The 224,846-nt window shown below is 45.7% G+C and overlaps 1 protein-coding gene across 2 annotated transcripts; it reads right to left on the bottom strand.

Moving 5' to 3' along the window:
• Nucleotides 1-23,515: 23,515 nt before the first annotated feature.
• On the bottom strand, nt 23,516-120,346 carry TBATA (thymus, brain and testes associated). Of its 2 annotated transcripts, none has more exons than XM_073681445.1 (11): nt 120,164-120,346; nt 115,602-115,666; nt 102,347-102,402; nt 43,375-43,622; nt 42,574-42,738; nt 33,972-34,057; nt 31,669-31,830; nt 31,301-31,382; nt 29,345-29,437; nt 28,125-28,177; nt 23,516-23,901 (listed from the first exon to the last, which is right to left on the bottom strand). In XM_073681445.1, the coding sequence occupies exons 3-11, from the start codon at nt 102,391-102,393 to the stop codon at nt 23,761-23,763; spliced, it is 1,077 nt and encodes a 358-aa protein (XP_073537546.1). In that variant the 5' UTR covers nt 102,394-102,402; nt 115,602-115,666; nt 120,164-120,346; the 3' UTR covers nt 23,516-23,760. The 2 variants fall into 2 exon arrangements, with proteins under 2 accessions (XP_073537546.1, XP_073537547.1); XM_073681446.1 differs by having other exon boundaries at nt 29,299-29,437; nt 120,164-120,345.
• Between the last annotated feature and the right edge of the window lie 104,500 nt (nt 120,347-224,846).

Below are 224,846 nucleotides of genomic sequence, written 5' to 3'. Positions count from 1 at the left end.
TTCCCTAAAACAGGCCTTCTCTTCCGCCCCGGTGCTGCATCGCCCGGACGGCAACAAGCAGTTCTTCCTGGAAGTTGACGCCTCCTCCTCTGGAGCCGGAGCGGTACTTACTCAAAAATCATCTTCCGGGAGAATGGTAACTTGTGGCTTCTTCTCCAAACTCTTCTCCTCTTCTGAGCGCAACTATTCCATAGGAGACCGAGAGTTATTGGCCATCAAACTGGCATTGGAGGAGTGGCGTTACCTACTCGAGGGGGCTCTTCACCCGGTAATAATTTACACTGACCACAAGAACTTGGCTTACCTCCAGCATGCCCAGAGAATTAACCCGCGCCAAGCCCGGTGGTCCTTGTTTTTTGCTCGCTTTGATTTTGTTCTTCATTTTCGCCCGGCTGACAAAAACGTCAAAGCAGATGCCTTGTCCCGATCCTTTCTGGTGTCCGATCTCGAGGAAGAACCTAAACATATCATCGATCCCGCCAGAGTAATGCAGGTGGCTCCCGTGAGTCTAAATCGTCTCCCTCCCGGTAAGACGTTCGTATCAGTACCTGATCGGGAGAAGATCCTACACTGGGGTCACTCGTCTAAACTAGCTGGCCACGCCGGTCAGAAAAAGACCCTCCAGCTTATTGCCCGGCACTACTGGTGGCCTACCCTGCACAAGGACGTAATAGACTTTGTTTCTGCCTGTGTGTCCTGCGCCCGCAACAAAGTCCCGAGACACCAGCCAGCCGGTCGCCTTCTTCCGCTTCCTGTGCCTGCTGCCCCCTGGCAGCATATTGCTATGGACTTCATAACTGATCTCCCCGTCTCTGCCGGTTGTACGGTCATTTGGGTGGTCGCTGACCGCTTTTCCAAGATGGCTCACTTTATTCCCCTGCTTGGCCTCCCGTCTGCACCCGAGCTGGCTAAAGACTTTATCCGCCACATCTTCCGTCTTCATGGCCTGCCCCTCCACATCGTGTCGGATCGTGGGGTACAGTTCACCTCACGTTTCTGGAGAGCCACTTGTAAACTGCTAGACGTCACCCTGGACTTCTCTTCCGCTTACCACCCACAGTCCAATGGTCAAGTGGAGCGGATCAATCAGAACCTGACCAGTTACCTCCGGCACTTCATTAATGCCCATCATTCTGACTGGGTGGATCTCCTACCTTTGGCCGAGTTCTCCTATAACAATCACGAGAGCGTATCCTCCTCTAAATCCCCGTTTTTTGTAGTCTTCGGTCAGCATCCTCGGATTCCTTTTCCTGTCCCCACCTCTGTGGACAACCCGGCTGCGGAATCTCTCGTTAGCAAATTTTCCTCCATTTGGGAGAGTACCCGATCCGCACTCCTTCAGTCGTCCGAACGGATGAAAAGACACGCTGACAAAAAACGCCTGGATCCTCCACAATTTCGTCCTGGAGATAAAGTCTGGCTCTCATCTAAATATGTCCGACTCAAGATACCTTCTTACAAGTTAGGGCCTCGGTTCATCGGTCCTCTGGAGGTCATCAGTCAGATCAACCCGGTGGCCTATGAATTAAAACTCCCGGCCAACTTACGGATCCCTAACTCCTTCCATGTATCTCTCCTCAAACCTGTGGTACTTAACTCTTTTTCCAAGTCTACAGGTACGCCTCCTGCTCCGGTTTCTGCTGAGGATGAGTTTGAGGTAGAGAACATTCTTGCCACCAAAAGGGTAAGAGGAAAGACCTTTTTTCTAGTAGATTGGAGGGGGTTTGGTCCTGAGGAGAGAACGTGGGAGCCCCGGGAGAACATCCATGCCCCTCTTATCCTAGCTAAATTTCTGTCTGGCCTAAAAAAGGGGGGGCCTAAAGGGGGGGGTACTGTAGCGCTGGCGTCCCTGCCCTCTGCTAGGCAGGGACGCTGTTCCCCTCACCTCTCTGCTCCGTGCCCGGCATCCTCCTCCCGCTCTGCTGGCAGCGCGCGCTCCTTCCCGGCCACTGTGCTTAGGGCGCGCGCGCGCGCTCTCCCTCCCTCTTAAAGGGGCCGCGCGCGCCGTCCTAAGGTGTCCCCGGCCAATTGCTGGATGACCTCCCATTTAAAAGGCACCTCCTCCAAAATGGAGGTGCCCGAGCAATGTTGTTGCACTGTTCACTACTCTGCTTCAGCCCTCAGGTCCCGTTGCCAGTTACCTGCCAGTTACCTGCCAGTTTCCTGCCTGATCATCTGCTACCTGCCTGCTAGTCTGAGGTCCGACGGTCTGCCTTACTACTCCTGTCAGTCTGTCTAAGGACCAGCCTGCCCGCTCACCTGGGAGCGCACATCAGCCACCTGCCTGCTTGCCCGAGGTCCGACGGTCTGCCTTCCAACTCCTGTCAGTCTGTCTATGGACCAGCTTGCCCGCTCACCTGGGAGCACACACCTGCTCCCTGCCTGCTAGTCTACCTGGAGACTCCGCCGTCACGTGCTGTGACCACCTGCCTGTCCAGTGACTCCTGCTCGCTCACCTGGGAGCGCTCATCTGCTGCCTGTCTGCTAGCCTACCTGGAGGCTCTGCCGTCACGTGCTGTGACCACCCGCCTGTCCAGAGACTTCTGCCCGCTCACCTGGGAGCGCTCATCTGCCGCCTGTCTGTTGGTCTTCCTGGAGGCTCCACCGTCACATGCTGTGACCACCCGTTCATCCAGAGACTCTCGCCTGCTCACCTGGGAGCTCACGTCTATCATCAGCCGCCACAGGTCGTACCAACCCTTTATCTAGAGACTGCCCCGGTCACTTGCCGTGACCATCTGCCCGTTCATCCAGAGACTGCCCCGGTCACTTGCCGTGACCATCTGCCCGTTCATTCAGAGACTGCCCCGGTCACTTGCCGTGACCATCAGCCCGTTCATCCAGAGACTGCCCCGGTCACTTGCCGTGACCTCCAGCCCGTTCACTCAGAGACTGTCCCGGTCACCTGCTGTGACCTCCTGTCCGTCTTCCCTGGTCGCCACCCGCTCCCTTACAAGGACTGCCCCCTTGTATAGTAGCTCAGAGGTTCCGCCTCCCAGACCCGTTACAGCTTGCACTCGCACTATCAATGGAAAAAGGGTAATAAAAAGTAGATTAGAACCGTGGAAGAGGAAAACCACAGTTCTATTTCTCTGGCCTACACCCGACTCTTTTAAACAATCAGAACAATCAGGGAGAAACTATTACTTACGGAAAAAATACCAAAACCTGAATAATAGAGATTTTTTACCGTGGAATGGCAAAACCACAGTTATTGTTTACTGGTGTATACCACACTTTTTAAAATATATAGATTTGCGGCTGAACAGTGAGCGACACACTCAAACTGTTTTTTTTTTTATACCAAAGGCCCAAAACTGGATACTACAGAGATTTTACCCATAGAACTGCAAAACCACACTGGGATTTGTCTGGAGTACACCAGACTATTTTCAACAGATATATTTTTGTGTCAGAACAGTCAGGAGACACTACTGGGTTTTTTTAAGGCAAAAAAAGCGAAACACAGGATAATAGAGATTTTTTACCGTGGAGCAGCAAAACCATAGTTTTAATTTACTGGTATATACCACACTTTTTAAAATATATAGATTTGCGGCTGAACAGTGAGCAACACACTCAAACTGTTTTTTTTTTAGATACCAAAGGCCCAAAACTGGATACTACAGAGATTTTACCCATAGAACTGCAAAACCACACTGGGATTTGTCAGGCGTACACCAGACTATTTTCAACAGATATATTTTTGTGTCAGAACAGTCAGGAGACACTACTGGGTTTTTTTAAGGCAAAAAAAGCGAAACACAGGATAATAGAGATTTTTTACCGTGGAACAGCAAAACCACAGTTTTAATTTACTGGTGTATACCACACTTTTTAAAATATATAGATTTGCGGCTGAACAGTGAGCGACACACTCAAACTGTTTTTTTTTAGATACCAAAGGCCCAAAACTGGATACTCCAGAGATTTTACCCGTAGAACTGCAAAACCACACTGGGATTTGTCAGGCGTACACCAGACTATTTTCAACAGATATATTTTTGTGTCAGAACAGTCAGGAGACACTACTGGGTTTTTTTAAGGCAAAAAAAGCGAAACACAGGATAATAGAGATTTTTTACCGTGGAGCAGCAAAACCATAGTTTTAATTTACTGGTGTATACCACACTTTTTAAAATATATAGATTTGCGGCTGAACAGTGAGCAACACACTCAAACTGGTTTTTTTTAGATACCAAAGGCCCAAAACTGGATACTACAGAGATTTTACCCATAGAACTGCAAAACCACAATGGGATTTGTCTGGCGTACACCAGACTATTTTCAACAGATATATTTTTGTGTCAGAACAGTCAGGAGACACTACTGTTTTTTTTAAGGCAAAAAAAGCGAAATACAGGATAATAGAGATTTTTTTACTGTGGAACAGCAAAACCAGTTTTAATTTACTGGTGTATACCACACTTTTTAAAATATATAGATTTGCGGCTGAACAGTGAGCAACACACTCAAACTGTTTTTTTTAGATACCAAAGGCCCAAAACTGGATACTACAGAGATTTTACCCGTAGAACTGCAAAACCACACTGGGATTTGTCAGGCGTACACCAGTCTATTTTCAACAGATATATTTTTGTGTCAGAACAGTCAGGAGACACTACTGTTTTTTTTTAAGGCAAAAAAAGCGAAACACAGGATAATAGAGATTTTTTACCGTGGAACAGCAAAACCACAGTTTTAATTTACTGGTGTATACCACACTTTTTAAAATATATAGATTTGCGGCTGAACAGTGAGCGACACACTCAAACTGTTTTTTTTTAGATACCAAAGGCCCAAAACTGGATACTCCAGAGATTTTACCCGTAGAACTGCAAAACCACACTGGGATTTGTCAGGCGTACACCAGACTATTTTCAACAGATATATTTTTGTGTCAGAACAGTCAGGAGACACTACTGAGTTTTTTTAAGGCAAAAAAAGCGAAACACAGGATAATAGAGATTTTTTACCGTGGAGCAGCAAAACCATAGTTTTAATTTACTGGTGTATACCACACTTTTTAAAATATATAGATTTGCGGCTGAACAGTGAGCAACACACTCAAACTGGTTTTTTTTAGATACCAAAGGCCCAAAACTGGATACTACAGAGATTTTACCCGTAGAACTGCAAAACCACAATGGGATTTGTCTGGCGTACACCAGACTATTTTCAACAGATATATTTTTGTGTCAGAACAGTCAGGAGACACTACTGTTTTTTTTAAGGCAAAAAAAGCGAAATACAGGATAATAGAGATTTTTTACTGTGGAACAGCAAAACCAGTTTTAATTTACTGGTGTATACCACACTTTTTAAAATATATAGATTTGCGGCTGAACAGTGAGCAACACACTCAAACTGTTTTTTTTTAGATACCAAAGGCCCAAAACTGGATACTACAGAGATTTTACCCGTAGAACTGCAAAACCACACTGGGATTTGTCAGGCGTACACCAGTCTATTTTCAACAGATATATTTTTGTGTCAGAACAGTCAGGAGACACTACTGTTTTTTTTTAAGGCAAAAAAAGCGAAACACAGGATAATAGAGATTTTTTACCGTGGAACAGCAAAACCACAGTTTTAATTTACTGGTGTATACCACACTTTTTAAAATATATAGATTTGCGGCTGAACAGTGAGCGACACACTCAAACTAGTTTTTTTTAGATACCAAAAGCCCAAAACTGGGTACTACAGAGATTTTACCCGTGGAACTGCAAAACCACACTTCTGTTCCTGTGGCTTATACCAGACTCTTTTCAACAGATATATTTGTGTCTGAAAAATCAGAGACACACTTTTTTTTTGGGGGGGGGGGGGGGACACCAAGAGGTTAATAAGACGGGTATTTGTACAGTGTGTAGGAGGAAAAATAAGAGGATTTAGATGAAATAAAAGGATTTTTACTGGCCCCCGAGACCTGCAGCTAAGTCCAGCAATTTCAGAAACAGGAGCACACAGGACTGTAATGCAGCGTTTGCTGGTATAACCACTGCGTCTCCTATACAGCCTGCCTGTCTGCCTGCCTGATATCTGGGATGGATATTAGTCCTGAGAAGGACTGTTTGTTTGTTCTGGCAGCCTTTACAGACCCTACACTAACTATTTCGCAGGAAAAATCTCTCCCTAGCTCAGCAGCGCTGTCCCTACACTGTCTGATCCGGAGCGTCTGTATCCAAGATGGCGGTGCCCGGTTTTAAATACTCGAGGTGACGCTGTGCGGCAAGCCAATCACTGTAATGCCCACAAACAACATGGCTGCCGCATTACAGTGACTGGCTGGCAATCCCTGCATGTTCATTGGCTCTGTAAAGAGCGCCAAACATGCAGGGCGGAGACCCGAGCTCCCGCCCGAGTAACCCGGAAATGCTCGGTGCTCGCCAAACTTACCGAGTAGCGTGATGCTTGGGCGAGTACCGAGCAGTGTCGAGCATGCTCGCTCAACACTAGTGATGAGCGAACGTGCTCTTCACTACTCGGTACTCGCCCGAGCATCATGGTGCTCGACAAGCTCGGCGAGTGTTCTCGGGTTGCTCGAGCGGGAGCTTGGGTCCCCGCCCTGCATGTTTGGCGCTCTTTAAAGAGCCAATGAACATGCAGGGATTGCTTGCCGCGCACTGTAATGCCGTAGTTATGTTGGTTGTGGGCATTACAGTGATTGGCTGGCCGCACAGCGTCATCAGGTCTATATAAGACCTGGTGCCGCTTTGCTCGTCACAGTCTACCCTGGAAACAGGCAGAGTAGGGAGAGCTGCTGCTGAGTCAGGGAGAGATTTGCTTGTTTATAGTTAGTATAGGTATTCCACAATATATATACTGTGTATATATGCAAATGTACACTATATATATTCAGATGGATTAGTTCTCAGAAGGACTGTTAGTTCAGATGGATGGATAGAGATATATATCTCTATCCATCCATCTGAACTAACAGTCCTTCTGAGAACTAATCCAGCTGCATACAGTACAGACCAAAAGTTTGGACACACCTTCTCATTTAAAGATTTTTGTGTATTTTCATGGCTATGAAAATTGTACATTCACACTGAAGGCATCAAAACTATGAATTAACACATGTGGAATTATATACTTAACAAAAAAGTGTGAAACAACTGAAAATATGTCTTATATTCTAGGTTCTTCAAAGTAGCCACCTTTTGCTTTGATGACTGCTTTGCACACTCTTGGCATTCTCTTGATGAGCTTCAAGAGGTAGTCACCGGAAATGGTTTTCACTTCACAGTTGTGCCCTGTCAGGTTTAATAAGTGGGATTTCTTGCCTTATAAATGGGGTTGGGACCATCAGTTGTGTTGTGCAGAAGTCAGGTGGATACACCGCTGATAGTCCTACTGAATAGACTGTTAGAATTTGTATTATGGCAAGAAAAAAGCAGCTAAGTAAAGAAAAACGAGTGGTCATCATTACTTTAAGAAATGAAGGTCAGTCAGTGCGAAAAATTGGGCAAACTTTGAAAGTGTCCCCAAGTGCAGTTGCAAAACCATCAAGCGCTACAAAGAAGCTAGCTCACATGAGGACCGCCCCAGGAAAGGAAGACCAAGAGTCACCTCTGCTTCTGAGGATAAGTTTATCCGAGTCACCAGCCTCAGAAATCGCAGTTTAACAGCAGCTCAGATTAGAGACCAGGTCAATGCCACACAGAGTTCTAGCAGCAGACACATCTCTACAACAACTGTTAAGAGGAGACTTTGTGCAGCAGGCCTTCATGGTAAAATAGCTGCTAGGAAACCACTGCTAAGGACAGGCAACAAGCAGAAGAGACTTGTTTGGGCTAAAGAACACAAGGAATGGACATTAGACCAGTGGAAATCTGTGCTTTCGTCTGATGAGTCCAAATTTGAGATCTTTGGTTCCAACCACCGTGTCTTTGTACGACGCAGAAAAGGTGAACGGATGGACTCTACATGCCTGGTTCCCACCGTGAAGCATGGAGGAGGAGGTGTGATGGTGTGGGGGTGCTTTTCTGGTGACACTGTTGGGGATTTATTCAAAATTGAAGGCATACTGAACCAGCATGGCTACCACAGCATCATGCAGCGGCATGCTATTCCATCTGGTTTGCGTTTAGTTGGACCATCATTTATTTTTCATCAGGACAATGACCTCAAACACACCTCCAGGCTGTGTAAGGGCTATTTGACCAAGAAGGGGAGTGATGGGGTGCTACAACAGATGACCTGGCCTCCTCAGTCACCAGACCTGAACCCAATCGAGATGGTTTGGGGTGAGCTGGACCGCAGAGTGAAGGCAAATTGGCCCACAAGTGCTAAGCATCTCTGGGAACTCCTTCAAGATTGTTGGAAGACCATTTCCAGTGACTACCTCTTGAAGCTCATCAAGAGAATGCCAAGAGTGTGCAAAGCAGTCATCAAAGCAAAAGGTGGCTACTTTGAAGAACCTAGAATATAAGACATATTTTCAGTTGTTTCGCACTTTTTTGTTAAGTATATAATTCCACATGTGTTAATTCATAGTTTTTATGCCTTCAGTGTGAATGTACAATTTTCATAGTCATGAAAATACAGAAAAATCTTTAAATGAGAAGGTGTGTCCAAACTTTTGGTCTGTACTGTATATTCAGTGGTGATAGCAGGAGTTAGGCAGGGAGGCGGGATATGTGGCAGACTGCAGTGCATACAGCACAAGAGGGTCCATAGCACGTTCTGACTGATCCTGCTGTGACAGATATTTGTAGACATAGCCCCAGATATCAGGGGCCAGGGTTATTTTTTTTTTTATCTTAATCCTGGTTATTTGCTTAAAAAGAAAGGCAGGCAGTATATGTGACAGATTGCAGTTCTTGATACAGCACAAGAGGGTCTATTGCACATTCTGACTGCTGCTTTTACAGATATTTATAGACATAGCCCCAGGTATCAGGGGCCAGGGCTATATATATATATTTTTTTTTTATCTTAATCCTGATTATTTGCTTAAAAAGCAATCTAGTGTACACAATGTTTCTGCTCCATTTGCTTATTAGCACTGCAGAATACAGCCAGATCTTTTCCATATTATAGCGATAAAAATCCAGAAATTTGTAGTGAACGTGGAAAATATCGGCCTCCATTTACATTTATTCACACAAGGTCGCTGTGACGAATAGGAGTAGTAAACTACAGGCCCGCTTTTTAAAACCGGGGTTCTCAATCAGACGTATCACATATAACTGTGTTCCAAAATCAGCCATTTCTGGCTCCCATTTCCATTTTGTTGCAGTGTGTCAGTGAAGCCATTCACACGAGTTTGCTGTGAAGAATAGTATTCATAAACTACAGGCCTGCTTTTTAAAACCGTGGTTCTCTGTCAGACGTATCACATATTTCTTCTTTCCAAATTCAGCCATTTCTGGTCTCCATTTCCGTTTTCTTGCAGTGTGTCAGCAAAGCTATTCACACGAGGTTGTTGTGAAGAATAGTTTTAGTAAACTACAGGCCTGCAATTTAAAACCGTGGCTCTCCGTCAGACATATCACATATAACTGCGGTTCAAATCCAGCCATTTTGTAGTGAACATGGAAAATATTGTCTTCCATTTATAGATTGTAGCAGTGTGTCAGTGTACACCATTTTACAGCTCCATTTGCTTGTTCGCAGAATACAGCCAGATTGTTTTCACTTTATTCACATTACTGTATTGTGGAAGTAGAGGAACTTTTTTCAATGATCAGACGCATGTGATCCATATGGCTGCCATAATAATGCAGAAATTTTGTGAAGCATGCAAAATATTCCACTCCATTTAAAGTCAGCCACCTGTGTTTTGTTGAACCAATTGACACTTGGTCGCTGACAAATACCATACTATTAGGCGACTGCCTGAAACCGTGGCCATCAAACGTTATCCCATATGACTGACGTTATCCAGCAATTTTTGTGTGCGTGTCAAATATTACACTCCATTTAAAGTATTGCAGTTGTAGGTTCAAACCTATTCACAGTTGGCCGCTGACAAATAGCATAACTGTGAACAATGTGGTCAAAGTATTATGCCACTTTTACGGACTGACAAATAAAAACATACAAAAAACAAGCTAAAATGAAAAAAATGTTAAGAAACATTCTTTCCAGGGTAATGACTTGTATATAATGCCAAAGAAATAAAAAAAATAAAGTTATGGACTGTGGAAGACATTTATGCGACCAGAATGAACACTCATCTGTAGCTCGTGATGATACCACCTAGCAGCACCTGTCCCTATTGTAAATGCATGTAACAGCGTTATCAATAGGGAATAGAATGGATTTTAAATTTTTTGGGGCAGCAGCACGCAGTATAAGGCAATAATACCTGGCTGGATCGATGTAATACGCTATCCATACTGCGATACCTCACTCGTAAAAGAATTTCAGATAAGACAGTTAATATTCTAGAATATAGAATCTATTTGAATTGCCCTTCCCATTATTAAGGAGTGTGTCTCCTATACTGTTATTGCATATGCAGTAATTTCAAGGGCTGCCAAAAATTAGGCTAAACTCCAATACACATTTGAAGAGACGTAAAAAATAAATAAATAAATAAAAACACAGTAGGATCTTTCTTTAATATGAAAACCAGACTCGCCAATGTAATCTCAATGTAATCACATTGTTCAGCTCCTGGATCTCCTCCTCCTCTTGTTCGGCCTCCATCTCCGAAATGACCACATCAGTCACAAGCTGGAAGCACTGCAGCACTGCCTTGGCCAAGCGGCAACAGGCTGTGCTGAAGGTAATATGCTTAATGCTTAGGTGACAAACCGCCCACCGCTGCAGAGTTGTTGAAAGCTGTAACACAGCAGCCTGATCAGTGGCTTTCATCGCTGAACATACAGCTAGGCATGGTCGTGTGTGACAATGGGCGCAACCTGGTGGAGGAGAAATGACAATCGTGGTAGATACAATTTCACTCTATGCCAGTCCTTTCACCGAGCTAAAGAATATGGCTGAGGTGAAATACAACTCTCACCGAGAAGAAGGGTCAGAGTGAAAAACATTGGGCCCACCAGAGGATTTGATTCTGAGGGCCCAACTTTCTCCCCCGCTCAAGAGCCCCATAGTAGCTGTAAAGTTTGTGCTATCATGAACTTTCCTGTATCCTCACCCATCCCTTATAGACATGTAAAACACAATAGAATAATTGGCCCCATAAAAATAAATAATAATTATACTACTTGTACTCTGGGTCAATTGATGGCACTTTCTTTGTGACTGCCCCTAAATTGATGTGTTTTGACAGCTTTTGGTCCCATTTGAAGGTGTTGTGTATGCGTTTGGTTTTGGCACCCATTGAATCCAATGGCGTTCGACAAATACATTGGCGAATATTGCAAAAACGGCAATTGTAATCCGAAACGAATATTGAAATATTCGCTCGTCTCTAATCAGAAACAACCTTAAAAAAATTATGTGGGTGTTGCGTCACAGTCACCCTGGTGATATGATGGTGGAGGATGAGGAGAAGGAGGAGGGCGACATAAAATAGAACAATTCTTGAAAGGTATACCCATGTCTGCGTCTAAAGGGGTGCATGGGAATAGACCCCCAAAAAAGTCTTACTGTCACTCTTGCTCACTACTGCAACTCTCTTCTAATCAGTCTCCCTCTAAACAAACTGTCTCCTCTCCAATCTCTTCTGAATGCAGCAGCCAGGGTCGTATTTCTATCAAGTCGCTTCACCGACGCCTCTACTCTGTGCCAGTCATTGCACTGGTTAGGTTAAAAAATCACTACTGAATACAATAAAAACTTATCTATCTCACCCACCAAGCTGTCTACAGTTCTGCACCGGCCTATATCTCATCCCTCATTTCTGTGTATCATCTCCCCTCCCGTGCCCTCCGTTCTGCAACCGATCTAAGACTGACATCCTCCTTAGTCAGAACCTCACACCTCCGTCTCCAAGAATTCTCTCGTTTTCTGTAATGCCCAAAATGCGTACAACGCGATAGTCACGGTAAAGGTAGCGGAACATAAAGTCGGCCTTGTGTGCCAGACTGCCAACAGCCAAGATTTCCCTGTTCTCACCGAGAGTATGACTGTCTATGTTCTCTTCCTCCTTCGCCTCCTCATTATCACTCAATCCGCGTTGAGATGAGATGAGGCTGGGCTGAGTAGTATCACCCTGTATAGTTCCTTGCTCCGCCTGCAATGCCTCCTCTTTAATTGTGAGCAGCGACCGTTTCAGTAGACAGAGAAGCGAGAAGAGGACCCACCCACTGGGTCCCGGCTTCCACAATATTAATCCAGTGGAATGCGTCAGTGAGATGAACCGTCCCTGGCCACATTCACCTGTCCACGAGTTTGTGGTTAGGCGGTCCTTCCCACTAAAGTGCACTGGGGAGGGCACGGATAATGTTCTGGGACCCGCGCTTGTGGAAGGCGGCGATGATACCGGGTAAAATAGTGGCGGCTGGGGATCGAGTATGGACTCCTGGCCGCCGCCATGAGGTTGTGGAAAGCTTCCGCCTCCACAAGTCTAAAAGGCAACTTTTCAAGTGCAAACAAGCAGTCCAGAAATGTGGCAATTTAGTATTGCGGCCTGTGGGTGGTTGGTTGGTTGCATACTTGCGCTTGCATGCCAAGGACTGTAGTAGGGACAACTGAACGGTGATGGTTGCAAGTCTGCAAAGACAGGTGCAGGGCGGGAGGCATCTTCGCATGCACGATGGACAGGGGATTTGCATGCATGCACAACAGCAGGAGAGGCAGTGGTGTCATCCGCAGACAGAGTTTCTGGGCTCTGGCGTTCGGCCCAACTAATTGGGTGCTTTGCTATCATGTGCCTGAGCATGCTGGTGGTGGTCAGGCTGGTAGTTTTGGTGCTCTTGTTGATGCTGGCCTGGCAGATGTTGCAAATGTCCTTTTTGGGGTTATCTGAACAGTCTCTAAAAAAGAACCAGTCTCGGGAAGACCTAACAGTTGTACTGGCAACTTCCGTCTTGTTGATGTTCCGAGGAGCAGTTGCCCACCTTGTGTCTGTGGCCACCACACTGCTTGTTCCTGCCTGTTGTGGTCCTACACCTCCCTCCCCCTGTGTGCTGCTGTCCTCGCTGTGCAATTCCCCTTGCCAGGTTGGGTCAGTGACTTCATCGTCTACTGCTTCGTCTTCCACTTCCGCACCCTGGTCCTCCACCTGACTGTCTGTCTGTTGTGTTTCACCATTATCCACCTCTTGCAACAGTAATTGCACTTTCCCACCGTCACCTTCGGGTGACCATGGCTGCTCAAATCGCTACATGCAATGTTCTGTTGCCTGCTCAAAGCTGGCCGGTCGAGAGGCCCGAATCTATCGATGGAAAAGTGAACAGCTCTTGGGTTAACCCTGGACTCTAATCTCTCCTTCAAACCACATATCCAAGCTCTTTCCACTTTCAAGTGGACCAAGTGAGAGGCCAAAATCTATAAATGGAAAGATGAACAAAACAGTTCTTCGGAGTGTTCAAGTATGAGATCAGTTGTCTCAGGGCATTCGGAATGGTGGGAGGAAGGAGGATCAGGGTGAGGAAGATGCCGACTCCAAGTAAAAAAATCTCCCGGATCCACATGTTTCTCAACCACGGATCTACAAAAACAGTAGTGCATGCCCTCATCATCTCCCTTCTCGACGACTGCAACCTCCTGCTCTGTGGCCTCCCTTCTAACACTCTCGCATTCCTCCAATCTATCCTAAACTCTGTTTCCCTACTAATCCACCTGTCCCCTCACTTTTCCCTGGCCTCTCCTCTCTGTCAATCACTTCACTGGCTCCCCATTTCCCAGAGACTTCAGTTCAAAACCCTAACCATGGCATACAAAGCCATTCACAGCCTGTCTCCCCCATACATCTGTGACCTAGTCTCTCGGTACTTACCTGCATGCAACCTCCGATCCTCACAAGATCTCCTTCTCTACTCCCCTCTTAACTCCTCTTCCCACAATCGCATACAAGATTTCTCCCGTGCATCCTCCCTTCTTTGGGACTCTCTACCCCATCATTTCTGACTCTGGCCTACTGTTGAACAAAAATGGTGCTTTTTGAAGGTTTCAAGATTATTGTAATTGTTTTTGCGATGTATACCCCTTTTTCATATGTAAAGTGCCATGGAATAAATTGCACTAAAGTAATAATAATAATGTGGTCCAGACTCACGGCTACTGAGACTGGACCATGTTGAAGACAGGGTGGTGGTGGTGGCAGACTGACTAGAAGCATTATCTGCTATCCCACCAACAGCCTTTTCTCAATGCTCTGGCTTCAATAGTGGTGTTCCGCGGCCCCCTAGAAATTGGGACAGGAAGGTAGTTCGACATGATGTGGGTGTTTGTTGTGCTCCTTCAGAAGGCACAGTTTCAGAACGCAGAGGCCGTGGGCAAGATCACCATAACGTCCACTTCCCCGTCCCTTGCCACACACCTTGACCATTTTAAATGGAGTTTAATATTTGTCACGTTGCCAAAAATGTCTGTATTATTACCACAGTAATATAGGATCATGTCTGATGAGATGACCACAGTTTTAGGCAGTGACCTGGGAATCAGAGATGCTTTCAGGGGTCTTCCCCATGCTGTTCCCATGTCTTTTCAGCACTGAATGAATATGTCTGATCATGTCTCACACAGCACATGGGCAGATAAGGTAGTAAAATGTTAAAATTACATTTACTGATGAATGCAGTTTTCACGGTTGAAAGCAATGCAAAAGTGTAAAAAAAAGCATCAAAAACGCTACGTGTGAACACAGCCAAGGTGTGGAGGAGCATTTTTGTTTTTAGATATTTATTTTGCCTTATATACAAGTCATTTTCCTAGAAAGGATGTTCCTCAACATTTATCCCTGGAAAATCCATTTTGGTTTAGTTTTTGTATGTTTTGTTGTGAGTCCGTAAAAGTGGCATAATACCTCTAAAAACATTGTTGACAGCAGTGACCTGGGAGTCAGAGATGCTTGCAGGGGTCTTCCCCATGCTGTTCCCATGTCATTTGAGCACTGTTCCCATCGATTTAGGCAATTTTTATGCCCTCTGCAGACCTCAAGGGGGAGCCGTCTGAAAAATGCTCGAGTTTCCCATAGACTTACATTGGGCACGTTGCTCTGGTCGAGCACCCGAGCATTCCAATTTGCTCGACCAGAGCAACGAGTACCCGAGAAATTTAGTGCTTGCTCATCACTAATAATCGGCCCGATTGTCTCGCATGAGAGAATCAACAGCCGTATCCCCTCGGCCTAAAGAAACACTCCGATCAAAGTTTCTATCCTCTTAATATATTGCAGTCATCATATTATATAGCACTGTTTACTTACAATTGCTAATTTTGCCTTTCTAACCAGTCAATTTTTCTCTATTCCATTAGGCCTGTCACATTATGTGTTTAAAAGCTGACTAGCTGAATCCTTCTGCCCTCTATGTAGAAAAAGGAGGTAAATTTTCCCTGAATGAGTCATAAGTCACTGCAAAAGTCCCTGGTAGGGGGAATAAGGGAGCAGCTGTGTCAGAAATTGAAGAAGGGAATAATAAATGCAGGGACAGGAAACTTCCTGTTTTTACATAGAGCAGAATAAAGAGACAAATTAGCTGGGTAGAAAGGCAAAATGAGCAACTGTAAGTACACAGTGCTAAGTAATATGATGATGACTGCAAAATATTAAGAGGATAACAACTTTCATGGGAGTGCTTCTTTAAACACCTAAGGCTATGCGCCCTTGATCAGGAAATAGCAGCGTTTTGAAAGCAGCGTATTTTCACTGCGTCCAAAACGCTGCGTTCTAGTCACCGCATCTAATGAATGGCTATGGGTGAAACTACGCAGTGGAGACTACCGTCTCCGCTGCAGATAGTTAACATGCTGTGGCTCGTAAACCCACACCGCAAGTGAGGTTACGCAGCGTTAAATAGAAGCACAGTGAGTATGGGATTTCTATAAATCCCATCCAATGTGCTTGTAATGTAGAATGCAGATGAGCTGCGTCCGAAACGCTGCTCTTCCTGATCGTGGGCACATACCCTAAGACTTTGCTGCAATGTATCTATTCAAACTTGCTAGCATTGCTACATTGTCTCAAATCTTCAGGAGAGGAGAGAAGCTGTCTCCTCAGTGCTCCTCTCTGCCATCAGGCTGTCTCCTCAGTGTTCCTCTCTGCCCTCATACAGTCTCCGCGCTCCTCTTTGTCATTAGACTTTCTCCAGAGTGCTTCTTTCTGCCCTCGGGCTGTCTCCTCAGTGCTCCTCTCTGCCCTCAAGTCATCACCTCAGCGCTCCTCTCTGCCCTCAGGCTGTCAACACATCACTCCTCTCTGCCCTCAGGCCATCTCCTCGGCGCTCCTCTCTGCCCTCAGGCCGTCTCCTCAGCGCTCCTCTCTGCCCTCAGGCCGTCACCTCAGCGCTCCTCTCTGCCCTCAGGCCGTCTCCTCGGCGCTCCTCTCTCCACTCAGGCCGTCTCCTCGGCGCTCCTCTCTCTGCTCGGGCAGTCTCCTCGGCGCTCCTCTCTGCCCTCAGGCCGTCTCCTCGGCGCTCCTGTCTGCCCTCAGGCCGTCTCCTCTGCGCTCCTCTTTGTCATCAGACTTTCTTCGCAGCGCTCCTCTCTGCCCTGAGGCCATCTCCTCAGCATTCCCCTCTGCCCTCAGGCCGTCTGCTCAGCATTCCTCTCTGCCCTTAGTTGGTTTCCTCAGAATTCCTCTCTGCCCTCAGTGTTCCTGTCTGCCCTCAGGACATCTCCTCAATGTTCCTCTCTGCCCTAAGTTGTCTTTTCACCAATCCTCTTTGCTCTCACAACAAAGGTGAATCACAACTTTGAACATCACAATGTACCTTGGACCAAGGACAGAGAAGAGCATCTTAAATGGAGTTGTCTTCTTGGTAAAAAAAAAAAAAAAGCAGAGCAGAGCCACAGGTGCGGATGTGAAGCAGGGCAGAGCAGAGCCGCAGTTGCGGACGGGAAGCTGAGTAGAGCAGGGCAAGGCAGAGCAGAGCTGCAGGTGCGGACGTGAAGCAAAGCAAAGCAGGGTCGCAGTGTTAGAACCCTCCTGTTTGTTTTTTCCCTCTTGTGTTTTGCGGTCCCGTGACCATCTGCCTTTATATTCCAGCTCCGCCCTTTTGGCTGTGCTGGACTTCAGTGTTTGACTGTTTCTCTAGCCAGGTGCTTCTGTGCCTTTCTTTGTCAGTTCGTTTTGTCCTTCTGGGACCTCTATTACTTTTTTGTCTGTTTGTCTTTTTGTGTTCTGCAACAACTTCTCTGTTTAGGAGGTGTCCCATTTTTGTCCCAGTCCTTAGTTCTTTTAGGGACCCCTCCCCTTATGCTATAGGTCTTCGTTCAGACTAGCCGAAGACTAAGGCGGGTCTGTTCGCTAGGAACAGGCAGCCCGCTACATCGTAGGGATTCAGCTTAGTCTTACTGTAGGGACAGTTTTCCCTTATCTTTCCTTAGTACATGTTGCAGATCATAACATGCAGGTGCGGACGGGAAGCGGAGCAGAACCGCAGGTGCAGGTGGGAATGCCGCAGGAGCAGCCAAGCGGGAATGCGGCAGGAGAAGCCGGGCGGGACAGGGCTCAGTTCACTTGGAACAGACCGGGTCAGGAAAGTGCAGGAAGGTAGCTAGAACACAGAAGGTAGATGCAGGGGCAGAGAAACGGGACAAGCAGAGCCAGATACACACAAGGTACTTGCTGTTAAGTAGCGAGTGGACATACTCACAAACTGGAGTACAGAGACAACAGGTAGGAAATAGGTTCTGTTACAGACACTGCAGGCAAAGGGAAGGATCGGACATAGAGACAAACAAGTAAGAGGCTAGGATACAGTTCAGACAGGAACTGAGACAGGAGCGAGATACAGGTACGAGCCTGAAAATTCAGCCCTCAGGGTGGCGGAAATAGACTAGAAGTCACAGGTACAGGTAACGAGCCTGGGTACTCAGCCCCCCAGGGTGGCAGAAGAGGATAGATACAGGAACACAGGTACAGGTGTGGGTACTCAGCCCCCAAGGTGGTAGAAATAGGCAAGATAGAGGACATGACCTGGCAACTCACAGTTGCACAGAACACACTGAAAGAAAGTGTTGCTCAGGTAACTCCCACTGGTCGGGGGTGCCTTAAGTATCCAGTGCATCACAGCAATAGGCTGGGGACGCATTAGGAATGTGCGCACTGTCCCTTTAAGACTCAGGAAGTTCCCGGAGTGCCGCGCTAAGCCAGCAGACAAGAGACATGCATACAGCAAGTAGAGTGTGCAGCCTGGACTGGTAGGTAAGTTAGCGGTCTTGCATGGTGGGAGATGGTAAGCCATGCCAGCATGCCGCCAGGGATGTTACACTACCCCAGCCCTGGCGCCTGCTTCTGCTGTTTGAATGGCTGCTTTTTTTAGTGACCTGCCTGCTGTTTGAAATTTCATTCTGGGACCGTAATTGCAACGTGCGGCTGGTCTCCAATAAGGTGGTGCAAGGGGCGGCACATGCACAGATTGAGATCTAAAATGTGAAATATGGCTGGTGGGTCAGCAAGCATTTATTAAAAGTATGTAAAAATGGATTTGGGTATACTTGAGGAAGAAACATGTGAACTAACTAGGGCTTGATTTTATAATAACGAAACATGTGAACTAACTAGGGCTTGATTCTATAATAACTTAAGGCGATTTTCCAGTACTTGGACAACCCCTTCTCATTCCACATTTTTGGCCTCGTTAAAATAAAAACACTTACTCACATCCTGTGCTGACGCCGTTCCAGTGGTGTCGGCACTTGCTTTTCCGGGGCTAATGTGAGGTTATTATGTCACGTGAGCACTACGCCCGATCAGCCATGTCCCCGCCTTTGGATGTATTGAACATCAACATAAGCCAGGGCTGTGGCTGCTCTTTGACTTCCTCTTGATGTTCGATTTGTCCAAAGGTAGGGACAGTGATGCCAGTGCTGATTGGCCGCAGGGCTCACATGACATAACCCTCTCATGTGAGTCCGGGGAACATAAGTGCTGACACCACTGGAGCAGCGCCGGCTCCGGAGGTGAGTATAGATGCCTTTTTTTAATGGGACCAAACATGAAGAATGAGAAGGGATTGTCCAAGTAGTGGATGGACAACCTCTTTAAAGAAAAGAATGAGTCACATCAGAAAGCAGCTTGAAGTCCAGTCGATGGACGTAGAATCCTTAGAGGGCAGAAAAAAGTATTTTTAGAGAGCAAAGCAAGACAGACAGTAGACACAAGTCAGCCAAGTAGGGATAAGTAGCCTGAAGAGGAGGATGAGCGTGAACATATCTCTATTATAGAATAGCTTATAATGTCTTTGGTGGAGCCTACTGTAGAAGTGCTAGAGGAGCCTGATTAAAGTACCCAGAGAACTACAGTGAACATACCCAAATGCCAATCTAGCAAATATGCATGGTCCCAAACTTCCAAGGTTGAACACCATATCAGGCCCACCTCCCATGAATTTATCCCTCCTCAATGTATTCCCATTCCATTAAGAGCTATCTGCCCCATGGAGAGAGCGAGTTTATTGTGTGCGTAAAGGTGGAAAAAAAAAACTAAGACTAAACTACTGATGAACTATCCACAGAATAGGGCATCAATATGAGGTGGGGGATTGAAACTTAACACCCTTACCATTAAGCTGATATCTGTTCATTCAGCCACCGGATGTAAACAAGGTTTGGGTGGAACACCGCAGCCCCATATATTGTTTAGTGGCACTGTCAAGTGTTCCTCCATATCTCCGATGAGTGGAACATAAAACAGTAGTACTCGGAAGCCGCCACTAAACAAAATATGGGGCTCCATACACTGCTTACATTCAGTAGCCGCCTGACCAGATATCAGCTTAAGGCCACGGTCACACGTTCAGTATTTTACATCAGTATTTGTATGTGAAAATCAAAAGTGGAAGGCTATGTGCCCACGTTGCATTTATGAAGCAGAAAATTTCTGCTGCATAAATGCAAGTCCTCTCCCGGAAAAACGCATGCGGAATTCCGCACGCGTTTATCGCGCATTTTTCGCGCGTTTATCACGCGTTTTCCACATGCGGAATTGCCTTGCGTTTTTTATGCATTGGACAAAGGCAATTCCGCTTGCGGAAATGCAAAATTAAATGACATGCTGCGGATTTTTGAACGCGGCATAAACGCTGCGGAAAAATCCGCAGCATGTGCATAGAACTTGCGGAATCCCATTGGGGAACATGGGGTGCGGATATACATGCGTTTTTCAAGCGTTTACGCTGCGGAAAATCCGCAGCATATACGCTTGAAAAATGCTACGTGGGCACACAGCCTAACAATCAGATTAAAAGTATAATAGAAACATGTCACCACTTTTGCATTTTTCATCCACTCCTGGTTTTGGCTTACAAATCCTGATGTAAAATACTGAACGTTTGAACATGGCCTAATGCTGGGAGTGGCGACTGTCAGAGCCCCACCTATCTCATATTGATGACCAATAATAGGTTATCAATAGTTTAGTCATAGACATCTCTTTTATATGATGTCAGGTTGTTTGAGGAGTTTGATACCTTAAAAGTTATTCTAACTACAAGCTGAAATGCTTTTACTATGTTTACTTCTACTACGTCTGAGGGTCACCTCCAGTAGGCGTATACTTCCCAAAGTGATGCATGTCAGATCGCACGTTCGCTCTGTCGGCACCATTATAGTCTATGGCCCTGTCGGCGCATATGTCCAAATCCCGTATTGCGGGGGGTTTGGATGCAAGCCCCACTGGGCCACTGAATGGGTGCCGAAATGCAATGTAAAAGCACCCTAAGGCAAAAAGACAAATTTACAGTTGAAATACCTTGTGAAACCCAACTACCCATTTGAAAATCTCTATCTAGCAACTTAAGTTTAGTGTATATGGGTACAGTATGTCTTGGTATGTGTGGACAAGTTCTCAAAGTATCTCAAAGTGAATTCAAAGACTAAATTGGATAGATAAGTATTTTTTTTCTTTACTAGATCCAAAACACCTAACTGAAACTGTCCACCAGGAGACTGCTTGGTTATAAAAAGATACATGCAAAGGCATTTCATACTCTGATCTAATGACCCATACTGGAGATCACTGACCATGCCTACATCACTGACGGTGGAAGAGAAGTCCAAGTAGATCCATGCTTATCATCGTAAAAAACATTAATTTCCCGGTCGGTGAAGCAGATTTGTGCCAATATGGTGAAAAGAAGACTGACCACTAAGAGACTTTAAAAATGAATTTGCTGTTTTGCCTATTCTTTTGTGCTTTATGCTACAACGGTATATATAGATGAATGGAGTATGGCAGAAGAACTCTGTCTCGCTTCTATATCAACAAGCAGCTGGACCTGCTGCTGTTTTCTGGCAAGTCATAAAGGAATCGTTCTGATTCGTATTCTGATATTAAAGAATGACCTTAATCTCACAAGATTATAACTTTATGTTGAAATAGCAACAGATTATACTACTTACAATGCTATCTCAGACCAAGGAACATACCTTGAATTTGTTGGTCAACTCACAACCCCCACCATGTGTGTAGGACCTATGTATGTTAATCACATAGCCAAGGATAAAGAAACAATGGTAAATGCAGGATAAACGAATTGTAGAAATTCCACACTAACATTTATTATGTATGTTAAAAAGGCATGTAATATGGCAAATGGTAATTTGAATAGTTAATGATGGTTTCCATAATTTAAAGAAGGTATACGGTACTCCTGGTTGTGTGATGAGGTGCCCAAGTATGGTTCCATCCCATAAATCATGTAATAGAAAAACTTGCAGTGAAAAGATCAAATTTTATTTGCCAATCCTTATAGTAGTTTAAACGTTTCAGTCCTACCATAGGACCTTAATCGGTACTGATTGCCTCTTGAGTAGTGGAAGCATCAGTCCATATGTAGCAGCGCGTGGTATTGCAACGCTGGTCACTAGGTAATTGCGCCATACCTTGTGGAAAAGAGGCATAAGAGAGGTATACACATAGGCCATCCATGTCTGGATGTGCCTCCATTTCTGATCTGATTAGGGAGTTGAAGTGGAATATAATCTTAATAAATAGACTGATATGATGGATCAGATATTTACCGTATATACTCGAGTATAAGCCGACTTTTTTAGCCCATTTTTTAGGCTGAAAAAGCCCCCCTCGGCTTATACTCGGTTATATACTCGAGTGTATACATAGTCCGGTGGTGCATAATGTGTGTGGGGAGGTTGCGGCAGCAGAGGAGCGGGGCACACGCAGTAGCCGGCTGCTGCAGCTACCACGTGTGCCTGCTGCTAAAGGGAAATGAATGTTCACCCTTCTCCACGCCCAAGGGAGTGGAGAAGGGTGAATATGCATTCTCTTTAGAAGCAGGCAAACAAGATAGCTGAGCCACAGCGAAGGTGCAGCGCTGCTGACCCTGTGCACACACCATGTAACAGGGCTATTCACTTTTCTCCACGCACATAGTCCCGGCGTGGAGAGGAGTGAATATCCCCGCAGCTCACTTCGGCATCTCAGGGCACATGGCAGTGATGTCATGTGCTGCTTAGATGCGGAGACGAGCTGCTGGCAGAACAGGAGCAGTGCTGGAGCAGAGGGGAAGAAGGTGAGTATGAGTGTTTATTTTTTTTAATGTGTGCAGTGATGGGGGCCATGGAAACCAGGATAGGGGGGCCATACATACAAGAATTGGGTATGAGGGGGCCATGCATATCAGGATTGGGGATGAGGGGGCCATGCATATCAGGATTGTGGATGAGGGGAGCCATGCATACCAGGATTGTGGATGATGGGGCCATGCATACCAGGATTGGGCATGAGGGGTGCCATGCATACCAGGATTGGGTTGAGGGGAGCCATGCATACCAGGATTGGGGATGATGAGGTCATGCATGCCAGGATTGGGTTGAGGGGAGCCATGCATACCAGGATTGGGTTGAGGGGAACCATGCATACCAGGATTAGGTTGAGGGGAGCCATGCATACCAGGATTGGGATGAAGGAGCCGTGCATACCAGGATTGGGATGATGGGGCCATACATACCAGGATTGGGGATGAGGGGACCATGCATACCAGGATTGGTGATGAATGGGCAATACATACCAGGATGGGGAAATTTACCAGTAGCTGCTGCATTTCCCACCCTAGGCTTATACTCGAGTCAATAAGTTTTCCCAGTTCTTTGTGGTAAAATTAGGTGCCTCGGCTTATATTCGGGTCGCCTTGTACTCAAGTATGTATGGTAATTACCAGTTCTATCCATATTCTCAATGAGTGTCCTCCAAAAAAAGAAACATGGACAAGCACATAGCACCATGGACCTGCTAGAGAAAGCATTAACATCTCTAGGGTGGAAATTCTCTTTATTTGAGAAGAAACACAATTAAAGAGAATTGCCTATGTAAATTTGAACAGGGTGCTAAAAGTGAATGAAAATGTTCTTGATTATGTCAACTCAAAGATTGCTGTCATTGGTTTTATATGTCATCTTCAATGTTCACGTTTGTGGATCCTACAATTTTAATTTCTGACGAGATAAAGTACATTATAAAAGCATGTTGTTCCTGTTGCTAGACATTTATTAAACTCAAAGCTACAAATGAAGAATAAAAAAGGAGAATCATAAGAAAAATGCCTAAAGTGAATATTACATTAATCAGATCCGATATTTCATCCCTTGTTGGACATTCTTTGTCAGGATTAAGAAAGCATCTTGCATGTCGATTGACAATAGTTTCCTGCATCTAAGAAGATATATATATATATATATATATATATATATATATATATATATATTACAATATCATAAAATAGCAATTGCTTTGTCAGAGAGTTGTTTAGGAAAAAGTTGTTTCAGCAGGGAATTATTTCTCAGCGCTGGGTTTGCTTTGATTTTCATTGTCTGCTGCATGTATCTGAAGAACTTCTGCAGTACCAATGCGCTCTGAAAAAGATGGTGTAAAATCAATGGAGTTCAGACATCAGTGGTCCATAATTATCACAACACATGTTGGTTTGGTGCTCTTCATTTTACATTTATGTCTAGCACTTGCAGGTTAGCTCCCTTATAGTGAATGATGCTAAACTGTAATACTTGACATTTCAATATACTTAGATATTGGTCAGCTACAACGCTTCACCTAGGTACAGTGGATATAAAAATTCTACACACCCACTGTTAAATGCCATGCTTTTATCATGTAAAAATATCATATCAGAATAATCATTTCAGAACTTTTTCCACCTTTAATATCACATATAATGTGTACAATTCACTTGAAAAAACAAACTGGAAAAGAAAAAAATAAAGATCTAAAATATTGTGGTTGTATAAATATGCACACCCTTAAACTAATACTTTGTTGAAGTACCCTTTGAATGTATGACAGCATTCAGTCCTTTTTAGGAATCTTTCAGATGTCTGGATATTTCCCGTACTGGAAAAACCAGTACCGGAGATGTCCGTGTATCCATGTGCACCTGTGTGGCACCTGAGTGCCGCCCGTGTGCCACATCAGGATCACACGTGTGTCATCAGTGTGTCATCCGTGTGTCATCAGTGTGAATGTGTGCAAGACGTTTTGCAAGAAAAAAACGGACATGTCAGCGTATTTTGCCCACAGACACATGGTCCATGGAAAAACACTGACATATGCACAGACCCATTCATTTGAATGGGTCTACTATGCGTGTTAGTGTCTCCAGTACGTGTGGAAACAGACACCACATGTACTCGAAACACTGACGTCTTAAAGACGCCTTAGTAAGTGTCTATCTAGAATTTGAAATCTTTGTCCACTCTTTAATGCAGTATTGCTTCAAATCTGTCAGACTGTGAGGGCATCTCCTGTGTACAGTGTCCTTTTCATGTCACCCACAGATTTTCAATTGGATTCAGATTGGAGTTCTGGCTGGGACATTCCAAAACTTTGAGCTTCTTGTGGCAAAGACATTCTTTTGTTGAGTTGGAGGTATGCTTGGGGTAGTTGTCGTGCTGAAATGTGATATAGCTCTTCATCCTCAGCTTTTTAGCTGCGGCCTAAAGGTTTTGTAGCAAAATTGCCTAATATTTGGAACTGTTCACAACGTCCTCCACTTTGACTACAGTCCAGTCCTGCTGCCAAAAAAAACAGCCTTAATGCAGAATGCTGCCTCCACCATGTTTCATCGTATGTATGGTGTTCTTTTGGTGATGTGGAGCATTGGATTTGCGCAAAACATAACTTTTTGAATTATGGTGAACAAGGTTAAACCTTTTGTCTCATCAGATTCCAAAATATTTTCTCACATGCTTTGAGCCACATGCTGATGTAGGTTTTGGTAAAACATAGCCAGGCTTTCATGTTTTTCTTTCTGAGAAAAGGTTTCCCTCTTGCCACCCTGTCTCATAGGCAAGACATATGAAGAATACAGGAGATTTTTATCACGTGCAATACACAACCAGTATTTGTCAGAAATATCTGCAGTTCATTAATGCTGCTATAGGCCTGTTGGCAGCCTCCCAGACAAATTTTCTTGTCTTTTTATACATTTTTGAGGGATGTCCAGTTCTTAATAATGTCCCTGTTGTGCCAAATATAAGCCACTTCTTGATGACCATCTTCACTGTGTTCTATAGTAAATTTAATGCCTTGGAAATGTTTTTTTACCCTTCTCCTTACTGATGCCTTTCAACAATAAGATCCCTTTGTTGTCTTGTAAGCCATTTAATAACCATGGCTTTTGCTGTAAAATGCAACTAAGAAAATGTCAGGAAAATCCACCTAAAACAGCTAAACATTATATAGGGTAAATTAGAATCACTGTGCTGGCAACTGTACACTTACTACTATTTAAAGGGAATCTGTCAGTAGGATAAACCCTCCTACGCCATCTTTAATTCAGCTTTATTGTTTGTGATTTTAGGGATTGTGTGTTAGGACAGCTGCCTTCTTACACTTGCATACTTGTACATTTTGGTATGTATGTATACCTTTTTAAGGGGAATCTGTCTATATGGGCATGCAGGTCATAGGAAGCTGAATAAAATGATACCTTGATATCTGCAATCCAATGTCTTATTCCAGAGAAATCCACGTTTTTTCTTTATATGTAAATGAGCTGTTCCAAATTATGGGCCGGACACTGATCTGCATGAGAATCTTCCTTCAGAGATTATTTTAACCCCTTTAAAGCCTGGGGCGTATTAGTACACCCCAGGCCATCACCCCCGGTTCAGTGAGGGCTCCGGCGCTGAGCCCGCACTGAACCGGGCACATGTCAGCTGATTCTTACAGCTGACATGTGCCCGCAACAGCCGCGTGTGGAATCGCGATCCACCCGCGGCTGTTAACCAGTTAAACACCGCTGTCAATCTCTGACAGTGGCATTTAACAGCGCCGAGCTGGAAGCGCGGCCTTAGCCCCGCCCATCAGTGACCATGTCACGTGATCGCGGGCCACCGTTGGGTCAGCATGACAACCCGGGGTTTGCAGCAGACCCCTGTGGTTGCCATGTCTCGCTAGCTATGAGCGCCACATAGTGGTCGGCACTCAGAGCACAGGAGCATTTCTCCTGTATACAGGCGATCTGCTCGTCGCCTGTATGCAGTAGAAACGATCAGGAAACTGTAGATTCTAGTCTCCTATGGAGAATATTGAAGCATGCAGAAAGTGTAAAAAAAATGGTTTTAAAAATATAAAAAAATATAAAAGTTTAAATCACCCCCCTTTCGCCCCATTCAAAATAAAATAATAAAAAAAAATTCCCACATACACATATTTGGTATCGCTGCGTTCAGAGTCGTGCGATCTATCAATATAAAAAAAAGAATTAATCTGATTGGTAAATAGCGTAATGACAAAAAAATTCTAAACGCCAGAATTAAGTTTTTTTTGGTTGTCACAACATTGCAATAAAATGCAATAACGGGCAATCAACAAAACATCAGATTTATCCCAAAATGGTATCAATAAAAACGTCAGCTCAGTGCGCAAAAAATAAGCCCTTACCTGGCCCCAGATCACAAAAAATGGAGACGCTACGGGTCTCGGAAAATGCCGCCATTTTTTTTATTTTATTTTTTTTTAGCAAATTTTGGATTTTTGTTTCACCACTTAAATAAAAAATAACCTATACATGTTTGGTGTCTACGAACTTGTGATGACCTGGAGAATAATAATGGCAAGTCAGTTTTAGCATTCAGTGAACTTGGTAAAAAAAATAAAAAATAAAAAAAAACAACAACTATGGAATTGCATTTTTTTTGCAATTTCACAGCACTTGGAATTTTTTTCCTGTTTTCCAGTATATGATATGGTAAAACCAGTGATGGCATTTAAAAGTACAATTCTTCCCACAAAAAATAAGCCCTCACATGGTCATATTGACCGAAAAGTAAAAAGGCTATGGCTCTGGGAAGAAGGGGAGCAAAAAATGAAAATGCAAAAACGGAAAAACTCAAGGTCCTTAAGGGGTTAAATAAAAGTGGGCATCACTAGTGTGATGTGTAATGGTCGCTCTCTGCTCTTCTGATCTCACTGCAGAGCTGTGTGTGATTATACCTGACACATCTGCAGGCTCCTCTCAGCTTCATCTTCCAGCTCACAGGCAGGCAGGGCTGTAATACAGCAGAGCTGTGAGAGCTGCAGTAAATGTGATGGTAAGGAGACAAAGTTTAGTTCTACTGTTCTGGCTAGTTATATGTCTCACACTGGTAACTCCCTCTTCATATAAAATAATCTCTGGAGTCAGATTCTAATGCAGATCAGTGCTCAGCCCGTAGTCCTAAACAGCTCATTTACATATAAGAAGAACATGGATTTCTCTAGAATAAGACATCTGATCACAGATATAAAAGGTATAAATTTATTCAGCTTTTTATGAGCTACATGCCCATATAGACAGCTTAGTTGGGTTGATCCTACTGGCAGTTTCCCTTTTAATAAGAGTTTAAAAGTCATTGCCTAATTCGAATCACAACCACATGATTTAAATTTTGTTTTTATTTTCCACCTCCAAAATTATTTCAGTTTTTCAATTGAATTGGCACAGATTACAGGACAGAATAAAGGTGGAAAATGTTCTGAAATGATTTCTTACTGTAAATAGTAGACCACCCAAGCCTAACAGCTCATACATTTATATTTTAATTACAGTGAAAATAAATCATGAATCGTGGCTGGTTACCTGGCTTGTCTTCTTCAGGAACCGGCTCTGGTCTCTGCTTGTGACTGGACCTACTACACAAAAGAAATGAGTTCCTTGCTTATCACTCATGATCACACGATTGGTATAAACACTTTCCGCATGCATGACATAGATTGTTGGGAGCAATGACAGGATATGTGAACTAGCTTTTCGGAGTCCAGTATAAGTTATAGAAGAAAGGGCAAGCAATGGCATTGGGTGTGTTTTCCATCATTACCTCTATAGGAAGTTGTTACTTGTTACAGTGGTCACTTATCACTTAGCAAAGATCTATTCCTGTATGACATGCACAGTTCCCAAATAAAAGGACACTTATGTTCATGAATAGTGCCCTCCTAAGTTGCACCATACTCAACCTGTCCCTTTTTGGAGGCCATTGTCTACCTGATGACATTTGATATGTTGTCCTAAATGGACTGGATACTTTATAGAGTATTCCTTGCTGTGCGCCTTCTGTGGCTGACACATTGTCTGTAAACAGGTTTTCACTTGTATCAGCAGTCCCGAGATACATTTGGCCCTACCACTATCTGACCGTAGACTTGACAAGAGAAGTCTCCATCCATACTGATATCAATCTTTCACATTTTATTTCTTTTGAAAGATTTCATCTCAGAACAGATGCTGACTCCTCTATTCATGTCTCTATGCGTAACAAAGTGATGTGCAACGAAACATTATTGGGGGCGCTGCTTCTCTTTTTCATGACTATATGAGATCAGGAGTTTGCAGCCCATGTAAAGTGACTCTTTTGGAGCCGAACTAGATAATACAGTAAATTGATCCAATGAGAAAACTGTTAAACCCTAATTTGTCAAGGTGTTTTTGCCAGAAATCTTGTATAAAACACTTTAGAATAAAAATGCTAAAAGTCCCAAGATTTTGCAATGCTTCAAAGTGCCGGCTCCACCAAAATGGGATGAGCTTGGGGAAGGACGGGGCATGACGCCACAGCTTGTCTAATTCACAATGAGCTGTGGTGTGCCTTGCATCAGAAACATTACTCCGGTCTCTGATGGAGTAAGATTTGTGGGGAAGTTGACTCCTCCTAATGAATCAGATTCCGCTGACTTCAACACGCGCCCTCATCAAGACTGTTGTGAATACACCGGTATTGATGAATCGGGGCATTAGTGAAAGACAAAGCTTGTACCTGTTGAGATTTTTTCTCTGTAGGAACTCATCCTTCGTTAACAAACCTATGTTGTTCTGGGTGTAGAGTGTTTCCCCCATGGATTCATGTTGCATATTGGCAGTAGCTGTCTGGATCATATTCATGACAAGGTCTTTCTCTGCAGGAAATTATAAAAGCATGTAAATTGGCAACTCATCCGTCTACCAGTGAAAGGGTTATTCCCATCTTCTTAGATGACTAATATTTCAAAGCGCTTGTAAAAACAAGAAACTTCACAATTTACTTGTCATTACAATTCCTCCCTGTTCTCAACATAATACAGATTTTTCTAAATTGTTTACAGATTCCTGATAGAACGCAACGCAGTGGTGACCATACATGTACAGTGCTTACAAGCGCTTCCCAAAAGAGCTTGTAAGCACTGCTCTAAAGCAGGCTAGGAGTAGTAGACTGCACTGATAGTTCCAGAGCCACTGTGCATCTGATGCTGCAGAGATGAGGCTGCCTCATATCAGCCTGAACTGTTTATTGAGCAGGAGCCCGGGGACTGAGGAGTGGTATGATCCTGAACTAAGAGGATGAGGATAACCCTGAAAGTAACGTCAATCTTGAATGTTTCAAAACATGAAGTAAATATTTTGATCATATTTCTTATAGTTATATATCTTCTTATATTTATTATAATTCATCACATCACTTTTTTTCCAGTACAGAGAGAACTGCAAGGTAATGAAGAAGGTGCAATATACTGTATAAAGTGTAGAATATTATACAACATTAACCATGTAAACGATAAAAAATTAAGACAAATATTAGCATGAATGTTAATTTTAATTATGATACATTAGCTCATATTTAGTATTGGTGTACTTCAGAATTCTGGCATAACTTGCAGCTTTTTTTTGATGAAAATCAATTTTAGCACCAATTTATCATTCATTTGTGCCAGTTTTAATATTGGGTTGGGACTGTTAGGCATAAATTAATCGTCTCAAGTAAGCCAAGTAACAGAAACTGTATACCTTCTCAAGAGACAAATCTATCAGACAAGGTGCCCCACTATGATAAATTTGGCATGTCTCCTGACTACCTAGACTAAGTCTATCTATATGAGTACATTAGTAAATATAAGTCATTCGTTTGTAATAATCAGTAAGGGCTTAAAGTTTAAAAAAGCTCAGCCGGGAGGGGGGTTGGTGAACAGTACAATCCTGAACTAAGAGGATGAGGATAACCCTTAAAGTAACTTCAACCTTTCAATGTTTCGCAACATTAAGTAAATATTATCAGATAATCTAATATAACAATGTGCAGCCATTAAACCACAATATTAATGAGAATTTTCCATTCTAAGGCAGACAAGGTATTCAAACCAAACAGGAAAAAGAGCAGTAATTCCCGGGCGCTGCCTCAGCGTGAAGACAAGGGTGTATGTTCTCTGGATCCATATTCATTCATACAACGCGTTTCGAAGTCGGATATCTGATGAAGGAGTCAACGCGACTTTGAAACGCGTTGTATAAATGAATAAATAACATACACCTTTGTCTTCACTCTGTGGCAGCGCCCGGAAATTACCGTTCTTTTATCTGTTTGCTTAGAATATGTCTCTTCACATGTGTGTGGGACAGAGGTCGGAGCAGCACCTTCACTCTTACAAGTAAGGAGTTGTGCCAGGTCAAAACCGAGGCAGTTGAGCATGTTCAATCCTCGGCTCACTGTGTCTTATATTGAGGGTAACACACTTTTAGCGCCATTTTTCTTTTTCATGGCATAAAAAGTGACACCTACAGAACTTAGTAGGCAGACCTATCGTATACCTTTTTGGCAGTAGGAATCGCTATAGTCCCTAAGGCAGAATGCCGCACTAACCCTGATACCTAATTTTTACTAATAGAACATTGTTATTCTACTGAGAAATGCATGTAATAATATAGTAACAAGACGTTTTTTGTCACTGAACAAAACAAAAAGCAGTGTAGTGTAGTTTTACTATTAATTTTCTGGTAACTGCTCTTACCCCTCTGGCCAGCTGACAAGAGCCACTGTTGGATGGCAGACAGAGAATCCGTTTGCAGAATCTGGCAAAGCAACTCCAGTATCTATTAACAGAAGAAAGAAACGTGTTACAATCCTCGGTCACTGTGACCTGTTTATCATTGGAAATACTGATGGTTGATCCAATTTGTGGGGACGTGGCTTCGATAGATCATCTCTTTTCGGTGTAAAGTTCAGATGAGTGACCAGAACTTTTGGGTCATGCAGAGACACAAGAACTTTGGGCCAAATATGTTCTACATCTAAAATCAACAGTGCTCCATTAGTAAATGGATTAGTAAAATGCTGACATATCAAATGATGACATTTTCTGTATTTCTTAGAACTTGCCATAAATTCTTGATCTTGGAAATTAGCACTTGCGTTCTTTTCTTTGGCATTACTGGTTCTTTTTGATTTTCGGGATCCCTGCCGTGTCATAGCTCTTGCAGATGCAGGCATGATACGTCCAGTTTCTGCAGAGTACTGCGTGGATCTTCGTGGCTCTTCTACCTAAGCAATGAATTAGAATTGTTACATTAAGACTTTACTTTTACTGCTGCATCCTGTTGTGCATTTGTGTCTGGACATGATATAGCAAGTATGGTTATTTTTTTAATTTTCAGTGATGACTTTTATTGATTTTTTTCTTTTTTTCAGTGAATTATTCTTTAATCTAGTATAGGGGCTCACAAGATACTGAGAACCTTTGATGTGGGTTGCAATCTTGTGTATTTTGGCCAAAATATCTACCAATACCTCATGTATTTTACTGTATACTTTTTTTGCACTTTTTTTATGCAGAACGCAGGCCAGGTCCCTACAGTGGTAGCTGGGTAAAATGGGGTGGTGCACATATGGTATTGGCAGCCCATCAGATATAATAGTAGGGGCGTTGGTAATAGGCTGTTATACGGATAGCGGTGCATCTCACGTAATGGGGTGAATGGCAACCTATGCAGGTCTGTGTGCATTTTGAATACAAGACAGCCACCCCACGGATGTTTATTGGGTCACCAAGTGGTTGTTGTATTAGTGTTTTGCACCTGTGCTGCCCCCGACTTTATTATTGGGGACCTGCTGCATCCTGTTGTTCATTTGAACATGGTATTGCAAGTATGGATATTTTTTTAAAAAAAAAGAAGCATGGACCGCACCTCCAAAAATCATACATTTGATCTAATGCCTCTCGGCAAAAATATATATAACTGAACATGAGGTTCTTAGTTTAACATTCTGATCAGACTGTGTGAAGCCCACTGCCACGTCACGGCAAACCTCGTAGTGGGTCCTAACATTTCCTACCTGAATGGGAGCGGAGCCGTGCGCCAACCAACGAACTAGGCGACAATGCACCAGCAGGGCGGGCGGCCTGGTGCCTCACAGCACCCATGCTGCAAGACCGAGTCCCCATGACTCCAGGCCACGCCGCCCCACAAGCACAAAACCACAGCAACAATAGCCGACACACTGCACCAACACAACATATTCAGTTATATATATTTTTGCCGAGAGGCATTAGATCAAATGTATGATTTTTGGAGGTGCGGTCCATGCTCCCTTTACTTTACTTGATTGGGCAGAATGATACCTAAAAGTTTAGGAGACTGATTGGAGTTTCAAAAACTTTTATCTAATGTGGACCTGCTTAGAACGGGTTCCATAAACGTGTCCATCTAGCTATTTTATGTCAGAGTCAGGCACAGCTGATGACAATATCTAGGTGTGGCACACCCTGTGTCCCTTCCAGCACTCCATAGACTCCAATAGGACACTTGACTTTTCAAGGAGCGAGAATAAAAAAGCATGCAACATTCAGCACAACAACTGATGCACCAGGTGTCATGATTATAGTATGAAGACTGACACTTTATTTCATAGAATGACACTTTTATAACTTGTCTTAAGTTAATCAACAAGATGCATATGAGCAGCAGTGCAGATAGATTAAGTAAATAATATGCAGTACTGGTCAAAAGTTTGGACACACCTGCCGTGATTTTCCTTATTCTGATTGGAATGTGTACATTGTAAATTAAGACTGAAGGCAGCAAAACTACAAATGATCACATATGTAAACATGGAGCAAATAAATTCTTATGAAACAAACTAGAGTATTTGTTAAACTTTAGATTCCGCAAAGTACCCCCCTTTTACTCTGGTGCCAGCTTTACACACCCTTGGCATTTTCTCAAACAGCTTAATCAGGTAGTCACCTGGAAAGGCTTTCCAACAAACTTCAAGGAGTTTGCAAAGGTGCTGAGCATTTGTTGGCTGCTTTGCCTACACTTCGCATCCAACTCATCCCAAACCATCTCAATTGGGTTAAGGTTGGGTGATGGTGGAGGTCAAGTCATCTGAGCAGCACTCTAATCTTCTCTAGTGATATAGCCCTTACATAATCTGGAGGTGCTTTAGGTCATTATACTGAAGCAATACAAATGATGGTCACACTAAGTCAGCGTGTCTGTTGCAAAGGATTCAGGTATGGATCCTAGTTCTCATTAGAAATGGAAACCAGTGATGCAATTGTAACAGAGCTTACACTTTTCATAATGCTGTCACCATATACAAATATGCCTTAACTAAAAGTTAACTGTCACTTTAAGATAGAATAGTTCAACCCAAATGTTGCAATGAAGCATAAGTAATACCTCTTGTTTTTCTATCTTTTTGTCTCTTGTGCAGACTTTTGCTGCAAGTTCTCTCAGCTCATCCCGCCATGCTTCAGACAGGGAACCTGCATTACAGGAGATTAAAGAGTGATGGATTTACTGCTGTGATTCCTACTAGGTGGCTAAATGCTCTGGAAGATCGAGTAGATTGAACACCATTAAAAATTAACTTTAATTACAGACTGATTTACTCAATTACTTACAAGACAATGAAATGCACAAGCAATAGAAAGAATTAATAGCGTTCTACACCAAATTGTCTCTTATTGTCCTGCTGATTCGCTCTTCTAATATGACAATTCTTTCTTTTTTTTCTACCTCTCTAGAGAAATGCTGAAGCTAAAGTGTTAGTTGTGTTTCATCAATATACATTTTCTAGACCGTATTCAGTAATGAGGTTGACTTTACAAGTCCCTATAGAAGCATAGAAGGTCCACTATAGTTTCTTGCTGGCGAACGCTGTTTTTCCATTCGAGATTTCAGAGTTAAATGCATCAAAATTTTAGCTCAGTTTTCATTAAAAATGGCATATGTGCTGTATCTTCCACCACATCAGTTATATGTTCAGAAACTTGTTCAACAAATGTGACCTAGCATAAAACTGGCTTGTTGGGAAAGGGACCGTGGCTCAAAATGTATCAGTGTTTACCAAAATTGTGCCACAATATGGAATTAAACTAGTGGAACTGTTACATGGCTCGGGGTGATAGCCATGGTCAAAGCTCTTGTCTCTTACGCCCTGGCACATTACATAAAAGTGGGGGTCCTGTCTGGGTGTGCAGATTGTGCTGTGAGTCCATTTGTCCCACATTAGTCTTAGACCCGCATAACGTGGTCTTGCAGAAACTTTAAACTGTCCCCTTAAGCAGGTGCAATGAGAACAATGTGGCCTCTCCAGGTTCCGACTAAGTTATCTTCACTGGTCCTCTGCCGACCGCTGTGATTCACTGCTCCTTGGTGGTAGAGCTCTCCCCCTAGGAGGTGAGGACTGATCTCGGGGTTGGTCAGGAACCCACCAGCAAATGGGTCCAAAGGCTTCCAGCTCCTGGGCCCTTCCATGGCCACAGTTAGAGACTTAGGGCCATGAAAAAGGCCCCAGTCAGAGACTTAGGCTCTTGCTCATATCCGGCCTCCGTCTCCTTCATCAGGCCACGTGGTCTCACCTCCTTTTCTGCCATTGCCATCAGCTGGCGCAACCGTCCTCGGCCAATCTTCTCCTCACGTGCCTCACTCCGCGCCAGCAGCATCTCCCATTCTGTCATCCTCATCTCACACTGCTTCCTCTCAGACTCGCGAGCGACAAATGGAGCCGTCTCCCTCACCGCTTGAGGCCCATCCCGGCTCCTCCTTTTGCTTGGTGAAGTTCTCTGATTCACCGTCCTGTTTCTTGATCTTCTCTGCCTGTTTTCCTGAGTCACAGCTTATTAGGTGAGCCTTGTCCTTCCACTTCGTTTTGCGACAGCAGTCACTCCTTGCTGTAGGCTGGCACTTCCAGTCCCGACACTCCCTTCTGTAGAAATAACCTCTGAAGGGCTGGACACCGCTTTGCACCCTTTCATTCCTTGTACACCCACGATGGGTGATACCTTCTCGTTGTTGTGCGCCATTTTAAAGTTCTTATTTGGCGCCATCTAATTTGTAGTCTAAGTTATGGTAAAGATATAGGTCCGTGGGATGCCCCATCCATTTCTCTTTTCATTTTTAGAAAGATCTCAAAATGTTACAATATTTTTTGTGCAAAATGTGGCTTTTACCAAAATGTTTTCTGCATGAGTATATCTATAAATCTCCTCTATTTACAAAGATTACTTGTTAGACAAGATTAGTAAATCAGTACTACATCTGCAATATCAGCACCATCTGCACTAATGTATACGGCTATATGACAACTGTCATATTTTTTATCTAGCAATTTTTTTTAAAGAAATACAATAAAGAAGAGTTTCTTCTAGTGGAGAAAATTTCAATAACCGATGGAATATGGTGCAATAAACATATAGAGGGACAGGGTGGCCCATAAGTCTGAGGACTTGGATGTAGTACAAGGCCACAATAATTTCACAAGCATGATCCATTTCAGCAGCAGAAGGGAAGGAAGGGAGACACAGATCCATTACTAGTGGGTAGGCGGAGCCCCACAGGATAGTTTACCTCAGATTTAAAAAAAAAAGTGACGACCGGCCCCTCTACTTAGGCTCCTACTACTCCCATGTTCTCCAGTCTGAAATTTGAGGTCGCAGAGGATAGTCGCTGCCATGGCAGCTCCTCAGAAGGTTTTTTATTTTAAATTTACCAATGGAGACCTGGATCCCCCGTGGTCTAGAGGTCTCAGGGGGTCTCGGCGCTGCCGGGACCCCTGCCCTCCCCTGGCAGACCTGCGTACCCCTTAAGGAGGTCCCCTCAGTAACCTGCCAGCCCCGGGGGACATGGGGCGCTTCCTGGCGGAGACGCACACCGCCTGTGGGGTCCCTGCGCGCTCCGTGGTGGGGGAAGCAAGGGCCACAAGCGCCACACATCCCTGGGGGTCCCTGTGGCGCACAGTGGGGTAAGTGCTCTATGTATGAGTGCTTCAGCGGCGGCTGCGGCTGCCGCCGTTACTTCATGTGGTGATGTTCTGTTTTTCTGTATTTGCAGACGGTGTATGAGGATCACCGCTGCATTCTATGACCCTGGGGGCTGGGGAGCAGGGACGGAGGAGCGCGGCTCCGTTGGAATGGGGGGCGTGGCTTTATTATCTTGGCTTCCTGCCATCACTTTTGGACAGGAAGCCTTCAGGAAAACGCGCGCTTTCTCTCTGAGCGCGGGCTCTGTGAGTGAGCTCGGGGGGCGGGGCCTCGCGTCATTCGGCTTCCTGTCATGGTAGTTATGACAGGAAGCTCCTGGCTTAGCAGGCGCTGAGCTCTCCGCCCCTCTCCCTCCTTCCGGCTTCCCTCCACGTGCACCTCCTGCTCTCTGCTTCCCGTTCACCGCCCACACAGGCTCCGAAGGAGCAGTCACCGCGGCACTGGTGAGTCGCTTCTGCCTGAAGGCAGAAGTTTCCTTTTTTTTTTTCTCTCCATTGTAAAGCACCTTGGCTGACCTGCTAAGGCAGGCAAGGTGCTATTTGCCGCTACCACTTTTTGTTTGGACACTCTCACTTCCCTGACCTCTTAAGGCAGTGAGTTGTTTAGTGTGTTAGCAGCATTAACCCCTTCTGAGGGGGTCTGCGCAACAGAGCTGTTAACTCTTTCTGGGGGTGCACGCTTCTGGTTCAAAGGGCGCTTCCCCCCAGTTCGTTAGGTTAACTTTTGCTCTGCACGGCTGGGGTAACACTCTCTAGGGGAGAGTTTTAACCCTTCAGTGCCCAAAAAAAATAAAAAAATAAAAAATAAAAAAAATAAAAAGGGAATTTTCACCCTAATTTATTATACTCATTCTAACATGCTGGCATCTGAGGTGGGAGGCATGTCGGATCAGGGTCCAGGGGGCGCGGACCTCTCTCCCAATCCGTTTCAGGATCGGTCTCGCGTTTCTGTTACACCCGGGTCTTCGGCGGCGTCAAGTTCGACCCTTAGTGATGTTAAAGTGGAGGCGCTCACCCGCTCCACTGACAGCCTTTCTAACCTCCTGGGTCATTGGGTGTCAGCTAAATCGCAAACGACACCACGAGGCAAGAAGCGCCGCAGGACTGTGGTGGCACTGTCTCCTCCGCGCAGTGCATCGGAGGCTTCAGATTCACCAACAAGCTCGGTTGGTGAAGTCTCTGATTCTGAGGATGAAGTTCGGCAGAGTCGATCTGCTACGCTTTCGGGCCGCGTGAATGCTCTTATTGGAGCCATGCGAGAAGCGTTACAGCTGTCTGAAAAGCCGACAAAGCCTGGCAAGTCGGCCCGGCTGTATCAGGAGCCGCGTCGGGCTCGTTCAACATTGCCGGCGCATGATGAACTTAACGAGGCAGTGGAGAAAGAACGCTGGTGTCCGGATAAACGCTTCCAGGGGATGCGGTTATTTGATGCCTTGTATCCCTGCGCCACGGAGACGATCGCTAATTGGGTTCCCTCCCCTGAAGTGGATGTTCCTCTGTCTCAGCTTAGCAAATCTTCCTTGCTTCCTGTTAAAGGGAAGGCCAGTCTTCAGGAACCTCTGGACAGAAGAACGGAGTTAGCGGCGAAGTCCATCTACGAGGCCGCGGGTCATGGATTCCGTGCAGCCTTGGGGGCCATGTGGGCCGGTAAGGCTTCTCTGCGGTGGTTGGACCAGCTGTGGACAGCATGGCAGGATGGAACTCCGCTGTCGGAAGTGGAAAGGCTTTTCCAGCTGTTGGAAGAGGCGACACGTTATGGCAGGGACGCAGTACTGGATACTACTTCCGTTCTGTCCAGGGCTCAGTCTTCGTCCGTCACAGTCAGGAGAGCACTGTGGCTTAAACAGTGGACTGGAGACGCAGTTTCCAAACAAGGTTTGCTTAGTCTAGCGTACAAAGGCGGTCATCTTTTTGGTTCGGACCTCACGGAGCTGATTGCTAAGGCCAAGGCTAAGGATGCTGCCTTGCCTCAGCGGAAGGCGGCAGCTTCCACGTCTGGCAGGTCAAGTGCCAGTGGTGGTCGCCGGTCCTTTCGGAACAGGGGGCGGTTCGGTCAGCCTTCTTGGGGATCGAGTCGTCCCTCGTCTTCCGGTAAGAAGTCCACCCAGAAATCCCGTATTCCTTGGAAGCAACATTTCCATCAGGACAAACGGGAGGTTGACAAAAAGCCCGCTAAGGCGGACTGACGCCAGGAATCCGCTCGAGGGCTCTCGGGTCGCAGGTCGTCTGCTACAATTCGGGTCGATTTGGGCGTCCCATATTTCGGACGCCTGGGTGACGCAGGTTATGTTGGCGGGCTATTTCATAGAGTTTCACTCTCGTCCCCAGGACAGGTTTTGTCAGTCATTCACCCCGTCCGAGCCCAAACTGGCTGCAGCACTGCTGCGGGAGGTGGACACTCTTCTGCAGCAGGGTGTGGTGGTTCCAGTTCTGCCAGAGGACCGGGGAAGGGGGTTTTACTCCAACCTTTTTGTGGTTCCCAAAAAGGAGGACAAGTTTCGCCCCATTCTGGATCTCAAAGATTTGAATCTTCATGTCCGGACCCGAAAATTCCGCATGGAGTCTCTCCGCTCGGTCGTAGCGACTCTGTCGCAGTACGTTTTCTTGGTGTCGATCGACATCCGCGACGCTTATTTGCATATCCCTATCGGCAGGGCCCACCAGCGCTTCCTGCGTTTCACCATAGGTCAGGCCCATTACCAGTTTGTGGCCCTACCTTTCGGGTTGGCCTCGGCACCCAGGGTTTTTACAAAAATCCTGGCACCACTCATGGCGCTTCTTCAAAAACAGGGAGTTACGGTTCTGCCCTACCTGGACGACCTGTTGATTGTCGCCCACAGCGGAGGAGGCGATGGCTGCTCGCGATCTCTCCCTCCAGCACCTGGAGGACTTCGGGTGGCTGGTCAATTGGAAGAAGTCGTCATTGGAACCGACACAGTCAATCCTGTTCTTGGGGATGCTTTTCGACACAGTACGGGCAGTGGTGTACCTGCCTCCGGACAAACAAGCGAACCTTCGTCGCCATGTCCAGGCTATGAGGTCGGCGATGGCAATGTTCCTTCGGGAATGCATGCGCCTTCTGAGTCTGATGGTGGCGGCAATGGACACCGTACCGTTTGCACAGTTTCATTCCCGGGATCTCCAAAATCTAATTCTGACCAGTTGGGATCGTTCGCCGACTTCACTGGATCACTCTGTCATTATCTCCCGCAGGGTGCGAGAGTCTCTTGGATGGTGGTTACGTCCAGAAACTCTATCCCTGGGGAAATCCTTTCTTCTCCCAAGGTGGTCGGTGATTTCCACCGATGCCAGTCTGACTGGCTGGGGGGGGGTTTGGAACGACCTCTGGGTTCAGGGGGTCTGGTCGTCAGAGGAGTCGTCTCTACCGATCAACGTTCTGGAGTTGAGAGCAATTTTTCTCTGCCTCCGACATTGGACGGTCCTGTTGAGCGGTCTGCCGGTCCGGATTCAGTCGGACAATGCGACGGCTGTCGCGTATATCAACCATCAGGGCGGGACGAGGAGTTCCAGACTCATGATGGAGGTCTCCCGGATCCTGGTTTGGGCCGAGTCCAGGGTTTCGGCCATCTCTGCGATTCATATCCCAGGTGTGCTGAATATCTCGGCGGACTTCCTCAGTCGCGAGCAGGTGGATCCGGGGGAATGGAGTCTCCATCCGGAGGTCTTTGCACTGCTGTGTTCCCGGTGGGGGACTCCTCAGGTGGACTTGATGGCATCCAGGCTGAACGCCAGGGTTCCGACATTCATGTCCTGGTACAGGGACCCGGAGGCTGTGGCGGTAGATGCTCTAGTGGCCCCGTGGGACCAGTTCGAGCTGATCTATGTGTTTCCGCCAGTATCCTTACTTCCATTGGTGATTCGGCGGATCAAACTCGAACGAGTACCAGCAATTTTGGTAGCCCCGAATTGGCCACGGAGGGCGTGGTATTCGACTCTGGTGTCTCTGCTGGCGGCGTCTCCGTTTCCACTGCCGCTTCGCCCGGACCTGTTAATCCAAGGGCCCATTCGTCATCCGGACCTGAAGGCACTTCGTTTGACGGTGTGGCACTTGAGACCGAGATCTTAAACCGTCGTGGTTTTTCGGCCGTGGTTATTTCTATCTTGCGGGCGGCCAGAGGTCCAGCTATGACTAGGATTTATCACAGAACTTGGGAGTCTTTTTATTCTTGGTGTTCTGAATCGTCAAGGAACCCAAGGGTTTTTTCCATCCCCAACTTCTTGGCGTTTCTGCAATAAGGTTTGGCCAAGGGTCTAGCAGTTGGTACCTTGCGAGGTCAGGTATCTGCTCTATCCGCACTTTTTCGAAGGGCTATTGCTTCACGTAGGGACGTGCGTTCTTTTTTTCGTGGGGTTGCTCGTCAGTTTCCGCCTCGGAGGGCGGTCGTGGCCCCTTGGCGGCTTAATCTAGTCCTGGAAGCTCTTCAGCATGGGCCTTTTGAGCCTATGGATTCGGCTATGCTTTACTTGCTTTCTTGGAAGGTGGCCTTCCTGGTTGCGGTCACCTCTTTGAGAAGGGTTTCGGAGTTGGCGGCACTGTCTTGCTCGCCACCTTTTCTGGAATTTCTTGCGGATCGTGTGGTGCTTCGTACCCGTGGAGATTTTTTACCTAAAGTGGTGTCGCATTTTCACGTCAATCAGGACATCGTGTTACCTTCTCTCTGTCCGAAGCCGAGGAGTCCAAAGGAGCGGGCCTTGCACTCGTTGGATTTGGTACGGGCATTGAAGTTCTATCTTTCAATCACGCAAGGGTTTCGGAAGTCGGACTCTCTTTTTGTGATTCCTACTGGTCATCGACGTGGTCAGCGTGCTTCCAAGGACACTATAGCTCGGTGGATACGTTCGGCTATCCTGGAAGCGTACAGGCTCAAGGGCGAGCCTTGTCCGGTGAGAGTTCGAGCTCATTCCACGAGGGCTGTTGGTTCGTCGTGGGCTTTTCGTCAGGGGGCCTCGGCAGAGCAGCTCTGCCAGGCGGCTACCTGACGCTCCGTTCACACCTTTACTAAATTTTATAAGGTGGACGTGAGTGCTTCCGCCGATGCGGCCTTGGGGCGCAGGGTCCTGCAGGCGGCGGTGGTTTAGGTTACCTCTTTATTTTACTTTATTTTTTGTTCGGCGCTGGTTGCGCTCTTACCTAAGTTGTTGGGGTGTTGGAGATTCTGCCACTATTTCTCACCCTAGAGTTCTGGACTGCTTTGGGACGTCCCACTAGTAATGGATCTGTGTCTCCCTTCCTTCCCTTCTGCTGCTGAAAGATGGATTTTGGTAAGACCTTACCTGTAAAATCCTTTTCAGCGAAGGAAGGAAGGGAGACACAGCACCCTCCCATGGCAGAAGTATATATTTTTTTGTTTCTAGATGCGGCGCGACCCTTTCCTGATGGCGGTCATCTGGTCTGGGGTTGGCGCACTACGGCTCTTTCCCAGCATCGCCAGCTCATCGCAGTTGTCAGGTCCAGTGAGTTGTACCTAGGACTGTGTGTTTTGTCTTGCTGTTATTGCATAACCTGTTTTCTCACATTTCTGAATTTTTCAGAAGGGGTTGTACTGTTCTGCTGGTGTTGTCTGCTCTTCCTTAGCTTGTGTACGGACTGGAGAACATGGGAGTAGGAGGAGCCAAAGTAGAGGGGCCGGTCGTCAGTTTTTTTTTTAAATCTGAGGTGAACTATCCTGTGGGGCTCCGCCTACCCACTAGTAATGGATCTGTGTCTCCCTTCCTTCCTTCGCTGAAAAGGATTTTACAGGTAAGTTCTTACCAAAATCCGTCTTTCTTGGACCTGTTCTGGGTCAGGCTAAGTAGCTAAAAGCTTTGTTTCCACACATTGAGTCTCTAAAAAGTCTGGATTGGGCAATTTGCTCCCAGAAAAATAATGGAGGCTTTTGTCACCTATGTTTATATAAAGATTAAGAGTCACTAGTATTGTTTTTTTTTTTTATCAAATCCAATCTAATATTTACAATGGAATATAATAAAATATTACAATTTCTTAACATATCGTACCTGCCCCAAGATATGGAACTATGTTACCATGTGGATCTCCTATAGGTATGCTGGGTACACCGAGGAGATTGGTTGGAAGCTTGCCCTTTATCATGGGATGAGGGTAGAGCGGAGAAGTCACATTCCACTCATCGTTGACAATGCATATGGGAATTCCATTAAGCCCTGGCATGAAACCACACGGAAATATAGTGAAAACTGTTAATCAAACAATATACATGGATACACTGTCATTCTGCTGTAACATTATTCCTTGTACCACTAGAGGGAAGCAGTGAGTAAATATATGGCTCTGTATAAATGCTTATGGAAAATAATCAGAAAACTTGGCATAACTAAGAATACTGAGAATATGAAACCTGTGCATTTGGCATACAAAGAACATTTCTACTATTTTACCATGGAGGTAGACATGCAAAAACCTCTCTGCCATCAGTTGGTATTGCAGGGGGAGACAATGGTGGTAAATCAGAACGAACATGACTCTAGTTTGTTACCATTGTAACTAGAGGCAGAAACAGACAGAAAAGAGCCCTTGGGCAAAACCAGTATGTGGGCCCTTAGCAGTCCAATAGTTCATCATAATGCACTACTTTATGTGTCTATGACAGAAGCTCCTTGCTGCTGTGGAGGTGATGGAGGGCCCCCTTACCTCTTCTGCCCCCTTGCGGCTGCAGCAATGATACGTCCTCCCCTGATTGTAAACATTTTTGCACCCTGGCGTTTAGAATAAAAACCAAATGTCTATTGACTTATTTCTATTTTACTCTCTATGATAAAACTAAGCCAGCCAGAACATACCTTGAATATGTGTAACACGATGAGGATGAGGGTTATGCCTGGAAAAGAATGAGTGTTGACTGAAGTTACCAAACCGAGAGATGCTTTTTGTTGGGGGCCTCATGGCGTCATCACTGAAACGCAATGGTGTATTCTGTGCAAGGTTTTCCAGTTTTCCAGCCAAATCATTAATGTCTTGGCTTTGGAATGTGCTAGATACCGGATTCTTCACATGTTCCATCTTTTCTTTTGCAGTAATGTGGGTATTGCTATAATGTAAAACAAGAGTACAATTCAGTGATGTGCCAGCACTACGGTATTCTGAACCGCTGCACTAAGCAGAACTGATAATGCAATTGTGTTCTTACAGCTGCTTATTGACGTTCCCCATGAATGTACGTACATCTATATGATGCTTCTCCAGGAATATATATAGACAGTTGAAACCAGAAGTTTACATACATTATATAAACACATACATATAGACATAGTTGCATGTTTTTCTCAATATCTGACATGAAATCAGAATAAACCTTTCCCGTTTTAAGTCAATTAGGATTACCATCATTTTTAATATTTGCCAAATAACAGAATAATGAGAGAGAGAGAATGTTTTAAGGCATTTTTATTATTTATTGCAAAGTCAAAAGTTTACATACATTTCATTAGTATTTGGTACCATTGCCCTTAAACTGAATGACTTGAGTCAAACATTTGGGATATCCTTGCACAAGCTTCTCACAATAGTTGGTCGGAATTTGGGCCCATTCCTCATGACAAAACTGGTCCAGGTTTGTAGGTCACCTTGCTCGCACCTGCCTTTTCAGCTTTGCCCATACATTTTCAATAGGATTGAGATCAGGGCTTTGTGATGGCCACTCCAAAACATTAACTTTGTTATTCTTAAGCCACTTTGTTACCATTTTGGCAGTATGCTACGGGTCATTGTCCATTTGGAAGACCCATTTCCGCCCAAGCTTTAACTTTCTGGCTGATGTCTTGAGATGTTGCTTCAGTATTGCCACATAATCTTCTTTTCTCATGATGCCATCTATTTTGTGAAGTGCACCAGTCCCTCTTGCAGCAAAACAAACCCACAACATGATGCTGCCATTCCCGTGTTTCACAGTTGGGATGGTGTTCTTAGGTTTTCAAGCTTCTCCCTTTTTCCTCCAACCATAACGATGGTCATTAGGGCCAAAAAGTTAAATTTTAGTTTCATCAGACCACAGGACATGTCTAAAAAAATTAAGGTCTGTGTTCTTGTGTGCATTTGTAAACATTAGTCTATCTTTTTTATGTTTCTTTTGGAGTAATGGCTTCTTCCTGGCATAGTGGCCTTTCAGCCCATGTTGATACAGTACTCGTTTCACTATGGATATTGACACAATCTGTCATGGGTGTAGCAGAGGTGACAGTAGCCCTGCAGTTGGTTGCAGGAGATCTCTACGTTTGGCATAACAGACATCTTCTTAGATGAGAGGCTGTCTCTACGACCTAGAGGCTACCTCCCTCTAGTAATTAGCTCCCTGCCCTGGGTGTATATATACCTGATGTGTCTGAGAGGGAGGTGCCGGCTATATTCATTTCTACTTGTGAAGGCTTAGCAAGAGCAGTACTTCATCCTCTCTGAAGCTTGAGGCCGAGTTCGCATTTGTCTGGAGTCGTCTAAAGCTAAGCATTCTCTCCCTGTTTGTCTACCCTTGTTGTTGCCTATAGAGTTTAGTGGAGATCGACTATTGCTCATCTCCTCTCATCCCTAGCCTTAGGCATATGCCAGGGAAAGACAGGGCGAGGCACGAGTGCAGCGACTGCTGAAGAGGCAATATAGGGATGGTAGTTGAGACAGGGTAACACTAGACCAGACTAGTAGGTCTCCACTTCCCCCTTTACCTAGTGTCTCGGCTCCCTTTCCTTCTTCCCTCTGTGTTGTACTAAACCTTTCCCACACCTGACGTGACACAATCTTACCAGATTTGCATTATCTTCACAAGGTCTTTTGCTGTTGTCCTTGGGTTCATATGCACATGTCAGACCAAAGCACGTTCATCTCTGGGGCACATAACCTGTCTCCTTAATGAGCGTTATGATGGCTTGACATTCCCATCTTGTTTGTACTTGTGTATAATTGTTTGTACAGATGAAAGAGGCACCTTCAGGTATCTTGAAATTGTACCCAAGGAGCCAGAGTTGTGCAAGTCAACAATTCTCTTCCTGATATCTTGGTTGACTTCTTTAGACTTTCCCATGATGCTGCACAAAGAAGCAGTGTGTTTCAGGCGTGCATTAAAATACATCCACAGGTGTGTCTCTAATTAACTCAGATATTGCCAAAAAAATATCAGGAGCTTCCAAACGCATGACATCATCATATGGGCAGTCCAGAATTGTTTAAAGGCATAGTAATCTTAGTTATGTAAACTTTTGATTTTGCAGTAAGAAATAAAAATGCCTTAAAACATTCTCTCTCTCATTATTCTGCCATTTGGCAAATATTAAAAATTATGGTAATCTTAATTGACTTAAAACAGGAAAGGTTTATTCTGATTTCATGTCAGATATTGAGAAAAACATGCATATGTGTCTTTTTATATAGTGTATGTAAACTTCAGGTTTCAACTGTGTATATACAGGAGCATCTCACTAAATTAGAATATCATCAAAAAGTTAATTTATTTCAGTTCTTCAATGCAAAAAAGTGAAACTAATATATAGAGTCATTACAAACAGAGTGATCTATTTCAAGTGTTTATTTCTGTTAATGTTGATGATTATGGCTTACAGCCAATGAAAACACAAAAGTCATTATCTCAGTAAATTAGAATACTTTATAACAACAGCTTGAAAAATAATATTAAAATCCTAAATGTTGGCCTACTGAAATGTATGTTCAGTAAATGCTCTCAATACTTGGTCGGGGCTCCTTTTGCATCAATTACTGCATCAATGTGGCATGGCATGGAGGCAATCAGCCTGTGGCACTGCTGACGTGTTATGGAAGGCCAGGTTGCTTTGATAGGGTCTGGTGTCTCTCATCTTCCTCTTGACAATAGCCCATAGATTCTCTATGGGGTTAAGGTCAGGCGAGTTTGCTGGCCAATCAAGCACTGTGATACTGTTGTTTTAAACCAGGTATTGGTACTTTTGGCAGTGTGGACAGGTGCCAAGTCCTGCTGGAGAATGAAATTTCCATCTCCAAAAAGCTTGTTGGCAGAGGGAAGCATGAAGTGCTCTAAAATTTCGTGGTAGATGGCTGCGCTGACTTTGGTCTTGATAAAACACAGTGGACCTACACCAGCAGATGACATGGCTTCCCAAACCATCACTGATTGTGGAAACTTCACACTAGACCTCAAGCAGCTTGGATTGTATGCCTGTAGTCTCCACTCTTCCTCCAGACTGTGGGACCTTGATTTCCAAGTGAATGATTCCCCATGATTGTGGAGCCTACTGAAACAGACTAAGAGACCTTTTAAAATGGTTAGGAAGCCTTTGCAGGTGTTTTTTGCTAATTACTTTAATTTACGTTTGTGTTTTCATTGGCTGTAAGACCTAATCATCAACATTAACAGAAACACTTGAAATAGATCACTCTGTTTGTAATGACTCGATATAATATGATTTTCACTTTTTGTATTGAAGAACTGAAATAAATTAACTTTTTATGATATTCTAATTTAGTGAGATGCCCCTGTGTGTGTATGTATGTATGTATATATATATATATATATATATATATATATATATATATATATACAGTTATATGAAAAAGTTTGGGCACCCCTATTAATCTTAAGCTTAATGTTTTTTAAAAATTGGTGTTTTTGCAAGAGCTATTTCAGTTTGATATATGTAATAACTGTTGGACACAGTAATGTTTCTGCCTTGAAATGAGGTTTATTGTACTAACAGAAAATGTGCAATCTGCATTCAAACAAAATTTGACAGGTGCATAAGTATGGGCACCTCACCAGAAAAGTGACATTAATATTTAGTAGATCCTCCTTTTGCAAAAATAACAGCCTCTAGTCGCTTCCTGTAGCTTTTAATGAGTTCCTGGATCCTGGATGAAGGTATTTTTGACCATTCCTCTTTACAAAACAATTCCAGTTCAGTTAAGTTTGATGGTCGTCGAGCATGGACAGCCTTCTTCAAATGATCCCACAGATGTTCAATGATATTCAGGTCTGGGGACTGGGATGGCCATTCCAGAACATTGTAATTGTTCCTCTGCATGAATGCCTGAGTAGATTTGGAGCGGTGTTTTGGATCATTGTCTTGCTGAAAGATCCATCCCCTGCGTAACTTCAACTTTATCACTGATTCTTGAACATTATTGTCAAGAATCTGCTGATACTGAGTGGAATCCATGCGTCCCTCAACTTTAACAAGATTCCCGGTGCCGGCATTGGCCACACAGCCCCAAAGCATGATGGAACCTCCACCAAATTTTACTGTGGGTAGCAAGTGTTTTTCTTGGAATGCTGTGGTTTTTTGCCGCCATGCATAACACCTTTTTATATGACCAAACAACTCAATCTTGGTTTCATCAGTCCACAGGACCTTCTTCCAAAAAGAAATTGGCTTCTCCAAATGTGCTTTTGCATACCTCAGCCGACTCTGTTTGTGGCGTGCTTGCAGAAACGGCTTCTTTCGCATCACTCTCCCATACAGCTTCTCCTTGTGCAAAGTGTGTTGTATAGTTGACCGATGCACAGTGACACCATCTGCAGCAAGTTGATGCTGCAGCTCTCTGGAGGTGGTCTGAGGATTGTCCTTGACTGATCTCACCATTCTTCTCCTCTGCTTTTCTGATGTTTTTCTTGGCCTGCCACTTCTGGCCTTAACAAGAACTGTCCCTGTGTTCTTCCATTTCCTTACTATGTTCCTCACAGTGGAAACTGACAGGTTAAATCTCTGAGACAGCTTTTTGTATCCTTCCCCTGAATAACTATGTTGAATAATCTTTGTTTTCAGATCATTTGACAGTTGTTTTGAGGAGCCCATGATGCCACTCTTCAGAGGAGATTCAAACAGGAGAACAACTTGCAAGTGGCCACTTTAAGTAGCTTTTCTCATGATTGCATACACCTGGCTATGAAGTTCAAAGCTCAATGAGGTTACAAAACAAAAAAAAGTGCTTTAGTACGTCAGTAAAAAGTAGGTAGGAGTATTTAAAACAAGAAAATGATAAGGGTGCCCATACTTATGCACCTGTCAAATTTTGTTTGAATGCAGATTGCACATTTTCTGTTAGTACAATAAACCTCATTTCAAGGCAGAAACATTACTGTGTCCAACAGTTATTTCATATATCAAACTCAAATAGCTGTTGCAAAAACACCAATTTTTAAAAAACATTAAGCTTAAGATTAATAGGGGTGCCCAAACTTTTTCATATAACTGTATATATATATATATATATATATATATATATATATATATATATATATATATATATATATATATACATATATACAGTACAGACCAAAAGTTTGGACACACCTTCTCATTTAAAGATTTTTCTGTATTTTCATGACTATGAAAATTGTACATTCACACTGAAGGCATCAAAACTATGAATTAACACATGTGGAATTATATACTTAACAAAAAAGTGTGAAACAGCTGAAAATATGTCTTATATTCTAGGTTCTTCAAAGTAGCCACCTTTTGCTTTGATGACTGCTCTTGGCATTCTCTTGATGAGCTTCAAGAGGTAGTCACCGGAAATGGTCTTCCAACAATCTTGAAGGAGTTCATAGATATGCTTAGCACTTGTTGGCCCTTTTGCCTTCACTCTGCGGTCCAGCTCACCCCAAACCATCTCGATTCGGTTCAGGTCTGGTGACTGTAGAGGCCAGGTCATCTGGCGTAGCACCCCATCACTCTCCTTCTTGGTCAAATAGCCCTTACACAGCCTGGAGGTGTGTTTGGGGTCATTGTCCTGTTGAAAAATATATGATGGTCCAACTAAACGCAAACCGGATGGAATACCATGCTGCTGCAAGATGCTGTGGTAGCCATGCTGGTTCAGTATGCCTTCAATTTTGAATAAATCCCCAACAGTGTCACCAGCAAAGCACCCCCACACCATCACACCCCCTCCTCCATGCTTCACGGTGGGAACCAGGCATGTAGAGTCTATCAGTTCACCCTTTCTGCGTCGCACAAAGACACGGTGGTTGGAACCAAAGATCTCAAATTTGGACTCATCAGACCAAAGCACAGATTTCCACTGGTCTAATGTCCATTCCTTGTGTTCTTTAGCCCAAACAAGTCTTTTCTGCTTGTTGCCTGTCCTTAGCAGTGGTTTCCTAGCAGCTATTTTACCATGAAGACCTGCTACACAAAGTCTCCTCTTAACAGTTGTTGAAGAGATGTGTCGGCTGCTAGAACTCTGTGTGGCATTGACCTGGTCTCTAATCTGAGCTGCTGTTAACCTGCGATTTCTGAGGCTGGTGACTCGGATAAACTTATCCTCAGAAGCAGAGGTGACTCTTGGTCTTCCTTTCCTGGGGCGGTCCTCATGTGAGTCAGTTTCTTTGTAGCGCTTGATGGTTTTTGCAACTGCACTTGGGGACACTTTCAAAGTTTTCCCAATTTTTCGCACTGACTGACCTTCATTTCTTAAAGTAATGATGGCCACTCGTTTTTCTTTACTTAGCTGCTTTTTTCTTGCCATAATACAAATTCTAACAGTCTATTCGATAGGACTATCAACTGTGTATCCACCAGACTTCTGCACAACACAACTGATGGTCCCAAGCCCATTTATAAGGCAAGAAATCCCACTTATTAAACCTGACAGGGCACACCTGTGAAGTGAAAACCATTTCCAGTGACTACCTCTTGAAACTCATCAAGAGAATTCCAAGAGTGTGCAAAGCAGTCATCAAAGCAAAAAGTGGCTACTTTGAAGAACCTAGAATATAAGACATATTTTCAGTTGTTTCACACTTTTTTGTTAAGTATTAGTGTTGAGCGAGCATGCTCGACACTGCTCGTTACTCGCCCGAGCATCACACTACTCGGGATGCTCGGCGAGCACCGAGCATTACCGGGTTACTCGGGCGGGAGCTAGGGTCTCCACCCGGCACGTTTGGCGCTCTTTACAGAGCCAATGAACATGCAGGGATTGCCAGCCAGTCACTGTAATGCCGCAGCCATGTTGTTTGTGGGCATTACAGTGATTGGCTGGCCGCACAGGGTCACCTCGAGTATTTAAAACCAGGCGCCGCCATCTTGGACACAGTCGCTCCGGATCAACCAGTGTAGGGTCAGCGCTGCTGAGTTAGGGAGAGATATATAGTGCGAAATAGGTAGTGTAGGGTCTCTAAAGCCTGCCAAATCAAACAAACAGTCCTTCTCAGGACTAATATCCATCCCAGATATCAAGCAGGCAGGCTGTATAGGAGACGCAGTGGTTATACCAGCAAACACTGCATTACAGTCCTGTGTGTTCCTGTTGGTCAAATTGCTAGACTTATCACCCCGGTCTCAGGGGCCAGGAAAAAATTTTTTTTTTTCATATAAATCCTGTATTTTTTTTTCCCTCAGTCAGACTGTACAAATACGCGTCTTATTAACCTTTTGGTATTTCCCCACCCCCCCCCCAAAAAAAATTGAGTGTGTCTGTGACTGTTCAGACACCAATATATCTGTTTAAGAGAGTCTGGTGTAGGCCAGAGAAATAGAACTGTGGTTTTGCAGTTCCACTGGTCAAATCTCTGTATTATCCTGTTTTTGGCATTTTTTGCCGTAAAAAAAAACAGTAATAGTGTCTCCCTGACTGGTCAGACACCAATATATCTGTTTAAAAGAGTCTGGTGTATGCCAGAAAAATAGAACTGTGGTTTTGCAGTTCCATGGGTCAAATCTCTGTATTATCCTGCTTTTGGCATTTTTTGCCGTAAAAAAAAACTGTAATAGTGTCTCCCTGACTGGTCAGACACCAATATATCTGTTTAAAAGAGTCTGGTGTATGCCAGAAAAATAGAACTGTGGTTTTGCAGTTCCACGGGTAAAATCTCTGTATTATCCTGTTTTGGTCATTTTTTGCCGTAAAAAAAAACAGTAATAGTGTCTCCCTGACTGGTCAGACACCAATATATCTGTTAAAAAAGAGTCTGGTGTAGGCCAGAAAAATAGAACTGTGGTTTTGCAGTTCCAAGGGTCAAATCTCTGTATTATCCAGCTTTTGGCCTTTTTTGCGTAAAAAAAAACGAGTAATAGTGTCTCCCTGTCTGTTCAGTCACAAATATATCTGTTTAAAAGATTCTGGTGTAGGCCAGACAAATAGAACTGTGGTTTTCCTCTTCCACGGTTCTAATCTCCTTTTTATTACCCTTTTTCCATTGATAGTGCGAGTGTAAGCTATTTTACTTCATTTACAATGGGCAAGGCGCGTGGCAAGGGACGTGGAACTGAACGTTCTGGTGATGGTGCATGTAGAGGACGGGGCCGTGGCCAAGGTGAAAATGTGCCACAACCAGCAGCCACATCTTCTCGCTCCCACTTCTTGACCGAATTACTAGGGAAGCACACTACAAACCAGTATTGCGAACTGATCAGTGTGAACAGGTTATTAATTGGATAGCAGATAATACTTCCAGTTACCTGGGCACCACCATCTCCGGTCTGTCTTCCACACGGTCAAGTTTTAGTAGCCGCGAGTCTCGACCGCATACTCCTCCTCACCCTGATGCTCCTTCCTCCCACTATGCCGAGTGTCGTCAGACAGCAACTGATCCCACACTTGGACACTCTGAAGAGCTGTTCACTGGTCCATTTCCATATTTGTGCCCCTCGCCTGCTCCGCTTGAAGTGGTGGAAGAGGAGATCCCATGTAGCGATGCCCAAATATTTGAACAGCCATGGCCACAGGAAGTAGACGCTGGAAATTTGTTGGACGATGACGAGACACAATTGCCACGAAGTGAGGAGGAGGATCGTGGTGCGCAAGTGGAAGAGGAGGAGGTGATGGATGATCTAGTAACTGACCCAATGTGGCAGGAAGACACGCAGAGCGAGGCCAGCAGCACACAGGGGGAGGGAGGCAGAGTACCCCAACAGGCAGAAAGAAGCAGTGTGGTGGCCGCACACAGAAGGCGGGCAACAGTTCCCCGTAACACCAACACGAGGGACTTTGCCAGTACAACCGGTAGGTCTTCCAGAGTCTGGAATTTTTTTAAAGACTCTGCTGATAACCCCAAAAAGGACATTTGTACCACCTGCCATGCCAGCATCAGCAGGGGTGACAAAACTACCAGCCTCACCACCACCAGCATGATCAGGCACATGGCAGCAAAGCACCTGACGTTGTGGGGCGAACCCCAGGATCCACGACCAGTGTCAGCGGGTGTCACCACTGCTTCTTCCGCTGTTGTGCGTGTAGTAGAACAGCTGTTGTGCGTGCAAGGCTATCCCCTGTCCATACTGCATGCAAAGATGCCCCCTCCTCTCAGTCTTCACTTGTTATAGCAGTTTCTCAAGAAACAGCATCAACTTCCACGTCCAGGTCCCACCGTAGCGTTCAATTGTCCACATCCCAGAGTTTTGAACGAAAGCGCAAATTCGCAGCCAACGCCCCACTGGCCACAGTCCTAAATTCGTGCATTTTACGACTGCTTGCTTTGGAAATGCTGCCTTTTAGGCTGGTGGAGACGGAATCCTTCCGCAACCTTATGGCGGTGGCCGTCCCTCGGTACTCGGTCACCAGCCAACACTATTTTGCCCGGTGTGCCATCCCCGCACTACACAAGCACGTGTCCCAAAACATCTGCCGTGCCCTCAACAACGCAGTTACTGGGAGAGTCCACCTGACAACGGACACGTGGACAAGTGCTTGTGGCCTGGGACGGTACATCTCCCTGACGGCACACTGGGTAAACATAGTGGAAGCCGGGACCCAGGCGGACCTTGGGATGGAACACATCCTCCCCACAAGGAGGATTGTGGGCCTTATGTCAGTCAGAGTTGCCCCCACAGTGTACAGCTCCTGTGCATCATCATCCTCCTCCTCCTCATGTTCAGCCTCCATCACAGATATCACCACATCAGTTACAAGCTGGAAGCACTGCAGTACTGCCTCAGCCAAGCGGCAACAGGCTGTGCTGAAACTCATAAGCTTAGGTGATAAACCTCACACTGCTTGTGAGTTGTGGACAGCTGTGAAAGAGCAGGCAGATCTGTGGCTGAGACCCCTGAACCTACATGCAGGCATGGTCGTGTGTGACAATGGTGGTAACCTGGTGGCGGCTCTGAGGCAAGGCAAGATCACACACGTACCATGCCTGGCTCATGTGCTTAACCTCGTGGTTCAGCGGTTTCTTAAATCGTACCCCGAGTTGACAGATCTGCTCGTCAAAGTACGCCGCCTGTCAGCTCATTTTCGGAAGTAGGCTACAGCTTCCGCCGCCCTTGCTGTGTTGCAGCAGCGTTTGCAGCTTCCGGCACACCGACTGGTGTGTGATGTCCCCACATGTTGGAACTCTACCCTCCACATGTTGCAAAGGATTTGTGAGCAGAAGAGAGCAGTTGTGGAGTACCAGCTGCAACAAGGCCGTCTATATTCAGGTCAAACTCCACACATAAGACCTCAGGAGTGGACCTGGATGTCTGACATATTTGCCATCCTGACAAACTTTGAGGAGTCCACCAAGATGGTGAGTGGCGATGACGCCATCATTAGCGTCAGCATCCCACTTGTCTGTCTTTTGCAACGCTCTCTGCAGAGAATTAAAGAGGAGGCATTGCAGCCAGAGTATGATTAGATGGATCAAGAAGCCGTAGCGGGCGATTACACACAGCCCAGCCTCATCTCATCCCAACGTGCATTGGGGACAATGAGGGAGAGGAGGAGGAGGAGGAGAAGGAGGAAGAACAGGAGCTGGTATCATGCGCTGTAGACAGTAGTACCTGTACAACTGTCATACTGTCGGTTCAGCGTGGGTGGCCTGTGGACAGGAGGGAGAAAGAGGAGGAGAAAGAGGAGAGCATGGTCATTCATCATATTGGTGAGGACAAGGAAGTCTTGCCCGTTATCAGTCTGGCACGCATGGCTGACTTTATGTTATGCTGCCTTAACCGTGACCCTCGCGTTGTCAAAATGTTGGGTGACAGTCATTACTGGTTGGTGACACTTTTAGACCCCCGCTACAAGGAGAACTTTCACTCTCTTATTCCTGAGGTGGAGAGGTCTACAAAAATGGGGCAGTACCAGAAGGCCCTTGCTGCAGAACTGTTAAAAAAATTCCCATCTGAACACGCTAGCGGCAGAGGTCACAGTTCGTTGCCCAACCAAGGCGTACAGGTGAGAGAGACGCAACTCCAATCCAGCAGAGGCCGGGGAACACTGTCAACGTTCTGGGACAGTTTTCTGAGACTCGCCCTGCTTACAGGCCCTGAGGCGCGGGGTACCCTCACAAGGAGTGGAAAGTTTCAAAAGATGGTGAGGGAGTACCTTGCCGACCGTACCAGCGTCCTCCGTGATTCCTCTGTGCCTTTTAATTTTTGGGTATCCAAGCTGGACACTTGGAATGAACTCTCTCTGTACGCCTTGGAGGTCCTGGCCTGCCCTGCCGCTAGCGTGTTATCGGAGCGTGTTTTTAGTGCCACTGTGGGAATTATAACAGATAAGCGCACTCGCCTGTCAACTGACAATGCTGACAAGCTGACCCTTATCAAAATGAACAAGGGCTGGATTGGGCCAGACTTCTCATCACCACCAAATGACAGCAGAGTAACATAGTCAAATCCACTGTGTTATTTCGGGAGGTGTATTCCCATGCACCATTTCACACCCACACATGGGTATACGCTTCCTCATTTCGGCTGTAATTTGCTCTTCTCCTTATCCTCAGCCTCCACCAACACTATACCACCAGGGTGACCGTGGTCCGTGTTGCCAGCATTGCAAGTTCCTCCGTCCTAATTTTTGGCAGCTTTTGCTTGGAAGGCAGAGGCAAAGACTATGAGAGACCCACTCCCAAATAATGGGAATAATGTTTTTAATATGCTGTACTGCATGGCTCTTGTGAGGGGCATTAAAACGGTCTTGTTAAGCTACTGCGACCTCCACCACTTTTCCCAGGGGCATTAAAACCGTCTTGTTAAGCTACTGCGACCTCCACCACTTTTCCCAGGGGCATTAAAACCGTCTTGTTAAGCTACTGCGACCTCCACCACTTTTTCCAGGGGCATTGATATTGTCTTTTTATTCCACTGCGACCTCCACCATTCTTCCAAGGGGCATTAAAACCGTCTTGTTAAGCTACTGCAACCTCCACGTCTCTTCCAAGGGGCATTAAAACCATCTTGTTAAGCTACTGTGACCTCCACCACTTTTCCCAGGGGCATTGATCTTGTCTTTTTATTCCACTGCGACCTCCACCATTCTTCCAACGGGCATTGCATTTCCTCCTAATTTTAGTCTGCTTTTGCTTTTCTATGCATAGGCGAACACTAAGGGAGACCTACTCCCCAATAATGGGCAGAAGGTTTTTAGTATGCTGTAATCCACATCTGTTTCAAGGGGCATTGCAGTTCCTCATAATTTTTGGAAAGCCTTCCATTCACTGCTTAGGCCAACAGTGCACAGGAGACCCAGTTGCTATAAAAGGAAAAAACGGTTTAGTTAAGGTCCTCTGACCTCCATGTCACTTGCACACTTACGCTTGCATTCCAAGAAAACAAAGCAGATGCTAACTTCTATCATCATCATCATGCTCCTCACCTTGGCACTCTCAACTCCCCTGATGGAGAAGCCAGGGCCCACCGGAGGAGTCTGGTTCTCTGGTGGGCTCGTCCAATGCTTCCCTAAAGCAGGCCAGGCTAAGAAAAGTGAGGCTGGGGACCGTTTATGGACACCCGGCCGCCCCCAGGCGACTGGGGACCGTGTGTGGACACCCGGCCGCGGGGCGGCTGGGGACCGAGTATGGACACCCGGCCGCCCCCTGGCGGCTGGGGACCGAGCATCGACACCCGGCCGCCGGGCGGCTGGGGACTGAGTATGGATACCTCGCAGCAGAAACAGCCATGAGGTAGTGGCCAGCTTCGGCCTCCTCCAAACTAAAAGGCCCCACTTCAAGTGCAAGCAAGCTAGCTGTATGGTGTTGCAGCCTGTGGTTGGGTGGGTGGGTGGCAGGCTGCATACTTGCGCTTGCATTGCAAGGAATGGGGGAGGTACAATTGAACACTGCCCTGGGACAAGGACTTGCACTGGGATAGTTGCAAGTCTGCATCTTCTGATGCGGAAAGGATCACTTCTGATGGGCACACTTTTAGGCAGTGACCTGGGTGTCAGAGATGCTTCCAGGGGTCTTCCCCATGCTGTTCCCATGTCTTTTCAGCACTGTATGCATGTGTCACACAGCACATGGCCAGATAAGATTGTAAAATGTTAAAATGACATTTCCGGGTGAATGCATTTGTCATGGTTGAAAGCAATACAAAAGTGCAAAAACACATAAAAAATGCTACTTGTGAACATAGCCCAAGCTGTGGAGGAGTATCTTTGTTTTCGGTTATTTATTTTACCTTATACACAAGTCTTTAACCTGGAAAGGAAGTTCCTTAACATATTTCACAGGAAAACCGTTTCAGTTTCTTTTTTGAACTTTTTATGTGAGCCAGCTAAAGTGGCTTAATACCTCTGACCATGTTGTTGACAGCAGTGACCTGGGGGTCAGAAATACTTCCTGGGGCGATGCCCATGCTGTCCCCCTGTCTTTTGAGCACTGTCACTATCGTTTTGGGCACTTTTTAGGCTTTCTACAGACTGCCGGGGGTGCCGCCGCAAAAATGCTCGGGTCTCCCATAGACTAACATTGGGCTCCTTGCTCGGGTCGAGCACCCGAGTATCACGGTGAGCTCGGCCCGAGCTTCGAGCACCCGAGCATTTTAGTGCTCGCTCAACACTATTAAGTATATAATTCCACATGTGTTAATTCATAGTTTTGATGCCTTCAGTGTGAATGTAAAATTTTCATAGTCATGAAAATATAGAAAAATCTTTAAATGAGAAGGTGTGTCCAAACTTTTGGTCTGTACTGTGTATATATTATATATATATATATATATATATATATATATATATATATATATATATGTATATATATATATATATAATATATATATATATATATATATATATAATGTGTATTAATATTAGAGGCTGGATTAGAATTGATGGTAATGGAATCACATAATGTGGTCAATCAGCCATGTTAGTAAACTGTGATATGCCTCTTTCCTGTTGGCATCCACGGCTTTCCTTTTGGATATACGTGCATATGCTGGCAGTGTTACCATTGGTACAATTACCTTCAGGCCAGCCCCATTCAACTCCTCACCAGGTCCATTAGACTTCTAGACAAGGACACCAGGCACGTTCATAAAAACTAAGCACTCTTTACTTGGCAACACACTTAGGTACACAAGACAGCAGGCAGTACACTTTACAGCTTCTTCTGTCTCATACAGAGGTGCGTTCTTATTGGTTTTGGGTGACAGCACTTTACATGTGGATGGCAGACAAGCAAAGCAAATGGGATACACCTCCATCTTCCCTGTGCAGGGACACACTGCTCAATATGTTACACTCTGAACCCTGCACCCAAACAACAGTCTGGAATTCATTAAGGAGGGCATCCCTTGGAGCCACGTCCCTCTAACGTGTACTCAGCTAGGCAAGACCCTTCTCTACAGGGTCTCCCACAACTGGCCAACACTGAACTCACTTCTTCCTTTACTTCTCACTCTAATGGGTTTCACCCCATTGTCTGCTGAACTGGATCTCAGTCGCCTCTAAAGTTCTTTCACAATCCTTGTTGCCTTGCGCCTTACAGCTCCACAGTAGTTCTGCTCCTCTCCAGAACTCTGCACACTCTGTTCCCTTTTCAACTTAAACTGACTAAACTTCGTGCAAAATCTCTAACTACCCAGAGATTCCCAGTGCTCCTACTCACTATTGGCCGCCCTTACAGTTAACTCTCACATAACTGTCTCTGTTTCACTGTTGCTGGGCAGAACTTAATCTTTCACCCAGCTCTATTCAAGACTGAAAAGGAAGACAGTGATATCTTGTAACCGTTGGTTAGCACTGTGTTACACTGACGACGCTAGGTTCAGATAGGGGCAAGACAGGTTACATGAATTCTTTGGAATCCTGGGGGAACCGTTACTCAGGGCGACCATAGACCATGTGCTGCAGCTTCTCTTAGGCACACAGGGGTATTACTTCGTGTGACATGCAGAAGTAGTGCTGTTGCTTTAAAAACATTCAGCAACTATTAGAATTAACACAAGCACATGAGACAGGAAGTGTTGTGCTCCAGAAGCATCCAGAAACTAGTGGAGTTAACACAGTCACAGGAGAAGGCGATTGTTTTAGCAGAGCCCCAGGGGGATTGTGGAGAAGTTGTTTACTGTCTGTGTGGAGCCAAAGAGAAAGGTGGTGTGTGTGTTCTGTATCTCCCAGAAGCGCCCCTGCAAGTGAAAAGGATTCAAGTCAGGAGTGAAGCAAAGCACAGGTCAGGTAGAGTTCCTGAACTAACAGTGCAGAGCATTGTCAGGCAGAAAGATAAGTACTGGAAAAATTTAGTCACAGGGATCATCTCCCTCAGCAAACCATTCCCCCCTCCTCCATCTCACTGTGCTGTAAAGAATGCTGTGTTCATTAATGTGCCTTTGCATTAGAACTGTGCTGTCATGTACTAATGGGAAGACTGTGAACTGCTGTGCTGCTAAGGAAACTGTACTGTTTGTCAATGGAGCCTGTTGCTCATAAGATTTAACTTGCACTGGCTGTGCAGCTTCTTAATAAATGCTACTGTTCTACCCTTTATGAGGACTCTTGTCAAGAGTGTCTGGTCAGCGAGTGAAACAACCTACGTGTCTGTGCCTGAGGGTCAATACCCCTGTGTGCCTGAGAGAAGCTGCAGCACATGGTCTATGGTCGCCCTGAGTAACGGTTCCCCCAGGATTCCAAAGAATTCATGGAACCTGTCTCGCCCCTATCTGAGCTTAGCGGCGTGCGTGTAACATTGGTGGCCCGTACGGGGAATCCTGAGCTGGAATTAGCATGTAGAGGGAGAAGAGGAAAAGTGTCTGGAAAAACACAGCAGCACAGCACCTCAGCTCAACTCTGCTACACCAGTTAAACGAGACCAGCCCTAAAGAAAAACTCACTAGCAGCAATGGATGTGGAAATACAAATGGATAGAATTAGTGAGCTGCTTCTTCAGTTAACCTGTGAAGAATTGAGAACAGTAGCAGAACATATAAAGATGTCAGTAGAACAGATTTCCAAAGCACATAGCCGCAGGCAACTGTTAGCTGCCATTAATGCAAAAATGGATGAGATGGGGGAGAAAGAAGCTGAAGACGTCATGGGGACATTCCTCCAGGAACTAACACAGTTTCTAACCAGGTTGAAGATGGAGGGGCGGCACCAATTTCCAAAAGCAGGAATCTCCGTCCACAGACTGAACTACAGGAACTGAAAGAACAATTCAAAGTCCTAACAACAGCCCTGCAGGAATCGAATAAAACCTCTGAACGGGTGACAGACTCAGACAGGACCGTTAACCTGCTCGGGTTAGATAAATCAGGGAGACAGTCCTCTCTAACACCGCAAATCACCATAAGGAAACAATTCAAGATCCTGGGACCGATTGGAGAGTGTGAACAGAAAGAGAGACTGTCTTAAAGGAACTTGTTGCACCAGATCGATGCAGGATTACAGAAAGAATACCAGCCAGATTAGTTCGTTGAGGGGGTGGTGAAAGCGATCAGCCCAGGACTGAGCCTCTGTAGTATGCTAGAAATGAAAAGTCAATTGATCTGCAGCAGCTGAAGATGATTTTAAAAGGGCACTATAAAGAAGAGAGTACTTCAGAATTGTTCCATCTACTCATTGACCTCTCACAGAAAAATAATTAATCACCCCCAAATTTCTTGTTCAGAGCAATTGAACTGAAGGATAGACTGTTGTTTGCATCCAGAGATGTAGAAGCGGAAGAGAAGTTTGATGCTGGACTAGTCCAAAAGAAGTTCTTGAGATCATTGGGAACGGGGTTAATCAGCAAAGACATCAAGTTGCAGCTGAAACAGTACCTAGAAGATCCTGGCATTCTGGACAAAGTCCTAATTGAAAAAAATGAATGAGGCAGCTAGTTTGGAGTCAGAGAGCGAACAGAAGTTAAAGAAAGGCTCTGCTCCTAAAATCACCAAATTGAGTCAACTGAAGTTGGAGACCCCTGGTGGCCAGTCCGAAGATCATCATCGAGACCTTCCAGTGCCACCTCCGAGAGGGAACATTAAATCACCAACAAAAGAGAGGCCTGCCAGTGCTGACTGGGAGGAAGTAATAGGAAAACTACGAGCTAAGTTGATTGATGTGAAAAAGTTGATTTGTTCCATGCCAGAACCGGTATCCCTTAGACCCAGGAGTGGGTTCCAAAACAGAAGCTACCCGGCTTGTGAAGTGTGCGGTTCATCAAATCAGAGTACGCTGTGAGTCCACTGTCTAAGATGTGGTGAGGAAGGACATTATACCAAGGAATACCAATGGTCACGGTCGTTTGGGTTAAAAGACAGGAGGTTACCAGTGTGGGGCGACTGGTAACTGCGACACGGAGGAGGCCCCAGAAGCAAATCCAAATCTCACCAAACCTCAGAACGGCGCATGAGGTAAAACGGCTGCGTCGGTACTATCCCCAAGTGTGTTCCCATCTACAACAGCTGCAAGGGAGACAGGGGCATCAGTTACTTAATGCCCAGTGCGGAGGTCAAACAATGTACTCCTGGGAAGAGGATTCCTCAGTCAGATGAAAGGTGCTTTAAACAGAGCCAGCTAGATGGATTCCTAGTAAAAGCACTGTTGGACACAGGAGCACAAGCGAGCCTTTTAAATGAAGAATGGAGAAGGCGCTACCTGTCACAACTGTCGCCCACAAGGAAGATAACTATTAACTACATTGCAGGACAATTACAATACAATACAGTAGAATACCTGTAAAATACACTTTCATACATATATTCATACCACCTAGGAGCAGTCAGCGGAGTGGAACGCCATCCTAGCCACCCTCACAAGGTAAGATGCAGTTGTTAGTGCTCCCATCCAGAAGCCAGAGATTACTGTCTTGGCCGATGGAATGGGACCCACAAATTGATTTGCGCCAACTCTACTCTGTCTTTATAACCAATGAACTCTGTGCACAGAAATATGTATGTATTCTTCCAGTCCAATATCTCTAGTAACATAACTCAACCTGTAGTTATTTAGAGCCACAAACAGCTGTTGACTGTCTATGTTTGGCAGGAGATAGGCAGACTGAAGACTTGTGAACCGGCATCTCAGTATGAAGACTAATTCCTTTGAATAGTCAAAAGTTGAGACAAGCAAATGGATTTATGGCAGATCAAATTTGCCTTAAATTTTACAAAAAATGTACTTGCTATTTTGATGAATTATAGAGGACTGGGAGGGGGTTAAAAAAATCTTCTTCTCATAATAGGGAAAGGGAAAGCACCATTGTGCTGTCAGTTATCTCTATACTGTCTCTTCAGTGGGGTTACTATTATTGCATTGCGCTCCAGTAACGACATGGGGCCTATGAATAAAAGACCGAACTAGTAGGAAATAAAAATAGAAGGTAAAAGATAGAAAGCAGGAGATACGAGGGCTGATCAGAGGGCCAAAAAGAGATGAGTATAACATTTTTTAATCCCTTCCCAGCTGATACATTTCACATCTTATTTATTCTATGTGAATTGAATTTTCCCCCTGAATAAAGCAAATCTGCCAGAAACAAATTTCATCAGATTTCCTTATCTCTTCTCATAAGCATTACATGGTCAAGACCATTAGAAAAGACAGTCATGCTCTTTATTAAAGGGGTTGTATACTACTTATTATCCCCTCCCCAATGTATCCCCCTGGGGCCCATAAGTGTCTTTGTAATTAACCTTCTGTTGCAGTTACTGCCTGTGAGCGGTGCTATCGGTGGCCGCTCACAAGCATCACGTGACCCCCGGCTGCAGCCGGCTCTGACATCCGATGACGTCACGACAAGTCCACGCTGCAGCCGAGGGTCCCTCTTTTGCATTCCACCGGTGGATGCTGGGTTGTGCTCTGCCTCTCCCCATTCATTGGGAAAGCGCACGGTGGATGCTGGGTGTGACACACGGGGAAACCCCGCTCACAACCCAGCAGCCACCGCGGGGACCGCGTCACTGATGTCACGCCTCACTTGACGTGACATCAGTGGCGGGTCACGTGATGCCTGTGAACGGCCAGCAATAGCCGCTTACAGGCATCACGTGATCCGCCACTGATGTCACGTCAAGTGAGTACCCTCTTACAGTTATTAGGGGCATCTGAAGCATATCACCATAGAGGTTGTATGAGATGAGAAAATATTGCTGCTTTGTTCTAGAAACAACTCCATTCTTGCAGATAGACTTCATGTGGTAATTCAAGTTCACCTCTATTAATTTGTATGTTCTAAGTTACCAATACCAGATACAGCTCATGGAGAAGAGTGGCACTGGTTCTAGATTTGTAGGTTATATAGCTGCTTTACTACTTTACTACTACTTCCACCAATTGGGAACAAAACCTAACAGACACTGAGTGACAAAAGTACCACTCAGCCAGCATCATGGCTTGTGATATGGGATTAATAGGTAGTCTGGCTGAAGTGGCAATCATAAGATCTGGTCAACGAACCAATTGATGAGATATTGCAGAAAGAGTAAATATTTCAGCTCACCTGTTTTGGTCCATAAGCCAATATAAGTAAGTCCAAAAAAATCGACCAGCAGAAGGGCTTGCAGTAAAATCCATAAATTTATTGTTGAATTCTTCATACAAGAGTAAAAAACACCAAGCAGTGTGCACATAAAATCACATAGGAAAGAAACACAGGTTACGCGTTTCTGGCCCTCAGGCCCTTAGTCTCTGCCTTAGATTCTTCGTACTCTTGTACGAAGAATTCAACAATAAATCTATGGATTTTACTGCAAGCCCTTCTGCTGGTCGATTTTTTTGGACTTACAATTGATGAGATTGATATATTTGGTGTCCAATCCCAGCTCTCTGCATTCTGTTTAAATCACATATTCCCTCTATTCACTATTTTATCCCTGGTTCACCTTTTATCCTCAGATGCAATATTTGTACTGTTTTCTGACCCAGCGGACCATTCTGCCTAGCTATTCTGATTGACCCTCTAGACTTTGATCCATCATTCCCCTTTGGTAATTTTTATGATTTATTTTATACTATCCTTAATTCCAGTGCGCTGTATATATAACAGGGTTCACAGTACATATCACTTAACTATACATATCAAGGTTCAAATCAAGAAAAACTACACACAGCGAAGTGACAGTCAGCTACAAAGGGAGAGATGATACTTCCCATGAGAGCTCACAATTTACAATTAGAAGGAGGGATATGTAGCACCCTGAGGATTCGGCTGCTACAGGGGTATTGCACCTCAACCCAGAGGTGTGATATTCCACTCCCGGGTAAGGATGGAGTGTGGAACTGAGCTCGGTAGGCTGCATGCACTACATACATCCCATTTCCGAGGAACAGGCCGACGGTACTCCCACTTAGAAATGTGCAGGTACGACCGAGTCTGTTCCTGGCTGGAGTGGGAGGGGGGTGGTACATCCCAAGTAGTGTAGGGGCAGATAGGGGGAGCAGCCTGGGTAAAGATAGGAGCTCATTGGGTGCTGGTCACCTGAGCTCACACATAGAGGGTGTATATAAGGTGGGCACCAACTAAGAACAGGGTCAGTTGCAGAGAGAAAGTCAGCGAGCGGAGGAGAAGAGAGACCCAGAGTGAGAGAGGAGAGAGAGAGACCCAGAGGGGGAACCAGAAGAAAAGGACTCCAAGAACCCAACTTAAATCCCCGGGTGAAGAGTCGGCACAGGGTACCGGAACCCAAGCTGGTGGGGGCAAAAACACTCCCCAGCCAGAGACCGGAGACCGTGGGCAGCGTTTGTCACGGTCACCCACCACATCCACCACGAAGGCATACCACGAGGAGGGTCAGGGAACCCCAGGCCAAGGGTCTCCCCACAGAAGGCCCGAGGGAGCTGGACCTGGGTGGATCAATAGTGGGGACGGCCAGAGAAAGGACAGAAGGAGAGCTCAGGGTCACGCTCCGGACTTATTTGGGAGTTGGCTGGATCCAGAACCTGGTGGACGCAGCACGGCTCGGGAGGTCACTCGAAGCTGGAGTGACCGGAACATCAGCAGTGAGTAAACATCCTAAACTGCATAACCCGACTCTGTCTCTGATTGCCGTCTACACTGCATCACCACAACTCCCATCCTCTGCACCTGATCCCCCTGAGGCTATACCCCACCCGTTGGGGGTTATACCATCACAAGCTGCACCTACACCATCAGCCTCAGCGGACCCTGCTGCAGCGGCGGCCATAGTGACCGCAATACAACGGGTGGCGTAGTCGACAATAAAGAACTTATAACATCTGTAGGACTGCCACATACAACTGAGTTTGACACCCTGGGCACGGACCGGGTCACAGCCACTCGGAAGACTACAACTCCCATCTGATCCGGCTCCGGGTATTCCCCTAAAGAATATGGCCCAGGGGGCGCGTCAACTTTGGCTTAGTCGGCGGGTCCCCGCCATCGGACCCCATCACCAGTCGATTCCAGCCGGTTGTCCGCCATTAACAGCGTTTTCCCGCCATCTGCAGAGTTTCCCGCCACTGGGAAGCGATTCCCGCCATTTCCGAAGGTTTCCCGCCTTGTCAGAGCGGACGCCATTATGGGCGTGCTAGAGGGTGGCGAGAGGCCACCTCCCATCGTGGGCCAGGACCGAAAATGGCGCCAAAAGTGGAAACCGCCCCCACCAACAGAGACTGTGATGCTAGAGGTGTCTGTCAGCGTGAAAGAACAGCCCCTGGAGCTGACAATCACCAAGTGGCCCCGGGACCGCCCTCGAAGGGGGAGGAGACGAAAGAAGAGAACAAAGATGGGTGCCGCCTGGAGCAGTCTGGAGCGAGCGCACCCGGAGGCAAGAAGCCTGAAGAGGAGTAGCAGAGAAGCTCACCCGGAGATGGCCAGAGAGCAGAGCAGCACCGGCCCGCTGGCCAGGAGCCTGCTGGAAGAAGAGCAGAGCAGCACCGACCCGTTGGTCAGGAGCCTGCTGGAAACCACGACCCCACTAGGCCTAGTGGAGGTCCTCGCACAGCTCCCCCGAGACCGGGAGTGTGCACAGACTGCCCTGGAGGGCCTCGCACGGAGGATGGCCCGGGTACAGCGAGAGACATTGGCGGAGTGGAGCCGAGAGATGGCCCAGCAAACCAAGACCCGGAGCACGCCACCCGAGACGAGGAAACAGACCGCCTCTGAGGATGGCGCAGGAGGACTCAAGGCCGGAGACGGCGCCGAGAAGGGAGCCGAACGAGTGGAGGCAGGTAAAGGGGACGTCTATACCCCAAACCGGGAAACCGCGAACCTGCCCCAGCTCCCCGTCGCAGAGCCCGAAGTCTATCCTGCCGTGCCCGTCGCTGCAACGTCACCGCCGCAGACTAGGCCTCAAACGGGAGCCGCGACCCCTGTGACGTCACACGCCTCGACCCCGGGCGTGACCAAGCAGGAAGTACCACCAGCCTGGTCGCAAGGCCTAGTACCCCCGGGCGCCGCAATACCAACAGCGCCCCCTACCTCCGCGGAGCCCCCGGCCTGGTCGCAGGGCCAAGTAGCCCAGGGCGCCGCCGTCCTTACGGTGCCCTTTACCTTCCAGATACCCCAGGCCTGGCCGCAAGGCCCGGGCAACCCGGGCGCTAACACCACCGCGCCCATAAGACCAAAAGTGCCGCATCTGGGAGAGGACCTGTACGCCCAGCATACGTGCCCGGATGGGCAGCCATTTATATGGCCACCGGAGTTCCACCATCCCCGACTCCGGAGAGAGAGACCCCTGGATGAACCCCTGATCCCGGCTCCAAAGCCCGTAAAGAGGATCTCGCCCCCGCTAGCAGAAGCGCAGTTCGAGTGGGACCCCACCGGAGAAGATCTCATGGGGTTCACTCAAGAGACTCGGGCAGCTGCAGCGGAGCGTGCTGAGTGCTGCCGCCAACAGCTCGAGGACTTTGAGAGGGAGCGGAGAGAGAGGCGGGTCCGGGAACAGCAAGCTCAAGTAAGGAGCGCGGAGCAGAAGAGCCGGGCCAGGAGAGACCCCCGTGCAGCGCATAGTCCCCGCACCACCGGGACTGTGATAAAGTTTAACATGCAGCATGGGTGGGGCTTCATCCGAGACCACCGCACCCTAGGCGACGTCTTCGTGACCAGGAGAGACGTTGAGTCCCACCTACCGGAGGGATACAGAGGTCGTGACCTTTACATCGGGGACGAGGTCACCTTCACCCGGCACAAGTGTGCCAAAGGACCCTACGCCCTCCATGTGCATCGCCTGACGGAGGAAGAGTTGCGGTGTGAGGAGGAAGAGCAAGAGGACCCGGACGGGTCTGAAGCCAAAGGTAACCATAAAGCAAGAGCAGGAGGACGCCGTCGCTAAGGACAGCGAAGCAGAAGCTGTATATAGTTGCCCGTCGGGGCACAGTGAACTGTTGCTAATATAGTCCCCATTGGGACCAGCGAATTGAACTGTTTACCCGTTTAACCCTTAAATCCCACTGACCGAGGACTGAGAGCGGTCATTCCTCCCTAATACCTGGCCGAGGACTGAGAGCGGCCACCTTCCCTTTTGTATATAGTTGCGCGTCCTAAAGCGCCCCCTACCGGTTTTACAGGAAAACCATTTTTCTAGAAAGACTGTCGCACTTTACCCGGTCACACGTTGCACAGTGACCGGAGGAGGAGCCAGAGGCGACGAGAATGTTTTATATGAAAAGTTTTATGCTAATATATGTTGTTTTATATGTTTTATATGTTATGCAAAAATTGTATGTTTTGTGGATGTTTTGTCTTACAGCCCGAGGACGTGCTGTGATTTACCAGGGGGGAATGTAGCACCCTGAGGATTCGGCTGCTACAGGGGTATTGCACCTCAACCCAGAGGTGTGATATTCCACTCCCGGGTAAGGATGGAGTGTGGAACTGAGCTCGGTAGGCTGCATGCACTACATACATCCCATTTCCGAGGAACAGGCCGACGGTACTCCCACTTAGAAATGTGCAGGTACGACCGAGTCTGTTCCTGGCTGGAGTGGGAGGGGGGTGGTACATCCCAAGTAGTGTAGGGGCAGATAGGGGGAGCAGCCTGGGTAAAGATAGGAGCTCATTGGGTGCTGGTCACCTGAGCTCACACATAGAGGGTGTATATAAGGTGGGCACTAACTAAGAACAGGGTCAGTTGCAGAGAGAAAGTCAGCGAGCGGAGGAGAAGAGAGACCCAGAGTGAGAGAGGAGAGAGAGAGACCCAGAGGGGGAACCAGAAGAAAAGGACTCCAAGAACCCAACTTAAATCCCCGGGTGAAGAGTCGGCACAGGGTACCGGAACCCAAGCTGGTGGGGGCAAAAACACTCCCCAGCCAGAGACCGGAGACCGTGGGCAGCGTTTGTCACGGTCACCCACCACATCCACCACGAAGGCATACCACGAGGAGGGTCAGGGAACCCCAGGCCAAGGGTCTCCCCACAGAAGGCCCGAGGGAGCTGGACCTGGGTGGATCAATAGTGGGGACGGCCAGAGAAAGGACAGAAGGAGAGCTCAGGGTCACGCTCCGGACTTATTTGGGAGTTGGCTGGATCCAGAACCTGGTGGACGCAGCACGGCTCGGGAGGTCACTCGAAGCTGGAGTGACCGGAACATCAGCAGTGAGTAAACATCCTAAACTGCATAACCCGACTCTGTCTCTGATTGCCATCTACACTGCATCACCACAACTCCCATCCTCTGCACCTGATCCCCCTGAGGCTATACCCCACCCGTTGGGGGTTATACCATCACAAGCTGCACCTACACCATCAGCCTCAGCGGACCCTGCTGCAGCGGCGGCCATAGTGACCGCAATACAACGGGTGGCGTAGTCGACAATAAAGAACTTATAACATCTGTAGGACTGCCACATACAACTGAGTTTGACACCCTGGGCACGGACCGGGTCACAGCCACTCGGAAGACTACAACTCCCATCTGATCCGGCTCCGGGTATTCCCCTAAAGAATATGGCCCAGGGGGCGCGTCAGATACAGTATGTGACGGTAATATCTGCAGATATGGCAGTGCAGTGGTAGTGGGGTTAAAAGTTGCAGGATTTATTAAAGAGGTGGATGTTTAGGTTACGATTTAGGCTTTAAAGATTGGGGGAGTGAGTCTGATCAGTTGGGGTAGTGAGCTCAGAGTACGGGGGAGGAATCAGAGAAATCCTGGAGATGGTTGTGTGAGGAACATGCAAGAGGAGAGCTGAGAAGAAGGTTTTGTGAGGACTGAAGGTTATATGTGGGGAGGTAGTGGGAGATTAGGTCAGAGTGTAATGCTTGTGGGTGTGGACCCATTGAGACACGGGCCTTACCCTGGAGGGGCGTGACTAAGTGTCTACCGGGTATTCACTAGAGCCTCTGATGGTGAGGACAGGCTGGGCTATTGGTAGATACCAGGAACCACTCCAAGGCAGTCCCATGGAGTGGTCAGCAGCAGCTGACCAGAGGATCAGAGACTCGGGTACAGGGTATAAGTGGGCAAGACAAAAGCGAGGTCAGACTGTCAGAGGTCGGAGCAGGCAGCACAGTTTCAGAATTTGTAGCCGACACCAGGAGCAGAGAGATCAGGATAAATGAGAAGGCAAGCTGAGTCAATAACAGGTGAGACAAAACAGGAATAAGCCAATACAGGAACTGGAGACAGAGGTACCAAGAACCTAAGTTCAAGCGAGGAATGGAGGGTGGAGTCGCCCGATATATCATGTTAGGAAGCAGAGCTCTGTAGGACAGAATGGATACAAATTCCTGCAGAGTTCGGCCAAGCCCCCCTATAACTCACAAACCGCAGAGCTGGAAGTGTAGCACAAGGCAGGAGCGATGGACAGGCACTGAGTGGAGCAGAGCGAAACATGCGGTGAGTGGGGCGGCGCTTAGAAGGCGTGCGAGTGGCTGGCATAATACCCAGCATGAAGGGGCCTTGCAAGTCAATGTTAATATTTTGATCTGGATTCTCTAGGAAGTGGGGAGCCTGTGGAGGAATTGGAAGAAGTAATGAGGGAGAAATGGATTATTCAGGCAGCAGAGTTAAGGATGGATTTAAGGAGAGCTAAAATGCAAGATGGAAAGCCATAGAAGAGGATGTTGCAGTATTCTAGTCAGGAGATGATGAGGGCATGCACAAACATTTTTATTAGTTTGAAGGACAGAGCAGATTGAAAAGTTACAGCGAGGCAGAAGACCTGGAAGACCAGGAAAATTCTGGAGTTAAAGTTAAAGGAGATTATCAAGTGTAATGGAGATTTTGAGTGATGTAGTACAAAGTTGATGATTTCAGTTTTAACTCCTTTCCGACATTGCCGTACATGTTCGGCACACGTCGTGTCTCTCCCTTTGGCATGGGCTCCGATGATGAGACCACACCTTTCTGGGAACATGACAGTTGATCTGTACAGCTGACATGTGCCACTGACAGCCGCGGGTGGAATCATGATCCACCCGCGGCTGTTGACATGTTAAATGCCGCTGTCAATCTCTGACAGCACACTTAACATGGCCGCAGTGGAAGGATGTCATAAGTCCTACCCATCAGTGCCCATGTCCCATGACCACGGGTCGCCGATGGGTTGGCATGACAACCCGGGGTCCACAGGAGACCCCTGCAGTTGTCATTCACAGGATTCTATGGGATTCTATGAGCGCCGCCCAGCAGTCAGCGCTCATACCAAGTGAGCATTTCTGCTACACACAGGCGATCAGATAATTGCATCTTCTAGTCTCCCTTGGAGACTATTGAAGCATGTGAAAAGTAAAAAAAAATGTTTTTAAAAATGTTAAAAAATAAAAAAATGAAAGTTTAAATCACAATCCTTTCCCCCTTTAAAAAAAAAACAAAAAAAATCAAATATACACATATTTGGTATCGCCAAGTTCAGAATAGCCAGATCTATCAATAAATAAAAAGAATTAATCCGATTGGTAAATGGCGTAACGAGAAACGTTTTTTGGTCACCACAACATTGCCTTAAAATGCAATAACGGGCAATCAAAACATCGTATCTACCCAAAAATGGTATAAATAAAAATGTCAGCTCGGCGTGCAAAAAATAAGCCCTCATCCGGCCCCAGATCTCGAAAAATAGAGACGCTACGGGTCTCGGAAAATGGCTACTTTTTTTTTTTTAACAAACTTTGGATTTTTTTTTCATCACTTAACTAAAAAAGAACATGTTTGGCATCTATGAACTTGTAATGACCTGGAGAATCCTACTGGCAGGTCAGTATTACCTTATAGTGAACGTGGTAAAAAAAAAAAAAAAAAAACAATTGTAGAATTTTTTGCAATTTCAAGGCACTTGGAATTTTTTTCCCGTTTTCCAGTACATGATATGGTAAAACTAATGGTGTCATTCAAAATTACAACTTGTCCTGAAAAAAATAAGCCCTCACACGGCCATATTAACCGAAAAATAAAAAAGTTATGGCTCTGGGAAGAAGGGGAGCAAAAAAAGAAAACGCAAAAACAGAAAATGGCCCAGGGATGAAGGGGTTAAACATGTTGAGTTTAAGAAAGCGGGATGAGAAGAAATAGGATATAACTAATTGACAGACTGAAATTCTGGACAGCCGGGATGCGACATCTGCACCAGAAAGGTAAATGTGAGTGGAGCCGGAACGCTCCACCAGCCAGCAGCCACCTCACAGATGCAATCCAGGGGCCTCCGAAGATTACATTATTGTATAGAGATATAGGGTGAAAACCAGGAAATCCTTGGACTCTGACTGTGGAAGCCCGCTGTGATTTGTTACAACAACCAGCCTTATTCACATGGTGTAATACTACAATAAACACTCATTTTACTTTACAAGGAGACTCTGATAAAGTAAAAATATGGTAATCAAAACAAGTAAATTGTCATCTAGAGTTAGTATAAAGTATAATGCTCAAGTTTATTAGCAGTTGATGGCCAAAACAAGTGAGGTGTTAGGTAGTAGTGACTTCTATCCGATCTTTTAATTGATTATATGAATCATCAAATCTAGCAGGCGATCTTAGCAGTAATATTAACCTTTTAAATTATTCATCTTGAAGTTTATAAAGCCCTGCATATAAATATATAGTCGTTTTATGAATGACCTCAGCATCTAATAAACTGGAATCAATATCCGTTTCTTGGAATAAAACATTACTAAGGCTGTAAGTTAATATTTTTTAAAAAAATATCAATAGGAATCAAAAAGATTTCAAACTATGCATAATTAAAGGGTAATGGCAGAAATGATTACAGGTTTTATTTATAGATGTATAAACAGACTCAAATCAATGTTTAAATAACTGCCTATGATGCCATCCTCCCAATAGTATGAGCCCGTCCAAGGTATTTTGTTATCCCCACGTAATTGTAAAGTGCTGCGGAATATAGTGGCGCTATATAAATAAAAATTAATTATTATTATTATTATTATTATTATTATTATTATATTCAAAGCACTTAGAGCCCTGCTGCTGGGAGGTAATGAACTTTATTCCTCCCGGTAACGTTCAGGTTTCAGTCATAGGGGCGGTGCCGGCGCAGGTTGTCACCGCTCTGTGAATAGACAGTGGCGTCTGTAACTGCGCCCCCGGAAATGACTGACAACAGCTTAATATTAGGTTTGACTGTCTGTCAGTGCCGGGGGCGTGGTTACAGTTGCCACTCCCTATACTCAGAGTGGTGACAACCTGCGCCGGCACCACCCTTGTGACTGCAACCCCAACACTACTGGGAAGAATAAAGTTAATTTCCACCCGGCAGCGGGGGTCTAAGTGCCAGCGCCAGGCAGAGTTTAAAACTCTAATAACCTGCAAATTAACTCCATATGTGCAGATTAATAGGCTAAAACCTACACTGCTCAAAAATTAAAGGGAACAATTAAACAACAGAGTATAACTCCAAGTAAATCAAACTTCTGTGAAATCAAACTGTCCACTTAGGAAGCAACACTGATTGACAATCAATTTCACCTGCTGTTATGCAAATAGAATAGACAATAGATGGAAATTATTGGCAATTATCAAGACACACTCAATAAAGGAGTGGTTCTGCAGGTGGGGACCACAGACCACATCTCAGTACCAATGCTTTCTGGCTGATGTTTTGGTCACTTTTGAATGTTGGTTGTGCTTTCACACTCATGGTAGCATGAGACAGACTCTAAAACCCACAGAAGTTGCTCAGATAGTGCAGCTCATCCAGGATGGCACATCAATGCGAGCTGTGGCAAGAAGGTTTACTGTGTCTGTCAGTGTAGTGTCCAGAGGCTGGAGGTGCTACCAGGAGACAGGCCAGTACACCAGGAGACGTGGAGGGGGCCATAGGAGGGCAACAACCCAGCAGCAGGACTGCTACCTCCGCCTTTGTGCAAGGAGGAACAAGTGGAGCACTGCAAAATGACCTCCAGCAGGCCACAAATGTGTATGTGTCTGCACATGCACAAATGGTTAGAAACCTACTCCATGAGGGTGGTATAAGGGCCCGAAGTCCACAGATGGGGGCTGTGCTCACAGCCCAACACCTTGCAGGATGCTTGGCATTTGCCACAGAACAACAGGATTGACAAAGTCACCACTGGCGCCCTGTGCTCTTCACAGATGAAAGCAGGTTCACACTGAGCACATGTGACAGATTCTGGAGACGCAGTGGAGAGGGATCTGCTGCCTGCAACATCCTTCAGCATGATTGGTTTGGCAGTGGGTCAGTAATGGTGTGGGGTGGCATTTCTTTGGAGGGCCGCACAGCCCTCCATGTGCTCGCCAGAGGTAGCCTGACTGCCATTAGGTACCGAGATGAGATCCTCAGACCCCTTGTGAGACCATATGCTGGTGCGGTTGGCCCTGGGTTCCTCCTAATGCAGGACAATGCCAGACCTCATGTGGCTGGAGTGTGTGAGCAGTTCCTGCAAGATGAAGGCATTGAAGCCATGGACTGGCCTGCTCGTTCCCCAGACCTGAATCCGATTGAGCACATCTGGGACATAATGTCTCGCTCCATCCACCAACGTCACGTTGCACCACAGACTGTCCAGGAGTTGGCGGATGCTTTAGTCCAGGTCTGGGAGGAGATCCCACAGGAGACCATCCGCAACCTCATCAGGAGCATGCCCAGGCATTGTAGGGAGGTCATACAGGCACGTGGAGGCCACACACAATACTGAGCCTCATTTTGACTTGTTTTAAGGACATTACATCAAAGTTATATCAGCCTGTAGTGTGTTTCTCCACTTTAATTTTGGGGGTGACTCCAAATCCAAGCCAATGATTTCCATTGATGATTTTTGTGTGAGTTTGTTGTCAGCACATTCAACTTTGTACAGAACAAAGTATTCAATGAGAATATTTCATTCATTCAGATCTAGGATGTGTTATTTGAGTGTTCCCTTTATTTATTTGAGCAGTGTATTTTGATATGTTGGATATTTCCAGCAGCCATTAGGGTGTATTCATTTTATTGTTTTAGAAATCTGTAACTAATGATAGATCAACAGCACTGTGCATAGTCATTTGTTACACCCACTTACAGGCCCATTTAGAGATTCATTTCTCGTTATGAATGGCAATGCTTTTTACTACACTGGCAAAACGCAATCTAAAACCAACCGCTTGTTTATTGGTCTGGTGTCGACATTACAAATATATAACTTCAAACCTATTTTTTTTTAATTGAATCCATATGGTATCATGCATATGAATTTCGATGGACAATTATGTCCCTCCATATACAACCCCTGGCAAAAATTATGGAATCACCGTGCTCGGAGGATGTTCATTCAGTTGTTTAATGTTGTTGAAAAAAAGCAGATCACAGACATGGCACAAAACTAAAGTAATTTCAAATGGCAACTTTAGGGCTTTAAGAAACACAAAAAGAAATCAAGATTAAAAATGTGGTACTCAGTAAAGGTAATTTTTTTCAGACCAAGCAGAGAGAAAAAATTATGGATTCACTCGAATTCGGAGGAAAAAATTATGGAATCACCCTGTAAATTTTAATTTCCAAAACTAACACCTGCGTCAAATTAGATCTGAACGTTAGTCTGCATCTAAAAAGGAGTGATCACACCTTGGAGAGCTGTTGCACCAAGTGGACTGACATGAATCATGGCTCCAACACGAGAGATGTCAATTGAAACAAAGGAGAGGATTATCAAACTCTTAAAAGAAGGTAAATCATCGCGCAATGTTGCAAAAGATGTTGGTTGTTCACAGTCAGCTGTGTCTAAAATCTGGACCAAATGCAAACAACATGGGAAGGTTGTTAAAGGCAAACATACTGGTAGACCAAGGAAGACATCAAAGCGTCAAGACCGGAAACTTAAAGCAATATGTCTCCAAAACAGGAAATGCACAACAAAACAAATGAGGAACAAATGGGGGGAAACTGGAGTCAATGTCTGTGACCGAACTGTAAAAAACCGCCTAAAGGAAATGGGATTTCCATACAGAAAAGCTAAACATAAGCCATCATTAACACCTAAACAGAAAAAAACAAGGTTACAGTGGGCTAAGGAAAAGCAATCGTGGACTGTAGATGACTGGATGAAAGTCATATTCAGTGATGAATCGCGAATCTGCATTGGGCAAGGTGATGATGCTGGAACTTTTCTTTGGTGCCGTTCCAATGAGATTTATAAAGATGACTGCATGAAGAAAACATGCAAATTTCCACAGTCATTGATGATATGAGGCTGCATGTCAGGTAAAGGCACTGGGGAGATGGCTGTCATTACATCTTCAATAGAGTTATGTGAAAAAGTTTGGGCACCCCTATTAATCTTAAGCTTATTGTTTTATAAAAATTGGTGTTTTTGCTACAGCTATTTCAGTTTGATATATGTAATAACTGTTGGACACAGTAATGTTTCTGCCTTGAAATGAGGTTTATTGTACTTACAGAAAATGTGCAATCTGCATTCAAACAAAATTTGACAGGTGCATAAGTATGGGCACCTCACCAGAAAAGTGACATTAATATTTAGTAGATCCTCCTTTTGCAAAAATAACAGCCTCTAGTCGCTTCCTGTAGCTTTTAATGAGTTCCTGGATCCTGGATGAAGGTATTTTTGACCATTCCTCTTTACAAAACAATTCCAGTTCAGTTAAGTTTGATGGTCGCCGAGCATGGACAGCCCTCTTCAAATGATCCCACAGATGTTCAATGATATTCAGGTCTGGGGACTGGGATGGCCATTCCAGAACATTGTAATTGTTCCTCTGCATGAATGCCTGAGTAGATTTGGAGCGGTGTTTTGGATCAATGTCTTGCTGAAAGATCCATCCCCTGCGTAACTTCAACTTTATCACTGATTCTTGAACATTATTGTCAAGAATCTGCTGATACTGAGTGGAATCCATGCGTCCCTCAACTTTAACAAGATTCCCGGTGCCGGCATTGGCCACACAGCCCCAAAGCATGATGGAACCTCCACCAAATTTTACTGTGGGTAGCAAGTGTTTTTCCTGGAATGCTGTGTTTTTTTGCTGCCATGCATAACGCCTTTTTGTATGACCAAACAACTCAATCTTGGTTTCATCAGTCCACAGGACCTTCTTCCAAAAAGAAATTGGCTTCTCCAAATGTGCTTTTGCATACCACAGTCGACTCTGTTTGTGGCATGCTTGCAGAAACGGCTTCTTTCGCATCACTCTCCCATACAGCTTCTCCTTGTGCAAAGTGCATTGTATAGTTGACCGATGCACAGTGACACCATCTGCAGCAAGTTGATGCTTCAGCTCTCTGGAGGTGGTCTGAGGATTGTCCTTGACTGATCTCACCATTCTTCTTCTCTGCCTTTCTGATGTTTTTCTTGGCCTGCCACTTCTGGCCTTAACAAGAACTGTCCCTGTGTTCTTACATTTCCTTACTATGTTCCTCACAGTGGAAACTGACAGGTTAAATCTCTGAGACAGCTTCTTGTATCCTTCCCCTGAACAACTATGTTGAATAATCTTTGTTTTCAGATCATTTGACAGTTGTTTTGAGGAGCCCATGATGCCACTCTTCAGAGGAGATTCAAACAGGAGAACAACTTGCAAGTGGCCACTTTAAGTAGCTTTTCTCATGATTGCATACACCTGGCTATGAAGTTCAAAGCTCAATGAGGTTACAAAACCAAAAAAAGTGCTTTAGTAAGTCAGTAAAAAGTAGGTAGGAGTATTTAAAACAAGAAAATGATAAGGGTGCCCATACTTATGCACCTGTCAAATTTTGTTTGAATGCAGATTGCACATTTTCTGTTAGTACAATAAACCTCATTTCAAGGCAGAAACATTACTGTGTCCAACAGTTATTACATATATCAAACTGAAGTAGCTGTTGCAAAAACACCAATTTTTATAAAACATTAAGCTTTAGATTAATAGGGGTGCCCAAACTTTTTCATATAACTGTAAATGCCCAAGTTTACATTGATATTTTGGACAGTTTTCTTATCTCATCAATTGAAAGGATGTTTGGGGATGATGACATCATTTTTCAAGATGATAATGCATCCTGTCATAGAGCAAAAACTGTGAAAACATTCCTTGAAAGAAGACACATAAGGTCAATGTCATGGCCTGCAAAGAGTCCGGATCTCAATCCAATTGAAAATCTTTGGTGGAAGTTGAAGAAAATGGTCCATGACAAGGCTCCAACCTGCAAAGCTGATCTGGCAACAGCAATCAGAGAAAGTTGGAGCCAGATTGATGAAGAGGACTGTTTGTCACTCATTAAGTCCATGCCTCAGAGACTGCAAGCTGTTATTAAAGCCAGAGGTGGTGCAACAAAATACTAGTGATTAGTGTTGAGCGAGCACTAAAATGCTCGGGTGCTCGAAGCTCGGGCCGAGCTCGCCGTGATACTCGGGTGCTCGACCCGAGCAACGAGCCCAAAGTTAGTCTATGGGAGACTCGAGCATTTTTGCAGTGGCACCCCCGGCAGTCTTTTAAAAGCCTAACAAGTGCCCAAAACGATAGTGACAGTGCTCAAATGACATGGGGACAGCATGGGGATCGCCCCAGGAAGCATTTCTGACCCCCAGGTCACTGCTGTCAACAACGTGGTCAGAGGTATTAAGCCACTTTTACAGGCTCACAATAAAACGAAAGTGAAACTTTTTTCCTGTGAAATATGTTAAGGAACATCCTTTCCAGGGAAAAGACTTGTGTATAAGTTAAAATAAATGACCAAAAACAAAAATACTCCTCCACACCTTCGGCTATGTTCACAAGTAGCATTTTTTATGCGTTTTTGCACTTTTGTATTGCTTTCAACTATGACAAATGCATTCACCGGGAAATGTCATTTTAACATTTTACAACCTTATCTGGCCAAGTGCTGTGTGACACATGCATAAAGTGCTGAAAAGACATGGGAACAGCATGGGGAAGACCCCTGGAAGCATCTCTGACTCCCAGGTCACTGTCTAAAAGTGTGCCCATCATAAGTGATCCTTGCCGCATCAGAAGATGCAGACTTGCAACTATCCCCATGCAAGTTCTAGTCCCAGGGCAGTGTTCAATTGTACCTCCCCCATTCATTGCAATACAAGCGCAAGTAAGCAGCCTGCCACCCACCCACCCCCAGGCTGCAATACCATACTGCTTGCTTGCTTGAACTTGAAATTGGGCCTTTTAGGCATGTGGAGGCGGAATCTGGCCACCACGTCATGGCTGTGTTGGCGGCCGGGTATCCATACTCAGTCCCCAGCCGCCCCGTGGCCGAGTGTCCACACGGTCCCCAGCCGCCTGGGGGCAGTCGGGTGTCCATAAACGGTCCCCAGCCGCCCCCATTTCTCCTTGGAACATCCCCCCACACACTTTTCTTAGCCCGGCCTGCTTTAGGCAGCATTGGACGAGCCCACCAGAGAACCAGACTCCTCCGATGGGCCCTGACTTCTCCATCGGTGGAGTTGAGAGTGCCAAGGTGAGGAGCATGATGATGATGACAGAAGTTAGCATCTGCTATGTTTTCTTTTAATGCAAGTGTAAGTGTGCAGCCTGCCACCCACCCACCCCCAGACTGCAATTCATACTGCTAGCTTGCACTTGAAATGGGGCCTTTTAGTTTAGAGGAGGCCGAAGCTGGCCACTACCTCATGGCTGCTTCGGCAGCGAGGTATCCATACTCAGTCCCCAGCCGCCCCTATTTGTCCTGGTGTGCCTTATACATAAGATTAAGCGCGTATACCAAAACATTACCTGTGCATTCCCCAGTGCATTTAGTGGGAAGGAGAGCCTATTCCGCTGTAGTGTGTGCATGCCAAACCCCTGTTCATGGTACATGCGAAGATGCCTCCCACCTTGCACCTGTCGTTGCAGACTTGCATCTATCCCCATTCAAGTCCTTGTCCCAGGGCAGTGTTCAATTGTACCTCTCCCATTCCTTGCAATGCAAGCGCAAGTATGCAGCCTGCCACCCACCCACCCCCAGGCTGCAATATCATACTGCTTGCTTGCTTGCACTTTAAATTGGGCCTTTTAGGCTTGTGGAGGCGGAATCTGGCCACCACGCTATGGCTGTGTCGGCGGCCTGGTATCCATACTCAGTCCCCAGCCGCCTGGTGGCCGGGTGTCCCCGCTTGCTCCCCAGCCTCCAGGGGGTGGCCGGGTGTCCATACTCGGTCCCCAGCCACCCCTATTTGTACCGGTAACCTTTCCCACACTTTTCTTAGCCTGGCCTGCTTTAGGGCAGCATTGGCCGAGCCCACCGGACTATCAGACTCCTCCGGTGGGCCCTGGCTTCTCCATCAGGGGAGTTGAGAGTGCCAAGGTGAGGAGCATGATGAGGATGATAGAAGTTAGCATCTGCTTTCTTTTGTTGTAATGCAAGCGCATGTATGTAGTAGCGGCTAGGCCTGAGGAGGTCAGCGTTTTGGCGCATATCCTACCTCCTCCGAGGATTGCTGGATGTTTTCCTGCTACTATCCAAGTTCTATGACTCCCGGTAAAACAAAGCTTCAGGTGATAAATGATGGATGAGGTAGTGGCCAAGGAGAAAGAGCAGGAGGAACAGGGACCATTCACATCAATATCAGGCCAGTCAACCAGATATGTCTTGTAGGATATGTTTCTGTAACAAAAGGAGCGGTTCGGCTACACAGTTATAGGACATACAGTGAGTGCAATGCCTACCAAAAATTTCGAGGCACTCCAATGCCCCTTGGAAATGACATGGAGGTCAGAGGGCGTTAACTAAACCTTTTTTTCCATTTATAGCAACTGGGTCTCCTGTGCACTGTTGGCCTAAGCAGTGAATGGAATGCTTTCCAAAAATTATGAGGTACTGCAATGCCCCTTACAAGAGCCATGTGTGGCACCCCAGGGGTCTGGTCACCACAGTAATAGATATTTGTCACGGGTGTGTTGCCACGAAGATCGTCACGAGTACACAGCCTGACTTCTCGCAGCTGACTTGTTGGTGCTTTGTGTTTCTCGGCAGTGAGGGAGTTAATTCTCTCTCTCTCTCTGGGCTAGATGAGGTCCAGCCTCGCCCAGCTGCAATCAATACTTCTGTAGTGAGACTCCTTCATATACCTGCTGGTCTGTTTGGGAGGTGTCGGTGAAAGCATTTCATTCAGACTGACAGAGCGGATCGTGGTGTTTGGAGTTGCTGAGATAAGTGTATTTGGAAGTGTTTTTTCCCTTTCCTCGCTTTATCATTTATCTCCTTTCCCGTTGGTTTTCCCTCTGTTGTAGTTGAGAAGTTGTTTGTATGCAAGGTGGTTTTGGTTTTTCCCTTGTACTGTCTCGTTCGTCTAAATACTGTGTTTGGGCATATTATTTCTTGTTCCCTTTGGTTTTGATCGGGGTCCTTCTCAGGACTAGATTACTGAGGTGCAGGGATCTTCAGGAGGTAGGGGTTACGCTGGCGGCCTGGACCTCTGTACCTTTAACAGTACCTCCAGGTTGAGGGATTAGTCAGGGCCCCAGCTTAGGGTCAGCTTAGGCCCCCTACCTCCAGTATACAGAGACAGCGCGACATTTTCACCGACCCACTTAGTTTTTCTCCAGCTACTATGGATCCAGTAGCCGGTCTAGCTCGGCAATTGCAGAGTTTGTCCATGGAGCTGGCGGACGTTAGGTCCAAGGTTTGGCATCCTCAGGAGCAAGCCGGACCAGAACCTAAAGTAGCTCTCCCTGATAGGTTCACTGGGGGGCGGGACAAGTTTTTTGTTTTCCGGGAGGCATGTAAATTGTACTTTCGGCTGCGGCCTCGGTCATCGGGGAGTGAAGAACAAAGGGTGGGAATTGTCATCTCGCTCCTACAAGGGGACCCACAATCTTGGGCGTTCTCTCTTCCCCCGGGTTCCCCGGCTCTCCAGTCAGTGGATAGGTTTTTCGCTGCCCTGGGACTCGTATATGATGACCCAGATCGGATCTCCCTTGCTGAGTCTAAGTTACGTAGGATCCAGCAGGGAGATCGTCCGGCGGAGGAATTCTGTTCGGAGTTCCGTAGGTGGGCCACGGACACCCAGTGGAATGACCCGGCTCTTAGGAGCCTGTTTTGTCATGGTTTATCCGACAAATTACAGGATGTGTTGGCACAGTATGACTCTCCCGTGTCTCTGGAAGCCGCTATGGCCCTCGCTATTCGCGTGGACAGACGGCTTCGGGAGAGGTGCGGGATAACTCTACCCCCTGTGATGACTCCACCTCCTACAAGGTCCTCTCATATGGTGGTTCCCCTGGTCAGTCCTGAGGAGCCTATACAATTAGGAGGGACATCATTTCGGGGGAGGGGACCGGTGGTGCGCCATAAGGCAGGAAGGTGTTTCTTCTGCGGGAGAAAGGGACATTTTATTGGGGGGTGTCCATCCCGTCCCTTGCAGAGTGAAGAGTCGTCGGAAAACTGTTGATCCCAGGTTGTGTGGTGGACGGCAATCTGGGAGTAGGTATTTCGTCCCTAGGTTCGTCTCAGTTTCTCGTACCGGCGGAGGTGGTGGTGGGTACGAGAACTGAGAGGATATCTGTTCTTCTGGATAGTGGGGCCGGGGCTAATCTGGTTGATGCTCAGTTTGCCCGGGTTCAAGGTATGCGGTTGAGTGAGTTGGCTAAACCCATCCCCATATTCTCGATCGATGCCAGGCCTCTCGGGCAGGGAAGTTTTTTGCAAGTTGTGCATGACGTAAAACTTCAAGTGGGGGCAATACATAAAGAACTGTTGTCTTGCTACGTGTTGGAGGGTCTTCCCACTCCTATTGTGTTGGGCCTTCCTTGGTTAGCTAAGCATAACCCGGTTATTAATTGGCAAACCAGGGAGATAAGCCAATGGAGTAAATTCTGTAATAAAAACTGCATGAACACGGTCATTGGTGCGGTTACTCCTTGGGTCTTACCTCCATTTCTGGCGGACTTTGAGGATGTATTCTCGGAGAAAGGGTGTCAGGAACTACCTCCTCATCGCGTGTATGACTGTTCTGTAAAACTGCTCCCTGAGGCCAAGTTACCTAAAGCTAGGTTGTATAACCTTTCTGGTCCTGAGAGGCAGGCCATGAAGGATTATATCTCAGAAAGTCTGGCTAAGGGGCATATTAGACCTTCATCTTCACCGGTGGCTGCGGGGTTCTTCTTTGTTAAGAAGAAAGATGGAGGCCTACGCCCTTGCCTGGATTTCCGTGAACTTAATCGGATTACGGTCCGAGATCCGTATCTGCTCCCACTTATTCCCGATCTCTTTAATCAGATCGTGGGCGCCAAATGGTTTTCTAAGTTGGATCTCAGGGGGGCGTACAATCTGATTAGGATGAAGGAGGGGGATGAGTGGAAGACGGCGTTTAACACTCCGGAGGGGCATTATGAGAACCTTGTCATGCCATTCGGTCTGACTAATGCCCCGGCGGTGTTCCAACACTTTGTTAATGACATTTTTCGCCGCTTGGTGGGACAGTTTGTTGTCATATATCTGGATGATATCCTAATTTACTCGCCGGATCTGGTGTCTCATCAGGAGCACGTTAGGCAGGTGTTACAGATCTTGCGGGATAATAAACTGTATGCCAAGTGGGAAAAGTGTGTGTTCGCCGTACAGGAACTCCAGTTTTTAGGCTTCCTGGTTTCAGCGTCCGGTTTTCGTATGGACCCTGGGAAAGTGCGGGCAGTTCTTGAGTGGGATCGGCCAGAGAATCTTAAGGCACTACAACGTTTCCTGGGGTTTGCTAATTATTACCGGAAGTTCATTCGTAATTTCTCGTCCATGGTTAAGCCTCTCACTGACATGACTAAAAAGGGGACGGATTTTTCTAGGTGGTCTGACAAGGCTTGTCAAGCATTCTCCTCTTTGAAAAAATGTTTTGCCTCGGCGCCCATACTCATTCAACCTGATGCGTCTCAGCCATTCATTGTAGAGGTAGACGCTTCCGAGGTAGGGGTGGGAGCAGTATTGTCACAGGGTTCGTCCCCTGGTAAGTGGCATCCGTGCGCCTTTTTCTCTAAAAAATTGTCGTCCGCTGAGAGGAATTACGATGTCGGCAATAGGGAACTCTTGGCCATTAAGTTAGCTTTTGAGGAGTGGCGCCATTTTCTGGAGGGGGCTGTTCATCTGGTCACCGTCATCACCGATCACAAGAACCTGCTATATCTGGAGTCCGCGAAACGTCTGAATCCCAGACAAGCTAGGTGGTCATTGTTTTTTACCAGGTTTAATTTTGTCGTTACATATCGTCCTGGGTCAAAAAATGTAAAGGCGGATGCCTTATCTCGTAGTTTCCCTGGGGCCGGGAATACGGACGACCCGATTCCTATCCTTCAGGAGGGGGTGGTGGTTTCGGCAGTATGCTCTGAGCTGGAGGAGGAGGTATTGGAGGCTCAGGGGGACGCCCCTGTTGGACCTCCAGGGAGATTGTTTGTTCCAGATCAGTTGCGACAAAAGGTGATCGAGGCACACCATAACTCAGTTTTTGCAGGACACCCGGGGAGTAAAGCTACTGTGGATCTCCTCTCGCGTCGGTTTTGGTGGCCTAATTTACATAAGGAGGTGGTAACTTTTGTCGCGTCCTGTGGGGTTTGTGCGCGCTCTAAGACCTCACATACCCGTCCGTCTGGGGCCCTCTTACCTTTGAAGATCCCGGAGCGTCCTTGGACTCATCTGTCTATGGACTTTATTACGGACCTCCCTCCGTCTTCGGGTAAAACGGTCATACTCGTTGTAGTGGACAGGTTCAGCAAGATGGCACATTTTATCGCTCTTCCGGCTCTCCCTAATGCTAAAACTCTTGCGCAGGTGTTCATTGGGGAGATTGTGAGGCTTCACGGGGTACCCTCCGAGGTGGTGTCTGATCGGGGGTCTCAGTTTGTGTCTAACTTCTGGAAGGCGTTTTGTGCTCGGCGGGGGATGCAGTTGTCATTCTCTTCGGCTTTTCATCCTCAGACCAATGGTCAGACGGAACGTATGAACCAGAGCTTGGAGACATATCTCCGGTGTTTTGTGTCAGAGAACCAGGAGGACTGGGCTTCTTTCTTACCTCTGGCAGAGTTTGCTCTTAATAATAGGCGGAGCGAGTCCACTGGTAAGTCCCCGTTTTTTGGGACATATGGTTTTCACCCCCAGTTTTGTACTTTCAGTGGGGGGGGCTCTTCGGGGGTTCCTGAGGAGGAACGATTTTCCTCATCACTCGCTTCAGTATGGAGAGGGGTGCTGAAGAATCTGAATACTATGGGGAACCGATACAAACGTATGGCTGATAGGAGGAGAGTGTCTGGTCCGGACCTAAGTGTGAACGATCGGGTATGGTTGTCTACCAGGAATATAAAACTTAAGGTTCCCTCCTGGAAACTGGGTCCCAGGTTCATCGGGCCGTACAGAATCAGTTCTATTATTAATCCGGTGGCATTCCGTCTTGACCTCCCCCCTACGTTTAAAATTCACAACGTGTTTCACAGATCATTGCTTAAGAGGTATGTGGCGCCGGTGGTACCGTCACTTTTACCTCCCCCTCCAGTGGTTGTCAATGGTAACTTGAAGTTCCAGGTATCGAGGGTCATTGATTCACGCTTTAATCGCCGGTCCCTTCAGTATCTGGTTCATTGGAAGGGGTATGGTCCTGAGGAGAGGATGTGGGTTCCTGCGTCGGATATTAACGCAGACCGATTAGTTCGGGCCTTCCACACGACTCACCCGGATAAACCTGGCCCTGAGGGTCCGGAGGCCCCTCGTAGAAGGGGGGGTACTGTCACGGGTGTGTTGCCACGAAGATCGTCACGAGTACACAGCCTGACTTCTCGCAGCTGACTTGTTGGTGCTTTGTGTTTCTCGGCAGTGAGGGAGTTAATTCTCTCTCTCTCTCTGGGCTAGATGAGGTCCAGCCTCGCCCAGCTGCAATCAATACTTCTGTAGTGAGACTCCTTCATATACCTGCTGGTCTGTTTGGGAGGTGTCGGTGAAAGCATTTCATTCAGACTGACAGAGCGGATCGTGGTGTTTGGAGTTGCTGAGATAAGTGTATTTGGAAGTGTTTTTTCCCTTTCCTCGCTTTATCATTTATCTCCTTTCCCGTTGGTTTTCCCTCTGTTGTAGTTGAGAAGTTGTTTGTATGCAAGGTGGTTTTGGTTTTTCCCTTGTACTGTCTCGTTCGTCTAAATACTGTGTTTGGGCATATTATTTCTTGTTCCCTTTGGTTGTGATCGGGGTCCTTCTCAGGACTAGATTACTGAGGTGCAGGGATCTTCAGGAGGTAGGGGTTACGCTGGCGGCCTGGACCTCTGTACCTTTAACAGTACCTCCAGGTTGAGGGATTAGTCAGGGCCCCAGCTTAGGGTCAGCTTAGGCCCCCTACCTCCAGTATACAGAGACAGCGCGACATTATTATGTCGGAGAGCAAGTGGGAGGTTTCCTGGTCAGGATCCCTTAAACATGCAACATCCTCCTGCCCCAGTCCTGGGAGGGGAGAATTCTGCCCTTATAAACTGGATCTGAGGTGGGGTTGAGTGAGTCAGAGAACAGAGAACAGTCAGAGTCAGAGTGAGAGCAAGGGAAAGTAATAGCAAGGAGCTCTGTAGGAGCTAGGAGCTAAAGACGAGGGGCTGGAAGCTGAGCAGAGCTCGCCCTGGCAGAAGACAATAGGAACCGGACACAGGAGTCCGAAGCTGTGAGGACTTATATATCCAGCAGCAGAAACCAGCCGGAGGCCCAGTCACTAGCAAGGGACCAGCACCGCCATCGTGGAGCGGAGGCTAACAGAAGGCCCCAAGTCACCAGCCATACGGGAGAGCACTACACGGTACACTCGGGGACGTGGGCTACTTCTACCCGCTTACAGCAAGGTAGCCAGGAAGAGTGCAGACAGACGGGGAGGCCTACAACTCCACCTGGCCACGGGAACTCCTGCTTGCTCACAGACTGACCAGGCCTCTTATGCTAACCAGTACTCCCGGGAGGGTCTACCTTATAATCATCAGTAAAGACCCTGAACTGCACTGCAAAGACTCTGCGTCATTCCTGCTGCGCTCGTGCACCATCACCCCCATCATCCACACTCACTGCCCTGAGGCTATACTCCTCCCGATGGGAGTTATCCCATTTTATGCTGCGCACACAACACCAGCCTCAGCGGTCTGCCTCGCAGTGGTGGTACTCCCTGACCGCAATCAACGGGTGGCGCAGTCGGACAATTAACCTCAAAACCTAAGAAAGATTGCCACTGGTTTGACCAGCCTGAGCCACGGGACCGGGTCACCGCCACGGAGACTACAGACCCCAGAGACCCGGCACCGGGTATCCCACACACGTGTACACACGGCCCAGGGGGCCCGTCACATGCAGTACAGCATATTACAAACATAAGTCCCATTATTGGGGAGTGGGTGTTCCATAGTATTTGCTTATGCCTTGCAAGCAAAAGCTGCCAAAAATTAGGACGGAGCAACTTGCAATGCCCCTTACAAGAGCCATGCAGTACAGCATATTACAAACATAAGTCCCATTATTGGGGAGTGGGTCTCCCATAGTATTTGCTTATGCTTTCCCAGCAAAAGCTGCCAAAAATTAGGACGGAGCAACTTGCAATGCCCCTTACAAGAGCCATGCAGTACAGCATATTACAAACATAAGTCGCATTATTGGGGAGTCGGTCTCCCATAGTATTTGCTTATGCTTTCCCAGCAAAAGCTGCCAAAAATTAGGACGGAGGAACTTGCAATGCTGGCACCCTGGTGGTATAGTGGTGGTGGAGGCTGAGGATAAGGAGAAGAAGATTAAACAGCCGAAACGAGGAAGCGTATACCCATGTGTGGGTGTGAAGCGGTGCATGTGAATACACCTCCCGAAATAACACAGTGGATTTGACTTTATGTTACTCTGCTGTCATTTGGTGGTGATGAGAAGTTTGGCCCAATCCAGCCCTTGTTCATTTTGATAAGGGTCAGCTTGTCAGCATTGTCAGTTGACAGGTGAGTGCGCTTATCAGTTATAATTCCCCCAGCGGCACTAAAAACACGCTCCGATAACACGCTAGCGGCAGGGCAGGCCAGGACCTCCAAGGCGTACAGAGCGAGTTCATTCCAAGTGTCCAGCTTGGATACCCAATAATTAAAAGGCACAGAGGAATCACGGAGGACGCTGGTACGATCGGCAAGGTACTCCCTCACCATCTTTTGAAACTTTCCACTCCTTGTGAGAGTACCCCGCGCCTCAGGGCCTGTAAGCTGGGCGGGTGTCAGAAAACTGTCCCAGAACGTTGACAGTGTTCCTGTTCTTCCTCCTCCTCCTCCTCCTCTCCCTCATTGTCCCCCAATGCACGTTGGGATGAGATGAGGCTGGGCTGTGTGTAATCGCCCGCTACGGCTTCTTGATCCATCTCATCATACTCTGGCTGCAATGCCTCCTCTTTAATTCTCTGCAGAGAGCGTTGCAAAAGACAGACAAGTGGGATGCTGACACTAATGATGGCGTCATCGCCACTCACCATCTTGGTGGCCTCCTCAAAGTTTGTCAGGATGGTACATATGTCAGACATCCAGGTCCACTCCTGAGGTCTTGTGTGGAGTCTGACCTGAATATCGACAGCCTTGTTGCAGCTGGTACTCCACAACTGCTCTCTTCTGCTCACAAATCCTTTGCAACATGTGGAGGGTAGAGTTCCAACGTGTGGGGACATCACACACCAGTCGGTGTGCCGGAAGCTGCAAACGCTGCTGCAACACAGCAAGGGCGGCGGAAGCTGTAGCCGACTTGCAAAAATGAGCTGACAGGCGGCGTACTTTCACGAGCAGATCTGGCAACTCGGGGTACAATTTAAGAAACCGCTGAACCACGAGGTTAAGCACATGAGCCAGGCATGGTACGTGTGTGATCTCACCTCGCCTCAGAGCCGCCACCAGGTTACGGCCATTGTCACACACGACCATGCCGGGATGTAGGTTCAGCGGTCTCAGCCACAGATCTGCCTGCTCTTTCACAGCTGTCCACAACTCACAAGCAGTGTGAGGTTTATCACCTAAGCTTATGAGTTTCAGCACAGCCTGTTGCCGCTTGGCGGAGGCAGTACTGCAATGCTTCCAGCTTGTAACTGATGTGGTGATATCTGAGATGGAGGCTGAACATGAGGAGGAGGAGGAGGATGCGCAGGAGCTGTACACTGTGGGGGCAACTCTGACTGACATAGGGCCCGCAATCCTCGGTGTGGGGAGGATGTGTTCCGTCCCAAGGTCCGACTGGGTCCCGGCTTCCACTATGTTTACCCAGTGTGCCGTCAGAGAGATGTACCGTCCCTTGCCACAAACACTTGTCCACGTGTCCGTTGTCAGGTGGACTCTCCCAGTAACTGCGTTGTTGAGGGCACGGCAGATGCTTTGGGACACGTGCTTGTGTAGTGCGGGGATGGCACACCGGGCAAAATAGTGTCGGCTGGGGACCGAGTACCGAGGGACGGCCACCGCCATAAGATTGCGGAAGGATTCCGTCTCCACCAGCCTAAAAGACAGCATTTCCAATGCAAGCAGTCGTGAAATGTGCGAATTTAGGACTGTGGCCTGTGGGGCGTTAGCTGCGAATTTCCGCTTTCGTTCAAAGGTCTGGGATATGGACAATTGAACGCTGCGGTGGGACGTGGACGTGGACGTTGATGCTGTTTCTTGAGAAACTGCCATAACAAGTGAAGACTGAGAGGAGGGGGCATCTTTACATGCAGTATGGACAGGGGATTGCCTTGCACACACAATAGGGGGTTCTATTGCACGCACAACAGTGGAAGAAGCAGTGGTGACACCCGCTGACACTGGTCGTGGACCCTGGGTTTCGCCCCACAAAGTCGGGTGCTTTGCTGCCATGTGCCTGATCATGCTGGTGGTGGTCAGGCTGGTAGTTTTGCACCCCTGCTGATGCTGGCATGGCAGGTGGAACATATGGCCTTTTTGGGGTTATCAGCAGAGTCTTTAAAAAAATTCCAGACTCTGGAAGACCTACCGCTTGTACTGGCAACATCCCTTGTGTTGGTGTTACGGGGAATGGTTGCCTGCCTTCTGTCTGCGGCCACCACATTGCTTCTTCCTGCCTGTTGGGGTACTCTGCCTCCCTCCCCCTGTGTGCTGCTGGCCTCACTCTGCATGTCCTCCTTCCACGTTGGGTCAGTTACTAGATCATCCACCACCTCCTCCTCTTCCACTTGAGCACCACGATCCTCCTCCTCACTTCCTGGCAATTGTGTCTCGTCATTGTCCACCTCTTGTGACAGATTGCCAACGTCGACTTCCTGTGGCCGTGGCTGTTCAAATATTTGGGCATCGCAACATGGGATCTCCTCTTCCACCACTTCAAGCGTATCAGGCGAGGGGCCCAAATATCGAAATGGACCAGTGAAGAGCTCTTCAGAGTGTCCAAGTGTGGGATCACTTGCTGTCTGACGACACTCGGCATGGTGGGAGGAAGGAGCATCAGGGTGAGGAGGAGTATGCGGTCGAGACTCACGGCTACTAAGAGTTGACCGTGTGGAAGACAGACCGGAGGTGGTGGTGCCCAGGTAACTGGAAGTATTGTCTGCTATCCAATTAATAACCTGTTCACACTGATCAGTTCTCAATACTGGTGTTGTTCTGTGCTTCCCTAGTAATTCGGTCAAGAAGTGGGAGTGAGAAGATGTGGCTGTTGGTTGTGGCACATTTTCACCATGGCCACGGCCCCGTCCTCTGCACGAACCATCACCAGAACGTCCACTTCCACGTCCCTTGCCACGCGCCTTGCCCATTGTAAATTAAGTAAAATAGCTTACACTTGCACTATCAATGGAAAAAGGGTAATAAAGAGTAGATTTGAACCGTGGAAGAGGAAAACCACAGTTATTGTTTACTGGGGTATACCACACTTTTTTAAATAGAGATATTTGCGGCTGAACAGTGAGCGACACACTCAAACTGCTTTTTTTTTAGATACCAAAGGCCCAAAACTGGATAGTACAGCGATTTGACCCGTGGAACTGCGAAACCACACTGGGATGTCGGGCCTACACAAGACTATTTTCAACAGATATATTTTTGTGTCACAACAGTCAGGAGACACTACTGTTTTTCTTTACGGAAAAAACTACCAAAACCTGAATAATAGAGATTTTTTACCGTGGAACAGCAAAACCACAGTTATAATTTACCAGGCTTTTTAAAATATATATATATTTGCGGCTGAACAGTGAGCGACACACTCACACTGTTTTTTTTAGATACAAATGGCCCAAAAGTGGATAATACAGACGTTTGTACCGTGGAACTGCAAAACCACACTTGTATTTCTCGGGCCTACACCAGACTATTTTCAACAGATATATTTGTGTCTGAAAAATCAGGGAGACACTATTTTTTTTTTTTACAGCAAAAAATGCAAAAAGCAGGATAATAGAGATTTTTTACCGTGGAACAGCAAAAGCACACTTTTGTCTCTCTGGCCTACACCAGACTATTTTCAACAGATATATTTGTGTCTGAAAAATCAGGGAGACACTATTTTTTTTTTTTTACAGCAAAAAATGCAAAAAGCAGGATAATAGAGATTTTTTACCGTGGAACAGCAAAAGCACACTTCTGTCTCTCTGGCCTACACCAGACTATTTTCAACAGATATATTTGTGTCTGAAAAATCAGGGAGACACTATTATTATTTTTATACAGCAAAAAATGCCAAAAACAGGATAATAGAGATATTTTACAGTGGAACATCAAAACCACAGTAATAATTTACTGGTGTATACCAGGCTTTTTAAAATATATATATATTTGCGGCTGAACAGTGAGCGACACACTCAAACTGTTTTTTTTAGATACAAATGGCCCAAAAGTGGATAATACAGAGGTTTGTACCGTGGAACTGCAAAACCACACTTGTATTTCTCGGGCCTACACCAGACTATTTTCAACAGATATATTTGTGTCTGAAAAATCAGGGAGACACTATTTTTTTTTTTTTACAGCAAAAAATGCAAAAAGTAGGATAATAGAGATTTTTTACCGTGGAACAGCAAAAGCACACTTCTGTCTCTCTGGCCTACACCAGACTATTTTCAACAGATATATTTGTGTCTGAAAAATCAGGGAGACACTATTTTTCTTTTTTTTTTTACAGCAAAAAATGCAAAAAGCAGGATAATAGAGATTTTTTACCGTGGAACAGCAAAAGCACACTTCTGTCTCTCTGGCCTACACCAGACTATTTTCAACAGATATATTTGTGTCTGAAAAATCAGGGAGACACTATTATTATTTTTATACAGCAAAAAATGCCAAAAACAGGATAATAGAGATATTTTACAGTGGAACATCAAAACCACAGTAATAATTTACTGGTGTATACCAGGCTTTTTAAAATATATATATATTTGCGGCTGAACAGTGAGCGACACACTCAAACTGTTTTTTTTAGATACAAATGGCCCAAAAGTGGATAATACAGAGGTTTGTACCGTGGAACTGCAAAACCACACTTGTATTTCTCGGGCCTACACCAGACTATTTTCAACAGATATATTTGTGTCTGAAAAATCAGGGAGACACTATTTTTTTTTTTTTACAGCAAAAAATGCAAAAAGTAGGATAATAGAGATTTTTTACCGTGGAACAGCAAAAGCACACTTCTGTCTCTCTGGCCTACACCAGACTATTTTCAACAGATATATTTGTGTCTGAAAAATCAGGGAGACACTATTTTTCTTTTTTTTTTTACAGCAAAAAATGCAAAAAGCAGGATAATAGAGATTTTTTACCGTGGAACAGCAAAAGCACACTTCTGTCTCTCTGGCCTACACCAGACTATTTTCAACAGATATATTTGTGTCTGAAAAATCAGGGAGACACTATTATTATTTTTATACAGCAAAAAATGCCAAAAACAGGATAATAGACATGTTTTACTGTGGAACATCCAAACCACAGTAATAATTTACTGGTGTATACCAGACTTTTTAAAATATATATATATTTGCGGCTGAACAGTGAGCGACACACTCAAACTGTTTTTTTTAGATACAAATGGCCCAAAAGTGGATAATACAGAGGTTTGTACCGTGGAACTGCAAAACCACACTTGTATTTCTCGGGCCTACACCAGACTATTTTCAACAGATATATTTGTGTCTGAAAAATCAGGGAGACACTATTTTTTTTTTTTTACAGCAAAAAATGCAAAAAGCAGGATAATAGAGATTTTTTACCGTGGAACAGCAAAAGCACACTTCTGTCTCTCTGGCCTACACCAGACTATTTTCAACAGATATATTTGTGTCTGAAAAATCAGGGAGACACTATTTTTTTTTTTTTACAGCAAAAAATGCAAAAAGCAGGATAATAGAGATTTTTTACCGTGGAACAGCAAAAGCACACTTCTGTCTCTCTGGCCTACACCAGACTATTTTCAACAGATATATTTGTGTCTGAAAAATCAGGGAGACACTATTATTATTTTTATACAGCAAAAAATGCCAAAAACAGGATAATAGAGATATTTTACAGTGGAACATCAAAACCACAGTAATAATTTACTGGTGTATACCAGGCTTTTTAAAATATATATATATTTGCGGCTGAACAGTGAGCGACACACTCAAACTGTTTTTTTTAGATACAAATGGCCCAAAAGTGGATAATACAGAGGTTTGTACCGTGGAACTGCAAAACCACACTTGTATTTCTCGGGCCTACACCAGACTATTTTCAACAGATATATTTGTGTCTGAAAAATCAGGGAGACACTATTTTTTTTTTTTTACAGCAAAAAATGCAAAAAGTAGGATAATAGAGATTTTTTACCGTGGAACAGCAAAAGCACACTTCTGTCTCTCTGGCCTACACCAGACTATTTTCAACAGATATATTTGTGTCTGAAAAATCAGGGAGACACTATTTTTCTTTTTTTTTTTACAGCAAAAAATGCAAAAAGCAGGATAATAGAGATTTTTTACCGTGGAACAGCAAAAGCACACTTCTGTCTCTCTGGCCTACACCAGACTATTTTCAACAGATATATTTGTGTCTGAAAAATCAGGGAGACACTATTATTATTTTTATACAGCAAAAAATGCCAAAAACAGGATAATAGACATGTTTTACTGTGGAACATCCAAACCACAGTAATAATTTACTGGTGTATACCAGACTTTTTAAAATATATATATATTTGCGGCTGAACAGTGAGCGACACACTCAAACTGTTTTTTTTAGATACAAATGGCCCAAAAGTGGATAATACAGAGGTTTGTACCGTGGAACTGCAAAACCACACTTGTATTTCTCGGGCCTACACCAGACTATTTTCAACAGATATATTTGTGTCTGAAAAATCAGGGAGACACTATTTTTTTTTTTTTACAGCAAAAAATGCAAAAAGTAGGATAATAGAGATTTTTTACCGTGGAACAGCAAAAGCACACTTCTGTCTCTCTGGCCTACACCAGACTATTTTCAACAGATATATTTGTGTCTGAAAAATCAGGGAGACACTATTTTTCTTTTTTTTTTTACAGCAAAAAATGCAAAAAGCAGGATAATAGAGATTTTTTACCGTGGAACAGCAAAAGCACACTTCTGTCTCTCTGGCCTACACCAGACTATTTTCAACAGATATATTTGTGTCTGAAAAATCAGGGAGACACTATTATTATTTTTATACAGCAAAAAATGCCAAAAACAGGATAATAGACATGTTTTACTGTGGAACATCCAAACCACAGTAATAATTTACTGGTGTATACCAGACTTTTTAAAATATATATATATTTGCGGCTGAACAGTGAGCGACACACTCAAACTGTTTTTTTTAGATACAAATGGCCCAAAAGTGGATAATACAGAGGTTTGTACCGTGGAACTGCAAAACCACACTTGTATTTCTCGGGCCTACACCAGACTATTTTCAACAGATATATTTGTGTCTGAAAAATCAGGGAGACACTATTTTTTTTTTTTTACAGCAAAAAATGCAAAAAGCAGGATAATAGAGATTTTTTACCGTGGAACAGCAAAAGCACACTTCTGTCTCTCTGGCCTACACCAGACTATTTTCAACAGATATATTTGTGTCTGAAAAATCAGGGAGACACTATTATTATTTTTATACAGCAAAAAATGCCAAAAACAGGATAATAGAGATGTTTTACTGTGGAACATCCAAACCACAGTAATAATTTACTGGTGTATACCAGACTTTTTAAAATATATATATATTTGCGGCTGAACAGTGAGCGACACACTCAAACTGTTTTTTTTAGATACAAATGGCCCAAAAGTGGATAATACAGAGGTTTGTACCGTGGAACTGCAAAACCACACTTGTATTTCTCGGGCCTACACCAGACTATTTTCAACAGATATATTTGTGTCTGAAAAATCAGGGTGACACTATTTTTTTTTTTTTACAGCAAAAAATGCAAAAAGCAGGATAATAGAGATTTTTTACTGTGGAATAGCAAAAGCACACTTCTGTCTCTCTGGCCTACACCAGACTATTTTCAACAGATATATTTGTGTCTGAAAAATTAGGGAGACACTATTATTATTTTATACAGCAAAAAATGCCAAAAACAGGATAATAGAGATGTTTTATCGTGGAACATCAAAACCACAGTAATAATTTACTGGTGTATACCAGGTTTTTTAAAATATATATATATTTGTGGCTGAACAGTGAGCGACACACTCAAAACTGGTTTTTTTAGATTCAAATGGCTCAAAAGTGGATAATACAGAGGTTTGTACCGTGGAACTGCAAAACCACACTTGTATTTCTCGGGTCTACACCAGACTATTTTCAACAGATATATTTGTGTCTGAAAAATCAGGGAGACACTATTTTTTTTTTTACAGCAAAAAATGCAAAAAGCAGGATAATAGAGATTTTTTACCATGGAACAGCAAAAGCACACTTCTGTCTCTCTGGCCTACACCAGACTATTTTCAACAGATATATTTGTGTCTGAAAAATTAGGGAGACACTATTATTATTTTATACAGCAAAAAATGCCAAAATCAGGATAATAGAGATGTTTTACCGTGGAACATCAAAACCACAGTAATAATTTACTGGTGTATACCAGGCTTTTTAAAATATATATATATTTGCGACTGAACAGTGAGCGACACACTCAAACTGTTTTTATTAGATACAAATGGCCCAAAAGTGGATAATACAGAGGTTTGTACCGTGGAACTGCAAAACCACACTTGTATTTCTCGGGCCTACACCAGACTATTTTCAACAGATATATTTGTGTCTGAAAAATCAGGGAGACACTATTTTTTTTTTTTACAGCAAAAAATGCAAAAAGCAGGATAATAGAGATTTTTTACCGTGGAACAGCAAAAGCACACTTCTGTCTCTCTGGCCTACACCAGACTATTTTCAACAGATATATTTGTGTCTGAAAAATTAGGGAGACACTATTATTATTTTATACAGCAAAAAATGCCAAAAACAGAATAATAGAGATGTTTTACCGTGGAACATCAAAACCACAGTAATAATTTACTGGTGTATACCAGGCTTTTTAAAATATATATATATTTGCGACTGAACAGTGAGCGACACACTCAAACTGTTTTTATTAGATACAAATGGCCCAAAAGTGGATAATACAGAGGTTTGTACCGTGGAACTGCAAAACCACACTTGTATTTCTCGGGCCTACACCAGACTATTTTCAACAGATATATTTGTGTCTGAAAAATCAGGGAGACACTATTTTTTTTTTTTACAGCAAAAAATGCAAAAAGCAGGATAATAGAGATTTTTTACCGTGGAACAGCAAAAGCACACTTCTGTCTCTCTGGCCTACACCAGACTATTTTCAACAGATATATTTGTGTCTGAAAAATTAGGGAGACACTATTATTATTTTATACAGCAAAAAATGCCAAAAACAGAATAATAGAGATGTTTTACCGTGGAACATCAAAACCACAGTAATAATTTACTGGTGTATACCAGGCTTTTTAAAATATATATATATTTGCGGCTGAACAGTGAGCGACACACTCAAACTGTTTTTTTTAGATGCAAATGGCTCAAAAGTGGATAATACAGAGGTTTGTACCGTGGAACTGCAAAACCACACTTGTATTTCTCGGGCCTACACCAGACTATTTTCAACAGATATATTTGTGTCTGAAAAATCAGGGAGACACTTTTTTTTTTTTTTACAGCAAAAAATGCAAAAAGCAGGATAATAGAGATTTTTTACCATGGAACAGCAAAAGCACACTTCTGTCTCTCTGGCGTACAGCAGACTATTTTCAACAGATATATTTGTGTCTGAAAAATTAGGGAGACACTATTATTATTTTATACAGCAAAAAATGCCAAAAACAGGATAATAGAGATGTTTTACCATGGAACATCAAAACCACAGTAATAATTTACTGGTGTATACCAGGCTTTTTAAAATATATATATATATTTGCGGCTGAACAGTGAGCGACACACTCAAACTGTTTTTTTTAGATACAAATGGCCCAAAAGTGGATAATACAGAGGTTTGTACCGTGGAACTGCAAAACCACACTTGTATTTCTCGGGCCTACACCAGACTATTTTCAACAGATATATTTGTGTCTGAAAAATCAGGGAGACACTATTTTTTTTTTTTTTTACAGCAAAAAATGCAAAAAGCAGGATAATAGAGATTTTTTTACCGTGGAACAGCAAAAGCACACTTCTGTCTCTCTGGCCTACACCAGACTATTTTCAACAGATATATTTGTGTCTGAAAAATTAGGGAGACACTATTATTATTTTATACAGCAAAAAATGCCAAAAACAGGATAATAGAGATGTTTTACCGTGGAACATCAAAACCACAGTAATAATTTACTGGTGTATACCAGGCTTTTTAAAATATATATATATTTGCGGCTGAACAGTGAGCGACACACTCAAACTGTTTTTTTTAGATACAAATGGCTCAAAAGTGGATAATACATAGGTTTGTACCATGTAACTGCAAAACCACACTTGTATTTCTCGGGCCTACACCAGACTATTTTCAACAGATATATTTGTGTCTGAAAAATCAGGGAGACACTATTTTTTTTTTTTTTTACAGCAAAAAATGCAAAAAGTAGGTTAATAGAGATTTTTTACCATGGAACAGCAATAGCACACTTCTGTCTCTCTGGCCTACACCAGACTATTTTCAACAGATATATTTGTGTCTGAAAAATCAGGGAGACACTATTTTTCTTTTTTTTTTTACAGCAAAAAATGCAAAAAGCAGGATAATAGAGATTTTTTACCGTGGAACAGCAAAAGCACACTTCTGTCTCTCTGGCCTACACCAGACTATTTTCAACAGATATATTTGTGTCTGAAAAATCAGGGAGACACTATTATTATTTTTATACAGCAAAAAATGCCAAAAACAGGATAATAGAGATATTTTACCGTGGAACATCAAAACCACAGTAATAATTTACTGGTGTATACCAGGCTTTTTAAAATATATATATATTTGCGGCTGAACAGTGAGCGACACACTCAAAACTGTTTTTTTTAGATATAAATGGCTCAAAAGTGGATAATACAGAGGTTTGTACCGTGGAACTGCAAAACCACACTTGTATTTCTCGGGCCTACACCAGACTATTTTCAACAGATATATTTGTGTCTGAAAAATCAGGGAGACACTATTTTTTTTTTTACAGCAAAAAATGCAAAAAGCAGGATAATAGAGATTTTTTACCGTGGAACAGCAAAAGCACACTTCTGTCTCTCTGGCCTACACCAGACTATTTTCAACAGATATATTTGTGTCTGAAAAATCAGGGAGACACTATTATTATTTTTATACAGCAAAAAATGCCAAAAACAGGATAATAGAGATATTTTACCGTGGAACATCAAAACCACAGTAATAATTTACTGGTGTATACCAGGCTTTTTAAAATATATATATATATTTGCGGCTGAACAGTGAGCGACACACTCAAACTGTTTTTTTTAGATACAAATGGCCCAAAAGTGGATAATACAGAGGTTTGTACCGTGGAACTGCAAAACCACACTTGTATTTCTCGGGCCTACACCAGACTATTTTCAACAGATATATTTGTGTCTGAAAAATTAGGGAGACACTATTTTTCTTTTTTTTACAGCAAAAAATGCAAAAAGCAGGATAATAGAGATTTTTTACCGTGGAATAGCAAAAGCACACTTCTGTCTCTCTGGCCTACACCAGACTATTTTCAACAGATATATTTGTGTCTGAAAAATTAGGGAGACACTATTATTATTTTATACAGCAAAAAATGCCAAAAACAGGATAATAGAGATGTTTTACCGTGGAACATCAAAACCACAGTAATAATTTACTGGTGTATACCAGGCTTTTTAAAATATATATATATTTGCGGCTGAACAGTGAGCGACACACTCAAAACTGTTTTTTTTAGATACAAATGGCTCAAAAGTGGATAATACGGAGGTTTGTACCGTGGTACTGCAAAACCACACTTGTATTTCTCGGGCCTACACCAGACTATTTTCAACAGATATATTTGTGTCTGAAAAATCAGGGAGACACTATTTTTTTTTTTTACAGCAAAAAATGCAAAAAGCAGGATAATACAGATTTTTTACCGTGGAACAGCAAAAGCACACTTCTGTCTCTCTGGCCTACACCAGACTATTTTCAACAGATATATTTGTGTCTGAAAAATTAGGGAGACAGTATTATTATTTTATACAGCAAAAAATGCCAAAAACAGGATAATAGAGATGTTTTACCGTGGAACATCAAAACCACAGTAATAATTTACTGGTGTATACCAGGCTTTTTAAAATATATATATATTTGCGGCTGAACAGTGAGCGACACACTCAAACTGTTTTTTTTAGATACAAATGGCTCAAAAGTGGATAATACAGAGGTTTGTACTGTGGAACTGCAAAACCACACTTGTATTTCTCGGGCCTACACCAGACTATTTTCAACAGATATATTTGTGTCTGAAAAATCAGGGAGACACTTTTTTTTTTTTTTTACAGCAAAAAATGCAAAAAGCAGGATAATAGAGATTTTTTACCGTGGAACAGCAAAAGCACACTTCTGTCTCTCTGGCCTACACCAGACTATTTTCAACAGATATATTTGTGTCTGAAAAATTAGGGAGACAGTATTATTATTTTATACAGCAAAAAATGCCAAAAACAGGATAATAGAGATGTTTTACCGTGGAACATCAAAACCACAGTAATAATTTACTGGTGTATACCAGGCTTTTTAAAATATATATATATTTGCGGCTGAACAGTGAGCGACACACTCAAACTGTTTTTTTTAGATACAAATGGCCCAAAAGTGGATAATACAGAGGTTTGTACCGTGGAACTGCAAAACCACACTTGTATTTCACGGGCCTACACCAGACTATTTTCAACAGATATATTTGTGTCTGAAAAATCAGGGAGACACTATTTTTTTTTTTTTTACAGCAAAAAATGCAAAAAGCATTATAATAGAGATTTTTTTACCGTGGAACAGCAAAAGCACACTTCTGTCTCTCTGGCCTACACCATACTATTTTCAACAGATATATTTGTGTCTGAAAAATTAGGGAGACACTATTATTATTTTATACAGCAAAAAATGCCAAAAACAGGATAATAGAGATGTTTTACCGTGGAACATCAAAACCACAGTAATAATTTACTGGTGTATACCAGGCTTTATAAAATATATATATATTTGCGGCTGAACAGTGAGCGACACACTCAAACTGTTTTTTTTAGATACAAATGGCTCAAAAGTGGATAATACAGAGGTTTGTACCGTGGAACTGCAAAACCACACTTGTATTTCTCGGGCCTACACCAGATTATTTTCAACAGATATATTTGTGTCTGAAAAATCAGGGAGACACTTTTTTTTTTTTTTACAGCAAAAAGCAGGATAATAGAGATTTTTTTACCATGGAACAGCAAAAGCACACTTCTGTCTCTCTGGCCTACACCAGACTATTTTCAACAGATATATTTGTGTCTGAAAAATTAGGGAGACACTATTATTATTTTATACAGCAAAAAATGCCAAAAACAGGATAATAGAGATGTTTTACCGTGGAACATCAAAACCACAGTAATAATTTACTGGTCTTTACCAGGCTTTTTAAAATATATATATATTTGCGGCTGAACAGTGAGCGACACACTCAAAACTGTTCTTTTTAGATACAAATGGCCCAAAAGTGGATAATACAGAGGTTTGTACCGTGGAACTGCAAAACCACACTTGTATTTCTCGGGCCTACACCAGACTATTTTCAACAGATATATTTGTGTCTGAAAAATCAGGGAGACACTATTTTTTATTTTTTTTACAGCAAAAAATGCAAAAAGCAGGATAATAGAGATTTTTTACCGTGGAACAGCAAAAGCACACTTCTGTCTCTCTGGCCTACACCAGACTATTTTCAACAGATATATTTGTGTCTGAAAAATCAGGGAGACACTATTATTATTTTTATACAGCAAAAAATGCCAAAAACAGGATAATAGAGATGTTTTACCGTGGAACATCAAAACCAAAGTACTAATTTACTGGTGTATACCAGGCTTTTTAAAATATATATATATTTGCAGCTGAACAGTGAGCGACACACTCAAACTGTTTTTTTTAGATACAAATGGCCCAAAAGTGGATAATAAAGAGGTTTGTACCATGGAACTGCAAAACCACACTTGTATTTCTCGGGCCTACACCAGACTATTTTCAACAGATATATTTGTGTCTGAAAAATCAGGGAGACACTATTTTTTTTTTTTTTACAGCAAAAAATGCAAAAAGCAGGATAATAGAGATTTTTTACCATGGAACAGCAAAAGCACACTACTGTCTCTCTGGCCTACACCAGACTATTTTCAACAGATATATTTGTGTCTGAAAAATCAGGGAGACACGTATTATTTTTATACAGCAAAAAATGCCAAAAACAGGATAATAGAGATGTTTTACCGTGGAACATCAAAACCACAGTAATAATTTACTGGTGTATATCAGGCTTTTTAAAATATATATATATTTGCGGCTGAACAGTGAGCAACACACTCAAACTGTTTTTTTTAGATACAAATGGCCCATAGAACTGCAAAACCACACTTCTATTTCTCTGGCCTACACCAGACTATTTTCAACAGATATATTTGTGTCTGAAAAATCAGAGGCACACTTTTTTTTTGGGGGGGGGGCACCAAAAGGTTAATAAGATGGGTATTTGTACATTGTGAAGGAGGAAAAAAAAAAGAGGATTTAGATAAAAAAAAGGGATTTTTCCTGGCCCCCGGGACCTGGAGCTAATTCCAGCTATTTCAGCAACAGGAGCAGCACACAGGACTGTAATGCAGCATTTGCTGGTATTACCACTGCATCTCCTATACAGCCTGCCTGCCTGCCTGCCTGATATACCTGGGATGGATATTAGTCCTGAGAAGGACTGTTTGTTTGATCTGGCAGCCTTTACAGACCCTACACTAACTATTTTGCAGGATATATCTCTCCCTAAATCAGCAGCGCTGTCCCTACACTGTCTGATCCGGAGTGACTGTGTCCAAGATGGCGGCGCCCGGTTTTAAATACTCGAGGTGACGCTGTGCGGCCAGCCAATCATTGTAATGCCCACAAACAACATGGCTGCGGCATTACAGTGACTGGCTGGCAATCCCTGCATGTTCATTGGCTCTGTAAAGAGCGCCAAACATGCAGGGCAGAGACCCGAGCTCCCGCCCGAGTAACCCGGAAATGCTCGGTGCTTGCCGAACATCCCGAGTAGCGTGATGCTCGGGCGAGTACCGACCAGTGTCGAGCATGTTCACTCAACACTACTAGTGATGTATTGGTGTGTTCTTTTGCGTTTGTTTTTCATGATTCCATAATTTTTTCTTCAGAATTGAGTGATTCCATAATTTTTTCCCTCTGCTTGGTCTGAAAAAAATTACCCTTACTGAGTACCACATTTTTTATCGTGTTTTCTTTTAGTGTTTCTTAAAGCCCTGAAGTTGCCATTTGAAATGACTTTAGTTTTGTGCCATGTCTGTGATCTGCTTTTTTTAAACAACATTAAACAACTGAATGGACATCATCCGAGCCCGGTGATTCCATAATTTTTGCCAGGGGTTGTAGTTCTGAATTTTTCTAGAATTATATAGAAGTTTCTTTCTCCAGAATTTGATCTAATATTACCTGTTTCATAAGATGTGATATTATATGCCATAGCTGCTCTCAGAATTGCAGTTACTCTGCTCTGCCTCTATGGATATGGGTCTGGTGTTTGGTTACAGATCGGTATTGTTTTTATATTTTTTCATGTGTTGCTTAGCACGATTAAAAGAATTAGAAACTCCATATATTCTGTTAGTACTCACTGTGTTTGTCGCAAAACAGGCTGAGGATCATTTGTCTCACTTGGCATTTTAATGTCCTATAAAAAAAAAGAACATTACATTATTTTAGTTTCATCAGTTGTCGGCTATATAGGAGAACCTGATGACTATGCAGAAACACATTATTTATAGCAGCAAGAAGAAATTAACAGCACAGTTCTGGAAGAGCAGATAGACTGTACGATGCCGAGAGCCAGGTCCGTGGAGCAGAGATTCATACAACGCCTAGACAGAAGTATGACTCCGCTTCAGGCCCTGTACTAGGCATACTCTACCACAATAAATTGTATTTCCTGAGAAGATATCCTTTTCTGTTTTTATTATATTATATTTTTCATAATTTTGGCACATAAAAATGAATTTTACGCAGTCGATCAATATATCAATATAGTGCAAAGTAGTTGGTCTATGCTATTTTTTCTACAATGCAAATTTTTCCCAAATATAACATAGTTACATAGTTATATAGGTTGAAAAAAGGCACAGTTCATAAAGTTCATCCTCTTTCCATCAGTTATACATTCGCTAGATTATTTATAACCCACAATGCTATTTGCTGTGAAAAAAGTTTTCAGCCCTTTGTTAAATAATGATACAGTATTTGCCATTACTACCTATTTGGGAAATGTATTCTATAGTCTGACTGTTCTGACTGTAAAGAACCCTTTACTATTTAGCTGCCGGAATCACCTTTCCTCCTCTCGTAATTAGTGCCCCCTGGTCCTTAGTATGGTTTTTGGAAGAAATGTCATGTGCCAGTCCTTTGTATTGACCACACATCTACTATATAAACGGCTTATCCCGTCTGTCTGTCCGTCCAGGAAATCCCGCGTCGCTGATTGGTCCGGCAGCGGCCAATCAGCGACGCGGGATTTCAGAACAAGATGGCGGCCGTTAGCGGCTCATCTGCCGCATGGAGGTCAGCGGCGATGCAGCTGGTCATCTCCCGGCTGCTCGCAGCAGAAGTACCCCGACCGGCGGCTCCCCGGTCCTCCCTTCACACTTGCCATCGGGAGATCAGCGGCCCTAGTCGCTGATCTCCCGACGGTAGCCGCATGAAGGTCAGCGGCGATGCAGCCGGGAGATGACCGCACAGGCAGCGCCGTTCTCCGGTCCTCACTAACACGGGTCACTGACAAATCAGCGATATTGGGGCAAAATTTAAAACACCGCTGTCCTGATTGGTCGTGGCCAGCGGCCGCCACCAATTAGCAACGAGCACAGTCCGGCCGCGAATTGGCGCCGGATTTGAAACATGCTTCGCTGATTGGTCGCACCCGCCTGGCCGCGACCAATCAGCACTATTGTCGTGAAATTCAAAACACCGCTTCTCTGATTGGTCTGATTGAAACACGCAGGCCACCGTCGGGAGATCAGCGGCGACGCAGCCGGGTGATGACCGGTGCTAGCCGGTCATCTCCCGGCTGCTCGCAGCAGAAGTATCCCAACCGGCGGCCTCGCTCCCCGGTCTGCCCTTCACAGTTGCCGTCAGGAGATCAGCGGCCCTAGCCGCTGATCTCCCAATGGTAGCCCCATGGAGGTCAGCGGCGATGCAGCTGGGAGGTGACTGGCGCCAACCGGTCATCTCCTGGCTGCTCGCAGAGGAAGTACCCACACAGGCAGCGCCGCTCTCCGGTCCTCACTAACACGGTTCGCTGATTGGTCGCGGCGGATCATCTGTTTAATAATTTTGTTAAGTTCTATAAGCAATAATATTTAATGATAAAGTATTATTTTACCCAGAAAATCCTGTGTATTCATTGCATTATTCTTAAATCTTCATAGCGGCATCTGCAGCATCTGCTACTAAAGTGAATGCAGATTTGTGCCTCTCCACGCACTTAGTCTTGGCGTGGAGAGGAGCGAATCTACAGACAGCAGCAACTCAGGGCAGTATCTGAGAGCGCGTGCTGTGCCTCAGATCCTGCCAGGAGCTGCTGTAGACAGGACAGACAGCGCTGGAGCAGAGGTAAGGAAAGAAGGTGAGTATTAGTGTTTATTTTTTTAACTGTGCTGTGGGGATGGGGGAATGAGGAGGTCATACAAAACCAGGATGAGGGGGGCATACAAGCCAGGATGAGGAGGCCATACAAGCCAGGATGAGGGGGCCGTACAAGCCAAGATAAGGGGGACATACAAACCAGGATTAGGGGAATGACGGAGCCTTACAAACCACAATTAGAGGATGAGGGAGCCATACATACCAGGATAGGGAAATTTAACAGTAGCTGCTGCATTTCCCACCCTAGGCTTATACTCAAGTCAATAAATTTTCCCAGTTTTTTGTTGTAAAATTAGGGGTCTAGGCTTATACTCGGGTCACCACGCACAGGCAGCATGTGACCCCCAGCTGCAGCTGGCTCTTGCTTCCGCTTATGTCACGACTATTTGCGGCTGCAGCCAAGGGGTCTCCTGTTTCACGTTCCACGGTGAGTGATGGGCTGTGGGCGGGGTTATCCCCCATCCCGTCACACCCGGCATCTACCGCACGTGCATTCATTGACAGAGCGCGCGGTGGATGCTGGGTGTAACACGATGGGGGATAACCCCGCCCACAAAAACCCGTCATTCACCGTTGTGCGCGGAACAGGAGACCCCTGGCTGCAGCCGCAAATAGTTGTAATGTAAGTGGAAGCAAGAGCCGGCTGCAGCCGGGGGAATTACGTGCTGGCTGTGCGTGGTCAACGATGTTGTCACAAGCAGTATTGACAACATGATGTAATTACAAAATTCATTAGGGGCCCCGGGGGGATACATTGGGGGGTTAATTTAAAGTAGTGCACAACCCATTTAAACACTGCTTCGCTGATTAGTTGCGCCCGGTCGGCCGCATACATATTCTAGAATACTCGATGCGTTAGAATAGGGCCACCATCTAGTATGTTTATAAATGTAAATGAGATCCCCTGTGAGGCTTCTTTTTTCTAAGCTGAACAAGTTACAACATTTGGAAAGTTGTGGAATCATTGCATGTTCACATTGCTGCAGTTTGTTAGAGCATTTTAGTGGCAAGTTTTTAGGAGGGCCATCAGAATATAGATATGCCCTCCGGAGGTAGAGCTAGGTAAACTTAGGTTCCCCAACAGGAAGCCAATAGGCAAGTGTAAAATACATAGGATATTTTACAGAAGAGACTTCCAGAAAAAGTCTTAGACTTGAAATTTAATTTAAACTAGACCCCCTTAAACCTCAGTCTAGACAAATCAGTTCTCATACTTTGCACTGACGAGGGCCAATAGCCCGAAACACCATGTCTGCAAATTGAGATTCTGATTTGGCTTTTATCCTAAGTCATATTGCACGACTTGTTAAAGAGTTGATTGTGACTTGTAGGATTACTGCTTCCAATAGGTGACACTATAGAGTTAAATTCCTCTTTTTCTCTGAAGAGGCAATTTGCATATTAAATTTCCCAGAGGAGCATTGCATGGCGAATACGCCTCCTTACCTTGACATGCCAGAGCCAGTATGTCACTATCCACAAGGAGAAACGTTACCCCTTAGACCTCAGTCCGGACCCTCTCATCTAGCCAAATCAGTTCTCATACTTTGCACTGACGAGGGCCAACAGCCCGAAACACTGTGTCTTCAAATTGAGATTCTGATTTGGCTTTTATCCTAAGTCATATTGCACAACTCGTAAAGAGGCAATTTGCATATTAAATAAACTATAATAATTAGCGTTAGCAAATCTCCAAGGGTGCGTCTTCGTACATGTCACCCTGCACTCAATTCCGGCATGATTCATTCAGGCTTCACTCATGCAGGCCTAGCCAGGTAACAAAGCTAACCACTCCACTGGTTACTCATACTCCTCTCTGCACCTCAACAATAGAGGTGATGTCTCTTTCCTATTGGAAGCTCCTTGTCTTCGGGTCTGTTCCTGGGTAGACCACATGTGTCAGCCTCCAAATGGTGTCCTTGTGGCTTTCACTCTGGCCTCATATATCTACTTCTAGTACTTCACAGATGTTGCACCCAATCGCCTCAGTACTTACAGTAGTACGCAGTGGGCTTCTCTCTTACTCTTCCCACTTTGGGTCACACACCATCTCTGGCTCACAGGCACACTCTTCTGTGACCTTACTTTGCCACACTTTTCTATTTCCCAGTGGTGAATACTTCTCTTAGGCCCAGGACGGGCACATAAAGTCTCCACTTCTCCTCCTAACTGGCACATTATACCTTCAAGTGTGTCCATCCCTTGGCTAACAATTACATTTCAGGCTAGATCTGACAGTTTAGCTGTCACCTGAATTACCAGCTTCCATGTCTGACTCCGAATGGTGGGAAATCATGATTTAATACACAGCATGCTCTGTACAAACGCAATAAACTTCACAAACTTAACATACAGTACATGGCTTATTTACATACACACTCAGTCGTACACGACCACCCCATTGATACTCAGGGATACTACTGGGGCCACATTTTATATTTGCAAATTTTATATGTACATAAGACAATATAAGAACAAGTGCTGATATAGCACTCAGAATAACAATAAGCAATATTAGTGGGTGTCTTGCCCAACTTATTGGCAGAGGAGTAACACAGAGCTTTTTCAACCCTTTTTCAAGTTACTGGAGTAAAAATGGAGCCCTGGGCACATCAAGTTTAGCTTCACCTTCCTCCCTTACCCTTTTTTGTTAAGCAGAATGTGGACACAAAAGGTATTTTTGCTCTACTCTCAGGCTATTGGTAGGCACTTATTAGTAACCGTTCCCCTAGGAAACAGGTGCCTCTTTTGCACCCCCTATAACCAGCAAACAAGACAATAGAGATCCATGAAACATGAACATTTCATAAAATTAAGTAGAAGAGAAGCTGAAGGTAAAATGTTAGATGAAAGTAACATTGTGTGACCTAGTTGTTCCAACCATGAAGGAATGTGTAGTGCTGGCTAAAGCGTAACAAGTTGGAAGCCACTTATGTCTTAATTGACACTTGTCAGGCCAAATATCTCATATTTTACAGTGCACTTCACCTGCTCGTACCGCTCAGTCCTAAAAGAGAAGTCACACGTACTCTAAACACACATAGAAAAAGTTGGCAACTGCTTTAATATTTTATACACAAGTGTTTGCAAGTATCGTTTTAGAGAACCTGTTCAGGATACTGTAAGTTGGAAATGTTGCTTATTTTGTCAGTGTCGTGTTATTAGTAGGAACTCAATGAATGATACTGGCACATAAATAATAGACTGGGATTACCTTATTATTTCACACTTTAACATATTAAGACTAGCAACATACTGTTTGCTAAATTATAGGCCAATGAAATTTAGGGACAGCAAATGCATGTTGGCAACAAAGTCACACAGGACAAAAGTGAGTAGGCAAATATCACGGTGGTTTATGACACCCCACTTTTTCTCGGTTGATCACTACTTTAACCATACCTTGTAAAAAGTAAAAATAATATGCTATGATTTCTGTGCCCATGGGGTGCAGACTAATGCATAAATTAGGAAAAGGAGGAATGAGGCCAACCCTGCGTATATGAACAAATAACACAACTAATAGCAATGTCGCTATTGAAAAGTTCTGTAATGGCTTATAGTAATAGAGCACTTGCAGTAATAGAGCACTTTCATAATAGCATTGAAGGGGTTCTCTAGCACTTAAATATTGATGGTTTATCACCTATTAATATTTGATAAATGGGGTCTTAGGAACATCCAATAGAGATGGGCGAGCACTAAAATGCTCGGGTGCTCGATGCTCAGGTTGAGCAACTTGGAATGCTGGGGTACTCGACCCGAGCAATGAGCCCAATGTAAGTCTGTGGTAAACTCGAGCATTTTTCAGGAAGCTCCCCCCGGCGGTCTGCAGAGGACCTAAAAATTGCCCAAATTGGAGGGAACAGTGCTCAAATGACATGGCAACAGCATCGGGAAAACCCCTGGAAGCATTTCTGACTTCCAGGTCACTGCTGTCAACAATGTTGTCAGAATATTACGCCACTTTTACGGACTTACAATAAAACATACAAAAACGAAACCAAAATGGATTCTCCTGGGAAATATGTTAAGGAACATCCTTTCCAGGGTAATGACTTGTACATAAGGCAAAAAAATAACCGAAAACAAAAATACTCCTCCACACCTTGGCCTATGTTCACACGTAGCGTTTTTGATGCGTTTTTGCACTTTTGCATTGCTTTCAACCGTGACAAATGCATTCACCAGGAAATGTTATTTTAACATTTTACAACCTTATCTGGACATGTGGTGTGAGAGACATGATCAGACACATCCTGTTTCATTTATGAAGGAGGGACTCTGAAAGTCACAATGCCTATTTTTATAGGGCCATCAGGCGGCCTTTACTATTCTTAAAGGGCCAGCAGTCGGCCCTCGCTATTCTTAGCGAGCCATCAGCCGGCTATGCTTTGTTGTTCCCATTAATAAAGAGTGGGTCTCTGCGTATGCAATGAGTAGCAGGTCTGCCCAAAATTTGGACGCACCCCAATACCCCTTTGAAAATTTGGATGCACCCCAATACCCCTTTGAAGAGGAGGGCCTCCTGAAAACAATGTTCCCATTATTAGGAAGTGGGTCTCCCATACTGTTTGCCTAGGCAGTGAATGCAAGGGCTGCCAAAAATTTGGACTTAATCTAATGCCCCTTGAAAGAGACGTAGAGGAGGGCCTCCTGAAAAAAAATGTCCCCATTATTAGGAAGTGGGTCTCCCATAGTGTTGGCCTATGCAGTGAATGCAAGGGTTGCCAAAAATTTGGAGGCACTCCAATGCCACTTGGAAGAGACGTGGAGGTCAGAGGACCTCCTGGAAACAATGTTCCCATTATTAGGAAGTGGGTCTCCCATAGTGTTGGCCTATGCAGTGAATGCAACGGTTGCCAAAAATTTGGAGGCACGCCAATGCCCCTTGGAAGAGACGTGGAGGTCAGAGGACCTCCTGTAAACAATGCTCCCATTATTAGGAAGTGAGTCTCCCATAGTGTTGGCCTATGCAGTGAATGCAAGGGTTGTCAAAAATTTGGAGGCACGCCAATGCCCCTTGGAAGAGACGTGGAGGTCAGAGGGCCTCCTGAAAACAATGTTCCCATTATTAGGAAGTGGGTCTCCCATAGTGTTGGCCTATGCAGTGAATGCAAGGGCTGCCAAAAATTGGAAGGCTCTCCAATGCATCTTGTAAAAGACGTGGAGGAGGGCCTCATAAAAAATTTTTCCCATTAGAAAGGAGCGGGTCGCCTATACTTGTAATGCCCATGCACTAAGTGTATGGGCTGACAAACATTTACCCCCGGGGGTTATACATGAACATACTGTATAAAAACATTTTTTAAAGGGCATCATAAACGCCCTTTAAAAAAATTATGTGGGTGTTGCATCACGGACCACAGTCACCCTGGTGATATGGTGGTGAAGAATGAGGATGAGGAGAAGGAGGAGGACAAGAGCAAATAGCCAAAATCAGGAAGCGTATACCCATGTGTGGGTGTGAAAAGGTGCATGGGAATACATATTCCAAAAAAAGACACTGGATTTGAATTTGTTACGCTGCTATCATTCGGTGGTGTTGAGAAGTCTGGCCCAATCCAGCCCTTATTCATTTTTATAAGAGTGAGCCTGTCAGCATTTTCAGTTGACAGCTGGATGTGCTTTTCAGTTATAATTCTACCAGCAGCACTAAAAACCCGCTCTGATAAAACGCTAGCGGCAGGGCAGGCAAGGACTTCCAATGCGTAGAGAGCCAGTTCATTCCACGTGTCTAGCTTGGATACCCAACAATTATAAGGCACAGAAGAATCACGGAGGATGTTGCTACAGTCGGCTAGGTTCTCCCTCAGCATCTTCCCAAACTTTGCACTCCTTGTGAGAGTACCCCGTGCCTCTGGGCCTGTGCGATGGGGGGGGCTGAGAAAACTCTCTCAGAACTTTGACAGTGTTCCCGTGCCTCTGCTGGATTGGAGTTGTGTCTCTCTCGTCTGTACTCCTTGGTTGTCCAACGAACTGTGACCTCCGCCACCACAATGCCTTGTGGTACTGCCCCATTTTTGTAGACCTGTCCGCCTCAGGAATAAGAGATATAAAGTTCTCCTTGTAGCGTGGGTCTATAAGTGTAACCAACCAGTAATGACTGGCACCCAAAATTTTGAGAATGTGAGGATCACGGGAAAGACATAAACTCAGCCATGCGTGCCAGACTGCTAAAAGGCAAGACTTCTGTGTCCTCACCAAGAGGACGACTGACCATGCTCTCCACCTCCTCCTACTCCTCCCTGTCCTCAGGCAATCCACGGTGAACAGACGGTATGACAGTTGTGTAGGTAGTACCATCTACAGCGCATGAAACTAGCTCCTGTTCTTCCTCCTCCTCTTCCTCATTGTCACCCAATCCATATTGGGATGAGATGAGGCTGGGCTGTGTGTAATCACCTTGTATGGTTCCTTGTTCAATCTCATCGTGCTCCGCCTGCAATGCATCCTCTTTGATTGTGAGCAGAGAGCGTTTCAGAAGACAGAGAAGTGGGATGGTGACGCTAATTATGGTGTCATCGCTGCTCACCATCTTGGTGGAGTCTGACATCCATGTCCACTCCTGAGGTCTTATGTGTGGAGTCTGAACTGAATACCGACGGCCTTGTTGATGCTGATACTCAACAACTGCCCTCTTCTGCTCACAAATCCTTCCTAACATCTGCAGTGTAGAGTTCCAACGCATGGGGACATCACACACCAGTCGGTGAGCCAGAAGCTGCAAACACTGCTGAAGCACGGCAAGGGCGGCAGAAGCTGTAGCTGACTTTTTAAAATGGGCACACAGGCAGCATACTTTGACAAGCAGATCTGGCAGCTCCGGGTAGGTTTTGAGAAACTGCTGAACAACGAGGTTAAGCACATGGGCCAGGCATGGTACATGTGTGAGCTGTCCACAACTATTCAGCATTGTGCAGTTTGTCATCTAAGCATATTAGCTTCAGCACAGCCTGTTGCCACTTGGCTGAGGCAGTGCTTCAGTGCTTCCAGCTTGTGACTGATGTGATCATTTCGGCTGAAGAGGAGAAGGAGGCCGATGAGGATGAGGTGCATGAGCTGTAGACTGTGGGGGCAACCCTAATTGACCTAGGGCCCGCAATCCTCGGCGTCGGGAGGACGTGTTCCATCCCAAGGTCCGACTGGGTCCTTGCTTCCACTATGTTAACGCAGTGTGCCGTCAGCGAGATGTACCGTTCCTGCCCACAAGCACTTGTCCACATGTCCGTGGTTAGGTGGACTTTCCCAGTAACTGCATTGTTGAGGGCACCGCTAATGTTGTGGGACATGTGCTTGTGTAATGCCGGGACGGCACACCGGGAGAAATAGTGGGGACCGAGTACCGAGGGATGGCCGCCGCCATCAGGTTGCAGAAAGCTTCCATCTCTACGAGCCTAAAAGGCAACATTTCGAGCGCAAGCAATAGCAAAATGTGGGAACTTAGTAGCGTGGCTTGTGGGGCGTTGGCTGCGTATTTGCACTTGTGTTCCAAGGACTGGGGTATGGACAACTGAACACTGCTCTGGGACAAGGACATGCTTGCTGATGGTGCTAGTTGAGAGTGTGCAATGACAGGCACAAGGCAGGAGGCATCTTCGCATGCACTATGGACAGGGGATTGGCTTGCACGCACAACAGCGGAAGAAGCAGTGGTGTCACCTTCAGACACTGTTCCTGGACCCTGGGGTTTGGCCCACAAAGTTGGGTGCTTTGCAGCCATGTGCCTGATCATGCTGGTGGTGGTCAGGCTGCTAGTTTTTCTACCCCTGCTGATGCTGGCCTGGCAGGTGGTGCAAATGGCCTTTTTGGGGTTATCGGCAGAGTCTTTAAAAAACAACCAGACTCGGGAAGACCTAACAGTTATACTGGCAACTTCCTTCGCGTTGGTGTTACGGGGAACAGTTGCCTGCCTTCTGTCTGCGACCACCACACTGCTTCTTCCTGCCTGTTGGGGTGCTCTGCCTCCCTCCCCCTGTGTGCTGCTGTCCTCACTCTGCATGTCCTCCTGCCAGGTTGAGTCAGTTACTATGTCATCCATCACCTCATCTTCCACTTCTGCACCCTAGTCCTCCTCCTGACTTTCTGGCAATTGTGTCTCATCATCGTCCACCTCTTGTGACACTTTCCTCCTGTCGCCTTCGTATGACCGTGGCTTCTCAAATATTTGGGCATCGCTACATGCGATCTCCTCTTGCCCCTCTTCAAGTGGACCAGGCGAGAGGTCCGAATCTATAAATGGAAAAGTGAACAGCTCTTTGGAGAGTCCAAATGTGGGATCAGTTGTTTCTGGGCACTCGGCATTGTGGGAGGAAGGAGGATCAGGGTGAGGAATATGCGGTCCAGACTCACGGCTACTGAGACTTGACTGTGTGGAAGACAGGGTGGTTGTGATTGTGGTGGCTGGAAGCATTATTTTCTATCCAACCAATAACCTTTTCATACTGCTCTGTGTTCAATAGTGGTGTTCTGCGGTCCCCTATTAATTGGGACAGGAAGGTCGAGCGAGAAGATGTGGGTGTTTGCTGTGCACAATTTCAGCTCTGCATGCACCATCACCATCACGTCCAGTTCCCCATCCCTTGCCACTTGCCATGCCCATTTTAAATAGAGGACAATATCTTCCACGCTCACTACAAATGGCTGAATTTGGAGCGAACTTATATGTGATCCGTGTGACAGACAAACCACAGTTTTAAATAGCTAGCTTGCAGGTATCTATTTTTAACAGCAAACTGGTGTCAAAAGCTTCGCTCACACACTGAAACAAAATTTTAATGGAGGCCAGAAATGGCAGAATTTTCAGCGCAATTATATGTGATCCATGTGACAGACAAACCAAAGTTTTAAATAGCTGGCCTGTAGGTAACTATTTTTAACAGCGCCGACCTTGTGTCAATAAGTTCACTGACACACTGCAACAAAATTTTAATGGAGGCCAGAAGTGGCAATATTTTCAGCGCAATTATATGTGATCCGTGTGACGGACAAACCACAATTTTAAATAGCTGGATTTTTAGCGCTGTAATATGGAAAGGACCTGGCTCTATTCTGCAGTGCCAACAAGCAAATGGCGCAGAAAAACGGTGTTCTGTGGATTGCTTTTTAAGCAAATAATCAGGATTAAGATTAAAAAAAAAATATTCCTGGCCCCTGATACCTGTGACTATTTCTACAAATATCTGTAAAAGTACCAGCAGACAGAACTGGAATGGACCCTGTTGCTATATGCACTGCAGTCTGCTATATACCCTGCCTGCCTGCCTAGCACTGATGTCTCTGCAGCTGGATTAGTCCTCAGAAGGACTGTTAGTTGAGATGGATATGTAGAGAATGTTGTTGAATACCTACACTAACTAATAAACAACCAAATCTCTCCATAGCTCAGCAGCACCTCTCCCTACACTGTCTGATTCCAGAGTGACTTTGACGAGAATGGCGGTGCCAGGTCTGATATAGTCCTGATGATGCTGTGCGGCCAGCCAATCACTGTAATGCCACAATCAACATGGCATTACAGTGTGTGGCAGACAATCCCTGCATGTTGATTGGTGCTCTAAAGAGCGCCAAACATGCAGGGAGGGGACCCGAGCTCCCGCCGAGCAACAACGGAAATACTCAGCGAGCGCCGAGCATCTCGAGCAGTGAGATGCTCAGGCGAGCACCGAGCAGTAACGAGCATGCTCGCTCATCACTAACAGCCAACAGTCACTACAATGAAGGGATGATAGTCCTGTGATAACTGTATCGCCTTCATTATTTACTGAATATGCTCCTTATATTGTGTTGATAGCTGGGGGTCACAAAGAATAGATCCCATTGATCAAACCCTGGTGAATCATCTTAAGAGTGCATTTACATTTGCCGATTATTATGAAGGAGTGTTTCTAAGAGCACAAGTTTTGCAATAATTGGCCAGATCAAACAGGCTGCAAACCACTTGGCGAACAAGCATAATGCTCAGTCATGGGGTGAAATGCTCTTAACTTTGCTTTAAATATCGTAGTTCTTGGCTGCACATGTCCCATTTACACAGAATGATGTGCTGCCTAGAACAATTACTGTCTATGGCAGGGATGTTAAACTGAAATACAGAGAAGGCCAAAATAAAAAACTTGGACAGAGTTCCAGGCCAACCTTGATGTCTATTAACAGTCCTCCACACAGTATAATGGGTCCTACATAGTCCTCCATACAGAACAATGGGCCCCACATTGTCCTCCATACAGTATTATGAGCCCCACATAGTCCTCCATACAGTATAATGGTCCCACATAGTCCTCCATACAGAATAATGGGTCCAACATAGTCCTCCATGTAGCCTAATGGCCCCACATAGTCTTCCATACAGTATAATGGGCCCCACATAGTGCTCCTTACAGAATAAAGGGCCCAATATAGTCCTCTATACAGAATAATAGGCCTCACATAGTCCTCCATACAGTATAATGGCCCCACATAGTCCTCCATACAGTATAATGGGCCCCACATAGTGCTCCGTACAGAATAAAGGGCCCAATATAGTCCTCCATACAGTATGATGGCCCACATAGTCCTTCATAGCATATAATGGGCCCCACATAGTGATCTGTATGGAATAATGGGCGCACATAGTTCTCCATACAGAATAATGGGTCCCACAGTCCTCCATACAGAATAATGGGCCCCACAGTTCTCCATACAGTATAATGGGCCCCACAGTCCTCCATATAGCATAATGGACCACACATAGTTTGCCATACAGTATAATGGTCCCACATAGTCCTCCGTACAGAATAAAATGCACCGCATAGTCTCCCATACAGTATAATGGGGGGTTGGTGTCGGCGTTGCGGGCCAAATATAATCACCCTGCGGGCCAGATTTGGCCCTTGGGCCAGAGTTTAACATGTGTGGTCTATGGGCACAGAAGAATCTATTATGGATTGTTTTTTGCAGATGGGAAGTGTAATTAGCCTGTCAAAAAAGGCTATTAAATGACTGCCAAACAGCTTCCATGTAGCCTATCAGCAGTCAATTAACAGTCACAGCAAATGCAGTGCGAACGCACCCTAAGGATAGCTATCAAAATGCAAAGATGTGAAGAAACTGTTTAAACGTCACTATAAGAATGTAGCATATATATATATATTATCAAGCATCATAAAGTACACATTCAATATTGATTTATTGCAGAATCTTTTTTATGTAAATTACCGGAGTTAAGATAATATGATGTGAAACAGTCTGATTCACCTGTTATGTGTTGCTATGCAGATGTCCTATGAATATAGTTGAATGAGACTTGCTTGTTCTGACTCCTGTAAAACACAGAACAATACCTTTTAATTTGGATGACGTTACCATAGAACCATGCCTGGAGAGCACAACACCATTATGTCAGAGGCACAGAGGATAACAATGCTCCGAGGACCCTGAGCATTCGGGACGGACAATGAAACACATTTCTGTTCCTCTCTTTACACAATGTTCCACTGTCATTTATTTCTCAGTATGGCTGATGTCTTATATCTATATCTTATCTGATATATTTTTTCTTTTTAGGCAGGCTGCCTTTAAAACTTGATGCCATATGTCTCCCTGTACTTCATGGTAATGCACCTATGAGCCATTCATATGGAGGACATTCCTTGGATCCCCTCCATTATCTAAAAACAGCACACTGAACCAGCCCCAATACTCCCAGAATCCCTTTGATCCCTCATTCCCAAATCAACTGAAAAAATAGAACTATGCACACATACATATTGTATAAAATACCTCACCCCGTATGGTAAATTTACATTAAGACAAGTTGTGTACCTTAAAAGAGAACAGTTATTACAGCACACAAACTTCTACGTTTTCATAAAAAAAAATATTATTTTATTGAATCCATTAAAAATGATACAATAGAAACAAAACATCCTGGCAATAGTAAAGTGTAACCGCCTTCGCATTTCGAACCATGTGAATGGCTCCTAGTCATACGAGGAGGGAAATTCGGATGAGGTGAGCTGAACAAACACATTTTCTCTTTTTAGTCTACCTTAATATATTACCTTATACATATTAGATGGCTGTCGGGTGAACGACTTTTCTCCGTGAGAACAATGTGATCGGCAGTCCGAAATTGAACATGCACGATCGATATCTCCTCCGACCATCAGTCGGATCAACCCATTAATATCGCCAGGTTTGGCCAACATTAGTCTAATGTGTATGAGGGCAAAAGACCCACTGTATGGAAAACCACTGATAACGCATCATTATACTACAACACATCAGATCAGGACTTAGTTCTGCTCTAGTGAAATCTCAGCTTTGCTACATAGTTACATACAGTCATGGCCAAAAGTTTTGAGAATGACACCAAAATTATATTTTCACATGATCTGCTGGCCTCTGGTTTTTATTAGTGTTTGTCTGATGTTTATATCACATACAGAAATATAATTGCAATCATATTATGAGTACCAATAAGTTATATTGACAGTTAGAATGTGTTAATGCAGCAAGTCAATATTTGCAGTGTTGCCCCTTCTCCTTCAAGACCTCTGTAATTCTCCCTGGCATGCTCTCAATCAACTTTTGGACCAAATCCTGACTGATAGCAGTCCATTCTTGTATAATCAATGCTTGCATTTTGCCAGAATTTGTTGGTTTTTGTTTGTCCACCCGTCTCTTGATGATTGACCACAAGTTCTCAATGGGATTAAGATCTGGGGAGTTTCCAGGCCATGGACCCAAAATCTCTATGTTTTGTTCCATGAGCCATTTAGTTATCACCTTTGCTTTATGGCAAGGTGCTCCATCATGTTGGAAAAGGCATTGTTGGGCGCCAAACTGCTCTTGGACGGTTGTGAGAAGTTGCTCTTGGAGGACATTCTGGTACCATTCTTTATTCATGGCTGTGTTTTTAGGCAAGACTGTGAGTGAGCCGATTCCCTTGGCTGAGAAGCAACCCCACACATGAATGGTTTCAGGATGCTTTACAGTTGGCATGAGACAAGACTGGTGGTAGCGCTCACCTCTTCTTCTCCGAATAAGCTGTTTTCCAGATGTCCCAAACAATCGAAAAGGGGATTCATCAGAGAAATTGACTTTGCCCCAGTCCTCAGCAGTCCACTCCCTGTACCTTTTGCAGAATATCAGTCGGTTCCTGATGTTTTTTCTGGAGAGAAGTGGCTTCTTTGCTGCCCTCCTTGAAACCAGCCCTTGCTCAAAGAGTCTCCGCCTCACAGTGCGTGCAGAAGCACTCACACCAGCCTGCTGCCATTCCTGAGCAAGCTCGGCACTGCTGGTAGTCAGATCCCGCAGCTGAAACAGTTTTAAGATACGGTCCTGGCGCTTGCTGGTCTTTCTTGGGCGCCCTGGAGCCTTTTTGACAACAATGGAAGCTCTCTCCTTGAAGTTCTTGATGATGCGATAGATTGTTGACTGAGGTGCAATCTTTGTAGCTGCGATACTCTTCCCTGTTAGATCATTTTTCTGCAGTGCAATGATGGCTGCACGTGCTTCTTTAGAGATAACCATGGTTAACTGAAGAGAAACAATGATACCAAAAACCAGCCTCCTTTTAAAGTGTCCAGTGATGTCATTCTTACTTAATCATGACTGATTGATCGCTAGCCCTGTCCTCATCAACACCCACACCTGTGTTAATGGATCAATCACTAAAACGATGTTAGCTGCTCCTTTTAAGGCAGGACTGCAATGATGTTGAAATGTGTTTTGGGGGTTAAAGTTCATTTTCTGGGCAAATATTGACTTTGCAAGTACAGTAATTGCTGTTAAGCTGATCACTCTTTGACATTCAGGAGTATATGCAAATTGCCATTACAAAAAATGAAGCAGTAAACTTTGGAAAAATTACTATTTGTCTCATTCTCAATACTTTTGGCCATGACTGTATATTCAGTTGTTTATTAAGTATTCACTGTTAGTGGATGTTTAATGTATTTCTCTATCTGACGATCCTTTCAGTTCATGTGTGAAGTAATAGAAAGCTACAAGCGGGGTTGAAACTTTTATAATGCAAAATTTGTTTCTTGCACCCATAGTTTTTCATTCTACGGAGTGTTGATAATTAGTGATGAGCGAGTATGTTCTGTTAACCCTTTCTCTGAGTATGCTCAGGCCGAGCACCGAGCAGTTAAATGTCTATTTCTTACACATTCCTCACATGTATTAAAGCTGTCAAACAGTTGCAAATCATGCACACGGGAGTGATTCAAACATAACACCGAGTACGCTGAAGATAGTCGGTGCTCGCCCGAGCATACTCGGCGAAAGGGTTAACAGAACATACTCGCTCATCACTATTGATAATGAAATGGTCTCCTAATTCATGGCTTCAGCAGCCCTTCATAGTTTAAAGGGTTGAACTTGAGTCATCAAGACAATCATGTCTTTAGCTGAAGTAGTCTTGACAATCAGCTGATTACTGGCATTTGAAACCTCGGCGAACTGCTAATTTCATGAACTTGAAGTTGCAGAAAGCAATACAATTCCTCTGCAATGGAAAACCAGTATTACATGCTGACAATGTATTATATGGCCAGGAGAGGTCTGGTAATCTACTCATTTCTCGAAGAGTCAGTAGATCAGAAACCTTGAAACTTATTTGACAATTTATCAAAACTGTAATAATTTTGGGTCAATTATTGAATATTTTTGCAACCAGACATCATTCTGGAATCCTTAGTGATTTCAGTATTGCGCATAACAATCTAATTTTGAAAATAACATGTAAAAGCAATTTTGCTAATTTCCAATTCCAGATTTTTTTCATGATTAAGTGATGAATGGAAACATATTGCCAGTTGATATCAGATTATAGTTTAATACTGATGTTTTTTGCCTTACATTGCTATTGTAAAGCTCTTTGTATCAAGTCGGGTAAATATCTTTAGTTCCGTACTGTTTCTCAGTTGTCAATTTACACAAAAATGAATTCCTGTAATGTGTTTTAAGCTTATACTATCTTCGGGAACTTATGTTTGCCAAGAGTAATTCTTATTTGTGCAGGATTTTCTGCCGTGAGGTTGAGAAAACAACTTTGTCATTAAAGCAAATAACTTAGGAAAGCAAGTGCAAATACAATGGCCATATACCAATTAAAATATAAGGGCCAGGACAATGGCTGTCCGAAATAAAGAGGGGGAAGGTAATATACATTGCTGTATGTAGAGTACAGTATGGAGCAATGTATAGCGTTATTTTCTCTAATTCGATAACTATATAGTAATAAATTAAAAATAATGCATCTATCCAGAAATGGTACACTTTTATCAGAGTTATCCACACATCCACCCACTATGGAGTATCCCAAACTGGAGATGTGAGGCCTCTGATAAATTTCTCATCCTATCCTTGAAATATGGGGGAAGCCTTTCGATTAACACTTCTAGGTACGTCTGTTAATTTTAAGCTAGAAACTCCTTTTCGCTGAGAGAACGTTAATGTTAGGATGGTGAGGGCTCATTTTGGGAGGGTGATGTTGGGTGGTAATGTTCCTTTCTACATGAATGAGATACAGACACGGGTCCGTATGAATGCAGCCCATGTCTATTTTAGAGAGGTAAGTTAGTAAATCTGGTCCCTCTATACAATAATACCAAATATCAGCTGTGAATCTTACCTTTACTTCTGGATACATTATGAAGTGTCAGATTAGAGTGATAAATTCTTTGTTAGTTAAAAAAAAAAAATCTATTACACCCATAATTTGGTATAATTTGTTACAAAAGTGTTGCAAAAAGTTTGTTTTGTAACCCCGGATTAGCTGTAAGTATAGGAATGAAATGTCTAATTACCTGTAAATATCCGGCTAAGCAGCTATTAGCATTGAGGTGACATATGAGAAGCCCTGTCCCTTCTCCCAGCAGCATGTGGATGCCTCCTCTCCTGCAGGGCCTGGCCGGACTCGCACCGTCACCTCTATAGAGCTGTGTTTGCATTCATGTCTCCGTCTTATTGAGCCTTCGTTGCTTGGTTACAATTTTCTTGACAACAGCAGGACAACCCCCTTCTCCCCACTAAGTGCCAGCGACATGCGTTTTGACATTGGCAAAATTCCTTTTTTTTAACCCTCTAATTGTTTAATAGTCCACTACTTTAACCAAAGCAGTAACCATCTGGTATTGTCATCTAAGAGCCTAAAAGAAGATCAGGTGGTAGAACTTGTATTCTGAGCAAACACTGACAGTCCAGCTTTTATCATTTACCAACTCAACTAAAAAATCTCAATTGTCCAGCATCCCACAAGGTTTCACCCAAGGCAAACATAATTTAAGTGATTAGATGCACATCTTGTTTGAGTTTGACTGATGATGATTACATAAAGAATAGTCACTTATTAATGAAACAGATTTCAATATATTCAATTATTGCATTATTATTCTGACCATTAACTCATAGCCAAATCTATAATATTATATATTGTATTAACCAACTCCAGGGCCCCACTTTTCACCTACATGCAAATATGACATTATCCTCAATCGTAAATGTATATAACAATGAACTGGGTAGATTGGTAAATGAATAAGATGCCGCCTTTGTCTGTACATAGTGATTCAAGTATATTGTGCCAAGTACTGCTCATATAAGAGGGTGGTGGCCTACTCTTGCACGGGGGCCCACCGGAGGATTGTCCTGTTCTCCTGGTGGCCAGTCCAAGCCTGATACTACTGTATGTGTCTGTCAGTGAAATAAGAAGATACAAGTGATCTTAGGTTCAGAGGACAATAAACTGTGAGATTGACCATTTATCGTCTGCCAGTCAGATGCTCCAGTTCTTGGACTGTTGTGAGCTTTATCTGAAGTAATCACATTACCATTGTGTGTTTCCTTGACTATTCCATGAATGTTATTTATGGGGCGTTTACCCAGCAAGATAATCGGGAACAAACGTTGTTAGAAATTCTCGTTTCACGATTATCTTGAGGTGTAAACAGGCTGCTGATCACCCAATGCACTAGCAAAATGCTCATTCATCGGGTGAAATGATCTTTTATGCAGCATAACAGATCATCATTCTCCGCGGTGCATCGTCCTGTATAAAAATGACTCGTAGGAAGCTAAGAAAAAAAAAATGGCAGCCTATGTGCACTGAGAGATCTAGCATAGAGTGCTCAGTATGCATCATTTACTGTGCTCTGTCTGTGCAAACAGCTATTCAAACCACTGCCAATTGGTAAAAGTTTAGTACTCTGCAGCCGTATCGTGCCGAACGGTTGGTCTATGTAAATGGATCCTTAGTTAAAGGGAACCTCACAGTTGTATAAACACCTATAATCTAATTACATGGCTGTATTTGCCTTTTATGGCTTATTACAGGTTACTTTATTGTGTAGGAAAAGTTTACAGTATACAGTGATACTTACCTTCTCAAACTTCTTTTGCCGAATATCCAAAGCACCTTAACTAATCGAAAAGGCATGCACTATGGGTGGACCAGTCCTGCCCTGTCAGCTAATAGCATGCCCACTCAGGTCTGGCCTCATCCTCTCCTCCTACTACTTTGCATCTTTGAATGATGCAAATTTGGGCAAGCGCAGCTTCATAGATTGTAAGCTTGCGAGCAAGGCCCTCACTCCTTTTGATATCTGAGTTATGTTTATTCTGTAATCTCTTTATTGTCTGTACAACTTCTCTCTAAAATTGTGAAGTGCTGCGGACGGGGCAGGACTGGTCAACTTTCCGACTGATCAAAGTAAGTTGGGCATGCTGCAAAAGAAGTTTGAAAGTGGATCACTATATAGTGTAAACTTTCCACATACAATGGGGATGTCTGTAATCAGCTGTAAAAGACAAATGCAGCCATATAATTAGTTTATGAGTGGTGATCCAGCTGTCAGGTTCCCTGTAAACATAATGCCTTGTTTTGAAATCCCATTATCAAATATGTTACATTCAAGACAATTGAAGTTGGTAGAGAACCTCATCGTTCATCTTTTAAGACCCGCCTCATCTTCCATCTCACTCTGAAGGACCTGGAATGCCCACACATTACATGGACATCCTGTTGATTACAATCAGCTCTGTGTAATGCTTATTTTTCCTGCAGGGATATTGAATGGTTCCTACTAGATACCCCTCCTCCCCAAACTACAGCTAATGACTGGCTCCCAGCAGACTAAAGCTGGCCAAAGACATTCGAGAGCTGTCGGCTGTCAGCTATCTCTTTTGATTCCTCCATACTCTTGAACAATTGGCTGAATTTATAAGTGTTTTTAATGATCAAAAGAGATTGTCCAAAGTGGTCAACTACTTTATCACAGTCGCCATACACCCTGAGGGTCTATTGAAAGGGGCTTTACTCTTTCAGAGTACAGACTCTATTAGCATTAAAAATGCAAGCAGCAAATTAATCACACTCCCCAAGTCCAGGGCTGTACACCTACTACTGCTTAGGACTCTATTGTCTGGCAGCAGCAGTGATGGCATGTTGACAGCACTGCAGCCAATCACTGAGCTCATTGGCTCTGCCAAAGTAGATGGAACAAGCTGCTGAGCTCAGTGATTGCCTGCATTGCTGTTCACATCACCACGGCAGCCAAACAACACAGACCGCGGCAGAGGTGGGGACACAGCACTGGACCCGGGGTGGTTAATTAAAGTATTTTTTTCTTTTTTAATGCTAATAGAGCCTTTGGACAAAAGTTTTCTGAACGGCAACAATCTCTGTAAGTATATAATCAGATGTAAATCACTTTGATCGAATGTCACAGCATTTATGTGCCCATTCGCCCTTTATAAGACCTCATTCATACGTCCGTGCCTAAACGCGTATGTTAAAATATGGTACCGGTGTCATCAGTGTTTTGGATCAGTGGCTCATCAGTGTGTGCGTTTTTACCATCAGTGTGTCATCAGTATTTTTCACGGATTGATAAATTCTCCTATTCTTTGCAATGTTATATACAGACAGAACACGGATGTCTTCTGTGTGGTCTACGAGTTTTTCACAGACCCAAAGACTTGTATTGGCCCTTTTCATCCATATACCGAAAAAAACGGACATATCTCCGTGAGTTTTGCATTTACAAATGGTCTGTGAAAAAAACACAGATATCACAGAATATAATGGGTACATGTTGTACAATTAGATACAACACATTTGTGTAACACGGACGTTTAGGTGTGTAGTATCTGGACTTGGGTAGACACCCTTGACCTGAACAGCAGCTGCATGTTTATTCAGCTTTTCAGCTTTCTAATGGCATGTCAGCTCCAGAAATGTCTGTAATGTGTTTGTGCTCCAATATTTGCAGAGGTTTGTTTCTTTTATTTGAATGGCTGATCAACCAATATCAATACAGAGAACAATCTGTCTGTAGGAGGTATACCACACGCTGACTGCTTCATAGTTTGCTGAATTGTTCAGATGCAACATGACATTTTGCTTAGACAATGTATGGTATATAAAGAAAAAGAAAGTAAATGGTCACGGCTATTTCAACAAACGTTGCATAAATCAATAGTACAAGCTAATATAAGAAACTTTCTCATATATCTTTTCAGATAAATATGCTCCTTGCACCTCCTGAACTCATTATTCACTCCTAGAAAAAGCTAAAATACATCTTAAGCCACCCACTCCCACCCATACACCTTAAATAGCTATTAGTAGAACGATGGCTTGGCTGATCGTTCGGCCAGCAGCCATCTCCTGTGTTAAGCAATCCTGTGTTATGATAGAGCCACAGTAACGTGGCATAGGGCGGTAGCCATGGGCAAGACACTCGTCTCTTGCGCCTCGGCATGTTACATGAAGGTGGGGGTCTTGGCTGGGTGAGTGGACTTGGTGTGGTGTGCTATGGGGCGCTAAGCCCTTGCTGGCCACATGTTAATGATGACTTGGGTTGGCCAGGACAAGATGCCTGACAGTGCAATGAGGAAGACCAACTGTTAAAAATAAACTTTTTACTAAATGATAACTTGATAGGTAGGGATTATATACAGTAGATAGCGGGTACACAACTTGATGAACGTTTCTTTCTCAATACAGAGCATTTTGAAAATGCGAAGCAGACCCTCAGGATGGCACCTCCACTCGGACTGTCTCTGGGTCTCAGACTTCTTCATCACCCTGGAGATGGCCACCGCAAGCCACCCTCTGGGACTATTTTTTTTAGGAATTGCACCCACTTACCTACCAACAAAAACTTTGAGCGTGGGAGGGAAGGGGACCGCATCGGACAGAACGAGTGTTCACATACACCATGTGTTTGGTGTGCTCTTCTAGAAAGCCGTACCCTTGATCACGATCAAAACACAGGACCATCTCCTTTGTCATATGTTGAGCCAAGTCCTCACCTCTAGGGATGTCCAGCTGTGCCTGTACCAGTTCCTTTCTTTTTTTGTCCCAGATCACGTCCACGATCCACTGCGCCTTGGTAGTAGGGGGTGTGTGTTCAGTGGTGGGGTACCCACCGGCGTCTGGGGCTGTAAGGTTTCAAGACGCTTGGCCCTTCCACGGGCCATGAACCAGGCCATGATCAGGGGCTCAACCTCCAGCTCACATCCGGTCTTTGACACTTCCTCAGAAGCGCCGGTCACCTTTTCCACCAGGCCGCCCGGCCTCACCACCTCCTCCTCGCCCGGTCCTCTCCGCAGGCTGTTTGCTATGTGCCAGGCCTCCCTTCACCAAAAAAAATTCCCACTCTGCCATCATCCCTCTTGTCTTCAACACCGTATTGCACTGTATTCTCCTGGACTTTTTAACCAACAAATAGCGCCATCTCGCTGCTCGACATCCTTCGTCACGACTCTGCCTTTTGCTGGGTGGGGTTCTCTTTGGCTCACCATCCTGGTTCTGTATCTCCTCCGCTAATTTTCTTAAGTCACGCTTCACTAGACTGGCCTTTTCCTTCCACTTCGTTTACTGCAGCAGCCACTGTAGGCTGACACTTCCAGCTCCAATACTTCCTCCGGTAGGCGTAACCTCTGGAAGGCTGGACAACTCCACGCATCCTTCTGTTTCTTCTACACCTATGATGAGTGGGGCCTTTTCATTGTTCTGTGCTACTAATCGCCATTACAAAGTTTGTGCTTGGCGCCATTTTAGGTAACATAATGGTGCCATCCACCACATAACTCAAGTCTTCCCCGCATCATTTTCCTATTCTGGCTGCAAGACATGATCCTGTTGACTATCCCAAGTGTAACGTGACATGGGTCGGTTGCCGTGGAAGAGGTACTTGTCTCTTGCGCCACGGCATGTTACATGAAGTTGGGGGTTCTGGCTGGGAGGTATGGACTTGTGCTATGGGGGGTGCTACGCCCTGGCCGCATGTTACCGATGACTTGGGTTGGCCAGGACCAGATGCTTGACAATTTAATGAGTGAGACCACCAGTCAAAAATAAACTTTTTACTAAACGATAACTTGGTAGGGATTATATACAGTAGATAGTGAGTACACAACTTGATTAATGTTTCCTTAAGAATGCGAAGCATTTTCCACATACAGTTTAAATTCCTTCCTCTTTACTGGCTTTTTCTCTATCTTCGCCGTTCTCTCTACTTCACCACAACCCAGCTCAGTACTACTGTCCAGCTAGGAAGAGTCCTATTCTCAATTGGTTCTGCATATTCTTTCCCTTCTAGGGAACTATATTGCTGGTATGGCCAGTACTTACCTTCTTTGTCACTGATTCTCTGGAACTCCCTCCTAGGGTACTCTATTTGTCTCGCGTACTCTGTCCTGTTTTGGCCAGTTACCAATCAGAGTTGTAAACTCTGTGCCGTACTGCTTGGTGTCCTCTCCCAAGAGCTGTCTTTGATCGATCACTCTGTACCTTCAGTCACTTCTCCTCTTTTTTCCACTAGGGTCTCGCTATCTTTATCTCAGTCTTCTCTCACGTTAGGGACACCCAAGTCATGCGGAACTGCTCACTGATCAGACCTTAGGTCTACTTTCTACGCACACTGGGCCCTTGCTATGCTCTGAGAGGAAACTGTCTCTATCACTTTACCTTAGCCCATCCCACTCTGGGCTGGTCCCAACCATTAACTCTAACTTTCCCTACTATCAGGCAGCACACCACAATAATATCATTAACGCAAGTCACAATTCACATTACACAACATAATAATACGCTTGTTCGTCAAAGAGGAACGTGGGCAATATGTCAAACTACCGTACTTACACCGCTGCTAGAAGTTTCTGGTGGTGGCATAGCTCAGGGAGAATAAAAGGATCTGAAGTCTAAAATTAGACATGCTGGACTGACAATTGACGCGCCCCCTGGGCCAGTGTTGTTTGGGGGATACCCGGAGCCGGATCAGATGGGGGTTGTAGTCTCCGAGTGGCGGTGACCCGGTCCGTGCCCAGGGTGTCAAGCTCAGTGTGTGGCAGTCCTACAGATGTTACTGGATGTTCTTTTATGTCGACTACGCCACCCGTTGATTTGCGGTCAATACGGCCGCCGCTGCAGCAGGGTCCGCTGAGGCTGGTGGTGTTTGTGCAGCTCTGATAGTATAACCCCCAACGGGAGGGGTATAGCCTCAGGGGGTCAGGTGTAGAGGATGGTGGTTGTGGAGGTGCAGTGAGGATGGTAATGAGACTCAGAGTCGGGCTGTGCAGTTCAGGGTCTTTACTTACTGCTGTTATGCTGGTCACTCCGGCCTTGAGTGACCGCCCGAGCCGTGCTGCGTCCACCAGGTCCTGGACTCGGCCAACTCCCAAGTAATTCTGGAGCGTGATCCTGAGCTCCCTTTCTGACGTTCCTTCTCTCTGGCCTTCCCCACCAGGGATCCACCTAAGTCCGGCTCCCTCGGGCCTCTTGTTGGTAAACCCTTGTCTCTGGGTTCCCTGACCCTATTCTTGGTTTGCCTTCCGGGTGGATTTAGTGGGTGGTCGTGGCAGATCCTGCCCACGACCTCCGGTCTCTGGCTAAGGATTAGTGCCCTCCACCAGCTTGGGATCCGGTACCCTTGTGCCAACTCTTCACCCTCTGATCTAATCTTGGGATCTTGGAGTTCCCTCTTCTCCCCCTCTGGGTCCTTCTTTCTCCTCTCTCTCTTTGGGCCTTGGAGCTGCTCTTCTCCTCTGTTCTCTTCCTCTGACTCTACTCTGACAAAAGACTGACAGACTGACCCTGATCTAAGATGGTTCCCACCTTATATACTCCCTCTATGTGTGAGCTCAGGTGACCAGCACCCAATGAGCTCCTAGCATTACCCAGACTGCTCCCCCTATCTGCCCCTACACTACTGGGATGTTCCACCCCCCTCCCACTCCAGCCAGGGACAGACACTGTCGTACCTGCACATTTCTCTAGTGGGAGTACCATTGATCTGTCCCCCGGAAATGGGATGTATGTAGTGCATGCAGCCTACTGAGCTCAGTTCCACACTCCATCCTTACCCGGGAGTGGAATACCACACCTCTGGGTTGAGGTGTAATACCCCTGTAGCAGCCGAATCCTCAGGGTGCTACATTCCCCCCTGGTAAATCACAGCACGTCCTCGGGCTGTTAAAGACAAAAACATCCAAAACATACAATTATTTTTCATATACATCAACATATAAACATATAAAACATCATATATATATCAGCAATAAAACGTTTTCATAAATAACATTCTTGTAAACATTCCTGTCTCTGGTTCCTCCGGTCACGGTGCAACTTGTGACTGGGTAAAGTGCGACAGTCTCTTGAAGAAACACGGTTTTCCTATAAAACCAGTAGGGGGCGCTTTAAGAAGCGCAACTATGTACAAGGGGAGGTATGGCCGCTCTCAGTCCTCGGCCAGGTAATGGGAATAGGGACACACGGGTTAACAGTTCACTCTTTGTCCCAACGGGGAACATATTTTAAATAAGTAACAGTTCTTGGTACCCCGACGGGCAACTTTATACAGTCTCTCTCTACCGTACTTCAACGACGGCGTCCTCCTGCTCTTTCTTGTTGGTTGGTTTCAGTTTCAGACCCGTCCGGGTCCTCTTGCTCCTCCTCACACCGCAGCTCCTCCTCCGTCAGGCGATGCACATGGAGGGCGTAGGGTCCTTTGGCACACTTGTGCCGGGTGAAGGTGACCTCGTCCCCTACATACAGGTCACGACCTCTGTGTCCCTCCGGCAGATGGCTTTCTACGTCTCTGCGGGTCACAAAGACGTCGCCGGGGGTATGATGGTCTCTAATGAAGCCCCACCCATGCTGCATGTTGAATTTTATCACAGTCCCGGTGGAAGGGGGACCATGAGCTGCACGGGGATTCCTCCTGGTCCGGCTCTTCTGCTCCGCGCTTCTTATCTGCATCTGCTGTTCCCGGACCCGCCTCTCTCTCCGCTCCCTCTCGAAGACCTCGAGCTGCTGCCGGCAGCACTCTGCACGCTCCGCTGCGGCCGCCCGAGTCTCCTGAGTGAACCCCATGAGGTCTTCTCCAGTGGGGTCCCACTCAAACTGTGCCTCCTCCAGCGGGGGCGAGGTCCTCTTTACGGGCTTCGGAGCCGGAATCAGGGGCTCGCACATGGGCCTTGCCTTTTGGAGTTCCAGCTGAATATACTCCTGGGGCCATATGAAGGGCTGCCCATCCGGGCACGTATGCTGGGCGAACAGGTCCTCACCCAGGTGCGGTACTTTAGGTGTTATGGGCGCTGTGGTGGTAGCGGCGCCCGGGTTGACCAGACCTTGCGACCAGGCTTGGGGCACGCTAAAGGAAAAGGGCACCGTAAGAACGGCGGCGCCCTGGGTTATTCGGCCCTGCGACCAGGCTGGTGGCTCCGCGGAGGTAGGGGGCGCTGTTGGAATTGCGGCGCCCGGGGGTACTAGGCCTTGCGACCAGGCCGGTGGTATTTCCTGCTTGGCCACGCTCGAGGTCGAGGCGTGTGACGTCACAGGGGTCGCGGCCGCGGTTTCCGGTTGAGGCCTAGTCGGCGGCGGTGACGATGCAGCGACGGGCACGGCAGGGGGAACTTTGGGCTCTGCGACGGGGAGCTGGGGCAGGCACGCGGTTTCCCGGCTCGGGGTAGAGACGTCCCCTTTACCTGCCTCCGTCCGTTCAGCTCCCTTCTCGGCGCCGTCTCCGGCCTTCAGTCCTCCTGCACCATCCTCAGAGGCGGTCTGTCTCCTCGTCTCGGGTGGCGTGCTCCGCTGACGGGTTTCGGTCCGCTGGGCCATCTCTCGGCTCCACTCCGCCAACGTCTCTCGCTGCACCCGGGCCATCCTCCGTGCGAGGCCCTCCAGCGCAGTCTGTGCACACTCCCGGTCTCGGGGGAGCTGTGCCAGGACCTCCACTAGGCCTAGTGGGGTTGTGGCTTGTAGCAGGCTCCTGACCACTGGGTCGGTGCTGCCTGACTCTCCCTCCATCTCCGGGTAGGCTCTCTCTGGACTCCTCTCCAGACTTCTTGTCTCCGGGTGCGCTCTCTCCAGACTGCTCCAGGCGACACCCATCTTCGTTCTCTTGTTCTGTCTCCACCCACATTTAGGGTGGTCCCGGGGCAACTTAGTGATTGTCAGTTCCAGGGGCAGTTCTCTCACGCTGATGGACACTTCCAGCATCACAGTCTCTGTTGGTGGGCGCGGTTTCCGCTTTTGGCGCCATTCTTCGACCTGGCCCACGATGGGAGGTGGCCTCTTGCCACCCTCTGGCACGCCCATAATGGCGTCCGCTCTTCCAAGGCGGGAAATCTTTGGAAATGGCGGGAATCGTCTCCCAGTGGCGGGAAACTCCATGGATGGCGGGAAAAAGCTGCAAATGGCGGACAACCGGCGGGAAACGACCTGTGATGGGGTCCGTTGGCGGGGACCCTCCGGAACCGGCGGGAGACTTCTTTTTAAGGTAACGGTGTACTTCTCTTCAGGCACGCAGTACCCGGTTGTTGCGGGCACGTAATCCTGCCGACTACGCAAAAGTTGACGCGCCCCCTGGGCCAGTGTTGTTTGGGGGATACCCGGAGCCGGATCAGATGGGGGTTGTAGTCTCCGAGTGGCGGTGACCCGGTCCGTGCCCAGGGTGTCAAGCTCAGTGTGTGGCAGTCCTACAGATGTTACTGGATGTTCTTTCATGTCGACTACGCCACCCGTTGATTTGCGGTCAATACGGCCGCCGCTGCAGCAGGGTCCGCTGAGGCTGGTGGTGTTTGTGCAGCTCTGATAGTATAACCCCCAACGGGAGGGGTATAGCCTCAGGGGGTCAGGTGTAGAGGATGGTGGTTGTGGAGGTGCAGTGAGGATGGTAATGAGACTCAGAGTCGGGCTGTGCAGTTCAGGGTCTTTACTTACTGCTGTTATGCTGGTCACTCCGGCCTTGAGTGACCGCCCGAGCCGTGCTGCGTCCACCAGGTCCTGGACTCGGCCAACTCCCAAGTAATTCTGGAGCGTGATCCTGAGCTCCCTTTCTGACGTTCCTTCTCTCTGGCCTTCCCCACCAGGGATCCACCTAAGTCCGGCTCCCTCGGGCCTCTTGTTGGTAAACCCTTGTCTCTGGGTTCCCTGACCCTATTCTTGGTTTGCCTTCCGGGTGGATTTAGTGGGTGGTCGTGGCAGATCCTGCCCACGACCTCCGGTCTCTGGCTAAGGATTAGTGCCCTCCACCAGCTTGGGATCCGGTACCCTTGTGCCAACTCTTCACCCTCTGATCTAATCTTGGGATCTTGGAGTTCCCTCTTCTCCCCCTCTGGGTCCTTCTTTCTCCTCTCTCTCTTTGGGCCTTGGAGCTGCTCTTCTCCTCTGTTCTCTTCCTCTGACTCTACTCTGACAAAAGACTGACAGACTGACCCTGATCTAAGATGGTTCCCACCTTATATACTCAGGTGACCAGCACCCAATGAGCTCCTAGCATTACCCAGACTGCTCCCCCTATCTGCCCCTACACTACTGGGATGTTCCACTCCCCTCCCACTCCAGCCAGGGACAGACACTGTCGTACCTGCACATTTCTCTAGTGGGAGTACCATTGATCTGTCCCCCGGAAATGGGATGTATGTAGTGCATGCAGCCTACTGAGCTCAGTTCCACACTCCATCCTTACCCGGGAGTGGAATACCACACCTCTGGGTTGAGGTGTAATACCCCTGTAGCAGCCGAATCCTCAGGGTGCTACACAATCATCAGTCCAGGGGCCCTCATACCCATTAGATTGTCAGCTGAATGCTTCTATATTGACGGATTCGCCTAATGTGTATGGGGTGCTTTGGTCATACAAGATGGATTGCCAACTCACTGATTAGAATACAATTGTCTATTGAAGTCTATGAAAAGGTGAGAGTGGAATGAGGGGGAGCAGTGAAAGAGAACAGTCATCTCCTGCTACACCATCATCTGCTATGTGCTTCAGCTAATCCCACTGCTGGATTCATAGCTACACTGCTCAATAATGCTGTATCATGACCTCTGTGCTGCTGCTACTGAACATGTGCTACATAGACAGAAGAACAGGAATTTTTCATGTCTCTGTGTGCTGTGTATTTGAGACATTATATAGTCTCCACCCACTAGCCTTAAGGCAACTGAAAATGCAGGCTACAAGTCATAAATGGCCAGAAATCTAGCTATTCCTCATGTGCACACACACACACCGCGGTACACTCTTGCAGTACAAACCCTTTGATACTTCTTAATTAATACCTAAAGATGTAATGTATTGTCCAGAGTAGGTTCATAGGTTTTATTTATAGTATGCAAAATCACTACCCAAGAGACAGAAGAGACAGTGGTGTACTGCTAATAGCAGCAGAACACGCGGCCGCTAATGGGCCTGTGAGTTGGGGGGCTTCTCCCACCCGGTGTTTCAATTTCAAAGAGATTTGCATCCTTAGGATGTAGATACATTTTAATATAATAGTGGAACAGGGAGCCATCGGCTTCCTGCTCCATGAGTCAACCTTTGCATCTGAGTTTCAGTGCAGCAGGCAAGATGACATTGCTAGGACGCGCCTGCTGTGCAGAGTCCAATTCCATACACAAACTGGAGCAGCACTTTGAGGAAACAGAGTTTGGTGAAGTATTTTTTTTATCAGTCAGTACTTGTGGTAGGAAACTATGGGAGACAATATACTATGCAGGGAAGAGTGGGTGTTGTGGTAGCATCATGCTGTTTATAGAGATGTGGGGGCATCATATTGTGTGGGGCTGTGGGATCACTCATACTATGTGGGGGGTTGGGGGCTATCATACTGTGTGGAGGGCAGTTGGGGCACCATACTGTGCGGATGGACGGTGGGAGTTCTCATACTGTATTGTATGGGTTGTGGAGGACCATCACACTGTGTGGAAGTACTTTGGGGAAATTATACTGTATATATGGCTGTGTAGGCCATAATACTGTGTGACGGACTGTGGGGGCCATAATACTGTATGGGGGGCTTTGGAGGCATCATAATGTATGTGTGGCAGCATCATGTTGTGTCTGTAGATACTGTGTGGGCATCGAACTGTGTGGAGGGATTTTTGGGACATGTACTGTGTGGGGAGCTATCATACTGTGTGTGGGGCTGTGGAACCGTCATACTGTGTAAGGGGCTGTGGGAGCCATCATTGTGTGGGGACATTCATACTGTGTAAGGAGTTCTGTGGGGACATCATACACAATTGGGGGGCTGTGTTTGTGGGGAACTGTAGGAACATGTACTGTGTGGGGGCCATCATGCTGTGTGGGCAGGCTATGGGGTCTATCACATTGTGTGAGATGTTGATGCATCATATTGTGTGAGGAAGGTGAGGGGGGTCGTATTGTGTGTGTGTGTGTGTGTGTGTGTGTGTAGGGGAAGGTTAATGGGGCCATCATACTGTGTGGGCATCATACTATGTGTTGGTGACTGTGGGGGCATGATATTGTGTGTGTGGACTGTGGGAGCATCATACTTTGAATGTCTTTGGGGCTGTTGGGGCCATCATAGAGTGTAAGGGGGCTGCAGAGGCATCATACTGTGTAAGGGGGGCTGTGAGTGCAATTACACTAAGTGTCTGGAATGGTTGGATGAATCATACGGTGTAGGGACCATCATATTGTGTAAAAGTGCTGTGAAGGCATGTGTGTGGAGGAGAGCTGTGGGGGCTTCAGACTATGTGTGGGTTTGTGGCAGCGGAGCCATTGTACTATGTAAGGGGGCTGTGGGTATATCTTTTGTGTGGGTTTTTGTAGGGGCCATCATACTATGTAGAGTGCTCTAGGGGCCATGATCCTTTGTGTTTGGGAGGCTTTGAAAACATCATTCTGTGGAATGGAGACCGTGAGAGCATCATATTGTTTGTGGAAGGAGCTAAAGGGGTTATATATTATATGACTGTGGGGGCAATTGTGTGTGTAGGCAATGGAGGACATTATACTGTGTAAGGGTGCTGTGGAGGTATCATACTGTGTGTGGGGACTGTGGGGGCATCATATTGTGTGGGGAGCTGTGGGGGCCATCATACTATGTGGAATCTCTGGGAACCATCATACTTTGTGTCTTGAGGGGCTGTGGATCCAGCATACTGTGTGGGGGAGTCTATGGGTGCATCACACTGTGTGTGAGGAGGGATTTGTGGGTTCATATAATGTATGGTTGTGGAGGCAATTGAACTTTGTGTGCAGGCTGTGAGAGCCATTATGTTGTGTTAGGGTGCTGTATAGGCATCATACTGTGTATGGGGGCTGTGGGGGAATTTTACTGTGTACAAGATGCTGTGGGGGCTTTATACTGTCTTGAGAGGTCTGTGGGGGCCATCATAATGTGTGTTGGGGACTGTGTGTATGGGGTGGGGTCTGTGAGAACCATCATACTATGTATGGGGACATCATTCTGTGTGGAGGGCCCTGGAAGCATTATACTGTGTGTGGTGCCTTGGGGGCTATCAAACTGTGTAAAGGGCTTTGGGGGCTATCATACTGTGTGGGGGAGACTGTGGGGGCATTATACAGTGTGTGGGAGGAGCTGTGAGGTCATGTACTGTATAGGGCTGAGGGAGCCATCGTACTATCTGTGCGGGCTATTATACCATGTAAGGGTGCTGTGGAGGCATCATACTGCATGTTGGGGAGAGCTGTGAGAGCATCAGACTGTGAGGTTGTAGGGGCCATTATCCCATGTGTTGTGGACAGTGGGGACATTATACTTTGTGTGGAGGGCTGTACTAGCCATTATGGAACTATGGGACTATGGATGCTTCATACTGTGTGAGGCAGACTGTCAGTTCATTATACTGTGGAGCTGGCTGTGGAGCTATAGTGTCATATACTATATGGGGGACTGAGCAGGCCATCATACTATGAGTGCAGCTCTGGTATGTAAGGGTGCTGTGCAGGCATAATACTGTGTGTTGGAGGCTGTGGGGTTAACATACTTTGTAAGCAGCTGTGGATGACATCATACTGAGTGTGGTTAGCTAGGATAGCATCATCCTTTGTGTGGGGGCAATAGGGGCATTTTACAGTGTGTGGGCTTGTGAGGGCCATTTTACTGTGTTTTGTAGAGTCTGTGGTGGAGTCATCATGCAGTTTGACCTATGGATGTATTATACTGCATGGGTAAGACTGTGGAGGCATCATTCTGTGTGTGGGGGCATCATATAGTGTGTAGGGCTGTGGGAGCCATCATACTTGTATGGTAGCTGTGGGGGCATCATACTGTGTGGGGGAAACTGTGGGTTCATCATGCTGTTTGTTGGGGATTGTGGAGGCACGAAACTGTCTGCGGGAACTCTGTAATCCATCATGCTGTGTAAAGGGGCTGTGGTGGCATCACACTGTGTATTGGTTGTTATTGAGACATCATACTGTGTGTGTAGTACAGCTGTGGAGTCATATAATGTATGGGGGACATCATACAGTGAGTGCAGACTGTGGGGCAATCATACTTTGTAAGGGTGCTGTGGAGGGATCATATTGTGTATGGAGAGCTATGGACTATCATACAGAGTGGGAGGCTGTGAATGTATCATACTGTTTTGGTGAGACTGTGGAGGATTCATACTATGTGTGGGGGAGAGCTGTGTGGTCATATACTGTTTGGGGGCTGTGTGGGGCCATTACACTGTAAGTGCAGGCTGTGGAGCCATCATACAGTATGTGTAGGGCTATGGGGTGCTGTGGCAGCTATCACTCTGACAATGGGGAGCTGTGATAGTATCAAACTGTGTGAGGGAGGTTGTGGGGCATCATACTCTGTGGGGCCACCCTACTAAATGTGGATGGCATCATATTGTATGGGAGGGACTGTAGGAGAATCTTACTCTGTGTTGGACTTAGTGGGCATATACTGAGTGTTGGAACTATGGTGGAACCATCATACTCTGTGTGGGTGGTTGTGGGGTCATCATATTGTGTGTGACATACTGTGAAAGCAACAAACTGTATGTGGGGGACTGTGGAGCTTCATCCTATATATATGGGGGCGTTGTACTGTATGGGGGAGTGTAGGAGCATCATTTGTGATTGGTGGTTCTGAGAGTAACATACTGTAGTTGGGGGACTTGGGGGCATCTTACTGTATGTATGAGGTTTGGGGGCATATACTGTGGGGGAGCTGTGGGAGCGTCATACTGTGTAATGGTGCTTTGAGGGCATCATACTGTTTTGTGGGCCATTGTGGGAACATCATACTGCAGGCATCACTCTAGGACAGGGGACTCCAATCTGTGTCTCGGGAGCCACATCTGGCTCACAGGCCTAGGATGTGTGGCTCGCGGCTGTCTGCCAGCTTGGTCCATTAGCATTAGATCTTGATGTGCATATACTGGCATGGAGACAGAGGAGAGAAATATATATCGTAAGTTGGAGATAGGATGATACCAATAGTCAGACCAGGTACTTGAAGTTGGACGTGTGGTGAGTGTACATGATAGGGAAATACCGAATGGGGTTAAAGTGGGAACCCTTGGATGTAAGTGTATTGACTATATGGGAGGAAGGCAAAAGGTCTCAGTTTTTATTCTGTACCGAAGCTTTGGCTGTCATCACACCAGTAATGGGTTTTGAGTGTGGGGTAAGGGTGTCTGTGGGGGTATTATACTATTTGGGAGCACAGTGGAGGCATCATACTGTGTGTGGGGCTCACTGTGGGGGCCTATAGTGTGTGTGTGGAGGAACTTTAGTTGTTACTTTAGAAGCATCATACTGTGGAGGTGTCAATGTAGTGACCTCAATGTGTATGGGGGACTGTGGCAGAATCATATTGTGTAGTGGGGCACTGTAGGGGCCATATACTGTTTTGGAATCAGTATACTATGTTGGGAGGCATATTGCGACATTTTACTGTGTTGGGGGGACTGTTACAGCATCATACTGTGTGTGGGTGGAATTATGGTGGCAAATTGTATGGGGGAATTCAATGTGGTAGTATCATACTGGGTGTGTAGGTGGGGTGGCTTTTTGGGAGCATCAAACTCTGTGGGGACTATGGAAAGGTAATCATTGTCGGTGAGAACACTAAGGTTCTTTAGTGGTGGCACAAATACATGTCCCTGTCCAATTATTTAACAGTTAGGAGATATGCCCTTCTGTGACTTTGTTTATGCTCTCTTTCCTACTATGCCAAATAATACATTTTTGGGGGGTGAGGTGTGTTGGCCCAATTAGAAAATTTGCTCTTGGGCCCAAAGATTTCTATGTATGCCCTTACTTTTAAAGAATAGAGGATTTAAAAGCATGTTGAGAGTGTCAAATAATTATGAGGGTATCTGACTTTCTAATGATTGCAGATGTTGGGGAAAAGAAGGTGTGGGCTACTGTATTTCAACATGTCCAATCATTTTGTTCTTAAAGAGATAAACCACCACTAGAGGCAACTATATGCTACTGAGAGCACATGGTTGAGTGTGGAGCTAAGAATGCATTTATATTATGGGAAGCGGGTTACGGAGTGTAATGGATAGTTGTTGGACGAACAAGCAACCGACAGCTATCGAAGTGTCTAGCCAGCATTGTGAATACGGAATGAGTAATACATTTAGGGCTGTGGGCCTGCTCAGTGGCTTACTGACTTCTCTATAACTTGTGACACAAGCAAAGCATCTGGACACAATACCTGCATTCACCAATAATGTATTCTCTAACAGCAATAGTTTTAGGAGTGAATATCTCCATCAAACAGCTTCTGATGGAATTCTCCGATTTATACAGAAGACATTATCAACAATTTACTGTTCAGAATTACTGGATAGTTGGGTGGTATCCACTGCTGGAGCGGGAATGGCTGATTGATTGGAAGTCAGAATGAAAAAAAAAAGACTTAAAAAAAAGGACAACTCGATAACCTTTTTTCCTGATTTGATTCAAATGTCCTTTAATATTTGACCTCAAGGTTTATATATAACTAAAGTAAATGAAATGCATACTTGTATGCAATAGAATATGTAATGTGCTTAATAACGTCTACATTCAAGTTATTTTATAATGTCTGCTTTCAAGGTATGTGAATGACTTCAATTAGTTTCCAGCAGGGGAGAAAAGTACTGAATGCATTCATGATTTACATACTCCGAGGGCAAGTGAATATATATTGTTAATATGTTAATCTGACCATATAAATGTGGAGCAGAATCATGCATAACCTGAGCGCAGGTCCACATTCTTCTTGTGTAGTGATGAGCGAGCGTGCTCGTCACTGTTCGTTACTCGCTCGGGCATCAGTGTGCTCGAGATGCTCGTTACTCGGCAAGTATGTTTTGAAAGCTCGGGCGGAAGCTCGAGTGCCCGTCCCGCATGTTTGGCGCTGTAACGGGTCTGGGAGGCGGAACCTCTGAGCAACTATACAAGGGGGCGGCCCTTGTAAGGAAGCGGGTGGCGCCCAGGGAAGACGGGCAGGTAGTCACAGCAAGTGACAGGGACAGTCTCTGGGTAAACGGGCAGGTGGTCACGGCAAGTGACCGGTACAGTCTCTGGGTAAACGGGCAGGTGGTCACGGCAAGTGACTGGGACAGTCTCTGAGTAAACGGGCAGGTGGTCACGGCAAGTGACCGGGACAGTCTCTTGACAGGCGGGTGGTCACAGCAAGTGACGGCAGAGCCTCCAGGTAGGCAAGCAGGCTGGTAGCAGGTGGACGCTCCCAGGTGAGCGGGCAAGAGTCTCTGGACAGGCAGGTGGTCACAGCACGTGACGGCAGGGCCTCCAGGTAGGCTAACAGGCAGGTAGCAGATGAGCGCTCCCAGGTGAGCGGGCAAGAGTCACTGGACAGGCAGGTGGTCACAGCACGTGACGGCGGAGCCTCCAGGTAGGCAAGCAGGCTGGTAGCAGGTGGACGCTCCCAGGTGAGCGGGCAAGAGTCTCTGGACAGGCAGGTGGTCACAGCACGTGACGGCAGGGCCTCCAGGTAGGCTAACAGGCAGGTAGCAGATGAGCACTCCCAGGTGAGCGGGCAAGAGTCACTGGACAGGCAGGTGGTCACAGCACGTGACGGCGGAGCCTCCAGGTAGGCTAGCAGGCAGGCAGCAGATGTGCGCTCCCAGGTGAGCGGGCAGACGGATCCATAGACAGACTGGCAGGGCTGGTAGGCAGACTGTCGGACCGCAGGAATAGAAGCAGGTTGACACGAGACAGGCAGGTATCAGACAGGAAACTGGCAGGTAACTGGCAGGAAACGGGACCTGAGGGCTGAAGCAGAGTGATGTACTGTGCTACAACATTGCTCGGGCACCTCCATTTTGGAGGAGGTGCCTTATATATGGTGAAGTCCTCCGGCCATTGGCCGGGGACTCCTTAGGACGGCGCGCGCGGCCCCTTTAAGAGAGGGGGAGCGCGCGCGCGCCCTAAGCACTGTGGCCGGGAAGGAGCGCGCGCTGCTAGCAGAGCGGGAGGAAGACGCCGGGAGCGGAGAGGTGAGGGGAACAGCGTCCCTGCCTAGCAGGAGGCAGGGACGCCGACGCTACAGTACCCCCCCCTTTAGGCCCCCCCTTTTTTAGGCCAGACAGGAATTTAGCAAGGATGAGAGGGGCATGGATGTTCTCCCGGGGCTCCCACGTTCTTTCCTCAGGACCAAACCCCTTCCAATCTACCAGAAAAAAAGTCTTTCCTCTTACCCTTTTGGTGGCCAGAATGTTCTCTACCTCAAACTCGTCTTCAGCAGAAACCGGAGCAGGAGGCGTACCTGTAGACTTGGAAAAAGAGTTAAGTACCACGGGTTTGAGGAGAGATACATGGAAGGAGTTAGGGATCCGCAGGTTGGCCGGGAGTTTCAATTTATAGGCCACCGGGTTGATCTGTTTGATAACCTCCAGTGGGCCGATGAACCGAGGCCCTAACTTGTAGGAGGGAATTTTGAGCCGGACATACTTGGACGAGAGCCAGACTTTATCTCCAGGACGGAATTGTGGAGGATCCAGGCGTTTTTTGTCTGCGTGTTTTTTCATCCGCTCGGACGACTGAAGGAGTGCGGATCGGGTACTCTCCCAAATGGAGGAAAATTCGCTAAGGAGAGATTCCGCAGCCGGATTATCCACCGAGGTGGAGACGGGAAATGGGATCCAAGGATGCTGACCGAAGACTACAAAAAACGGGGATTTGGAGGAAGATTCGCTCTCGTGATTGTTGTAAGAGAATTCGGCCCATGGCAGGAGATCCACCCAGTCTGAATGGTGGGCATTAACGAAGTGCCGGAGGTAACTAGTCAGGTTCTGATTGATCCGCTCCACTTGACCATTGGACTGTGGATGGTAAGCGGAGGAGAAGTCCAGGGTGACGTCTAGCAGTTTACATGTGGCTCTCCAGAAGCGAGAGGTGAACTGAACCCCACGATCCGACACGATGTGGAGAGGCAGGCCATGAAGACGGAAGATGTGGCGGATAAAGTCTTTAGCCAGCTCGGGTGCAGACAGGAGGCCTGGCAGGGGAATGAAATGGGCCATTTTGGAAAAGCGGTCAGCGACCACCCAAATGACTGTACAGCCGGCAGAGACAGGGAGATCTGTTATGAAGTCCATAGCTATATGCTGCCAGGGGGCAGCAGGTACTGGAAGAGGAAGGAGGCGACCGGCTAGCAGGTGTCTCGGAACTTTGTTGCGGGCGCAGGACACACAGGCAGAAACAAAGTCTATTACGTCCTTGTGCAGGGTAGGCCACCAGTAGTGCCGGGTAATAAGCTGGAGGGTCTTTTTCTGACCGGCGTGGCCAGCTAGTTTAGACGAGTGACCCCAGTGTAGGATCCTCTCCCGATCAGGTACAGTGACGAACGTCTTACCGGGAGGGAGACGATTTAGACTCACGGGAGCCACCTGCATTACTCTGGCGGGATCGATGATATGTTTAGGTTCCTCCTCTAGATCAGACACCAGGAAGGATCGGGACAAGGCGTCCGCTTTGATGTTTTTGTCAGCCGGGCGAAAATGAAGAACAAAATCAAAGCGAGCAAAAAACAAGGACCACCGGGCTTGGCGCGGGTTAAGTCTCTGGGCACTCTGGAGGTAAGCCAAGTTCTTGTGGTCAGTGTAAATTATTACCGGGTGAAGAGCCCCCTCGAGCAGGTAACGCCACTCCTCCAAAGCCAGCTTAATGGCCAATAACTCTCGGTCTCCAATAGAATAGTTGCGCTCAGAAGAGGAGAAGAGTTTGGAGAAGAAGCCGCAAGTTACCATTCTCCCGGAAGACGATTTTTGGGTAAGTACCGCTCCGGCTCCAGAGGAGGAGGCGTCAACTTCCAGGAAGAACTGCTTGTTGCCGTCCGGGCGATGTAGCACCGTGGCGGAAGAGAAAGCCTGTTTTAAGGAAAGAAAGGCTTCCTCTGCTGCGGGCGGCCATTCTCTGGGATTAGTGCCCTTACGGGTGAGCGCGGAAATTGGGGCAGTCCGGGAAGAGAAGTGCGGTATAAAGAGGCGGTAATAGTTGGCGAAGCCCAGGAACCGCTGAATAGCCTTCAACCCCTCTGGTCGAGGCCACTTCTCGATGGCAGACAGTTTCTCAGGATCCATTCGTAGGCCGGTCTGAGAAATTATGTAGCCCAAAAACGGAAGCGAGGTCTGCTCAAAGAGGCACTTCTCATATTTAGCATAGAGGTGGTTCTGCCTGAGCCTGAGCAGGACCTGACGAACATCCGTCCGGTGAGTCTGGAGATCCGGAGAGAAGACCAAGATGTCGTCCAGGTACACCACTACGCAGGAGTAGAGAAGGTCCCGGAAGATGTCATTGACCAACTCTTGAAAGACGGCGGGAGCGTTACAGAGACCAAAGGGCATTACCAGATATTCATAGTGGCCGTCCCGGGTGTTGAATGCCGTCTTCCATTCATCCCCCTGACGGATACGAACCAGGTTATACGCCCCACGGAGGTCCAGTTTGGTGAAGATTCTAGCCCCCCTCAGGCGGTCAAATAATTCAGGAATGAGCGGGAGGGGGTATTTATTCTTCACTGTAATCTGGTTAAGGCCTCTATAATCTATACATGGACGGAGTGAGCCGTCCTTCTTTTTGACGAAGAAGAAGCCTGCTCCCGCCGGGGAGGTAGATTTCCGGATAAATCCCCGGGCCAGATTCTCCTCAATATATTCAGACATGGACCGGGTCTCTGCTGCGGAAAAAGGGTAGATACGCCCACGGGGAGGAGTAGAGCCGGGTATCAGGTCGATTGGACAGTCATATGGTCTATGAGGGGGTAATGTCTCTGCTTCTTTTTTATTGAAGACATCCGCATAAGACCAATAGGGAACCGGTAGACCGGGTAGATTGACTGGGGTAGGAGAAGGACGAGCAGGATGAACGGGAACTAGACAAGTCTTATGGCAGTCCTGTCCCCAGCGAAGGACTTCTCCGGTCTGCCAGTCTAGCAAGGGTGCATGTTTCTGGAGCCAAGGTAGACCCAGCAAGAGTGCGTGAGAGAGTCCAGGTAGAACATGAAAGGAGATGCTCTCAGAATGCAGCATCCCCACCTGCAGAGTTATGGATTCTGTGATGAGTTGGATGGGATGTGGTAAGACCCCCCCATCCACGGCGGCGACAGATAAAGGTACGGCCAGAGGTCTGGTAGGAATGCGGTACCTCTCTACCAGGGATTGAGAGATGAGATTACCAGCAGCTCCTGAGTCAAGTTGAGCCAGTTCGAAATAGCGGTTCTCTCCGCAGGTGATAGAGACTGACAGCATCAGGGATGGAGAGGGTTTACTTTTGTCTAGGGCGACCTCTCTGAGCGACCCTAGACACAGGCGTTTCCCGATCTCTCAGGGCAGGAACGGATCCGGTGCTCCTTACTGCCACAGTAGAAGCAGCTCCCCTCGGCACGGCGTGAGTCTTGACGGGTTTTGACTATCTTGGTCTGGTCGACCTGCATAGGCTCAGGTGAGTGTGCCTGGGGAGTAACGGAGGGAGTGACGGGTTTCTGGAAAGTAGGGGCTAGACGTGGAAACCTCCTCTCACGGGTGACCTCTTTGGCGCGCTCCAGGAACCGGATGTCAATCCGGGTGGCAAGTGTTATCAAGTCGTCGAGAGTGGTAGGAATGTCCCGACCGGTGAGTTCATCTTTAATACGGCCGGACAGACCCTCCCAGAAGACAGACACCAGAGCGTCGTTATCCCAGGCCAGCTCCGAAGCAAGGGTACGGAACCGTATGGCATATTGGCCCACGGTGAGATCTCCTTGACGGAGGCGTAGCAGAGACGATGCGGATGAGGTCTTCCGTCCGGGTTCGTCGAAGACTTTCCGGAAAGCCGTGAGAAAGGCTGGCAGGTCGGACACCAGGAGGTCTCCTCTCTCCCATAGAGGATTTAGCCAAGCCAGTGCCTCCCCCGTGAGATGAGACATGATGAAGGCAACTTTGGCCCGGTCGGAGATAAACTGGTGGGACAGGAGTTCAAAGTGCAGGGTGCACTGGTTTATGAAGCCCCGAGCTTGAGCGGGGTCGCCTCCGAAGCGAGGAGGTGCAGAAAGCCGGGGTCCGGGGCAGGATACCATGGTATTGGTGGGCAGCGGCGCTGCCGGGTTGCGAGTCATGACGCTAGCGGTGGTTGCTGGTGGAGCCTGTCCAGGCGAGAGTTGACATTCCGCAGGTGACCCAGGATGGACTCCTGTTGGGACCTCTGACGGGACAGTTCATGACATAGGTCCGAGAGCGAGGGAGCTTGGGTGCCACCGGGTTCCATGGCCCCGAGCAAACTGTAACGGGTCTGGGAGGCGGAACCTCTGAGCAACTATACAAGGGGGCGGCCCTTGTAAGGAAGCGGGTGGCGCCCAGGGAAGACGGGCAGGTAGTCACAGCAAGTGACAGGGACAGTCTCTGGGTAAACGGGCAGGTGGTCACGGCAAATGACCGGGACAGTCTCTGGGTAAACGGGCAGGTGGTCACGGCAAGTGACCGGGACAGTCTCTTGACAGGCGGGTGGTCACGGCAAGTGACGGCAGAGCCTCCAGGTAGGCAAGCAGGCTGGTAGCAGGTGGACGCTCCCAGGTGAGCGGGCAAGAGTCTCTGGACAGGCAGGTGGTCACAGCACGTGACGGCAGGGCCTCCAGGTAGGCTAACAGGCAGGTAGCAGATGAGCGCTCCCAGGTGAGCGGGCAAGAGTCACTGGACAGGCAGGTGGTCACAGCACGTGACGGCGGAGCCTCCAGGTAGGCTAACAGGCAGGTAGCAGATGAGCGCTCCCAGGTGAGCGGGCAAGAGTCTCTGGACAGGCTGGTGGTCACAGCACGTGACGGCGGAGCCTCCAGGTAGGCTAGCAGGCAGGCAGCAGATGTGCGCTCCCAGGTGAGCGGGCAGACGGATCCATAGACAGACTGGCAGGGCTGGTAGGCAGACTGTCGGACCGCAGGAATAGAAGCAGGTTGACACGAGACAGGCAGGTATCAGACAGGAAACTGGCAGGAAACTGGCAGGTAACTGGCAGGAAACGGGACCTGAGGGCTGAAGCAGAGTGATGAACTGTGCTACAACATTGCTCGGGCACCTCCATTTTGGAGGAGGTGCCTTATATATGGTGAAGTACTCCGGCCATTGGCCGGGGACTCCTTAGGACGGCGCGCGCGGCCCCTTTAAGAGAGGGGGAGCGCGCGCGCGCGCGCCCTAAGCACTGTGGCCGGGAAGGAGCGCGCGCTGCTAGCAGAGCAGGAGGAAGACGCCGGCACGGAGCGGAGAGGTGAGGGGAACAGCGTCCCTGCCTAGCAGGAGGCAGGGACGCCGACGCTACAGGCGCTTTTTATACAGTCAATAAACATGCGGGGATTGCTTGCCAGTGACTGTAATGCCGTAGACATGTTGGTAGTGGCATTACTGTGATTGACTGGCCGCGTAGCGTCATCGGGTCTAACTAGGACCCGGGACCCTATACTCGTCACAGTCTACCCCGGAAACAAGCAGAGTAAGGAGAGGTGCTGCAGAATGAGGGACAGTTTTATCTGCGGATAGGCAGCAATTTAGCAACAATTTTATTTCTTTCATCTGTAACAACAGCCATGTGAAAAAAGTCCATCTGAGGTGTGCTAAATTTGCTGTGACACAAATACTGCAAAGTTTTCTCAGCATCAACATATTATACGCCATTTAAACTGAGCCAGTTGTGCATTGAAAACATGCATCCAGATTGGCCGGTAACCAATAGCATAGCTATATTGCTACCGCCGTGTAACAAGTTCATCTGAGGTGGGCAAATTTTACTGTGATAATAATCCTGCAAAGTTTTTGAAGCAGCGAAATATTATATGCTATTTATGCTGTGACAGTTGTGTGTTGAAAACATACATCCATACTTGGCCGGTAACCAATAACATTGCTATATTGCTACTGCAGTGTAACAAGTCCACCTGAGGTGGGCAAATTTTACTGCGATAATAATCCTGCAAATTTTTTGAAGCAGCAAAATATTATACGCCATTTAAACTGCGCCAGTTGTGCTTTGAAAACATACATCCAGACTTGGCCGGGAACCAATAGCATCGCTATATTGCTACTGCAGTGTAAAAAGTCCATCTAAGATGGGCAAATATTACTGCAATAATAATCCTGCAAAGTTTTTGAAGCAGCGAAATATTATATGCCATTTAAACTGTGCCAGTTGTGCATTGAAAACATACATTCAGACTTGGCTAGTAACCCATAGCATCGCTATATTGCTACTGCAATGTAACAAGTCCATCTGAGGTGGACCAATTTTACTGTGATAATAATCCTGCAAAGTTTTTGAAGGAGCAAAATATTATACGCCATTTATGCTGGGACAGTTGTGTGTTGAAAACATACATCCATACTTGGCCGGTAACCAATAACATTGCTATATTGCTACTGCAGTGTAACAAGTCCACCTGAAGAGTTTTTGAAGGAGCAAAATATTATACGCCATTTAAACTGCGCTAGTTGTGCATTGAAAACATACATCTAGACTTGGCCAGTAACCAATAGCATCGGTTTGTTGCTACTGCATCTAAGGTGGGCAAATTTTACTTTGATAATAATCCTGCAAAGTTTTTGAAGCAGCGGAATATTATACGCAATTTTTAGGGGGGCGCGAAACACCACTCGTGAAGCCAGACCAGTGTGAAAAGGTTTTTGGTTAGATAGCAGATAATACTTCCAGTCAGTTTGCCAGCACCACCCTGTCTTCCACACAGTCCAGTCTCAGTAGCAGTGATACTGGACCACATTATCCTCACCCTGATCCTCCTTCCTCCCACCATATCGAGTGTCCCACACTTGGACACTCCAAACAGCTGTTCACATTTCCATTTATAGATTCAGGTAGCAATGCCAAAATATTTGAGCAGCCACGCTCACAAGAAGGTGATGGTGGGAAACTGCAATTACTGTCGCAAGAGGTGGATGATGATGAGACACAATTGCCAACAAGTGATGTTCTTAAGTCAGCAAGTCAGGAGGAGGACCAGGGTGCGGAGGTGGAAGACGAGGTGGTGGACGATGAAATCTCTGACCCTACTTGGAGAGGTGACATGCAGATTGAGGACAGTAGCGCAAATGGGGAGGGATATTTAGCATCACAACAGGCAGGAAGAGGCAGTGGGGTGGCCAGTGACATAAGGTGGGCAACTGTTCCCCAGAACACCAACACGAGGGAAGTTGCCAGTCCAAGGGTTCGGTCTGCCCAAGTCTGGTGTTTTTTTAACCACTTTCCGACCAAGTCAGTAATAGTACGTAGCTGCTACAAGCGGTGCGGGACGATCGCTGGCGGGTGTCTACTGATTGTCACAGCTGACACACAGTGCTATGTGCCAGGAGCGGTCCCGCACTGCTGTTGGCACATTAACCCCCGAAATGCTGTGATCGAAGGAGCAAGGGGGGAGTTAAGCGCCGATACTTACCTCCTCTCTGGCGTCACACGGCGTCTGAGTCCGGTCCCGGATGTTGTCATGGTGACCCAATGTTGTCATGACAACATCCGGGTCACCAGACAGCAGGAAGTTACTTTGGTCATGCGCAGTGCATGACCAAAGTAACTTCTCCCTGTGCAGCGCTGACAGGCTGCATGGCATAGGGAGCTGCTGCTCTCTATTCTATACAGCCGATCAGGCTGCAAAAAGTGAAAGTCCCATAGTGGGACAAAAGTGTAAAAGTAAAAAAAAGTGGCAGAGAGTGAAAAAAAAAAATTGTAAAAATATAAAAAAAAGAAAAAAATAATCCCCAAAAAGTAAAAATATATTGTACTCATAATATTTATTTATTATGAAAAAAAAAAATAAACCAATAAAAGTACACATATTTGGTATCTCCGTGTCCGGAACGACTTGACCTATAAAACTGTCCCACTAGTTCACCCCTTTAGTGAATACGGTAAAAAAAAACAAAAAAAAACCAAGCAAAAACAATGCTTTATTATCATACTGCCAAACAAAAAATGGAATAACACGTGATCAAAAAGACGAATGTAAATAAAAATGGTACCGCTGAAAATGTCATCTTGTCCCGCAAAAACTAAGCCACCATACAGCTCCATCAGCCGAAAAATAAAAAAGTTATAGCTCTCAGAATAAAGCGATACAAAAAAATAATTTTTTCTTTAAAATAGTTTTTATCGTATAAAAGCGCCAAAACATAAAAAAACTATATAAATGTGGTACCGCTGTAAACGTACTGACCCGAAGAATAAAGCTGCCTTATCAATTTTACCACACACAGAACGGTATTAAAAAAAAAAAAAAAACAATTCCTGAATTGTTGGTTTTTGTTTATTCTGCCTCCCAAAAATCGGAATAGAAAGCGATCAGAAAATGTCACGTGACCCAAAAATGGTACCAATAAAAATGTCAACTTGTCCCACAAAAAACAATCTGTCACATGACTCTGTCGGCCGAAATATGGAAAAATTATAGCTCTCAAAATATGGCGATGTAAAAACTAGTTTTTGGAAAAAAAAGCATCTTTTAGTGTGTGACAGCTGTCAATCATAAAAACCCGATATGAATCTGGTATCGCTGTAATCGCACCGACCCGAAGAATAAAGTCGTCTAATCACTTATACCACACGAGGAAAGGCTTAAAAAATAAACTCTAGGGGTAGGGTTGTGCTAGGGTTAGGGTTGTGCTAGGGTTAGGGTTGTGCTAGGGTTAGGGTTATGCTAGGGTTAGGGTTATGCTAGGGTTAGGGTTGTGCTAGGGTTAGGGTTGTGCTAGGGTTAGGGTTTGGGATTTTTTCAAAAGTAAAGGAAAAAAAATGATGACGATCAGTGTAGAGCGCATGTGCTCGCTACTTGAGTTTGCATCGGGGGCTCGGGTATGCACAGAGTATCGCGAGTACTCGAGTGACATGCTCGAGTCTTCGCCCCATATGCTTCGTGACCAAAAAAAGTTGCACGGATTGCCTGTCATGCACGAGCGATCCCCTTATGTTTTTTTTGGTGTCTAATAACCGTGAAACATGTGGGGCGGGGACTCGAGCATGTCACTCGAGCCCCCTCGATACTTGGTGCGTACCCGAGTACCCGATGCAAACTCAAGTAGAGAGCACTTGCGCTCAAGACTAATGACAACTTATTCAATATGATGACCTAATGTTATCAAATGCTGTATGGTACCGCTGGGTTCAAAATGTTCACTATAACCCATGATAAAATCCTTGAGGGGTCTCGTTTTCAAAATGGGGGGTTTCCACTATTTAGGCACATCAGGGGCTCTCCAAATGCGACATGGTGTCCGCTCTCAATTCCAGTCAATTTTGCGTTCAAAAAGTCACACAGTGCTCCTTCCCTTCCGAACCATGCGGTGCGCCCAAACAGTGTATTTTCCCCACATATGGGGTATCGGCGTACAGAGGAGAAATTGCACAAACGTTTTTGAGGTCCATTTTCTCCTTTTACCATTGTGAAAATAAAATTTTTGGGGCTAAAACACCATTTTTGTGGAAAAAGTTTGATTTTTTTAATTTTCACGGCTCCATGTTATAAACTTCTGTGAGGCACCTGGGGGTTCAGGGTGCTCACCACACATCTAGATAAGTTCCCTGAGGGATTCTAGTTTCCAAAATGGTGTCACTTGTGGGGGGGTTTCCACTGTTTAAGCACATCAAGGGCTCGAAGAAATTTTACCACTATCACGAAGTACAATATGTCACGAAAAAACAATCTCAGAATCAGTGGGATCCATTGAAGCATTCCAGAGTTCTTACCTCATAAAGTGACAGTGGTCAGAGTTGTAAAAATTGGCCTGGTCGTTGACATGCAAACTACCCTCGGGGGTAAAGGGTTAAAAACTGGCCAGTTATCCCCCAAAATGCCATTTGCAACATCTGGCATGCCAGCATCAGCAAAGGCAGCACAACTAAAAGCCTGACCACCACCAGCATGCACAGGCACATGACAGCAATGCACCCGACTAGTTGGGCCGAACGCCAGGGTCCAGAAACAGTGTCTGCGGGTGACACCACTGCGTCTTCCCCTGGTAAACGTGCATGACATTCCCCTGTCCATGACACACGAAGATGCCTCCCACTCTGCACCTGTCATTGCACACGTGCAACCTTCCTCAGCAACATCGTCCACATCCTTTTCCCAGCGCAGCGTTCAGTTGTCCCTACCCCAGTACCCCAAATACGCAACCACCCACAGGCTACAATACTAAACAGTCACATTTCCAAACTGCTTGCACTGGAAATGTTGCCATTTAGGCTTTTAGAGACAAAAGCTTTTCATAACCTTATGGCGGCGGCCGTCCCTCGGTACTTGGTCCCCAGCCATCAGTATTTCTCCCAGTGTGCTGTTCTCGCATTACACAAGCATGTGTCCCATAACTTCAGCCATGGCCTGACCAACGCTGTTACTGGGAAGGTCCATTTAACCACAGAGCTGTGGACAAGTCCTTGTGGCCAGGGATGCTACATTTCCCTGACGGCACACTGGGTGAATATTGTGGAAGCCGAGATCCAGTCGCACCCTGGGATGGAACATGTGCTACCGACACAGAGGATTGCAGGCCCTGGTTCAATCAGGGTTGCCCCCACCATCTACAGCAGTTCCTGCATCTCCTCCTCCTCAGCCTCCATCTCCGAAACATCAACATCAGTCGCAAGCTGGAAGTACTGCAGCACTGCCTCAGACCAATCGATAACAGGCTCTGCTGAAGCTAATCTGCTTAGGTGACAAACCGCACACTGCCATAGAGTTGTTAAAAGGTCTAACAAACCAGACTGATCTGTAGCTCTCGCTCCTGAACCTACAGCCAGGCATGGTCGTGTGTAACAATGGCCGGAACCTGGTAGTGGCTCTGAACCATAGCAACCTCACACACTTACCATGCCTGGCCCTCATGCTCAACTTAGTTGTTCAGTGGTTTCTCAAAACCTACCGAGATCTGTCTGAGCTATTTGTGAAAGTACGCCACATGTGTGCCTATTTCCACAAGTCAGCTACAGCTTCTGCCACACTGCCAGTGCTGCAGCAGTGTTTGCAACTTCCAGCTCACCGACTAGTGTGCGATGTCACCACGCGTTGGAACTCAAAATTACATATGTTGGCAAGGTTTTGTGATCAGCAGAGGGCAGTAGTTTAATACCCTCTCCAACATGCTTGTCAGTATTCTGGTCAGCCTCCGCACATAAGAGCTTAGGAGTGGGCATGGATGTCTGACATCTGTGCAGTTCTTCAAAACTTTGAGGACTCAACCAAGATGGTGAGCTGCGATGATAACTTAATCAGTGTAACCATGCTGCTTCTCTGACTACTGAATTGCTCGCTGCTCACAATTAAAGAGGAGACTTTGCAGGTGGAGCAAGTTAAGATGGAGCAAGAAACAATATATGTGATGCTACACGGCCCAGCCTCATCTCATCTTATCAATGCAGATTGGGTGAAAATGAGGAGGAGGAGGAACAGGAGCTGTTTGCCTGCACTACAGTCAGTACTATCCACACCACCTTCATCCCGTCTGTTCAGTGTGGATGGCCTGAAGACGAGGAGGAGAGGAATGATGAAGAGGAGGACGAGAAGGAGGAGATGGGTAGTCGTCCTCTTGGTGGGGACAAGGAAGTCTTGGCTGTTGGCAGTCTGGCACACATGGCTGAGTTTATTTTCCACTGTCTTTCCTGTGACCCTCACGTTGTACGCATTTTGGCCAACACTAATTACTGGTTGGTCACCCATCTAGACCCACGCTAAAAGGAGAATTCTCCATCTCTCCTTCCCGTGACGGAAAACTCTATGAAAGTGTTGCAGTACCAGAAGGCCCTAGTTGAAGATTTATTAAAAAAATTCCCATCTGATAACGCTGGCAGCAGAGGTCACAATTCCTTGAACAACATGAGGGAGACACACACTAGATGCAGCAGAGTCAGAGGAAAACTATCAAAGGTCTGGGACAGTTTTCTCAGACCCTCCTTCCACCCAGGCCCCGATGCACAGGGTACTCTGGCAAGGAGGGAACAGTTTTGGAAGATGCTGAAGATGTACCTTGCCAACCATACCAGCATCCTCTGATTCCTCTGTGCCTTGCAACTATTGAATATCCAAGCTGGACACGTGGCATGAACCGTCTCTCTACGCCTTGGAGGTCCGGGCCTGCCCTGCCGAGGGCATTTTGTCAGAGCGAGTTTTTACTGCTGCCGGGGGTATTATAACTGATAGATGCATCCACCTGTCAACTGAAAATGCTGACAGGCTGACTCTTATCAAAATGATCAAGGGCTGGATTGGCGCAGACTTCTCTACATCACCGGATGACAGCAGCGGAGCATAAACTGAAATCCAGTGTTTTTTTGATTTTTTTTTTCTGGTCTATTCCCATACACCCCTTCCCATCCTAACATGGGTATATGCTTCAGGATTCTGTAGTTTTTGCGTTGTCCTCCTCCTTCTCCTCCTCCTCCACCACATCAACAGGGTGATCATGCTACCCTCACTATAATTTTTTTTAAGTGTGTTTATGATGCCGGCATTAATAATTTTTAGAGGCCTACCTCTAACATTTTTTGTTATGTATGTATACCCCCCAGGGGTAAATGTTTTCCAGCCCATGCACTTAGTGCTTGTGCATTACCAGTCTAGGATACCCACTCCTTAATAATGGGAAAAAAATTTGAGGCCCTCCACTACATCTCTTCACAGGGGTATTGGAGTGCCTCTTTCTAATTTTTGGCATCCCTTGCACTTAGTGTATACACTTTACCTGTCTAGAAGACCCACTCCTTAGAAATGGGGGCTGTCAGGTGGTCATCACATAGTGAGTTCTCACATTGCATGCAGGATTTCACAGCCGGTACAGGAGGCTTTGTACAGTAAGTACAAAAGTTCCTGGTCTCCTCCATATCAGTAGATGTGAAATGCTCAATTATATTCCCCAGCAGGGTTGATGAAATAACAGTCCTTGGTGCTGCTATGTTAAACTAATAGCTTTTTTCAGGGTTAATTCAAATAGATTCTATTCTCTAATAATACCACTCTTATCTGCAATTTGTGTAGGGTGAGCTGTCACAGTTGGGATAGCGTATTACAGGCATCTAGTCAGGGATTATTGCCTTATAGTTCTTGAAGCTGCAACCGAAACCCCCCGGAAAAAACTTATATTATATTCCCTGTTAATACCTCTGTTAGATGCATTTACTATAGAGATAGGTGCTAGGTATCATCTGCTGGAAATTAGTGTTCATTGTGGTCACATACATCTCTTTCACTGTCTATAATTTGATTGCTTTTTTCAAAAACACTCATTGACAGATTCACAATTTTTATGGTGATCTGTACTCAGAAATTCATCAAAGCAGGCAGGGTTTCTTGCGTTCCGCCACAGTTTGGTGCAGCCACGTACAAAAAAACTATTTTCAGAGCCGATTCAAATCTATTCTATATTCTATAATATTACCTCTCTTATCTTTAATTAGTGTACGGTGAGCTATTGCACAAGGGATAGCATATTACAGGCATCTAGGCAGAGATTATTGCCTTATAATCCTTGCTGCTGCAACTGGAAAAAAAAGTCTATTCTATTCTCTATAAATACCACTGTTAGCTGCATTTAGCATAGGGATAGGTACTAGGTATCATCTGCTGGAAATGAGTGTTCATTCTGGTCACATACATGTCTTCCACTGTCTATAACTTGATTGCTTTTTCAAAACACTCAATGACAGATTTGTGATTTATTTGGTGATATGTACTCAGAAATGTATCAAAGCATGCAAAATTAACTGATTTAATGTGTCCATCCGCAGTTTCTCTGTAGCATCTGTATGTAAGAGGTAGTGGTGGGAGACTTTATGCTACTGGAGCTGGAATTACCATTCCATCCATTTCTGAGTGCTTCTTGAAGTATGTTTGGGGTCATTGTCCTGCTGTAAGACCCATGACCTAGGATGCAAACCCAGCTTTCTAACACTGGACACTACATTGCGACCCAAAATCCTTTGGGAATCTAAACATTTCATGATGCCTTGGACACATTCAAGGCATCCAGTGCCAGAGGCAGCAAAACGACCCCTAAATATCTTTGAACCTCCACCATATTTGACTGTAAGTACTGTGTTCTTTTATTTTTAGTCCTCATTCCATTTACAGTAAACAGTTGAATGATGTGCTTTAACAAAAAGCTCTATCTTGGTCTCATCTGTCTACAAGACGCCTGCTAGCCATCTAAAAATAGTGGGGACTGTCTGCTGGCACTCTATACCGTGGGTACGGAAAGTATACCGTGGGTACGGAAAGTATTCAGACCCCTTTAAATTTTTCACTCTTTGTTTCATTGCAGCCATTTGGTAAATTCTAAAAAGTTCATTTTTTTTCTCATTAAAGTACACTCTGCACCCCATCTTGACTGAAAAAAAAACAGAAATGTAGAAATTTTTTCAAATTTATTAAAAATGAAAAACTGAAATATCACATGGTCATAAGTATTCAGACCCTTTGCTCAGTATTGAGTAGAAGCACCCTTTTGAGCTAGTACAGCCATGAGTCTTCTTGTGAATGATGCAACAAGTTTTTCACAGATTTGGGGATCCTCTGCCATTTTACTTTCAGATCCTCTTCAGTTCGGTCAGGTTGGATGGTGAACGTTGGTAGACAGCCATTTTCAGGTCTCTCCAGAGATGCTCAATAGGGTTTAGGTCTGGGCTCTGGCTGGGCCAGTCAAGAATGGTCACAGAGTTGTTCTGAAGCCACTCCCTTGTTATTTTAGCTGTGTGCTTAGGGTCATTGTCTTGTTGCAAGGTGAACCTTCGACCAAGTCTGAGGTCCAAAGCACTCTGGAAGAGGTTTTCATCCAGGATATCTCTGTACTTGGCCACATTCATATTTCCTTCAGTTGCAACCAGTCATCTTTTCCCTGCAGCTGAAAACCACCCCCATAGCATGATGCTGCCACCACCATGTTTCACTGTTGGGATTGTATTGGACATGTAATGAGCAGTGCCTGGTATTCTCCACACATACCGCTTAGAATTATCACCAAAAAGTTCTATCTTCGCGTCTTATCAGACCAGAGAATCTTATTTCTCATAGTCTGTAAGTCCTTCATGTTTTTTCAGAAAACTCTATGTGGGTTTTCATATGTCTTGCACTGAGGAGAGGCTTCCGTCGGGCCACTCTGCCATAAAGGCCTGACTGGTGGAGGGCCGCAGTAATAGTTGACTTTGCAGAACTTTCTCCCATCTCCCTACTGCATCTCTGGAGCTCAGCCACAGTGATCTTGGGGTTCTTCTTTACCTCTCTCACCAAGGCTCTTCTCCAACGATTGCTCAGTTTAGCTGGACGGCCAGGTCTAGGAAGACTTCTGTTGGTCCCAAACTTCTTCCATTTAAGGATTATGGAGGCCACTGTGCTCTTAGAAACCTTGAGTAATGCAGAAATTCCTTTATAACCTTGGCCAGATCTGTGCCTTGCCACAATTCTGTCTCTGAGATCCTTGGGCAGTTCCTTTGAGCTCATGATTCTCATTTGGTCTGACATGCACTGTGAGCTGTGAGGTCTTATATAGACAGATGTGTGCCTTTCCAAATCAAGTCCTATCAGTTTAATTAAACACAGCTGGACTCCAATGAAGTAAAACCATCTCAAGGAGGATCACAAGGAAATGGACAGCATGTGACTTAAATATGTCTGAGCAAAGGGTCTGAATACTTATGACCATGTGATATTTCAGTTTTTCATTTTTAATAAACTTGCAAAAATTTCTACATTTCTGTTTTTTTTCTGTCAAGATGGGGTGCAGAATGTACTTTAATGAGAAAAAAATGAACTTTTTAGAATTTACCAAATGGCTTCAAAGAAACAAAGTGTGAAAAATGTAAAAGGGGTCTGAATACTTTCCGTACCCACTGTAAATTGTAAGGGCCGCCTGTTGGCCCTCCATGTTTCAAACTTTACAGAATATATATGAAAAAGGAAATTTGACCACTTCAGATGGATACATTATGTTGCGGTAGCAATATATAGCTATGCATAGCATAGCTGGCTGGCCCTCGAAAAATAGCTGGCCCTCCAAAAATGCTTAGTGAGTGCTGGCTGCTGGCCTTCTAAAAATGTTGAGTGAGGACCGGCTGCTGGACCTCTAATATTTGAGTGAGGGCCCCCGGATGGCCCTCTGACAATAGTGAGGGCTAACTGCTGGTCCTCTAACAATAGTAAGGGCCGCCTGATGGCCCTCTCCAAATAGTGAGGGCTGCCTGATGGCCCTTAAGAAACAGGCTTTGTGACGTTCAGAGTCCCTCCTTCATAAATGAAACAGGATGTGTCTGATTATGTCTCACACACCACATGGCCAGATAAGGTATTAAAATGTTAAAATTATATTTACTGATGAATGTTTTTTTCATCATTGAAAGCTATGCGAATGTGGAAAAATGCAGCAAAAACACTACATGTGAATATAGCCCAAGGTGTGTAGGAGCATTCTTTTTCTCTTATTTATTTTGCGTTATATACAAGTCACTACCCTGGAAAGAATGTTTCTTAACATTCTTTCCAGTAAAATCCATTTTATCTTTGCTTTTGTATGTTTTATTGTCTGTCCGTAAAAGTTGCGTAATAGTCTGACAACATTGTTTCCGGCAGCGACCTGGGATTCAGAGATGCTTCCAGGGGTCTTCCCCAAGCTGTTCCCTTTTCATTTCAGCGTTGTTTCCATCAATTTGAGAAATTTTTAGCCCCCTCCAGACCTCTAGGTGGGTCACTGGACAAATGCTCTGGTTTCCCATTGACTTCCATTATACTCTTTACTTGGGTTGAGCACCCAAGCATTACAATTTGCTCGACTCGAGTAACGAGTACCCAAGCACTTTAGTGCTCACTCCTCACTAGTATAATTTCACCTTTGTCAAAAAAAAAACCACGGAATAGTTTATTGACAAAAGCAACACCACAACCCCCCCCCTTCCCCAGATAAATCTACAAGGTATGTAGCCCAAAACTTCAAAATAGGGGTCTACTGAAAGTTCCTCATTATTTGCTTTATTCAGAGTGCATTATATTCTGTATACAAAGCAAAATAAAATGTTCCTACAAGGATCTTGTTCTTCTGCTCTCTCCTGGGCAAGCAGCCACTAAACATAACCCCGGTGCATATGACGTGCCCCCTGGGCCGTGTGTGCACGTGTGTGGGTTACCCGGAGCCGGGACTCTGGGGGTTGTAGTCTCCGTGGCGGTGACCCGGTCCCGTGGCTCAGGGTGGTCAAACCAGTGGCAGTCTTTATAGGGTTTTTGTGGTTTAATGTCCGACTACGCCACCCGTGGATTGCGGTCAGGGTGTACCGCCGCTGCGAGGCAGACCGCTGAGGCTGGTGTGGTGTGCGCAGCAAAGGATGGGATAACTCCCCACGGGAAGAGTATAGCCTCAGGGCAGGGAATGTGGATGATGGGAGTGATGGTGCACGGGCGCAGCAGGAATGACTCAGAGTCTTTGCAGTGCAGTTCAGGGTCTTTACTGGTGATAATAAGGCTGACCCTCCCGGGAGTACTGGCTAGCAAACAGGAGTTCCCCTGACCAGGTGGAGTTGTAGGCCTCACTGTCTGACTGCACTCTTCCTGGCTACCTTTCTGTAAGCGAGTGGAAGTAGCCCACATCCCTGAGTGTACCGTGTGGTGCTCACCCGTATGGCTGGTGACTTGGGGCCTTCTGATAGCCCCTGCTCCTCGATGGTGGTGCTGGTCCCTTGCTCGTGACTGAGCCTCCGGGCTTCTATGGCCAGAGGACCTGAAATCCCCTGACGGCGGGTTTCTGCTGCTGGGTATATATAAGTCCCCACAGCTTCGGACTCCTGTGTCTGGTTCTTAGCGACTTCTGCCAGGACGAACTCCGCTTAGCTCAAGTCCCTGGTCTTCAGCTCCTGCTCCTACAGAGCTCCTCGCTGTTTCTGTCCCTGTGTCTGGAACAAACTCCAGGCTCTCTCTCAACTAACCCCGCCCCAGATCCAGTTTATATAGGGCAGGTTCCTCCCCTATCTGGTCTGGGACAGGAGGTATTGCATGTTTAAGGGCTCCTGACCAGGGAACCTCCCACCTGCTCTCAGACGTAATATTTCTATTACTTTGGTAACCAGACCCCTGGGGTGCCACATTCCCCCCTAGTGAAATTTAGTACTCCGGGACTAAACACATTTTTAAGAAAAACACAAATACAAGAGTATAAACAATAACAGGAAAAAGTACATTTTGTCTTGATGGTCACGGCATTTCCGTAACCGGGTGTCCATATCACCCAAGGTGAAGTTTTTAAGGAGAGTAGGGGACCTGTCCAAAGCAAACCCCAAACATTGGCCCTGGGCGTGGCTGCAAGGCGAAGCTAACTACTTTGGACCACACGGGACCACGCCAGACAGGTTTTTCTTCTGTAGCCATCTTCGCAAGAAGCACCAAGTGTAACTATCTACAATGTAGTTTTGGTTATTCAGCGTCCATAACCTGTCAGTCCAAATAAACCTGAAGGGTGACTAGAGAAACATAATTAATAAACAGGCAGCAAACATAAACCATTTTCAACATTGGCAATTTACAGGTAAATTCACACTATAGTTTAGATTCTCCAGCGAGCGGGCATCTGTCCTCTAGTGCTCCTGGTGGACCTACGTAACCCACTATCTGATTCTGCACTACAGGGTGTAGGAGGTGTTGCGGGTAGGTCTGGCAGCTTTTTGCGTACTCTTTGGCTTACTAGGGGCACGGCAGACTCACTACTAGCAGAGGGTTGATTCTCCTGGGCTGCTTGTATGGATTCTTCTGCCTCCTGGGCCGGCTGCTCTTCTGACACTCCCTGTTCTTCTGTAGGCCCTTGAGGGGCTGGCTGGAGAAAGGTGAGGACGGGTACCACGACTGCGTTGTTGATTTGAGTCCAGGTTCGGGGAAAGTCTCCGAGTACGCTACTGATCATTTCTTCCCTTTCCTCTGCGGGTTGAGGGTTCTCTTGATCTTCGTCAGGGCTTTGCAGCTGCTCGGGACTCTTTTTCAGGTGGTCTCTGGAGACAATGGCTGTGGTCTCTCCTCCATCCTTACTGATTACACAAACTTTTGGATTATCATGACTTGAAGGCAGTACTGTGTACGGGTCCTTCTCCCACTGGTCGTCCAACTTGTGGAGCCGCCGCTTTCTCTTCAAGACCTTCTCTCCAGGTACCAGGGGAACAGTGGGAGCATGCTGGTTATAAGTCTTCGCTTGCCTTTCGCTTGCTTGAGACAGACTTTGCTCGACGCTCTCCTGTACTTTCCGATACTGCTGCTGCCGTTCTGTATCCCAGTCTGCCTCTGGCGAGGTGTCCTCAGGTGTCAGGACTCCCATATCCAGGTCAATAGGCAGCTTACCAGGTCTTGCTCTCATTAGGTAAGCCAGGGTACAGTTGGTGGAACCTACGGGGATGTGATTATACAAGTCCACCAGATCAGGCAGTTTTTCAGGCCACAGACTGCGTTCTTCCAGGGGCAACGTTTTTAGCAAGTCTATCACCACCTGGTTCATTTTCTCACATAGTCCGTTGGTCTGAGGGTGATAGGGCATTGTTCTTATCTTCCTGCAGCCATACAGATTGCAGAACTCTTGGAAGACCTCCGCTTCGAAGGCTGGCCCTTGGTCAGTCAGCACTTGCTCCGGATACCCGTGTGGACGGCAGAAGTGCTGCTGGAAGGCTCTAGCTGCTGTTTGAGCCGTTAAGTCCTTGACAGTGACCACCACCAGGAACCGGGAGTAGTGATCTACGATGGTGAGGGCGTAGACGTACCCAGATTTGCTTGGAGCCAGTTTCACATGGTCCAGGGCTACCAGTTCCAGTGGCTGCCTGGTGATGATGGGCTGCAGGGGAGTCTTCTGGCTGGCACGGTCTCTTCTTCTTAGGCTGCACGGGCCACAGTCTCTGCACCACATCTCGATGGCTCCTCTCATGCCTACCCAGTAGAACCGTCCACGCAACAAGAACTCCAGCTTCTTCCATCCGAAGTGTCCTGCTCCGTCGTGGTATGCCTCCAGAACCATAGCCGCATCTCGTCCTGGGACCACTACCTGCCAGGTCAGCTCATGTGTTCTAGAGTTGACCATTCTCCGGCACAGCTTCTCCTTGTAAAGAAACAGTTTACTTTTCTCCTTCCACAGTTGCTTGGTCTCCTCCGGAGCGTCTGGGTCAAGATGGGCATCAGTCTGTGTCAGCATTTCCTTCACCAGACGGACTGCGGGATCACTGTCTTGTGTCTCGGCCCAGCTGTAGTGGGGTAAGGGATTGAACGTAGCAGAGCGCCTGTCCCTTACACGGTAGGAATACAGGGTAATCCCATGACGGTGGAACGCAGGGAGCTCGACTTCTTCCAGTTCTTCTGGATCTTCCCCTACGTCCGGTAAGTTTGGCATTCTGGACAGGGCATCCACGTTGGCATTTGAGCGTCCCGCCCGGTATTTGATGGTGAATTCATAGTTGGACAGGCGGGCCATCCATCTCTGCTCCAGGACACCAAGTTTTGCAGTGTCCAGGTGTGTCAACGGGTTGTTATCCGTGTACACGGTGAACTTGGAAGAGGCAAGGTAATGCTTGAAACGTTCGGTCACTGCCCACACCACTGCCAGGAACTCTAGCTTGAATGAGCTATAATTTTCAGGGTTTCTCTCTGTGGGCCGTAGTTTCCGGCTGGCGTAAGCGATTACCCGTTCTTTCCCCTGCTGGATCTGGGACAGTACGGCTCCTAGCCCGATGTTGCTCGCGTCCGTGTGGAGGATAAAGGGCTGGCCATAGTCAGGGTACGCCAGGATTTCATCCCCCGTGAGGGCCATCTTCAGCTGGCGGAAGGACTCCTCTTCCAGCTTTTCCCACCTGAAGGGCGGCTTCTGGTTTTTGGCCTTCCTGGATTGACCTATCAGGAGGTCCTGCATAGGAGCTGCCATTTTGGTGAAACCGGGAATGAATCTTCAGTAGTAGCCTACCAACCCGAGGAACTGCTGCACTTCCTTTATGCTGGAGGGTCTTGGCCAGTCTTTAATCACAGTGATCTTATCGGGGTCGGGAGCCACTCCGTCAGCACTCACCACGTGTCCCAGGTACTGCACCTTTGGTTTCAGCAGGTGACACTTGGAGGGTTTCACCTTTAGGCCGTAGCTTGCCAGGGCGTCAAACACTTCTGCCAGGTGTTTCAGATGGTCCTCGTAGATTTTGGAATAAACGATGACATCGTCCAGGTATAACAGGACCGTCTCGAAATTCTGGTGTCCCAGACAGCATTCCATCAACCGCTGGAAAGTTCATGGTGCGTTGCAGAGCCCAAACGGCATACAGTTGAATTCGCTGAGACCCATTGGGGTGGTGAATGCAGTCTTCTCCTTGTCTGCCTCTGCTACAGGAACCTGCCAGTACCCGCTAGTAAGATCCAAAGTGGAGAAGAAGCTAGCAGATTTTAATGCAGCTAAAGATTCTTCTATTCTAGGTAACGGGTACGCATCTTTGTGTGTGATACGGTTGACCTTTCTGTAGTCTACACACATTCTCATTGTGTTGTCCTTCTTTTTCACTAGAACTAGTGGAGCTGCCCAGGGGCTACAGCTGTCCCTGATTACCCCAGCCTCCTTCATGTCCCGCAACATCCCCTTTGCATGCTGATAGTGTGCAGGGGGTACAGGTCGGTATCTTTCCTTTATGGGTGTATGGTCTCCTGTGGGGATGTGATGTTCTACCCCCTTTACTCACCCGAAGTCTAGCGGGTGTTTACTAAAGACTCTTTCGTACTCCTGAACCACCCGGTAGACTCCCTGTTTTTGGTGTGAGGGAGTGGAGTCAGTACCCAAATGCAGTTGCTGACACCAGTCCTCCATTTGTTTCTTAGAGCCATTAACTTCCTCTGGTTGAGATGGAGGCAAGGGTTCCACGGCCCTTACAGAATTTTGGTTTATGGTGAACAATTTGGCTAGCGTGGCATACCGGGGCAGGTATACTTCTCTCTCCCCGATATTTATGATGCGGACAGGTACCCTCCTATGGCGTACATCGACCACCCCCCGTGCTGTCATAATGGTGGGCCTACTGTCTGAGTAAACGGGTTCCACCATTGCTTGGTAGTCTCTACCTCTTAGACCAATAGCTGCCCGGCACCAGATCATCATCTCACTTTTCGGGGGCATGGCAATAGAGAACGGGTCACACATTCTCACGCTACCAATCTCACCACCAGAGAGTTCCACCTGTTGCCGTTTCATCAATGCCCGGATCTCTTTTTGGAGAACACGCTGCTGGCTGGAGCTGGCGTTCTTGGCAACCTGCTGTAAAATGAGAATTATCTCTGCAAGACAATTTTCAATCACGTTAGTTCCCAAGGTTATTTTAGGGTGACTCTCATGACGGTCAATGTCCACAATGATCAGTCCTTGTGCCTCCAGTTCGACTTTACCGATTTTAATGGTCACCTCTTTGAATCCCACCTGCGGCACGGGCTGACCATTGCTGGTGATGATACTCAGGTCGTCAACTGGGTAGCGGGTTATGTCCGAGTCATTCCAGTACCGCTTAAAGAGCACATAAGGGATGGTAGTTACCTGTGACCCGGTGTCTAGTAGGGCACTCATTGGAATGCCTTCCAGTACCACAGGCAAGACTGGATGTCCCCCTACATATTTATCACGCCAGTTCGAGGGGCCTGATGATCTTATGCCTGGGGGTTGGCCCTCTGCCCCAGGTTGTGCCCGTTTAAATGACAGTACCTTGCCATATGTCCGGGTTGATTGCAGCGGCGGCAGATGGGTTGTCCGTCCTCGTTGTATCTGTCGCTGGGTCTTCCTCTGGACGATGGGATCCTCCTTAGTCTGTGCCACGGGACGTCCTCTGGTCCGGACGCCAGCTGGATCTTTCCTGGAGGAGAGACCTGTAAAGACTGCACAGTTCTGGTTAGCGCGGCTACGCTTTTAGTCAGCTCTTGGACCTGATGGTGCAGGTCTGTAGCCGGGTTGTTGTCCAAAGCCTGCGCACCAGCTCCTACAGACTCTGTAGACAAGGGCGCTGCCTCCTGATGATAGGTAATAGCAGGGCGCCGGTGGGTTACAGCGCTACCCGGTGCCGGTTCTCGGAGCACCCGGATGGCCCTGTCTTTGAACTTTGCAAAGTCTAAACCAGGGTTCTGCAAGGCCATTGCACGTAACTGGGTTCGGTGGGCGTTGGATAGCAGACCCTCAATGAATTGCTCAGTTAACAGTTCATCTGCATTCCGCACACTGTCAGGGTCTGCCTGTTTAATGGCTCCCAGGGCCTCTTGAAAACTCAAAGCATAGTCTCTTATACTGTCTTGGGCCCGCTGCTTGCACCCATAAAATCTCATTTTGATCTCGGCTGAGGTGCGGGTATCAAAAGTGTCCTTCAGACGGGCCAAGATCTCCTTTACGGTCTCCTTGTCCCGGACTGACCAGGACTTTACTTCACGCTGGGCTGCGCCGGTTAACTGGCCTATCAATATGCTCACTTTCTGTCCCTCCGTCAGGGGGTATGCTTTAAATAGGCTGTACAGTCTCTCTTTAAAGTCGCTTAGGGTATGCGACTCCCCTGAGTATTGGGGCAGCCAGGCCGCTCCGGGGATGTATGGCATTGTGAACGGCATTACTGGGGCAGTGGCCGCGCTGGTGGTTGTGGGTCCCTCCATGTCCGTCATCTTCCTCCCCCCTGGTTAAGTGTGGCCTACCTTCCGATAATCCTCTTCTGTAGACCGCGGCTCCACTGGTGCTGCTCCGGACGAGGACCTTGTGTCGCGTCCTGGTGACGTCAGCGTCGCTCTCTCTCCCTTCCAGGACCTTGCGCAGCGTTGGTGCGTGGGGCGGAGCTTCAGGTCTCGCGCGGTTTGGACGTCCACACCCCTCTTCTTCCCGCGCGGCATCCTGAAGATGGCGTCCGATGGCGGGAAAACGGCTGAAAACGGCGGAAAACGACTAAAGATGGCGGGAGACGACTGAAGATGGCGGGAAACGGCTCCGGATGGCGGGAAACTTCACTCAGGTAAGTGCAAAGTCTTTTTCAGGCACGCAATACCCGTTTGTGGCGGGTTGGTCACAATCCTGCCGACTACGCCAAAGTTGACGCGCCCCCTGGGCCGTGTGTGCACGTGTGTGGGTTACCCGGAGCCGGGCCTCTGGGGGTTGTAGTCTCCGTGGCGGCGACCCGGTCCCATGGCTCAGGGTGGTCAAACCAGTGGCAGTCTTTATAGGGTTTTTGTGGTTTAATGTCTGACTACGCCACCCGTGGATTGCGGTCAGGGTGTACCGCCACTGCGAGGCAGACCGCTGAGGCTGGTGTGGTGTGCGCAGCAAAGGATGGGATAACTCCCCATGGGAAGAGCATAGCCTCAGGGCAGGGAATGTGGATGATGGGAGTTATGGTGTACGGGTGCAGCAGGAACGACTCAGAGTCTTTGCAGTGCAGTTCAGGGTTTTTACTGGTGATAATAAGGCAGACCCTCCCAGGAGTACTGGCTAGCATAAGGGGCCTGGTCAGTCTGTGAGCAAACAGGAGTTCCCCTGACCAGGTGGAGTTGTAGGCCTCCCCTTCTGACTGCACTCTTCCTGGCTACCTTTCTGTAAGCGAGTGGAAGTAGCCCACGTCCCTGAGTGTACCGTGTGGTGCTCACCCGTATGACTGGTGACTTGGGGCCTTCTGATAGCCCCCGCTCCTCAATGGCGGTGCTGGTCCCTTGCTCGTGACTGAGCCTCCGGGCTTCTATGGCCAGAGGACCTGAAATCCCCTGCCGGCGGGTTTCTGCTGCTGGGTATATATAAGTCCCCACAGCTTCGGACTCCTGTGTCTGGTTCTTAGCGTCTTCTGCCAGGACGAACTCCGCTTAGCTCAAGTCCCTGGTCTTCAGCTCCTGCTCCTACAGAGCTCCTCGCTGTTTCTGTCCCTGTGTCTGGAACAAACTCCAGGCTCTCTCTCAACTAACCCCGCCCCAGATCCAGTTTATATAGGACAGGTTCCTCCCCTATCTGGTCTGGGACAGGAGGTGTTGCATGTTTAAGGGCTTCTGACCAGGGAACCTCCCACCTGCTCTCAGACGTAATATTTCCATTTCTGTGGTAACCAGACCCCTGGGGTGCCACACATACAGCAGACAAACAAGAGGTGAGATGACTATTCCTCTATAAAATATAACTAATAAACTAGTTGCAGGGCAAATGCAGGATTTCTAAGTGTCTTAGTGCCAACCACTAAGATTGCAAATTTACCATTCCTCCCTTTCCACACCAATAACATCACTTTTTCTATGAACTGTTTACATAGATTGGTTTAAGGGTTAATGTTAGGGACAGAACAGAAATACTAAGTGTATAGAATAGATGCAAAATTAATGGTGTCTGTGTACCTAAAACCATAAAGGAAATCTGTCAGCAGGTTTTTGCTATTTAATCTAATAGCAGCATAATATTGGTCAAGAGAGCCTGATTCCAGGGATGTGTCATGCTGTGAGTTGTAGTTTCCATACAATCAGATTTTTACCTGTAGGAGATTATCACTACAGGACTAAAGCCCCCGTCTCACATAGCGAGATCGCTAGTGAGATCGCTGCTGAGTCACGGTTTTGGTGACGCAACAGCGACCTCACCAGCGATGTCGCTATGTGTGACACTTTGCAGCGATCAGGCCCCTGCTGTGAGGTCGCTGATCGCTGCAAAGTGTCCTGGACCATTTTTTGGTCGTTGCCCTCCCGCTGGTCAGCACACATCACTGTGTGTGACCAGCGGGAGCAGCGATCAGGCCGGTAACCATGATAAACATCGGGTTACTAGGGCCACATGCGCACCTAGTAACCCGTTGTTTATCATGGTTATGAGCCTGCTAAAGTGAGCGGTAACCTCCCGCTCACCGTAGCAGAGTAGTAACCATGATAAACAACGGGTTACTAGGTGCGGGTGTGCCCCTAGTAACCCGATGTTTATCATGGTTACCAGCCTGCTCCTGCTTCAGCAGGCTGGTAACCAGGAGCAGGACATCGTGGAAAGATTCTTTCCACGATGTCACTGCTCCCCTGATCGTTGGTGAGCCTGCCTGTTTGACAGCCCACCAGCGACCACATAGCGATGCAGCAACGATCCCTGACAGGTCTTATCGTTGTCGTGATCGTTGCAGCGTCGCTAAGTGTGACGGGGCCTTAAGGCTACGTGCCCACGTAGCAGAGTTGATGCAGAGCGTTTTTGCCTCTCTCTGCCAGAAAAAAACGCATGCAGATTTACATGCGTTTTTTTCTGCCAGAGAGAAGCGTTTTTACATGCGTTTTCGCATGCGTTTTTTTAAGCAGTTTTCCAAGCGATTTTGAGCATCACTTGGAAAAGTGCTTGACAAGTTGGTCACACAATATAAATCCATGCAACCGCCATGGATTTATAATGTGTGAACAACTGATGCTTTAAATGCTGCATTTATAGTAAAAAAAAAAAAATTAAAACGTTAAAAATTAAATAAAAACTTGTATACTCACCTCTCCGGCCTCCTCCAGTCTGCTCCCGGCGGCGATCCTCTCTCTTCGGCGTCCCGCAGTGTACTGTCAGGACCTGCGGTGACGTCATTTAGTCAGCAGATGGTCACGCGACCATCTCCTGACCGCCAACGTCAAAGGTCGCGTGACCATCAGGTGACTAAATGACGTCACCGCAGGTCCTGACAGTACACTGCGGGACGCCAAGGAGAGAGGACGTGGGCGGGAGCAGACCGGGGGCCACCAGAGAGGTGAATATACAGGTTTTATTTATTTTTAACTTTTTTATTTCTTTTTTTTCACCGCGTGGTAGCCGGGATAAAGAGGAGTTGTAGTCTCCTCTTCATCCCGGGTACCACACGCACCGTGATTACGCTGCAAATTCGCGGCCATTGAATTTGCAGCGTAATCACGGTAGAAATGGTCATGCTGCGTTTTGCAACGCAATGCGAATTCGGCACGCAAATTAGCGCATCATGTGCACAGCACATCCGAATTCACATTGCTTTGCATGGCAGACTGTTTTACAAGCGTTTTCGCGGCGTTTTCGCAGCCGTAAAAACGCCGCAAAAATGCTACAAAAACGCTACGTGGGCACATAGCCTAAGGGTGCGCGCACGCGGTCAGTAAACGCTGCAGATTGGACGCAGCGCAGTTGCGCTGCCAGATATTAGCGCATAGTGGATGGGATTTCAAGAAATCCCATGCCCACTATGTGACGCGCCCCCAGGGCCGTGAGGTACTCGGCAGCCGGGCCCCTGTGTATGCCGGTAGGGGAGTATCACAGTGGCTGGCCCGGTCCGTGACTCAGGGCGGTCAGTGCAAAAGGGGAATATTTTATAGGGGATTTGGTAAAATGTTTGTGACGCCACCTGTGGATTGCGGCTAGAGGGAGCCGCCGCTGCGGTGCAGTCCTCTGGAGTTGGTGTTACGGCAGCAGGGATGGTGTGGCTCTCCACAGGTAGAGTTAGCTCCAGGGCAGTGTAGGTAAATGGTAGTTGCGCTGGGCGTTGTAGTGCAGGGAGGGAATGATGGCGCGGACGAAATAATGGACAGAGGCGGTGCCGTGCTGTCATCCGAGTCTTTACTCACAGTTCTTTAGTTCCTCAGGGTGCACTGTCAGCTTACAGCCTCCCGCGTCGAGCTGTATTCACCAGGCAGGGGTTCAGTGCTTCCTCAGGTAGATCAGGGGTACCTGGCAGAACCCCACTTTCACGTGTTCCTATTTAGACTGTCTTCACACTGGGTCTCTCTCCCTCCTGCCCTGCGCTGCCCACTCTCAATCTCACTTGGGTGCTCTGAAGTCCCTCCTGTCCGTCGGAGTTCACAGACCTGCTTGACCCTCACGGGGATTAGAATGCGCCTTACGATCCCTCAATTGGGTTTAGGTACTCAGGTTGGGAGGGGAACGGTTGGGGCTAAAGAAGCTCAACGTGACCTAATTGAATTTATTCGGAAAAAGACTCACGGCCTAGCGGGAATAACCGGTGACCCCCGCTAGAGCCATATGCACAGTTAAGGAACTCACGTGGTGTCTCCTATGATCTAGGGCACCACATTACCTTGAGAGACTTCGCATTTTGCTAATACTTCAAATTACTGTTTATTACCCTTGTTGCAATCCCTTGTTCAGCGTACCTGTTAAAAATATATATATAAACTGTTTATATTCAACTCTTACTGTTCTCGCCTTGTGTCTCTGTGCGTTGCATCGCGGCACCTGCATTACATTTGGCGTAGTCGGCAGGATGCAACATTCAGGAGCAGAGATGGCGGAGCTGCCTGTGACTGGGTCCGGCCGGAGCCATATACCTTTGGGGGCTATGCTCAGCCACCTACCCAAGTTTACCGGGGATGGCATGTCACTGTGGGACTGGGTAGAAAGACAGAGAAGTATGCTACGTATGTATCCCCTCGATCCCCTAGCCCAGGCGGAGCTGGCCCTCCTAACCCTAGATGGAGAGGCCCGGCAGACTGTGATGTACCGCCCACCTGGGGACCGTGACACCGTGGACAAAGTGATAAAAATTCTAGAGGACATGCACGGTGACACTACAGATTTGGGACACTTGTGCTTACGGTTGTTTCAGCGGGTCCAAGGGGAAAATGAGACAGTAAATCAGTATGTTAATGCATTACAGGAAGTGATGGCCCATATCACCAAGAAAGCTCGAGATGGGAACCGAGGACTGGGACCATTGGATGAGGTGTTGCGTGACCAACTGATTGCTGGCTTGAAAGACCCTTCCCTGCGGCAGATCCTGAAGGAGCGGCTGCGATTGAGCCCTGATCTGGGCTTCCTGGAGGTAGGGGCTGAAGCTAGAGTCCTGGAGAGAGAAGTTCCTGTTCTCAAAGCCACAGTTAGAAGTCATGAGGCAATTGCCCCTGAATTCACCAACAAAGAGCCTGATTGGGTACGGGAAATACGTCAGGAAATTCAAGACATTCAGGGTGAGTTGAATGCTATAAGAAAGACCCCTACTGCCCCCTTGCCGATGGACCGTACTGCCCAACGCGGACGGAGACCAGAGCGAGAAAGACGTTCCTACCCGGCACCAGCACGGCATGTACCCGACCTATCGGTAGAACGAGGACCAGAGTGCTGGACCTGCAGAGGTAGGGGGAATATCTCCAAAGACTGTCCCAACCGAGAAAGGAGGAGGAGGGGACAGCCGTTAAACTAAAATGCCCCACGGTTGTGGAGCATACCGTGGGGTCTCGAGCTTCAGAGAGTGGAAGAGGGAGCTCTGAAGACATTGTCTCCGAGAGGCCCATTATCTGGGCTGAATTCAATGGGCAGCGGATCCGCTGTTTAATGGACAACGGGTCTCAAGTGACCACTATGCCTGAGACGTATTTCCAAAGTCACTTTCCTGAAGTCGCTCGTTCCTGCCGGGAACCCACTGTCAAACTGGTGGCGGCTAATCAACTACCTATCGCAGTAGCAGGAGTAGTATGGATGTCCGTTCGGGCATGTGGAAAGGACCTCGGTCGAAAAGGGATCGTACTGACCACAGGGCCCGGAGGCGATGGGCCCATTGTAACCCTGGGCATGAATGTGCTGAAAGAGGTCGGACAGTTCCTGGCTGAGGGCTGTAACAAAAACAACTGGACCCGTGCCACTCGAGATCCAGCTAACAAGAGAGTATTCCAGCATCTCGTGCGGGTCAGTCAGATTCAAAAATTGACAGCTACCTCTCAGTACCTTGGTAAGGTATCGATACCACCCGAAGCCACAATGACACTGCCTGTGGGACAGACTGTACTCACTCTACCGGTGCTGGCACATGTGTCCTTAGAGGGCGTGGACATTCAAATTGAACCAATGGAGGGAGAGGAAGTGCCCTCTGGATTCCTGGTTGCTCGGACCCTGGCCACCGTGCAGCACGGTCGAGTACCCGTGCATTGCATCAATTTAAGTGGCACAAGTTTACAGTTGTTGCCCCGACAAGAGGTGGCGCGAGTGTGTATAATGCCAGAAGCCCTTACTAGAGCTGATGCTATAGGGCTGGCACCTGTGGAAGGAAAGCCATGGACCCTGGATGTGTCCCTCAATAGCCAAGTGAATGGAAGAGAACCGTTGGCTGGGCGCCACCTCTTGGAGGAAATGGAGGCTAATCTGACTGAGTTTTCTGCTGGACAAGTAAGGCAGATCGAACAACTTCTACAGCGATATCAGGGAGTGTTTGCACAGCATGAAGATGATTTCGGGAGCACTCGGGACATTCAGCACGAAATACCCACCGGAAATACTGCTCCCATCAGAGAGAGATATCGGCAGATCCCGCCTCAAATGTACCAGGAGGTGAAAGAGCTCTTGGCCCACATGTTGCGGAACGGTGTGATCCGTGAAAGTCAGAGTCCTTGGGCGGCTCCGATCGTGCTGGTCCGGAAGAAGGATGGTACCCTGAGATTCTGCGTAGACTATCGAAAGCTGAATGCCTGTACAGTATGGGACTCCTATCCACTCCCCCGAATTGAAGAGTCTCTATCTGCACTAGGGAGCGCCAAATTCTTCTCTTCCCTCGACCTGGCCAGTGGCTATTGGCAGGTCCCAGTAGCTGAGAAGGATCGTCCGAAGACAGCTTTTGTCCTCCCTATGGGCCTGTTTGAGTTCAATCGGATGCCGTTCGGGCTAACAAATGCGCCAGGAACCTTCCAACGGCTGATGGAGAGATGCTTGGGGGACCTCAACTTTGAAGCCACTTTAATATATCTGAACGATTTAATTATCTATTCCGCTACGTTTGAAGATCATCTCCACCGATTGGAACAAGTGTTAGAACAGCTTCAAAGGCACGGCCTGAAAATTAAACCTCGTAAGTGTCGTCTCTTCAAACGAGAAATTGAATATCTGGGGCACACTGTGTCCAGTGCAGGAGTGCACCCCACTGCGGAGAAAGTAGCTGCCGTGCAGAAGTGGCCCACGCCCGCCAATCTAAGGGAACTGAGGGCGTTCCTGGGGCTTGCTGGATACTACCGCAGATTCATTAAAGACTTCGCTAAGATTGCGATCCCGCTCAATGAATTGCTGAGAGGGACGGCTGGGTGAGCCAAGCGGCAGCCCATTCAGTGGGGCCCACGCCAAGAAGAGGCATTCCGAGCATTGAAAATGGCACCAACGGATGCCCCAATTCTGGCCTACGCTGACTTTTCGCAGCCTTTTATGTTGTACACTGATGGAAGCTTGCATGGACTAGGAGCAGTGCTGGCTCAAGTACAAGGAGGAAAAGAGCGAGTGATCGCGTATGCCAGCAGGTCACTCCGAGACACGAAGAAGAATCCGGACAACTACAGTTCATTTAAGCTGGAGCTACTGGCACTGGTGTGGGCCATGACCGAGAAATTTGCTGAGTACCTGTCAGGGTCAGAAGTGCAAGTGTGGACAGATAACAACCCTTTGGCCCACTTGGAGAACGCCAAACTGGGCGCGTTAGAACAGCGGTGGGTCGCAAAGATGTCCAAATACCAATATAAAATCGCCTATCGGTCCAAGGCCCTGAACACTCATGCAGATGCCCTGTCCCAGGTCACTCAGGCGGGGCCGAAGAGGGACAGAGATGAGGAGCTCGAAGGCGATGAGATCCCGGATTTCAGCCAGTTCGCCGCTGCTGTGGTCGACGCCCAGGAGACCAGAGAGGAGCCAAGGCCCACTCAAATTCTGGGCCGTTCAAGAGACGAATGGATACATCTGCAGCAATCCGACATAGAGTTAGCAAAGCTGAGAGAATGGGTCGCCCTTAAGCAAATACCCGACCAGGAAGCCAGAGCCGCTTCACTTCCAACTACCCTACAAATCCTAGGCCAGTGGGAGAGACTCTTCCTGAAGGACAGCTTGCTATGCCGAAGAATCCAGCAGCCTCGAGAGTTTGATGTTACCTGGCAGGTGGTAGTTCCAGGAGCGCTAGTAACGCAGCTAGCCCAAGAAGCTCATAGAAGAGGTGCTCACTTCGGTGTAGAAAAGACCTTTCAGTGGTTGCAACGGCTGGTGTATTGGCCTCAACTGCGGCAAGAAGTCGAGGGGGTCTGCCGAACATGTCGTCAGTGTGAGTTGAACGAGCCCCGGGAGCAAAGAGCTCCCATTCAGACCATCCGAACTTCTGCCCCCTTGGAAGTCTTGATGATTGACTACCTGATGATAGGAACTTCATACAATGGTTATGGACACTGTTTAGTCATGACTGATCACTTCACCAAGTTCGCAGTAGTGAAGCCTACTAAAGACCAGACAGCAGAAGCCGCAGCTAAGGCCATCTGTCAGGATTTCATCCGGATTTATGGGTGCCCGAAGCCAATACATTCTGACCAGGGGGCCTGCTTCCAAGGACGAGTGATGGATGAGCTATACCGCATCTATGGGATTGACCGATCCCGAACAACGCCCTGCCACCCTCAAGGGAACGGCACATGCGAGTGCTTCAACCGAACCCTTTTGCAAATGTTGCGAACGCTGGAAGCGGACAAAAAGATGAAGTGGCCCGAATTTGTGTCCGAGCTGGTGTGGGTGTATAATAATCGAGTTCATGCGATTACTGGCTACACCCCTTACATGTTTCTGTTTGGAAGAAGTGGGCGAGAAATTACTGAACTGGAGCTAGACTCAGAAGACTCCGGCCCGGGCAGTAGCCCAAGTACCTGGATTCGAGAACACCAGCGTCGGCTCCATACAGTGAGAAGACTGGTTGCTCAGAAGTTTCAGGAAGTAGAGCATGCAGATCGTCCCCCGACCGCAGGCGGGTCACTTCAGCCAGGAGACCGAGTACTGGTAAGGGCCAAACGATTTGGGAGTAAACTGGACCATCGTTGGGAGGCGATACCATATCGGGTGGTGAAGAAGGTTCACCCAGACAACCCAGTCTACGAGGTTAGGCCCGAAGGGGATGACGCCGCGACACCCAGGGTGTTGCACTGCAATATGCTGCGACCTTACTCCTCTGAAGCAGAAGTCTGTAACAAAGTTGCGCCTTCAAACATATTGGCTGAAGTGCCACATGCTGAAGTGCCACATGCAGGAACCTTGGGGGATGATGAAGGATGGGCCACAATGCAGTTGGGCCCGTCAGAACCGTTGAGGCCAACTTCGAGTGGAACCCAGAAGTTGATTCATCGGATCTCCTGGAGTCACCTCCGCAAGAGGAGCCCCGCAGAACTGAGCGGGCTAATGCCGGAATTCCTCCTAACCGGAATGCTCAAGAAGAGTTTATCTGGTCTCAAATCCAACAGAAAACGCAGGAGTGTGCCCAACTCCTGTCTGAACTTGCACTGCCTGGAAAGAGGCATCAATTCTGCGAGAAGTCCACTCGCCCGAGGACTGGCGAGCAAAAAGGAGGGAGGAATGTAGCAAAGGCAAGTGAGCTTGTAAGGGAATTCCTACATGATGTTTCAAAGATGGAGAGAGGCTGCCATCTGCCGGCCAGACACAGTCAAGCGGAACCAAGATATGCAAGGGAAGTTGAAGAGAGAGCAGATTTAGACGCTGGACCCGATCAGGTGACTTCCAGGAAGGAGTTCCGGGAGATAAGAGGCCAGCGCGCCAAACCTGAGGGGTCTTTGGCGCCAAGTAGCAGAAAGGAGCAGACGTGTACCCTGCGTGCTGAGAAGCCCCGCGTGACAGGCCTAAGCCAGAGGCCTGTGAGGTGCCACAGCCGGGCACCAGTAGAAGAGCTCCGGATCCCTCACAGATGTGACCCGAGTGCTGTGCCTGCTGAGGAGAGTCGGAACCTGCTTGCGGTGCTGAGTGAGTTCACGGAACTCGACGTCGCCCACCGACAGACGAGGTCTGGACCCCCCTACCCAAGGCTTGAGAGACTGCCTCCAACGGCCAAGCAGAGAGGACTTGAGAGACGGCTGCCCCAGGAAAGTCACGCCAGCGAAAGCAGAGGAGCTGCATACGTGAACAGGGCCGTCACTTCTACAGTTCACTCACGGTACCGGGGACAATTGGGTTTAGGTACTCATGTTGGGAGGGGAACGGTTGGGGCTAAAGAAGCTCAATGTGACCTAATTGAATTTATTCGAAAAAAGGCTCACGGCCTAGCGGAAATAACCGGTGACCCCCGCTAGAGCCATATGCACAGTTAAGGAACTCACGTGGTGTCTCCCATGATCTAGGGCACCACATTACCTTGAGAGACTTCGCATTTTGCTAATACTTCAAAATACTGTTTATTACCCTTGTTGCAATCCCTTGTTCAGCGTACCTGTTAAAAATATATACAGTTATATGAAAAAGTTTGGGCACCCCTATTAATCTTAAGCTTAATGTTTTATAAAAATTGGTGTTTTTGCAACAGCTGTTTCAGTTTGATATATGTAATAACTGTTGGACACAGTAATGTTTCTGCCTTGAAATGTGGTTTATTGTACTAACAGAAAATGTGCAATCTGCATTCAAACAAAATTTGACAGGTGCATAAGTATAGGCACCCTTATAATTTTCTTGTTTTAAATACTCCTACCTACTTTTTACTGACTTGCTAAAGCCCTTTTTTTGGTTTTGCAACCTCATTGAGCTTTGAACTTCATAGCCAGGTGTATGCAATCATGAGAAAAGCTAATTAAAGTGGCCACTTGCAAGTTGTTCTCCTGTTTGATTCTCCTCTGAAGAGTGGTATCATGGGCTCCTCAAAACAACTGTCAAATGATCTGAAAACAAACATTATTCAACATAGTTGTTCAGGGGAAGGATACAAAAAGCTGTCTCAGAGATTTAACCTGTCAGTTTCCACTGTGAGGAACATAGTAAGGAAATAGAAGAACACGGGGACAGTTCTTGTTAAGGCCAGAAGTGGCAGGCCAAGAAAAACATCAGAAAGGCAGAGAAGAAGAATGGTGAGATCAGTCAAGGACAATCCTCAGACCACCTCCAGAGAGCTGAAGCATCAACTTGCTGCAGATGGTGTCACTGTGCATCGGTCAACTATACAACGCACTTTGCACAAGGAGAAGCTGTATGGGAGAGTGATGCGAAAGAAGCCGTTTCTGCAAGCACGCCACAAACAGAGTCGGCTGAGGTATGCAAAAGCACATTTGGAGAAGCCAATTTCTTTTTGGAAGAAGGTCCTGTGGACTGATGAAACCAAGATTGAGTTGTTTGGTCATACAAAAAGGCGTTATGCATGGCGGCAAAAAAACACAGCATTCCAAGAAAAACACTTGCTACCCACAGTAAAATTTGGTGGAGGTTCCATCATGCTTTGGGGCTGTGTGGCCAATGCCGACACCGGGAATCTTGTTAAAGTTAAGGGACGCATGGATTCCACTCAGTATCAGCAGATTCTTGACAATAATGTTCAAGAATCAGTGACAAAGTTGAAGTTACGCAGGGGATGGATCTTTCAGCAAGACAATGATCCAAAACACCGCTCCAAATCTACTCAGGCATTCATGCAGAGGAACAATTACAATGTTCTGGAATGGCCATCTCAGTCCCCAGACCTGAATATCATTGAACATCTGTGGGATCATTTGAAGAGGGCTGTCCATGCTCGGCGACCATCAAACTTAACTGAACTGGAATTGTTTTGTAAAGAGGAATGGTCAAAAATACCTTCATCCAAGATCCAGGAAATCATTAAAAACTACAGGAAGCGACTAGAGGCTGTTATTTTTGCAAAAGGAGGATCTACTAAATATTAATGTCACTTTTCTGGTGAGGTGCTCATACTTATGCACCTGTAAAATTTTGTTTGAATGCAGATTGCACATTTTCTGTTAGTACAATAAACTTCATTTCAAGGCAGAAACATTACTGTGTCCAACAGTTATTACATGTATCAAACTGAAATAGCTGTTGCAAAAACACCAATTTTTATAAAACAATAAGCTTAAGATTAATAGGGGTGCCCAAACTTTTTCATGTAACTGTATATAAACTGTTTATATTCAACTTTTGCTGTTCTCGCCTTGTGTCTCTGTGCGTTGCATCCCGGTACCTGCATTACACTCTTACTGAGACTCTGCTCCCGGACTGTTCTTCTGAACTGTCCTGAGCTGTTCTTCTGAACTGCTCTCCTCTACTCGAACCCCCACCCTAAGATGGCTTCCCTATATATACTCCTACCAAAGTGCTCCTCCCCCTAACTACTTCCTCCACCCACACCCACTACTGGTTCCCTCTACCTTTGGTTCCCCCCACTCCAGCCAGGGTCAGTGCTCAGCAGGAAACATACATTGCGTCTTGCCCTTCCAGCCGGCCTGGAGCAGTGTAGTGTTGGATGCAGGTGTTTGGGTTCCGGGCAGCACTCCCTCCTTACCTGAGAGAAGGAGACACCACACCTCTGGGTGAGGTGCAGTACCTCTGTGGCGACTGAACCCTCAGGGGCGCCACATATGCATCTCTGTGCTCCTGCGGCTCACCCGTGGAGACTGACATGCGGCGCGTCTTTACAGACTGCAGCATGTTAATTAATTGTTAGAGAAATTCTATCCGTGCAATGTATAGGATGCGGTGAAAAGGATCGTGTGCACATACCCTAAGGTTAAGTGCCCACGTAGCGTTTTTGCGGCGTTTTTACGACTGCGAAAACGCCGCGAAAACGCTTGTAAAACAGTCTGCCATGCAAAGCAATGTGAATTCGGATGTGCTGTGCACATGATGCGCTAATTTGCGCGCCGAATTCGCATTGCGTTGCAAAACGCAGCATGACCATTTCTACCGCGATTACGCTGCAAATTCGCGGCCATTGAGGAACATTGAAACGCAGCAAACCCGCAGGTATACAGTGGTGGCCAAAAGTATTGTCACCCCTGCAATTCTGTCAGATAATACTCAGTTTCTTCCTGAAAATGATTGCAATCACAAATTCTTTGGTATTATTATCTTCATTTAATTTGTCTTCAATGAAAAAACACAAAAAGAATTGTCCTAAAGCCAAATTGGATACAATTCCACACCAAACCTAAAAAAGGGGGTGGACAAAAGTATTAGCACTGTTTGAAAAATCATGTGATGCTTCTCTAATTCGTGTAATTAACAGCACCTGTAACTTACCTGTGGCACCTAACAGGTGTTGGCAATAACTAAATCACACTTGCAGCCAGTTAACATGGATTAAAGTTGACTCAACCTCTGTCCTGTGTCTTTGTGTGTACCACATTGAGCATGGAGAAAAGAAAGAAGACCAAAGAACTGTCTGAGGACTTGAGAAACCAAATTGTGAGGAAGCATGAGCAATCTCAAGGCTACAAGTCCATTTCCAAAGACCTGAATGTTCCTGTGTCTTCCTTGCGCAGTTTCATCAAGAAGTTTAAAGCCCATGGCACTGTGGCTAACCTCCCTAGATGTGGACGGAAAAGAAAAATTGACGAGAGATTTCAACGCAAGATTGTGCGGATGGTGGATAAAGAACCTCGACTAACATCCAAACAAGTTCAAGCTGCCCTGCAGTCCAAGGGTACAACAGTGTCAACCCGTACTATCCGTCGGCATCTGATTGAAAGGGGACTGTATGGTAGGAGACCCAGGAAGACCCCACTTCTTACCCCGAGACATAAAAAAGCCAGGCTGGAGTTTGCCAAAACTTACCTGAGAAAGCCTAAAACGTTTTGGAAGAATGTTCTCTGGTCAGATGAGACAAAAGTAGAGCTTTTTGGCAAAAAGCATCAACATAGAGTGTACAGGAAAAAAAAAGAGGCATTCAAAGAAAAGAACACAGTCCCTACAGTCAAACATGGTGGAGGTTCCCTGATGTTTTGGGGTTGCTTTGCGGCCTCTGGCACTGGACTGCTTGACCGTGTGCATGGCATTATGAAGTCTGAAGACTACCAACAAATTTTACAGCATAATACAGGGCACAGTGTGAGAAAGCTGGGTCTCCCTCAGAGGTCATGGGTCTTCCAGCAGGACAATGACCCAAAACACACTTCCAAAAGCATTATAAAATGGTTTGAGAGAAAGCACTGGAGACTTCTAAGGTGGCCAGCAATGAGTCCAGACCTGAATCCCATAGAACACCTGTGGAGAGATCTCAAAATGGCAGTTTGGAGACGGCACCCTTCAAATATCAGGGACCTGGAGCAGTTTGCCAAAGAACAATGGTCTACAATTCCAGCAGAGCATTGTAAGAAACTCATTGATGGTTACTGGAAGCGGTTGTTCGCAGTTATTTTGGCTAAAGGTTGTGCAACCAAGTATTAGGCTGAGGGTGCCAATACTTTTGTCCTGCCCATTTTTGGAGTTTTGTGTGAAATGATCAATGATTTGATTTTTGCTTCATTCTCTTTTGTGTTTTTTCCTTGCAAGCAAATTAAATGAAGATAATAATACCAAAGTATTTGTGATTGCAATCATTTTCAGGAAGAAACTGAGTATTATCTGACAGAATTGCAGGGGTGCCAATACTTTTGGCAACCACTGTATGTGGATTTGCTGCGTTTCAATTAAATTCAAGGGCCGCGAATTTGCAGCGTAATCGCGGTGCGTGTGGTACCCGGGATGATGAGGAGACTACAACTCCTCTTCATCCCGGCTACCACGCAGGGAAAAAAAGAAATAAAAAAGTTAAAAATAAACAAAACCTGTATATTCACCTCTCTGGTGGCCCCCGGTCTGCTCCCGGCCACGTCCTCTCTCCTTGGCATCCCGCGGTCTACTGTCAGGACCTGCGGTGACGTCATTTAGTCACCTGATGGTCACTGACGTCGGCGGTCAGGTGATGGTCGCGTGACCATCAGCTGACTAAATGACGTCACCGCAGGTCCGGACAGTACACCGCGGGACGCCGAGGAGAGTGGACGCCGAAGGGAGCAGACTGGAGGAGACCGGAGAGGTGAGTATACAGTTTTTTTTTATTTTTAACGTTTTAATTCTCTTTTTTTACTATAAATGCTGCATTTAAAGCATCAGTTGTTCACACATTATAAATCCATGCCGGTTACATGGATTTATATTGTGTGACCAACTTGTCAAGCACTTTTCCAAGTGATGCTCAAAATCGCTGGGAAAACTGCTTCAAAAAACGCATGCGAAAACGCATGTAAAAACGCTGAAAAAACGCTTCTCTCTGGCAGAAAAAACGCATGTAAATCTGCATGCGTTTTTTTCTGGCAGAGAGAGGCAAAAACGCTCTGCATCAAATCTGCTACGTGGGCACATAGCCTAAGTCTCACGTGCAGGCCAGTCAGACTATTCTGTGAAACCCCGCCCCACTAGTGATTAGCAGCTTTCTGACAATGCACAGAGTAAACTGGAAGCAGCCAAATAGGATTGTGGGCGGGGTTATACGCAGCTCATCATTTTGACCACGGCTACATGTACAGGAAAGAAAACAGGGCTTCTATCAAAACTGCACCAAGCAGTGATACACCATTGGAATCAGGCTCTCGGCCGATACATCATGCTGCTCTCAGATTACATAGCAAAAACCTGCTGAAAGTGGAGGCATCTGATTGGCTCCAAATTAATTCTACAGAGGTACAATGACCACAAACATACAGTCAAAGTCATTATGAACTAGTTTCAGCATAAAAAATAAGGAGTCCTGAAAGTGATGATATTGCTTCTAAAGAACCCTAAGCTCCACAAGTCTACAGTTGCGACCAAAAGTTTAGCATTTTTTTTAAAAGTGTGACTACTTCTGTCTGGTTGTTGTGATGCCATTTTCCTGGTGATTTTAGTAAACCGGAAGCAAATGGTTGTCAGCTATAAGGAAGAAAATTGTGTTTGACATTGTTTTATCCCTTTATGTGTTAGTTTTCAACATTTGCTGGGCCAAATGTTTAGCATATTTTGTCAGGGTAGTCTAATTTTGTGTTAATTTTTTTAATGTACTGTATGTTTTTAGGTTAAAACATAGCAAAGACAAAGCCAAATTTATCACCAGATGTCAGGAAACTTATTATTCTGAGAGTGAAGTCAGGCAAAAGCCAAAAAGAGGTACCTATGTAATTTAACTGTTCTTGGAGTCAAGTGTCGCGTATATTAAAGAAAAAAACAGAAGGTTATGGAACCGCTGACAAACCTAGAAGTTATTAAGAAAAAGTCAGTATCTGATGTCCATAAAAGTGCTGTACAGATTTTGCACGAAATGCACAAAGAATGGGGTCAAGGTGAGTTGCCAAACTGTGTTGCGACAGCTAAGAGCAGTAGGGTTGAATGCTCAAGTTCCATTCATGAAGCCTTTCATCTCTGCAAAGATCCGGAAGGTCCAACTTGAGTTTGCCAAAGAACACAGCCAATGGAAAGAGACAGATTGGTCTAAGGTGTTGTGGTCGGATGAATCCTACAGTGAAACATGGTGGTGGCAATGTGATGGTTTGAGGCTGCTTTTCTGCATCTGCCATTGGCCCTCTGCATAGAATTGATGGAAATATGAATGCTACCATGTACAAGGATATACTGGAGAATGTAATGCTGCCACATGGTAAAACCAAAGTAGGCAGGGGATGGAAATTCCAGCAAGACAATGATCCTAAGCACACATCCAATTTAGTCAAAAACTGGTTAGCAAATAAAAATGTTTGCCTGTTGCAATGGCCAAGCCAATCACTTGATTTAAACCCTATAGAGCACCTTTGGGATGAGTTAGGGCGACGAGTTGGGGTCCGTTCCAATAGCAATAAAGATTAATTGTTTGCAGATTTGAAAATGGAATAGAGCAAGATCCCTCAAGATTCTTGAATACCTTAGTGGCTTCAATGCCCCGTCGGTGTGGTGCAGTAATTAAAGCAAGAGGTTATGCTACAAAATACCAAGTAAAGTCATTGTAAACAATGAATTACTCTCTATGTTATGATCAATAAATAGTGTATGCAAAGCTTTTGGCAGTCAGTATTCTTTAATTAAATGACCATACCTATATTCAAAAGCATTTTAGTTAAAATTAAGGTTTTGTACGATGGCAACTTCATGGACTTTCAATTCATCACCAGGGAAATAGCATCACAACAACCAGACAGAGTAATCACACTTTAAAAAAAATGCAAAACTTTTGGTTGCTACTGTACATCAACAGTTTACCAAGATGTTTGGAACAACCTTCCTGCCAAGTTCCTTGAAAACTGTGAGTAAGTGTACTGTAAGGTGGCTAACGGATGCATAGTTGATGGGAGGTATGTATCACAGAGATGGCTGTTCTCTGTGATGTAACCCGGAGTGTTGCTCTAGTGCACGTAAGCACTAAGAGGACTGTTTGGTGCACCTAGGACCGGGTTACGGGTAGGTTGAGAGATGGGCGGGTCTTGCTACCCACTTACCTCACCTCTGGGTGTAAAATGGAGGCTGTTGTTTGGCACATGGTCTGTGTGTTTGGAGGGAGAAGGCCTCCTGCTGTGTGTTGTGGTCTCCCGACTGAGCCAGTGGACTGGATGCTACCCAGCCTGTGTGCCTACAGGGCTGGCTAACCAGATACTTTGCCATAAGGACTCTTTACTTTGTTTTTGCTTGAACTAAAGGCTATTTGTATACCTTTTTTACTTTTGCTGGGTTTATGACGTAATAAACTGACATGGACATTTAAAAGGAACATACTTCCTGTTTGCCTCCCGATGCACCTGAATGAGTAGAACCCCCACAATTGGTGTTAGCAGTGCGAGCAGCGTTCCCAGCAGATACGTGTGACTGCTACAAGTGGGATTGTGTAACATACCTGGCGGCGTCCTTGCATAGTGGTCCATCTCCCACTGTGCAAGAGCGCGCACTTGATCTCCAGTCCAGTCTGCTAGCCTGGCTTCCCTCCATGCTGTCTGCTTGCCTCTGTTTCTGCTGCTTAAGGGTGGCGCCTGATCACTTCCTGTTTCTTGCACCTGCTGCAGACACACCCCTGATGCGTCCTCAGCCTATCGCTGTCTGTCACCTGGTATTTAACCCAGCTCCTCCCAAGAAACCCTGCCTGAGCATTGTGTTCTGTCAGTTGGCTTCTGGTCACTGATATGCCAGGTCCCATTTATGTTTCCTGCCTTCGGTATCAGTTCCCGTGTCAGAACTGTGTCCTGTCTGTATTATCTTCTAGTCTGTTGTCTTCTGCCTATCCTGGAGGCTGTATTTCCAGGCCTGTGTGAACACGCTCCTAGCCTGTTCTTTCCACCTTCTAGGGACCGCATACCTAGACCCGCTCCTGTATCTTGCTTCTGTGTCTGTTCTTGTCTGAATACTCTCCTAGCCTGTTTCCTGTTTTTCTCTATGTTCGTACCTTCCCTTTTCCTGCAGAATCTGATCCCGTACCTATCTCCTACTCGTTGTCTCTGTACTCCCGTTTGTGAGTTTAGAGTCCACTCGCTACTTCTTTGCAAGTATCCTGTGTGTACCTGGTTCTGCCTTTCCCTTCCAGTCTGTTCCGTGTGAACAGAGCCCTGTCCCCTCTGCTCTGCCTTGCTTACCGCTCCGGCGGTTCTTGCCCGCTCTGCCCTGTCCACCGCGTTTGCGGTTTCGCTTTGCTCAGCCCTGTCCACCGCGTCTGCGGTTTTGCTTTGCTCAGCCCTGTCCACCGCGTCTGCGGTTTCTCTTTGCTCAGCCCTGTCCACCGCGTCTGTGGTTTCACTTTGCTCAGCCCTGTCCACCACGTCTGCGATTTCGCTTTGCTCAGCCCTGTCCACCGCGTCTGCGGTTTCGCTTTGCTCAGTCCTGTCCACCGCGTCTGCGGTTTCGCTTTGCTCAGCCCTGTCTACCGCATCTGCAGTTTCGCTTTGCTCAGCCCTGTCCACTGCGTCTGTGGTTTCGCTTTGCTCAGCCCTGTCCACCGCGTCTGCGGTTTCGCTCTGCTCAGCCTTGTCTACCGCGTCTGCGGTTTTGCTCTGCTCAGCCTTGTCTACCGCGTCTGCAGTTTTGCCCTGCTCAGCCTTGTCTACCGCGTCTGCGGTTCTGCTCTGCTCAGCCTTGTCTACCGCGTCTGCGGTTCTGCTCTGCTCAGCCTTGTCTACCGCACCTGCGGTTTCGCTTTACTCTGTTTGTTTACCGCATCTGCGGCTCTGAACTTGTCCCCCAGTCTGTACTGGACCCTACCCAGCCTGCGCTCTAGTCTGCCTGTTCCTGTATTCCCCGGTGTGGGTCAACAGCCGTGTCCGGAGTCTGACCAGGAATAGACCCTGGTCCCTCTGCTCGGTTCCTCCCTGGTGCACCGGCATCGTATGCCGTCGTGCGACCTTGGTCTTATCGGGCAGATACTTAGTTACACCCCTCCAGGCACTCTCCGGTTCATGGCACAGTGGAACCACTAAATACGCACACGCCAGTCAGTCTGGGCGTGTGCATTACAGATTGCATGGCCTGGGTGAAGTCTGCTACAAGCCAGCAACTGACACCAGACAAAATGGAGGACCTGCTTAAACATTTGGTGCAGGCACAACACCAGCAGCACCAGCAATTATTGCAGCACCAACAAATGGCGCAACAAAAGAGCACTAAGCTACTGATGCAGCAGATACAGCTCCAGAAGCAGCTGCAACAGGATCAGTATCGTCAACAGCAGCAGCAGATCGAGTTGCTTGCAGAGGCAATCCGTGGCATGGCGACAGCTCCAACAAAGTCAGTGGAAAAGTTTTCCATCCGAAAGGCGGTAAGGAGAGTCCTGCAGAAAATGACCACGGGAGATGACATAGAGGCCTTCCTGACTGTGTTTGAAAGGGTTACCGAGAGGGAGAAACTTCCGCCAGAGCAATGGGCAGAGGTGCTGTAGCCATACTTGACCGGGGAGCCCCAGAAGGCTTACTGTGATTTAGCTTTGCAGGACTTGAAGCCCTATCGGATTCCTGAGGCCTGATGAGAGTTGATCTCCAAACAAGTGAGTCGTATGCTGAAACTAGGGGTCATTGAGGAATCCAAGAGCGGTTGGTCGAGCCTGATTGTCCTGGTCCCAAAACCCAATGGCGAATGGAGATTCTATAATGACTATCGGAAGTTGAATGAGGTCTCTGAATTCGACGCATATACGATGCTGCGTGTCGATGAGCTGATCAAGAGACTTGGGCAGCAAGGTACATAACCACCTTGGATTTGACGAAGGGATATTGGCAGATCCCCATGTTACAGGGGACCAAGGAGAAGACTGCGTTTTCTACGCCGGACGGATGCTTCCAGTATGTCTGGATGCCATTTGGACTGCAGGGGGCCTCTACAACCTTCCAGAGAGCCAGGAATTGAATCCTTGCATCCCATAAGAAATATGCCGTGGCTTACCTGGTCGATATTGTTATCTTCCGCCCAGACTGGGAAAGTAATCTGGAAAAGGTCCAGGCGGTGTTTGATGCTCTAAGGAAGGCGGGGTTTTCAATAAATCTGAAAAAATGTGCCATGGGGAAGGAAGAAGCCAAATACCTGGGATATGTAGTGGGTAGAGGCGAGATCAAACCCCAAGTCACTAAAGTGGAAGCAATCCAGACTCGGCTGAGACAGCTGTCGAAGAAGCAAGTTAGAGCCTTTCTGGGAATCAAGGGATACTACAGGAGGTTCATCCCAAACTTGATGATGGCCACACCCCTGACTGACCTCTTTAACAGGACAAAATCAGCCATGGCCAAGTGGACGGCAGAGGCGGAGGCGGCCTTTCAAGAAATGGAAGTGGGTTTGTATAGGCAACTGGTTCTGGTTGCCCCGACTTCAAGAAAGAGTTTATACTCCAAACAGATGGTACTATCTGTTAGGACGAAAGTTTAGATTGGTATCCGACCATGCCCCATTCAGATAGATGAGGGAAACAAAGGGAAAAATGCTAGGCTCACCCACTGGTTTTTAGACCGACAAGATTTCAACTTCCATGTAGAACATAGAGCAGGGAAGCTACATGGTAATGCCGATGCCCTCTCGAGTATCCCTTGTCTAGTAGTAGAAGGTGCCAAGCCCCACGGCTTTAGGTAGAGGGGTGAGGTATGTAAGGTGGCTAGTGGACGCATAGTTGATGGGAGGCATGTATCACAGAGATGGCTGTCCTCTGTGATGTAACCCGGAGTGTTGCTCTAGTGCACGTAAGCACTAAGAGGACTGTTTGGTGCACCAGGGACCGGGTTACGGGTAGGTTGAGAGAGGGGCGGCTCTTGCTACCCACATACCTCACCTCTGGGTGTGGTTAACGTATAAAATGGAGGCTGTTGTTGGTCACATGGTCTGTGTGTTTGTAGGGAGAAGACCTCCTGTGTGTTGTGGTCTCCCGACTGAGACAGTGGACTGGATGCTACCCAGCCTGTGTGCCCACAGGGCTGGTTAACCAGATACTTTGCCTTAAGGACTCTTTACTTTGTTTTTGCCTGAACTAAAAGCTGTTTGTATTTCTTTTTTGCTTTCGCCGGGTTTATGACGTAATAAACCGATATGGGCATTTAAAGGAACATACTTCCTGTTTGCCTCCCGACGCACCTGAGTGAGTAGAACCCCGACAGTACCTAGAAGAATTGATGATTTGATGCTGTTTTGAAGGCACAAGACGGTCAGATAAAAAATTTATTTAATGGAGATTTTTTGTTCATTCATTTAGCATTTTGTTAAATGAGAAAAATAAACTGAGAACATTTCTGTTTTTGAAAACATTACTTTTTTCTACACCTGCCTAAAACTTTTGTATAGTACTGTATGTATTATATGTATGTAAACCCTCCTCAATTCATGGTGCTTGGGAAACATGCACGGGAAAAGTGCTCATGCTGCTGCAATTTTTTTAAAAAGTAAGTCACAACCCTAATTCCGACCAGTCCCTTCTTTGCACCCACACAGAAATAATGAAGCCAATTAGTCTTTCCACACAATGTAATAATATTTTCATGACCCACACATAGAATGCCCAAACCGTGATCTCCCTCAAACAAAATTATGCCTTCACAGTGTTTCCCCCCAATCAGTATGCAAAATGATAGACAGACAACACAAGCAATGAATGAACATATACAGGTGCATCTCACTAAATTAGAATATCATCAAAAAGTTCATTTTTCAGTTCTTCAATACAAAAAGTGAAACTCATTATATAGAATCATTACAGAGTGATCTATTTCAAGTTTTTATTTCTGTTAATGTTGATGATTATGGCTTACAGCCAATGAAAACACAAAAGTCATTATCTCAGTAAATTAAAATTAACAAAAAACACCTGAAAAGGCTTCCTAAGCATTTAAAAAGGTCCCTTAGTCTGTTTTAGCAGGCTCCATAATCATGGGGAAGACTGCTGACTCGACAGATGTCCAGAAGGCAGTCATTGATACACTCCACAAGGTCCCAGTGTTCCAATTTTTATTTGGAAATCAAGGTCCTAGAGTCTGGAGGAAGAGTGGAGAGGCAATCCAAGCTGCTTGAGGTCTAGTGTGAAGTTTCCACAATCAGTGATGGTTTGGGGAGCCATGTCATCTGCTGGTGTAGGTCCACTGTGTTTTATCAATACCAAAGTCAGCGCAGCAGACTACCAGGAAACTTGAGACAGGTCTCTGTACAGGCCAATATGTGGTAGCAAGATGGATGTCTATTAAGGCTATGTGCCCACGATGCAGAAATGCTGCATATTTTTTATGCTTCTCCCTGGCAGGAAAAACGCATGCGTTTTTTACATGCGTTTTTCCCGCCAGGTAGAAGCGTTTGTAAAGCGTCTTTGCATGCATTTCTGCATGCGGGTTATCAAGCGCTTTTCCAAGCAATTTTAGCATCACTTGGAAAAGTGCTTGACAACTTGTTCACACTATATAAATCCATGCAACCGGCATGGATTTATAGTACTGTAGTGTGACGAAGTTAGTTAAAAAAAAAAAGAATGGTAAAAAATTAAAAAATAAAGTTTATACTCACCTTCTGTTGTCCTCCCGGTGTTTTGTCTGCTCCGTCCGGTGTCTTGCATTGCTCGCGGTGGTGTGAAGGACCTGCGGTGACGTCATTGAGCCATGTGATGTGTTATTTTTTGTTTTAAATTCTTTTTTTTACAGTTTCTATGGTACCCAGGTCTGGATGAGAGTCTCCTCTCCTCCCGACTTGGGTACCATCTGCACATAGAAACGCATAATATCCGTGTCTACAAAAGTACTGACACGGATATTATGCGTTTCAATGCAAGTCAATGACGGCGATTACGCTGCGTGTCCGCAAAATTAATGGACATGCTGCGGATTTTTGAGCGCAGCATAAATGCTGCGGAAAAATCCGCAACATGGGCATTGACATTGCGGCTTGTCATTGGGGACCATGGGGGGCGGATTACCAAGCGTTTCCCAAGCGTTTATGCTGCGGAAATTCCGCAGCATATACGCTTGTAAAACGCTACGTGGGCACATACCCTAAAGCTTTTTATTCTATTTGTTTTTAAGTTGATGCTGGCAAAATGCCATTTTTTTAAAAAATGTATGGAAGTCCCCACCGTGCTCCCCACACACAGTATGATGCCTCTACACTGCATTCCCCACACAGTATCCCACAGTGTGTCTCCCCCTATAATGTCCCCAGAGTGCATGCATTCCCACTACTCTTTGATGCCCCCATGTACAATATGATACGTCAAAGGTGCCTCTGAAGTATGACACCCCAAAGTGCCCCCAACATAATTTAATGATGTCACAGTATGATGTCCCAAAGATTTCCCCCATTCATAGAGTATGATTCCCTTCCTCTACACACAAAATATGATGTCCCCAGTTTCATAAAGTTGCCTCTTCCTTCCCCTCCATCAGGCAGAGTAGTGCACTGGCTAATAAAAAAGACATGAAGACCTTCTCCCGTCTGTGCTGTGCGTAGTTTGATGCAGCAAGCAATGTCTTATGATGTCAGTGTGCCAACCGTGCCATGCCTCAGAGATCACAGGGTGAATGGTGGAGTAGGCCTTCACCACCATTGTATTCAACTGTAGCAGTATCCTGAGGCCAGAGACACAATTGAAATCAGGACATGCTGCCAACCTACCGCTTTGCAAATTCGGAAATATCCTGCTAAATTTTGTACTGTTACTAGGTACGGACAACCCTTGTAGTCCAGGGTTCTAACTGTTATCGCCTCTGATGGAGTGACAATTATACAGTATTTCAAGTGGTTCTATAGGAATGTGGATGGAAAATAAATTAGTGTAACCTGTGTGGATGTACCCGCATCAGCATGCATTACACATGCTGATAGAGATGCCTCTCCTACAGTAGTAGTAATCTCTTCTTTTGTTTGCATGTAGTAAACATTTTGGAGCTGTCCAGACATTTGATCTTTGTGCATACAACAGCTTGATCTGAGTGATTCCACATCTAGACGTGAGAACAGGTAATTTGACCGTTTATTAAACCAGAGATTAATCGCTTGGAACTTGATTACCTGGTATCATGTTCATAAACACCAATACACATATGGTGGCAGAGATGTGAGGAGGACACCGAAATGTCATAGAGACGCTTTCCTGAAAGCGTTACTTTCAGTTTTTAAAAAGTGTGTATGTAACCCTTTCATTACATTCACTTTACTGCTGGTTTTATTTTTGGCTGCATGTCTTAAACCAGTTGGATTATGCTCGCAAAAGGTATACTTACTCACAGTACAATGCAGCTCAAATACAATGGAGGACTGAAGTTATACTAGTTCCTAAGAGGCCTTATGTTCTGTAGACCTGGTATCATCATTGTGAAATAAAAAAGGGTGTTACCAGTGTGAGACGTAATGACTGACAGTCTGCTTTCCTAGTCTACATGTCTCACACTGGTAACAACCTCTTTCATTTACAGTAAGCTCTGGGGGCAGATTCTCAGGGAGACCAGTGCCCGGCCCATAGATCTTATCAGCTCATTTACATATTAAGAAATATGTAGATATTTCTTGAATAAGACATCGGATCGCAGATATCAAGTTTTCATTTTATTGAACTTTCTACGGCCTGCGTACCCATATAGACGACTTGGAAGGGTTTATCTTACTGTTAGCACTTTAATATCAAGCTTGATTGCTTAATGTGCCCCTTCTGTACTACATCTGTGACTACAATATTTCACCCATTCATTTACAAAGTAAGTGAAAATGTAATTGGTTTTATATCATTGATATGCAATGAGTAAGATCAGCCCCCTGCTGTGCTCCATGCCTGGTTTTACAAGTGGCCCAGCATACACCCATGCGATCATCTGCTGAGACCAATGTAAGGCCTGCTAAGACACACATCTGTGTCCTGGTATTATGACTCCTGGTTCTGTTTGTTTTTCTGTGCACCATTACCTGCATTCCTCTGTCCTGTCTGCCTGTGGCCTCCAGTGTTTTAAGTCAACGCTCCATACATGCCTTCCTACTGGTGCGGAGTTCAGTTGGCTAGTGTTTTTTGAGACCCATGTACACCTAGTAGATGAATGAGTACTTAAATTTCACTGTTCAATTCTACACTGTTTGAGTATCTTTAAAAAAGGAGATGACTGATTAGGCCCCTCTTATAACTAGACTACGTTAAGGGGGGGGCACCATATCATCACAGGGATAACAAAGGGATTGTCTAGGGACAGTACTAGTGATGAGCGAGCACTAAAATGCTTGGGTACTTGTTGCTCGGGTCTAGCTAATTGGAATGCTCAAGTGCTCAGTCCGAGTAACGAGCTCAATGTATGTCTATGGGAAACTCAAGCATTTTTACGGCGATCCCCCACCCCCCCAGTGGTCTTCAGAGGGCCTAAAAAATTGCCCTAATCGATGGGAACAGTGCTCAAATGACATGGGAACAGCATGGATTTTCCTGGGAAAAATGTTAAGGAACATCCTTTCCAAGGTAATGAGTTGTATTTAAGGCAAAATAAATGACCAAAAACAAAAATGCTCCTCCACACCTTGGGCTATGTTCACACGTAGCATTTTTGATGCATTTTTGCACTTTTGCATTGCTTTCAACAGTGAAAAATGCTAGCAGCAGTGCAGGCCAGGAGCTCCAAGGCATAGGGAGCCAGTTCATGCCATGTGTTCAGCTTGGATACCCAATAATTATAAGGCACAGAGGAATCACAGAGGATGTTGGTACGGTATTTCCTCAGCATCTTCCGAAACTTTTCCCTCCTTGTGACAGTACCCCGCGCCTCAGGGTCTGTGCGATGGGAGGGTCTGAGAAAACTGTCCCAGAACTTTAACAGTGTTCCCCTGCCTGTGCGGCCAGTATTTTCAGATGAGAATTTTTTTAATAATTCCGCAACAAGGGCATTCTGGTACTGCCCCATTTTATTAGGCCAGTCCCGCAAGGGAATAAGAGACAGAAAGTTCTCCTTGTAGCGTGGGTGTAGAAGTGTCACCAACCAGTAATGACTGTCACCCAAAATTTGGACAAGGCAAGGGTCACGGGAAAGGCAGGGTAACATAAACTCAGCCATATGTGCCCGACTGCAAAGAGGCAAGACTTCCGTGTCCTCATCAAGAGGACGACTGACCATGCTCTCCTCCTCATCCTCCTCCTCCCTGTCCTCAGGCCATCCACGTTGAACAGATGGTATGACAGTTGGGCAGGTAGTACCTTCTATAGGGCAGGAAACTAGCTCCTGTTCCTCCTCCTCCACATTGACACCCAATCCACATTGGAATGAGATGAGGCTGGGCTGTATGGAATCACCCTGTATGGTTCCTAGCTCTATCTCATCGTGCTCCGCCTGCAAAGCATCCTCTTTAATTGTGAGCAGGGAGCATTTCAGAAGACAGAGAAGCGGGATCGTGACGCTAATTATGCCGTCATTGCCGCTCACCATCTTGGTGGACTCCTCAAGTTTTTGGAGTATGGTACAGATGTCTGACATCCATGTCCACTCCTGAGGTCTTATGTGTGGCATCTGACCTGAATACCGACGGCCGTGTTGATGCTGGTAACCAAAAACTGCCCTCTTCTGCTCATAAATCCTTCCCAACATCTGCAATGTAAGTTCCAATTCATGGGGACATCACACACCAGTTGGTGAGCTGGAATCTGCAAACACTGATGAAACACGGCAAGGACGGCGGAAGCTGTAGCTGACTTTCTAAAATGGGCACACATGCGGCGTATTTTGACAAGCAGATGCGATAGATCTGGGTAGGTTTTGAGAAACCACTGAACCACAAGGTTAAGCACATGGGCCAGGCATGGTACGTATGTGAGCTTGCCTCGCTTCAGAGCCGCCACCAGGTTCCGGCCATTGTCACACATGACCATGACAACAAGCAAATGGAACAGAAAAAATGTGTACTCTGGATTGCTTTTTAAGCAAATAATCAGTATTAAGATAAAAAAAAATTGGCCCTGGCCCCTGATATATGGGGCTACAGTATGTGTACAAATATCTGTAAGAACAGCAGCAGCAGGAACGTGCTATGGATCCCCTTGCAGTATATGCACTGCAGTCTGCCAGATACACTGCCTGCCTGCCTAACTCCTGCTATCACCTTCACCACTGAAAATAAGCACCTGGATTAGTCCTCAGAAGGACTGTTAGTTTAGATGGATATATAGATATATGTTATGGAATACCTATACTGACTCTAAATAAGCAAATCTCTCCCTGACTCAGCAGTAGCTCTCCCTACTCTGCCTCATTGCAGAGTAGACTGTGACGAGCATAGTGGCGCCAGGTCTTATATAGACCTGATGACGCTGTGCGGCCAGCCAATCACTGTAATGCCCACAACCAACATGGTTACGGCATTACAGTGCGTGCCAAGCAATCCCTGCATGTTCATTGGCTCTCTAAAGAGCACCAAACATGCAGGGTGGGGACCCGAGTTCCCGCTCGAGCAACCTGGAAATACTCGCCGAGCTTGTCGAGCACCGTGATGCTCGGGCGAGTACCGAGCAGTTGCGAGCACGTTTGCTCATCGCTAAACAGTACATCTCTTTTTCTCTTTTCCTTTGCACCCTCCTAGAAGACAATTATACCTCTTTACTGTGGTCTTTTAGCCCCATCACAACCTATGACGTATAGATACGTCATAGGTCGTGTCCCGGCATATGATGCAGTCTCCAGCGCTGATTTGATTACCTGTCATGTGCCTCTAACAGCCGGGGGTGGAATCGCAATCCACCCATGGCTGTTAACATGTTAAATGCCACTGTCAATCTCTGACAGCAGCATTTAACATGAGTGTGCTGGAAGCGAGTCACAAACTCTGCCCATTGGGGCCCCTGCCACATGATTGCAGGGCGCCGATGAGTTGGCATGACAATCGGGGGTCTGCAAAAAAAACCTGTGATTTTCACTGCAGATCTGCTATGAACGCAGGCCCGCTGTTAAAGGCAAACTCAGCAAGGGGTAAAAATGAGGACCAGTCCTCATGCTGAGTCGCAACGAAACACCTTAAAATTTGTTCCAACAATTGTTTCGTCCTTTTGGTCTGACTGTTGGCTTCAGGGTAGTAAGAAAAGGAAAATGACAAATTAATCCCCAATTTCTTACGAAAAGGCTCTCCAGGACTTAGACAAATCCCCCCCCTAAAAGATACAATGTTCAAAAGGATTCCATGTAATTTCACCACATGGTTGATAACCTGGAAAGTGTTTCAGCATTCGGGTAATCCCGATAAAGGAACAAACTGTGCCTGTTTGCTGAGTCAGTCCACTACCAATGAAACGCATGGACAAATGAGTCTACGGTCTTTCTGGAATTGGCAATGGAGCCAACCTAGCTGGTCAGTTACAACAGACTTTAGCACACGCGAGTAAACATAACAAGCCGATACAAAACCTTTAATATCATTATGCATGGATGGCCACCAAAAGAGACTAACAATATATTTCATCGTAACTGTGAACCTAGGATGACCACTCAAGACAGAATCATGAAACTCCTGCAACAAATGTAATCTTAGATATACAGGCACAAATAATTTGGACCCTAGAGTAGCGGGAGGAGCCAACGACTGGACATCACGGATCTCTGATTCCAACTCTAAGGATACCATAGAAACCACAATACCATGAGGGAGGATGGAGGTTCTGGGGGAGAAACTGAATCAAGCCTACGTGATAAAGCGTCAGCCCTAACATTCTTGGACCCTGGTCTGAACGTGATAGAAAAATTTAATCTAGAAAAAGATAAGGACCATCTAGCCTTTCTTAAACATTTAGCAGATTTATTATAGGCTAAATTTTTTATGATCTATCACAACAGTGATAAATAGCTCCCTCCAAAAAATGTTTCCATTCTTCAAAAGCTAATTTGACAGCGATCAGCTCAAGATTCACAACATCATAATTTCTCTCAGCAGACGAAAATTTCCTAGAGAAAAATGCACATGGCCGCAAGTTGGTTACAGTTTTGGAACCATGAGATCAAGCAGCCCCTACTCCGACCTCAGAGGCATCCATCTCTACGATGAATGGTTTCTGGAGATCGGGTTGGATAAAAACTGGAGCAGACATGAAACACTTTTTCAATTTACTAAAGGCTCCAATAGCATCCAGCGATCAAACCTTAAGATCCGCCCCTTACATATAAAATCATTAAAAGGTTCAACGATCTAGGAAAAACTCTTAATACATCTTCTATAGTAATTGGCGAATCCTAGTAAACGTTGCAATACTTTAAGGTCACGAGGTTGGACCAAATCAATTATAGATTGCACCTTCCCAGGATCCATCTTAAACCATTCAGCAGATACAATGAACCCCAGGAACAATATTTCTTGAACAGAAAAAGTAAATTTCTTCAATTTAGCAAACAAAGAATATCCCCTGAACTTCTGTAAGACAAAACGGACATGTTCATAGTGCGAATCCAGATCAGGCAAAAAAATTAGAATGTCATCAAGGTATACCACAATAAACGTTCCAATAATATCAGAAAATATATCAGTCATAAAGCTTTGAAAGACTGCTGGTGCATTGGTTAACCCAAAAGGTATGACAAGATTTTCAAATAGACCCTCAGATGTTGAAAACGCTGTTTTTCCACTCATCACCCTTCCGGATGAGTATCGAATTATAAGCCCCTCTAAGATTAAGTTTAGAAAACCATTTGGCCCCCATAAATTGATTATATAGGTCGGAGATGAGTGGAAGTGAGTAAGTATTGTTAACCGTAAGTTTTTTTAATTCACAGAAATCGAGGCAAGGACGGAGACCATCATCTTTCTTTTTAACAAAGAAAAACCTAGCAACTACAGGTGAGGAGAGACGGATATGGCCCTTCCATAAACTATAATTTATATATTCATGATGGTACGTTCAGGTCCCGACAAATTGTACAGACGAGCTTTAGGCAATTTGGCATTAGGGATAAGATTAATAGCAAAATCATAAGAATGATGGGGAGGTATTATTTCTGCCTCTTTTCCGAACACATCTCCAAAGTCTTTCAGGTACCCTGGCAGACCCTCCAGACTAGCAGAGCAAATTTGTACAGAACTAAGACATTTCTTATGACAATCGGGACTCCACTTAACAATATCCTTCTGACACCAATCGATAATAGGATTGTGAATACGTAGCTATAGAAACCCCAATACCAACTTGGCAGGTAAATTATCCATAACGTAGCAAGAGATGGACTCAGAGTGAAGTGTTCCCAGTCTAAGTGTGAATTTCACCATTACCAGCTGAATAAAGTTCTGAAGTAACTGTGTCCTGTTAATGGAGACAATTTGAATGGGTCTCTCTAACCTAACTGTCCCAAGTCCTAATTTAAGAACCAGTTATGAATCAATGAAGTTGGCTGCAGGCCCACAGTTAATGAAAGCAAATGCAGATAACCACAGGTTCTCGAAACATAGTTCCATGTTTAACATCACTTTAAAAGAGGAGTAAAAAGGTACCTGGAAGCCTGGGTGACCTCCTCGACAATCACCCAGACTTAGGTGTTTCCCGCTGGCTTGATTCTTTGAGGGCGTATCGTGCAGTTCCTAAGAAAATTTCCAGCACAACCATAGTAAAAGCAGAGTCCGAGATTGCGCTGACGTCTCCTCAACGGCTTGAGAGCTGGCAGCTCCAACTTCCATCGGTTCCGCCTCAGGTAAGTGGAAGGTTTGGAGGAAATTATCAAACCCCTCTGTAGGTCATCAAGCCTCTCCTGAATTCTGCGATGCAACTAAATAGCCTGGGTCATGGAATCCTCAAAGGAATAAGGTGGAATATGAAGGGCCAGAGCATTCTTGAGAGTATCTAAGAGGCCTCTGCAGAACTGGCACCTGAGAGCTGCATCATTCCATAGCACTTCTGTGAACTGTTGCCGGAACTCAGTACAGTGATCCTCAGTGGTGCTGCCCCGCCGTGTCAGAATCGTAATCTTTGCCTCCGTGACCTGGATCCTGTCAGGTTTGTCATAGAGTAACCCTAACGCATCAAAAAAGGCGTTAGCCAAATACCATTCTAGGGCTTGTGGGTACAAAGAGAATGACCAAGTCTGAGGACCTCCTCACAGTAGTGACATAATTACTACTACATTATTAATTACTAATTTCATCCCCTGAAGACCAGGGTTGCAAGATAAAAAAATAACCTACAGCTCATCCTGAACTGATCTTTTTCTCCTGAAAATATATCAAGGAGAGCAATTACTGGTTTGTGAGAGACCAACTGTACATCAGAAGGTACAGTCGTCATAGGTACTGCCGGCAGCGAACGGTTCTGAGTAGCACCCATCGCACTAGAAAAATGACCCCGCAGCTAAGACTCTGATGCTTCTGGTTCTCCCTGGCCAGATCCTGAACCACATGGGTCAAATTTGTCACCTGATTGCAAAGTGTGCGAATTGGTTTCTTATTGGTGGGAGAAAAAAAAAAGTATTTAGGCCAATTGTAATGTGATGCTAGTCATTACTCATGGACTTGCCGTGAGGCATGAAAGTCAAGAGTTCCGGGGTCAGTACCAAGAGGGGTCATAATAGACCAAGGGAAAAGACAAAAGTGTAGTCAGGTCACAGTATCAGGAAGGTAGTAGATCAAGACAAAGAGGTAAGTCAAATGGATGGTCATAGGTAAATCCAATGTCGGCAACAGAGATCAGTACACAGCTCAAAGCACAGAGCAAACACACACCACTTGAACATAGCTACAATTGGCAATGATCTGATCATTGTCAGAGTGCTAAATAGCCTTGTAATCACCCATAACTGAAGACACCAGGAGGAGGTTTTTACAGACCCAGCCAGATAGGACAGCTGAGCTGTCATTCACAATACTCACACCTCAGCCTCAGATCCAGTGGTTGAGCTGTAGCTCACAATCCTGACAGCTCAGCAAGTCCATAGGGCGGCAGATCTGTCATTCACAGCATTCATAAGACACCGTGAGTGGTGGAATTGTGACATATTTCTTGTTTTTTTGTAGTATAAGTAAACAAAAAGTGTTCCTTTAAATGAGGTTGGATCTCAAACTCACTGTAGTTCTGCATCAATAAACTCTGAGCTTGTTACATTTCGCTTAATGTCTCATTTATCACACATTTATCACAACGCTGACAAACCTGAACTTGTTTCTTTGTATTGAATGACATGCTACACAGTAATTGTTTAATCACTTACTTTTTACCACAAGCGGAGTATGCACATGACACAAGACGCTTTTAAGGCAAATGGGGTCTCAAGAAAAGTATCACTGATTCAAGCATAGAAATCATTGTGCCATGTTGAGATAACTTTTTGAAGTCATGTGGCAGCGATTGGCAAAATCTATTATTTACCTTCATGTCCTGTAACATATAGAGCTTTATGGGAATTAATAATAGTGTGTACATAAGGCCTTATACTAGATCCACATATTAAGTGCCACAACACAGATACAGTGTGATACTCCGGTGTCATCGTAACCTGTCACCAGGTTTTCCCCATATAAACTAAAAGTATAATCTTCAGCCCTCTTACACAGCAATCTGTGTATATGGCCCCGCAGATTCATAAAATTGCATTTTATAATCCTCCCACGCCATTTTCTAATTGGCCTTATCTAGTCTGATGAGTGTTGCAGGTTTGTGATTGCAAGGAGAATGGTGGCACCAAGTAGAGACCTGCGACTCCCATCAGACTGGACTGCGCTAATTAGCATATGGCGTAGGAGAATTATAAAAGGTGTTTTCATGGATATGTGGGGGGCCTATTCACAGATTGCTGGAGTGATGTGTAAAAGGGCTTAAAGGTGGTGCTTTTAGTTTATATGGTCAAAACCTGGTGACAGGTTCCCTTTAAAGGGAATCTGTCAGCAAGTTTTTGCTATGGATTCTGCGAGCAGCATGATGTCACAGCAGAGAGCCTAATTCCTGTGATGTGTCATTTACTGGACAGCTTTGTGCAATTTCATAGAATCCCTGTTTTCGATGTTGTAGATGTAGCCGTGGTCAGAATGCTCAGCTCGGTATAATTCCACCCACACCACTGATTGGCAACTTCCTCTGTACACTGTAAGGCTATGTGCCCACGATGCAGAAATGCTCAGGATTTTTTCCTGAGCGTTTCTGCATCTCCCTGGCAGAAAAAAACGCATGCTTATTGTACATGCGGATTGTACATGCGTTTTCCTGCCAGGGACATGCGAAAATGAAGCGTTCTTCACTGGCATTTCCGCATGCGGGTTGACAAGCGCTTTCCAAGTGATTATCATCACTTGGAAAGTGCTTGTGACAACTAGGTCACACTATATAAATCCATGAAAACGGCATGGATTTATATAGTGTGACCCGAGAGAATGTCAAAAAATATAAAAATGAACCTATACTTACCTTCCGATGGCCCCCGAGACTTGCTGCGCTCCTGTGCTGGCTGCCGGCAGATCGCGGTACGCTGTACTGAAAAACCTGCCGTCACATGACTGTGACGTCAGCGCAGGTCCTACAGTCCTGCTCGATCTGTCGGCAAGCGAAGAGAAGGAGTCCGGGGGACGTCGGAAGGTGAATATAATCTTTATTTTTTATTTTATTCTTTTTTTATGGTACCTGGGTGTGTAGGAGAGTCTCCTGTCCTCCACACCTGGGTACCATCCGCACATTAGAATGCGCCAATTACGCAAGTACAGATGCAGTCTTGCGGCATTGGCGCGTTCTAATGCAAGTCAATGGCGGCGAAAACGCAGCACTTCCGCAAAATTAATGGACATGCTGTGGATTTTTGAGCGCAGCATAAACGCTGCGGAAAAATCAGCAGGATGGGCATTGAAAGTGCGGAATTGCATTGGAGACCATGGGGAAGGTTTACCAAGCATTTCCCAAGCGCTGTGTATGGTGCTGTGCTCCCTGCTCTTCCTGGCGGTGTTTGTACAGATCTGGCTGCTGCTGCAGGCAGAAGCCAGCGGTAAACAGACTGAAGCAGACAGAGCTGTACATACACCGCCAGGAAGAGCAGGGAGCACAGCGCCGTACACAGCGCTGTGTGCCCCAGCTCCACTGCCCACGGGACAGCCGCTGTCATGAGCGAGTCACCGCTGACAGAGCAAGGTGATCTGCTCTACCACTTTTTCCCGCAGGTTATTTAAAATGAACAGCTGAGGTATCAGCTGATGCTGATCAGCTGTTCATTTGAAGTAGCCGCGGTGCCCTCAGAGGGTTCATGTGAGTTCATGCTTGACAGCATGAAATCACATGAACTTTCCCACGGCCGCACAGCTCAGCTACATCTCTGGTAGAGAATCTCTACCAGAGATGTAGCTGAGCTAAAGAAGAAGACTCCATTGGACTACGTCGGACGGAACATTATTTTTTTAATAAAGATGGAGATTCTAAGTGTTGCTTGGGCCTCCCTGTGCTGTGGATTCCAGCCCCCAGCTGCCTAGTTGTACCTGGCTGGACACAAAAATAGGGCGAAGCCCCACATATTTTTTTTAAATTATTTCATGAAATTCATGAAATAATAAAAAAAAAATGGCTTCCCTATATTGTTGTGTCCGGCCAGGTACAAATAGGCAGCTGGGGGTTGGGGGCAGCTCGTTCCTGCCTGCTGAACCTGGCTGGACACAAAAATATGGCGAAGCCCACGTCAAAACTTTTGGAATAAATTTATTAAAAAATAAAAAAAATAATAATAATTTAGGGACTGCATCTTTATTAACCCCTCAAGTGGAGGGGTTAATAAAGATGCAGTCCCTAAATGTGTTTTTTTCTTATTTTTTAATGAATTTTTCACCAAAAATTTGACGTGGCCTTCGCCATATTTTTGTGTTCAGCCAGGTACAGCAGGCAGGAATGGGCTGCCCCCAACCCCCAGATGCCTATTTGTACCTGGCTGGAAACAAAAATACAGGGAAGCCCTTTTTTTAATTATTTCATGAATTTAATGAAATAATTTAAAAAAAAATTGACGTGGGGCTTCGCCCTGTTTTTGTGTCCAGCCAGGTTCAACTAAGCAGCTGGGGGCTGGAATCCACAGCGCAGGGAGGCCCAAGCTTTCTGGCCCCCACCCGCTGTGAATTGCAGGCTGATTCCTGAACTTGCTCAGAATTATCCTTACCCCACTAAGCAAGATCTTGCATGGAGCCCCAGACTGAGGAAGATTGTCAGTAATCTTGTGTTTCTTCCATTTTATAATAATTGTGCCAACAGTTGTTACCTTCTCACCAAGCTGCTTGCCTACTGTCCTGTAGCCCATCCCAGCCTTGTGGAGGTCTACAATTTTGTCCCTGGTATCCTTAGACAACTCTTTGGTCTTGGCCATGGTGGGGAGGTTGGAGTGTGATTGATTGAGTGTGTGGACAGGTATCTTTTATACAGGTAACTAGTTCAAAAAGGTGCAATTAATACAGGTAATGAGTGCAGAGTAGGAGGGCTTCTTAAAAAAAACTAACAAGTCTGTAAGCCAGAATTCTTGCTAGTTGGTAGGTGATCAAATACTTATTTTGTGCAATAAAATTCAATTTAATTATTTAAAAATAATACAATGTGATTTTCAATTTTTTCTTTTTAGATTCTGCCTCTCACAGTTGAAGTGTACCTACGATAAAAATTACAGATTCTTTATAGGTGGCAAAACTGACAAAATCGGCAGTGTATCAAATACTTATTTTCCCCACTGTGTATGTTTATGATTTTGTTTTAGTGCTGTGCAACCTGTGGAAAGCAATAAAACTGCACGTGTTGGATCAAACCGCATTGTCTGTGTTAAAGGGAATTTGTCAGTAGGATCAACCCTCCTATGTCATCTACATGGGCACGTAGGTTACTGAAAGCTGATTAAAATTATACTTTGATATCTGCTCTCTGATGTCTTATTCCAGAGTAATCCATGTTTTTCATAATTTGTAAATTATTTGTTAAGATCTATTGGCCGGACACTGATTGTCACGCAAGGTGTGGGAAAGACTTAGTGCAACACAAAGGGAAGAGGGAAAGGGAGCCCAGACTCTAGGGAAAGAGGGGAAGTGGAGACCTCCTAGGTTGATCTAGCATCACCCTGTCTCCCCTAACTTCCCTGTATTGGCTCTTCACAAATCGCCGCAAGCGTGCCTCGCCCTGTCTTTCCCTGGCGTATGGCTATAGCTAGGGAAGGGAGGAGATGAGCACTAGCCGATCTCCACTAAACACTATAGACAACAAGGGTACACAAACGGGGAAATTGCTTAGCTTTAGATGACTCCAGACAAATGCGCATGCGTCCTCAAGCTCCAGAGAGGACGAAGTACTGCTCTTGCTAAGCCTTCACAAGTAGAAATGAATATTGCCGGCACCTCCCTCTGAAACACAGCAGGTATTTATATACCCAGGCACGGTGTTACTTAGCCACAGGAAGGTAGCCGATGGGTCCTAGAGACAGCCTCTATGAAGATGTCTGTAATGCCAAACGTAGAGATCTCCTGCAACCAACTGCAGGGCGACTGTCACTTCTGGTACACCCGTGACACTGATCTGCATGAGAATCTCTCTCCAGGGCTTATTTTAAATGAAAGGGGGCATTACTAGAATGATATGTAATGACTGACAGTCTTCTCTTCTGATCTACATGTCTCACACTTGCAACTCCCCATTTCATAGAAAATAAGCTTTAGAGACAGATTCTCAGAGAAATCTATGTCCAGCCCATATACATTAACAGCTCATTTAAGAAAAAAGAGGATTTCTTGCGATTCAGACATCGGATCACATATATCAAGGTATAATTCAACTTTCTAGGACCTACATGCCCACATAGACGGCTTAGTAGGGTTGATCCTACTGACAGGTTCCCTTTAATATACTCACCTACCACCAAGTCCTCCAGTATCCAGCGTCATTCTGATCATCTTCTCAATGACATCACTGCTCTTCAGAGTATCCAGATGACTCTATGCATGGGCCAGAAGTGTTTCACAGTATAAATCTATGGAGCTTTGTTCTCACACTCCATAGGATTAGGTTATGTCCACACATTGCTTTTTTGCTGCGTTTTTTTCTGTAGACAAAACCTGATCACTTGACGTTTTTTGCTGCATTTTTGATGCGTTTTTTCCTGCGTTTTTTTAGGATCCCAAAGTTCAGCTTTGCTTTCGCCACAGAAGCATGAATACAGTTCACAAATCCAAGGCATATTTGAAACCATAAAAAAATTTTTTGAAAAAGGGCAATTTGATCAAATTATTTCGTGGAAAAAGATTTTTATGTCTAAAAAAATAGTGATTATTCTGAACAAAAAAGTTCATGAAAAAATACACAACTACAAATGTAACAGGGGGGAGGTAAATTGGTAGGGAATAGTTTACCTAAGACATTGACAGAGCATTGAGTTTGTCAGACACTGTTTACTTTCACACTTTGGTCAGCCACAGGCACTGTTCAATTTCACACTTTGGTCAGCCAATGTTTACTTTTTACGCATCACTAATTTAATTAAACTTGACTAATCCTAACCGCCATTCTCAACTGCCATGAACACCAAGACATTATGGTTTAAACTTGGGAAAATCACAAAAATAAATGGGTTTCACATATTGCTGTACGTGCTTTTTTCACTACAAACGCAGCAAAACCTGATACCTACGTTTTTTGCTGTGTTTTTGCACTTACTCATTGCTTTCTATGGGTGAAAAAACACTGAAAAAACACTGAAATAAGTGACATGCTGCATTTTGCAAAAACGCAGCAGTTTTCCAATTCTGTTAGGTAAAAACGATATGTGTGCATGAGATTTCTGAAATATCATAGCTTTTGCTGGTAATGTAAAATGCCGCTTTTAATGTGCATAATTTTTTTAATTTGCATACATTTGCATAAAAAGCAACAACAACAAAAAAACGCAGCAACACAACATGTGAATATGGCCTTATGCATTGTGGAAGCGACCTCCAAGTCATGCAAAGGGCAGTGTGAGTCAGAGAGTCTGAAGAGTGGTGACGTCAATCAGAAGAGAAGTGGAATGGTGCTGGATCCCGGAGAAGACAGCGGTAGGTGAGTATGTTAATACACTGACACTACACTGCATACACATATACAAAAGCTTAGAGGGAAAAATAAAGTTCACCAGAGGACTCTTTAATACAAATTGTGATATGAAAAATAAAAAAAAATTAGAAAAAAATATGTTTTAACTAGTGTTGAGCAAGCACTAAAATGCTCGGGTGCTCGAAAGCTCGGGCCGAGCTCGCCGTGATACTCGGGTGCTCGACCTGAGCAACGAGCCCAATGTTAGTCTATGGGAGACCCGAGCATTTTTGCGGCGGCACCTCCGGCAGTCTTTTAAAAGCCTAACAAGTGCCCAAAACGATAGTGACAGTGCTCAAATGACATGGGGACAGCATGGGGATCGCCCCAGGAAGCATTTCTGACCCCCAGGTCACGGCTGTCAACAACGTGGTCAGAGGTATTAAGCCACTTTTAAGGGCTCACAATAAAACGTTCAAAAACTAAACTGAAACTGCTTTCCTGTCAAATATGTTAAGGAAGTTCCTTTCCAGGGTAAAGACTTGTGTATAAGGTAAAATAAATAACCCCCAAAAAAATACCCCTCCACGCCTTGGGCTATGTTCACAAGTAGCATTTTTTATGCGTTTTTGCACTTTTGTATTGCTTTCAACCGTGACAAATGCATTCACCGTGAAATGTCATTTTAACATTCCACAACCTTATCTGGCCATGTGCTGTGTGACACCTGCATACAGTACTGAAAAGACATGGGAACAGCATGGGGAAGACCCCTGGAAGCATCTCTGACACCCAGGTCACTGCCTAAAAGTGTGCCCATCAGAAGTCATCCTTGCCGCATCAGAAGATGCAGACTTGCAACTATCCCCGTGCAAGTTCTTGTCCCAGGGCAGTGTTCAATTGTACCTCCCCCATTCCTTGCAATGCAAGCGCAAATATGCAGTCAACCACCCACCCACCCCAGGCTGCAATACCATACTGCTTGCACTTGAAATTGGGCCTTTTAGGCATGTGGAGGCGGAATCTGGCCACCAGGTCATGGCTGCGTTGGTGGTCTGGTATCCATACTCAGTCCCCAGCCGCCCAGCGGCCGCGTGTCCCCACACGGTCCCCAGCCGCCTGGGGGCAGCCGGGTGTCCATAAACGGTCCCCAGCCGCCCCTATTTCTCCTTGGAACATCCCCCCACACACTTTTCTTAGCCCGGCCTGCTTTAGGGCAGCATTGGACGAGCCCACCAGAGAACCAGACTCCTCCGGTGGACCCTGGCTTCTCCATCAGGGGAGTTGAGAGTGCCAAGGTGAGGAGCATGATGATGATGATACAAGTTAGCATCTGCTTTGTTTTCTTGGAATGCAAGCGTAAGTGTGCAGCCTGCCACCCACCCATCCCCAGGCTGCAATACCATACTGCTTGCTTGCTTGCACTTGAAATTGGGCCTTTTAGGCATGTGGAGGCGGAATCTGGCCACCAGGTCATGGCTGCGTTGGCGGCCTGGAATCCATACTCAGTCCCCAGCCGCCCAGCTGCCGCGTGTCCACACTCGGTCCCCAGCCGCCAGGGGGCGGTCGGGTGTCCATAAACGGTCCCCAGCTGCCCCTATTTCTCCTTGGAACATCCCCCCACACACTTTTCTTAGCCCGGCCTGCTTTACGGCAGCATTGGACTAGCCCACCAGAGAACCAGACTCCTCCGGTGGGCCCTGGCTTCTCCATAAGGGGAGTTGAGAGTGCCAAGGTGAGGACCATGATCATGATGATGATAGAAGTTAGCATCTGCTTTGTTTTCTTGGAATGCAAGCGCATGTATGTAGTAGTGGCTAGGCCTGAGGTGGTCAGCGTTTTGGCGCATATCCTACCTCCTCCGAGGATTGCTGGATGTTTTCCTGCTACTATCCCAGTTCTATGACTCCCGTTAAAACAAAGCTTCAGGTGATAAATGATGGATGAGGTAGTGGCAAAGGAGAAAGAGCAGGAGGAACAGGGAACATTCTCATCAATATCAGGCCAGTCAACCACATATGTCTTGTAGGATATGTTTCTGTAACAAAATGAGCGGTTCGGCTGCACAGTTATAGGGCATACAGTGAGTGCAATGCCTACCAAAAATTTTGAGGCACTTCAATGCCCCTTGGAAATGACATGGAGGTCAGAGGGCCTTAACTAAACCGTTTTTTCCATTTAAAGCAACTGGGTCTCCTGTACACTGTTGGCCTAAGCAGTGAATGGAAGGCTTTCCAAAAATTATGAGGAACTGCAATGCCCTTGAAACAGACGTGGATTACAGCGTACTAAAAACCTTCTACCCATTATTGGGGAGTGGGTCTCGCTTAGTTTTCGCCTTTTCATCGAAAAGCAAAAGCTGACAAAAATTAGGAGGAAATGCAATGCCCGTTGGAAGAGTCATGGAGGTTAGAGGTAATTAAAAACAACATTTCAATGCCCCTTGGAAGAGCTGTGGAGTTCAGAGTGGCTTAAGAAGATGCTTTTAATGCCCCTTTGAAGAGACGTGGAGGTCACAGTAGCTTAACAAGACGGTTTTAATGCCCCTCGGAAAAGACGTGGAGGTCCCAGTAGCTTAACAAGATGGTTTTAATGCCCCTCGGAAAAGTGGTGGAGGTCCCAGTAGCATAACAAGACGCTTTTAATGCCCCTCGGAAAAGTGGTGGAGGTCGCAGTAGCTTAACAAGACGCTTTTAATGAACTTCAGAAGAGACGTGGAGGTCCCAGTAGCTTAACAAGACACTTTTAATGCCTCTCGGAAAAGTGGTGGAGGTCACAGTAGCTTAATAAGACGCTTTTAATGCCTTACAGAAAAGTGGTGGAGGTCGCAGTAGCTTAACAAGACGCTTTTAATGCCCCTCAGAAGAGACGTGGAGGTCCCAATAGCTTAACAAGACGCTTTTAATGCCCCTCTGAAAAGTGGTGGAGGTCACACTAGCTTAACAAGATGCTTTTAATGCCCCGAGGAAAAGTGGTGGAGGTCCCAGTAGCTTAACAATACGCTTTTAATGCCCCTCGGAAAAGTGGTGGAGGTCGCAGTAGTTTAACAAGATGCTTTTAATGCCCCTCAGAAGAGACGTGGAGGCCCCAGTAGCTTAACAAGACGCTTTTAATGCACCTCGGAAGAGTGGTGGAGGTCCCAGTAGCTTACAAGACGCTTTTAATGCCACTAAGAAGAGACATGGAGGTCCCAGTAGCTTAACAAGACGCTTTTAATGCCCCTCGGAAAAGTGGTGGAGGTCCCAGTAGCTTAACAAGACGCTTTTAATGCCCCTCAGAAGAGACGTGGAGGTCCCAGTAGCTTAACAAGATGCTTTTAATGCCCCTCGGAAAAGTGGTGGAGGTCGCAGTAGCTTAACAAGACGCTTTTAATGCCCCTTGGAAAAGTGGTGGAGGTCACAGTAGCTTAACAAGACACTTTTAATGCCCCTCAGAAAAGTGGTGGAGGTCGCAGTAGCTTAACAAGACGCTTTTAATGCCCCTCAGAAGAGACGTGGAGGTCCCAGTAGCTTAACAAGATGCTTTTAATGCCCCTCGGAAAAGTGGTGGAGGTCGCAGTAGCTTAACAAGACGCTTTTAATGCCCCTAGGAAAAGTGGTGGAGGTCGCAGTAGCTTAACAAGACGCTTTTAATGCCCCTTAAAAGAGCCATACAGTACAGCATCTTAAAAACATTATTCCCATTATTGGGGAGTGTGTCTCCCATAGTATTTGCTTATGCCTTCCAAGCAAAAGCTGCCAAAAATTAGGACGGAGGAACTTGCAATGCCCCTTACAAGAGCCATGCAGTACAGCATATTACAAACATTCCCATTATTGGGGAGTGGGTCTCCCATAGTCTTTGCTTATGCCTTCCAAGCAAAAGCTGCCAAAAATTAGGACGGAGGAACTTGCAATGCCCCTTACAAGAGCCATGCAGTATAGCATATTACAAACAATATTCCCATGATTGGGGAGTGGGTCTCCCATAGTATTTGCTTATGGCTTCCAAGCAAAAGCTGCCAAAAATTAGGACGGAGGAACTTGAAATGCCCCTTACAAGAGCCATGCAGTACAGCATATTACAAACATTATTCCCATGATTGGGGAGTGGGTCTCCCATAGTCTTTGCTTATACCTTCCAAGCAAAAGCTGCCAAAAATTAGGATGGAGGAACTTGCAATGCCCCTTACAAGAGCCATACAGTACAGCATCTTAAAAATATTATTCCCATTATTGGGGAGTGGGTCTCCCACAGTCTTTGCTTATGCCTTCCAAGCAAAAGCTGACAAAAATAAGGACGGAGGAACTTTCAATAATGGCAACACGGACCACAGTCACCCTGGTGGTATAGTGGTGGTGGAGGCTGAGGATAAGGAGCAGAACATAAAACAGCCGAAATGAGGAAGCGTATACCCATGTGTGGGTGTGAAGCGGTGCATGTGAATACACCTCCTGAAAAAACACAGTGGATTTGACTTTATGTTACTCTGCTGTCATTTGGTGGTGATGAGAAGTCTGGCCCAATCCGGCCCTTGTTCATTTTGATAAGGGTCAGCTTGTCAGCATTGTCAGTTGACAGGCGAGTGCGCTTATCAGTTATAATTCCCCCAGCTCCGATAACACGCTAGCGGCAGGGCAGGCCAGGACCTCCAAGGCGTACAGAGCGAGTTCATTCAAGCTTGGATACCCAATAATTAAAAGGCACAGAGGAATCACGGAGGATGCTGGTACGGTCGGCAAGGTACTCCCTCACCATCTTTTGAAACTTTCCACTTCTTGTGAGAGTACCCCGCGCCTCAGGGCCTGTAAGCTGGGCGGATCTCAGAAAACTGTCCCAGAACGTTGACAGTGTTCCCCTGCCTCTGCTGGATTGGAGTTGCCTCTCTCTCGCTTGTATGCCTTGGTTGGTCAACGAACTGTGACCTCTGCCACTAGCGTGTTCAGATGGGAACTTTTTTAACAGTTCTGCAGCAAGGGCCTTCTGGTACTGCCTCATTTTTGTAGCCCTCTCCACCTCAGGAATAAGAGAGTGAAAGTTCTCCTTGTAGCGGGGGTCTAAAAGTGTCACCAACCAGTAATGACTGTCACCCAACATTTTGACAACGCGAGGGTCACAGTTAAGGCAGCGTAACATAAAGTCAGCCATGCGGGCCAGACTGGTAACGGGCAAGACTTCCGTGTCCTCACAAAGATGACGACTGACCATGCTCTCCTCCACCTCCTCCTCCTCCTCCCCCCTGTCCTCAGGTCACCCACGCTGAACCGACGGTATGACAGTTGTACAGGTACTACCGTCTACAGCGCATGATACAAGCTCCTGTTCTTCCTCCTCCTCCTCCTCTCCCTCATTGTCCCCCAATGCACGTTGGAATGAGATGAGGCTGGGCTGTGTGTAATCGACCGCTACGGCTTTTTGATCCATCTCATCATACTCTGGCTGCAATGCCTCCTCTTTAATTCTCTGCAGAGAGCGTTGCAACAGACAGACAAGTGGAATGCTGACGCTAATGATGGCGTCATCGCCACTCACCATCTGGGTGGACTCCTCAAAGTTTGTCAAGATGGTACAGATGTCAGACATCCAGGTCCACTCATGAGGTCTTGTGTGGAGTCTGACCTGAATATCGACAGCCTTGTTGCAGCTGGTACTCCACAACTGCTCTCTTCTGCTCACAAATCCTTTGCAACATGTGGAGGGTAGAGTTCCAACGTGTGGGGACATCACACACCAGTCGGTGTGACGGAAGCTGCAAACGCTGCTGCAACATAGCAAGGGCAGCGGAAGCTGTAGCCGACTTGCGAAAATGAGCTGACAGGCGGCGTACTTTGACGAGCAGATCTGGCAACTCGGGGTACGATTTAAGAAACCGCTGAACCACGAGGTTAAGCACATGAGCCAGGCATGGTACGTGTGTGATCTCGCCTCGCCTCAGAGCCGCCACCAGGTTACGGTCATTGTCACACACCACCATGCCTGGATGTAGGTTCAGCGGTCTCAGCCACAGATCTGCCTGCTCTTTCACAGCTGTCCACAACTCACAAGCAGTGTAATGTTTCTCACTTAAGCTTAGGAGTTTCAGCACAGCCTGTTGCCGCTTGGCGGTGGCAGTACTGCAGTGCTTCCAGCTTGTAACTGATGTGGTGATATCTGAGATGAAGGCTGAACATGAGGATGAGGAGGAGGATGATGCGCAGGAGCTGTACACTGTGGGGGCAACTCTGACTGACATAGGGCCCGCAATCCTCGGTGTGGGAAGGATGTGTTCCGTCCCAAGGTCCGACTGGGTCCCGGCTTCCACTATGCTTACCCAGTGTGCCGTCAGGGAGATGTACCGTCCCTAGCCACAATCACTTGTCCACGTGTCCGTTGTCAGGTGGACTCTCCCAGTAACTGCATTTTTGAGGGCACCGCAGATGTTTTGGGACACGTGCTGGTGTAGTGCGGGGATGGCACACCGGGCAAAATAGTGTCGGCTGGGAACCGAGCACCGAGGGACGGCCACCGCCATAAGGTTGTGGAAGGATTCCGTCTCCACCAGCCTAAAAGGCAGCATTTCGAACGCAAGCAGTCGTGAAATGTGTGAATTTAGGACTGTGGCCTGTGGGGCATTAGCTGCGAATTTCCGCTTTCGTTCAAAGGTCTGGGATATGGACAATTGAGCGCTGCGGTGGGACATGGACGTTGATGCTGTTTCTTGAGAAACTGCAATAACAAGTGAAGACTGAGAGGAGGGGGCATCTTTGCATGCATTATGGACAGGGGATTGCCTTGCACACACAACAGGGAGTTCTATTGCACGCACAACAGTGGAAGAAGCAGTGGTGACACCCACTGACACTGGTCGTTGACCCAGGGGTTCGGCCCACAAAGTTCGGGGGCTTAGCTGCCATGTGCCTGATCATGCTGGTGGTGGTCACGCTGGTAGTTTTGTCACCCCTGCTGATGTTGGCATGGCAGGTAGTACAAATGGCCTTTTTGAGGTTATCAGCAGAGTCTTTAAAAAAAATTCCAGACTCTGGAAGACCTACCGGTTGTACTGCCAACGTCCCTCGTGTTGTTGTTACGGGGAACGGTTGCCCGCCTTCTGTCTGCGGCCACCACACTGCTGTTGGGGTACTCTGCCTCCTTCCCCCTGTGTGCTGCTGGCCTCACTCTGCATGTCCTCCTGCCACGTTGGGTCAGTTACTAGATCATCCACCACCTCCTCCTCTTCCACTTGCGCACCACGATCCTCTTCCTCACTTCCTGGCAATTGTGTCTCGTCATTGTCCACATCTTGTGACAAATTGCCAGCGTCGACTTCCTGTGGCCGTGGCTGTTCAAATATTTGGGCATCGCTACATGGGATCTCCTCTTCCACCACTTCAAGCGGAGCAGGCGAGGGGCACAAATCTGGAAATGGACCAGTGTACAGCTCTTCAGAGTGTCCAAGTGTGGGATCAGTTGCTTTCTGACGACACTCAGCATGGTGGGAGGAAGGAGCATCAGGGTGAGGAGGAGTATGCAGTCAAGACTCACAACTACTAAGAGTCGACTGTGTGGAAGACAGGCTGGATGTGGTGGTGCCCAGGTAACTGGAAGTATTATCTGCTATCCAATTAATAACCTGTTCACACTGATCAGTTCACAATATTGTTGTTGTTCTGTGCTTCCCTAGTAATTCGGTCAAGAAGTGGGAGAGAGAAGATGTGGCTGTTGGTTGTGGCACATTTTCACCTTGGCCACGGCCCTGTCCTCTACATGCACCATCACCAGAACGTCCAGTTCCACGTCCCTTGCCACGCGCCTTGCCCATTGTAAAGTAAGTTAGTTTACACTCGCACTATCAATAGAAAAAGGGTAATAAAAAGTAGATTAGAACCGTGGAAGAGGAAAACCACAGTTCTATTTCTCTGGCCTACACCTGACTCTTTTAAACAATCTGAACAATCAGGGAGAAAATATTACTGTTTTTCTTTACGGAAAAAATACCAAAAGCTGAATAATAGAGATTTCTTACCGTGGAACAGCAAAACCACAGTTATAATTTACTGGTGTATGTATACCAGACTTTTTAAAATATATATATATTTGCGGCTGAACAGTGAGCGACACAATCAAACTGTTTTTTTTAGTTACAAATGGCCCAAAAGTGGATAATACAGAGGTTTGAACCATGGAACTGCAAAACCACACTTGTATTTCTCGGGCCTACACCAGACTATTTTCAACAGATATATTTGTGTCTGAACAATCAGGAGACACTACTGTTTTTCTTTATGGCAAAAAATGCAAAAAAGCAGGATAATACAGAGATTTGACCCGTGGAACTGCAAAACCACACTTGTATTTCTTGGGCCTACACCAGACTATTTTCAACAGATATATTTGTGTCTGAACTATCAGGAGACACTATTTATTTTTTACGGCAAAAAATGCCAAAAGCAGGATAATAGAGATTTTTTACCGTGGAACAGCAAAACCACAGTTATAATTTACTGGTGTATACCAGACTTTTTAAAATATATATATATTTGCGGCTGAACAGTGAGCGACACACTCAAACTGTTTTTTTTAGATACAAATGGCTCAAAAGTGGATAATACAGAGGTTTGAACCGTGGAACTGCAAAACCACACTTATATTCCTCGGGCCTACACCAGACTATTTTCAACAGATATATTTGTGTCTGAACAATCAGGAGACACTATTATTTATTTTTTACGGCCAAAAATTGCGAAAAGCAGGATAATACAGAGATTTGACCCGTGGAACTGCAAAACCACACTTGTATTTCTCGGGCCTACAACAGACTATTTTCAACAGATATATTTGTGTCTAAACAATCAGGAGACACTATTATTTATTTTTTACGGCCAAAAATTGCGAAAAGCAGGAAAATACAGAGATTTGACCCGTGGAACTGCAAAACCACACTTGTATTTCTCGGGCCTACACCAGACTATTTACAACAGATATATTTGTGTCTGAACAATCAGGAGACACTATTTATTTTTTACCGCAAAAAATGCCAAAAGCAGGATAATAGAGATTTTTTACCGTGGAACAGCAAAACCACAGTTATAATTTCTGGTGTATACCAGACTTTTTTAAATATATATATATTTGCGGCTGACAAGTGAGCGACACACTCAAACTGTTTTTTTTTTAGATATAAATGGCCCAAAAGTGGATAATACAGAGGTTTGAACCATGGAACTGCAAAACCACACTTGTATTTCTCGGGCCTACACCAGACTATTTTCAACAGATATATTTGTGTCTGAACAATCAGGAGACACTATTATTTATTTTTTACGGCTAAAAATTGCGAAAAGCAGGATAATACAGAGATTTGACCCGTGGAACTGCAAAACCACACTTGTATTTCTTGGGCCTACATCAGACTATTCTAAACAGATAAATTTGTGTCTGAACAATCAGGAGACACTATTATTTATTTTTTACGGCCAAAAATTGCGAAAAGCAGGATAATACAGAGATTTGACCCGTGGAACTGCAAAACCACACTTGTATTTCTCGGGCCTACACCAGACTATTTTCAACAGATATATTTGAGTCTGACCAATCAGGAGACACTATTTATTTTTTACGGCAAAAAATGCCAAAAGCAGGATAATAGAGATTTCTTACCGTGGAACAGCAAAACCACAGTTATAATTTACTGGTGTATACCAGACTTTTTAAATATATATATATTTGCAGCTGAACAGTGAGCGACACACTCAAACTGTTTTTTTTAGATACAAATGGCCCAAAAGTGGATAATACAGAGGTTTGAACCGTGGAACTGCAAAACCACACTTGTATTTCTCGGGCCTACACCAGACTATTTTCAACAGATATATTTGTGTCTGAAAAATCAGGGAGACACTATTTATTTTTTTTTGACGGCAAGAAATGCCAAGAGCAGGATACTAGAGATTTTTTACCATGGAACAGCAAAAGCACACTTCTGTGTCTCTGGCCTACACCAGACTATTTTAAACAGATTTATTTGTGTCTGAAAAATCAGGGAGACACTATTATTTTTTTTTTATGGCAAAAATGCCAAAAACAGGATAATAGAGATTTTTTACCGTGGAACAGCAAAACCACAGTTATAATTTACTGGTGTATACCAGACTTTTTTAAATATATATATTTGCGGCTGAACAGTGAGCGACACACTCAAACTGTTTTTTTTAGATACAAATGGCCCATGGAACTGCAAAACCACACTTCTATTTCTCTGGCCTACACCAGACTATTTTCAACAGATATATTTGTGTCTGAAAAATCAGGGAGACACTATTATTTTTTTTTTACGGCAAAAAATGCCAAAAACAGGATAATAGAGATTTTTTACCGTGGAACAGCAAAAGCACACTTCTGTCTCTCTGGCCTACACGAGACTATTTTTAACAGATATATTTGTGTCTGAAAAATCAGGGAGACACTATTATTTTTTTTTTACGGCAAAAAATGCCAAAAACAGGATAATAGAGATTTTTTACCGTGGAACAGCAAAACCACAGTTATAATTTACTGGTGTATACCAGACTTTTTTAAATATATATATATTTTTGCGGCTGAACAGTGAGCGACACACTCAAACTGTTTTTTTTAGATACAAATGGCCCAAAAGTGGATAATACAGAGGTTTGAACCGTGGAACTGCAAAACCACGCTTGTATTTCTCGGGCCTACACCAGACTATTTTCAATAGATATATTTGTGTCTGAAAAATCAGGGAGACACTATTTTTTTTTTTTACAGCAAAAAATGCCAAGAGCAGGATAATAGAGATTTTTTACCGTGCAACAGCAAAAGCACACTTCTGTCTCTCTGGCCTACACCAGACTATTTTCAACAGATATATTTGTGTCTGAAAAGTCAGGGAGACACTATTATTTTTATTTTTATGGAAAAAAATGCCAAGAGCAGGATAATAGAGATTTTTTACCGTGGAACGGCAAAAGCACACTTCTGTCTCTCTGGCCTACACGAGACTATTTTTAACAGATATATTTGTGTCTGAAAAATCAGGGAGACACTATTATTTTTTTTTTACTGCAAAAAATGCCAAAAACAGGATAATAGAGATTTTTTACCGTGGAACAGCAAAACCACAGTTATAATTTACTGGTGTATACCAGACTTTTTTAAATATATATATATTTTTGCGGCTGAACAGTGAGCGACACACTCAAACTGTTTTTTTTAGATACAAATGGCCCAAAAGTGGATAATACAGAGGTTTGAACCGTGGAACTGCAAAACCACACTTGTATTTCTCGGGCCTACACCAGACTATTTTCAACAGATATATTTGTGTCTGAAAAATCAGGGAGACACTATTTTTTTTTTTTTGACGGCAAGAAATGCCAAGAGCAGGATACTAGAGATTTTTTACCATGGAACAGCAAAAGCACACTTCTGTCTCTCTGGCCTACACCAGACTATTTTAAACAGATTTATTTGTGTCTGAAAAATCAGGGAGACACTATTATTCTTTTTTTTTATGGCAAAAATGCCAAAAACAGGATAATAGAGATTTTTTACCGTGGAACAGCAAAACCACAGTTATAATTTACTGGTGTATACCAGTCTTTTTTAAATATATATATATTTTTGCGGCTGAACAGTGAGCGACACACTCAAACTGTTTTTTTTAGATACAAATGGCCCAAAAGTGGATAATACAGAGGTTTGAACCGTGGAACTGCAAAACCACGCTTGTATTTTTCGGGCCTACACCAGACTATTTTCAATAGATATATTTGTGTCTGAAAAATCAGGGAGACACTATTTTTTTTTTTTACGGCAAAAAATGCCAAGAGCAGGATAATAGAGATTTTTTAACGTGCAACAGCAAAAGCACACTTCTGTCTCTCTGGCCTACACCAGACTATTTTCAACAGATATATTTGTGTCTGAAAAGTCAGGGAGACACTATTATTTTTATTTTTATGGAAAAAAATGCCAAGAGCAGGATAATAGAGATTTTTTACCGTGGAACGGCAAAAGCACACTTCTGTCTCTCTGGCCTACACGAGACTATTTTTAACAGATATATTTGTGACTGAAAAATCAGGGAGACACTATTATTTTTTTTTTACTGCAAAAAATGCCAAAAACAGGATAATAGAGATTTTTTACCGTGGAACAGCAAAACCACAGTTATAATTTACTGGTGTATACCAGACTTTTTTAAATATATATATATTTTTGCGGCTGAACAGTGAGCGACACACTCAAACTGTTTTTTTTAGATACAAATGGCCCAAAAGTGGATAATACTGAGGTTTGAACCGTGGAACTGCAAAACCACGCTTGTATTTCTCGGGCCTACACCAGACTATTTTCAACAGATATATTTGTGTCTGAAAAATCAGGGAGACACTATTTTTTTTTTTTACGGCAAAAAATGCCAAGAGCAGGATAATAGAGATTTTTTACCGTACAACAGCAAAAGCACACTTCTGTCTCTCTGGCCTACACCAGACTATTTTCAACAGATATATTTGTGTCTGAAAAGTCAGGGAGACACTATTATTTTTATTTTTATGGAAAAAAATGCCAAGAGCAGGATAATAGAGATTTTTTACCGTGGAACGGCAAAAGCACACTTCTGTCTCTCTGGCCTACACCAGACTATTTTCAACAGATATATTTGTGTCTGAACAATCAGGGAGACACTATTATTTTTTTTTTTACGGCAAAAAATGCCAAAAACAGGATAATAGAGATTTTTTACCGTGGAACAGCAAAACCACAGTTATAATTTACTGGTGTATACCAGACTTTTTAAAATATAAATATTTGCGGCTGAACAGTGAGCGACACACTCAAACTGTTTTTTTTAGATACAAATGGCCCATGGAACTGCAAAACCACACTTCTAATTCTCTGGCCTACACCAGACTATTTTCAACAGATATATTTGTGTCTGAACAATCAGGGAGACACTATTATTTTTTTTTTACGGCAAAAAATGTCAAGAGCAGGATAATAGAGATTTTTTACCATGGAACAGCAAAAGCACACTTCTGTCTCTGTGGCCTACACCAGACTATTTTCAACAGATATATTTGTGTCTGAAAAATCAGGGAGACACTATTATTTTTTTTTTTACGGCAAAAAATGCCCAAAACAGGATAATAGATATTTTTTACCGTGGAACAGCAAAAACACAGTTATAATTTACTGGTGTATACCAGACTTTTTATATATATATTTTTGCGGCTGAACAGTGAGCGACACACTCAAACTGTCTTTTTTAGATACAAATGGCACAAAAGTGGATAATACAGAGGTTTGAACCGTGGAACTGCAAAACCACACTTGTATTGCTCGGGCCTACACCAGATTATTTTCAACTGATATATTTGTGTCTGAAAAATCAGGGAGACACTATTACTATTTTTTTTACAGCAAAAAATGGCAAGAGCAGGATAATAGAGATTTTTTGCCGTGGAACAGCAAAAGCACACTTCTGTCTCTCTGGCCTACACCAGACTATTTTCAACAGATATATTTTCTTCTGAAAAATCAGGGAGACACTATTATTTTTTTTTTACGGCAAAAAATGCCAAAAACAGGATAATAGAGATTTTTTACCGTGGAACAGCAAAACCACAGTTATAATTTACTGGTGTATACCAGATTTTTTGAAATATATATATTTGCGGCTGAACAGTGAGCGACACACTCAAACTGTTTTTTTTAGATACAAATGGCCCATGGAACTGCAAAACCACACTTCTATTTCTCTGGCCTACACCAGACTATTTTCAACAGATATATTTGTGTCTGAAAAATCAGGGAGACACTATTATTTTTTTCTTTATGGAAAAAAATGCCAAGTGCAGGATAATAGAGATTTTTTACCGTGGAACAGCAAAACCACAGTTATAATTTACTGGTGTATACCAGACTTTTTATATATATATTTTTGCAGCTGAACAGTGAGTGACACACTCAAACTGTCTTTTTTAGATACAAATGGCACAAAAGTGGATAATACAGAGGTTTGAACCGTGGAACTGCAAAACCACACTTGTATTACTCAGGCCTACACCAGACTATTTTCAACTGATATATTTGTGTCTGAAAAATCAGGGAGACACTATTACTATTTTTTTTTACGGCAAAAAATGCCAAGAGCAGGATAATAGAGATTTTTTACCGTGGAACAGCAAAAGCACACTTCTGTCTCTCTGGCCTACACCAGACTATTTTCTAACAGATATATTTTCTTCTGAAAAATCAGGGAGACACTATTATTTTTTTTTTACGGAAAAAAATGCCAAGAGCAGGATAATAGAGATTTTTTACCGTGGAACAGCAAAAGCACACTTCTGTCTCTCTGGCCTACACCAGACTATTTTCATCAGATATATTTGTGTCTGAACAATCAGGGAGACACTATTATTTTTTTTTTACGGCAAAAAATGCCAAAAACAGGATAATAGTGATTTTTTACCGTGGGACAGCAAAACCACAGTTATAATTTACTGGTGTATACCAGACTTTTTAAAATATATATATTTGCGGCTGATCAGTGAGCGACACACTCAAACTGTTTTTTTTAGATACAAATGGCCCATGGAACTGCAAAACCACACTTTTATTTCTCTGGCCTACACCAGACAATTTTCAACAGATATATTTGTGTCTGAACAATCAGAGACACACTTTTTTTTGGGGGGGAGGGGGACACCAATAGGTTAATAAGATGTGTATTTGTACAGTGTGAAGGAGGAAAAAAAAAAGAGGATTTAGATGAAAAAAAAAGGATTTTTCCTGGCCCCCGAGACCTGGAGCTAAGTCCAGCAATTTCAGCAACAGGGGCACACAGGAGTGAAATGCAGCGTTTGCTGGTATAACCACTGCGTCTCCTATACAGCCTGCCTGCCTGCCTGCCTGATATACCTGGGATGGATATTAGTCCTGAGAAGGACTGTTTGTTTGATCTGTCAGCCTTTACAGACCCTACACTAACTATTTCGCAGGATATATCTCTCCATAAATCAGCAGCGCTGTCCCTACACTGTCTGATCCGGAGCGACTGTGTCCAAAATGGCGGCGCCCGGTTTTAAATACTCGAGGTGACGCTGTGCGGCCAGCCAATCACTGTAATGCCCACAATATGGCTGCGGCATTACAGTGACTGGCTGGCAATCCCTGCATGTTCATTGGCTCTGTAAAGAGCGCCAAACATGCAGGGCGGAGACCCGAGCTCCTGCCCGAGTAACCCGGAAATGCTCGGTGCTCGCCGAACATCCCGAGTAGCGTGATGCTTGGGCGAGTACCGAGCAGTGTCGAGCATGCTCGCTCAACACTAGTTTTAACACAAAAACAATCCATAGGAGACCTGCTTCCAGAATCACCCGGTAGTGGCTTATCTCCCCACAAAACAAAAGGATAAGGTGATTGCATTCCAACTATGCAATCTGTGTGTTCCCCTGTAAGGAGGCACAATACACATTGGCTGGTAGTCCAATTCTACCTAAATTGTTTGGCTTGGCTGACTTTTATCTCATGTGTATGAGTGTCTTTAGATGATGGACACTCAATCTTTCTTGATGTGCTTTCACTTAGAGTTTGTGGACACTTCCACATGTTAGTATTGTGTTGGTATTGTGTTAATATTAGATTTAGCAACAACTTGTCCATCCAGTTACAGTAATCTGTGGCTGCTGAACAGGAATGCTGATGGCATACCCGGCTTCTCTTTTGATTATTTGGTCTGGCGAAACGTCGTCATTGTGGTATGACACACATGTGACATTGCGCTAGGCCAAATAAGCAAAAGAATAACCGCGCATGTCGTCAGGTAGGGGGGAGGTTATCTGGGTGACAAGTGTTCACAGATTACTGTTGTGACCAGAATGATTCACACTAGCTCTACTACCTGTGTAATTGTGCTGACTTGCTGTAACATGTTTCATTACATTTACATTAGACAATTTTGTGGAAATAAATATTAACCGATTGGTGGTCGTTTAATAACTTGTTTACACAGGCAGGCCGAACATAAGGTACACACTGAGCAATCCGTAATGGACTGTTTAGTGCGCATAGGCTGTCATTGTTTTCAGCTGCACAAGTCGTGTTTACACAGGACGATGTGTTGCTGAAAACGAAGATCTCTTGCGCAAACCAAAAGATAATTTCAGCTGGCAAATAACCTTTTTTTGCTCCTTCGTAGGATGATCAGCAGCCTGCTTAGACTGTACGATTATAGTGAAACAAGCGTTCCTAGGAGCGTTAGCTGACAATCGTGCTGTATAAATGGACTTTAAAGGGAACCTGTCAAGTCCCAAATTTTTTGGGACAATCTGCATGTTAATAGCGTTCCAAAGATGCCCGTCTGCTGCGCTGAAAGCACGCCTATCAGGAGGAAATTAGCTTTACTTCTCCTGGAAGCCTCCAGCTTTCAGTCACAGAAGCAAGGCTGTTGCAGCTTGAATCACTGTTCAGTATACAATCAGTGGCAAATATAACCGCACTCTGGCACTGGCTGACAGCTGACTCACTAGTTCATCAGCACAGAGCCGGCTGTCAAGCAGTGCTGGGATGTAGCTACAGCCGCGGCTCACAATAAAGTTCATTTTCTCCAGGTAGCCAAGCAGCTTTAGAATGCTATTAACCTGCAGATTAACCCCTTATCAATAAATAAATAAATATCTGCAGGTTAATAGTGTTTTGGGACTTGACAGGTGCCCTTTAAGTGGCTTGTTTATCTGACATATGAGATGTAAGAATTCTTATAATGGATGTCTGTTACAGTGAAAGCCTCTTATTCCTAAATCATTATCTTCTTATAATTTTTTTGTTTATGTAAATGTGGCGCCCCTGAGGGTTCGGTCGCCACAGAGGTGTTGCATCTCATCCAGAGTGGTACCTCACTCTCAGGTAAGGAAGGAGTATGGCTGAGGACCCTAACACCTGCATTCACTACACCACATTTCCGGGGGACAGGGAGAGATTGCTCCTACAGGAGAGCACAGTCCCTGGTCCCTGGCTGGAGAGGGGAGGAACCACTTAGAGAGGGGGAACTATGTAGTGGATGGGGTGGAGGACATAGATCCTGGGAGCACTGGAGTAGGAGGTATAAAAGGAAGGAACCATCTTGGTGCAGGGTCGGAGAAGGAGTTGGAGTTGAGAGGAGAAGTGACAGGAGCAGAGGCTCTGCACGAGCTCTGCACCGGAGGCGGGCCCAGCACTGAGGCCCAAGTCTGGGGAGAGAAGGAGAGGGAGCAGGACGGCTCCAGGAATGAGGAGAGAAGGGACCCTAGGAGTACGGGCCGTGCAGCAAGCCACCCATACGCCTGCCGCTACCAGGAGGTAGGGGGGTCAGGCCAGAAGAAGGGAACCGGTCCCTCAACTAGCACAGAGCTACAAGGCCAAACTAGGAAACCGGAGGCTGCAGCAGGCCGCAAGTACTGCAGGCCGCAAGTCCACACCAGTACACTAAGAAGGTAGCCACATAGGACCCAGGGGATGGAACACACGTCGCCCGCCAAGGCCCGAGGACGCCGGATAGAAGTGCCACTGAATATGAGGTGCAGGGAGCAGGCCAGAGAGAGGACACACAGAAGGGGGTCCTACAAAATACTCCGGAATTACCTGAGGGTCGACCGAGCTCCTCACTGCGTGAACACAGGACGCCGTGGGCCTCTACACTGGCCCTGTATCTGGAACTGCTACAATTGTGAGTAAAAGACCTAGGACTGCACTATCTGACTCCATGTCATTTATGACTCCCTGCACTACAACCACCATCATCCATACACACTGCCCTGAAGCTCCACTCTTCCTGTGGGGAGTTACATCACCTTGCTGCACATACCACCAGCTTCAGCGGACTGCTCCGCAGCGGCGGTTCCCAATAACCGCATTCCACAGGTGGCGTAGTCGGACTATACATAAGAGACACACATAGACTACCCTGGTTTGACCGCCCTGGGTCACGGACCGGGTCACCGCCACGGTGACTACAACCCCCAGCATCTACAGGCCCGGCTCCAGGTACCCCACGGCCCAGGGGGCGTGTCATAAAGATCCACAAAAATTATTAAAAGAAAAAAAAGCACCAAAATATATTTTTTTATTTAAATTACCTTGCATTTTTATTAACACTTTACCTAATTAGTCTATAAAGTCCTTAATCAATGCCCATATGAGTATATGGGACCATCTTAACCCCTTTCTGACGTGTGACCTAAAAGTACGTCATGGTGACCTGGGCCGATTGGACAAATGACGTACTATTAGTTCATATGGCGATCGTGCCCGCACAGAAGTGGTGCGGGGCGATCGCCGCCGGGTGTCAGCTGATAGTCACAGCTGACACCCGGTGCTATGTGCAGGGAGCGGTCCAGCACCGCTCCCGGCACATTAACCCCCTCAATGCTGCGATCGAAGTCGATTGCAGCATTGCGGGGGCAAGGGGAGGTGATCGCAATACTCACCTCTTCTCTCGGCCTCCAGCGTTGTCTGCCGTGGCTTCCCGGATGTTGCCATGACGACCCGATGTCGTCATGACAACATCCGGGTCACCAGACAGCAGGAAGATATTTTGGTCATGCGCAGTGCATGACCACAGTATCTTCTGCATCTGCAGTGCTGACAGCCTGTATAGCACAGGGATGGTGCTCCATCCCTGTGCTATACAGGCGATCAGAATAAAAAAAGTGAAAGTTCCATAGTGGGACACAGAATAAAAGTCCAAAAAGTGTTAAAAAATGAAAAAAAATTGTAAAAATATAAAAAAAAAATAATCCACCAAAAATAAAAATATAATGTACCCATCAATAAATATAATTATGAAGAAAAAAAAATAAAATAAAAGTACACATATTTGGTATCGTCGCGTCCGGAATCACCTGACCTATAAAACTGTCCCACTAACCCCTTTAGTGAACACAGTAAAAAAATAAATAAAAAACGAAGCAAAAAACAATGCTTTATCATCATACCGCCAAACAAAAAATGGAATAACACGCGATCAAAAATAGCTTTTATTGCGTAAAAGAGCCAAAACATAGAAAAACAATATAAATGTGGTACCACTGTAAACATACTGACCAGAAGAATAAAGCTACCTTATCAATTTTACCACACGCAGAACAGCATAAAAAAGAAACATAAAAACAATTCCGGAATTGCTGGTTTTTGTTTATTCTGCCTCCCAAAAATCAGAATACAAAGCGATCAAAAAATGTCAAGTGCCTGAAAATGGTGCCAATAAAAACATCAACTCATCCCGCAAAAAACAAGCCGTCACATGACTCTGTCGGACAAAATAGGAAAAATTATAGCTCTCAAAATATGGCGATGCAAAAACTAGATTTTACAAAAAAATGCGTCTTTTAGTGTGTGACAGCTGTCAATTATAAAAACCCAATATGATTCTGGTATCGCTGTAATCACACCGACCCAAAGAATAAAGTTGTCTAATCACTTATACCACACGAGGAACGGCATAAAAAATAAACTCTAGGGTTAGGGTTGTGTTAGGGTTAGGGTAGGGGCTAGGGTTAGGGTTGGGCTAGGATTAGGGCTGTGGTTGGGGTTAGGGTTGGGGTTAGGGTTTGGCTAGGGTTAGGGTTGGGCTAGGGTTAGGGTTGGGCTAGGGTTAGGGTTGGGGTTGTATTAGGCTTGGGGTTAGGGTTGGGATTTTTTTCAAAAGTAAAAAAAAAAAGGATGACAATATGGAGACTAGTGTTGAGCTCAAGTGCTCGCTACTTGAGTTTGCGTCAGGTGCTCGGGTATGCACTGAGTATCGCGGGTGCTCGAGTGACATGCTTGAGTCTCCGCCCCATATGCTTTGAGGCCAAAAAAACCTTGAGGGGATTGCCTGCCATGCACGAGTGATCACCGCATGTTTTTTTTTGGGTGTCTAATAACCGTGAAACATGCGAGCGGGGACTCGAGCATGTCACTCGAGCATGCGCGATACATGATGCATACCTGAGTACTCAATGCAAACTCAAGTAGCGAGCACTTGCACTCAAGACTAATGACAACTTATTCAATATGATGACCTAATGTTATCAAATTCTGTGTTGTACCTCTCAGTTCAAATTGTTCACTATACCCCTTGATAAAATCCTTGAGGGGTGTAGTTTCCAAAATGGGGTCACTTGTGGGGGTTTTCCACTATTTAGGCATATCAGGGGCTCTCCAAACGCGACATGGCGTCCGCTCTCAATTCCAGCCAATTTTGGTTCAAAAAGTCACACAGTGCTCCTTCCCTTCTGAACTCTGCCGTGCGCCCAAACACTGTATTTTCCACACATATGGGGTATAGGCCTACTCAAGAGAAATTGCACAACAGTGTTTGGGGTCCATTTTCTCCTCTTACCCTTGTGAAAATAAAAAAATTGGGGCTAAAACATAATTTTTGTGGAAAAAGTTTGATTTTTTTATTTTCACGGCTCCATGTTATAAACTTCTGTAAAGCACTTGGGGGTTCCTGGTGCTCACCACACATCTAGATAAGATCCCTGAGGGGTCTAGTTTCCAAAATGGTGTCACTTGTGGGGGTTTTCCACTGTTTAGGCACATCAGGGGCACATCCGCTAATTATTCAAGCAAATTTGACATTCAAAAACTCACATGGCGCTCCTTCCCTTCCAAACCCTGCCGTGCACCCAAACAGTGGTTTTCCCCCACATATGGGGTATCTGCTTACTCAGGAGAAATTGCAAAACAAATTGCATGGTGCAATTTCTCCTGTTACCCTTATGAAAATGCAAAATTGGGGGCTGAAAAACATTTTTGTGGGAAAAATGTGAAAATGTTATTTTTACGGCTCAATGTTCTAAACTTCTGTGAAGCACCTGGGGGTTCAAGGTGCTCACCACACATCTAGATAAGTTCCCTGAGGGGTCTAGTTTCCAAAATGGTGTCACTTGTGGGGGGGTTTCCACTATTTAGGCACATCAGGGGCTCTCCAAACGCAACATGGTGTTCGCTAATTATTCAAGCAAATTTTACATTCAAAAAGTCAAATTGCGCTCCTTCTCTTCCGAACACCCCAACATTGGTTTTCCCCCACATATGGGGTATCAGCGTGCTCAGGAGGAATTGCACAACAAATTGCATGGTGCAATTTCTCCTGTTACCCTCATGAAAATGCAAAATTGGAGGCTTAAAAACATTTTTGTTGCAAAAAGTGTGCAAATTTTATTTTTACGGCTCAATGTTCTAAACTTCTGTGAAGCACCTGGAGGTTCAAGGTGCTCACCATACATCTAGAGAAGTTCCCTGAGGGGTCTAGTTTCCAAAATGCTCATGGAAAATTGCACAAATTTTGGGGTCCATTTTTTCCTGTTACCCCTGCGAAAATAAAAAAAAAAATGGCTTTAAAGTAACATTTTTGTGAAAAAAGTAAAATGTTAATTTTTTTTTCCACATTCCAAAAATTACTGTGAAGCACCTGAAGGGTTAATAAAGTTCTTGAATGTGGTTTTGAGCACCTTGAGGGGTGCAGTTTTTAGAATGGTGTCACTTTTGAGTATTTTCTGTCATAAAGACCCCTCAAAGTGACTTCAAATGTGATGTGGTCCCTAAAAAAATGATTTTGGAAATTTTGTTGGAAAAATGAGAAATCGCTGGTCAACTTTTAACCCTTCTAGCTCCCTAATAAAAAAAAAATTTAGTTCCAAAATTGTGCTGATGTAAAGTAGACATGTGGGAAATGTTATTTATTAACTATTTTGTGTGACATATCTCTCTGATTTAAGGGCATAAAAATAAAAATTTTGAAAATTGCCAAATTTTCGACATTTTCGCCAAATTTCCGTTTTCTTTTCACAAATAAATGCAAGTGATATCGAAGAAATTTTACCACAGTCATGAAGTATAATATGTCACAAAAAAACAATCTCAGAATCAGGGGGATCCGTTGAAGCGTTCCAGAGTAATTACCTCATAAAGTGACAGTGGTCAGAATTGTAAAAATTGGCCCCGTCATTAACGTGCAAACCACCCTCGGGGGTAAAGGGGTTTCCCCACAGACAAAACTTCATTTTAATCAATAGATCTTGGAATAATAATAACTTCTACAATTGGACGTGTTTAAATAAAATCTTCCTATGTTGAGATAATCTCATAAATGTGCTGTGTACTGTGTAATGGCAGTGTTTGACCGTACAGGAATATGGTCTGATCATACCACATCTTCTGAGCAGGGAAAGAAGTGAAAGAGTATACAGACATTACAGCACGGGATCACAGCTGATTCTTTTTGGGAGATAAAACATTTCTCTGCCTATTTTTAAACAGTGTTTTACTTTAAAGAGAGAATCATTTGTGATCCCATGCTGTCATGTCTGTATACTTTTTTGTGTCCTCCCCTGTCCAGGAGATGTGGTATAATCAGACCATGATCCTGCACAGTCAGACACAGCCATTACACAGTACACAGCAGGGGCACATTTATAAGATTATCTCAGCACAGGAACATTTTATTTAAACACATCTAATTGTGGAAGTTATTATTATTCCAAGAGTTATTGATTAAAATTAACTTTTGTTCTTGGGAAAACCACTTTAACACCTTAACAACATCTGACGTACTAATACGCGTCTGTGCCCTGGGACTTAAGAGCCAGACCCGTATTAGTACGTCATGGCGATCGCGCGCGCACACAGGCTGTGCAGGCGCGATCGCCGCCGGGTGTCAGCTGATTGTCACAGCTGACACCCGATACTATGTGCAGGGAGCGGTCCTGCACCGCTCCCAGCACATTAACCCCCGCGATGCTGCGATCGAAGTCGATCGCAGCATTGCGGGGGCAAGGGGAGGTGATCGCAGATACTCACCTCCTCTTCCGGCTTCCAGCGCTGTCTGCAAAGGCTTCCCGGGTGTTGCCATGATGACCCGATGTCGTCATGACAACATCCGGGTCACCAGACAGCAGGAAGATTGTTTGGACATGCGCAGTGCATCTCCAAACAATCTTCTCCCTGTCCAGCGCTGATAGCCTGCATGGCACAGGGATGGTGCTGCATTCCTGTGCCATGCAGGCGATCAGAGAAAAAAAAGTGAAAGTCCCAGAGTGGGACAAAGTAATAAACTATATAAGCTTCCAGAAAGTGAAAAAAAAAATAAAAAAAAAATTGCAAAAATATAAAAAAAAATTTAAAAAATTATCCACCAAAAATAAAAATATAATGTGCCCATCAATAAATATTATTATAAAAAAAAACAAAAAAAACAATAAAAGTACACATATTTGGTATCGCTGCGTCCGGAACAACCTGACCTATAAAACTGTCTCACTAGTTAACCCCTTCAGTGAACACGGTAAAAAAAAAAAAAAAAAACCGAAGCAAAAGACAATGCTTTATCACCATGCCGCCAAACAAAAAATGGAATAACACGCGATCAAAAAGACAAATATAAATAAAAATGGTACCGCTGAAAACGTCATCTCGTCCCGCAAAAAACAAGCCGACATACAGCTCCATCAGCCGAAAAATAAAAAAGTTATAGCTCTCAGAATAAAGCGATGCTAAAAAATATTTTTTTCTATAAAATTGCTTTTATTATGTAAAAGTGCAAAACATAGAAAAACGATATAAATGTGGTACCGCTGTAAACGTACTGACCCGAAGAATAAAGCTACCTTATCAATTTTACCACACGCGGAACAGAATAAAAAAAACAAAAAAAAACAATTCCTGAATTGTTGGTTTTTGTTTATTCTGCCTCCCAAAAATCGGAATAGAAAGCGATCAA

Source organism: Phyllobates terribilis, unplaced genomic scaffold (assembly GCF_046119375.1).
Source record: "Phyllobates terribilis strain yellow unplaced genomic scaffold, ASM4611937v1 Scaffold_5__5_contigs__length_657084704, whole genome shotgun sequence".
Taxonomy (NCBI): Eukaryota; Metazoa; Chordata; class Amphibia; order Anura; family Dendrobatidae; genus Phyllobates; species Phyllobates terribilis.
This window is presented reverse-complemented; position numbering and strand designations above follow the sequence as displayed.

Coding starts and splice junctions, on each gene's coding strand:
- TBATA (XM_073681445.1), bottom strand. CDS start 102,393: ATGCCAAGTGAGACAAATGATCCTCAGCCTGTTTTGCGACAAACACA. Junction 42,739..43,374: donor TCGTGTTACACATATTCAAG/GTATGTTCTGGC, acceptor GTTTCATGCCAG/GGCTTAATGGAATTCCCATA. Junction 23,902..28,124: donor TCCTGAAGAAGACAAGCCAG/GTAACCAGCCAC, acceptor CATCTTTTTCAG/AGCGCATTGGTACTGCAGAA.